Consider the following 232,975-nt stretch of genomic DNA (forward strand, 5'->3'; position numbering starts at 1 on the left):
AGACACGTGCCAACGGCATGGCACAAGTTAACGCCTTAACACAGCAGTAAACTTTCCGAGAGATGCTAATCGCGCCTTGCAGACTTCCCTCGCCTTCGGAGGGGAAGGAAAGAGGAAGCAGCCATGATCAGCGTCTGGGGACTTGAACTCAAGTCCTCTGGGGTCCGTGCCCTTCGGTGGTCCGTGGCCTGCTATCTGCGTTAATCTGGACGCCTACCCACGTGACAGGTGTCCGGAGCGAGCGCTGCGGGAGGCTGCCCCACCCCGCCGGTCCTCGGCTTCCGCGCACGTGACCGCGCAGTCGCGCTCTGATGCGTTTTCAGCGGCCGGCAGCTCGGCCTCGCGGGTAGCTCCGGCGGCGGCTGGGGGACGCCGGGCGAGCTCGGAACGCACCGGCGGGGGCCTGGGACCCGAGGCTCCGAGATGGAACCGTAAGTGGCGGGGCGTGGCTTGGGCACAGCGTCCGGGGGCCCGAAGTTGGGGGTCCCCGGCTCGTGCGCGCCGCGGAGCTCCGGGCGCGCGAGGGTTTCAGCGGGGACCAGCGGAGAGGGCTGGTCTGAGACTGCTCCGTGTCCGGAGTCAGTGGGGACGCCCGGGCTCTGGCTAGCTGGAGCTGGACCACCCCCTATCAGCCGCAGTCGGAGTCCCCAGCTGCCCCCGACGCGCTTCTCGGTGGCGTTTGGTGACGTGGGCACGCCGGACCTGGCAGAGTCTCGTTAGATCTCTCGGCTGCTGAGTTTTATACGAGTTTTACAATCTGCTGACTTGGGACACGGGTGGTTTCTGTAAAGTGCCGAGCTTTTAACGAGGCAAACTCAAACCCCAGAGACGCCATCCCTGCTGCTGTTGACGCAGCTGTCGCTGGGGTGTGCACCGAGGTAGCGGTGAGGGAGTGCCTGGAGTTGTAGTGGCCGCCGGTGTAGAGGTTGGTAGGTGGCCTCAGGCGACCAGATGCAATTCCAAAGCTCATTCGGGGTTCTGGAGTCAGCTGGGTAACTTGGGAAGCGTTTTCTCAATGCAAGAGTTCACGGTGGCAAGTCGCCTTTCCTCGTACTTGCTTAGAAGTTTGACTTTGGTTACTTCAGCCGAAGATGGAATACCTGGCTCAGGTGGATTGGACGCCAGCTGGAGGTGAGTTAGCCTTCGGCCTCTCTGCAGTTACAGGGACTGGGAATGGAGTTGGGGCTCTGTGGCATGCTCCAGGGTGTATTCACAGACCTGGATCTGCCTGCCAGTCTAAAGTCCCCAACCTTAGAGAGGATGTGAGGAAGTTGGGCTCTGACCAGATCTGCAGCCCAGAAGTCTGGGTTACAAGATTAGAACTAAACCCGGAAAAGCCGTTACTGGGGGAGATTGCAGCTTTGTAAGGATCTGTCACCCACAGTGTGGGCAGCCCTGGGCATTTGCTGTCAGGGAGGCAGGCTTTGGAATCTGTTAGGCAAGAGTTAGGTAAGGGATAATGTGTAACTCTTAGGGTAATTTTCTTCTGAATCAAAATGATGTCTAAAAATTAAAGAGAACTTCTTAAATGTTAACTGTGTGGTACAGATTTTTTTTTTAAATCTCCTTTTTATTTTGATTTTATGTGTGAGAATATGCCATCTGTGTGCTGGTGCCGGAAAAGGCCAGAAGAGGGTATGGGCTCCCCAGAGCTAGGGTTACAGGTGGTTGTGAGCTTCACGAGTGAGTGCTGGGAACCAAACTGGGGTCCTCTGGAAGAGCAGTGAGCACACTTAACTACCAAGGCGACTCTGTGGCCCCTAACCATGCTCCTTTACATCTATAGTCTTCTGTGTTTCCCACCGCTAACCCCCTAAAGAAGGGGTTTTCTACTACTACAAGCTACGAATGAGGAAAAGGAAACAGGTGCCTGGGGTCAGTGAGTGTCTAGGTAACTAAGTCTCATTGAGGCAGTAGCTTCCATGGCCAGACTCCAGAGTCCACATGCCTGATAGCAGTCTGCAGCTGTGTGTTCAGTCAAGGGTGTCGGGTAATAAGGCTTCATCCCTTCGGGATTCACCCCAGTTCACCCTGGGTTCTGGGACCACACAGCCTGGCACAGTGGTCACATGCAGGTGGGCTGGCCCATGTCTGACCTGCTTCCTCCTCCTGTTTGGCTTGGGAGAGTGTTGGATGACCTAACCCGCATGCATCTGGGTGTAAGCCACTGGGCTTACTGCCCAGGAGGAACACACTTGAGCTCATGCTTCTTTACCGAGCCTAGGTCTTCCTCTGTTAAAATGTGGTACAGTTGTTAGGCCTTGAATGGCCACATAATGCCTCCGTCGAAGTCTGCCCAATGGTTTCTAGTTCTATTCAACTTAGCTGGTTGAGATTTCAACCTTCAGTTGCCCCCCCAGCCCCCACCCCCTGCAGAACTTACCTGTCAAATGTCCATCATTCAAAGGTGACTATAGAGAACATGGGGGGGGAGGGGCTTCGCAAAGCTAGCCTTTCACATGATGGCTGTACATTGTAGGTTCAGATCTTACCTCTACCCCCTGCTGACGTGACCCCCCCCATTTCACCTTATACTAAATGGCCTGTTGACACCTGTGCCCAGTGTTAGATCCCCAGTAGCTAGCCTGGTGTCAAGCAGGTGCACAGGAAATGCCAGCTTTTCCTTCTCAGTGGCTGGGGCTAAAGGCGCAGCGGCTTTTTGCACAGTGGATCTTCAGAGATACGATGCTAGCAGTCTAAATTTTGGTCTGTTCTGTTTTGTATTTTTTTTTTTTTTTTTTCAGAAACAAGGAGAAAAGCTGGGCATGGTGGAGCATGCCTGGAGTTCTTGGTCATATCTGGGGGAGGCTCAGGCTAGAGGGTCTCTTGAACCCAGGTGTTTAAGTCTAGCCTGGACAACAAATTAAAATCCTGCCTGAAAAAGTAAACTAGTTGCTGGGTGTGGCGGGGAACTCGCCGAGGCAGGTGGGTCTCTATGAGTTTGAAGTCAGAGAATTGCACAGAGCAAGCTCCAGGCCAGCCAAGGCTACATAATGGGGGGGGAGGGGTTAGAGATAAATTATAATAAAAGAATGTCCCTCTTCCACGCAAAGGCCTCACCTGTGATAACATGAACTGGCTTCAGCTGCTTTCTCTAAACACATTTCTGTAGATTCACAACCTGTAACAACAGCCTTCTCAGGACTCAGCTTATTCCTGTCCTGTGGAGGAAAAAATGTCACTTGCATGGTAGAAAGTGGGGACCCAGACTTCTGGGCACAAAGCCAGTACCCTGAAACCAAAGAAGAGATTGTCCTCATGCCAGATGTGAAAAAAAAAAAAAAGACTCTTAGCCGGAATGTGAAATGGGGCGGCAGTGGGGAATCTGGGTATATTTTGGCTGAGTAGTAAACCTTTCTGTCACACTGGCATGCTACCAGTCAGCGCCTCCTCCGGCATCCACCATCTTGCTCTTTGAGATAGTCTTTCACTGAATCTGCAGCTCACAGATCTGGCTAGAATGCCTGCCTCTGAGCTCCAGTTCCCTGCCTTCGCCTCCTCGGTGCTGAGATTACAGGTATAGGTCGTGCTGTGCGTGGGTTTACACGTTGGTGCTAGGGACCCTAACTCGGTGGCTGCTCTTTACCACCTGAGCCACTCAGCTTTGTGACTTCAGTCTTCTCCACTAGCCTAGTGGCTTGCACAGACAAGATCCATCTTGGGAGTGAACACGCACAGGCAGACTTCACACACACACACACACACACACACACACACACACGGGAAACAGAGAGACTGGGGCCTCATGTCTTAGGCTGCAAATGGGAAACAAAGAGACAACTCACAATGGCACGTGACTTTGAAACCTCAAAATACCCCCCCACCCAACCCCCCACCCAGTGACATACTTTCTCCCGCAAGACCATACCTCCTAGCCTGCCCAAACAGGACTGCCAACTGGGAACCAAGTACTCAAATGCCCGAGTCTGTGGGGGACACCTCACTCAAACCACCGCAGTAGCTGAGTCGTGATTGCCTACCATGTGCCGAGCCTGGTGTCCAGGCAGGCCAGGTAATGTTTTGTGTTCCTTGCCCATGACAGTTTGGGCTGTCATGGGGGTACTGTGAAGGTGGTGATAGTTGGCAGGGGCACCTTCAAGTGCTCTCATTCTCCACTCATCTAAGTCCTTGTCATGTGCTTACAGGCCCAGACAGTCATTAGCCCTTGTTTCCCAGCCTCTGCAGCACTGTTTGATGGACCGTGAGGAGGAGCCTATGTGGGAGAGAGAAGTGCTTAGTGGGCATAATGGCGGTGGCAGGGACTCAGAGGCACTCAGCCAGGCTAATGGAGACCGGACTTTCCAGCCGGCCAAGCCAGGATGCTACCTGCACCTGCTGAGCACGCACAGCGGACAAGGACTGATGATGGTCAGATAGCCTTTGGACCAAAGTGGCGTGAAGCTGCTCTGCCTGACTCAGATGTGGAAGATAAAACCAGCCACAGATGCTACTAAAAAAGGACCTGGGTTGAGTGTTTAGCAGAGCAGAGAAAGTAGTAGAACCCAGAAGAAGAAAGATAGGTTGGGGCAGAGAAAGTCGAGCTTCGGTACCAGGTGATTGAACATTTCCATGTGTAAGACACATACTGCTTGCAGCAGGCAGCTCTGATCGAGGGAGAGTGGAAGGGAGTAAGACCCTTAGCCCTGAGAGGTAGCCTGCACTTCCTCTACATGGCTGGGGTGTCTCAAGGCAGGAGAGGGACTGGGACAGGGGGCTGGCTCTAGGTAATCAGCCAGTGGCAGTGGGCTAGCCAATGGCAAGGTGCCTGATAACCATCAAATGTTGAAACACGTGGAGGGTGCTGGCAGATAGGGAGGAACTCTCATACCTGTACGCCTTGGTATTTTGAGTTGTGGGAGGACAGACGTATTCACAGGACGATTTTTGGCTTTAATAGACTGTCTTGTGGAAAGCGGCTTAGCCTGCAGTGGGAACATGATCTCAGTTCCTGGGAAGTCAGCAGTGTATGGCCAGGCTCAACCCAACAAGGCCAGACTCCAGCGACTTGAGATGCTCCGTCTTTCCATCTCCACACCACACAGCTTGTGGCCATCTATGATTCGGGCCTAAGCAACTGGAAGGCAGACTGGCTGAGACCTCAAGTAAGAAGGTTGTTGGTAGAGCAGATCACGAAGAGGACCAGGAGATTTAGGTCAGACGAATGGCATCGAGGTCTCATTGGATCCCCAAGTGGATCAGGCAAGTGGACAGTTCCATGGGGGTCTGAACGTGAGGGCCAGCTGGAGATGGATGAGGAAATTCGTCCCTTACCTCATAGCTTAGGTCTGAGACCAGCTGAGGTGTGAACAGCAGCAAGAAACAGGCATGTCCCCAGTAGACACCTTTGTCACAGAGAGCCCTGTGGCATGATTTGCCCGTGTGCCTTGGTGTCTCTCCAGTCTTCACCTCCATGAAGCATTCCCCTGTGACGTGCTCATGTACATATGAAAGGCAGCAGGGATGGGGGTAGGCTTTCCGACGAAGTTACGTTATATTTCTGAGTCCCTGGCTGTAGACAGACCCCAGAACATCCATAGGAATGTCTGCATTGCATTTCAAGGCTCTTCCAAGGGCATCCTGGCCCCAGCTTGATGTTCATGAGATCCCAAGTCAGGAGAGGTTAACAGACCTGGAGAGGGAAGCTGTGTGCTGTGAAGGCCAGCAGAGAGCTGGCTCTGCCCTGGGATGGAGTCCTGCTCCCTAGTATGTGGCTTAAGTGAACTTCACACTGTAATAATAAGTAATGTCCAGTGAGTCTGTGTCTCAGTTGCTTTTCTGTTGCTACAATGAAACACGGGCAAGGCAGTTTATAGAAGGAAGGGTTTATTCCGGTGTACAGTTCCAGACAAAGGTCCTTACCATCACGGTAGGGAGGCGTGGCAGCAGACGAGGGACTGCAGGCCGAGAGTTCATGTCTTAAACCACAAGTAGGAAGCAAAGAGACAACTCACAATGACACGGCGCTACCCCTCCCCACCTAGTGACATCCTTCCTCCAGAAAGACCACACCTCCTACCCTGCCCAAACAGTGCCACCAGCTGGGAACGAAATACTCAAATGCCCGAGTCTGTGGGGGACATCTCACTCAAACCACCGCAGTAGCTGAGTCGTGACTGCCTACCATGTGCCGAGCTTGGTGTCCGGGCAGGCCAGGTAATGTTTTGTGTTCAGACCCTAAGTCCCCTATTGTAGTGGTTACCATGTGGACAGAGAGATGGGGCTCTGCTTCAGTGTGTCATGAGGTGAGAGGGATTTGCCTGGGGAGAAAAGAAGAGAAGTTCAGATCAGGGGAGTGTGTGCACAGGCTTGCCTGGAGTCAGGGGATGGAGAGGACTTGGGAGTTAGGCCTCACCTCTCCCTGAGTTCAATTCCCAGAACCTACATAATGGAAGGAGAGGGCTGACTATAGCAAGTTGTCTTGGAGCGTTACGGCATGTGCAGACACATGCACACCCTGACCCCGTACATTAATAAAGATGAAAAGTACAACGTCAATGGTAGAGGCGGGAAGTAGCATGAGATAATATAGGATTCCTGAGTAGAAACGCCTGGGGAGACACTTTTTCATAGCTGGGTATGGTGGTCTTGGGTTTTTCCTGAAGGTAGGGAGGATAGAAGAAAAGAGGTTGCCAGCCAGTGTGCAGAAGGCTCTGGTGTGGGGCACACCACACGGGGGCTGGAGGGGTTTCAAAGTCATGGTAGCCACAGAGTGGAGGTGAGTGTGGGCAGAGCTGTGTGGGCCTCTGATTTTTACCTCATGGCCTCGTGTATAGCAGCTGTAGAAGTGATCTTTGGTTGTTCTGACCCTGGAGGACAACAGGCTTCCCATGTAACCAAGACATGCCTGGTCCAGGCCAGCTTGACACTTCAGCAGGGAGGTGAGATGGGCAGTTCGGATACAGCTGCCAGGCCTGTCTCTGGTGGCCGGAATGGCTGTTCTGAAAAGGACTGCTCATTTCTCTCGGCTTTGGAACTGAGGCGCCTCTTGTTTGGCCATAAGTAAGTTTTAGACTCAGAGTTTATTAAGAATAAGATGAGGATTCTCAGCTGTCAAAGTCTCTAGTTTTAAGCTCAGCCCCTTCACATTGGGACCTGGGAGGGCCATCTTTTGTGTGCGACCATCCTGGTTCCGTGAGGCTGCATCTCCCAAGCTTAGGGGTTAGTTTGCCATCCCGTGTCTTCCTTCCACAGATTTGGGGGACTTGATTGCTAAATCAGGGGATTTTCTACTCGGGTTTAAGTGGAAGCTTTTTTTTTTTAATTAAAAATGTATGTGTGATGTATTTGTGTACCAATATGGAGGATCAAGCTTAACATCAGGTGTCCTCTGTCTTCTCCACTTCGTTGTGTGTGTGTTTTGTTTAATTAAGACAGTCTTTCGCCGAAGCTTGCTGAGCAGAACTCTGTCTGTTCCTGCCCTTCAGTGCCAGGCTAAGCAGCCGCCACCGCGCCCGGCCTTTACTTCGGTGCTCGGGATCTGAACACCAAGGAAGGGAAAATGCTGTGAGTGTGTGTGTGTTTCTCTGTGTATGTATAGTGTGTGCGCGCACGTTCGCGCACCTATGTGTACTCAAACCAGCAAGTCCAGAGTTCTGTCTCTGCCTCATTGCTAGGCTTACAGGTCTGAAGTGCTGCACCTGGCTGTTTTCTGTGAGTGATGGTCATTGAACATGGCTCCCACGGCCTGCACTCTGCCAACTGAGCCAGTCCCCTGCCCCAGAATGAGTTGTGGTTAGATTTTTCAAGGAGCCAAATGGCTCTTGTCATGGGAGTTTGGGGGGGAGCATTTTATTTACATTTGACCTGTGTCTTTAATGTCTGCTTGGCTCTCATTTCCTGAGGGACTGAGTTTAGGGTACCAATGATGCCTTTGTTTGTTGAGATGGAATCTCCAGCCCTGGCTATCCTCATATATATAGACCAGGATAGCCTCAAACCTACAGAGATCTCTGCTTCTGCCTCCAGAGTGCTGGGATTAAAGGCATGCCCTACGGTGCCTGGCCAAATGATGCACTTTTAATTCCAGGCTTAAAATCTAACCTTCCGCTGATTTCTCTGCCTCCAAGCCTCTGCTTTTAGCCTTTGCCTGAGGAGATCTCCATGTTGCTTGGTCTCTGAAAACAGGACCAGGTCACTCTGAACACAGTGCAGTCGTCGTTCATAATAGCTCTGAGATTTCTGAAGGCCAGTTTTAATCCCTTGGAGAGTGGCAAAGGTGTCACAGTTTTTAGACGCCCCTCTCCAGCCTCCCCTCATCCCAGTGCCTCCTGGGACCTGAAACACTGAAACATTTGTCTCGGTTGTCACCTTTAACACGGGTGAGATACAGTTAGCTAACTCTGTTTGCACTGTTTCCGCCACCCAGTCTGTTGGGCTTTGTGTACATTTTGATTCCTACATGGAAATGTTGCCTAGAAACCTTTCCTTCTTTACAGCATTAAAACAAAAATATATTCAGACACACGGTATAAAGAAATGGACACCTGGGTCACCGAGAAGGTACAAGAGGGACACCTGTTCTCCTGCCAGGACTCAGCTCCACAGGGCTTTTCCAGACGGGCATTAACCGGTCCTATTTCCTGGGACCTCCTCCCTCCAGGGAAGACGCAGGTGCCGCCAGAGAGCGTAGCTCTGACAAGCTGGGCAGGCCTCTCAGCTCCCCAGGATTACCCTCAGAGCTCTAGTTCTCCAGATGGCCATTTGTCACCTACCTCTGTGCCCATTCTGACTCCTGAACTATCAGGTGAAACCTTTGGGATACAGTAACAGGCTGTACTGGCTAGTTCTATATCAACTTGATCTATATCATCAGAGAAAGGAACCTCAATTGAGAAAATGCCTCCATAAGATTCGGCTGTAGGGCATTCTCTTAATCAGTGATTGGAGAAGGGCCCAGCCCATCATGAGTGGTACCATCCATGGGCTGGTGGTCCTGGATTCTATGAGAAAGCAGGCTGACCGGGCCATGGGGAGCAAGCCAGTAAGCAGCACCCCCCCCCCCCCCATGGTCTTGCATCAGCTCCTGCCTCTAGGTTTCTGCTGTTTGAGCTCCAGTCCTGGGTTCCTTCGAAGATGAACAGTGAGGTGGAAGTGTAAGCCACTTTCCACAATATAAACCCTTTCCTCCCCAAGTTGCTTTGCCCATAGTGTTCATCACAGCAGTAATAACCCTAACTAAGACACAGACCATCCAGTTCCTCCAGTCCCCAAGCCCAATTATCATCGTGGCACCCAGAGACGACAGCAGTGATTTTCCGTTCTGCTGTGACCTGCCTGCCTAGTGTCCCCACCGATGTGCTTGGTAAATGTCATTGACTGGTAAAAGTCGATGTGGCCACTCATGGTGTAGCATGTCATCACCATCAGTATGAATCAGAGTGCCCATGGTCACCGTCCTTTAGCTTAGAATAAACTCTCTCACACACTTTGGAGAAAGCTGTGTTTTACAGAGAAGTCTGGCCCCTTCCTGGAGGCCATTTCCAGCTGATGGCCTGAGCCCCCCCCTCCCCGGGGTCCACATTTAAGCTGCCAGCACATTCTTCCTTTATCAGGATCTCTGTCATGCCAATAGGATGGCTCATGGGTCCCCCTAGGGGATCGCAGTTCCAGGGAAGCCTTGGAAGCTCCACTAGGTCTCTCACCAATAGCAGTCTGAAAGCCTGCCTGAGAACTAGCTGGGTGGTTGCTCGGGCCTCGCATAGCTTAGCTAGCAGTGCCACGTCAGAGTAGCAGTGGCTCCCCAGCCTCACCTTTGTGCTGAGACTGCCCAGCCCCAAGGTTGACTTCCTGCCTGCCATCCCGGAGTTTCAGGCACATGTGGAAGGGAGGGGTGTGGACCACGAGCACAAGTCACCCTTTCTCTGGGTTTCCAGGCCACGCCTCCATCTGGGTTGATTCAGATTTCCTGTTGCTTTCAGCTTCCAAGTCAAGTACCAGGCCCACAGGCACAGCCAGAACGTGAGCCCTTAGCTCCTCCCAGCCACTAGGACGCTAGTGGGGTGGGGTTGGCCGCTCCTATCAGCTGCCTTACTGGAGTGCAATCACACCTCAGACCTTGGCCACTCTGCAAGGCGCAGCGTCCTGTCTGCAGATCCTAGTGGTTTGCAAAGCTGAGGTTTGTAGGAATCTTGGTTTGCCTCTCTAATATACTACATGGAGTGCTGAGGGGGAATTTTTTGTTTTAAAGATTTGTTTTCATTTTTAAGTTGTGTGTGTGCATTCGTATGTTTGGGGGCTGGGGGGGATGTGAAATTTTGCCCACTGAAGTCAAGAGGGCATCAGATCTGCTGGGGTTAGAGTCCGGCTGTGACTGCTGAGCCATGTCTCCAGTGTTGGAGTGCCTCATGATCTGTTCCGAGGGAATGTGTATGCTGGGATCAGCCCTGTGAATGGCCTCTGTATTCCTGTGGAGGACAGAAGCATGATTTGGGAAATGCTGGGCTACATTTCACCAGGCTGGATCACCAGCTTTGGGGACCCTGAGCTTGGGAGGCCAGACAGAAATGGCCGGTGCCTCTGGTCCTTGGTATCAGTCTAGGCGATGATAACTCTCTGACAAAGGTAGTCAAGGCTCCTTGTTGCTCTGAGCCGTGGCTCTCCTCTGGCAGCTACAAGTAGGTTTTTGTCACTTCTGTGCATGACACTTCTGGTGACGTTTCTTCTTGGCATGGGAACCACATGGGGTAAGTCTGTCCTGCAGGAGGCTCTGACACACAGGAATGATCCAGTCCAGAGGTGACCCAGGTCAGTAGGATTGACCATTTAGTAAGAGGTGGTCAGTTGCTTCTGGGGCTGGTGAGCTTCAGAGGTCAGCACTGTGCTGGGGAGATGCCAGCCTCCTGCAGCCAGTGTGGGGATGCTGGCCTGGGCGGGGACCTGCCCTCACTCCCTGCTCCTGCCCCACAGGCTGGCACCCATGCGGCTCTATACACTCTCCAAGCGCCACTTTGTCCTCGTGTTCATTGTCTTCTTCATCTGTTTTGGACTGACCGTCTTCGTTGGCATCGAGGGTAAGTCTGTCTCTAACCGTTTTTTGCACCTACAGCACTTAGGTTCGGTGTAGTCAGCCCAGCTGTGCCACCTTACTCCCAGCCAGACCTCAGCATGAGGGGAGGTGTGCCTTCTCTCTGAGCCTACAGGTCGTGCCCTGTACCTTGTCTTCTAGGGAGGCATAGCAGGCAAGCTGGGTAATGTAGGCATGCTGTTCACATGCTGTTCACAGCAGCCAGGGCCCTAGATCAGTTTGGTGGTACTGACAGTTTCTGCTACGTGCTTCTTATTTGCCTAATAATAATAATATATTAATTTATTATTATTATTTTTCTCCTTTGTTTCTTCTTCTCCTCCTCCTTTTTAAATAAGCCAACCTGGCTTAGAACTTGCTTTGTAGCCCACTGAAACATTTCTAGAGTCTTTTGTGTCCTGGGAAAATCCAAAACCCACTGTCTAAGGTGGATACAGACCATGTGAAAGTGCAGGGAGATTGGGCTGATGACATCCCAAGCTCCAGAATCATGTGAAGAGCACTGGACATTAGAAACTGCCCAACAGTTTGTAACTCTGACATCCTCTAGAAAGGCTAACCTGGTTTTTTTTTGTAGTTTTTGAGTGTGTGTGTACATCTCTCCAGATGTTAGTGTCAAATGTCTGTATCTGTGTGTGTATAGATGTTGATGTCAGATTGTGTGTGTGTGTGTGTGTGTGTGTGTGTATGTGTGTCCAGATGTTGGTGTCAGATGTCTGTGTATCCAGATGTTGATGTCTGTGTATGTAGCTGGGTGTGTCCAGATGTTGATGTCAGATTGTGTGTGTGTGTCTGTCCAGATGTTTGTTGGTGTCACCTGTCTTCCTCTGTTATTGCCATCTTATATATTAACTCAGGATCTCTCACTTGAACCCAGAGCTCCCTAATTCAGCTAGTCCAGCCAGCCAGCCAGCCAGCTTGCTCTGGGGATGCCATCTCTGCCTTCTGAGCCCTGGCATTATAGGCAGGGCTCTGGACCTGCCTAGCATTTATTTGGGTGCCAGGGCTGTCAGGTCTAGTCCTCATACTGTGACCTCAGCTCTTGTCCCACTGGGCTGTTTCCTTTGCCCCTCAACTTTCTTCTTTACAGACATAAAACAGAGGCACAGAAGCTGAGTGGTTTTTCCAAGGTTTCAGGGGCTAGGGCTCTGTGTCCTGTCCCCATGGGCAGCAGGAGCTAGCTTTGGCAAGAGAGGATTCTCCTTCATTTCTTTTCCTTTCTTTTTAAGTAAGATAGCTTGTTTATTGAGGGTGGTTTTCGTTAACCCTTCTGAGTGATGGGTGCACAGATTCATGGAGGCATGTAACACTGGACGTGAATTGCATTAAGGCTTCATTATATCCCGGGGGTGGGGGTTGTGTCTCAGAAATCAAGGGTGGGAGATTAAGATGCTTCTTACCTTGTGGTGATGAAAAGGACACAGTTGTCACCATAGTGACGACAGACAACTTCTCCTTGCTGTTCAGTCACTAAGGGTTTAAGTCACAGCAGTTATAACTGTTACCGAGGCTCGCCCATTGTCTCACTGGCATCTTAACCTGCCCTTCGCATTGGTAGGGGAGGCATTAGTATTGCATGCAGTCTCAGTGGGACATTAGTCAGCTTTTTCCCCCTCAAAGCCACTGTATCTCAAACACTCAGACTGTGTCCAGCTTTTACTCTGAGATGAAGGTGGAAGTTGATGCCCCAAGGCCAATAGGGGGACACAGAGCTTTCATCTCTCTCATGCACTGACTATAGTGCGTCTTCTAGAGAAAGAGAAACAGTAGGGAATACGTGCTGTGGCTTCTTGCTGCTTCTGGACTTGGGCTGATTGGCAGAGTGACGTCAGCTGGGACAGATGCACGTGCTGAGGCAAGACCTGTGGAGGACACGTGACATTTGAAGGACGTACGAAAAGGACTCAGTGGACTGTGACAGGCTGAGCTTGACTTGCTTACGGAGCTCGCTGTGCAGCCCTTGATGACCTGTCTTCCATGATCTTCACTTCGCTGAGAGAGGCACAGCTGAGAACGTCTCCTGGCCTTCCCGCTGGTTCGAATCTCTCCTAATTCGTGCTGATTTGGCTGAGGCCTGGCTAGGTCATGCCACTGCTGCTGCTATCCCAACACTACCGAACGGGACGGCTGGTATAGCTCTGAAGTGTTCGTGAGTGGATCGAGCTGCCGCTGCTGACCTGTGAACCAAACTGCTGATTTCCTGACCATGCAGATGGGATTTGCTCCAAAGAACAGTTTCTAAACAGGGTCCACTTTCCCCCGTATCCTTTCTTTTCCACTATCCCTGGTGGGTGGTGCGCTAAAGGGAGGTTAAAGCGTTTAAGATCCATCATTAAAAGTAGGCTTGGAAAAATTAAAGTTAATGAGATCCACCTGCCATCTTACCTGATAAGAATAATATGTTTTAGACAAATCCAGCTGTAAATTAATTTTAATATCACTTAAGGCCAAAAGCCCCGAAGGACCGCTTCAAGAACAATAGGAATCAGAGCTAAGGACTCTGGGAAGATGGTAGAGTAGGGGTGTGCTTCCACACTGGACAGTCACAGCAGCAGAATGGGGTATTTTGGGATTCTGGGCTCTGTCAGAGGTTTGTGGCTTCCTGAGGTAGGAGCTAGACGATAAACTGTGTCTGGCTTTAGCTAGTACAGCCCCTCACACCCATGCTGCTTCTGATGCAGACACCTCTGGCTCGTGTTCTAAATCAGCCTGCACATAGTAGTTTGTAGGAGCCAAGGTGAACAAAAGGGCCCTGTCTTCCCTAACTGGGGCCTGAGCTCTGCTCCAGTTACTGCTTCTGGCATAGAAGCACAGAGGCATAGCAAGGCAAGGTGGCCATTGTTGGTGCGGTCCGAGTGCCACGGTTGTAACCCTGCCTCACCTAGCAGAGGCCACCAGGCAGTTTAAAGAGCTAGACCATCTCCTTTTTCCTCTTGGGAACCAAACATTGAACAGTTGGAGATTCAAAAGGAATGGGACAGTCAGGGAAATTAAATACACCAGAGGAATGCACAGACAGGAGGAAAAAGACCTAGGAAACTTCAGGTTAAACCTTTCAGCTGCTCTTCAGCTTAGACATCTATAATAGCAGCAGCCAGCCAGGCAAAAATAAAATCTCCGCGGGGAGGGAGACCCTGACTTCCAGGGTGCCACAGCATTATCTATCAAGACAAAAAGCCAACTAAGAAATAATAAAGTATGGCTCACCAAAAGGCAAAGAATAAGTAAAATGACATCAAACTCTGTCCCTGAAACCATGTGACAGATCTGCTAGAATAAGAGGAAGCTGTGGAAAGAGCCAGAGAGCATCAAGGGATGCTGGGAAGGAGAGAGAAAGGACATTCTGGAGCTAAAAAGTACCATAGTTGAATTGGAAAGTCCCCTGGAAGGGTGAATCAGATTAGAACAGGGCCAAGGGAAGCATTTACAAACCTGAAGATAGGCTGGCCGACATGTCTGAGTCTGGGGAGCAGAATGAAAAATGATGGGAGATAGTAAACAGAGCCTCCAGGGCATCTGGGTCACCATCAAGTAAATAATACACCGTCTGTGATTCTCAGGAGAAGATAGAGGCAGGGAGAATAGTTCTCAATTTGGATGAAAGGTGGAAATATACATGTAGTAATTTAATGAGCTACAGTGGTCTAAATTCAGAGTCTCATACCAAGACACCGAAGCCAACACCAGACAGAATCCCGACAGAGCAAGAAAGAGGGGCTCACTACGGACAGGCGATCCTCAGTGAGGCTGCCAGCACGCGTCTCATCTCCGTCATACTGGGCAGAACACGGGCTGATGCACTGAAAATTCTGGAAGTTCACAACCAGGAATCCTGCCTGTGACACTGTTCTTCAGACAGGACGGGGAGGCTGAGTGTGCTGGCTCAGGCCTGAATTTCTAGAACTTGGACTTCTGAGGTCAGTCAAGGATACGTAGGGAGACCTAGTCTCTAGGAAAAAGTGGGGGTGAAAGGAAGATGTTCCCAGGAAGCTGAATCCAAGGGGCCGAGGGAGTAGCTGCCACTACACCTGTGTTGCAGGTGGCGCCCTGGGTTCAAACACAGCGAGTCCAGCAAAGGCCACGCCCATAATTATGAAAGCTCATGTCATTCTGACATTAGTGTGAACACCCACTGCCATTTCCCCATTACTTAGAGGCTTGCATGTTTGCAGTTCAGAATGTGGAAGCTGCTGTCACTGTAAGGTTGCAAGTCCACACGTTGGTTCCTACATGAGAGACTTCATTGTTAACATTATTTTATGGGTTTGCAGATAAAATAAGTGGAAGGTTACTTAGCACATTCAGGGCTATGGGTTTGGGTTTGATTCTTCCCCATAATGTGCAAGCTATTTGTATGTGTCTGTATCTGTCTGTCTGTCTGTGTGTCTATATGTGTATGTCTGTCTGTGTATGTCTGTCTATAAAGGTCATGTCACAGTTGTAACAGTAGTTGAAAGATGAGACAGTTTTTGCGTGCTGTCACATTAAGCTGTTAGAAACTCCCATCAGAATATGACTTTGGTGTCAAGTGAGGAACAAAAAAAAAGCTGTAAAGCTGATGAGATATAAATGCTCAGGAAACAGAGCCTAGAGGAAAGTGGAGTGAGCCCTCCTAATCACTAACTAAATATAAGGCGATTAAATTCTCTGATTAAAAGGCTGCATTAGCTAGACTAGATTGACATCACTACATGAGGGGCTGGAGAGATGGCTCAGAGGTTAAGGGCACTTGCTGAAAAACCATGAGGATCCGAGTTCAGATCCCAGCACCTGCCTGTAACCCCTGTACTGCTGGTGGGGAGAGATGGAGACGAAACAAACACTGGGGGCCTGCTGGCTTTTATCCTACCTGGAAAATGGGAGTTCTGGTTCAGGGAGAGACCCTGCCTCAGAGGACCAACATCAGAGGTGAGAGAGGGAGACACCTGGTGCTCTTCTCTGGCCTCTGTACACACGTGTCCATAGGTATTTTCACCTCCCCTGTATGTGTACATGCACACATACACAAATATCATGTCACAGACTGTATTTTGTCCATAGAAGCCTTATTTTCTAACCAAAGACAACAGACAGGTTGAAGAAAAGGGTAGAACAAATATTCCATATAGATAGTGTCATGTGGTTAACAGTCACGTTCTCCTATGGTTTCTAAATAAAGACAGGATTATGACGGGGTATTTGTATCCTTGTGTTCAGAGGAGCATTGCCCACGGTTATTATGTGGTGAACCCGTTTACTCATCCATTGGCAGATGAGGACAAGAACAATGTACCATGTGCCACAATTGAGATGTCTGTTGTGTGACAAAACTTTTTATGGGGAGAGGCAACACATACATCTCCTCATCCCAGATAGGGGTCCCATAACAGACCAACATACAGATACCACCAGATTCAACTGGGGTTCATTACAGGAGTATAGGTGAGGGGTTATGGGGGGCAGAAATGACTCAAAAATGGCTGCATCGCCAAGGCCAACCCCAGCATGGATGACAACTCATTGCTGAGAAACTCGGAGCACACTGCACAGCCTGCAAGTAGCTCAACATGTTGGAGAGTGCCCTTTCCAGGTGATTCTGGTCTAATTTCTTCCAGGCTGCTTAGCTGGTTTCTGCTTCTTCCAGGCCTGGTGTCGGAATCTTTGCAGCTTCTCCCCTCTTTGGTGTCTGTCTGTCTGTCTCTGTCTATCTGTCTCTCTATCTCTCTCTCTCTTGCAGCTCAGCCTTCCTTCAGTTGAGGAGAGCTCTCAGCTTTTAAGAAGAACTCCCAGCTTTTCTTGCTTATGTGTCAGGGAGGGGCCTAGTGAATTTGGTCGGTTTCAGGTACTTCCTGAAGCTATTTCGAGTTGTTTACCTTTCTGTTTAAAGCAGAGGTTTTCAACCTTCCTAATACAGCTACCCTTTAATACACAGTTCCTCTTGTTGTGATGATCCCCAACTATAAAATTATTTTCCTTGCTACTTCATAATTGTAATTTTACTACTATAAGTATCTGATAACAGCCCCTATGAAAGGGCCATTCACAACCCACAGACAAGGTGAGAACCACTGGTTTAAAAAGCTCCCCTGCAGGAAACAATTATACAACAATGGTTCAGTGGACTGCTTGCTGCTAAGCTCCCAACTCCAAAGAGGGCACCAACTATCTTGAGTTGTCCTCTGATCTCTCCATGAACACACGCCATGGCACACATACAAACAAAAAGGAAAAATTAGGCAATTTAGACACATTATTTCATGATTCGTGAGGACACTGTACTAAATTAAACCAGTCACAAACAGATGAATACTGTGTGACGTATGCAGAGATGGCTACCAGGCAGAGGGAGGCGGGGTGGGGAGCTTAATAGTGCAGACTGAGTTTTACAAGAAGAGCTACAGAAATGGATGGCTGTGTAGTAACAATACAAATTACTGAATCCTGAATTGTGCTCTAAAATGTGCTTAAAATAGCAGCTCCATATGTATTTTAATCGCAGTAAAATTGGGGGAAAAAGAACTTAAGATGAAACATTTTATAAAAGCCTGTTTTGTCCCTGCTTAGTGTCTCTACAAGACCGGGTTAATTGGATAAGTTCATTAACTAGTCTTCTTAGTAATGTTTCATTGGGGCCATGTTCAATAGAAAGAGCCCTGTGGAGAGCATTGGACAAGAGTTTATGGAGATCCCACCTTTGAATGCTGGTCCTTCTGCCTTAGTGCCCATGGAAGTGCGTCGAGCAGAGAGCATACTGCGTTTGGGTCTATTTTACGTGGTTATAGAAAATCTCTTTAAAAATAGGACGAGGTACAAGAGATCATTCTGTCTAATGTGTAAGTCTTTCTTACTTGCTTTTAATTTGATTACAGAATCAGTCTTTATCCCTCTCTCTCCTTTTCCTCTTTGTTGCTCTAGGACCCAGAGTGATCCAGCCTTCAGCTGCTAATTTTTCACTGACTAATGGCAAAAAGGTAAGAGGCACTGTGCCGTAAGAAGCGGGTGGTGTTTAATACTCACCTCCCCCTCGTGGGAGGCTCCTGGGGATAGACTGCTCAGCCAGCACACAGTTCTTGTTTCACAGTCAGGGTCTTGTCAGCTAAGATTCCCTTGTCTAGGGTCCGCAGTGTCTTGGGGAGATGGTGGTGGAAGGACACTAGCGTCCCCCTGACAGAACTACCAAACAGCTCACTTCCAAAGGTTCTTAACTCACCCTGACTGCTCATGTCGGATACCCTGCTGTGCTCACTGTTTAAACAATGATGACTTGGGCATCTGACCCTTTCCTTTAAAAAGCTTAATTTGCATATGTGTGCATCTGTGTGGAGTAGAGGTTAACCACTGCTTTAGATCCTCTGAAGCCATCAACTTGTTTTGGTGGGTTTTTTTGTTGTTGGTGGTAGTGGGTTGTTTGTTTGTTTTTTAGCTAGTTGTTTTTCCCTGGGACCTGGCCTTGGCAGCTAGGCTGGCCGACCAGAGAGCCCAGGAATCCTCCTGTCTCTACCTCCCCAGAGCTGGGATTACAACTGCGCACCACCTAGCCTGGCGGTGCCCGCTCAGGGGAGGGGTGTGGACCTCAGCTGCCCATGCTTGCATGGGAAGCCCTTTGTGACTCTTCCTCTGTCTGTCCAAGTTAGGACCTGTTCCCTGTTGCTTCCAGTAGTAGCAGTTCTCTTTGTTGGTTGGGATTCCCTTCATGTGATCTGCTGAAATGAAAGTCTGCTGGCCCCTGTTCAAATGTACCACGATTTATCATCACTTTTACCAAAAACAAGTCCTTCCAATTGGAGAAGTAAGCAGCAGGGTCTCTCTGTGTCGTTTATAACCAACCGGTCTGTAGCTGAATGTGCGCCTGTGTCTTCACAGCGCATGCTCAGTGTGGTTTCAGTTTCTGGTTTGTTTTGGGGCATAGGTCCCACTTTGTAGCCTTGGTTAGCCTGGAACTTGATACATAGATCAGGCTGGACTTGAACTCACAAAATTACACTTACCCCTGCCTTCTGAGTGCTAGCATTTGTCACAATGTCTGGCTCCCTTACAATTTTTTTTAAAACTATATACAATTTTTATAAAAACTGTATACAGTTGAAAATGGTCACCGCCACCCTGGAACTACCTCTGGGTAGCCAGCCTTTGAGGCCTCTTTGCACTTCTCCTTGTATTGAGCTCTGAGGTGGAGGACCTGGTTTGAAGAGGCACCACCTCTCTCTCTCTCTCTCTCTCTCTCTCTCTCTCTCTCTCTCTCTCTCTCTCTCTCTCTCTCTGACAGTGAGAGTAACAGTCATCCACGTAACTCAGAGCTTCTGTGAAAACATTTTGCTTCAGAAAGATGACACTCCCCACTGATAGTTTTTATTCCCTGATGGCTTCCAGACAAGTGTGGTTCCAGAAAGTTTGGTAGAGACCCTGATAGCCTGAAAACAAGACAAGACATTCACCTCTGCAGACAAAGCCCTCACATAATGCCGGTTGTGGAAGCATAGGTAGGCACCTTCACCAGCTTCCTCCACAGCCTTTGCCATTGGACACCACTGCTGTGTTTACAGGAGACACTAAAGATGACCGTTGTCACACGGCCATCTCAGTTTCCTCTGCAGGCAGGTTGAGACTTGTCCAATGCTGAAATAACAAGCATCGGGCAGTGCTGTTCACCCCAGTCACTCAGAGATGTGACATCCACAGCCCATCACAGCTTACAGAGATGCGATGTCCGCAGTCAGTCACAATGCTGCAGATGGTTACAGAGCTGTGCAGTGGACATGGACAGTCCCCTGCTGTCTGTACCACCGCACATAGGCGGTGCAGCCAGGCCTCTGTAGGAAGCCACCCAGCTCTGTCAGCGCTCTTGAGCTGAGCTGTGTGCAAAATGTTTTATACTTTAAGACGAGGTAGGTATTCAGGGATTCTATGAACAGGTCGTGTGACTACTTTGGTTTTTTTTGTTTTTTCTTCTGCTTCAGCTAAAGCCAGTTCAAATACGTTCAAACCCACTGTCCACATATAACCAGCAACTATGGCTGACGTGTGTTGTGGAGCTGGAGCCCTCGGAAGGTATTTGGGGTGGCTTGTTGTTATCTTTAGTATAAACTCTCCTGCTGAAGAGGTGGGACAGACTTTGCACTGGCTGGGCACATGCTGGCAGGTATGTGTAAAAAGATGGCCGCGACTTCCATTAGGGAAGACGGGAAGCTCCTCCCGCTGCCGTGTCCCAGGATGAGTCGGTGTGGACGGCTGAGAAAGAATCCTTACACCCCAAGGCATGCTTTTGATCCCTAGGGATTCTTGGTAATGTGTGGGCAGTTTGACACGGGGAGAGGGAGTATTATGGGGTGGAGGCCAGGGCTACCACTGCACATGCTGGGCCTAGCCAGTAAGTGGTGGGGGAGGGGTGTTGCTGAGAAGTGCTGCCCTGTAGCAAGCAGCCCTGCTGACAGAGACCAGCCTCTGCCTCTCCTGTGGCACAGGCTGTATTTCATTCTGGTGGTTTCTGATCAGCCGAGGTACTCTGAGAAAGAATACACTCCCCCGAACCCACAGTAAAAGAAGTGAGAAAAGGCAAAAACAAATTTTACGTCAGGATATATGTGTTTAGACAATGGTCTAGAAAAAGGATGGACACACAAAGTTAATTTTGGCTATTGGAGTGGGATTGCAATTGTTCTGTGCAGCCATCTTTGTGTGTTATCGTTGTTGCTATTTAAATATTTGTGTGTACATGTGTGAGGGGGTGTGTACCTGATGCTGCCACAGAGGCCAGCAGAGGGCATCTGGTCTTCTGTCACCTTCTGCCTGTTCTTTCGAGACATGATCTCTCCCTGAACCTGGGGCTCACGTTTTCTGCAAGCCAGAAAGGCCCAGGGATTCTCCTGGCTCCTCCTCTCCCCCGTGCTAGGACTGTAGGCATGTGTGGGGTACCTGTATGTGGTGTTAGCATCTGAACACCATTCCCAAGCAGCAAGCCTCTTAAATGCTGCACCATCTCTCCAAAATGTCCCCAACTTGTCCCCACCTCTCTCTCTCTCAAAATCTTCCACATGTATTTATATGAGAAAGTGTGTGCATATGAGTGTGCATATGTATGTAGAGGTCAAAGGTCAGCTGGAAGGAGTTGGTCCTCTCTACCATGTATATCTTTGGTACGGAACGGAGGTGGTTGGCCAGGTTTATTAGCATCAGGCTTCCTTGTCCACTGAGCCATTCCAGCAGCTCAGTTCTCTCTTTTATAGTAAGAATACAATTAGCCACATTTTAGTGAGAAGTAGAGGTTTGTTTGTTTGTACCTTGGAATAAACTGGAGAGTCCGTGTGGAGAACGAAAGGGCTGATTTCATAGCCATGAACCCCTGTGTGACATGAACTGGAAGGGTCATAAAGCAGCTTTACATAACACAGACCCTCGGCAATGGTGGGAGGTAGCAAAAGCTTTCTTTCCAACAGGGGGGGGTGTGGCCTTCTGCTGCTTCCTGGGCTCTCTGTATGTTCCTGTCAGCAGGTTACTCTGCTGCTGGGGGCTGCCCGATATGGCCTCAGATAACAAATCTCTCTCTCTCTAGAAACGTCTATTCAAACCAGCTTTTCCATGACTGTGAAAGTCGATGGTGTGTCTCAAGATGGAACCACAATGTACATTCATAACAAGGTTCACAATCGGACGAGGACCCTCACATGTGCCGGGGTGAGTGCGTTGTGTCTCCATAGTCAGTCAGTAGCCATGTCTACGGGCAGTGTGCACACACACTTGGCTCGCATTCATCCCTTTGCCCACCGCCCCCACCACTCACCTGGCTCCCGTCCCCTCCGCTTCCCACCGCTGTCATTTGTCTCCTGTTTCCCTCACTCACAGGTACTTCCATGTCATGACCCCCATTCCGGTTTTATGGCCCCCTCACTGCACATGCTGACACACGAGGAAACTCGGGTCCATAAATTTACATCTAGGTTCTGCCCATGGAGTAGGCGGTTTTTATCATCTGCGGTCTGGCCTGCCTGGCCGAGTATCAGGCTTTCGGGCCACATCCGTGCACCTCACGATTTAATTCCTTACCTTTTTACCGTTCATAAAACTCCATTTTGTCTGTGAGCTGCATTTGTTTCCCTCATCATCTGTTGGTCGGCATCTAGTCTGGTTGCATTTCCCGGCCTCTGACGGTGCTGCGACAACAAACATGGCCGTACCAGCGTCTCTCTGTGGTGTCGTGGATGTCAGTGGTGGCTGTGGTCTACACTCGGCCAGCAGGGAGCATGGCCCCTCTTCCTTGCCAGCACCTGTTGGAATTGGTGTTCTCAGTGATTAAGATGGACTCCCAGGGCATTTTAAATGTGCATCTTCCTGATGACGCGTTCACTCATCATGTCTGAGCCTTCCTTTGAGAGCTCCGTGTTCAGTTCCTTAGTCCCATTGGTTGGATGACTTGGATGCTGGTCTTTAGCTTTTGTGATTCTTTATATATCTGGAGAAGTAACTCCTGTCTGAGGTGTAGTTGGCAAAGCACCCCACCCTGCCCTCCCCATTCTGTAGTCTCTCTCTTCACTCTGCAGTTGTTTTCTTTGCTGCACAGAAGCCTCTTAATTTCATGTAATCACACATACAAACGCGCACATGTGCACTCAGTCAGCCACAAACCCCAAGACCATGGGGCACTTGCTGATTGCTGTGGGCAGGCGGTGTGGAGGGTCAAGTCAGGTGACCCTCTGCCTCTATTCTAGGGTAGTCCTGCTATCCATGGCCTCGGGTGGTTTATACTAGGTGTTGAAAACTCTGATCCATCTGTGGATGGGGGCAGAGTGCCTAGGCCTCTTGGGGTCAGGGACTACTTTTTTCAGGATCCGCTCTGAGATATAGTGTGTGGCCCATGGGGTCCAGCATAAGAAGGAACTCTCGTGCCTTTATCCATTGATACTGAATTCTCTTTAGAAGCCTGCAACTCAGACCCCCATCCTTGCAACTGCCAGGAGCCACACTCAACAGGTCCTGCAGCAGGAGAACGGAGAGGGTCAGAACAGGCAGGGCGTGAGGAGAGGACTCTCAACAAGAGATGCTGGCAGGGGCTGCAAGGTTTCGTGCTGAGCAGCTTCTCTTTCCACTCATTAAATCCTCACAGGAGGTCCACAGGGTAGAAGCTACTATCAGGTTCTGTTTTATAAAAGAAGAAACAGAGGCCTCAAGAGGTCACAGCCATTGTCCAGGCTGACACAGATGCTAAGCAGAAGGAACAGGATCTAAGCTGTTTTTTTATCCAGAAGCCCTCTGGTACTCTTTTATCCAGAAGCCTGTGTGTGGCTTCAACCACATGCAGTCTATACTGAGTTGTTAGCAGTAAAAAATACAGCCGATTTCTCCTGGCCAGGAGAAATTTGAGCAGGGAAGAACTCTTGTGCACCGGCCAGTCCTCTTCTCTTGGTCCCTTCTTGTCGATTCAAAAGGTTCAGAACGCTGGCCCGAGGGTACTGCGTGGGTGACCCCAGTAATGCCCATCTCAGACAAGACGGCACTGGAGAAGTAACTGACACCCTCCCCACCCCATACGCATCCGCTGTTCCTCCTCCACCTAGCAAGAAGCCTGAGCCATTTCTGGAACATATTCTCATCTGTGGGGGATTAAGTCCTTCCTGCCTGTTCTGGGAAAGTCACCAGGATCAAGGTCCCCCGTGTCCTCACCATTCTGTGTGCGGGAAGCACACGGTCAGTTCTGAACAATGAGGATGATGTGTGTGGAAGTCCCAAAGGCCTCTGCAGCCCCAGGCAGGAGTGAGTGAGATCCCCTTGGCCACCAGAATGGGACACACAGCTGCTCGGTGAGTACTGGTTCCACAGCAGCTGTGACTGGTCACCCTGGCTTGCAGATTGGAGGCATTTTTTTTTTTTAAGGAGGATGGGCTGTGCTCCTGGGATGCACTCACCACAGCTGCGCCCCTTCCTGTTCCCATGGGTAGCCTGCATCACTTTAAGCTGTCATCCCCTTCTTGCTGCAGGGAAATGGTCCTAACTCAGGAAAACAAGGAACCTTTATGTTGGACGGATATTCGTTGCCCTCTTATGGTTTTTACATCTGTGTGTGTGTGTGTGTGAACTGTATGTTTGTGTACCGGCACATAGAGATCAGAGTTTGGTGTTGAGTGTCTTTCTCAGTCTTTCTGCCCTTGGGGATTGTTAAGACGGCTCATTTGAACCCAGAGTTCACCATAGGCAGCCTTGTTTTAGGGATCTAGGGATCCAGTCTCCTCCTCCAGAGTAAGGGATCACAGGAAGCAGAGATCGAACTTTGTGCACTTTCTCCACCAAGCCACCTTCCTAGCCTTTGTTGCTAATTTGATATAAAACACACACGCTCTCGAGCGCGCACGCGCACACACACACACACACACACACACACACACACACCCCTGAGGTGGTGAGGAATTATCTGTCCTTTAGCCAGGTGCTTTGTAATCATTCAGAGCATGGCTTGACCCTGGGATCTACAGTCCTCAGGTGGCTTCACTGTAGTGCCATATATAATGATTTGAGCTGTAACTCATAATAAAAAGCCTCTGGCTGGAGAGACGGCTCATGGGAAGGTCATTTGCTGCTTGTCCAGAGACCTGAGTTCACTCCCCAGCACCCACATCAGGGGGCCCACAACGTCCTGTGACTCCAGCCCCTAGGGATGTCAGGCTAACACACACAAATAAAATTAATCTTAAAAAAAAGTAGAATGTCCCACGAAAATGGGAGAAAATTCTTCTAGGTGTAAGAACTGTTGCTGTCTCACAAGGGGGTGCGCTGGTGTGCTACTGAGATCAGATGTCCCCACTCCTGGTTCCACTGAGTCCTTAGCTACAACTGTCAATCCCAGCAGAAATGGGAGCCAAGCTTTGCTGGGGCTTCGAGCCATACGTGTTGAGGGGGCAGGCAGCCAGCACTGAGGAGGGGGAGGCCACTCAAGGCAGGAAAGCTAATCCCGGGGAGAGGTGATCCTGCTTTGTCTTGGGGGATGGGTTACTGTCCCTGTGCCGGCTGTGGGGGTTCTCACTGCAGGCCTGTGCTCACCTTCAGCCCCTGCACGCCCCCTCTCTGTGTTCCCCCGTCCCGTGGGATGAACGGTGTTAGTGGTAGCCAGCCCACACTCCATCGCTCTCTTGTATTTCGAAGGCTCCTTACATCAAGCCCTAGGCTGTCCTCTTGCCATGATGTCAGACATTTGATGCTTGGTGTGCTCTGACCATCTGTAGCTCTTCGTACATTTTGGGAGCCACACTGGAAGTCACAGGCAGTGGCTGCACTCGCTGTACAGAGGCAGTGTGACTGTCCAGATGATGGAGCCATGTTGAAGGTCCTTGTGGCAGTGTTAGAGCAGAGCTGTGATGGAGAATGGTGTCAGGCCTTTGTAGGCCGCACAGCCACGTGCCACGGTGAGGTCCTGATCCTGAAGGACTGAGCGTGGGACTCAGTAGACCATGAAGCATCTACCATCCACACAATCCAGTGCAATCAATGGTTTGCAGCCTTGGCTTCTGCCATGGGGAGAGGCATGAGGGAGGGAGATCTGTGTAGGAAGCAGCAGGCTGAAAGTGAGGAGAAGCAGCTATGGTCGTACTCCAGGATTGCAGAGTGGGCCCAAGATACATCGGGCTGTGACATTTGTCTGCTGGCTAAGCTTGCAGGTCCCCTGTGCAGTAGTCGATTACTGACCGGCCTGGCTGTGTTCTTGCTTTTCTATGCAGCTGACGTCATAGCAGGAGGTTGATTGCGATCACCGCAAATCACGAAAGGCCCATTGGGTGCTTGCTTTCTAGGAACCGTCCTTGCCTGGCATCTGCTGGCGTCCTCTGAGCTTTTGGCGCGATTCTCCCGAGATGATGCATTCTGTTCATCCGTTGTTGAAATGAGTCACTCCGGGCTTGTGGGCGAGAAGGGTCCTCTTGGCTTGCTTTTGTGACATGGACCTCTTCCTTTCAGAAATGTGCAGAAATCATCGTGGCCCACCTTGGCTACCTGAATTACACACAGTACAGAGTAACTGTGGGGTTTGAACACCTGAACCAGCCCATCAAGGAGCTGAACTTCACAGTGAGTACACAGCCAGCTGCGAGCTTCTGGGGCTCCCCTGTTAGATGGTTCGATGCAGCGGGGCCTTGTACAGTTTATTTTGGAAAACCAGTTGTTTAAGTCTGTAGAACCCAAGAATAGCTTAAACAAACAGCACAGAAGCTGGAGAAGCCAGAGCGCAGTCCGCCAGCCCAGCCCACGCTTAGCTGCCCGTGACTTGATGGTTGCAGATTCGTATTTACATATTTCACTTAAGTATTTCAGGAGATACTTCCCACACTCAGATCTTACACAAGTCTGTCTCTTTGCATAGAGATTGGCATTTTCTAGTGAAGGTTGACTTTTGATAGAAAATTTAAAATTCAAATGATAATTTATCTGCTACTTTAAAGCCATTTCAGAAAAGTGTTAACATTTAAGATTTTTTGATCTGTTCTTTAATATGGAAATAAAATTTGTTAAATTTTGCAACATATGAGACAACAGAAGGAAACAGCATTTTAAACCCCTCAGTAATTGTAACTAGTAGTCAGGCATGCCTCCATGTTCCCCTACTCTGGGCTGTCATTCTGTGTCTTCCCTGGGCCTTCATTATGGGAGAACTGTTTCTGGTAGTCAGACGTGCCCCACTCAGGGGCAGATCTGCCCTTTGGTGTCTTGCACACAGGCATGCTCACACACACTGTGTCCCCTCCCCGCCCCTGCATTCCCCGATTTCAGTGGAAGACATACAACCCCGCGTTTTCCCAGCTGGAGATCTGGTTCCGCTTCGTGTTTGTGGTGCTCACCTTCCTCGTCATTGTGAGTAGCGTTTGCCTGGAGAAGGGGTGCGGGCGGGAGGGTTCTTCCCCAGTCTCTGAGGATGATGCTGATCTGTGCAGTTCCAGGCAACAGAGAGCAAGCTCCAAACTTGGAGCAAGAGCCTCCCGTGGGTTGGCTGGGTGAACAGTATCCACTGAGGCTGTCCACAAAGAGAGCGATATCTCTGTGGTATCGTCTGTGCAGTGTAAGAGTCATTGCTGACCACTGGTGTCCATTGAATCTCCGTCCCTGTAATCTAAGCATGTAGCCCTCATAGAAGGGAGCTGGCCTTGTTGGGGTGACAGTCTCAGTGCCGACGCAGATGCAGCTCTTTTATCCTGAACATTTGGGCTGGCCGAGAAGTGGTTCTGCAGATGCAAGCTTTTGGTTCATTTGGAACCTGAAGTTTGTGCCCACACTCACTTTGGAGGAAATGCTAACATACAGAAGGGTGCTGAGAAAACCCAGCTGTGGAGACAGAGCGTGCTGAGCCGTATCTGACAGCACCGTCTGCCGTAAGCTGCTCTATGCCTGGTGCTGACGGGGAGTGTGGCATTAGGTCTTACGCTATGTGGAGACGGTCTCTCCAGCTGACATCGAAGTGTGCATGGCCTGCTAGAGACACACAGTGGAAATCTGCACACGGGCATAGGAAGCGTGGTAGAAACATGGCCTGGGTCCTTGAATCAGACTTAGGGTAGCTGTGCCAGGCCCGAGGCCATGGAGAATGAAGTAGACCACTGGCCTCCCTCATAGCAGATCTCTGGAGAGCTACCTGGTATCTGGATACTTCTCCTGGGGCCTAAATATTGATGTTCCCAGCCCTAAATGTGCTCTTAAATAGGGAAAGGAACTAAACTTCAGCAGATAACCTTGCTGGGAGAAAAACAGCACACAGGTCAGGAAGTTCAGACATCCCAGGAAATTAGTAGCTTCTATTAGATGACAGGGGAAAAGAATAAGAGTCCTGTATGTAACACATTGTACAGTGTTTGAAGGCTGTTTAAAGACATTTCTCCCAAGGGCTCGACACACTTACGGAGGTGTGTGAGGACACACTTGCCTCTGGGTAGCATGACTTTGCCTCTTGGCCCAAGCCGAAATGCAAGGGTATGACCCATCTCACCCTTGGCCACCTGCAACAATCGCACATTGTTAATTTTGCTGTCATTGATCACTGATGGGACCTTAGTCATTTGAACCAGTGACTCACCCAGTGGGTCCTGCCTAGTGCCTCCCCGATGGGGTGACACTCACCCTCCTGGGCCACTTGCTTTGCAGTGCCTGTTCGTGCATTCCCTGCGCAAGTTCTCCATGAGGGACTGGGGCATCGAGCAGAAGTGGATGTCTGTCCTCCTGGTATTGCTGCTGCTCTACAATGGTGGGTGCCATTTTTATCTCCAAACTTTCCCTGCTGGGATTCCGGGCTCACAGGCATCCTGAAGGGTGGCCTGGTCCCAGAGTCCCCAGGAGCGAGCGTCCAAGGGGAGTCCCTGGAGGAATATGCTGTGGCGCATTCCCTGGGCCCTGTGTTACACATGGCAGATGCTCGGATCCGGAAGAGAGACAAACCTGGGTGGCGAGAGCTACAGATTCAGCAGGCTTGGAACTTGGCCGAGGTGCTGGGGCACTGTCTCTTCCTTGTCCCCATTCCAGAAAGCATTTGCTGCAACGCTGGGGACTCTCGGGCTGCAGGGGGAGCTGACACGGGGGCATATGGCTCTCTGTTAGGATTCCTGTTGCAATCTGTTCCATGCCTTTCAGACATTCAGAAAACAAAATCACCTCTGGTTTGCTGTCTGCCCTTGAGCTCTGACCAGGGGAAGTCTTAAAAGATGAGCTCTTAGCTTGACAGAAGGCCTCTGCTGCCCGCCAGCCTTCTCTGTTCTGGTCAGTGTCCCATCTTCTCCCTTCCAGACCCTTTCTTCCCACTCTCCTTCCTGGTGAACAGCTGGTTCCCGGGGATGCTGGATGACTTCTTCCAGTCCCTGTTCCTGTGTGCCCTGCTGCTCTTCTGGCTGTGCGTGTATCATGGGATACGGGTCCAGGTAAGCAGACAGAGCTTCAGAGCAAGTGGTCCCGCGAGACCCTGGCCCTCACTGCCTAGCAGGGACATGCTGTGTGGAAGTGTTTGAGGCTTCATGTATTCGGTTAAGAGTAAGACACTATTTGCTGTGTATCTTAGTTTTTTTTTTTTTTTCTTCTACTATTTGTTTTTAGGGAGAAAGAAAATGTTTAACTTTCTATTTACCTAAATTCTTCATTGTTGCACTGCTGTGGCTGGCTTCTGTCACGCTGGGAATATGGCAGACGTAAGTAATGCTTCTGGGCTTCAGCCCCGGAAAGTGCCGACAGCGCAGGGCAGACTGGACCTGCCTGTCCTGCGATCTCACCCAGATGACAGCATCTGCCCCCAGCACAGTCAGATAACCCGATCCAAGGAGTTGGGCTTGGCTTGTGCGGCTTACATCCAAAAGGTCTTCTGGCCTAAGTGGGGAGTGAGAAAGCCTGTGTCGTCACAGGCTTCCTCAGCAAGAAATGACTTGGTTTGCTGGGACCTTCAGGCTTTCTGATCTTGCAGAGCTTCAAGCTTGTCCCTGCTCAGGCTCACGTGATCCTGGTTAGACCCACAGCCCTGCTGTAAATAGCCCTGCTGCCGGCCCGTGCATCACTGCCCAACTCCCCAGAGACACTGCTCAGCCAGACCCAGAGTGGTTTTTCTGTGGCTTTTCATGCTCCATTCGGGCCACAGTGGCCCTGACAAGTTTTGCAGCGTCCTTACCACGTGCTTCCCTGCAGCTTAGGTCCTGTGCCAATGCTGATTCTGAAAATTTAAGTTCACATATTTTCTGTTTACTTATCTATTGTGCGTGCTTTGCCTCCGTCTATCTCACATGCCTGGGTGTGCCGTGGAAATAGCTCCTGGGGCTGGAGAGATGGCCCAGTTGCGTGCACTCTTCCAGAGAACCCAAGTATGTTCCCGCTCCTCTACCAGGTGGCTTAGAGGCGCCTATGACCCCTCCAGGGCATCCTACACCTCTGCGCTCCAGGGTCACCTCCACTCATGTACACACAGCACTCAAGAAACACATGATATCAAAAGCAAATCCTCTAAAAAGATAGGCCTTTAGCTACATAAGGGATAGAGAGTCCTGCGCCTCCGCCATACTGATGGGGATGGACATAGTAGGCAGGTGCCCCTGTCTACTTAGTGCTGGATACTTTCTCAGTGTAAGATATAGGATTGTAAAGTCCTCCAAGTGCTATAGAAGCAAAAATTAAGGGGGAAAAAAAAAACAAGTGAAAGAAAATCCCAAGTCAGGAAAAGTATGAAGCACAGAGTAAGCTCTCTTATTAATCTGTATTTTCAACCCCATCTTTTTTTAGATTTAATGAATTAAATGATCCCATGTACCAGTATCGGGTTGACACCGGAAATTTTCAGGTGAGCAATATCCATGAAGACTTGGGACTTGCTGATCTTCTTTTATGAAGGGCCTGGTTTTGTAACTTTAATCATTCTGTTGGTATAAGCTTCCAAATGGCTGTTTAAAAAGGAATTATAGTAGTTCAGGAGTAAAAGAAGATCTGGGGACAAAGTAAGTTTATAGTCTGGGGAGATGGCTCATTTGGCCAAGTGCTTGCCACATAGGCATAAGGACCTCAGCCAGAGAGGGGATAAACTGGAGACAAACCGTGGTCTAGGTACTGGGGAAACCAGAGGAGAAAAACCCTGGGGTGAGGGGCCTGAAGTGGGTACCCTGGAGGAGTTTAGCTTAGAAATGGGCTCAGCACTGCAGGGATAGGCAGGGCAGTTTTCTGGGTGGAGGATGGACCAAGGAAGAGTCAGCTGAAGTCAGCGAGACTCCAACATTTAGAGGAATTGGTGACAGACTAGTCTGCTATTGCCTTTGTGCTTGTCTGGCCTGGGTCAGCATTTCTGTGGGAAACTGAGGCAGGAAGTGGGGCTGCAGAGTTAGGAGCTAGACTGCAAGGGTATGCAGCCCAGGCCAATACAGGTTCAGCTGGTGAGTGAGCCCCTTATGTTTCTCCATTTTGAAAAGAGGCAGTAATGGAATCTCTTCCATCATACTAGAGATGTGGAGCTCTTGGCCAGATGCCGCAGACGGGACTGTATCCTCAATTGTCAGTGAGCCCTTCCCAGCCAGGCTGTCTAGGGTGTAGCTGTGAGCGCTAAGAACACTGAGCAGCCCACGCCCTTTACTGAAGGACACAGCAGGGATCAAAGACTGCCAGGACCTGTGCTGGGAACAGATGTCCTGCCCCTCCCCCTTTCTGAGAAAAGGAACCAGACTGAAGGTTCTTCCCACTGTAGAAGCAGAACCCTGACCTTTGACCTGCAGTCCCAACCTCAGTGCTGTGACCATGAGAGGAAAGAAAAGGTGTGGAAACTCCTATCCACAGGAGCCTCGTGGGCAGGCAGGCTCAGTGAGGAGGGAACACATCTCCGGGAACCCAGACTTCACCAGAGCCACTGACCTCCAACCCTCGGACAAGGGCTTTCCCACCTCAAACTGTGGAAGGGATTGCTCCCAGACCTTAGGCCTTGTAGAACCTTCCATTCAGCCCCTTCTTTCTCAGGAACTCAGAACAGTCAAAGATTTGTATGAGGACCAACCGGGTCCAGCCCCAGGTCCTGCCAGCGTGACCTTTGTCCTCAGTAGCACAGTCATCAGGTCCCACCCAAGGCAAAGGCAGCAGCCGCTACCATTGCTCAGCACGTTGACCTTGGGTTCTAAGCAGAGCATTGGTGTTTGAGTTTATGTGATCTTGTTACGAGATTCCTGTGTTTGGGGAGCCCTTCCTAATGCTGTGGCAGCGCGGGTGACCCATGGCTATGGGTCCCCTCTAGTCACACTGGGCTTCAACGCCTATGAGGTTCTAAAGGACATTCTCCAAGGCCTAGTGTCAACCTCACCCAACATCTGTTTTCCAGGGCATGAAGGTCTTCTTCATGGTGGTATCTGCTGTATACATTTTATACCTTCTGTTCTTGATAGTGCGGGCCTGCTCTGAGCTCCGTCATATGCCTTACGTGGGTAAGTGCCACTCTGGGAAGCATGGGGTACGGGGGGGGGGGGTGAATCCCTAGAAGCCCCTGTCCCTAGAAAGCCATGAAATTCCTCAAGAAGGACTGGCAGTTTGGAGAGAACTCTTTAAAGTAGACCCTGGTGCCGTAGAGCCATGTAAGCTTCCGGGGACCTGTAAGGATTGTTAATAATTAATTAATAATTATAATTAACAACACTGTCCTTGACCAGGGCAAGCCACACAGTTGAGTGTCTTTTGCCATAAACCACTGTGTTGGGCCCTGCAGTATGTGGTCTTCCTCAGCCTCAGAAGTACGGGAATAGGACATGCAAGGGTGAGGGCCTGCCCAGGGGTGGCTTTGTTTTTGTTTTTGTGTTTCAGATTCTGAGGTGAGGGGAAATTTGCTAATGGAAGCATCTCCTTTTTTAGATCTTAGGTTAAAGTTTTTGACTGCGTTGACCTTTGTAGTGCTTGTTATTAGGTAAGACTTCATTGTGGGTAAGGGTGTGTGGGTATGCGTGGGGGGGGATGTGCTTGGGTGTTCATGTATCTGTAAGCCTGAGTATGCTTGGGTGTGCATGCATGTGTGCATCTGGGTGTGCTTGATTGCACATGCATGTATGTGTGTCTGGATATGCATGCATGTATGTATCTGGGTGTGCATTTATATGTGTGTGTCTGGAGCCAGAGGGTTAGCATGAGTATCTTTTTCATTTTCCATATTTTTTAAAATATTAACTAATTCGTTAATTCATTGTGCATGTTAGGGTGATACATGTGTGTGAGGAGGTCAGAGAAAAAGATGCAAGAGTTGGTTCTCTGCTCGCTCCTCCCATATGTGATCCAGAGAAGACTCTGGTCAGGCTTGGCCGCAGGCATCTTAACCTTTCAGCTCAGCTCTTCCTTCTGTAGAGACAGGCTCGTTCTCTGCACACCCCCAGATCCACTCCTCAGTGCTTACAGACGGCCTTTGCCACTCCCACACTCCGGGTTTTAACCCGTGTGCCAGGCACCTGAGCTCAGGTCCTCGAGCAGGTATGACAGGCATCAGCCTCTGCAGCCCCGGGACGGAATGGCTACTTAACACTGTGTTTCCATTCTTCCTGCTATTTCCATGTGAGGCGCTAATTCAGGGTGTTCATGGCAACACATTCACAGAGTCAGAAGGCTGGTGTCTTAGGATTCTATTGATGTGAGGAAACACCGTGACCAAGACAACTCTTATTCCTGCACAAAACATCATGACCAAGAAGCAAGTTAAGGGAGGAAAGGGTATATTCAGCTTACACTTCCATATCGCTGTTCATCACCAAAGGAAGTCAGGACTGGAACTCAAGCAGGTCAGGAAGCAGGAGCTGATGCAGAGGCCATGGAGGGATGTTCCTTACTGGCTTGCTTCCCCTGGCTTGCTCAGCTTGCTTTCTTATAGAACCCAGGTCTACCAGCCCAGAAATGGCACCACCCACAATGGGCTGGGCCCTCCCCCCTTGATCACTAATTGAGAAAATGCCTTACAGCTGGATCTCATGGAGGCATTTCCTCAAGAGAGGCTCCTTTCTCTGTGATAACTGCAGCTTGTGTCAAGTTGACACAAAACCAGCCAGTCCGAGAGGTTTAGTCCATTATTGTCATGGCAGCGTGCAGGCAGATGTGGTGCTGGAGAAGGAGCTGAGAGTTCTACATCTAGGGACTCAAGAGCTTGGGCTTCCTCTAACAAGGTCACACCTAATAGTGCCACTCCCTATGGGCCAAGCATCAAAATACATGAGTCCATGGGGCCAAATCTATTCAGACCAACACAGCTCCTGATCAAAGTTATATAACAGTCGGGTGGTGGTGGTGCATATCTATAATCCCTGCACTGGGAGGCAGAGGCAGGTGGATCCGAGTGTGAGGCCAGTCTGATGATACAGAGCAAGCTCCAGGGCAGCCAGGGATACATATACAAACCCTGTCTGGGGGGGGGGGGTTATAATGGCCTAGGTTACAAACATTCCATCATAAATGCCCAGGCTTGTGAAGTATGTTAATCCACGTTTCCCTGCTCACTCCAAACCTTGCTAGGCACATGTACAGACACCCACCCACATCGCAGAATTGTAGCCTGTGGAATTAATTACCTGAGGGATGCCTGTACCTAGAGATCCTTTTGGTGCTGAGAGCAGGACCCTGTGTGAGCAGGCATCAGGGAGAAGCCACTATGGGGCAGGTGGCAGCCCTGCACAAAGCCTTCCCCCGGGCAGTGTTTGTTCTAAGAGATTGACTACTTGGGTAGGCTTAAAAAAGCTAAAGCTGCTCAGTGGGCGTCTGCGCTGCTTTTTTTTTTTTTTTTTTTTTTTTTTTTTTTTTTTTGGTTGTATTGGTTTTTTTGTTGTTGCTGTTGTGTTTTTCCAAAGAGCAAAAGTGACTTCGGAGGGGGATATCAAATAGTGTGTGTCCAGAAGTATAGACGTTTCCTGTTAAGGCTTACTGTATCTCCACACAGCGGTTCCCCCTCTCTTTCAGCATCGTCATCCTCTATCTGAGGTTTGGAGCACAAGTGTTGCAGGACAACTTCGTAGCCGAACTCTCGGCTCACTACCAGAACTATATCCTTGTCCTGGGGAACTGGGCCTTCGAGCTCCCAGCGCTCATGGTTAACCCCTTAGCTTTGGACATTTATGAGGGCATCAGCCAGCCCTTACGATCTGAGCTCGACAGGCCTCAAGCATGCCTTGCCCTCTCTCTTGGCTTCCTGTTGGCCCTGGAAAGGGTGAGATTCGTCAGTCCCCCTTCTGAGGCAGGAAGCTGACACAGCAGGGCTGAGTCCGTGCCCATGATGAGTCACTGAACAGCCTGGATCCAAAAGGATGACCACACCAGACCACTCTTGGTGAGAACCTGAGTAAAACAGTTACAGGTTCAAATCCACATCAGTCCAGGGCTGTTTGCTCCCTCCAACAGAGACACAGACAGACGGGCAGACACCCCAAGCGTACACCGAGGACCAGCCAGGGATTGGAGCCCTGTGTGTTGACAGCATTTCTAAGCTTCATTCAGGTGCAGTGAGAGTCCAGCATCACATGGTATCAGCTTGAGTCTGGGGAAGGCTCGGGCGACAATGAAGCTCTGATTCCCCTGTGCCCACACCCAGTCCCTATTTTGTTCCTCCTGTCTTCCCTGTCCAAGGTCAGGTGGATGGAAAGCCTGTGTGTTGGGAGTAATGGGGCTTCTGTTTTATCACTTGTGACTGAGCTCCAGCCATCGGGTGCTTGGGGTCTGTAGTGTGGAAGAGGTAAGGACACCCTGAGCTTCCTATGCCAGCAGACCTCAGTGAACCTAGGTCTCTTATGGCAGCTAGCCACGAGCTTAACTGAAGCATCCTGGCATCTGGGCTGTGGATGTCCAGGCTGGTCCATCCTAGAAAGGGCTGCTGGGGGACGGGAGGCAGAGGCTGTGTGTCCACACTCACGCTTCTCCCTTGACCAACAACACCAGCTGAATTCCTGTCTTTCTATGGCCTATTGAACTTTTACCTCTACACGCTGGCCTTCGTATACTCTCCATCCAAGAATGCTCTGTACGGTAAGCCACCACCATGGGTCTGGGCTGCTCTCCAAATACTGAAACAGAAGTGTGCATTGGCTCAGGTGTTCCCGGGTGTAGGGCACTGTGACTCACAGCACCTTCTGTTTGGACAGAGGCGAACGGCAGCTAAATGGTGTCTGGAACACCGTAGCTCTACCTGTATCTCAGTCTAGGAATGCCACGGCTGAGTCAGTATGGGGCGTGGGATCCTTCAGACTCCCACCTAGGCTAATAACACAAAATGTTCTCATTAAGAAGTCTTTTGTTGGCTTTCAGAGTCCCAGCTGAAAGACAATCCTGCATTTTCCATGCTGAACGACTCTGATGATGATGTGATTTACGGGTAAGTCACCGCCACCAAGCACATCCCGCCTGGCTCTGCATGCTTACTGCAGTGACAGTGGCCGAAGGCTCCCTCCATGGCCTTAGACTGTTAGCTGGGGGTGCCAGGAGCCTTGTGGCTTTATTTTGTGTCCCTCGTATGGATTTAGTAGCATTCCGTTTTGCAGAATGCCTGCAGGATGGGGTAACTACACAACTATTCTGTGGTGCTGAAAGTCAAGTTGGGGAGAGTGGGCGGTTTTAGTTGACCCTAAGAGGTGGGCTGTGAGGTGAGTTCCTTCAGGATAGCTGTCAGTAAGAAGGCAGAGAAGCAGCCAAGAGCTACCAGGTGGTGGCGGTAGACTGGCTTAGTGAAGTGTCTGCTGTACACATGAGCACCCGGGGAAAATGCCAGGTTCTGTGCTGGGTGTGGTTGTCCATGACTTTAATCCCAGCACTCAGGAGACAGCAGCAGGTGGGTCTTCGGTGAGACCCTGTGGTGCATACCTATAGTCCCAGCCCTGGGGAGGTGGGAACCAGAGGATCCCAGGGCCTACTGGCCAGCCACTCTAGCAGAATCGGTTAGCTCCAGGTCCTGTGAGACGAGAGGTTGAGGAAGACACCTGATACTGACCTCTGGCCCCCACATGCTTGTGGCATGTACAGAGAGGGGCTGCCAGAGTGGCCGGGGGTCAAAGGTCTCTTTTAAAACAGGAGTGACTATGAAGAAATGCCTCTGCAGAATGGCCAGGCCATCCGTGCCAAGTGCAGGGACGAGTCGGACAGTGACTGAGCCCCGGGCAGCAGATGGGACAGCAAGGGGGCCGGAGGCCAGCCTGAGCGACGCGTTCCGGCCCCTTCTTCTATCCGTTTGTGTCTGGACTCCTCCATAAGCAAAGGTTTCCTGTTCCATATTTGTTTACATATTTTTAAAAGAAAAACCAAATGGATTGAAATGTTGGGCGGAGTTTGCTGTGAGGGTAGCCCCACCCTTTAAGAAGAGGGGCTGGCTGGTGGAGAATTCAAAGGCACATCCTTTACACTGGTATCAGGTGAGACGGAGCCTGTATGCAGTCATGAGGAGAAATTACCCGTTTTTAATAAAAAGAATTATGTACTTGTTTTCCTTTTAAAAAGCAATTGAGTCTGTGCAAGGCCTGATGACCAAGGTCCCAGAGTGGCAGTGACGACTCTTTCCTCTCTGTAGCACCGTTCTTGAGTGCTCTACCCTCAAGGGAAGCCTCACCAGTGCCTGCCTCAGGTGGGCGGTCTGCCTCCATCACACGGAGAGGTCAGTGTGCTGACTCCCAAGCATCTGGACCACATACGATGTCACTTTCAGGAATGGTGGGTGGATTTCAGGAATCCCAGCCATCACTGCCTCTGAGCAGAAGTGACAGAGAAGTTGAGGAGTCCAGAGTGGGCTGAGAGCCTGAGGAAGCTAAGGCGGCCCCAGGCCAGTGGCGTTGCAGACAAGGTCCTGTGTCATGGTGCTCCTGAAGGGTCTATGTACAGACAGGATTGGGTCTCCCTGTGCTCGAGGTGGGAAATGGGATGGCCCTTCCCCTTCCAAAAGTATCTGCATCTCTACAGTATAGAACCCCCCCCCCCCGAGAGCTCTATTATTTTTTTAGTGAAAGTTACATGAAATACAAATGTTTTTGAAATTCTTTATTGCCAGAAAGACTTTCTGTTTAACATTAGGAACTACAATAAAGAAAAAGTAAAACATTTTGAATGGTTATAGAGACACCTTCAGATGAAAGAGCTTACCCCAAGCTCATTCTGTGTTTGGAGTGTTGCTCTGTGGAGAACGGATGTCACCCCCTGGTGAAGTTCAGCACTGGAAGTCCTGAGTGCTCCTCCGAGTTTCCTTCCCCACACAGATCGTCTCGGGGAACACCAGGCGACGGTAGCCATCCTACCTGCCTCCGTCTTAGCGAATCCAGAGGCCCAGCTTGGATATGAAGCATGTTTCCTTCATCTATGCACCAACTCAGATTTCTCCTCTGAGCCGCAGGTTACTGTGTGGGCCGGGACTCCAGGGTTGGCAGAGACTCTTCGTCCTGTCTGCCTCCTTAAACTTCAACATACTTTAATATGGATCCTTTGTGCGTTGGTTCATTTAAGACAAACTTGTAAATATGAACGTTGGAATGGAACTGTCATGGCAAGGGTAACGGGTTTACATGATTTTTCACGTGTGTTGTGATCGGTGAGTCTGTTGGAGAAGATACCTACCGGATGGGTGTTTGTTAACCTGCCCTTCCCTTGCATTGGACCACTGCAGCTGCCATTTTATGGATACTGACTTGTGTGATCCCAAGATGTTCTAATACGTAAGAGTTTACATGTTTTAATAATTATCAATAAGTCTCCATGGTTTAGAAAGCTATTATTTATCAGTCAGTGTAAGATATTTTAAGCATCTAGATACAGACATCAGAACTTTTTAAAACTGCCCAGTAGTATATTATAAACTGATCCTAGTCTCCATAAAAGTAAGGGAATTTTTTTTCTTTTGAAACAAGAACTGCAGAGAAGTGTGTGCATCATGTGCTGTGTGCTGTGTAAAGCTCTGCTCACAGAACTAAGCCTTCCATGTGTAGGTGGAAGCTCAGGTGTTAGGTTAAAACACTAAACTCCGCCGGGACTTTTGGTAGTAACCAGAAGACTGTTTTGTTCTGAGGGGATTAAATTTTTGTAAACTGAAGCTATAGGGTAATGGTTTGAATCATACTGTCTTTGGGGTATTTTTTTATATTGGTTCAATCCAGGAGAACCTGGAAGATGGTGGCTCCCGGATCCCCCGGTGAGAGCTACATTATCCCTGTGGATAGTAAATCTGCTTGATTTATTGTCAAATCACTGCAGCAGTGATCTGGTGCCTTCAAGCCCCGTTTGAAAGGCTCAAGAAGAGATAAATCTGAGGCTCGTGAGGCGGTCTCTGTACAGTTAGGTTGAAGTAAGTTTAGGTATGTAAAGTCACCCTGCAGATGGACAGTTTATAGAGCAAATCTCACCAGCCTCAGGTGCTGAACCATTGAAGGCACAGTAAGGATAAACAGGTTCAAACATGGTTGCTAATCTTTATAAGGAAAACACAAGCACCCACAAGAGGGAGAACCAAGACCTTCCATGAGGAACAGACCTGAGACTTGATGTGTATTTGCATATTTGAGGGTTTGCAGTAGTAGTTAGATTGGAGGGGTTGCGGGGTTTGTTTTTTTTTTTTTTCAGGGCAAAGGGAAATTGATTTCATCAGACACCTTGCTGAGCATTTGTTTACCTTGGTGGTCTGGGTGCTGCTAGGTGCTACCATTCTGATATATCCTGTGACACAGAATAATTCCATTGTATGGCACAGAGGGATTTCCTGCTTCTGAAAACTACCTTTGTACAAATGTCTGTAAATACCTGCCAAATGAAAACACTAGCCTCTAAGTCCTGAAGGAACGCTGTTTGGACGTCAGTGGATCGGTGCTGCCTGAGCAGTCAGTTGAGGAATAAATGCTTACTCATGAACAACTCAATAAACCCCACAGCTGGGGCTTTTGTACCAGACTCTTTGTTGCTGTGACGGGAGTCCTTTCAGCTCACAGGTCCATGGCTGGCTCCCTTCACCATGGGCCTGGGATGAGGAAGAACCCAATGCCTAGAGTGTGTGGCCAGGTTACTCACCTCCTGGCGGCCAGGACAGGAAGCAGGGTGACAGGAAGGGACCAGAACAAGACCGAAGCTCTTACCCACCAGAGCTACTCACTGTAACCTGCTTCCCTCAAGTTTCCATAGCATCCCAAATGAGGACCAAGGATTTGACACGCACCTGTAGGGGACATTTCTCACCATAACAGCTTCATTCAGATACTGTCTCTTGGTCACTGATGTTAATATATCTCTTAACTTAATCTCTGATGTGTATTCCTTGCTTTTTATAGGAAGAGGCCCTCAGAGACCACAGCGAGGCTCTTCAGACAGGGATACCGGGGAGATGGCTCAGTGGGTTAAACACTTGCTGTGTGAGAATGAGCCTGAGTTTGGATCTGCAGCATTCGTGTAAAAGCAGGCACACTGGTACCTGTCTGTACCCCAGGGCTAGGAAAACAGCAGAGACAGAAAACATGCTGGAGCTGGACACAGAAAGATCATGCATGAGTGTGCACTCCCACACACACGCGTGGCCCACAAGGAGCACCACAGAGCAGTCAACAAACAGCCTAGTCTTTGGGGTTCCTCGTCACTAGGATTTGTGACTTGAAATTAACTGGATAAACTATAGGCCCTCTGTAATACCCACACTACAGCACTGTTAAGAACACATTCTGAAAGCTGCAGGGTAACAGCCCTGTGCCAAGCATGCATAGGTCAGAGCTTACTGGCTTGCCCAACCTTCACTTCCAGAAAGCAGGAACTAGGAATGTAGGGTTGCAACATGGCCAGGCTCCTGTCCTACAGGTCAAATGGGCCCATTTCTATACTGGAAGACCAAGGCAGAGCTACGTTGTTTTTCCCTCTATTAAGAGGGCAAACGTGTTTATATTATTTATATTTCCTAGGGGAAGAATCTCAGGAGTCTTTTTCTCCTGTGCTTTTTGCTTCCTGGTTTGTGCCACGTGAGGCGACCAGTGCAAAGAAAGTAAACTGATGGGCCAGTGACACAGTGCAGCAGGTAGAGAGGCTTGCCACCAACCCTACCTGACTTCTGTTCCTGGGGCCAAGTGGTGGAGAAAGAGCCAACTCCTACAAGTTGCCTTTGACCTTTGAACCCACAGGTGTGCCATGGGATACATGCTTACTCAGTCTCACAAATGTAATTAAAACATTAGAGCTAAACTAACAGGGTAGAAACATCGGCCATTCTTCTAGATCTGAGTGAGGCTAACCCGCCCCTGAGGTTTAGTGAGCTCTCTGCCAGCGTTAGCAATTTCACCACAGTAAGAAACAGGCCTGTGGCCTTCGAGCATCACCTGCAGACTGGCGTTGCACTGTCCTGACAGCATCAGCCGGAGTCTGACCATTAGCTCAGGTTTACTCTATGTCAGCATGCAAAAGGCTAGAAATAACCTTTTGTCTTTTCCTCAAACTAGTTCTATGACTGCTCCAGGTCTACGAAGAACACACAAACCTTAATTGTGAATAATTTATTATTCTAACAAAAGTATAAAGTATGGAAAATTAGTGTATCTGAATCGTTTCAGAAAGTAGAGAAGTTTGCACCAGCAGACTGGAGTATTTAGCACCTTTGAGAAGACAGTTAAGACAACGGTACTGGCTGCCTCGGATGACAGGAGACTGCTCATCTGCCTGGCGTCGTGTGGCCCCTGAGACTGGGGAGTCATTTGGTTTATTCTCTACGTTTTGAGAGTGCCTCAGAACAACTTAAAGAGGAAGGTGTTCGCCCAACGTAGCTGGTGGGTAAGGTGGACTAGAAGCGCCGGACGGGAAGCTGAGGCTGGCAAGGTGGTCAGATGGACAGTCCGAAGGCGCTGACGATGCAGTACATGGTCTTGTTCTCCCATCGGACTGTGCAGCTCCCTGTGGGGGAGACACACACAGGAAATGAGGCCCAGAAAAGCAGGTCCCACTGTGCCAGTGCTGTGGTGCATGCCTGACACACAGAGAGGGCGAGCACCCACAGAATGTTTTCGGGGTTTGTTTTAGATAGGATCTCACTGTGTAGTCCAGGCTAGCCTCAGACTCGGAGAGATCTGCCTGTCTATGCCTTGCCAGATCTGGCATGGGCACCACTCCACCAGGCGATGGTAACTTACAGAAATGCACTGACATTGAGACACTAAGTGTGCATCATAGAACACTGCTTAGTGCCGCAGATCTCTGAAGCACAGCGCTATGTGAGGGCTCAAGAGCAGTGGGCATTGTCTAGGAAGGTGAGAATCCTACCGTCCGTGGAGCTGTCCCAGAAGCAGGAACTTGCGGTGTGTAACCCAGCACCGTTCTTCTGCATGATGACACAGGTCACTTAAATTAAACAAACGTGTTAGAAAATTAAAACAAGCGTGTTAGAAAAACTGGCAATATACAGGGGCCGACTGGTGTCTCACCCTGACAAATGCATCTCCTTTCTCTTAACACGTTCTCCACATGTCTGATCAGACATCCTGTGAACTCGTGTTTGACATAATGCCTGAGACACTGGCATCAGCCTGACACACAAAGTGCGTGGCACACCCACTACACAAGGGACCCGGTTCCAGAAGGAACTTTCTTGGAAGTTCGACAACCCACTGCTAAGTGTCTTCTCTTCTGGCACCAGACACACCTCAGATCAGTATTTAAAGAAACTCAAAATATACAAGATGAAAATCTATTACCAATGTATTTAAATGGTTTCCCCAGTTTGGTGAGTTGGCTCAAAGTCTGCTCGACAACGTTAGTGGTCCACTGGTTGACTTTGCTGTGCTGGTAGGCGTTACCACCGATGGCACTTTCTATGGCCTAGGGGACAAAAGCACAAGAGGTCATGGAGAGAACACGCTCACCAGTCAGCCAACACGGCTCACGGCCCTCCTAGGAACTGAAGACAGAACTCTGGGAAGGTGTGAGCTTATGCTGAGTCATGGGCTTCTGCACGTGTGGCCTCTGCTCGGCAGCTTGCACTGCATCCTGTGACGCTTACGATGGCTGAAGATCAATGCCCTATAGAATCTGTCTGTTGGGCTCAATATTTACATGTCCATTGAACAAAAGCTCAGCTTGTGGATGCTGCTCTCCAGATCTAACAATAGGCAACACTTCTTATGGAGGCAGAAAAAATATTTTGCCAGTTTCTTAAAAGTATACTCGTCATTGTTAACCAAACCATAAAATATATAATGTGTGTATGTTAGATGACATTTTACTGGATGTCTGTACAACTGGCAACATACAACCTATCTAGTCTTGTAATTCTGTGGCCTCATTGCATGGACTGTGTTACCACACTCTCCAGATAGCTGAACCTTTCACACCGAAGCTGGAGCTTGCAGTAGCATTTGCAGGGCACAGCTCACTGCCCTGCCCTGTAATATCAGTGACTCGGGGTCGGTCTTCAGCATCCCCTCTCCCAGATGCCAGTGAGGCTCGGAGCAGCTCCCTCCCCTCCTACCCTGCTAGAAGCCTGAAAATGAAGGTTTCATGACAGCCTAAAGACAGACTCAGGTCCGGGGGCCTTCCCTGCACATGGTGGAGAAGGAATGGGTCAGACATTCCAGGCTAAGGGTAGAAACAGCATTTGAGGGATAAACTGTGGTTTCCACCTCCGGCTGAGCAGTCATACTGACCCAGCTCTGTCAGTGTCTGCCCACTCTAGGCTGAGAGCACACAGCTGAGGACTGGCGGCCTTGCTTTGGTCACGGTATGGCTAAACACGAATACTGTCAATGGAGGAAGGGCAAACCCCCTCCATGCACTATGAAATCCAGTTTTTAGGGAGAAAGGAAAACTAATGTTGGATCCGCTCATGTTCCAACTTGAGGACAGAACTGACCTGCTGCCAGGGCCAAACAGCTGAGTCACCTCACTCTTTGCTATGGACTGCTAACATGCACTTTCAACCACCTGCTGCCTAGAAACACAGTCTAAGTGGATGCAGAAAACCAGAGGCCCTGCCCATTCCTAACAAACCCACTCTATTCTTCACAGTTCCGGCTTAATCCACCACCTTCCTGCCTGTTCCACAGGAAGCACTGCAGGGAAGGAAGAATAAAAGGCACCAGAAAAATCACACTGGGTGTTGAGCATTGTACGTAACAGAGAGGAAATCATTTTGGTTTTGGATACTTCTCACAACAGTGTGGTTCTTTAACACTCTGGCACAAGTCAATAATGGACCTCAAAAAGCTTACAGTGTAGTCAGCCCAGAATTACTCCAGGGAACCTCAAATGGGAAGAAGGGTTTATTCGCGCTCCCAGCCCATGATGGAGAGAGGCGTGGCAGTCAGGCCTTGAGGCAGCTGAGCACAGTGGCAGTTGGGAAGCCAAGGTAAGGAATGCTGGGGCTCGGTATGCTTTCTCCTTTGTCTTTGGATTGGGACCCTCCGTGCGTGCAGAACAGCAACACCCACATCCTGGGCGGGTCTTTCACCTCAGCTAGCCTAATCTAGACAATTCTTCACAGACATAAAGATGTGTGGTGACCAACCACCTCACATTTCCACCACCATGATGGACTGTCTCCATTCTAACCATGAGCCAAAATAAACCCTTCCTCCCTAAACTCTGTTTCTGTCGGACACACTCACCGTGTTCCAAGTCCCTTTGCCTGTTGTCTGCGTTGTTTAAGAGAAGTACTATGATTGCTATCAAGAATGTATTTAAAATGTAAGAAAAACCTATGAATAACTCCTAACTATATCTCCAGGTCCTGAGTTACATACGCTGTTACATTTTCTCTGCAGTTGCTCTTTTTCATCCAGCACTGGAGACATTCACGCATGTGTCATGAGTCTGCATGCTACAAGGTCAAAGAATCCACCTTGACACTTTCTAACGCCACATAAGACTTCTTGAGTCAGTAGATATAATTTATATAATACAGGAGTTAATTTTTACTCTGATATAAAGATGTTTGAAATGTCAAAACACAGACGCTCAATAGCTCTTGAGATTTTTCCCGCTTTAAATTCACATGGCGTTTTCCTTCATACATGGTGCACTGGTGCCTTCATGTCAACCTGACACAAGCTCAAGTCATTGGTAGCAGGGACCCAATTATGAAAGTGCCTCCATAAGGTCCGGTTTAAGGCATTTTCTTAAAATATATTTTAAGTAATTTATTTATTTAATGTATGTGAGTACTCTGTCGCTATCTTCAGACACACCAGAAGAGGGCATCGGATCCCATTACAGATGGTTGTGAGCCACCATGTGGTTGCTGGGAATTGAACTCGGAACCTCTGGAAGAGCAGTCAGTGCTCTTAACCACTGAGTGAGCTATCCAGCCTGTAAGACATTTTCTTTTCTTTTCTTTCTTTATTTATTTAGTTGTGAGTACATGTAGCTGTCTTCAGACACACCAGAAGAGGGCATCAGATCTCATTACAGATGGTTGTGAGCCACCATGTGGTTGCTGGGAATTGAACTCAGGACCTCTGGAAGAGCAGTCAGTGCTCTTAACCACTGAGCCATCTCTCTAGCCCGTAAGACATTCTCTTAATTATTAATTGGCTAGGAAGGGCCTATTGTGGGTGGTGCCATCCCTCGGCTTGTCCTGGGTTCTGTAAGAAAGCAGCTGAGCAAGCCAGTAAGTGGGTCCCTCCATGGTCTCTGCAACAGCTCCTGCCTCCAGGTTCTGCATGAGCTCCTGTCCTGACTTCCTTTGGTGATGAAGTGTGATGTGGAAGTGTAAGCAGAATAAACCCCTTCTTCCTCATGCTGCTATAGTCATGGTGTTAAATCACAGTAACCGTAACACACATAGTATCAGTTCTTACCTCCTTTACAATGTTGCTCACTTCGTCAACAACAAAAGCAGTCTGTTAAGAAAGAGAATGTAGGTAAGTTTGGTTTGAAAGAGCTTTCTGCACAGTATCAATAAGAACACAATGAGAGAGTGAACAACTTAGAACCCAGGCTGCAGAGGAACCTCAGAGCCCAGAGGTGTGAAGCAACTGTCTGGGTGTCACACTGCAAGCCGAGCTTCACTTCCAACTAGACTCCTCTCCTTCCCCTGCAGCTGGCTGTCAGGACCATTAGCCAGTACAGGTGCCATATTCTGAGCCACACCGCTTCCGTACAAAGCAGATGAAGAAATGTAAGTAATCCAATGTAAAGATGGGACGTCCTCTTCCGGGAGGTGAACAGATGAGGATGTTTAAAACGTAAAAGGCTGACGAGTGCCTATCATTAAGCCCTGATGAACTACTTCAGGACCAAGCATCAGCTGACTGGTGGGCTGCCAGCAAAGTGGTTTTCTTATTCTCCTTTTAACATAATACTGGATTTGAAAGAGTGTAAGGGTTTTCTGAAAACATTAGCCAGGCGCTAGCTAGTGTGCTTTGTACATGAGAATCAATGAACTATCCCAAGTTCTGGGCTATCCTTAGCACTGGCTATGCCATATTTTATTACAGGCTTTCCTGACTGCTAACCACAGTGGACCCTGCCCTGTTCTAGTATTGACTAACATCCCTTTCTCTTCAGGAGAACAAGAATTGACCACTCAAAGCCATCTCCCTTGCCAGACGCCCCAAGAAGTCAGTTGAAAACAAAGCTGAAATCAGTGAAATACTGAAAATGTGGTGCTCTTTCAGGGAAACGTCTACTGAAACGCTCTTCCTGAGTGACTACGGGGACCCGAAGCCACAGAGCAAAGTCCCTGTATAACTTTCCATGCAGTTAAAGGAAGAAAATCACAAGAGAAGTTGTATTGAAGCCAGTGGGTACTGCCAACTGCTGCAAAAAGGGAAACGAGCTGAGGAGAACCTGGGGAGTTAGGGGCAGGTAGAAAGGGCTCAGCCGAGAGGGCTGCTGGGTAAACAATGGAGCCGACACTGTGTAAAACACTGATAACTGTCCAGACACTTCACATGCACAAGCTGGAATTACAGCTCGGTTTTTGGGGCTTCCTCTTCACATGGCCATTGCCTTCCTATAAAGTTTAACTGGCTGTGACTACCATAAAAGCCAGTTTTCAGCCATACAAGTAATCACTGTCTGCCAAGCACCCCCTCCGCTAGCTGCTTCTCCATTGTGGCCTGAGATTCTTTACTTACTTTTCACCAGTGTCCAAACAGAACGATCCTGTCTGCTATAAGTGTTGTGAAAATAGACCAAAACTGAAAGTTTCTGATAAATGCAGTCTTACTCTTCCCTCAGAATATCCCTAGTTGACACTTTAGATATGTCAAAAGAGGAAGTGTTCGGGTCTTGTTTTTGCTGTTGACAAATTGTGTGAGATTTTATTGAGTCTCAACAAAGATTATTCAGGAAGAAAAGAGCAACTATTCTATAATGGGCGTCCATTCAGCGGTTTCTCAAATACATGTCAGCACGAAGGAAAAGGCATTCTGACAACATATCAGCAAGGCGAGTGGCTTGAGGGCACTAAGGGGCATTGCATTCTTCCCCCCACAAGAATGAGCGATCCCGTTACTATCAACTGAAATGAAATGTACCCAGTCGCTGTGGCCTGGGTGGGAGGGAGCGCCGCACTGAAGGACAAGGTGCGGCACCGAGACAAAGGCAGGTTCTGTTCTCTCGTCCCGTACTTGGCAGACGGACAGTCAGGACAGCAGACCCCCACTGCGGTTACCGGGAGCTGGCCCTGTGCGACCGTGTCATCATACATGCCACAGCAGGATGCCTCTTTTCCCAATCTCGGCACCGGCTGGTGCCCAGCCGTGCTCAAGGGGTGGGAGTGATGTCATTCTCCCGGAGGACGCCGTGAACCCCACCGAGACCAGGAACCCCGCGCTGTCTCCGCGGACCGCGGGCACCGCCCACGCGGGAAAGACGCGGAGTGGACGCTGGGAACCGCCACCCAGGCTCATCAGCCTCCGGCCAGGTGGCCGTGAGCAGAGGCTGCATCTTTCCAGGCGGGGCCCCGCCACACCCGGATCTCAGCCGCCACCCTCTCTCCCACGGCCCATCCCGAGGTTACCTCCTCAGAGGCCTGGAAGTCTTCCATCTTCCCTCTAGCGCGTCTGCTACGCCCGCCGAGTAGAGTGGACTGCGCAGGCGCGCTCACGCCACGCCCACTCCATCCCACCTCTCCACCCCCGCGAGCTACGGACCCTGACCACTTCCAATTACCACCCACGCTCCGGGCCCCGCCCCTCTACCAAAGGCTCCTCCCTAGCGTCTGGTCACGCCCACTAGTGACTCCGCCTACCCTTCGGCCCTGCCTGCTGATCCTCTCTGGTTTCCAAGTAACAGGGCGTGACTCTTGAGCCCTCTGGGATGTGGTTTTCAAAGCAAACTGTCCAAGCCGCCTAACCTCTCTCTAAATAGTAGCAACCCAAACCAAACAAAGGAACAAAAGCTGGTTTCGGAGGCGAAGAAGGTCCTGCCTTCCCTACCACGCACACTGTAGAAACTGAAACTTTAAAACAAGTCCTGACTAGGAACAAATTGTAAAATGACTTCCTACAGTATGGCTGCTTCTCCTTGAGGCTCAAGATCAGGCTAGTCCAGCTATCTGAACGAAAGTTTGGAGTAAGAACTACACAGGCAAGCTAGTGCCTGGCAAATGTTGCTTTTAGTAATCCACCTGATCCCGTGGCCAAACTGACGCCACTACTCTTTTGGGTTTGATCACTTTGAAATCTGCTCTGTTTATACCTGCTCAGTTTCTACACCCAGTCACATCTGTCTCTGCCAACACCGTGACCTTGCTTCTCATTGTAGTGGGAAGTCTCATGTGAGAGCCTCCTAGCTCCCTTAACTGTTGTCCTACTGCAGTTAACCTAAGTTAATATATCTTAACCCAAGGATATATTTTTAAATGATACCCTTGGACATTTACTCTTTTGTTGAATAGCAATGAAGTTTATGGTTTAGCTTTTTAAAAATGGAGAGAGGGTCTAGAGAATGAATTCACAGTTAAGAGCACACACGCTTTTCCAGAGGAGCTTGGCTCCCAACACACGTATGAGTCAGCGCTCATCCTGTAACCCTCTCTCCAAGGGAGCCGTTCTGACCCAGGCAGACAGCATACGTTCACACAGACACATAAATGAAATTAGATCTTTAAAAATAAATAATAAACCCAATCTTCACACCTCTGCTTTACAAATGAATAAAATTTTTAAATGAATAGAAATAACCCCGGGTGTGGGTGACACACCTATGTAACCCCAGCACTTGGGAGGGTGAGACAGGAGGGACCCAAGAGCCCAAGGCCAGCTTGGACTATGAAGCAAGAATATAAAAAACAAACAAAAAACGAAGTTCTACGTTCTCTTAATGCTATTGCGGTCCGAATCATGTCACCTACCCCAAAACCCATTCACACTCCAAAATGAGACTTTATTTGGAGATGGAACCTTTAATGAGGTTTCATTAAGATGAAGTCCTGTGTGTGGGCCCTCAGCAGACTGGACCTGTGTCCTTATAAAGAGCTCAAGACACAGACAGGTACCTGTAGACGACCATATGAAGACACGGGGAGACGGCCATCAGTAAATCAATGGTGTGGGCCCCCAGCAAAGAATGAGCTTTACTCAGCCTTTCCCATATCTTAACCTTGGACTCCCAAACTCTGAGAAAAGAAATGGCTATGCAAGCTGCCCCTTCCAGGATATTTGTTGTGCAGCTGGAGCAGACTGACGAATCCACTTTTTAAGTAACGACTCACATTTTCAAAGCATATTCTCTCAAATATTCCTAAACGGTTTGACTCAGCACTTCATGCCTATGACTCAGCACTTCATGCCTATGACTCAGCACTTCATGCCTATAATTCTACTACCCAATAAATACAAGTTACTATTTATTGGGGATTTTATCTTAAGGCCAGAGATTCTCCATCACAACCCCTGTGGTGATACCCAGCACATAACAGACATATCACAGATGCTGTGTGATTAAATGGGAGCAAGCTGTAAAGTCAGGAGGGAAACCTAGTGAGTCTCACCAGGAAGTGGAGATTCACAGAGTGATTTGCTTGAGATCACTCAAGATTGGTATCACCCTTTACTCCAGCTTTTAATTTATTTATTTGAGTTCATGTGTGGTGTATGTGTGTATGCATTTGTAGAGGTCAGAAGTAAGCATAACCCTACTCTGCTTTTACTCTCTTATTGAATCCGGTCTCCCACTGAACCTGGAGCTCACCATTCTGCCTAGACTGGCTGGCCAGTGAGCTCTTGGCTTTTGCCTCTCTCTACTCAGTTCTCTCCAGCACTGGATGACTCCTCTCCACCTGGATGTTCTGTGGGTGCTGGGAGTCTAGATGCAGGTCTTCATGCTTGAATAGTGTGATGACTTGTATATGCTTGGCCCAGGGAGGAGCACTATTAGAAGGTATGGCCCTGTGGGAGCAGATGTGTCACTGTGGGCTTTAACCCTTATCCTAGCTGCCTGGAAAACAGTCTCCTCATAGCAGTCTTCCAGTGAAGATGTGGAACTCTCAGCTCCTCCTGCACCATGCCTGCCTGAATGCTGCCATGTTCCCACCTTGATGATAATAAACTGGACCTCTGAACCTGTAAGCCAGCTCCAATTAAATGTTGTTCTTATAAGAGTTGTCTTGGTCATGGTGTCTGTTCATAGCAGCAAAACCCTAACTAAAGGGCTGGAGAGATGGCTCAGTGGTTAAGAGCACTAACTGCGCTTCCAGAGGTCCTGAGTTCAAATCCCAGGAACCACATGGTGGCTCACAACCATCTGTAATGAGATTGGATGTCCTCTTCTGGTGTGTCTGAGGACAGCAACGGTGTACTCATATACATAAAATCAATAAATCTTAAAAAAAAAAAAAAAAAAAAAAAAAAAACTCTAACTAAAACAGACAGCTAGCTGGCTATCTGCCAAACCACAGCCCACAAAGTTCTTACCTTAGTCTCCCTACTACATCCCAACCCTCAGCATCTATGCTGGAGGTGGGCAAGTTCAGGGTCCTGGTACTGGCATCTAGGTCATATACAGGGGAAAGGCATCTCATAGCAGAAGCGGAGATAGAAAGAAGACAGAGAAAGAGAAAGAGAGAGAGTAAGAAAGTGAGAGAGAGAGCGAACCCAAACTCATTTCTTATAAGAAACCCACTCTTTTTTAAAAAAGATTTATTTATTTTATGTATGAGTAGCTGTTTTCAGACATATTAGAAGAGAGCATTAGATCTCATTACGGATGATTGTGAGCCACCATGTGACCATCTGATTGCTGGGAATTAAACTCAGGACCTCTAGAAGAGCAGTCAGTGCTCTTAACCACTGAGCCATCTCTCCAGCCCAAGAAACCCACTCTTAAATTAATGGGCCCACTCCCAGGATGCTTCTGTTAATCTAACCCTGAGAGCAGAGACCCTGTGCCCTTCTCTTTACACCACCAATATCCAATGCTGTGGCAGTTACATTTGAATAAGTTTAAGAAGGGATAGCCATTCAGAACATGCCTATGATGTGCCTACTATTCTGCATACATGTTAGCCTTCAAAAAAAAAAATTAACCATGACTGAGAAATTCCCATGACCATCTACGAGAAGCTGTTCTTTGTGGTGTCACTAGTCATACATCTGAGGTCACACACAGGAAACACACTGGGCTCTGCTGGGCGTCTGAGGGGAAGGATGAGACATTTCACCGAAGTCTCTTATCTTCTAGCTTGCAGTGTAAAATCCATATATGAGCTCCTCGGCATAGCATGAGGATATCTCCACTGCCTGGGTCCTGGCTGAAGTGGGATTGGCCACAGACACACTTGGGATAGCCGTGTAAATAGTCCTCCGCCTCAGCCAGTGCCTGGCAGGAAGGAAGGAGACGCACGGGTCAGTGATTGAAGAACTGACTTCCTCAGCAAAGCACCTTCCAGATGAAGGTAGGATGAAGCCCTGAGTCTACACGGGCATCTTCTGAGTGTGGTAGGTGAGACTGTAGCTGTTAGAGCTGTCCCTGAATTGACAGCAGGAATGGCAAGCCTTGGGATTGTTGAATAAGAGACATTGAAAACGTAATGATGAGCCTGGGTAGTGGTGGTACATCCGTTTAAACCCAGCACTCAGGAGGCACAGACAGGTGAATCTCTGTGAGTTCGCAGCCAGCCTGGTCTACAAAGCAAGTTCCAGGTCAGGTAGAGCTACACAGAGAAACCTTGTTGGGGGTGGGGGATGTTTTAAATGGTATCAGGAACTTGGGCAATAGAACAACACTATGGGCTTCTTTGGCTTTTGAGGTCTTATGTATGCCGCTTGTTTTGTTCTGATTTTGTCAACCTTGACCTCTAATTTGAAGATGAAAAATAAGTATAATTTTACAACAAAGAAATGAAGTTTCCCAAGACCTACTTTAAACCCTACCTTTCTTGCTTTGGGAAGCTTTCTGTCCTAAGCTCACTATATATAGACCAAGCTAGCCTCAGACTCACTATATGTAGACCATGCTGGTCACGAGTTCACAGTTCCACCTACCTCTGATTCTTGAGTACCAAATTTAACCACCAGACCCTTAGATTTTCCTTAATTGAGCTTCCTTCAACCCCAAATGGATACTTTGGTAAGATATAGGTTGCCAAAGGAAAGTGTATATTAGATCTTCCAGATGTATTCAAAGTAGAGTTGATAGAGAAAAAAATCATTCAGCCAACCTAATTAACTGGAGACTATTACTTCTTAACTCCGGAGTCCAGACAAAGAATCAGGTTTTAGAGGCAAGCAGATCTAAGTCCCAGTGTGACTTCAGGTAAATTACCAAATATCCTGCCTCCATTTTCAAATCTGAAGAGTGGGTGTACTGGCTTCAGCCTGCCACAGTGACCGTTAGTGTGTGACATACTTGCTAAACTGTGGGGCCTAGAGGGAGTACTGAACAAACAGTGGGTATCCCAACAACAACAACAACAACAACAACAACAACAAAAAAAAAAAACCAACCATAGTGACATGAGTCTATGGTTGCTATGGCAACATAATTTTTACTTTGACTTTCTGAGTGAGGAGGTCAAGTTCAAACCATGAACATCATGATTTTTTTTTTCTCTTTTACTCTGATTCTAGAAGAACATGGGAGGTGCAGGGAAAAGCTGGGTAGCAAGAATCCATCAAAATAAGGACCATATACATAGCATTTCCACAGGGAGCCATGGTTCTGCCCCACCGAGATAGCCTTCCGGGGCTTTGTGTATTTGACTCTATCTTAATGCATTATGTTCTAAGGGACCTAAGGCTGATCCATGTTGTAGAAGTCAAAATGAACATTAAAGAAAGGGGACCTTGGCCAGGACTTTGCTGGCTTCCCCAGAAAACCCACCAATGGTTAATGAAAATCGGTAAAGATAAACTTTTTGAGCACACAATTCCTTTCCTGTACAAGGCTTTCTGATAATGCTCATTTATGCAAAATCTTGGAAGCCTATGAATGGGAGCCCAGTTCTGGCTGGAACTGGAGATAGCTGTTCTTTATTCCCTGTCTGCCTTGGGTGGGCTCACGTTCTTTGTGGCCACCAAAAGCCCCCATAGAGAAGGAACATAGAGGCCATGGTTTCTCTGGGACAGCATTAAGGTCTGTTTAGTCACTCGGCTTGTCCTTTGCGTTGGAGGCAGAAGTGCTGTGGTCTCACACTGAAGCTGAAAAGATTCTCAAAAACATTAGCTGCGGTGGAACAGCTGGGCCTAGCTGCACCTCCGGAAGCACGAAGCTCCATCCCCTTGCTGAGCTGCGGTGGCTCGAAGGCTGTGAGAACGGAGCTGGGCGGGGCGGGGCAGTGTGTTCTCAGGCATGCATTCTGCTATCTGCTCACCGCTGTCGGGGTTGCCCCCAACACAGGACCGACATCCATTTCCTTTGGTTCGGTGGCTGCCGGCTCAAAACACACATCAGTAGGTAAAGAAACAAGAGCCTGCCTAGGAACAGGGACTACCTCCCCCTCCCATCTCCTTTGTCTCTCAGATCTCCATTTCCTGTTCTTGCCTGCTTGCCAACGTCAAGGTTGGCTGCTGGGTCGGGACAGCAGCAAGCACGGTTTAGGTCTCCATGCCAGGGATAAATGTGGGCGCGTTTCATCCTGTGTTGAGAACTGTGAGGTCTGCTAAAATGGCTACGGCATCCCCAAGAGGAGACTGTTTGGGGACTGCGTGTTGGTTTAATTGTCAACTTGCCCCAACCTAGAATTCCCTGGCAGGAGAGTCTTACGTTGCAATGGCCTGCGGGCATGTATGGGAGAGATTTCCTTAAGTTAGCTGATGTGAGTGACAGGGTTCTGACCTGTATAAAAGTGGGGAGATTGAGCTGATCACAAAAGTTAATTAATTAATCAGTTAATAAAGCAAGCAGGCAAACTTGCATGTGCTTTCTCTCTGTCTTGTCTGTGGATATAGTGTGACCAGCTGTCTGGGGATCCTGCCTTGACTTCCCCATGGTGAACTTGGAATTGTAAGCTGAAACCAACCCCTTTCTCTCTGCTGCTTTTGTTGGGGTATTTTTATCACTGCAACAGGGATGAAGCCGGGACAGGCTGCTGTTCTAGATGAGGTCTCTCTGGCTGTGTGACCTTTTCCCTCATAGATGCCACCTCTGTGCCCTGGTCAGCCCCGCCCCCGCTCTTCCGGCCTGTTCTTCCCTCCCCATGGACATTAACGCATGCTTTCTTTTCCCAAACATCCTCCTTGGCTGTGAGTGGTTTGTTTGCCTGCCATTTTTCCAGCCTCTGGAATGTAGATTGGGTCTGACTTGGCTTTGCGTTTGCAGTTCCTCACAGGCACTGGCAGCAGAGGGTCAGTAAATGATGCTAGGTGCTGTACCACGCCCCGTGAGCACACTGTCTGGATGCTGTAGCCCCATCTTCCCCTGGGATCCAATATGGCTGGCTACACAGACAAAATAGAAACACAGGCCTCTCCTGAACCGTGGCTTCATCTTTCACATTTTAAGTTACTCGGGGCAACCACCATTCAAAAATTCAAAAGAGCTAATTCTAGAAGTAAGCATTTCACATGTCTTAAATAGTTTACTGTAACCTATGTGGTGGTTAGTTTCTGTCAATTTGCCACAACTTAAAAAGAGAGATTTTAAGGCATTATCCTTAAATCTACCCTCTGGGTATCCCCCCCCCCCCCCGCACCTCCGAACCCTGGTACTTCAAGTCTCTGTGAAGCTATGTGCTTCCTCTCCCACTGAAGCCAGACAAGGCAGCCCAGCTAGAACAACATATCCCACATGCAGGCAACAGCTTTTGGGAGAGCCTCTCTCCAGTTGTTTGGGATCCACATGAAGACCAAGCTGCACATCTGCTACATATGTGTGGGGAGGCCTAGGTCCAGCCTGTGTATGTTCTTTGGTTGGTGGTTCAGACTCTGAGAGCCCCAAGGGTCCAGGTTAATTGACTCTAATGGCCTTCCTGTGGAGTTCCTGTCCCCTTGGGGGCCGCAAGTCTTCCTCCTGTTCTTCCATAAGAATCCTTAAGTTCCATCCACTGTTTGGCTGTGGGGGTCTGCATCTGTCTGAGTCAGCTGCTGGGTGGAGCCTATTTTACTGTAGCCTTGACTGGCTTGGCCTTGGTTAGTGGACCAGGTTAGCCTTGAACTCACAGAAATCTGCTTGCTTCTGCCTCCTTGGTGCTGGGATTAAAGGCGTGTGCCACAGCAGTCAGCCCTTGATTGTTTACCGATGTGGGACTACCCACCCTGATATGGGCAGACTATTTCATTGGCCCAGCCCTGAACTGTGTTAAAGAAAACCAAGTAGGAGCCGGTGGCTCAAATACCTTCATTTCTCTCTAAGGGTTTGAGTTTCTGCTTTGACCTCCCCCTCCATTATAATGTACCTGTGAACCGGAAGTGTAAGCCAAATGACACCCCCCTTCCATTCCATGCTGCTCTGTTAGGGTGCTTGTTGTGGGAACAGAAATGGGACGACTTGTTACGGCAAATTCTGTATTACTAATCCTTCAGACCTAATGCTTATTTATACCTGGAAGTTTATTAGAGGTATGTTAGAAAAGACATCATATGCAGGGTAGATGTGGTCTATGCTTCCAGGCACCAACAAAAGGGCGTTGGTCAGTCCTGGGTGGGGCTGCTGCGCCTGTATAGAAATCCCTCAGACATATGCCCTGTGCCACACAGCCCTAGAGAAATGGTCTCCTTTCCTACTCCTTCTTGAACAGATGAGACTATGGACTTCGTAGACAACTGTGTCTGGGAGGTCGCGGGGGTTCTCGTTGTGACATTGTGACTGTCTGTATGAGACCATTGGCTTGTGATCATTTCTAGTGTGCATTTCAAGTTTAGGGATGACTCGGGTTTGCCTGCGTGCTTCAGAGTTCAGAAACCGCAGCGTTCTCTATATACTGGTTCTCCGACCACCTCCCTCCTGCCTTGCTGGCTTTAGTAAACCTTTCCATCACCACATACACAAGGTTTCTCCGTTCAAGCCAGGCACTGGGTACCTCGAACTGCAACCCGAGACCCCGATTAGAGAGAAACACACCAGCACAAAATGAAACTGAACCCATTGTGGAGAAATGCAGAGTAGAACGGGGGCTAAAGGTAACGGGGTGGTTGATTTTGGTTGGAAATAAGGAAAAGCTGACTGAAACGTTTGGCACTCCATATGGCCCTTCCAAGACAAACATGTCTTAGTCAGTGTTCTCTTGCTGTGGTGAAACACCATGACCCAAAGGCAAGTTGGGAAGGAAAAGGTATATTTGGCTTTACATGTCCACATTGCTGTTCATCATGGAAGGAGGTCAGGACAGGAACTCGGAGGCAGGAGCTGATGCAGAGGTCATGGAGTTGCTGCTTATTTGTTTGGTCTTCATGGCTTGATCAGCCTGATTTCCTGTAGAATCCATGACCCTACTCACAATGATCTGGGTCCTCCCCTATCAATCATTAATTAAGAAAATGCCCTACAAGCTTGCCCAAAGCTGGATCTTATGGAGGCATTTTCTTAGTAGGTTCTCTCCTCTCAGATGACTATAATTTGGGTCAAGTTGATGTATATCTATCCCGCAGTACTGTGGGTCCTCCTCCAAGCACCAGTCTCACCCCGCACATCCTGCCTGCCATACGCCACGCCACATTCTCCGTCTGTATCAACACATCACTGCCACAAGCCTAGCAACGTTCTCGGTGTCACTCTGATTTGTGCATATGATATTAAGTTCTGGGAGGATGGAGTTATATAAGTTGCCCAAGACCTCAACAGCAAAGGGAGGGACCAAACAGGGCTACCTACAGTACGGTAGACTCTTATTGCCCTCCGTTGTTCAGAGTAAATGAAATTTAGTTGGCCAGAAGGAAGAGCTGAGAAAGTATGGAAGAGTATCGGATGTGATGTGTTCAATAGTCTGTGGTTGCTGGAGGCGGGGTGTGGGAGTAGGGGGCGGGGCGTGGGAGTAGGGGGCAGGGCATGGAGTAGGGGGCGGGGCGTGGAGTTGATGGGAGAGCAAGACAGTTTCTGCTACGGTGTGTGTGTACACAGGTCACAGTACAGCCTCAGATACCAGTCTTCACTTTCTACCTTGTTCGAGGAGGGTTTCAATGTCAGTACGTTTCTGGAGTCTTCTGACTCCTCCCATCTCGCTATAAAATGCAGGGCTCTGAGGATCTGAACTCATGTCCTCACACTTGTGAAGCAAGTGCTCTACCCACTGAACCATCTCCCTGGCCCCATATGAATGGTTTTAAATGACTCCAATCGGGGTAGGAGACAGGAGCAGGAAGTATTCTTGGGGTTATTGAGGATGGAGAGGCACAAACACACCCTCGTGTGATACATGGGACAGAGCAAAGATCATGCAAGCTAATTGCCAGAGGATTACTTTCTCCTCCTCTTGCTCATTCGAAAACATTACAAAAATGAAAAGCATCCAAGTGAGAAGTATGTTTGTTCCATCCACATATGTTTTTAGAATACCTGAAAAACACCAGTGTTGTTTCAAATTTCTTGGTAGTACACGTGACCAGAAATCAAATTTGTGACCATGCTCTTATTTTTGCTAAAACTGTAAGTGTTGGCATCTTCTATGGGCCTATTCATCTTTCTGACTTTGACAGGAAAAAAAAAAAAAAAAACTTCTATTGACTAGAAGAATTTTATTAGCAATTTTTCAAAGAAAGAATTTTTTCTGGGAAAAGTATACTATAAACCAAGAGTAATATATATATATATATATATATATATATATATATATTTTTTTTTTTTTTTTTTTTTTTTTTTTAATCAGCCAGGCTCCGTGCATCCTAGGCGAACATTCAACACAGGACTTTGCTCCCAACACACTTTTTTGTATTTCTTTAGACAAAGCCTCATCAAGTTCCTCAGGCAGACCTCAGCCTCTTAAGTAGCTGGAGATTGCAGGAGCTGCTGCTGGGCCTGGCAGGGGTTGGTTCTGAGTGACTTGGAAGAAGAATTTCACTGTAGAATCCCCACACTGGCAAATGACTCCCCAGGACCCAGTTACCAACCTAACCAAGAGAAAGCTCAAGAGGACTGTAGATACACACGGGAGGCCATTTAAATGACTCCTATTGAAAGAGCAACTACGAGCTTCGTCATAACCCAGAAATCAGGCAGAACTTAGTTCATAATCAAACTAACTCGGAAAACAGTTTATAAGCCCCAAACCAGCAAATCCTCTGTCTGTCTCTAGCCTGTCTCTGCCTCAGTCTCCGCCAAACCAGTGGTAAGTTGGAAAGTGAACAAGAGCGATATTAATTTAGAAGTGACCTGGGCAATGATGGGGTCCACTAGTCCATAGGTCCAGGAACCAGATTTTATGGGAACTGGTGTTGCCTCATTCTATCCCGGAGTTAGCGTGTGTACAGCATAACTTACATGATTATAGCAGTAATAATATGATATCATTGCCGTGACTTAAAAAAGGCATGTGTTGTAATGACGTGACATGAAGTTCTCCATAAAAATGCACATCAGCTGACAGAGGTAACCAGACGTCTGTGGCTAATGTTAGCTGCACGCACACGCTCTTGCTGGCTTGTGATCTATTGACTCAAATCCTGTCAAAAATAAATGGCGATGTCTTCCTCAGGTGGTTGACTTCTGGCAGCAGGTTGTGCACTTTGCCCGTAAGTTGGTAAGACAGTCAACAGGGGTCTAGGATTTCAGCACAGTTCGATAACAGAAGCATCCACATAGCTGTAAACCCAGAGTGGCACTGTCCCCTGGAAACTGTCCCCAAAGAAAGTCTATAGCAAGCTCCAGCGGTCAATATTAGTTAACAGAATGTCCAAAGCCTCTGAGCCAGTGTGGCACTGTGAAAAGACACTGGCAACCAAAGAGTAAGCACACACTGACTTTCTAGCCAATCTTTTTTATTTTCTGAGACTTGTCTTACTGTGTAGTTTGTCCTGAGCCTGAATTTGTGATCCTTCTAGCTCTGACTCCTGAGTGTATAATGTCACGTGCACCCCACAAACCCCACTTTTGGTTAACTCTTATCATAAATGACCTTGGGACAATGGTTTGTGTCACTATTTTGAAAGGATTTTTTTTTTTTTTTTTTGAAGTGGGCCCATGTCTTAGGATTTAATTGCTTTGATGAAAAGCCATGATGAAAAAGCAAGTTGTGAAGGAAAGGGTTTATTTACTTGGCTTCCACTTCCACATCATAGTCCCTCACTGAAGAAAGACAGGACAGGAACTTCTCAAGCAGGGCAGGAACCTGGAGGCAGGAATTGATGCAGAGGCCATGGGGGGATGCTGCTTACTGGCTTGCTCCTCGTGGTTTGCTCAGCCTGCTTTCTTGTAGAACCTAGAACCACCAGCCCATGGATGACACCACCTACAATGGACTGGGCTCTCCCCCCATTGGTCACTAATTGAAAAAATGCCCTACAGCTGGACCTCATGGAGGCATCTTCTCAACTGAGGTTTCCTTCTTTTAGATAACTCCAGCTTGTGTCAAGTTAACGTAAAACTAGCCAGGACAGCCCTTGAAGGTAAAAACAAACAAACAAACAGACAAACAAAGAAAGGCACGTTTCAGATTCTATACTCACCAAGTACCTGAGATAATGAAAATGCATAGAAATGAGAATAAAGTCTCCCATTTGGCTGAATGTATCCAAGTTCCCAAGTGTTGAGAATAACCACGAGAAACTGGATTTGGAACGCTCACACCTGGGGCTGTCTCTATGTCTTCTGGAATACCAGAAAGCGATGTGAGCTTTATATGAAGTTCAGTGAACTGAAATCTTAGTTTATGTCCTTGGCTTCGAGTTTGTGTAATAATGGTATGTGGATCGTAGGTCTTCATCTGCTTCTGAACTGCTGTTGATGTGATTGGCTGACTCCATGTCCCACAGCTTGAGGACGACACCCTATTCATTTCTTTCCCTTTGTTCGAACTGTATGCACTCTGTAGGTTTTCTGCTGTGTTGTGTTTCGCCTTGGCAAGTAGAAAGGTCAGAGGTCGCCTTGGCAAGTAGAAAGGTCAGAGGTCTATTATCTAACGCTGATGGGCAGTTGTTTCTGTTGCGGCAAATACTGAAAACATGTGGTGACCAGTTTCAGCGTGGGATTACACCACGCTGCCCCCAGGTACTCTCTCATGTTAGTTCCAGCACCACTGAGCCATATAGAACTACCACTGCACTCACCTTACCATCAGCCTCTCCCCTCTAGCATCTCTCTCCCGGCAGAGAGCCAGCCTCAAACTCTACCCACACTCCAACCAGCCCAACAAAATCAAAACTCCAAAAACTTGTAATTTCACACTGGTTTTATCTCAGATTTTTCTCAGTAAAATTTACACTCCACAAAACGTCCACACCATAAACTCAGAGACAAATGATACGATAAGGATTTGCCCACCTAGACAAATCATCCAATACAAATCCATCCCTTAGAAAATATTCATAACAACCTATAGCTATGTTGAGACACACGGTGAGGATCATCCTCCTCTTCCTCCATCTTGCTTCCTCTCTCTCTCTTCCTACCTACCCTTCCTTCTTGTCCAATGACAGGTCTTATACCTGTTCTCCTTTAGTTTCAACCCTATGTTTCACTATGGCTTCCTGGTAGAAATTTCAGCCTCTTTCTCTGGCTGGTGACATGTCCCTGACTTTATTCTCTTCTTTGATGCTTTTGCTATAATCCCCTCATAGGACATATACAAATGGAGGAGCCCAGAATCGTGTCTGGCGCTTGCAAGGTGCTCCACAGATGCCCAAAGTCGGTTAGATCATGCAAATAAACTCCACTCTTCTGCCACAAGAGGGAGACAGTGTTCCCTTTCTCGAACAGGGTAGTTTCCACTCCTTGATGCTGCCCCCCCCCCAGGATGGGGAAGGAATAGCATTTTGTAGATGTACTCCTGAACTAAAGACGCCTGCTGGGTGAGCACTGGGGAGCCCAGGTTCCTCCTGTGGAAACCCTGTCATTATCCCTCCTGGATGGCATTCCCTGGGGCCCTACCTTGCTGAGAAGCTGGAGACCCAGTCAGAGAAGAACACATCCAGCCACAGGAACTGTTCACATCCAGTGCTTTATTCATTTAAAATGCGAATCAAGCAAACCAGCGCGTGACTCTGCAGAAGGTTCATTAGAAAGAGAAAACAGCCAGGAGTGCTGGAAGCATAAACACTAACTTGCTCTTTCTAGCATTTGTCACACTCTGTTCTAGGCTCTGTGTGTGTGTGTGTGTGTCCGTCCATCTGCACACACATGTGCACAGGTGCATTTGTGTGCACATGTGCATGAAAGCCAGAGGTCATCCTCTGATTTTTTATTTTTAATAGATTTATTTATTTGTATATGAGCACACTGTTGCTGTCTTCAGACACACCAGAAGAGGGCATCAGATCCCATTACAGATGGTTGTGAGCCACCATGTGGTTGTTGGGAATTGAACTCAGGACCTCTGGAAGAGCAGTCAGGGCTCTTAACCACTGAGCCATCTCTCCAGTCCCCATCCTCTGCTCTTGTTCCTCCGGTGCCATCTCTTTGTCTTTTGAGTCAGGGTCTCTCAGTAGAGCCTGGGGCTTGCCGACTAGGCTAAGATGGCACTCCCTGCCTACCTCCCAGTGTTGGGATTGAAAGCTATAGCACAGTGTCAGACTTTTAACACGGATGCTGCGGACTGAAGTCCGGCCCTCACTTACCAAGCAAACAGTTCACAAACTGAACCATCTCTAGCTACCACCACCATCTTCCTGTTGTTTTCCCTTTCCGTGGAGACTCGGATCTCTGAAACTGAGACCTGCTAGTTTACTTCTTCATCTGGAAAACGGGAACAAGGGGACCTGAGGCTGTGGCACACAGACATGCTAGGTGTGCTGCTCACGAAGTCCTTACCATGTGTTCCTTGATGCCTGGGTAGGAGGCCTGTCCAGAACAGGTTCCTAAGGGTTCTTTACTGGTGGGGACCAGAGGCCAAGCAGCCCCTTTTCAGGTCTCTATCCTTTCCCACTCATGTAACCCCACAACTGTTACTTAAGCTTCATCTTACAATGAAGAAGTCAATAAACACATATGTCCTTAGGCCACAGTCCTTAGCCTGTCTTGGTCTGTGGGAAATGACATTCTTATTTTCATTAATATTTTTAAGAATATTTTTATTCCATGCGTGTATGTATATCTGCATACTACTTTATGTCTGGTGCCCCCAGAGGCAGGAAAAGGCATCGGACGCCCCTGGGACTAGAGTTACAGATAATTGTAAGCCATTATGTGGTTGCTGGGAATTGAACTCTGGTCATCTGGAAAAGCAGTCAGTGCTCCTGATCCCTGAGAGACCCTGTTGCCTTTATTCTTTAAATAAAACTTAGCATTTCCTTCCACTGTGACTGTCACAAAGGTCAAGGTGACATCAGCCAGACCTGTAACCTTGCTCCTGACAGAAATCACAAGTGTTTCCCTATGACATCATGTGCCATAGTTTAAGTCACTGCCACTTTGAAATTGTTAATTGTTACATCACTGCCGGACCTTAACTGTCTCACATATCAATGAATACACAAGCTAGTATGTAACAATTTTTAATACTTCAGTGTGATCAATTTCTTTTATAACCCAATGTACTTTATTGCATAGACCTCCCCAGACTACCACAGATTACAACAAGGGTTAAGAGTATTTGTTGAAAGAATGATGTCATGGGTCTATTGCTTATCCATGAATTTGAAAGAAGGGTAGGTATCAAAGTTCAGAAAGGACCCTCATTGCTATGGGACTAACTGGGCTGGAAAGTCAAATGGACATTTCGGAGAGCATACTGCTTGAATCGTCTGTATTTTCTTGATGGATCGAGGCATGCAGAATCTTTTGACTTGAACTAGACAGAAGCAGGGCCCAATGCCTAAGGATGCTTGTAGCACTATTACAGGACATAAATAATTGATAGGTTGAGGTTGCTGTGGTTATTATGGTTATATTCCCCTAATTGATGACAGTCTTTCTGAATTCTGACGATACTCATAAAAAATAATATCCAACAGCCGAGCACATCCCTTTGCTAATGCACTTTCAATTAAAGTGGTGTGAAGTCAGTCACGTGCTTTGTAATGATGCTTCAGTGAACATAACATACATGGACCATAATGGTCCCATAAGACTGTCACAGAGACTGGAAGTCCCTACCTTGTTCTGCATGTTTGTGGTGGTTTTGCTACAACCATACCTACTACACCACCAGGAAAGCACATGCAACTTCATGTGTGAAGAACACTTGATAATGCTACATGACTATGATACATGTTTATGCATTTCACACAGTGTATTTTTACTTTTATTTGAATTATGTGTGTGCATTTGTGCAAATGAGTATGGTGCCAACAGAAACCAGAAGGTGGCTTCGGACCTCCAGAGCTGGAATTACAGGCCTTTGTGAGCTGATTAACATGAGTCCTGGGAACAAAACTTGGGTCTTCTGGAAGAGTAATAACTGTTCCTCACCGCTGAGCCGCCTCTGCTGCCCCACCACACTATACTTTTTAGTGCTGTGTGTGTGTGTGTGTGTGTGAGAGAGAGAGAGAGAGAGAGAGAGAGAGAGGTATGTATGTTCACATGTGTGCAGGTACATGTGTGCAGGTACACATGTATGCTCAAGCATGTGGAAGCCAGGTGCCAGCCCCAGATGTTGCTCCTCGGACATCACCTACCTTGATTTTTTTAAAAGGCAGGGTTCATCACTGGCCCAGAACTAACCATTTGGCCTGCTGACCAACAAGTCCTAGAGATCTGCCGGTTTCCACCTCCTGGATTCAAGTGCACGCATGCTTTTTTCTATTTGGGTACTGCTCCAGTCTTCCTCCTTCAAAGGCAAACAGTTCACCAGCATAGCCAACTCTGTAGGTAGCCTCCGTACTTTAGATTTTGTTTTATCATATTTGTCTTCTTCTTTTAAAAGACGAATAAAAGAGATTAGCCACCTTCGTTGCGCTAGCGCACAGGGATTAGAGGTCAGATATTTTATTTATATTGTGATGCATAACAGTAGCAGAATTACAGTTGTGATGTAGCGAGTAGATAATTTTTTTATGGTTAGGGGGATCAACACACCATGAACTGTATTAAAGGGTCACAGCATTAGGAAGATTTCGAACCACTGGACTGACACCATCCCCTTTGCACCTCTGCGTGGTACCATTTTCTCTCATGCTTGATCTAATCCTGTATGATTCTATTCACTCCAGAGGCAGTGAGCTATAACATACATACATACATACATACATACATACATACATACATACATACATATATACATACATATATACATACATACATACATATATACATACATGCTGGTGTGCAGCAGGCTAGACCACATGGGTCTATGTGACCAAACTGGTGAACTCTGATGTTTTCCGTGACAGAATAGCTAACATTAGTAGGAAAATCCAAGTTTAGAAATTATACATGGTGCTGAAAAGTTATCTTCTACAATGGTGCTGGAATCATACTTGAAAACGAAAAGCTGTGTCTGCCACAGTGTTCTCGCCTCTGGTACAGCCAGGTAAACTGCAGATGACTTTTGTTGGTTCTTTGTCTTTAAAAAAAAAAAAAAAAAAAAAAACAGGTTTTAAGGCATTGACCAGGCTGGACTTTTATTGTCACTTCTACAGAGCTGGACTTTCTGGGGAAATTTTGCTGCCCTGAGTCGCCAGGCTCTCTCATGACTGGCTTGTCAACTTCCTCGGGCTAGAGATTACCAGCGCTTTACAGAATTTATCTGCTGAGCAGCCACACATCACTTAGAACAATCTGGCAAAACCTCAGAAAAAGATACGACGCTCTTGTCTCATCAGGCAGAGCCCAGTGAAAACACACTCCGGGTGGAAGCGATTCCAGCCGCGGGGCAGCCTCGTGGAGTTTGCTTCTCTGAAGGAGAATGAGCCAGTTAGGAAGGAAGGAAGAGCCACTCGTCAAACACAGTCACCGGTGAAACCAGAGAAGGGGCTCCTGTGGGACTGAGGGTAGCAGCTGGACTCCGGCTTCTCCGCAGGACAGTGGATCGCTTCTATCTTGCGTGCAGAGAGGAAATGGCCCACGAAGTGGACCTGGAGTCCTTCAAGGAGTTGGAACGGGACGTCATTCTCCGGGTCCTATATCGAGATCAAACCGTTCAAAGTATCGAGGAGGAAAGAGTCCGGTAAGCTGCTCTTCGGCCTGGGGCGGTCCAGTGGGGCTTGGATTTGTCTGCTAAGAGCCATGGCTCCACTCCGTGGCTTTCTTGTGACTGCTAGCTCAGGGCTGAACTTCTCACCCAGAAGGATCCCCAGAGAAGGTGTAGGGATGGGGATTGTTTTTGCAATAGAACTAAATCAGTCTCACGATTCTTTGGAAAAGGCGCCTTTGTGATGTTTGTTCTTTATGCGTTCGCCCACTTTGCGGGAGCTACTAGAGATCACTGCCAGGCTTCTGGCAGCTCCCCAAGGGAAAACTTCCAGTTAAAGTTCCCCACCTTGATTTCCATGGTACCTGAAGGCACACATCGGGGCTTGGGGGTTACAAACAGAAAACTGGTAAAATGCATTTTTGCTTTTTCTCGTTGTTTGCTTTTGCCTTACGACTGGCTCAGAGAAAGGAAGGTGAACCTGCTTAACCTGTTCCCTGACCCTTTACCAACAGGAGCTTCTTTTTTGGCCTGGCTAGGTTGCAGGAGCTCTTTGGTATAAGGTTGCCCTTCCTGGCAGCTCTGGACATCGTCAGAACCGCCCACCATTAGCAGGGAGGTTCCCTCTGTAAAGATTGTTTTTCCGCACTCACCAGCACACCAGAAATCTCAGTTTGCGGGAGGTAGAAGAAGGAGGATTAGGAGTTCAAGGTCAGTCAGGGCTGGAGAGATGACTCAGAAGTTAAGGCCACTTTTTGATCTTGTGTAAGAGGATCTTGGGTTCAATTCCCAGAACCCTGAGGACGGCCCACACCATCTGTAACTCCTATTCCAGGGGGAACCAATGCCCCCTCTGGCCTCTGTAGGCACCAGGTATTCATGTGGTACACATATATACATACAAGCAAAACACTCATTTCATTTCAAACTGAAAGAGATCTAAATATTTTCAATTAAAAAAAAAAAGAGTTGGAGGTTAGCTTTTGGCTATCAGGTATATTTGAAAGCAGGAAGATGAGTGAGTGTGTGCTTAGGACGCAAGAAACCATTCAATCCCAACCAGGGGCGTGGGGTGGGGTCTAAGCCAGTGTTTTTATAGGAGAACTTTTCCATAGTTACAGGAGAGACGGCTCTGCAGTTAAGAGCACTGGGTGCTCTTCCAGAAGGTCCGGGTTTGATTCCCAGCACCGCTATGGTAGTTAATCATTTGTAACTCCAGGCCCAGGGGAACCCAATACCCTCTTCTGGCCTCTGTCAGCACAGCATGCCCACGATGCACCAACATATATGCATGTTAAACATCCACATGGGAAAAAAAACCCACACAAGTAAAATAACATTCTTAAAGAAAGAAATGGTCTGGTTAGCCAAAAATACAAAATTCTTTTTTCTTGCTTCTTTACTTTATTCTTTCTTTCTTTCTTTCTTTCTTTCTTTCTTTCTTTCTTTCTTTCTTTCCTTATTTGAGACAAGATCTCTTTCTACAGCCCTGGCTGTCCTAGAATTCCCAGGCTAACTTTGAACTCGTAGAGATAGATCCACCTGCCTCTTGGTCCCAAGCATGGGATTAAAGGGAGGTGCTACCATGCCTAGTCCTGCCTTTACTTCAAACCCCTTTAAATGTACTTGTAAACTCTGATTCATTGAGATAATGATAGACTGAGGAAAATGGGACTTTATTGGCGGTTAAAAAGACAGCTGTTTGGACTAGTAACGGTCTCAAGGACTCTGAGGAAGGTTTTGTTCCGAAAGAGCCTGCGCTGCCTCTGAGACAAGCTCTGTTTCACCTGAGCCCAGGCTTCCACAGGTGACGTGAGAGACTCTGTGGAGGCTCTGTTGTCTAGCTTCATATCTGTTCGAGTTTTATCTATTGTTATGATAAATCACCCTGGGCAGGGGGAGGAACTCTTTGTGGGGGGGGGAAGAGGTTGATTTCATCTTATAATACCAGGTTACCACCCATTATTGTGGGGAAGTCCAGGTAGGAACTTCAAATAGCCAGTCATGTCACATTCACAGACAAGAACAGAGAGAAACCAATGCATATATTGGCTGCCCGGTTCCATTTCTTCTTCTCATACAATTCATCCCCAGTCTAGGGGATGGTGCCGCCCACAGTGGGCTGATTCTTTTTACATCAATTAGTTTATGACAACCTCCCACAGATATATCCACAGTCTAACACAACATAGATGGTCCTTACTGAGGCTCTTCCCAGATGATTTAAGGTTATGTCAAGTTGGCAATGAAAACAAACCATTACACCAACCAATCATTATTCAACTTGTTGGGTCACAGGAAACTGAAAACACACCTGCAGCATCTTCGGTGGAAAGGGGCGAAGAGCTCCAGCCAGGAATACAAGGAAAAGTGCTGTGCACGTTGCCAGCGACCTCTGGGCTTTCTGCTGAACCGTGGGGCCGTGTGTCAGGGCTGCAGCCACCGTGTGTGCTCCGAGTGTCGTGTATTCCTGCGGAGGACCCATGCATGGAAGTGCACGGTGTGCTTTGAGGACAGGTAAGCATCATGGGTAAGGTGTGTATGTGTTTGTATGTGCAATAGAGCTCTATTTCTCTTCTGACCCAGGGCTTAGGGATGGTTTGTCACACCTCAATCATCAATAGGTACTTCCGGAAAGCCATCATATCAAATCTGATCCAGAGATGTTCCCAGGCTGTGTAAGCTATGGCTGGGAGGGAGATATCTTAACTTTAAAATGGTTTTATTATATAAATGTATTCAGAATCAGGGTCTCACTGTATATCCCTGGCCAGTCTGCAGATCGATACGTAGATCAGGCTGGCCTCAAGTTTGCAGAGATCTGACTCCTGAGTGTTGGGATTAAAGCCATTCACTATCATGCCCAGCCATAAAACATAAAACATCTTTATTTATGGATGTTTGGCAACTGGTGTCGGACCAACCCAGGACTTGCAATTTATTTGGATTTCTTGATTATTGCTTTAGTTTCTTTTGTTTTTGTTTTTCGTTGTAAGACAGAGTCTTGTGAAACCCAGGCTGGCTTCAAACTCAATATATATATAGCTGAGGCCGAATCTGAACTCCTGGTCCTCCAGCCTCTATCAAGAGCTGAGATTACAGGGTCACTGTATGTCAAAACTAAGGTCAGGGAATGACTGCAGGAGCTGCTTTCTGGGATTGTGTTTTGAAGGAGGGAAGTGGATTCAGATACAAAAACAGATGGTACCTATTGGTTATTTGCTGAGCCTGCTGCTATATATCTTATATGCACCTGTATCTGTCACAGCATGCATTCCTGATGCTCGTGAAGGCCAGAAGAAGGCATTGTATTCCCTGGAACTAAAATTAAGATGGTCGTGAGCTGCTGTGGATACTGGGAATTGAACTCAGGACCTCTGGAAGAGCAGTCAGTGCTCTTAACCACTGAGCCATCTCTCCAGCCCAGTCAGTTGTTCTGTCATAGCACCTATCACCCTGTCCTGGATCAGTTGCCTCCCCCCACTTTCCTAGACTTGCTGGAATCGGCATCTTTCAGGTTTTTTTTTTTTTTTTTTTTTTTTTTTTTTTTTTCTTTTTAGTTCTAAAGAAAACCCCTAAGCAGGTCCATGAACTACCCTGGCTATATGGTGTGGGTGTGGCCTAGAGAGGGAGCTGGTTCCCAGCCATCTCCAGAAGGGTCTGAGGACTCTCTTCCCCGCTCAGTCAGCCACCCGGCTTTGGTGTCTACAGTCAACCCTAAAACAAGCCCTGAATGAATCCTCAGCAATTTTCTCCCTTCTAACAGTTGACTGAAAACTAAAGATCAAGAACGAAGGGCTGGGCACTCTCCTAGGAGGGAATGATGTTGAAATCTCTGCCCTACTCCAGGCATCCCGCCCAGCATTGTAACTTACCCTCTAAACACACAGCTTCCCTGTTTTGAAATAAGGATGTTTCTCAAAATACCTTCGATCATTGCGTCACTCCAGGTGGGTCCATGAAGGAAGCCGTGTTAGAAGCTAACTTACAGAAACTGGATCTTTCTCTCTGGTCTTTGCACCCCTCACTCCTGTCTCCAGCTCTGTCCACTCAGGGCCGCTGCCCTGTAGAGTTTAGCTGTCCCCATCTCCCGTATCATATACTGGGACCTAGGAAAGGATCTTGATTCTAGCCACATTTCTTCCCCTTGCTTTTCCTTGGTTAAAAAAAAAAAAAAAAAATGGATGAGGGAACACAGATTTTTCAAATCAAGAAAGAGGGAGACTTTGGGGGGGGGTACCAATTAAAAGTATACAAAGAAGAACAAGGCACTGTGGATGTCTGTGAGTTCCAGGCCAGCCAGAATGTCATAGTGAGACTCTTTTTTATTATTATTAATTTGTTCACTTTACATCCAATCGAAGCCCTTCTCTCCAAATCTCTCCTCTTCTTATGAAGGGGAAGTCCCCCCTTGGGTACCACCGTGCCCTGGGAAATCTAGCTGGGACTAAGCAGTACTCTCCTGTTGAGGCCCAACCAAGCAGTCCAGTTGGGGGAAGGGGATCCAACGGCAGGCAAGAGTCAAAGACAGCCCATTGTTAGGGGATTCACATGAAGCTCCAGCTGTACATCTGCTACAAGTGTGTAGGGGGCCTAGGTCCAGCCCCTGCATGCTCTTTGGTTGGTGGTTCAGTCTCTGTGAGCTTCTGAGGGCCCAGGGAAGCTGACTCTGTAGATCTTATGGTGTCCCTGGCCCCTCTAGCTCACTCAATTCTATTCCCTACTCTTCCACAAGACTCCCTGAGCTCCACCTGCTGATTGGCTGAGGGTCTCTGCATCTGTTTCCATCAGCTGCTGGATGAAGCCTCTCAGGAGACAGTTATGCTAGGTTCCTGTCTACAAGCACAACAGAGCATCATTAATAGTGTCAGGGGTTGTCTCTCTCACATGGGATGTGTCTCAAGTTGGGGCAGCCATTGGTTAGACGTTCCCTCAATCTCTGCTCCATCTTTATCCCTGTACATCTTGCAGGGTTTTTCGAATCAGCAAGTTTGGGGTTGAAGGTTTTATGGATGGGTTGATGCCCCCCTCCCTCTACTAGAAGTCCCCCCCGGGGGGGGGGGACTACAGGAGATGACCACTTTAGGCTCCATATCCCTAGCTGCTAGGATTCTCAGCTAGGGTTATCCCCATGGACTCCGGGAAGCCTCCTCTGTCCCAGGTCTCTAGCTACTCTCTTTTTAAAGAGTGGTAAAAAATTTGGATTACTGCAGAGCAAAAGTCCTGTGATGTGTGCTGGCTGTGGGCTGTTGGGGGCCCCCAGAAGACATTTGGCAGACAGGTTCCTCCTTCAGGGCACAATTTCTCTTGGAGATCTGCTGACTGATGCAAGACCCAGAGCTCAGAACTGGGAGAGACAAGGGATCCAGACCCCGAGATGCCAGCGGCTCCCATACCACAGTGGGGGGAGAGTACTTTCAAGCCTTGCTTAAAGCTCCAGCCCACCTTAAGGGTAGTTACTGCTGCACACACTTCGGAGGGGATGCGGAAGCAGAGGGCAAGGTGCTTGTACTGGCTGGTTTTGTGTGTCAACTTGATTGACACAAGCTGGAGTTAATCACAGAGAAAGGAGCCTCAGTTGAGGAAATGCCTCCATGAGATCCAGCTGGAAGGCATTTTCTCAACTAGTGATCAAGGGGGGAGGGCCCAGACCATTGTGGGTGGAGCCATCCCTGGCCCCGCCCATTGTGGGTGGTGCCATCCCTGGGCTGGTAGACCTGGGTTCTATAAGAAAGCTGAGCAAACCAAGGGAAGCAAGCCAGTAAGCAACATCCCTCCATGGCCTCTACATCAGCTCCTGCTTCCTGCCCTGTGTTAGTTCCAGTCCTGACTTCCTTTGGTGATGAATAAACCCTTTCTCCCCAGCTTGCTTCTTGGTTATGATGTTTTGTGCAGGCATAGAAACCCTGACGGAGACAGTGCCTGAGGCTGTGAAGCAGTGTGGAGCCCAGAGCCCAGGCTTCTCTTTATTGATCTTAGCCTGCCTGCTAGCACTAGGCAGCCCAGGAAAAGCCTCTGTCCTAAGGCATAGAAGCTGCTATAAAAGTTCATGCTCTGGTCTACAGAAGCCACAGCAAGGGTCTATGGCTGTCATCTGGTGGTCTGAGGTGGAAAACAGGGGTGAAAGAGCAAGAGGAATGGTCTGGAAGTTTGGGCTTGTAATTTTGCTTTCTCCAGAAGCTGAGGGATAGATATCATGACTTCAAGGTACCTTCCTGATGCTGTGACCCTTTAATACAGCTCCTCATGTTATAGTGACTCCCGACCATAAAATTATGTTGGGTCCTACCTCATAACTGTAATTTTCTGCTGCCATGAGTCAGAATGTAAATATCTGTATTTTCTGGTGGTCTTAGGCAACCCCCAAAGGCGACCCGACAGTTTGAGAACCAAGGACCTCCAACCCAGGCATAGCCCCGCCTACAATATGCTGTGCCCTACCACATCAGCCGGTAAATTAAGTAAATGTTTACAGGCTTGCCCCCAGCCCATTCTAATAGAGGCGTTTTCTCAGTGGAAGTTCCCTCCCCACCTCAGACACTTCAGTCTGTGTCAAGTTCACTTAGAACTAGCCAGCACACAGTTTGAGAAGGAAAGTTCCTGACTACGGCAGTCCATACTGATGTTTTGGGGGGTCTGTTTTGGATTGCGCCATCACTAACAGCAGAGGAGAGAGCTTTACGTGAGTCCAATAGAAAGCTGACCTGGTCTTGGCACCCTCCCCGTCTAGAATCCTTGCTATAAGCAGACTTGATTGACACACAATTCTGGGGTGTATTAGAAGGGACTCGGTTTGGTTCAGGATTTCTTTTGTAGTGTGTGCATGTACACGTATGTGTGTGTGGAGGGCAGAGGTTGGTGTCAGGTGTCTTCCTCCAGTGTGTTCCACCTTCTGTGTTGAGGTGGGGTCTCTCACCTGAAACCAGAGCACATCGATTTGGCTATTCTAGCCGGACAGCTTCCTTTGGGGGTCCCCGTCTCCACCTTCTGTAGGCTGTCATCACACCCAGCCAACATTCATATGGGTGGTGAGCTGAATTCCAGTACTTAAGGTTTTTGTTTTGTTACCAGTATACTATCCTCTGAATCCTAGCACATATTGGGCAAGTGCCCCATCACTGGGCTCTGATGCCCATGGTTTTACTTGTTTATATTTACGTGTTGAGCCAAGGTCTAGTTAGAAACCTCGCCTGGCCTTGTACTTACTTAGCAGCCCAGCTTTGAGCTTGTGATCCTCCTGCATCAGCATCTCCCATAGCTGGGATTCCAGACCTGTATCACCAGACCCTGCTAAACTGGGATTTGGGTAGGACATCATTGTGTTCTTACGGGATAGCATGTTGTGTTTTCTATGTGGCATGGGAGGAGTCTTATTGGAAATCTGACATTTTAACAAAGATCCTGCAACAATTATGTTTCCTATTAAAGTTGAACTTCCTAGAGTTTAGGGGGAAAATCCTGCCAATTTCAGACTAACCCTCAGTATTTCCATAATTCCACTGTTTAGACAAAATCCCAAGTTATCACTTTCAGCCCACGAAGGCACGTGAGCCACTGTGAAAGTGAGGGACCTCATATTCATTGTTCCTACAGCTCTGTGAGGAAGGACCAGCATCTGAAAGACAGGGAAGTGCCGGTTGGGCATGTCCAATCGGGGTCTCAATGGGCGCTGAGGTTAGAGTTCCGTGTCCTCGCTGCCCACGGTTTGTTTTAAACTCCATAGGCTTTTCCAAAGCCCACTGGTAACTGTGTGGGCAGAGACCTCCTTTCAAGAGCCTCGCTGCTTGGGGGCAGAGGCTGGGGCTGGAACCTAGGGCTTGCTGTGAGCTAGACAGTCACTGAGCTTCATGTCCAGACCCCTGTGTTTCCCGTGACGTATACACAAGGCAGATGGTGTATAAAGTGCTTCACAAAGCCAGCAACGGGCAGGAAGTGTTCCTAACTGGCAGTGTTATGTGTCCAGTCCTCACGGTGCAGCACAGGTCACTCAATTCATGTGGAGTATGTATAGTTGGATTAAGAGCAAGGACATTATTTACAGGATCATGATATTTTATTCATGTATCAAAAGAAATTAAAGACGCACTATTCTTTGAAGTCTTGAAGACAAAGCAGGCAGTAAAAATGTAGAAAATTATTGGGTGGTGGAGCCACGTACTTTTAATCCCAGCACTTAGACACCAGCCTGTTCTACAGAGTGAGTTCCAGGACAGCCTGGACTAGAGAAATCGTGTCTCAAACAACAACACACCCTCAAGCAAGCAAACAAAAACCCAAAATGATAGAATACTTTTGTGTGTATGACTTGGGCGTGTGCATGTTTGTGTATGTGTACATGTGTGTAAAGCACAGGTTCATGTGTGCCATGTTGAGAGTGGGAATCAGGGGAGATACCTCAGGTGTTGGTCCTTGCCTTCTACCTTTTTTTTTTTAAGATTTATTTTTAGTTGTGTGTGTCTGCGGTGGAGTGTGTGCATGTAAATGCTGGTGCCCTCAGAGGGCGGGGGCATCAGATCCCTTGGGAGCTGGAGTCATAGGTAGTGTGAGCTGTCTGATGTGAATGCCGGAAACTGAAGAGCAGTATGCAGCACTGAGCCATCTTCCCAGCCCTTTCATTCTTCCGCCTTGTCTGAAGCAGGACCTCTGTAACAGTCACTAGGCAGCCTCTGAGCTGAGCATTTGTCTCCTCCCTTAGGAGTGCTGGGTTTCTAGGCTCCCAGGATCCGGACTCAGCACTGACTCTTGAGCGGTAGGACTAGTAGGCTCGTGTCAGCAGACGCAGGGAGAGCGTGAGCCCACAGGTACCATTCTTGTTGAAGGCCAGGCTCAATGTGTGGTCAGCGCTTGATCGCAGTTCTGTCTTTAAAACCCTTCTGAGAATTAGTGAGCTTTTTATTCCATCACACCTCTGGTTCGTTCTCCGGGTTGTCATCTACTTAGTTCAGCAGAGGCTAGCGCTTGCATGGTAATCAGGTCAAGAGCTACCCTAGTGAACACTCGAGGTCACAGAGGGGTCGAGTTGAGAGTCTGGGCAGGTGGGGGTGGGTATTTCTGTAGACTATGCTTTCATATGAATTTCCATCATAACTTCTTCATATTCACAAGACAGACCAGGGTGTATTCCCAAACCAGCAGTCGTCATAAGCAAAGTATTGGCTCCAGATGACGCGGCTCCTGTTCTGGTCCATTGATGAAGTGGTTTCAATATAGTCATGAATGAGCCTCTTTTTTGCAGAGAAGGGCTGCCCTGGGGTTTCTGCCTGGTCATAAAGCTGACCTCAGGCTGCTACGCGCTGAAATCCCTCCTACGCTATAGTGTTTGGCTGATGGTGGAGTTAGATTCTGGAATTTCTTTTTGATTCAAATGCATACTTAATGGTCTTCAGAAACCAACAAAGCGCCCCTCTCATAAGAGAGCAGTCGGGTCTGCCCATCCCCCTTAACTGCCCACTGGCCACAGGGTTACCTCGGAAGACTGTGTTCTTCCAAGTCAGTGGACTCAAGTGTGCCTTCCAGGGTCTTTCCCACCAGTGGTGACCTCACTGGGTTTTTAATCCTGGGTCTTGCCCATTGAATCAAGAAGTTTAATAAATGTCTTCTTGTCTTTTGGGTGTAATATTACAGAGGCATCTGATGCTGTTTTGACACTATTCTTTATGCCCTGAAAAATGCCCTGTTTCCAGTCCTTACAAGTGTGTCTGGGGAAGAGGGTCTTTCCAGCTGATCTTTATGGACCAAGAAGGGTCCCTCTGAACTTTTGTTTTTTCAGCTTCTTGAGTTTGCCCATTTCTGAACCAGCACCATTATCTTCCTTTCAACTTGATTATTCCAATTTTTCTTTTGTGCTATTTTTTCTCCCTCCTTCTCTTTTCCCTTTCTTCCCCTCCACTCCCCTTCCTCTTCCCCTTTCTTTTCCCCCTCTCCCTTCTCCTCCCCCTCCCCTTTTCCTTATACTGATGGTTGAACTTACAGTCCTGCTCCTGCTAGGAAAATGCTTTACCACTAGGCTCCAAACTCAGGCGAGAGAGCGAGAGAGAGAGCAAAAGAGAGAGAGCGAGAGAGAGAGAGAGAGAGAGCGAGAGAGAGAGAGAGAGAGAGCGAGAGAGCAAGCGGGAGGGAGGGAGAGAAACTTTTAGAGAGCATCCTGGCCTCGCTCTCCATTTGTTATCTTCCACTTCAGAATGTCACGTCATGTCTTTGTCTTCTTTGGTGTTCTGGGCAAGCAGTTGAATCACCCTCAGTCTGGACTTAGCTGATTTACTTCTGCCTTTTGTCTTATTTATAGGGGTCCCTGTGCTTGGGTCTAGTCAGTGTCCTACAGCCCCTGCACTCTGAACCCTTCCCCCCACTCCTTCCTGGCCTGGATTACCTACTGTGTTGGGGTTTTCTTGCACAGTGGCAGCAGACTGTTCTTTGAAAGCTGCTTCCTGCTAGTGCATCCCAGTTGCCATGGTGAAGCTCACCTAGCATGGCAGTTTCCGGGTCCTCCAGGCCCCGTGGATATCCTTGGCAGCATTTTGCCAGCTGCTCTTAGCTGTCTCCTCAAACCTCACAGTTGTCTAACTTCTGCCCTAGGAGATCCGACACCCTCTCCTGGCCTCCAGGGGCAGCAAGCTTGTGCATAGGGCAGATACTTATGTGGGGATAAAACACACATGTGTGTAAATTAAGCACCGGTGTGCTTGCCTGGTGCCCTTAGCACTGTTCTTCTGGTAGCATGGAGCCCCTTCTGAGGGCATATGGAGCCCACCTCATCCCTTTTTTCTCAGGGCGCTTCCTGGATTGTAGGAATACTCCTTCTTACTGTGCTGGGACCTGTGAGTGGTCTCTAGGCGGGAGGGGCAGAGGCCCTGAGGTTAGGGAGGGGACAGTTGTGAATGTTTTGCAAGAGGGGGTTGATAGCAGTGAGATAAAATCATTCTTCGTCACAAGCCTCCCGTTTCCCATAGTTGCCTAGGATTTAATCACTAACATCCATCTGTTTTCCTGTGCCAACGTCCAGAGCAGCTCAGCTGGGCTTGTGGACAGACAAAACAAACCCACACTAATTTATTTGATTCATCGCCCAAGGTTGTTTGAGGGAAGTTTTCAGCTGGGTGAACGGACAGACTGCTCTAAGCAGGAGTTAGAGGCTGGGCCAGCCTACACAGGACACCTGTTACAGTTTCACATTTGGAGATTTTGCAGCCTGAGCACCTGTCAAGCCTCTGGTGTCTCTAGGCATGTTCTTGACACTTCTTTGCCACCAGGGCCTTGGCCAGAGAGCAGACCTGCAGAGATGTGCTGCTTCAGGCATTCAAAGAAGTCTGAAGACATAGACCCATCTCCACCTCTTGTCAGTTGGATGATGAAAATATCTTCAGCATCTCTGGAGCTGCATCATGTGTACTTTTCTCTTTCTCAGCACCTAAAGCATAAATATAACTCCCCACCCGCAGATGCACAGAAGTGACCCCTAAGTGCCCATTTAATTCGCTGTTTGTTCATAGCAGTGAGGTCAAAATAGCTTCAATGCTGGGCTCCTCCGGCCTCCCCATCAGAAAATATCTGTGTGCTGGAATTTGCAAAGCACCTTCCATAGTTATTTCTCTTGTGCTAAATCGGCATTAGCAAGACCGTAAAGGTGGATGCTGGTGCTTCTAGAAGCAGATGGAGACACGCGCTTGATGTTTGTAATTCCAGCTCCCATCAGGACATAACAAAAGTGTTCAACCTGTGACTCTTGGGTGGCAAGAGGATGTATGTACATTTATGTGACATCTAGACACAACACTGTCATCAAAGACCCTGTTGCTGCTGGTTAGTTTTTGTCATCTTGACACAAACTAAATCACCTTGAAAGAGGGAACATTAACTGAAGAATTGTATCCATTGACTTTACCTGGGGGCGTGTCTGCGGGGCTTTTTCTTGATTGATGATAGAAGTGGAAAGGCCAAGCCCATGGTGGGTGGTACCATCCCCTATGCAGGTAGTCTTGCATTATATAAGAAAGTAGGCTAAGCAAGCCATCTGGAGCAAACCAGTTAGCATCGTTTGTGGTCTCTGCTTCAGTTCCTGCCTTGACTTCTTGCCCTGGCTTCCTTGATGGTGGACTGTAACCTGTAAGCCAAACAAACCCTTTCTTTCTCCAGATTACTTTCAGTCAGTGTTTCTCACAGCAACAGAAAGCAAACTAGGACAGTGTGTTTGAGCATTCCGAAAATTATAAAAGAAAAATCACACACCCCCCCCAAATCTCAAAATGTCTTCAGTAAGTTTACAGTTTTGTGTTGGGTCACATTCAAAGCTGACCTTTCGTTGCATACTCCTGAATCTGTGATCCAAGACAGTTCTTTCTCATTGACTTAAAACCAAAAAGTTGGATGTCCACAGACTGCATAGAGTGAGGCCAGGGGCAGGCCAGGTAGCTAACCATTATCTTTAACTTCAGTTTTAAGGAGTCCAGCACTACATGTCGGTAGATACCAAGTATGCAGGTAATACACAACACATATGCAGGCAAAGCACACTCACAGAATTAATACTATTTAGTATTAAATATTAGTATTAATATTTAATACTAAAATATTAAAAAATATTTTTCACCTAGGATCTCAACATTTGAGAAGCTAAGGCAAGGGTGTTACTGAGTTTGAGGCGGGACTGTCTAGTGAGCGCTAAGTCAGCCTGAGGTGGAGAGTGAAGCCCCTCTCTCAAACAGATAATTCTGCTTGCTTTCCAGAAACGTGAAAATCAAAACCGGAGAGTGGTTCTTCGAGGAACGAGCCAGGAAATTTCCAAGTGCAGGTAAATGCTGTTAAAACTTTAGCTTGTGTAATATGATCATTTCTAGTTTTAAGATAGTTGGCATTACTTTTTTTCTTTTTTTTTCATTGAAAGGGGAAAAAAGGTTTATTTATGGTCTTGGAATTGTCAAGACAAGAATGACAGAATTTTAGCAACAATCCAGCTGGCTTTTACTTCTGCACCATGAACTGTGGTGGCCTCCGATATACAAAATCAAATGAGAGAACCTTAAGCAGTCACCCCTAAGCAGTGCTAGAGACTGGGGTTCGTAAGGTGGGGACAAGCTCAGTGGCTAATGCCTGCCATGCGTCTCCAGCTTATTTGGTGAGGGCTAACGCCCATGGTACAGGGTGTTAATGTAACTTACACTTGCCCGATGTAATTGTTATCTCAGAGGCTTGCTCAGTCTGTTAACCTAGGCTGTAAGGACTTCATATGCAACTCAGATCAGTAGACTCTCCTGTTTCCTGGTGTTGGTCTATTTGGACTCTTCTTTAAGGTTGATTTTTTAGCACGAGTGACGCCGTTTTGGTTTGATCTGGCCTCTTGGAACCAAGTACTGGAACCCAGACCACAGCAGGCATTCAGCCCAGACATCTGGTCCACCCCTTCAGCCAATGAGCTTTTCTGCTCCTGAACTGATTTGCATGGGGGCTCCTCCCTCTCTGTCCCATCAGCCCCTTGGGCTGCGGTTCCTTTAAGTTTCTGCTTTGCCAGACTTTCCCCTTCTGTAGCGCCATTTCCTGCTGAGCACAGAGCATCTGGTTTGTACACGGTTTTCTGTGACTGTTGCAAGACACCTTTGTGCGCTCCCACGGCCCACCACAGCAGAAACTGTGCGTTTATAGTCATTTAGAAAACTTTTTGAAATCCTTGTTCGCCCAGTATTTTGCTCATGGTCCGTAATTTAAAATGATTTAAATTAATCCGGGCTCAGTTGATAAAATGTTTCCGGACCTGAGCTCCATCCCCAGAACCAACCTCAAAGAAAAGGAGGGCTGGGTCTGATGGTCCAGGCTTTTAATCATTTGTGGAGGCAGAGACAGGTGGACTAGCTCCCATCCAATGAGAGACTAACCAAGGTAAGGATCCCCTGAGGACCAGCAGCCCCCCGGTCTGATGGATGCCGTGGTAAGAAACAGATCCCTCCCCCAGACAAGACAGAGATGAAGATTAACATCAGAGCTGGCCCTCTGGCCTCCACAGGACAGTCCATGACACGTGTGCACTCTCACACACAGCCCCATTCACACACAAAAGATAGAAAAGCCAAATAAGAGTTAAAATGTAAATTTAAAAAGTCAGTGGCTGGGGCTACGCCAGAGGTAACACGCTGGGTTCACGTGAATGAGACCTGAGTGCCAGGGGCAGGATATTTTATTCATTACTTTTCTCTCTCGCTCACTCACACCTAAGACAACTCAAGGAGGCAGAGGCCAATGAATCTGTCTTAGAGGCTCTACAGGCCGCCAGGGGGGGAAAGTTTATTTTGGCTTACGGTTCCAGGTGGCAGGCGTGGCAGGGCTCGTGGTAGAAGCAGTCAGCTGGCTTATGTTGTATCCACACACAGGAAGTGGAGCGGGCAAGCAGGAAGTGAGTCCGGGCTATAAACCCTCAAAGCCCGAGTATCCTTCCTCTAGCAAGACTCTGCCTCCTTAAGGTTCCGTAACCTCCCCTCCACCCCCAGTACATCACCAAGTGGGACCAAGTATTCAAATACATGAGCCTACAAGAGGCATTTCTCCTTCAAAGCACCACAGACATCTCTGATCTGTATCTACGACTTTATACATCAAGTACAGTGACTACAATTTACTTACCCGTCTCCACAGTGCCAGCGACTATTCTGGCTCATTTGATCTTCATGTTGAAGGTCACTTGGTTGAACGGCTTGTGCAGGGATCTTGGCCGTTCTGTGTAATTCCTTTAGGAGGATTTCTTAGGGGCAGGATGGCTGGTTGGAGGCAGGAACACTTGACAAGGTTATTTTTTGCCGGTGCACCTTCTAGGAAGGTGGGTTCATTTTGTATGCTTGGCAGGGTGGGCCAACCGCTTTCTCCCCATACTCTGACCCCCTCTGCAGCCTGACATCTAATTCTCTTTGCGCTTTTGTTCTGACAAGTACTATGTGTTCATTTTAAAATTGGAAACTGGGATTGCCTGGGGACAAGGCTTGGTAGAACACATGCCTGGCATTTGTGGGACACTGGGTTCCACATCCCCATCAAAAACAAGAGGGGGAGGGGGTGGGGGAGGGGAGAAGAAAGGAGAAGGCAGAGGGGGGTAATGTGGAAGGCATAGCAAATTCACCCAGAGAACAGTTGCCAATATTCTATTACACATTACTTCAGTTTTCTCTCCTCCTCTCTTTCCCCCTCTTCCTCTCTCTCCTTCCCTTCCCCCTCCCTCTCTCTCTCTTTCCCTCTCTCTCTCTCCATACACGTGCACCCATGGGCATGTGCTCTTCTGTGCACATTTATTCACACTTTAAAAACCAGAGACCAGCGCGATGGCTTTTGGGCAAAGGATGCTTACTACCAAGCCTCACAGCCCACACAACCTGAATTCAATCCCAGGAACCCACATGGTGGTGAGGGGGGATCTGACTCCCATGAGTTATCCTGTGACACTCCCCTCCACTGAATTAAACTGTACTAGAAATCCTAACGTATTAAATTACTTTAATACATTTAAATTAGTGTACTGAGAATCTTACTGAGTTGAATCATAAGAGACAGGTTGAAAACTGGAGACTATTTCATAGGATAAGCTTATCTTTAATTTTATCCTGATATTTTTCTGTATAGGAAATTGTGAAGTGTGTTTTCCAGTTTCTTAAATGTCGTGGACCACATGATTTCCGATGGCCATGTCTCATCCACCCTCAGAATGCTCCATCATTTTAGCCAAGTTGCAATCTTAGTGGCAGACAGGGCAGGGCTGATGATAAAGGCAGGTATATGGCCATGAGCCCCCATCTCGGGCTGAGGTTGGGTGCTCTTTCTTAACACTGGAAACCTAGAGCCAAGTTTAATGTTTAGCTGCAATTCCAGCGATCAGTGTGCGCTCAATACTGGTTCCCTTATGCGCTTTGCTTCTCTCTCCGTTAACGGTTATCAGATAGATACCGTTGGAGATAAATGTTGCCAAAATTTCCACGAAAGTAGACTAGATGCAGGTAATAATAAAAAGTAATAGAGATAGATTATGATAACGTTTTCTGTGCCAGTCTCCCAACCTTCAGAAAGAGGGCCGGCATGGTGGCTTGGTGGGGAAGAACATTCGTCGCTCAATTATGAGGTTCTGGGTTCAAATCTGCAGACCGGATAAGACGTTAGTGTGACTGTGTATGTGCTAGTAACCGCAGGACTGGGGTGGGGGTCGCTGGGGCTTCCTGGTCACCAGTCTCCTCCAGGTTCAGTGAGAGAGAACCTGTCTGAAGAGAACAAGGTCGGGAGTGGCAGAGCCAATACAATGAGTGTGCACAGGTGTGCAGCCCCACACTCGGGTATGCACTATGTCTATTCACCACTCACACGATAAAGATCTAAGGATTAGCAAAAATGAACTTCAGTTCCTCACTTGGCACAAAAAAAATTGGCTCACCTTTTTTTTTTTTCTGATGATACACTACAACTTTTAAATTCGTTTTTGTGGGTCTTATGAAAGAAATAATTGATTTATTTCGTGTGTGTGAAATTGTAGGTACGTGCACCCTGTATTTGTGGTGTTCATGGAGGACAGAAGAGTAGTGTTGGATCCCTGGAACTGGAGATATCTGATGTGGGTGCTGGGATTTGAACTCTGGCCCTCTGCAAGAGCAGCAAGTGCTCTTTGCCGAACCATGCCCCCAGTTCTGGTTCTGCAGCGGTGGTGTTGAGGTTTAACTGAGCTGTTGGCATCTTGTGTCCAGAGCCTCACAGCTCTAAAGGGTCTTTGGAAAACCTCCCTGGTGGTGTTCCCGGTGTGTGCAGATAGTTTTTAATGTGGCTTCACCTTCAGTTGAAAGTGTTTCAAGTTTGTAGCTTCCGCCTTCACACACTGAAGTTCCAATTCAGAGAAACATGGGGTATGTTAGGTGGCGTCAGTGGGTCTTGGACAGGGTTATGTTGGGCAGGTCCCCAGGGCTTGCTTTATGAGCACCACTAATAAAGGGGTTGATGTTATGATGGGCATTTTCTTAGGTCACTAGTAATTGCAAATTTGAAACTGGAGATCCACCTTTATTCTTGGCGCCACCTTTGGGCTGGTTGTTGTAATTGCACATTTTACTTCAGTGCCAGTGGTGCTTTTGATTTGTTCTACAAAGCGGTCATTTTTATACCTTAATAGTCATCAGTTTATATAGTGTTTGCGTAATGTGCACAAAGCCCTTTGTTCTACCCACTGCACCATATAAAATAAGGCACAGTTGTGCATGCTTGCAATGCCAGCACTTAGGTGCAGGACAGGAAGATCAGAAGTTCCAGGTCATCTTCAGATACAGAGTGAATTTGAAGCCAGCCTAGACTACCTGGCCCTTTAATACCTAGTCCACTGACTTAAAAAAGTGTATGTGTATACAAGTGAATACATGTGTGCATGCATTATGTATATGCACATGTGTGTATACATGTACATATACATTTATATACACATGTATATATGCATGTATATATGTGTGTTGATGTACATACACCTGTATGTATATATGCATTCATATGTGTGCCTCTGTGTATATATACATGCATGTATATGTACATATATGTTTATATACACATTTGTGTGTGTGTGTGTGTGTGTGTGTGTGTGTGTGTGTGTGTTAGATGAAAGTCAAGCATTAAGTATATCTGTAGTCCCAGCATCCAAGAAGCTGAGGCTGACTATATAGTGAGATCCTGTCTCAAAGACAAACTAATCAGAAAAGCACATTAGTGCGTTTAATACCACTCCTTTTCAAATTACAAGAGGGTAAATGTTACATGTAAACAGTCTACTCAGACGTGCTCTATTGTTTCTGACTAGAAATGACTTGGGAAGGTTGTCCCTCCATATGCCCTCAGCTGACTGTCTCTGTGGCTCACTGTGCCACTAACCAGGACGAGTTCTGCTTCTGGTCATTGGGGAAGGGCAGAAATGTTTATCCCCTTCCTGAAAACAGTTTAATCTTAACATTTTCAACTTTTGAGGGTCTTATTCTACACAGGCAACTTAGTTCCAATCTGGTCACAGGGACTTGGAGACAGAAGCAGATTTTGTGGACTTGAAGCACTCGGGCTTGATACAAGCTGGAGTTAATCACAGAGAAAGGAGCCTCAGTTGAGGAAATGCCTCCATGAGATCCAGCTGTAAGGCATTTTCTCAACTAGTGATCAAGGGGGAAGGGCCCAGACCATTGTGGGTGGAGCCATCCCTGGGCTGGTAGACCTGGGTTCTATAAGAAAGCAAGCTGAGCAAGCCAGGGGAAGCAAGCCAGTAAGGAACATCCCTCCATGGCCTCTGCATCAGCTCCTGCTTCCTGACCTGCTTGAGTTCCAGTCCTGACTTCCTTTTGGTGATGATGTGGAAGTGTAAGCTGAATAAACCCTTTCCTCCCCAGTTTGCTTCTTGGTCGTGATGTTTGTGCAGGAACATTAGTGAAGAGACGTGTGGGGACTGGGGCCCTAGCTCAGTGGCCGAATTGCTTGCCCAGTGTGCACAGGCGCTGGGTTCCATCCCCTATACAGAAAGGACAAAAGATAAGTTGGGCTGGTAAGACGGTCCAGCCATCAAGCCTGATGAACTGTTTGGTCTCAAGGCTCCACAGAGAGACCATTGACTCCCAAAATGTGTTGCACGCATGCACATACACATGCATGAAACACGAAACATTTAAATGTGATATGATCTTTAAAGAGATGGGTTCCACTAAGTATGTGTGAACCTGTATGCAAGGCTGTGCCTGTGTTCCTCTGCACCATTCACTCAGTGACCAACTACCTCAGCCATTGGAGTAGGCAAGGCTGGTTTCGAACAGCTATGGCTGATAGTTTGAGTTCACTCTCCTACTTGTATCTTTAATGAAATAACATCTGTTTCCAAGAAGCAAGATGCTCTGTTTCTTTTTTTAAAGAAAAGACGAGATCCTGGTTTTGATTGCTTTTCTTTCTCAAAGGCAGCCCCTCAGGGAACTAGACGGGGATGTTCCCAGCAGGCATCCCGGGTGTCTGTCAGGCTCCTAAACTGTAGAAACTTTAGACTGTCCCAATGAAGGAAGCTCAGCAGAGCAGAAATGATCAAGTTGGATTTCATGGTCAGTAGATAAAGATGGCAGCCTTTAAACTTTCTGCTTATATCCAGTGTTTGTAGGTAGTAATCTTCCCAAAGACTCTTGATCCCTGGCCCCTTCTGGCAACTTTACAGATGTGTATAGTGCATGCTGATTACTCACTCCCTGGCCCTCTCCTACTCCTTCCCAACTCTAGAGTCCTCTGTAGTTTTCAACCGACCATCCCCCCCACTTCCTCACCTACCCTTCCCCTCTCCCATCCTCCCTCACCCTTCTCCTCCCTCCCCTCCCCCACTCTTCTCCTCCCCCAACCACTCCTACCTACCCTTCCCCTCCTCTATCACCTACCTTTCCTCTCCCCCCACCCCTCCCCTTCTTCTCCCTCATCCTCCTCCACCCTTTCCAGATTTCTGGCTTCTGGATCTGTTTTGGGCTACCAGGAGTGTTGTCAGGCAAACTTAGCAAACCTTCGGGTTACTTACTATTCAGATAGAGTTGGCCACTATCAGTGCACTGTTCACAGCCACCATCCTGCATGAAAAGCTGCCCATGGGTAGCTGAGATGAATAAGATGAGGGTCATGTCCTCAGATTTCTCAATCTAATAGGGGATGTGAAGAGACATACGACTTCCTGTGTGGAAGGCACAGGGACTTAACCACAAGTCTGTATAGTAGCCATTGTGAGAGAGACCAGTCCCACAATGACGATCATTCTGTTTATTTCTGTTGCTGTGATAACAACAGCCAAGGGGAGGAAAGAGTTCATGTGTCTCATGATTTCAGGTCATAGTCTGTCACTAAAGGGACGTCAGGGCAGAAACTCAGGCAGCTGCTCACGTCACATCCATAGTCAAGAGCAAAGAGAATTGAACGTACCCTTGTTTGCTTGCTTTTTATACCTAGCTTTCTTCAGTCGGGTATAGTATAATCCAGGGCCCCAAACTAGGGAATGGTGTTGCCCATAATGGGCTGGCTCTTCCCACATCAATTTTATAATCAAGACAATCTCTCAGAGATGTGCCTGGAGGCCAACCTGGTGATCTAGACAATTCTGTCATGGAAGCTCTCTTCCTGTGCCAAGTGGACAGTTAAAACAGCACATATCCACCATCATGTCTCTGTAAATAAACCTTTAGCCAGACAGGAACAAGATATAGACAAGGTCCGGTTCCAGTAGAGAGACGCTTTGAGAGAATATGAAGTGTGAGTTAGGCACTGTGTATTTGGGATGCTCACCTGGCCAGGACCAAGCATATGGGACAGTAGTGGCAGCTTCTGAACCCAGAAAGGAAGGCAATGACTAAGTCATAAGGGGTCTCTAGACTGGCTTCCTAGGACATCACTCAAAAAGCACTGTGGCCTTTGTTACTTTCACATCTCCAAGCAAGGGAGAGGTATTGTTTGATATTTTAGCAGTAGAAACCCTAAGACCAGGGCTGGAGAGATGACTCCGAGGTTAAGAGCACTGGCTGCTCTTCCAGAGAGAGGTCCTGAGTTCAATTCCCAGTGACCACATGGTGGCTCACAATCATCTGTAATGGGATCTGATGCCCTCTTCTGGTATGCAAGTATACATGCAGGCAGAACTCTACACATAATAAGTAAAATCTAAAAAAGGAAGAGAGGAAGAGAGGAAGGGAGGAAGACCAAGGTGTCCATGAAACTGTGCTTTTCCTAGTCTCTGCAGCCCCTGCTTGTCCTTGGCTTTTAGAAGCTTCACCTGAGCCCTGCCTCCTTGACTACACAGCCACCTCCCCTTTGTCTTCCCTGGGTAGAGCTCCAGTTGGGGTTCAAGTTCCCTTTTAAGAGCCTAGCCCTACCAGATAAGGACTGTGGCAGCTTTATCACCGTGTCTGCCCCCAGACATCCTATTTCCCCCAGGGCCTAGTCTTTTAAGTGAGAACAGAGTGGGCTTTGTGGAAAGTGTCTCAGAATGCAGGGTATCCCCACCCTCAGAGGAAGCTGTGCCCGGGTATTTACGTGGGAACGGGCGAGAGTAATATCACCAAAGTGAGATTATTACTGTCATGTTTCAAAAGTGTGTGTGTGTGTTGTGGATAGGGGGCTGGGAGATGGCTCAGGAGTTAAGAGCACTGACTGCTCTTCCAGAGGTCCTGGATTTAATCCCCAGCAACCACATGGTGGGATCCTGATGCCTTCTTCTGGCATGCAGGTGTAGATGCAGATAGAGCGGTCATACATTAAATAAAAGTATGTGTGCGCACTCCCACATACTCCAGCTTCTCTAACAATCAGTCACACGGTCTTGCAAAGAGCCCCTGGTCATTTAGGAGCCCGTCCTGCCTGCATCTGGGCAGATACAGGTCTCTCTAGTTCTGCTACTCTCTGAACTCCAGGGAATGTTGTCTGTGCGCATTTCTTCATGGGGCTACGGGAATTTGAAATGTATTAACAACAAAATATTTAGTGGTTCTTTGGGAAACTAAAAGCTAAGATCCGGGGAAATGGTAGTGAGTGAAGGCTGAAGAAAAGCCGTATGGGGTAGCACTCCTCAGATTACTGTGGGTTCCTAGTCACCCTCACTTTAGGGTCTCGCGCCCTGTAAGTTCTGATCTACAAGGGAAGGGCATCTGGGGTTCTGCGTAGCCTCCCATTTCCCCCACAATACGACACTGGATGCGAGGCAAATTTATGTTGTAAGCTAAGAGGATTTTTTTGAAGTATTTTATTTTGTGTGTGTGAGTTTTGCCTGCGTGTATGAATCTGGCATGTATGTCTGGGGCCCACAGAGTTCAGAAGATGGAATCAGATCCTCTAGAACTGAAGTTACAGAAGGTTGTGAGCCACCTTGTAAGTGCTGAGAACTGAGCCTGGGTCCTCTGTAAGGGCAGAAAGTGCCCTTAACCCTTAACCGCTGAGACTTCTTCCCGCCCCTGACAGCGGAAGTGCTTCCTGTTCTGTCTTGCATCTCAGCTTGCCACAGCCAGCAGGGGGCAGCAGAGAGACAGCCACACAGCAGCAAGATCTGTGTCTGTGGCCGCAGGAGGAATATAAAATATGGAAGCCAGGCAGGAGTTTAGTTGGAGGGTTTGAGAAAAAAGAGCCTGAGGAGAGACTGTCTGGGGAAGTAGCCCAAAGAAACGAGGTGGGGGTGAAAGTAATTGCAGAGGCAGAGGTCAGGTATGGCCCAGGGAAACCAGGCAATAAAATGGAAAGAGCAAGTGAGGACTGTAGACGCAGAGGAGCCTAGAATAAATACCACAGGGACACTCGGGGCTTATCGAGGAGCTGGGTGACAGAATGACAGCCTCAGATTTGGGGGTGGGGGGCAACAGTGCCTTGGGGGTCGTGCCTCCGGGTATTACAGGTATCCAAGGACACGTGGGTGAGAGGCTAAGGGAAATAAACGGACCATGGAGTGGGTGCTCAGAGCCCACTGTCTTTGTGTCTTTGCCCTGGAGTCCTGCTGAATGTACAATGTTACCGTCTTTCTTGTCTTTTTCTTCCCCTCCCCCTCTCCTCTGTCTCCATGCCCACAGTCACCATGCAGTGAAGTTGGCTGTCTCTGTTCCTACCCTGACATTGCCATCCGGACAGATCTTGTAGAAGGGACTCCAGGTGCTACCTGCTTTTACTAGATTTTTTAAAGATGTGTTTATATAAGTACACTGTGCCTGTCTTCAGACACACTAGAAGAGAGAGCGCATCAGATCCCATTACAGATGGTTGTGAGCCGCCATGTGGTTGCTGGGAATTGAACTCAGGACCTCTGGAAGAGCATTCAGCACTCTTAACCACGGAGCCATCTCTCTAGGTTTTACTAGTTTAACTTCCAGCCTTTGGGAGAAGCCTATTGTTGGCACTGGAGAAGTATTCCTTGGTGGACCAGCATCATCTAGGGATGCTCCCAGATCGCTTTTAGGACTCTTGTGAAACCCCAAAATATACACAGGCATGGAAACTCAAAACATTTGGGCTAGGATAAGACTTGGTTGATAGAATGCTTGTCTCTAGTGTTAGAAGCCTGGAGTTTGAGCACTACATAAAATCCGGGTCAGTGGTGCATGTCAGTGAGTACAGCCCTGGGAAGTGGGAAGGCCAGGATTTGAAGTTGAAGACCTCCTCAGACTATGTAGTCCATTAAAGGCTAGGCTGGGCTCCATGAGCCAGTCTCAGAACAAGACAAAAAAAAAATCCTTTATGATTTTAAGGATTCCTCCCCTTCTGGGGCCAGACCAGCTAAAGACCTGGAGCTGGGGCTATATCCTGCTTTGAGGGTTGGAGCCTGACAGGAGGGCTTAACTCTAGGTGTTGTTTGCCCCTCCTGGGGTCTCCCTTTCTCACAGTCCACCCCAGTGTTCTCGACATCCCGCTCTATCTATGTGTCCTGAAGTAGCACAGATACACACTCAACATCAGTGAAATGAATTAAAATCTCCCAAACCACACAAGCACTACCGGACCTCCCCACCTCCATGCTGGTAGCCAAGAACCGCTGAGGTCACAAAACATGGACAGGCAGAATTTTATCTGGGAGGGTTTAATACGTCATGAAACAAAAAGAGCTACTCTGGCAGGTGCAGTCTGATTTAGGAAGGTATTAGTCACTAGACTTAAGGAGATTACATTTTTAACGAGATTAGGTTAAGTCTTCATCACAAGGGGCATTTCGAGGGATACATTCAATTATGCTGGGTTTCCTCTGGGGAAGGCACTGGGGAACTTGAAGGATTGCTTCAAATTACCCAGATGTAGAAAATCTGATTCAACATTAACTTCTTCTAATTGAAGCAGACATTCCCAGACATGATGGGTTGCGATGTGTGGGTGGGTGGGTAGCCACGGCATGCATATATATATTTTGTCTGTATAGAAGTCTGTGCTCCACATGCATGCCCACAGAGGCCAGAAGAGGGTGTTGAATAGCCTGAAATTGGAGTTGTAGATGGTTGTGAGCTGCCACATGGGTGATGGGAATCAAACCCAGGTCCTCTGGAAGAGGAATCCATGATCTTAACTACTGAGCCATCTTTCCAGTCCTAAGTTTCTTGATAGTGTGTGCGTAATGTGTGCATACATGTACTTGTGCGTGAATGGACCAGGCACATGTGTAGTGATCTGAAACATCTTGCAGGAATCTTCTGTCTCCCCGTGCCATGTGAATTTGGGGGGAAGAAGCTCGGGTTGGCAAGTTTGGCAAAAAGAGGCGAACGGCGCCTTTACCTGCCGAGCCGTCTCACGCCACCTCCATCCACCGTCTGATTTTTGAGCATTTTTGTTATCCCCCAAAGATCCCTTCTTAATAGCAATAAGTGACAATGAAATATTTGTATATATCGATTCCTGGATTTGTGTCGTCTAGTTTGTCCTCAGTACTGACTGCCCTTGGTTTGTCTCTCCCCCCAGGCAGACAGGAGACCGCTGGGGCGAAGCTCCTGCAATCTTATCAGAGGCTGAGGTGAGTGCAGGACTGGAAGCCCCGTCAGCAGGAGCTCAGAGGACACCCTGAGAGAACTCCCACGTCCCGACCTTCAGAGGTCACTGCTCTGGAACATGACTTTTTAAATTATAAAGTTCCTGGAAAAGGTTGAGAGGAGCTTCCCGGTTCTCCTGAGGAGCCTTCTGGCTGTCCCCTGCTTACGTGTAATATCGTTTCCCCTCAAATTCTCCCGAGATGCTGTGGGATACTGTCTTTGACGGTGCATCTGACGCCATTCTAAACCAGGAAGTTGCTTCCACTTCTATTTCCTTTCTCTGGCATCTTCCCTGGCTCGGACATGTACCTAGTAACATTTTTGAAGTTAAAAATACCCATTTGCTGTTGAGCCACTGTTCTGAGAGAAGTTAACATCTTTGCACAAGAAATCTGGGTCCCTGACAGCCTTGAAGCAGAAGGTCACATGCCCTGTTCTGCTGAGTTTAATGACTGGCACTGAGTTCCCATGAGTGCTACAGTTTTTGGCTCCTGATGAAACTTATCTGGTCCCAAAACTTAGAACTTTCTCCTCCTCCTCTTTCTCTTCCTCCTCTTCTTCTTCCTCCTCTTTCTCTTTTTCTTTCTCCTTTTCCTTCTCCTCTTTCTCCTCTTCTTCCTTCTTCTCCTCCTTCTCTTCTTCCTTTTCTTCTTTCTCCTCCTCTTCCTCCTCCTTCTCCTCTTCTTTCTCCTCTCTCTTCTTCTTCCTCTTCTTTCTTTTCCTTCTCCTCTTCCTCCTCTTCCTCTTTTTCTTCCTTCTTTTCTTTCTCTCCTTTCTCCTCTTCCTCCTTCTCTTTCTCCTCTTCCTTTTTTACTTTCTCCTCCTTCTTCCTCTTTCTTCTCTTCTTCCTTTTCCTTCTCCTCCTCTTTCTCCTTTTCCTTTTTCCTCCTTTTTTCCTCTTTTTCCCCCTATTCCTCCTCTTTCTCTCTCTCCTCCTTCCTTCTCCCCCTTCAACCTCCTTCCTCTCCTTTCTCCTCCTTTCTTGTCATGTAGCCCTGTGGTCTGTCATTGTTGTGTAACCTAGGCTGGCCACAGATTGCTGTCAGTCTTCTTAACACAGCCTACCCAGCTCGGGGATTATAGGCATGTGAGCACACCCACTTTTTACTTGATTTTCCCTTCTTCTTCCCTTGTTCTTACATCTCTCAGCTCATGCTTGCAGTTTTTCTCAAAATGATGAGATTTTTGTTTTTTCTTTCACATTTTGGCTCTTGGGCCGGTGTGGATCGCACTAAGAATGCGATAGTCCAAATAGGACTCCACATAGAAGCCTGGAGCCAAGATCCCCTAGTGACTTCAGAATGTGCTGGAGAAGTCAATGTCTGGGCTGAAGGTGGTGACATCCTCAGGTCCTTACCCAGACACAGTGCACAAGAGAAGCAGCTACAAACAGTACCATTTTGTTTAAAAGGAAGTTAGCCATAAGCAAAGCTAGGCGCTCAACTGATAAACTCATTTGTAAATCTGTAAGCCGATGACTTGAGGATTTCTAACCCATTATTCTGGTGTTTCTCCTTGGCAGCAACATCTCTGTGGTCCCTCCGACGCCACCACCTCTCAGTGAGAGCCAGTGCACCGGCAGCCCCAACAGGGTAACTTGTCTACCTGCATCCCTGGGTGGGAAGCAAAGAAGGAAGGCCAGGCTAGGATGCTGGAGAGTTGTTGACTCAACAGCCTTGGGGAGGGGGGTTCTGACTTAACTGGAGCTGGAGAAGTGATTTCTGCTTCTTTCTGTGGCCAGGGACCATCTGCAGCCCCAGCTGGCTCCTTCTGCTTACACACCAAGACATCTTGTTCTGATCCTTGTCTCCAGTGTTTATTCCCGCCTCTGTTCTGTGCCTTTCTCTGTTCTGTGCTTTTAAGTGTGTATACATCTGGCATGTGCATAGGGCAGGTTTTGTGGGGGCTGGGGGGCAGGCTGTGCTTACTAGAATAAGAATGTATATTAATATCTTTAGGCTCCAGGGGGACCAGAACTATTTCCACCCAAAGAACTTAGCTGTGTGATCTCAGGGAGTTATCTTGGCTTTCCACCTGAGAAGCAGAAATAATTCTTTCTCTGACTTGTCTCCCAGGCAGAACGGTGTCTGTGTGTACTTGGAAACTGAGTGCCATGGAATTGTATGGTTTTGGTTATCTTCATCAATCTGTGCATCAAAGGGAACAATTATGTCTTATGTGGGATGATACACATGTCCATTTGAGAGACAAAAACATTTTCAGTCTTTTCCAAGTTCACAGACAATCCTGGGTGTCTCACAATCCTATTATTTCTCCTGTAATTCTAAGGACATATTTTTGGGTGAATGGATGGACACTGGACAAATGGGTGGATAAATGGATTTTTCAGGTGGGTAGATAGTTGAGTGAATGGATGGTGAGGAGGTGGAGAAATGGATAGTCAACGAGTGGGTATAAATAGGTGATCTCTGGATGGATGGGTGGACAAATGGACGGACAGACAGACGGATGGGTGGTTGGATTGCTGGGTAAATAGATGAGTACATGGAGTGTTGAGTAAGTGGATAGACAAGTAGAAACTGGATGAGTGGATGGTTGGATGAGTGGACAGACATTGGATGAATGGATGGATAGGTAGACAGATGGACAGAAGAATGTAGATGAGTGAACAGTGAACACATGAGAAGACAGTGGGGGAGCAGAGATGGATGGATGAGACCTCGACAAGGTTACTGTTCTTTTTCTGTGTTCCCTTTCGGGGGAGAGAGCTCTTTGTGTTCAGGTTGGTCACCTTGTCCCTACAGTACCGTCAGCCCCCATATTGCCCACATTCTTTGCCTTCCACATGGGGTTCGGGTAGGACTAGAAGGCGAAGGAGGTCAAGCAAGCAGTAATTAACTGAGTGCCATCTTTAAGCCAATGAAACGCCAGTCATTCCACCTAAGAGGTGGTAGTTATCTTGTGAACTGCCTGTTGATAATACTCTATCCTTTAAGGAGGCTGCAAAACCCAGAGCAAGATGGCAGCATGCCAGGGATGCCTATTTCCTGGGGGCTGTGCCCTGTCACAGGCATATACCCACGCCCACACACCTTCCCACGCCTTCCCTCCGGCAATGTTTTGGATGCTGGCAGCCTGGAGATGGTGGGGCAAAGACCGCTGGTGATGTAACCACACAATGTCTCCTGTTTCTATTTTAGTTACAGGAGCTTGGCCACTTCAGAGGGTTTAACAAGTCTGTGGAAAACTTGTTTCTGTCTGTCACCACACAGATGAGAAGTAAGTAACTCTCAGGATGTGTCTTTCCATCAGCCCAGGTGGCCTCAGCCAGGGGTCAAAGGAGCAGCTTCTAGCTCCCTGTGGAGGGCAGGTGCCATTTCAGTCTGCCAGTCTCCTACTTATCTTGCCTAAACCTGCCCAGCTCCACAACACAAAGGAGCAGTTGGTAAACAGATGGTAGTTAGTAATCCCTTCTTCCCCCTTCTTCCCCCATCGTTGGGTGCAATTAACCCAGGCTCACCATGCCCTGGCACCCCATCTCTTTTGGAGTTTCTTCTGTCCAGATGTGCTTTTACCTATTTCTGCTTCTCACACTCTGGACAATGTTTAGGTCCAAATGGACCCTGGGCACATATTTGTCTTTCTCTGCCATTTCTTTGTCTTTCATTTACCGTGCCCTTCCCGTAGTTGCCTGTGGATGGTCTCGTGTGGCTGGCTCTGAGCCAACCGTACAATTTGATTTAAGCTGGTGGTCTGTATTCCAGAACGCCCTGCTCTTCAGATAAGCAGAAGGCTGTCCCGTGTCTCTTTTGGGAGAAGGAACTCGCTGAATTTTATGGATCTATTTACCCCTCTGTGACACCAGCTGTCACAGCTGGTGCTAGTCCCGTGGAAGTCTCTAAATAAGTCCCCTGCCCAAGTCCATACGGCTTATATGAATTCTCCATCAATGCCAAAACACAACTCTCACCTCAAAGGAAATAAGGGAGAGGTTTTTTGGTTTTTGTTTTTTATTTTTTGTTTTTCTAAGCCAATGATGAGTGGCCCTGGTTGCCCCAAATACCACAACCAAATGTGGTAAAAAGGTGTATGAGAATCAGTAGTAATAACATGAGGAAAGTCATAAATCAGGAAGACTTTTGAAATTCATCGGGAACATGAAGACAGGTGGGTGACAGCTAACTGGGGGATCACATGTGATCTGATGACATTCTTAGCCTCTGGGTCAATGGAAGCTAGGGGCTTGTTTATATATTCCAAAAGGATTTACCTCATAGTCACAAGGACAAATGTTAGATTACACGTGGAGTTTGGCAGTGAGTGTCTGTTAAGGAAACCAAAGATAGTCGAAGATAATTTGGCTCTGGACCTGCAACATTCAAACTCCCTATAATGACAGATTAATTCTGATCAGTCAGTCGGCCTTGCAGAATATTTAACACAGGCCAGACATCTTTCTGGAAATTCCAGTGTACATCTCTCAGTCCAAGGCTACAATGGAATCTGTACCTCAGAATTAATCCCAACACTGAGATCCCTCAGCCTCCAATATCCAAAGAGGCAGGGCATGTCACAACATGGCTGCTCATTTGGCACAGCCCTAAACGCAGAGGTCCACCTGATGCAATCCTCTCTACACGCCTGCTCTGGCGGGTGAGACTTGTCTGGGTAGGCATCGAGAACGGATCTTCAGATGGGACGAGCAAAGCACCTGTCTTCAGATACACAAAGTCAACTGTAACACACAACCTTGGTCCTTGGCCCACCATCAGCCATTGACAGGGACAGCAAGAGCCACTTGCCTGGGCTCCGGGGATGGCCAAGTAGCCTTTGTTGGCGCTGATCCCCATTGCTGTGTTTTGATTCATTGTATGCCCTCCTCATTCTGTTTCCTGCAGAAGTGGGTACAGAAGACAACCCAACCTTAGTGTGGAGAAAAGTGGGTCGGTCAGTGTCTGGGGCCCTCAGAAGAGCCCAGAGCAACCTGAGGACCGGTGGCCCAGGATGCTAAAGTTGGTTTGGAACCACAGGGTTTGAGAATGATGACCCAGAGCAGCGTCCTCTGGCTGCCAGTATTGTCCAAAGTAGCTGAAAGAAATGAGAGATCCCACCCCTTTATAAAACCCATAAGCATCTCACAATGGCCACCTGCTAGGCCCCCTTATCAGAGGAAGAGGGCCTTGATTTCTACTCGGGAGCAAACTGTGCTCTTTTCTGCTTCTTTACTCTCCTCTGCCTGTTAGACTGATGTAGAAACCTACTTGTCAGAACTCACAAGCTTCTCAGGTTTTTCCTCTACTTTAAGTCATGGCATTGCAATGGACCAAATTGGTCATTATGGGATAGGATAGTGTGAACAGACCAATGGTGGACAGTTCCTACCAACAGCCAGACAGAGCAGCCTTCTGCGCCCTTCACATCCAGGCTGCTGCAGACTAGCTTCACCGTATGCCAGACTTTTCCGGTTGCCGGCATCAACTGATGCCCAGCAAGATGCTTCTGGGTGGTAGACTTGAGAATGTTTGGATGGAGTGGTTCTCAGAAGAGACGCTAGGAGATGAGGTTGGCAAACTGGGTGCTCTGGGCTCAGGAAGAAGGTCTAGGAAGGGAGGCCTCCAAGGCTCTCCTGGATAGTGCAGATGGCAGCAGACAGCCAGCAGACAGCCAGCAGACAGCAGACAGCCAGCAGACAGCCAGTAGACAGCCAGCAGACAGCCAGCAGACAGCCAGCAGACAACCAGCAGACAGCCAGCAGACAGCCAGCAGACAGCCAGCAGACAGCCAGCAGACAGCCAGCAGACAGCCAGCAGACAGCCAGCAGACAGCCAGCAGACAGCCAGCAGCCAGCAGACAGCCAGCAGACAGCCAGCAGACAGCCAGCAGACAGCCAGCAGACAGCCAGCAGACAGCAGCCAGACAGCAGCCAGCCGACAGCAGACAGCCAGCAGACAGCCAGCAGGCAGCCAGCAGGCAGCCAGCAGGCAGCCAGCAGGCAGCCAGGAGGCAGCCAGCAGACAGCCAGCAGAAGCCTGGGCTCTTCCCAGCAATGGCTCCATGTGTGGACCAGCAAACGGGGGCCTGACCCGGAGCACATGCTGCACATGAGATCCCAAAGGACTGCTACAAGCAGTATAGCTGGAGAGAGCTGTACCCTAGGTATAGGTTCCAGAGATCTGGTGGAGTTGGTAAGTGATATCATAGGTGATTTTGATACTCATGACCTATCTTAATAAACTGAATGTTAAATGAAATTTAGGGTTAAAAAATAATGTCACCCGTTTCTTACATAGCATGGTTAGGAAAAAACTTTAGAATAACAGGTCATTCAGATCTTCTCTATAGATGGTGCAGCTGAGGGTGTCTCTGGAAAGGGAGGTGGGATTTAAGGGAGAGTCTAGCTGAAAGCTTGGGCTGTCACTTAATTGAGGTTTCCCCCATCACACTTTATTCCTTGTCATTTCAATGTGTGTCCCAAGACAATTCCCCATTCCACATAGCCCACAGAAGCCAAATGGCTGGATGCTGACATACTGAGAAATCCAAAGCTTAAGTGATCTTCCAAGGGCGTAGTTACTGAAGCAACTATTAGGCCATCTTAAATCTTACTGCCTTCCAACAGTCATAAGAGAAAGTACTTTGTCAACAGTCTCTGTCAGGAACCCCTTAAAAGCCAGCTACTTGCATCTGGACAGGCGGTTGGGATGCAGGGAAGCTGGGTTAGGAGGTTTCAACCTCACCCTGACAAGGGCTGCCCATGAGCACGTGACCAGTTGGACCTTCAAAGGGTCCAGCCTTTTCTTTGGCACACAGTCACCCCTGGAGCCCTTTGTTCTGCCATGTGGATTGGTCACCCTTGCCTAGTCATCTTTTTGTGGACTTTTGGGGCCCTAGGATCTGTGGGTGGTGGTGAATACCCCAAAAGGGCTCCCTCTGGTCTTGGCAAAGCTTGTTGCTCTCGACTCTCACCTCTTGTCTCATAGAGCTCTCCAAGTCCCAGAATGACATGACCTCTGAGAAGCATCTTCTGGCCACGGATCCCAGGCAATGTGTGGGCCACACGGAGAGGCGGAGCCAGTCAGACACTGCTGTCAACGTCACATCCAGGGTAGGAGCTGAGGTCACTGACCACATTCATGTCATCTTTCCTGAGTGTTCTGGCCTGTCTTTTTCTGCATTCACTTTTCTTTCAACAGAAAACCTTAATCAGCCAGAAAAACCTAATTATATATAGCCTGTCCGTATTCAGGCACGCCTGACCAAAAGAGTCACAGAATTTAAGATCCAAGTCAGATGCAATAGTTTGTGCCTGTATTCTCAGTTATTGGCGAGGTTAAGGAAGGATGCTTGTCTGAATCAAGGAGTTGGAAGCCAGCTTGAGAAACAATGTGAGACTCTTCCTCCCTGGAAAAAAAGAAAAAAGAATGATTCAAGATCACCATAAGGAATTGTTCATATCAGGGGTAGGCTTTAACCTGATCCAAGCTCCCAAGGCCGCCTCTCCCCGGTTTCAGTGCCTCACCCGCCTTGCCTGCAGGCTGACCTGCCATTTCTGGAGTCTTCAGCTCTCTTCTCATGATTAGGAGGCCTTCCTCCTTCGGTTCAAGGCAAAGAACCTCTGGTTAGGCTCTGCCTGGACCTCTGGTGGAAAAAAAAACAAACTCTGCATATGCATGGGCAAGTGAGGGGGTTGCCCCTGCCCTGTGACCTAAAGCAAGAGGCCTTGCCAGGAAGGAGAGATGCTAAGGAAGTCACCGCTCTGCTTTCTGCCATGTGGGTTTTGCCAAAAGAAGGTGCGTAGAACTCCAGATAATGCCTGGGTTCCAATCCAGCCTGGGTGAGGCCAATGTGTTTGATCTGCTGAGCTCTACAGGACCCATGTCCCTCCTCTGTGACTGTGGGCTCTAACCAAGATATCCACAGACTGTCCTGTTTTTGAGACAGCAGTGAGCTTAACTCTCCTTCCTTCTGGAACATACTCCATAATGGTGGCCCTCAACCTGCGAGTCTCAACCCCTTTGGCAAAACTCCCATCTCCAAAAAATATGCTATGATTCACAACCACAGCAAAATTACAGTCATGAAATAGCAACAAAAATAATTTTATAGTTGGGGGTGGTCACCACAGCATGAGTGAGGAACTGTAATTAAAGGGTCACAGCATGAGGAAGGATGAGAAAACCTGCTCTAGAGATCTTACATCCTGCCTTCCACCTGAATGAGCCCAGGATGCCTCTTGGTAGACAGGAAAAACGGTGGAGGCCTCTGTTTGCCTGTCATGGAGTCATGTGCACAGCTAGTGAGAAACTGCAGCCTCTAACTTACCGTCTAAGTCTCCCAGATAGATTCTCTAAACGTCAGCATTCGCCAAGATGTGCTAAACTCTGTATACAGAGCTTTACAGGACAGACAACCCTACAAAAAATGGGTGCTAAAGACAGCCCTGTTTTACACGGAGAGACACGGAGGCTTAGAGAGGTTAGGGCCCCTCCTGGAGATAAGTACTGCTGTGCTGGAACTGGTCTCATCTTGTTTGGAATGCAGATTCCCACATCACAGAGTCCTCCCTGGGAATGAGAGGCTCTGGGGCATGTCTGCTGAGCTTCTGGGTGACAGGGACTGCGGATGATGATGCTTTTCCAATGGTTTGTGTCTTTAATATTTGAGGTGTACTCAGCAGGGGTTTTGAAATTCCCGAGCACAAACATGTGGCTCACAGTAGCATCCCTGGAGTCAACCTCTCTTTTTCAGGGCTAGCACAAGGTCCATTTCCAAAGCACTTCATCCTGGGCAGATGGTGCCTTCGTTGCCTAGTTTATCACAGAAGGGTGACTTGCTCCCATGACCATGATCAAAAACTTGGGCTTTACTCAGAGGCCAACCAACTCATCCAACTAGAGAAAAATGGAGCCAGGAGTAAACCTAGGTTTAGATGTTGCTATTGTCTTAGGCTGCTTCTGTTTCCCCTGTGAGGACAAGTCAAGGCCTGAAGAAGCGGTGCTCAAGGGAGATGACCCCAGGAGTGTGACACTCAGCAGTCAGATCTAGCTGGTCATGGCACTGACTGGAGGCTAAGCACAAGCCAGGCATTGCCCCCTGTAGATCGGCCATGTCGATATTAAATGTTATCTTTAAAGAAGCTCTGTAGAATCTGTCTCCACTAAAGATGTCACTGGGTAGAGGGACAGCAGAGGTCAGTATGGTCAGAAGGGGTAGGCCAAGAGGTAGCCCCTCCCCCAGCTCCTGCCACCAGAGATGCTGTATAATTTTCACTTGTGGTGAGATGTCCACTATGTGGGGTATCCCAAGTTCCCTCAGGCCTCACTCTGGGCCTTCTGAGTGTGGGTGTCACATGACAGCTTCAGCATGCCCCTCCCCTGCTGCATGAACTGATGGAACAAAGGTCTTCCGGGCAGTCGCAGGCCAGAGGCTGGCTGCTGAGTTATGAGAGTTGAGAGACCCAAGAAGGAAAGTGCAGGAGGGGCTGGACAGACAGCCTGGCTACAGACTACTGCACGGATGTCCTCTGTGACCACACTCTCGGCATGGGACAACTGGGGACCAGCTTAGCCATTTTATTTTACTTCAACTGGCTTAAATTGGAACCGTCCCCTGAGGTTAGTGGTAAAGCACTAAGAAGTACAGCTGTATCATTACTGAAGGAATGTCAGTCACTAGCTAAAGAAACAAGGAAGAAATACAACTTAAAGATGCGTTTTCCCTTCTTATGTGCATGTTAGAAGTAAAATTATCAGTGTGAATACAATATTTCACGTGATTATCTATCACGATCATTATTAAAGGCAGACTTTAAACTTCTTAATTCTAAAAACAGCCCACCTGTCAAATGCCTATGACTATCCCCAGTGACTGCCTTGGGCCCTTCTGGCGTATGGGGTGTGTAAATTCATCCAAACACATGTCTCCTGACTCAGCTGCTAGAAGGTTGTGTGTAAGAGACAGCAGCTCACATACGCAGCCTGGGCTTGCCCGCTGGCTGGGTGTGCTGAACTCTCAGTTGGATGGGGATGAGGGCTAAGATGTTCGTATTTACTCTCTCCAGAAGGCCAGCACACCCGATATTCTGAAAGCATTCCATCAAGAAGATCCCAAACACCCTCCCAGCCCTGTTTTGAAGCAAGACACTCCTCCGTCCAGTCCACCACACAGCTCTGTCTTCTCTGGAGGCTTGAGACATGTGAGTCTTGTCCCAATACTGTTGATGTAAGATGTGTGGTTATCTAGATATCAGGACCCAGGGAAGTAACTCTGGAGGAGAGCACAAGTCTGTGCTGAATCCCCGGCACCAGCAAAGAAAACCAGACAGGATTTGGCTGGCCTAGCAGACAAGGTGTGGTGCATTGAATGAGATGGTCTCCATAAGCTCATATATTTGAATGCTTGGTCCTCCATCGGTAGAACTGTTTGAGAAGGATTAGGAGGTGTGGCCTGGCCAGAGGAGGAGTGTCAGCGGCTTGAACTTTGAAGTTTCAAAAACCCGTGCTATCTCCCCAGTTAGTTCTCTCTGCCTTGTGCTTGTGGGTCAGATGTAATCTCTTAGCAACTGCTCCAGCACCATGCCTGCCTGCTGCCTCCTGCCATGCTCCTCCCCAGTAATGATGGTGGTGAAGCTGTAAGGCCCCTATACTCTACACTTTCCACAAGTTGTCTTGGTTGTGCTGATATCAATAGGTAAGTATCTAAGACACAAGGGAAGGACTAGACTGTTGTCTTGTGGTCAGAGGGTAAGGGTAGAGCTTGGAGATGATTTTCAGTTAGGTTTGGAGATAGGGGAAGCCTGAAAATATGTTTAAGCTGGCTTTTCACCTTTTAAATACTCATCTTGTTAAGAACATTTTTATACCTTCAGAAAGTAATCGATAACTGTGCAGGCTTGTTTTTGTCAACTTGATACAAAATGGGGTCATCTGAAAAGAGGGAACCTCAACTGAGGAATTGCCTCCATAAGATTGGCCTGTGGACAAGTCTGTTGGGCATTTTCTCGATAAATGACCAAAGGAGGACCCTGTCCTTTGTGGGTGGTGGCAGCTGTGGGTGGGCGGTCCTGGGTTGTATCAGAAAGCAAGCTGAGCAAACCATCAGACAGTGTGCCTCTGTGACCTCTGCTTCAGGTCCTGTCTCCCAGTTCCTGCCTTCTTCCTGATGGGCTGAGGCCTATAAGCTAAAATAGACCCTCTCCTTCCAAAGCTGCTTTGGGTTATGAGTTTTATCGTAGCAACAGAACGCAAACCAGAATAGTAACAAAACAGTGGTTTGTCTTAAAAGTTTTGAAGTTTGTTTTGTTTTGATTTGAGATAGAGTCTCTGTATGTAGCCCTGGCTGGCCTGAAACTTACTATGTAGACCACACTGTCCTGGTACTCACAGAGATCTTCCTCCCTCTACCTCCCAAGGGATTAAAGGTGTACACTGCCACTCCCAGTGGAAGTATTTTAAAGAAAATCCTTAATCAAAATTTTCTTCTATGGGTATTCCTGTGGTTTGTATCTTCACGGGCTGTGAAGATAGTGTTCTATTTTGTCTAGAAGATGTCATAAGAAGACTTTTTTCACATCATTTGTATGATGTACAGGTTGAGGCTAATTTTATGTATCTGTTTAGTCAACACAGTATCCCCTTAAAAAAAAAAAAAAAAACCATCCTCCTCTTAAGTCTTGGTCATTTTGTCTCATCGAGTCTTATGAGCATGCTCTCTGTCTGCACCTTGTCTTGTTTGTAAGATTTCAGGTGTAAGTCTTCCTGTTTTATTCTTTTTTTTTTTTTTTTCAAGATAGTTTCATAATGCTTAAAATCTGTTCAGTCTCTAGATGGGGATCAACTATTTTAGATTCTGGATTTTGGATGGGGATCAACTATTCCAGATTCTAGTTTCTGGATGGGGGTCAACTATTCTAGATTCTAGTTTCTGGATGGGGGTCAACTATTCTAGATTCTAGTTTCTGGATGGGGGTCAACTATTCTAGATTCTAGTTTCTGGATGAGGGTCAACTATTCTAGATTCTGGATTCTGGATGGGGGTCAACTATTCCAGACTCTAGATTCTAGATGGGGATCAACTATTCACTCATTTGCTAAACAAAACCAAATGTCTAGAAATTCAATGAGGGAACATGAGACCTCAGTTAACAGTAACTTTGATCTGTTTTGTGTTGCCATCTCAAAACACGACAGACTTGGTAATTTGAAAATGATAGAAATTTATGATTCCAGAGGTGGGATGCCAAGAGCGTAGCAGTGGTGGACTCAGCCTGTTAAGGGACGGCTTCCAGCTTCCTCATGGGCCTTTCAAGCTGTATTCTCACCTGGCAGAAGCTCCAAGTTTTATCATATCCTTAGCATCTTCTGTGTAAGACATACTTCACTTTCCTGCCTTTCTGTTCACCAGAATGTAATTCCCAGGCCCCCTGAGCAGTGTCTGTCACTCAACTGACCCTTGGTAACTCCCAGATTATGTGTCAGTCACCCATCACAGTCTCTGAAAGCCTGTACCCATAGCATCTCATTCCATACATTGTCACGTGACCCTGTGGTGGGCACTGTTAATCAGTGTTACAGCTCAACAATCAGAGCCCGGGGGTCAGATGGTTTACTAGAGCCCTACAGGAGCTTCGGGACTTGAGGTCAACCCAGGGATCGTGGGATATCAGATAGAATCCACAGGCTTGTTGAGCTCTTGTATGAGCTGGTTTTTCTTACACCATCCTTCTTTCTTCTCTCCTTATAGCTGACCCTTGCCTGGTAAACCTTTGAGAATTAAGGTTGGGCAGAGGAAATGGTTCAGTGGGTAAAACTTATAAACCTGACGGCCAGAGTTCAAATCCCTGGAACCCTATAAAAGCCAGGGCGGTGGCATGTCTCTATGATCCCAATACCCCTACAGTGAGGTGGGAGGTGGAGACAGGAGACTACCCCAAAAGCTCAAGGCCAGCTAACCTGGTTTAAATAAGGCAGAAGGTGAGCAACACACCCAAGTTGTTCTCCTGACTTTCACGTGTGTGCTGTGGTTTGTGTACCTTCACACAAACATGTATCTATACATATACATAATACAAGGAAATGAATTATAGAAGTTGTTTTAGGAAGAGTTAGGGCCACTGTACCAAGGAGGGGGACAAAGGGGGACAATGTGGTGGGGCTTTTTTTTTTTTTTTTTTTAAGGGTAGTTTGTTGGCTTAAACTTAATAAAGAACTCTGTTCTCTACCCTTCTGCCTTTTTTTTTTTTTTCTGGTGTGTACCCTTCAAATTTATGATAGTGAGATTAGTTGTCTCAACATCTTCTTTTAAACCAAAGCAGTATTTGCCTAAGGGACTCAAACTTCCATAAGGTAAATAACCGCTTTGTTATTTCTTGTCCAAAAATGTTTCCTACCCTTCCTGAAGGAACTCACAACTCTGAGAAATAAGGAGTTGGGCTTGACAAGGCTTACAAACTCTCCAGCCGTTACGGATGTCACTTGTAACATCTCTTACACAGAGATGGGTAACAGAGACAGTTGCCCAACCTCCCAAGTAGTGGAATTAAGGCCAAATTAAAGCAAAATAGTATTTTGGGATGATGTGAATAACATCTTTAAAATGCAAAGCCAGAGCCCAGAGCAGCAGGTATCTGAAAATGTGGTGGGAAATGGTGACATCTTCCCTGGAGAGCAGTTGGAGGTATACACATCTATCCAGAAGCCTTGAGGTATCTTCTCCCATCTTCTGCCACAAGGACCTTGTGCTTGCCGAACACACCCCTTATCTCTGTGTTTTACTCCCAGCTCTGTGGGTTCTCTCGGATAATTTAACAGACAGGACGTATTTTTAAAGAGTGCCCTGAATGTTTCCCCAAATGTGCACCTATGGATGTCCAGGGCAGTGCTGCTTAGAATTGTTTGGTTTGGAAATTTGGCAAGAGCCAAACGGAAAACAGACTGTGGTTCCAATGCACATCACTTTGAACCGTGTGAACACTAAAATAAGGTAGGGTGCTCTGAAGGGGCCAATAGTACATATCTAATAAAACCATAAAGAAAAAACGAAGTTGACTGACTGGTTTTGAAGCAGCCTGGATTCGCCAGGAGAGGAGGGAAAGTGGAGATCTCGCAGCCGGCAGGGCTCAGGACACAGTGAAAGTCTGCCTGTCACCCGCTAACCTACTTTGTTGTACTTTTCCATGTGTTCTTGGTTATTGGGATTTATTACTTAAAAAACAAAACAAAAAACATAGCTGTAAGTTTCCTAGACTTTCTGCCTTTGTGAGGTGCACAGGTTCTGGTCTCTGCTTGTGGTGATTGTAGATGACCTTGTGGCCTTGGGGGGGGGGTGGCATCCCTGGCAAGTGACATCCATGACTGCTGATATGTGGGTGTTCTTTGCTTTGAGAGTTGGCTTTTTTTTTCCCTTTCTTTCTTCCTTTCTTTTTTTCTTTTTCTTCCTTCCTTCCTTTTTTTTTTTTTAAAGAAATTACTTCTTTATTTTAGGTATATGAGTACCCTGTAGCTGTCCTCAGACACACCAGAAGAGGGCATCAGATCCCATTACAGATGGTTGTGAGCCACCATGTGGTTGCTGGGAATTGAACTCAGGACCTCTGGAAGAGCAGTCAGTGTTCCTAACCACTGAGCCATCTCTCCAGCCCCTGGCTTTTGTTTCTAAGACAGACAATGTGCCATTAACAGGAACCAGGCAGCCAATCTTCATTGCTCTTTTGGGCCAGGACCTTTAGGCTGAGTAGATTTGAGTCTCAAAGCTTGCAGCTTCTGTTCTAGGGAAGACAGAACTGAGCCCCAGACAATCCTCGGTGTGAGGATTAGCAAACCACCTCCAAAGAACTTTATGCTAAGGACAAAGTACTTCTCCTGGGCTGATTTCCTAGGCAAAGGGCCTCTTGGGGCTTTTTTCAGTCCTGGGCACAAAACCCAGGGCCTTCTGAATTACAAGCAAGAGCTTTCTTGCTGAGCTTCCATCCCAGTAAAAATGTTGCAATGACTAGGATTCTGTCTCTCTTGTTGTCCAGCCGTTCTCCACCTCTCCCGGGTCTCCATTTTTAACCCTCGCTCGCTCTCGCTGCCCCACTGTCCCATGTGTCCTTGAGTGTACACCGGTTTTGAAGTTGCTTTCTATTCTGGCAGTCACATGGTTTATGATCAGACAACATTTTTCTGCATTCTGGCTATATTCTTGGCATTAATTAATTCAGATTCCGGGACCTTTGAGATGGTCTGATTTGGTTTTTATCCCTCTCTGCCAGTCCTGGCCATCTGTCTGTTGTAGGCTTTCTTGGTTTCTTCTTAGAGAGTTTTAGAGAACAGAGGTCCCACTTAGCTACTAGAAGGAGAAATTATTTAGGCTTCACTGTTTCTGTAAAGTCAACATGCTGAGGTAGACTGCTCACAAATGGGACAGTTGAGTAAATTTAAATTTAATAGCGATAAGATGACAATCTCTGAGGCACAGGCACCCTTTGGTACATACAGACCTTCACGTGCCATTTAAGCTTAGACTGCTCAAATATTTGACAGTAATTTCATTTTTATTTCAGGTACCCATAAAATTTAAATATATCATCATCTCTGCACCGTCCACCCTCATAAAACATTCCAGGTAGTTCTCTTCATAACTCTGAGATCAGTATTTTTCTCTGTTAGATTTTGACACAGCCAGTGAGTAGCAGGGTCAGCCCTGGGGCCCAGTTCTCTCTGATTCCCAACCTCGGCCCTTCAGCCTCACTGTTCACTGTTTTGCAGTTTTCTGTGTGGCCATGAATGCCACCTAGCAAAAGAGTTACACTTAGGGAATGGTACACTAGCTTACTTCATCTCTGTGACTCATGACAAAGGCTTTGATGGGGCAACCTTTATCACCAGGCTGAGACGTAATGAGACAAGGCCTGGCAAGGATGCCCCATTGCTTTAGGATTCACCAGGTGTGTAACTTATGTTAGCAAAGTTCAAGGGGTTACGTTTATCAGTTTCACATGAGTCTGGTGTATGTTCCTCGTGAATTGCGATTTAGCCTGCAAGTAGAATTGCAAAATCTTTATTAACTATGAAGCAATTTATTATGTCTGCCTTTGATTGCAGGGAAGCTTAATTAGCATTAACAGCACCTGCACAGAGATGGGTAATTTTGACAATGCTAATGTCACTGGAGAAATAGAATTCGCTATTCATTACTGCGTTAAAAGCCATTCTTTAGAGATATATATCAAGACTTGTAAGAACCTCGCCTATGGAGAAGAAAAGAAAAGAAAATGCAACCCGTAAGTTGTTGTATTTTTATTGTTGCTGTTGGATGTTTTTGTTTGCTTGCTTGTTTAATTGAAATTGTGGCATCAGACAGTGTGGAACTTGGATAGTACTTTTTCTCACACAAGGGTAAAGATTGATCAATCAGAGTCTGGTTTTCTGGACCTTCGCATACATGGGAATTTGGGTGCTGTCTTAGGATCTTACTGCTGTGAACAGACACCATGACCAAGGCAACTCTTATAAGGACAACATTTAGTTGGAGCTGGCTTACAAGTTCAGAGGTTCAGTCTATTATCAAGTCAGGAGCATGGCAGCATCCAGACAGGCATGGTTCTGGAGAAGGAGCTGAGAGTTCTACATCCTCATCTAAAGGCTGGTAAGAGAAGACTGACTTCCAGGCAGCTGAGGGTCTTAAAGCCCAGCATTGATACACTTCCTCCAACAAGACCACACCTCCAAATAGTGCTACTCCCTGGGGCAAGCATATTCAAATGATCACAGAAGTTCAAGGGATATCTTAGAGCATTTGAGTTACTATAACAAAATGCTAGAGACCGAAACATCAGACATTTATCTTTACTGTTTTGGATGCTGGGAAGTCCAGGTGCTTGCAAAGCTGGTGTCCTGTGAGGACCAGCTCTCTGATTCATAGATGGACATCTGTGCCAGCAACCCATGGGAGAAGAGGGGAAGGGCTGATCTCTGGGGTCTCCTTTATAAGAACACACATCCGATTCCATGAGAGCCTCTCTCATACCTAACCACCTTCCAAAGGCCCCATCTCCAAGTGTAATTCTGTGAGAGTTAAGTTCTAACAGAGGAGTTGAAACTTAGAAGCATAAACATTCAATGTGTATGAAGGTGTTACAGCCAATTGTCGGGGAATGGGGACCTTCAGAAAAGGGTAGTGGAAGTTTGATTTCATACAGGGAAATAACTACCATCTTCCTTCACACAATTCTTAAATAAGTGTCAAGGATCTGCTGGTTCTTTCTGTTCATATCATTGGGCCATGGTTTGATTTGGTTTTGTTTTGGTTTTGTTGTTTGCCTGCATGTGTGAACTTATTCCTGTGCACAGAGATGTATGCATGTGTGTGCAAGCACACACAATGTGTAGATTGGTGCAGGACCACATGCATACAAAGCACATCCTCTATTGCTGAACTTGCAGTCAGTTCATTCCAGCCCTGTGATTTTGTTTCTCCGCTGCAGAGCTAGACTAGACCTCAGCCCTATTTAAAAACCCTATTCAAAATCAACTGGATCCCTTGTTTAAACTGGGGTTTTAAAGGTTCTGCATCTGTTAAATATATATTTTACATGACTTATTCCTGCTATTACTTCTAGGTTATTTGGGATGACTGTTCTTGGAGATAAACTGGTGATAAATTTTCTAAGCCTTTTAAAAAATTTATGTATGAGTGATCTATCTATATGTACACCTGTGTGCCAGAAGAGGGCATCAGATCCTGTTGTGCATGGTTGTGAACCACCGTGTAGTTGCTGGGAATTGAACTTAGGACTCGGGATCCAAATGCAACCTGTGTGTGTGTGTGTGTGTGTGTGTGTGTGTGTTACACTTAGATCATCTCAGAAGTAGAAGAATTAGTTTTCTGGTATGGCTTAAGGCAAGGACTTTTCCCTTCCAAGTTGTTTCAATTACTAGCTTGCAAGTGGTGGTAGGAAAAGCAATTGATTGATGAGCTAGTCAAACGCTCCTTCATTCTGATGCCCTCAATAGCTCCTCGGTCCTGCCTATCCCTTAGAATACAAATTTATATAGTGATTACTATTTTTTATACAGATCCCCTTATCACCCTGCGTCAGATTCTGTTTCTCTGTGGACACCATAGCCCCAGGGATCTGGTGTAGTCTTGGTTCTAAGACATCCCCTGACTGTCACACCTCAAAATTTGAGGTATTTAGTCAAAGTAGTGTTTATATTTACAAAGGATAAAGACTGAAAATTGGTTATTTAAACCTTAACCTTAAAATACTTGAGAAAGAACAAATTGATTTTTAAGGATAGGAACTGTACAGATAACAAGGAAAAAATTGAAAGCCAAATGTAGGCTCTTTGTAAAGGTTAGTGATATTGAAAAACAGGTAGCTAATTTATTAAGATAAAGAAAAAAATAAATACTAATATCAGGAATGAAACCGAATAGTCCATTTTGTTTTGCTCTGTTTGATTTGCTGACTTGATTGGTTTTCAAGACAGAGTTCCTCTGTGTAGCAGCCCTGGCTCTCTGGGACTTGATTTGTAGACCAGATCTCTTGAACTCAGAGATCTGCCTGCCTCTGCCTCCCAAGTGGTGGGATTAAAGGAGTGTGCTACCAAGCCCGGCTTCCAAATAGTCCCTTTTATTTTAAAGAGGTTGATTTTGGCCTGATATATTAAAACCGACAGCACAGTGGTGGGCTGGGGATGTAGCCCAGTGGAAAGTGCTTATTAGCTTAGTTTTTGGCATCTCTAGTTTTATGCCCAATTGTATGCATGTCAGCAATATAGGGTTATTTATGATAGTAAGAACTAAGGCATACAGAATCTTTAGATGCTGAAGAGTTGTGGTAACTAATGCAATATGGGAATTACTAACACGGTAAGGGCATGCAGGGAACTGGACGGATTGCGCTCCCTCAGCAGTGGGGATGAGTCTCAGCGTGTTGACAAAGCAAGTCACAGGGGAGCGGAGACCAGCAGCTTGGCTTCCATAGGTTAAAAAGTGGGGACTTTAGTTGGGAAGTTCAGAGTTTCCACTCTGCTCCTCAGTTCTGAGGGCTCGGGGGTAGCAATGGGCAGAGGTAGAAAGTGGGTCCCAGTGCACACTTGGAACACCCGGTTCTGCACACATCATCCAACGGCAGGTAAGGAACTAAGGCGGATTCTAGAAGCAGGGCCTGACAGAGCAAGGTCTAGGAGCTTTACCTGCGGTCTTAAGGACATCCTGAAAGGTCACATGCTCAACACCTGGACCAAAGCCGTGTGAATCAGAAGTTACTCGCACAGCACTTGGCCTGTAGTGGGGTGTCTCAGTGGGTAAGCAGCTCTGCAGGCATGGGGACCTGAGTTTGGATCCCCAACATCTACAAAAACGCTATGCATGTTGAAGCATGTCTGCTATCCCAGTGATAAAGAAGTGGAGACAAGAGTTCTGGGACTTGCAAACAAATCTAGAGACGTGGTGGTGGTGACGGTAGTGACAGTGATGATGGTGGTGATGGTGGTTATGGTGATGGTGACAACAATAGTAATATTAAGGACAATTAAGAAAGACACTAGACATTGTTATGGTTTGTATATGCTTAGCCCAGGGAGTGGCACTATTAGAAGGTGTGGCCTTGTTGGAGTAGGCATGTCACTGTGGATGTGGGCTTTCTAGCTGCCTAGAAGTCAGTCTTCCACCAGCAGCCTTCAGATGAAGATGCAGAACTCTCAGCTCCTCCTGCACCATGTCTGCCTGGATGCTGCCATGTTCCTGCCTTGATGATAATGGACTGAACCTCTGAACCTGTGAGCCAGCCCCAATTACATGTTGTCCTTATAAGAGTTGCCTTGGTCATGGTGTCTGTTCACAGCAGTAAAATCCTAACTAAGACACACACACACACACACACACACACACACACACACACACACACACACACATACACTCAAACCAGAATGCCCTAAATTTTGCCCATTAACTCAAGATCCACAGGGAAGCAGGTCAGGGAATCCACTGCATTCTGCTCCCGCAAACTCTGCCCACCCCATGTTGAGGTTTCCCTTCTGCCTCTGCCCACTAGGTATGTCAAGACCTATCTGCTGCCTGACAGGTCTTCCCAGGGAAAACGCAAGACACGAGTTCAAAAGAACACTCTGGACCCAACTTTTGAGGAAACCTTGAAGGTATGTGCCGGGCGGGAAAACATTCCTGAGTCCTCCCCACCCCGGGACCTAAGGTCAGAGTCCAGCAAGCCTCTTTGAAACACTTGAGTCAGTTACAAAGAACTGCCGACGTCTATACATTTTTCATGGTTCTGTCAATCAGTGTCCAACTGACAGGACACAGACATCAGCCTTTGGACTCTGCCAGACTCCAAAACAGCTGTGGATTAATGACTTCTAAGAAAACGCCAAGTCTCAAGCTAACAACTGGGCCCGGGGCCGCTTGAGAGATGGGTTTGTCATGTAACGTCTGCCTGCCTATCAGCGCAGTGTTCATGAGCAGAGGATTCTGGGAACGAAACTACTGGATTGCAGTCTTCACAAAAGTGCCTCTCTCTTTATTCGAATAGATGAAAGAAAAAAATGTCATTTTTATGGAAGAACAAATTATAGGCCAGGGGGATGGCTCAGTAGGTTAAAGTCTTCAGAATCTACATAAAGCCAGATTTGTGCCGTTTGCTCTCATCTCAGTGAGAGGTGGAGACAGGGTCCCTAGAAGCAGGCAGGCCAGCCTGTCTGGTGACACAGGGGCAAGACAAGAGACCCTGTCTCAAACAAGGTAGAGGTGGAAGAGATGAGACTGTTCCTGGCCTTCATAGATGCCCCCACAAGTGCCTGGACCCACATGCTACACAGCCATCCTCAACCCCCACCCATCATACAGACGTCATACACATTACATACATTACCATACACACACAAAGACAAGACAAAAAGTATAAAGGGATCATCTGGCTTTTTATTTTCTGTGCTATTAAGAAACAGGATCATGCTTTAGAGCAGAGCTCAGAGCCATGGAATCTCGTTGGAGGTGGAGGAAGTCCCATCATGGGCTGTGGCTGCTCCAGCCATGGGCTGCCTGGTCCTAAGGAAACCCAGCCAGGACTAGCAGCTCCAAAGTCCTGCTGTCTGGCACCATCAAGGAAAGAGGACTTTGTCTGCCTTTCTTGGCAAGGAGTAGCAGTCAGGGGCCATACGGGGCTGGAACAGTGCCTTGAATTCATTAAATAATAATAATAGCCATTGTTTCCCAGTCTCTGCTCTGGCCAGATGCTTCATGCACACACTGAGGGTAGTATTAGAGCCTTCACTTGCCAATGGGAAATTAGGCTTGCCGAGTTCAAGAAGCTTAGCAGGGACTCACAATGGAGAGGCTGTCCTAGAAAGGTTCGTGGGGGTTAGAATCCCATGTTCTGCTTTTAAATTGGAGATTCTGACTCAGCAGGTGTAGGCAGGGCCTGAAATGCCCCGTTCCCACAGACTCCCTTCTGCTGGCCACCCACATGCAAGTCACTGCAGCCGGGTCTGCAATGCTTGCTGGGAGACATTTGAAAATATATGCTACCCAGCACATATTAGGTCGACTTGAAACCGTCATCATAAGTCTAATAAGGTATTTTGTGTAAGACTAAGGCCCGAGAAGTTAGGCGTGAACTATTTTAGATAAGTATTTGATTGTATAACTCAATGTAAAAAGTCTTACTTGCTTTATTAAAATTACACACAGGAGCTCAAAGAGACCACAGTTATAGTCTGTTAGAAATATTGTATGGTCTTTGGGAATCTTTTAGAGCAATATGAAAGGATAATGTCTTTAACTTAATCTTATAGTGTTCTAACAAAGACCAGCCTTATTCCTGAAGAAAGTCCTGCAGTCAGGCACGGGAGTGCCTGCTTTTAATCTCCCAGCACTAGGGAGCTAGAGGCAGGCAGGTCTTCGTGGGTTCAAGACCAGCCTGGTCTACATTGTGAGTTCCAAGTCAATCTTGTGCTAGGAACTAGTACTTTACTTCCATCTGGGTTTGGCATCCAGGAGGTTTGTAAAACGAAGGAAAGATGGCCGTGGGAGCCTTCTCTATGGGTGAGTCCACAGCCATTTCACCCCGATTATACCACATCTCACCATAAGTGTGTATCCCAAAGAGATGGCTGAGCTGATAGGGTGCCTGCCACATAAGCATGAGGATTCAGCACCCACATTTAAAAAAAACAAAACAAAACAGTTGTGATGTGTGTGTGACCTCAGTGCTTGGGAATAGAAGCAGGGAGCTCACTGGTCCGCCAGACCAGCCAAACAACGTTCGGCTCAGCTGAGAGATCCCGTCTCAGAAGAGAAAATGGAGGGCAACTAAGGAAGACACTTAATGTCAATCTCTTGGCTTCCATACGCACACGCACCTATGCACATACACCTACACACATACATCCTATAGCATATAGACATACTATATACATCATTTATACATCACTCACACATACACATACATACACATATATACACACTGCATACCTACACAAATACATACTGTAACACACAGGTATACCACGGACATAGTGCATACATTATATGATATACACTCACCACACACACATATACAAACACACACACCACACTGTATTCTGTACACACACACACACCACACCACACACTGCATACACACACACACACACACACACACACACACAAGCTCTAAAATTCAGTTGTCACAGTTTTCTGGACAGAACATTTCTTGGGGGCTCCTCTGGGTTCTCAGGAGGTTTCTACTCCTTTTGAGATTCTCTGAATGGGAATCTGAGGGGAAAGGAGACGAATAGATTTGGGAGTTTGGTCCTTGTCTGTTCCTGTTCTCTGATGAAGTCAGACCCCATAGTCCACAGCAGCTTCAGGCCACTGGTGCAGGCTCTGAAGAGTGTCACAGAATAGTTTTTGTCTGACCAGGAAGTAAAGCTACTTGGGGAGGGTTCATCAGATAGGGGTAAGCAGCCATTGAGGATCCAGGAAATGCCTCAGTGTCTCAGGGAGTCCAACAAGCACCTGCAGAGTGAGCACTTAGGGAACAGCCCCCAGGCGACACCGTGGTGACCCCATCCCACCAGGGCCCTGTAGCTAACTCTTTGTGAACAGTTTCTCACAGGGCAGCAAGCACAGCCTTGCGGTCAGGGCTTAACTGACTAATGAGGGAGGAGGCTGGATGAGATGGTTGTTTGGTTGACAGGGAGAAATGAGGCAGGGAGTGTAGTGACACAGACCTGTAACCCCAGCACGTGGGAGGCAGAGACAAGGGACTTCTGTGAGTCTGAAGCTAGCCTAGTCTACACAGTGAGTTCCAGGCCAGCCAGAGTTACACAGTGAGATTGTCAAGGGCTGTGGACTGGGAACACGGCTTTAGAGTGACTGGACCCATATAGCCACATAGATCCCAGAGGGAAGAGAAGGCCAGCCAGAGGGTGGGCATGGGGGAAGGGGACAGACCCTGTCACTACCACCCCTCTCTGTCTGCAAATGCAGACACTGTTCTAGTTCCTGCCTCCTTCCCTCTTGTCCTTCAAAGGGAAAGAAAGGTGCGGAGAATAGAAAAGAGGCCACAAAATCTAACCAGAGCGCATGCGTACCCACAGGACGCCACAACCCTAGAGTAGGCAGCACGTTGCAAAGGTCAACCGTGAGAAGTCAGGGCTGAAGGTGTGTGTGGGCGGCTTCTGGGCTGAGGGGTCACACCCTCCTAGAATGAATGACTCCTGAGCTTGACCTCACTTGTACCTGTGGGGCCAAAGACACACCGCACAAGAGGAGGGTCGGCAACTGAAACCAAGGTTCTCAGAGGCTGAGGTAGAATGCTCCATGTGGTAGCACAGCCTACAGAAGGGCCCTGTGTCACCTACAGTCCTGATCTCTGTTCCCACTTTCTACTCACATACATTTCTATCCAAGGTAAACCTACTGGCAGGAAAGCTCATCCATCCATCCATCCATCCATCCATCCATCCATCCATCCATCCATCCATCCCGTTTGTTCATTCATTCATTCATTTATTTTATTGTGGTACCAAGGATGAATTTATTTGCTTGCTTGCTTATTCCCCCCCCCCCCATGGTACTGGGGACATATCCTAGGACTTGGTGAATGTCAAACATGTCTTTTACATCCAGTTATGGTCCCACTGCATTTTTAGAAATCAAGTCTGATTTTTAATGTTTTGAGCGAATACTGGCTTGGTACAGGGTGGCCCCGTGGAAGGGCAAATCCTGTATCAACACAGTTCTTGGTTTGATTTCCAGCAGCCCTGAGTTTGCCAAAGACCTTCATCCTTGGTCACATTCTGAGAAATAGAAAAGGTCGTCTGGTGGGAATAGGGGTGGGAGGGGGTGAGAACTGGGCTGTGGGGTGGGGGAGACACAGGGTGCTCCGTAAGCAGGCAAAGAGGTCCATCTTGACCGCTGGATCCAAGCAGCTTGGCCAGCCCTGACCACACCCTACAGCTAAGTCTCAGGGCTGTCTGTGCAAGCCTAGGGCTAACAACCTCATTCTTGCATTGGCAGTATCAAGTGGACCCTGCCCAGTTGGTGACCCGGAGGCTGCAGGTCTCTGTGTGGCACCTAGGTACCTTTGCCCGGAGGGTGTTCCTTGGAGAAGTGATCCTTCCTCTGGCCACATGGGACTTTGAGGACAGCACGGCACAGAATGCCAGATGGTATCCTCTTCAGGCCAAGGTGTGTCTTTTTGTCACTTTTCTGTGGCAGTGATAAGACACCCAAGACCAGAAGCAACTTACGGAAGTGTTTATTGTGGCTGACTCCACAGGGATAGCTCATCATGGTGGACACCCGTGGCAATAAACGGGCAGGGCAGGAAGCTTGGAGATCACATCTCAAGGGCGGGCAAACTAGATGTAGGCCAAGGGTTCAAACTCTCATAGCGCACCCCAGGTGATACTCCTTGTCCTCAAACAAGGCTCCACACCCCCAAGGTTCTCTAGCCTCCTCAAACTGTATCACCAACTGAGGACCAAGTGTTTTAAGTCTAAAGTCACCCTACCTGATGCCCTTTGAGAGAGTAGCACCCCGTCACCGAACAGAGGATGAATGGCCACCAGCCTGCCCACAGGGCTACAGCCCTGGGACATTCAGGGCCTGGTACTTGGTCCCTAGACCTTGAGGGTCCCTGTCCCAGTTGGCCCCCAAAGGACCTGTGGGATGCTTCAGTACAGGTGGCTGGCCCATGCAGGCTTCCAGGGGTCCTGGAACCCTGAGAGCGAGCGGCTTCTCGTTCCCGGTAGTGGCAGACGTGACTTTCCCTCCCAGTAGACTTCACACCTGAGCTGGAAGGTCCATCAGACTCAGGATCATCCCTTCTCTGGGCTTTTCATCCACTTTCTGACAAAATCACTCCTGACCAGAGAAGCCATTTCTGTAGACCAAATGGTGTTCTCCACAGGCGCTAGACATCCATGGCCTGTAGAACTGTCTTGCCTATGGCTTCAGGCAACGCTTTCTGCCCTCAGTGCCTGAAGGAGACATTGGCACGGGAGGGTACCCAATCCTCTGACTGAGAGCAAGCTGGTAGATAGGATCTTGACTGTTCTCAAGCCCACGTTGTCCAGGCTTCCTGGAAGCATGCTATTCCTGGTGGCTTCTGATGTTCTGAGGGAGTGGATTGTTCCTCCCATACTGAGGGGCTGAGGGTAGCAGGGATGTCAGAATAGGAAGACTAGTCCACCAGGCATGCCCATTCCACTCTTGAGAGGGTTTGTGGGGGGCGGGCACTATGGGCAAAGTTGGGACAAAATGCACCGTACACTTGGGTGGTTCTGAGATACCGTGGGAAGGATCGCTGCTTCTAACCTCTGCCTCTCACCCCCCCCCCCAGGCTGAGAAATACGAAGAGAATATTCCTCAGAATAATGGAGAACTTGCTGTTCGAGCCAAACTGGTTCTTCCCGCAGGGCCTAAAAAGCTCCAGGAGGCCCAAGAAGGTTGGTAACCTCCACCCCCACGAGCATCTGTTTGTGTCTCTGTCCCCACAGCCTGGAGGGGGAGACCGTTTGAGGTAGGCAAAAGATCACCCACTGCCCACTGACCCTACAAATTGGAACTCATGACTTGAGGGAACATAGGTGAGCAGAGCAGGCAAGGCCTCCAGCGCACACCTCATCCTGTCTAAAGTATACACTGGCCAATCTCTGGGGACACTGCAAAAGCAAGCATCCAGAGGTCAGCGTGGCTCTTTGGGAACCAAGTTCTAGGGCACTAGGAGCTGGAGGCTCAGAGATCAGGATGGAGTGGGCCAAGGGCACAGCTTCTGGGCATTTAACTTAGATAACGCAAGGCCTGCAGAATGCTATGAGGGTAGAGGTCACAGAGAACTCAGAATGACTAAGGGCGGTGTAGTGACCTTGGCAGGAATAGGCCCTGGGAGCTCACACCAGACTACTGCCCCCTCCTCAAACCTTGCATGCCCCCCTCCCCCCTCCCCCAGTCCTCTGTGTAATTGCCACCTTCCTGGCATTTTTTAATATGTCCTTCCTGTCTATCTGCATGCTGGCCCTAAAGGCAGTGTGTGGGCAAAGCCAGTAAAGCTGGGGGAGAAATGTGCCTCTTGTGAGAGCTCTCCTAAGGCCAGGCAGCTGTGACTCCTGGGGAGCTACTGTTTTCTGGGTGTTGATGCTGCACACACACCTACAAATAGACTTGACTGAGTTCTGACTTCCCTTCCGGAACAGGTCAGCTAGCGCTTAATGGTCAACTGTGTTTGGTGGTGTTGGGAGCCAAGAATTTACCGGTGAGGTCAGATGGCACCTTAAACTCGTTTGTTAAGGGGTAAGTATTAGATGTGTTGGTGAGTACGTATTGAACATGGCCCCCAAATCCACAGGAAACACGGGAAAGTATAGGCCACTTTGAATTCATCTTATTTTAGCTTTCCTATGAAAAATCTGAAATAGGGTGGTAGATAAAAGCACTTGCCCAGTGGGATGGAGTCCAGTCCCTTGGAAACAAGCACCCAGAGGAGAACCGGCTACAGCTAGTTATTCTGTGACCAACACACGTGTGACATGCACACTTGTTCTTATGTGCACACATGCACGAAACAGATTATAAAATGGAAAAGAAATGGAACAAAGCATTCTTTTAAGGACCGTGACTTCCAAGAAATAGGATTTAATTGTGAGGCTTGACTGGGAACACCACTTTGACTGGACACTCAAATCTCACCACTTCTTGAAATACCAGCCATTTGAAATGTTTCCGTTACCATTCCCCTAGCTCGGCACCTCCTCTTGCATTAAGCATCATATGGTGTCATTCTTAGTCACCACAGACACACTAGTGTCCTTAAAAGAAAACACTAATAATCATAGAGGAGCACCCCCTACCCAAAGTCAGTAAAGCATTGAAAAATGTCTGTGCCTTACGGCAAGTGTTTATTTTCTGAATTTACCCGAGAACGGGGCACAATGAAGCCACGTGTATGCAGACCCTTGGTCCCTAGGCACTGGCTTTAATGGTGGCACGGCCATGAGAAAACCATATACCACAGAATTCCAACTCAGGCTAGATATCTGATGTGGGATCCAGCTCTAAAAGGAAATAGAAACTTTCTAGGGAGAAAGCACACGGTCAAGCATTGGGATTCTAACCTAGATCAGCACAGAACGGGGTACATGCAGGGAAGGTTACACACTGGACTGTGGCTTCAAGGTTCCGGTTCCCCTCTTCAGCTGTCTCACTCTGCCAGACCAACAAAAGCTGCGTGTGAAGTCCCCAGTACTGAAGAAGCAGGCTTGTCCTCAGTGGAAACACTCCTTTGTGTTCAACGGTGTGAGCAGTTCTCAGTTGAGACAGTCCACCTTGGAGCTGACTGTCTGGGACCAGGCCATCTTTGGTATGAACGACCGCCTACTGGGGGAAACCAGGCTTGGTTCAAGTAAGTCTGTTCACTTTTTGTGGGTCCAGTTCTGAGGTTCAGTGAAAAAAAAAAAAAAAACCCACAGGTTTATACCTTTAGTGATTGCCTGTCACAGATACCTATTTCTGAAGTGGGAGCAATTCAGTAGGCTTTGAAACTGCCCTGTCCTGTCCTAATGGGAATCCCCAAGTCACGGTCTAACTCTGCAAGAGAGATAATACAGCCAAGTTTTTCTGCAATTCCAATCAGATTTGGATCAGCTAAAGAAACAAAAGCTTCAGGCTTCACAACAGGCAAGGGGCAGTGTTTATTTTTGTTCTAGTGTCAATCATAACAGGATTATTTTCGTAAGGAAAATATCTTAACCCAGACAAGCATACACCTGGAAGGGCATTGTGGAGGGGACAGACAAGGGCACCATTCACGGTGGCTCACCAGGAAGTTGCTTGGCATTGTATAGACAGCCTCCTACTGGGAGTAGGCAGGTTCGGTTCTCACCAGGGCCCTGAACAATGTAAGACCTCCCCAGTCTGTCAGCTGAGAATTACTAAACTAGACTTGAGGTTGCACTCCTTGGAATGCCAATGTTTTCTAAGCAAATCCTTCCTCTGAGAAACCCCTTCCTTGAAAAGACAGGACCCTCAGACCTCCTCCAGTCTCAGAATTAACTTCCATGACGCCCACTGGGAAGAACGCAATGTTTGACTCCACCTCCCTCCCTTTAGAGCAGTGGCCCTCGGCATTCCTAACTGTGACCTACTAATATAGTTCATGCCGTGACTCCCAACCATATTTTGTTGCTACTTCATAACAGTAATTTTGCTATATCTACTTTCTGGCGGTCTTAGGTAGCCCCTGTGAAAAGGGCATTTGGGTCCCAGAGGCCTTTGGGGGTTGAGAACCATTGATTTAGATCATGGTCACTAATGCTTTGGGAGATCACCTGTGCAGGGGTGGGAGAAAACAGGCTTCTCCTGGGTACTTGTTTCTTAAAAGCTAGGGAGCACAAAGTAGCGATCTCACACCCACCTCCTCTTTTGTTGCAGAGGGAGGTGCTGCGGGTTGTACGGACTCATGTCCACAGTCCAAGCTTCAGTGGCAGAAAGTCCTGTCCAGCCCCAACTTATGGACAGACATGACCCTCATCTTGCACTGAGGTGAAGCCCAAGGCGACTGCATACCCACAAAGGTCAACAGGAAGCGAGACCATGGCAGAATCAGACCCACCGGATCACCGATAAGGATCACCGATAACCGTCTACAGTTATGTGTGTGGTTAGGAAACAACAATTCCTGCCACCAGGTCAGTTGGGGAGGCTACTGTCGACAGATGTGGAAATGTTCTGATTTCAATAAATGCTCAACAGCGTTGGTAACTCCCAGCATTTATTAACAAAAAAATGTAATAAGAGGTGAATGTTGTCTGCCTCCCAGTGAAGGGGTGCCCGGGAAGATTAGTCCGAGAGGTTCCCCCCATACAATCAGACACAGGTCTTGGAGAGTTTTTATTTTGTGTAAATCTGGTGCGCAGTCATCACAAACAAAAAGGAAAGTCCAGCGCAGGGAAGGAAGACAAACTCAAAACATGAGCAAGTTGCTCACAATAAACAGGCTGGAGTCTGCATGCTCTCACTGAAGAGAGTGACAGGAAGTGTGTCTTACATGCTCACTAACATTTTTGTACAGCGGCGATTAATCGTCCGTTTCCCACTTGCCCCGGTGTCAGATCAAGTGTCGCAATGACATGGTTCTTAATATTTTATTCTGTAAAAGGTTAACAAAATATACAGAACAAAACTTTCCCTTTTTAAAACTAAAGTTACAAACCCATATTATCGCTTATATATAAATACTATTCTCTCTAGCAGATCATTAGGTATAGAAGTCCAACAATGCTAACAGGTAAGCATGAGAATTTTGTATCGAGTCCTGTACCGTACACTCTGAAGCACCGCCAGAGACTCTGCCGGCGGTCTGGAGGAAGGAGACGTGTGGGGGCGTCCTTTAAGACTCAAATTTCAAAATCATTTTCACCCCTCAACACACAGAGATGGATCCTTCATAGAAATCAAGAACAAAATCGATTTGAGCTCATTGCAAGAACTATGGAGTAAAGTATGGCACCCGTGTGTGAGCCACAGTGCTGTCCCCAGTGACAATGAATCTTGTGTCATTCGGGCCAGCCACCCGAATTCCTGCTCCAAACAGGAAGTGATTCGGTAACTGTCATAAAATCTGGCCTGTTTGGCACTGTGTGATACAATTGGATGGAAGGAACCAGAGAGGGTTCCACTGGGTCCTGGGGCAGAACGTCGGCCCGGTAACTGCTCTTTAAAGGACTGGAACACAGCAAGGGGGTTTCTAGACTTAGGAGTACTAAAGAGCCAAGTGTGACACCTGCCTGCTGTGAGGTGCCCTCCACCCTTGGTCCCGGCCTGGCCTCTACATGGCCTCGAACTCGTCAATACGCTGCTTGGTGTTGCCCTGTCTGATCTGCCGCAGCGTCTTATACTTGTCCCGGCCTTGCCGCATGTTCTCGTTGTGGATGATGTCATTGTGGGTCCTCTTATTCTCGTCCCTGGCCTGGGACAACTCGTTGCTCAGAGTCTGAAACGGGAAGCATGTTATGTTACTGACCTGCCTACTGTGTGAGGTCGCGGTTAGGTTAGGACAGGAGAAGGTGCCGGGGGTGGGGTTCCTGCCCACTTACCAGCAGCTGCCGCTGCACGCGCTCATTCTTCTCGGCCTCTGTGATCCGCTTCTCCTCATTACGGTCGTCCAGGATGCCCTCACTGGAGAGCTCGGCACTGTAGCCCATGGGCTCTGCCCCCTCATCCTGCAGTCCCTCTTGCACGTGGTAATTCACGGGCTCGTACACTGGGGGTGGTGGGGGTGGGGGAGCTGTCATCACCAGGTGCAGCTCCTCCTTGGTCTTCACCAGGTCGTCCTGGGCTTCCTTAGCCTTTAGAGAGGGGAAGGCTGGTCAAGGGAGAGCTTTTCTGCACAGTCTGTCGACAAGGAGCCCAGGGATTCTGCCTCCCCTTGGCTCGAGTGACATCACATACTTCGTAACCAGAAGGAAAAAAAACAGATTCCCGACCCTGGACACTCGGGAGCACATTTCCCTCTGCCTATGTAGTCCTGGTACATGCATCTGCTCTCGGTGTGGGCCAGGGGCCCAGCCTCCGTTTCATCCACCTGCACCCCTTTCTAACTCAGACCTGCCTTATAAATGGCTTTAACTAACAAATCCTGAGTCCACAGCAGACCCAGAAGGGTTCTCTTGAGAAGTACATGTGGAGAGTGGCCTCTCAGCCTAGTGCTAAGAATCACACCTAGAACCTCTAATGTCCTGGAGGTACAGGAACACGGGGAAGCCCCGGTTCTCTGAGAGGACTCAGGATTTCAGCTCTTACAGGATGACACACTGGCTGCTGCCCCCTCAGGAAGCAGGCTCAGAGGTGAGCATTCAGTCATACATCTGGGAGCCCGGGCTGGCACGCTAGTCTGGAAACCTCCACAGTTCTCCAGTATACCCCCCAACTGTCACATCTCGCTTCAGGGTCTGTGACGCCGTCATTGCAGGAAGTACCCGAGCAATTACAATCAAAACTAGTTCCTGGTCAGGGGTGTTTGATCGCAGCTGAAGAGCCTGGGACATAGGGACAAGGTGAGGGGAAGGAATAAGTGGGCCTTTTGTTCCTCTGCTAATCCAGTGCCCGGGCGAGCTGCTCGACCTCGTGAGCAGGGTCAAGGCCATTCCTTCCGGGATTTCTGCCGCATTAAGAAGCTCCAGAAACTTGTGATGTGGCCTGCAGCTGAGCCCTCTTGGGATGCACCCTCCTGAGACACACTCCGTCAGAGGCCATGCCTGGTTTCCACTCACCCGGTGCTGCCACTCCTCCACCTCGTCCTCCTTGCGCCTCCGCGCCTCCTCCAGCAGCGCAATCTTGGCAGTGTACTCTGCCAGCTCTGCAGCCTACGAGGGAGGGGGAGGGGGTGTTCAGAAGCCTTTTGGGAGAGCCCATTGGTGAACCAACATTCACCCACAAGAATGAATGGCCTTCCTGGCGATGAACTGTGGCCCCTCCCTCTTCCTGGTCAGGGGACCCTATGGGCACCTCCCTGTGTCTCTGTGGGAGCTTGAGGATTCACACGGGTCCAGCCCTACCCCAACCCTGCCGTCGGTCACCCGGCATCCTGCACGGATCTGTTTACAGCGCTAGCTGGAAGCTTTGAAAGGCAGCTGTCACTTGTTTGATTCCCCAGGAGTAGCCTCTCTATAATTCAGCATCTTGAAACCAGGCAATCCCTACCAGCTGCTCCTGGCTCTTTATCTGATCCTGTGCCTGTCTTTCCAGTTCTTCCTTGGCCCGCAGGGCCGCCATGCGGTCGGCCTCCAGACGTTCAGCCTCCTCCTGGGCTCGCCTCCTCTCTTCCTCCAGCTGCAGGGCCTTCTCAATCTGCTCCGAGAGCTCTGCAGAGAACATGGAGTCAGTGTGGCTCAGACTCCCGGGCAGGAAGTGAACCTTAGTGTTCCAGTCCCACCCCAAGTGGGCTGAAGGAGACTGGGTGAAAACCAATCTCACAATCAGAGTCCTGGACTGAGTCACTGGGCTGTGAGCAGGGGGACAGCTCAGGGCTCATTCCTGCCGTTGCTAATTTCCTCAGTGTGGTTAGAGACCGCTGAGGAGCAGCTGGTCAGATATCCTGGTTCCTGGGGCCAGGTCTGACCTCTCTTACCCTGCTGCAACCCAGTAACGTCACCCTGAGGAAGAACAGCCTTACGACTCATCACCTGGACACTGACTTGGGACATAGAAATGGCTGCTGGTATCTTACATGCCCCAGTAAATGGCATCTCTCTGTTCTAGAATGCTCTCAGAAGGCAGGGCCCGTAGAGGCGTCACAAGATGGTTGTGGCAGCTGTGTATGTGCTGAGGGGAGGTGGCACTGCCACTGCTCTGTCTGACAGGGGTTGGGTTAAACAGAGAGCACTCTTCGACAAGTTCCCTCTTGGCTGTGGGCCAACCCTGCCTGACTCTCTGGGGGAACCAACGCTGGAGTGACTGGGGGGTGGGGGAGGGGTGCCATGGGGGAAGGGCAGGCAGCATGAGCTCCTGACCTTTCTCCGCCCTCTTGGTCTTTTGCTCATAATCCTGCAGCCGAAGCATCAGCTCCTCCTTCTCCCGGAGCATCTGTTCCTTCTCTCTCTCTACAGTTTCTCTCCTCTTCTTTTCGGTTTCCAGCTGTTGCCGTTCCAGCTGCTTCTGGTGCTTCTCCTCCCGAGCCTGTGCCTTCATCTGCTGCACCTCGATGGTGTCGGGCTTCCTGCGGCGCATGTAAAGCTCATGGTTCCCCATGCAGAGCTGCAGGATCCGCTTGTTAATTCTCAGGCGGGGAGCATAGAACACAAAGTCCTACAAAACAGAACAGGGCGGCCTTGGCCTCAGCTCCTTCAACATCCTTTCCTAAGACCACACTTCACAAGTTTCCCAACCTTCTCTAAAAGGCCAAAGGCCACTGGGGGGGACGAGGCACTCCCTGTATACGGACGCTCAGTGGGTGGGGTATCCTGGGAATGTGCGTGTGCACGAGTTCATTTGTCTATTGTGTGTGCCTAGCATGGGTGAGTACACACTAAATCTCAGCCAGGAGAGGCCTCTCTTGCACTGAGAAAGCTGGTTATCACTGGCCCCCCAATGCACCCTGTTTTGGTATCTGCTTCTCCAGCTCCTCAGCCTGTCACCACCTGTCCTCACCTGTTCCTTTGTGTGCTATACCTTAACTTCTGGGCTTCACATGGCCTGCCAAGCCCGTCACCTCTCACACGGGTACAGACTGCCCTGATATTCACTGCTCTGGATTCCTGAACCAGGGATGTGCCCTAGCACCCAGGTTGACTACCCCTGAGCTCGCTGTCACACTTCGAGCATCCTAAACTCCGTCACTCAGCCTTGGGCTCACAGAACAATGAGAATGTCATAAAATTAAATCAGAATATTCACAAGGGACCTGAGACCGTGTGTTAATAGGACCTGGGACGGTAAAGCCCTGGCTGATACGCACAGAGGCTACTTGGTCTAGCTGCCTTATGTGCTCACAATGGAGCCATTTCTTTCTGAAAGAGGAGGGCAGAACATGGTATTTGGGAACTCTGTTACCAGTATAAACACATGGGTTTAGGGCTGTGACAACAGATGACCTAGCCTCCTAACTTCTTGCTCCTTCCATGATTAGCTTAGTTTACAGAGGAAGGTATGATCTATTTGGAAATGCCTCCTGGTTCCCTCCAGCCATCTGGAGGGAAGGTGAGGGTAACATGACAGGTGCTCCTCCCAGCTGCAGAGACGGGCTCTAACACACCAAAATGACAGGTGCTCCTCCCAGCTGCAGAGAGGGGCTCTAACACACTGAAACAGTGGCCCTTTAGTTCCTCTGTCTGTGTGAGGCCGCCTGGAACCCTCAACTTCCTGGGTGGGGCTCCCTTCTGGTTTCACAGACTGATTATTAAGTCACTGGGTTTCCCAGGGAGGAGTCCACAGGGCTAAGAGAAGCAGGAATTTTTATTACCCACCTATCTCTTATTATGCAGGAGAAAACAACCTTGGCTCATGGCTTCAAAAGCACATGGCCCAAAAATGTCCCACTGTGACTCACAAGTACATGCAAAGAAATGTACCAACTCCCCTTCAGGAAAAAAAAAAAAAACAATCACAACGATTCAAGAGTCAGAACTACAGGTTAACATGAGGCTCCCCCAACCCCTGCCTACAAGAAGCAGACTCAGAAACTACTAGAAAACACTCCAGAGTTAGCAAACAGCAGCTGGATGGGTGAGAAGGAATTTCTCCTATGCCAGTTACAACTCAGAGTTATGAGTTCAAGTCCTCAGGAAGCATTTTAATGCAATAAAGATGGGAGGTGGGGGAGGGGCACACTTTTTTAGTGGAAGAACAATGCATGTCCTAAAAACAAGCATTAGGTAGAGTAAGGGAAAGGGAACCTAAGACACCCCAAATCCTGTCAGGCACACTCCCAGGTAGCTCCCGAGGCTAAAGTCCTATTCCAGAACTATCTGGAGTGTGTCAGAGGGGCTCCTGAGAGGCTCCACCGAGCAGTCATCAATTCAGTGGAATCCAGACATCTAACAGTTCAAAAGCCACTGAGCAGCTAGCTCTCGGCCTTTCCCTGGGGGCTACAGGAATGGCAGGGCCTGTTCTGAAGGGAGAGGTAGCTGCCTGATCAGGCTGAAAGGGACATGAGATCAGAGAGCCCACCTAAAATTCAGAACAAGGCCCCAGACTACTGTGAGCGGGCAGGGAAGGCGCTGCCTCCTGCCTCACCCTCTAGAGAATTTTTATATATTCCCAGGGTTCCCTTCGAAAGGCTGCAACAAGAAAGAAACCCTACACCTCCTTACCGTCAGGGTTTCTGCTGTCTTTTATATTTATATTATAGTCTAACCTTGAAGATGTAGTTTTCTTGTGCCTGAAGTAAAATACTGGGATTAGGCTAGACCACTCCACAGCCCTGGGGAGAAATTGGGGGAAGGAGGGATCTCTGCTTCCTGGTCACCCCTCAGCTCCTAGATTAATGTTTCCTCTGCATTTTGGCCTACACTAACTAAGAGGTCTGGCTATCCTTTCCTCTCCTCTGCCTGCTTCACCGTCTTTCCTACTGCAATGCAGAACTTCCATCGTGCATGGCCACAGGTCAATCCTGGAACACCGGGGTGCATCGATGTCTTCCTGTTGCTCGCTACCTTACTTTTGAAGGCATGGTGTCTTCTCAAACCTGGAGCTCAGAAGTTCAGCTGGATTGGCTGGCTAATGAGCTCCACAGATCCACCTGCAAAACAGTTCGCCTTCCCCCAGCACTGGGGGTCACACCTGTACCCGCTGTTTACATAGCTGCTGGGATCCAGACTCAGGGCCTCCAGCAAGCACTTGACTGACTGAGCCATCTCCCTAGTGTCTTTTTATAAGCTAAGCTTTCCACAAGGTTGCCTGACAGTAAACGTGTATGCACGAATTCAATCAGATCAACCACAACTGCTTCTGCATTCTTTGGCTTTCCAAATAAAGTTAAAACTATACCAGCATACATGTACACGTTCTTCACCAGTCTACCCCCTACCCCCAAAAGGCCACCTCTATTGTCGGCTGAATTAAAAAAAAAAAAAAAAAAAAAAAAAAAGTTCTGAAAATGTTTTGGCACCACACTGAGTAGAAAGCAATCTACCCAGACTTCAGAATTGTCTTTCTAGTTGTGCAACCTCAGTGCCCACAGAACATGGGTTCATTGTGACCCTCAGCTGGTGTGGCTGCATATTAATGGGAGCCGTTACCATGGAGCCCTGAGTCTGTATTAAACAGTTTAATCTGAAAGAACTTCGTGAGTGCCCGTGGGGTGAAGGAGGAGTCACAAGTTTACAAACAGCAGGAAACATTTCAATAAAGAAAATACTTTCCCAAGCCAAGCAGAGGCCTGCTGACTTTATAGTTTGACAGCCTAGTCCAAGGGCCGGGTCGCTAACACCCACTGTTCCGAGCGGTGCTCAGCCCTAAGAGGCTTAGCAGACATACGCAGTACGGACGCAGCCCATGCTCGCCTCTCTAAGCTTACCACTGTAACTAGGAACAACAACACAAAGACAAGAAAAAAAGAAACCCAAGTCTTTCCCAGTCTGTAACTGTGGTAAAAGCCAGAGGAAGGTCTTTAAAAAATCACATTAAAAAAAAAAAAAAAAAAAAAGTAAACCTAGAACACAGAATTCTTGCTGTTTCTACCCTACTGTCTCCGATAGCCCAACATCAACTGAAAGTCTAAATGCTGACAAAATAAAACCCAAATAAAGGTTGACAGTACATGGGTCCTTCCAGCTCTTTATACTCTGCTGCCCACGTGGGCAGAGTACACGGGGGTGAAGATCATGTGATAGGCCAGAGTGACCCCAGGAGAAAGGTGGGCTGCCCATCGTAGGCAGGAAGCAAGAGGCAGAGCGGAACCCTGGGCACCCACCATGCTCTCAAACACTTGGAACAGTTAACTGGTAAAGCCAAGGCAGTACAGAAAGCCAAATTTTGGTCCTTTGGGCTTGAAAGTCTCATTGTCTGTCCTCCAGTCGGCTACCGCTGAGACACTGGCATGGGCTCCACCCACTCGCTGGTATCAGGGGTAGGCCACCTACCCACACGAACATTGGGCAAGCCGGGTGTGCCACAGCAGAAGTGTGTCATTTTGGGAAGTGTTATTATCACTTGGTCAAGGTCAGTGGGAACTGCCCTTTTCTCTGTATGAAGGCTAAGATTACATCATTTAGCTTTGCATGGACACCATATGGTCTCCACAGCAACCTCCCACTGCAGTGGTCAGTCATGTGGCCCAAAGATCTCTGAGCTCCCATTAGAGGCAAGCCTGAGGAACACCATGATCTCGGGACACTAGGAAACGAGTTTTCTCCTGAACGCCCAGTCAGCGGAGACTGGGAGTAGTAACCTGGCAGACACGTGAACTTACAGGTGCCTTCTTGTCGATGGGCTTGATGACAAACTTCTTGTCGTTGAAAGAGATGTTCCTGATTTCACTCCAAGGGAAGCCGATCTTCGGGGTCAACCTGAGGTTATAAAAAGAAAGGCAGCAGTTGGTTGGATATACACTCACCTTAGCAAATCTCTTCATGTAAATACAAAGCACGTCCAGGAGGCATAGCTAATAAAACCTCCATGTTTAATCTGCCTTTACTATCCCAGGTTCAGCCAAATGGCACAGCCAGATTTTAGTTCTCAGTGTTGAGCAGCTGTGGGCATCACCCTGAGTCACCTTGTGGTAAACAGGCTCTTAATCAGGAACATTCTTTTGTCCTATTTGACCTTCTCCCCCACATGCTTACCCTAACCAACTTCTCACACAGCCAGAAACCCACTTCTGTTCTGCTGGTCTGATTAACTCCCTATCAGCCAGACAGCGCTCTCTGCAGATTTGTCAACACTTCCTGGTCCTCTGTGCCCCAGGCCCCTTTCCTTCCCCCTCCGACACAAACCAGCTCTGTGTTAAGTACTAAGTTACTCTCAGCTTTACAAAAACATGCTGTTTTCCACATGGGCCTTCCTTACAGAAGGTGACCCATGAGATGGCCGGGATGGGGGTGGATTCCACACCTCTGTTTCTCATTCACACCTGGCTGGATGCTGCTCACACCACTGGCTTTTTCATCAAGAGATGTCAAGACCACCCTGCTTTGCTTAGGCATGTCTCCAGCCTACTAGCCAACACGTTATCAGAAGTAATAGCAATCAGAAGTAAGGACAGAGTCTCAAACACTCTCCAACCACAAGCACTGGCATCAAAAGCTGTCCTGGGGCCAAAGACTCACAGGCTGCCTGCCTAGCTCCAGGTTCAGTGAGAGACCCTATGCCAAGGGAAGAAAGTGGAGCATGATCAAGCAGGACAACCGATGTCCTCTGGATTCTGCACACACACATCTGCTCCAGGTGTGCATATTCTACTCCACACTGTCTCTGTCTCTGTCTCTCTCTCTCTCACACACACACACACCTAAAGTAAAATAATAATAAAGAGAAAAAAAAACAACAAAACAAACCCTGTCATTTCCTATAGGTACTACTTCGAGCAGATCATAGCTACGCTGGAGTCTGGGGTGGGATTCCGTGCCTAACACCATAACGGGCAGGGTGGCTCTTGCTTTGGCAGCAAAAGCTGGGTCAAAAACACAAGGCAACCTCTGAAGGCCACAAGATGGCTTCGAGGGCACATCAGTCACGACACAACTGCAGAAGTGGTGGAGGACACTGGCCAGGCACGGATGCTTTCTTCACGGCTGACACCTATGCCAAACCCACCCCCTAACATGTGTCATGGCTCTCAGATGCAGTGTGTTCTGTCACCTCCCTGTCACCCATGGGATACACAACTTTCAGCAGTATAGTTTGGCCGACGGGTCTAAGAACACTTGAAATACAGCTGCGGCCTGGCCCTGCCACCATTTCTGCCTGCGTCTCCCTCACAGGGTAAAGCCGAAGCACGGTGATATCAGGCAGCTACTTTTAGAGCATTTGCCCCAGAGCCCAAGAGCAAGAGCTGGTCACAGAAGAGCTAGGTAGCTACTCGACCCACAGCCACATGGCCACACGGTCAGGTCAACCTCTCCAGCTCTTAAAACCCAAGAAGTCCAGGCTCTGACCTATGCAGATCTCGCTACTCTCTGACCTAGAAAAGCCAGGTGTGGCCCTTACGGCATTGGAAGCTCAACTGTAGCCACTCATAAGCCTAATTGTAGTGTCAGAACACAGGGGCTAAAAAGTTGTGACTCACTTCTGAGTTAGGAAACTTCCTTAATTCTTAGCATTTCATTGGAAAATGAAAGCCGGCAAAGATTCTCTCTTCCGCTCCCTATCTAAAGAGATCACACATGCACCATGGGTGGGGCTCGCCCAGAAGACTGCCACAGGGTTTATATTGTCACTGCTCTCCCGAGTGTCACCACTTCGACAGTGGGGAGAAAAGCTGGACATGGCGGAATATGCCTAGAATCCCAGAACTTAGGAAGCTGAGTTAGGAGAGTGGTGAGTTCTAGGGCAGGTTAGGCCACACATTGTAAACCCTCAAATGAGAGGAGAGGAAGAGGAGGAGGAGGAAGAGAAGGAAGAGGAGGAAGAAGACAAGGAGGAAGAGAGGGAGGAGGAAAAGGAGGAGGCTGATGATGGAGATGTGGGAATCTCCAAGAGGAATCAGAGGTGTGTAGAGATGGCTGGAAGCTGGGACGTGCATAGAACAGGACGGAGGCATCTGGAGATGCAAGAGAGTAAGGACAATGGAGTTACATGTAACCAACACAGACACCAATGCCAAGATCCCCTACAAGCTGAACCTCAAACAACCTCAGTGGCAAAGCAAGTGCCATCGTTCACAAATACCCAGGAGTTCATGCTAATCCCGGGACTGAGAAAAGAGAAAGAAACTGGCTCCTTCTAGTTACCCTATCTGTGACTGCCCCTGACTGCCATTTCTTAACGCAGTAATAATTCTATGAAAACCTCCGTCCATGGACATCAGTGCCAATGGCTAGAAGTGTAGGAGTCTGTGTCAGTAAATACAGTTTCGTAGACTCTCCCTAAAATGCACTTAGTGACTACAGTGAGAAGGGCAGACACAGCACTGGCTGGCAGTGACCCACTAACAGGGGTGGGAGTGGGGGTCTGGACCTTCCCACTGACGACACATGCCTTTGGGGGAGATCCTGAGGCACTCACCCAAAGTGCAAAACTCAAGTCTGACTGTGTGTGAAGTCCAAGCTGAAGTCTTTCTAAAAGTCAACGGGAAGCTCAAAATAGCAACGGTGAGACCACTGCGGTGTTCGTTTCTCGGGACAAGTACAGATGTCGCACCTTATCTGAGACACCCACAGCTCCAGGCTGGAAAGCACTACCTCTAAGAAAGCCACCCTCAGGGACCAAGTAGATGGAGTGTCGTCTCCAACCAGTCCACAAAGCTTCCCCAGGACCCACTCTCTTAAAGACATAGCCAGGACTACTGCCCACACTTCAAGATGGAGTGACACAAGGGACAAAAGAGTAAGGATCCAGGACCAGCCTCGTGCCCCGAGTTCATTTATTTTTGGGTTGGTTTATGGTATGAGAGTGTCAGGAGGAATCATAACCCAGCCTAACTGGACTCCTGTGCAGGATGCCAATGGAGGGGGCAGGGGGAGGGACTATGTATGCCTACCTTTCCCCCCTCCTTCCAATCCCAGGGTTAAAGAAAGGGGACAGACAAATGCTTTTGGTACCCATGCTCCCATTGAACTGTGACACATACCATGAAAAGGGGGTAGGTCCCAGGGAGACACTTCCCAGCCAGAGCCCATTTAATTTCAAAAAGGCTATGATAAAATCTGTTTATTTGTGTATCCGATTACTCCTATTAACAATGTATCAAGAATATCCAGTCCCGCCATTAGTTCATTGGTGAAGGATGCAATCCAACACCTGGGCCCCTAGGGCTCTGGTCCCTCCAAGCCCAGAACAATCTCCTACAGCAAACGGGAAAGAACTCTGCTGTTAACCGACTCCAAGTCCACTTAAATGCTTTTCCTCCGAAGAGAGGGTGTGCCCTCTTTAGAGGGTAAGGTGATGGGAGCGAGGACTCCTGCTACCGGGAGAGGAAGAGGGAGAACTGGGAGCACAGCTGCTGGCTGCTGAATGAAAGCCTGGGAGGCGAGAGGAGGGACCAGTAGGGCACAGTTCAAATTTTCCTTGGGGGGAAAAAAAAGCAACATTTCTGCGGGCTGAGGTGGTTACAGGCTGACATCAGCAAGTTCCTGCCTATGGGTGTTTCTTACAGCTGGAAAAACCTGTTTGGACAGCCCTCCCAAGGGCTTGTTACAAAACCTGGCTGTTCAAAAGTGGGAGTGAAAAGACAGAGGCAGCTTCCTGCGTGCATTTCCACAAAGGCCGGGGCCGGTGCTTTCTGACTATGACTCCACCACAGCTCTCTGGAGTGGTGATGGCCCACAGGCCCCCGGCTCCACTCCAGGCTTGGAGGGCCTGGCTCTGAGTGTCTTTTGGCTCAAACTTTGTTTCTCTACCAACACTGCATCACGCAAGCAAGCAAGTCTCCCACAGTCACTTCTGCTCCTCCAAGGGTCAGGGTTGCTGGGATGTTCTGAACGGATTGTTCACATTTTAGACACAGTCTCACTACGTAGCCCTTGCTGGTCTTGAACTCACAGAGCTCTATCTGCCTCTGCTTCCTGAGAGTGGGATTAAAGGTGTACACCACCACGCCTGGCCACTAACTGGATTCTTTATGTGCTTGTCCTTTACCATCAGCAAGGCCACTCTCCCCGTGGGACCATGGGGACAGGACAGGGTGAGATCTGGGGAGCTGACAGGAAAGTAAGCAGAGCTTCACATCCTGACACACTTCACAGGGCCCAGCTGCAACCCCGGGCTCTAAACCTCTACGTTTCACAGATAAAACCTACTAGTAACAGGGCATCAAGACCCTGGGGCATGATGTCTCATAGGTCCTCAGCCAGAGCTGATCTGTGCTCTGGCAAGCACCAGGGCCACCTCACCTTTGGTGAAGTAGGATGATTTTCCCTGGTGGGAAGAAGTCGTCTCAGGGACAAACACCTGTAGCTGACTGTTCTCAGTACCAGGCAGCTCTGTCTGTAACTCTGCTCACAGACCTTGCCTGACAGACAAAGTGATGGCTGTGAAGCAATTAGACACCATCTGCAGGCTCAGGGGATTTGGCTAATTGTTCATACACGCAGGCTGCTGCTTACAGAATCCTGGAGTGTCTGGTGGCATTACCAGCATTCCTGGTTAGATTAGCACAAGCCTTGAGCCAGGAGGCTAGACAACAGCTTAGGACCAGCCATAGTAGGGGTAGGTCCTCCGGGGCTACCAATCTCTGCTTCGCAGGACTCAGAATCCTACGGTCTGCACTCTGGGCCTTCCCTTGCCACAGAGCAGATGTTCAAGGTGCTAACTTCCGGGTTGCTACTTAATTGATGCTACCACATAGCCTAAAACACACGTGACTGGCACTTCAGCTCTTTTCTAGGCCCGCTGCTCCACAGCTAAAACTGACGGTCAACTTAACTCACTTGTCATCTTTCTCATAAATGTTAAGTCCAAGGGCATCGACTCCAAGCCAAAGGTCTGTTCCTTTCTTGTTTTTGATCTCGAAATAGTTGATCCCATACATTTCCAGGTCCTGGGCAATCTTCAGGTATTCTAGCATAGCACTGTCCCTGATGGAAAAGAAAACGAGGTGTTATAGTCAGCAGCATTCACACACAAGCCTCTGCTTACTCTTGAAATGAAGGCCCGTCACGCAGAGTAGAGCAGGAGTCATGACATTACAGGCCGGCAGGCCCTGGAGCTACCCAAGGCAGCAGGGATGAGCTAGGCCTGCAAGCAGCTCCCTGAAAGAGGCCTATTCTGTCCTGAGCCCTATAATTTTTCTGCCCCATGAGTTCAGGAAGAGCCCACTGGTTGCCCTGGTTCCTAAAGAGACGAGTTTTTTTCTTTTTATTCTCTTGCTAGGCATAACCCCGATTCCTTCATTCACAGAACAACTGGGGATTCCAAGAAAGTCTCAAAGACTCCTGACCCACTCAAGGCCTCTGAGGCACACAGTCCCTGAGTCCCCACTACAAGGGAGTAGTGGGGACTGTGTACAAGGCCTGAGGCAGGGACTGGGGTCTTCATTTGCATATCCTAAAGCCCCACGCCTCTATCCCTCAGGCTTCACTGGACTCCTCACCTGTGGCCTGTGGTCACATTATAGATAATGTATATTATATTAAGGCAATAACCTTAATAATCAAGTTAGAGATCCTCCACAAGAGACAGAACCCATTCACTGGCAACCAGTGCTACCCTCAGCCAAGTGAGCGTCGGCCACTGGACTTTCCACCGAAGGGTGCTGGCACAAGCTAGCATTTGAGGCTTCAATTGAGTTGTTTCTTTCCCCAGGTAAGAATACCCGGCCTTGTTTACAATACAAAACTCAAAATTTTCTTCTCCCCAAGAGAAGCCCATTTGTCTTGTCTTATACTTTACCAAGCACAAAGACCAAATGCCGACCTGTATGAAAGAGCTACCTGCAGTGCCAGGGAAGGAGCACTAAAGACAGGTACTTACTTGAGCATCCCTCGGTGTTCTGCGTGCCACACCTGGATCCGGTCCTCCCACTGGTCCCTGCTGAGCTTGTGCTGGTCCATGACTCTGGGTTTTGGAAAGGAGAGATGCAGGGCTGTCACCTTCTAGGGCTGTGAGATGTGAGCCTCGAGGCTACCTCCCACGAGTATTCAACCTCTTACTGTTCTTTAGATTGGGACGATCGTGGCCTTTGGTTTCTACTTTCTGATTTTCTTTCTTGAGCAGAAACCTGAAGGTTTGTCCCTTCAAAGATCATATTCCCCACTGTGGGTTTTTAAAAATTATTTCAAATAACCTTTTCTTCCTAAGGGGGTCCCTTTTGGCCACCATTTATAAGGACAGGTTTTCTAGAGGTCAGGTTACTGTATACTAGGCCGAACTAAGCAGGCAGGTCAGAAAGGGGCCTGCACAACAGATCCATGAGGAAGGGACATGGTGCCCTGGATGGGTCTCAATTAACCATCAGGGGGCCCGTGGGCTCAGAACATTCCAAAGTGAGCACTTAGGTAAGAACCGGAAACCCAGCCAAGGGAGCATTTCACCTTGACATTGTTGCCTACGGCTTCCTCTCACACCTCCTGCTCTCTCCCCTCCCAAGGCCTGTGCTCACCCAGGCCAGCCTGAACTCACCTCTGAGGGATCAGTCGCTCAGAGCTGAGGTACCCAGACTTGTGCATTTCCTTGTTATAATCTCCAAACTTGGCCTGAACCGCATAGGACCCCAGGAGCACGGCAGTCTCTGGGGGGCAGTAGATCTCGTCGCTGAGGATCCCCTCCTTGACTTGCAGGAAGAAGAGTTTTTGTGTGATGTCCTGGATGAGCTCCTCAGCCACGTCCTCAGGGTAGAACTTGGCCCGGAATTTGAACTGGACAGGGTTCTCCTTTCGAACCTCCTGTGCAGAGACCTGTGGAATGAAGGGCGGTCTTAGTGCCAACTTCGGGCCATTCCCGAGCACTGGTGACTCAAAATTATCTGTAATTATCACTGTCATCATGGGAGGCTATCCCAGGCTTGCTGCAAACTTGTTATTTTGGAGGATGGTCTTGAATTTCTGATACTCCTGACTCCACCTCCTGAGTCCCAGGATTAGTCCCACCATACCTGGTTTAAATGGGGCTCTGTGTATGTTGGGCAAGCATTCGACCAACTAGCCCTGAAATTCGTTGCTGTAGGGTGTGAGGCAGTCCGTCAGTCCAAAGCACTCACACTCTGCCGGAAACCAGCTCGCCCCATCCTTATTTTTTGACCATGATATCAACCCCAGAGAACTCATTTAGGAATGTCGCATGTCCTTCCTGCTACGACCTGCCCCGAAGCTGGTCTGGCCCTGGACCATGAACTGACCCGGACCCTCCTTACAGTGACACAGAAAGTGAGTCAGAGAAAAAAGCAGAACCTGCCGAGGGTCTGAAGAAAACACACTCAGCTGATGACTTCATTACCGGAGTGGGGTTACCCAGTCTTTGGAGCTAGAAGACAATTTACTGCAGACTCAAACAAAGCAAAAGCAGGTTCTGACAGCACAGCTGTCATGATTCATGATTTCTAGATTAACCTCATGGAAAAAAACCACTAAGGCCAACTAAAAGTGAGGCAGTTAACTATTACCTGCCCCAACAGGGAAGACAGGAAGAGGAGTTACAATTAGCCGAGATCTAAATCTAATCCACATCCTCCCTTCCTGGAAGTGTGCGGCCTCTCTGTCTACAAAAATCTTTACACAAATAACAAGGAACAAAGAGACAAGGACACCGTTGAAGCATTCTGGTTTCAGTGTCCACAGAGCAGACCAGCTCCCGATGAATAGCCTGTAAATAGTTAACCCTACTTACCTTTTTATCAAGTTTCAACCAGGTAGGAAATCCTTTATTGTCTACATACTGGAGGCCGAAGTACCACACTTCCCGGAGGCCAATAGTCTTTACCACCTGCACGAGAGAGGCCCACCGTGAGAAACACAGGCACCAGGCCCAGCGTGTGGCCCCTCATGTGTGCAGTGGTGCACAGAGACGGAGACTTCTTGGTACAAGGAATAGGTAGAATCTCGACTTTAACCTATGACTCACAGATGACAAGGTCAAAGCACAAATGACACATTTTAGCCTGAATCTGGCCAGACGCAGGGTTATCTGTACGCTATATAAATTCTTACTCAGGGGCCTCCAGAAATGTGAAATTCTCATAGCTAGGCTAAGTAAGATCACAATCCAAGGCTGAAGCAAGGATGATGGGCGTGGGGAAAGCTTCCTGTGTTCTGCTGTTAAGGATCTGCAGCGGTTATCGTCATGAGTAAGGTCTTTACGACAGAGAAGCAGTGACTGATCATCCGCGCTGAGTCCCAGGGACAGGGGACTGGCTGTGGGTTCCCAGCACCCACGTCACGAGGCTCACAACAGCCTACAACTCCACTTCCAGGGGATCTGATGTCCTCTGTGGCTTCTGCAGGCATCTGTACCAGTACAGACATGTAATTAAAAAAAAAAAATTAAAAGAACTAAGTCTAAGTCCCAGATTTCAGATGTTATAATTTTAAATGCCATGACAAGCAACATTAAACCTTTAGAGAAGACTAGCATTCTTTCTCACCGAGTTCCTATACTGTTTAAAGTAAGCACAGCAGACTGAAGAGACAAACCGCACAGGAAGCCACGTGTGATGGTACACACCAAATCCCAACCTTCAGGAGGGTGGGGCAGGGTGAGTTAGAGACCCTCAGAAAAAACACATACGTACAAGGCAACTGCTTAAATTCAATCTGAGACCTCTAATAAAATCCTGGCCACACCCATTACCTTTATCTTGGGGTGGGGAGAGCGGGGCGGCAGATGCTTATATTAACCCACCTCTCCAGAGTCTCTCTGCTTATTAACTGCTATGTGCCCCGTTCAACCTCCCCCTCTGCTCGCCCCACAAAACAGTGGGGACAGACCATATCCAAGATCTTGTCACAGGGTGGTGTGAAGGCCATGTCCTTTGTGCCGAGTGCAGAAGGGACTCCCTATCTGAAAGCCAGCGCCTTATCAAGGTGACATAAGGTTGCACAGGGACGTCCTGCACACAGAGCAAGCAGGTGCTGGCTCTAACACACCCTTCCCGTCCATCCGCCCAGCTGCAGCCTCAGCCCAGTCCTCACCAGCTAGTAAGAACATCTGTCCGTCTGACCTCCCTCTCCACTGCTCTAGGCTTCCAAGGACCACCCCGAGCCCTCTCCTGGATCTGCGTGGATGGGCGTGTCAGTCTGCAAGCATCCTGTGCAACCACGGCCACCGCTCTGGGTGAAAGGCTGCCCCCGTGGCCCTGACTCGCCACCCCTCCTCACTCTTCCTGATAAATGGTCTTCCTTGTTTGTAAAGCTTGGGCTTCTCCACGACCTTCCCTCAGCACATTCTGAGAGCACGCCATAGGTCATAGGGGAATCCCGCACCCCCATAAAGCCATCTGTTCCCATTGCCTTCAAGGCCCTATGATTCATCTCAGAGCCTCACCCAAAGGAGTGTCTCAGCAGCTTGGGGGCCGGCTGGCCCTTACCTCTGCCTCAGGAAGGGTTTGAGAGATTGGCTTTAGAAGTGCTATCCCATCCCTCCTGTCCCCTCAGAACATCCAATCCCAGTTCTTGTTCCCTATGGCTCTCCAGGAGGAGTTCAGTGACAGGCTGCAGCCTGGGCTGAGAGGGAAGAGGATGCTGCAGAGGCAGGAGCAAGCTTCCTGGACTTGAACCTGTGACTACGTTCTCACCTCTCCACGCTCTGCTTTGGAAGCAGTCCTGCCTGTGGTCCTACTCAGAGAAGGACACAAGTGCTCAAGAGCCAACGCTGGGAACCAGAGCACTACTCGGGCTCAGGACCTGGTGCCACACGGGACGCAGGAGCCGTGTACAGCCTCCCCTGGGAACTTTACAGAGGTGACCTTTAGATTTCATCCTTAATCCAGCCTCACCCCGGAGCAGAGAATATCTTAAATCTCGCTAGAAGAAAACAACCTTCAAACAATGGTGACTGGCAGCCCAGACCACACCAAGCCCTGCAGAACAGGTCTGGGCATGCCCTGGCACCCCATGCTCTGCTGCAGAGTTACCTGGCACTGCCCTGCACTGACTTTCCAGGAGACCGGACCAAGCACAGGCTGTACCACTGGGAACCTCCGAAGGTGCTGGAATTCCCTTCCCAGGATTCCCCAGCCCCAGCGCTCTTGTTTTCAGGTCTGGCCCTTGAATGCCACCCCAAGACAGTGGGGCCACTTGGGATGGCAAGCTCTTAGAGCAGGTGCCGTGTGACTCATCTCTGGCTTTGTTTGCGTCCCCATACCCTTCCCTACTCTCCAGAACTAGCTCTCGTTCACCTCTCCCGTTCTCCGGCTTCGGGAGGCATAGGGACAGGGGTGCACCTGCCCTGTCGACTCACAAAAAATCCTCTGCAGACCCCAGAGAGGGCCTGATGCCAAGGGTGAACGCTGACCAGTGTTACACGGGCATCTTCAGCACGTCCCTTGGCACTGTCTGGGCCCATTTAGTCTGTAAAGTTGGGCAGAGAAGAAAAAAGCCAGGGGAGGTTTTCCAAGTCTTACCATGAGATGGGAATGAGAAGTGACCATCTCCCCATTTTATGCAATAGCCATGGAGAACATTCTGGAAAAGCTGCTTTAGGAAGCCAGTGCTCTGCAGTAAAACTGCCTGCTAGAGCCAGCTACCTGACGTGTTTTGTTAAGAAACAGGACGTGGGATATTCTGTTTCCTCACAAAAGAGGTACTCATGGTGTCAGACATGCTGTGCCGTGTACTGCCACAGAACTGCCACAGAACTCTGCTCGTATTCGCCAAGCTGCTCCGTCTGAGCCACAGAAGAGGATTGTAAATATGACAGAGGCAGCCAGCTACGGCCCGGATGCCAAATCTGGTCTGTGGACTATCCGTGTGGCCCGTAAGATAAGAATTCGGTTCTCTTTGTTTTTTGTTTTGGAAGGTTTGGGAAATAAATCCCTTTAGGAGTCCAGTGCCCCGTACGGACTTCACCCGACAAGGTCATGCTCACTTGATTCACGGATCGGCGGCCGCTTTCGGTAACAGCAGAAACAATGAGCAGTAACCACCACACAGCAAGGTCTCGGAACCCCAAAGACCGACTGTGTGGCCCTCTGCAGAAAGTTTGCTGACCTGCGTGCAACACACACAGCTGCTGATGCTAGAGATGTTTTCTAGTCCACTCTGGGGCGTGCGGAGCCATTAGACAAAACTGTGTTTAGGGCAGCGGTGCTATGAAAACCCCAGCATCAAGCGAATGCTACCGACTAAGATTATTTAACAGAAAGACTCGGCTTTCACAGGCAGTTAGCCGTGGGTGCTGCATGAGCTGGAACGGCCCTCGCCGGAGACCGACCTGGTCAAACAGCTGCTTCCCCGTGGTGTTCGGCTGGATGGCGAACTCCAGCTCCGCATCCATGGTGGTCACCCGGACGTTGATCTGGAAAACAGAAAGAGAAACTTGAATTTCTCTTGCATTCCCACCTTAACCCCAGAGCTGCTCGGGAGTAGGGCAGGTGCACACCCCACTTTAACATCTGTGTTTATTGCGGATCACAAAACACCTGCCACGGGCCACAGCTCACGGAGCCTCGGCAAGTGCAGGGTCTGGGGTTCAAATGCAGCCTCACAATGGCAATAAAGCACATCTGTGTGTCAAGGTATGTAAGACCGTCAGTAATACGTTTTCCCACACGCCGTCTCATGACCGCCTCCCCGCCCCCCAACATCAGCCAGTGGAGGTAGACAGGGCAGCTGAGGTACCAGCAGGAAGTTCACACCGAGGCAAAATAGAAGAGGGGTGAGGAGCTATGTGCCTAGTAGTCATATGACAAGCATAAATGGTGCCAGTCCATCAACACCAGCTATGTGACAGGCTTAAGAGGTCTGCAGGGGACGCTGCATTAGAATGGTGCCCCCACACACACACATGTACACACTCATGGCCATGCTGAGGTGATGCAGTGCCTGGGAGAGCCTTGTAATGCTCCTACCCTCGCCCTACTGGGTTTTGCTTTTGTTTTGTTTTTTGTTTTTTTTTTGTTTTTTGGTTTTTTTTTTTTGTTTTTTTGTTGTTTTTTTTTTTTGTCTAAAACTGGTTGGAGCTGGAGAATTGGCTCACCAGTTAAGAGCATCCTTTGATCTTGCAGAGGACTTGCCAGGTTCAGTTCCCCAGCACCCACATAGTGGTTCACAACCATCTATAACCTGTCCTGGGGGATCTGATACCCTTTTCTGAACCCCTTAGGCACCAGGCACACATGAGGTGCACAAACATACACACAGGATATAAATATTTATACTATATATTATAGCACAATATATACTACATAGTATATAATATAGCATAATATATACTATATAAATATGAATTATGTATTATATAGTAATATTTATACAAAATTATACAATTTATTATACTATATGTTTTAAATTATTTTTTACTAAAAAAAGTGAAGATAGTTCTTACACCTCATGCTTGAGAAACCTAGGTTCACTATGTATAAGAACCCTCTCACTGACTCTTCCGTATCACCCTCCCACCGAGAAACACCGTAGCACACAGCAGCTGTGATGCTTACAGATGGGTGACACAGGTCTGGAGCAGGACAGGGGCCGAGAATACGCAGGACCAAGGCTTTCTAAATGCAGGGAATCTCCAGATGCCAAAGCCAGTAATCACAAGATGCCGTAAGGGCTCTGGAGATGGTTCGGTGGGTAAAGTCAGACAGTTTGACATCAAGGCCTGAGGACAAGAGTTTAAGTAACCAGACCCCAGACAGGCTGGAGTTGGAGCGCTCGAAGTTACATCAGAGAAGAGACCCTGGCTTGGTAAACAGAGGGCATCAATGAAGGAAGATTACCAACATCAACCTGATGCCTTAGTAGACACACGCGCATATATGCATCTGCCCAAACATGTGTGCCATATCTGTACACCCACACCCACACACACTTGATATCAACCATTCTGAAAACTACATGAAGCACATTATTTAAGAATTTAAGATGTAATACCCATCTCCTCTTTGAGGCGGTTTGGAGACGGTATGTAGCCTGGACTATCCCAGAACTCATTATGTAAGCCAGACTGGCCTCTAACTCATGGGCAATCCTCCTGCCTCTGCCAGCACTATAGACGTATGCCACCACACCCAGCTATGTGTCACATTAGGATTCTGATTAGGTTTTATTCAATTCAAAGTTCAAACAACTCTGGAAGGTAAGCAAGTAGCTTCATAAATACTTCTGCTGACGTAGGCTGTAATCACTCAGCTGAATGTGCAAGGTGAACTTGAGCTTGTTCGGGTCTGAGTGTATCTGTGAATCCATACCTCCTACTGCAGGGGCAACACAAGATGACTTCCCTCCATCAGCCCTGTCCAAACGGACAATCCCTAACTCTGATCTGAGCATACATCAGGCTTATAAGAATCTTCCGTAAGCCACATGTGGTGGTGCACACCTTTAATCTCAGCACGTGTGAGGCAGAGGCAGGTGGATCTCTGAGTTAAAGGCCAGTGTTGTCTACACAGCAAGTTCCAGGACAGCCATGGATACAGAAACGCTGTCTCAAAAAACCAAAACCAAACCAAGTCAGTGTTTCCGCCAAGGATGCTGCTAGCATCCAGACGCACAGTGATCATTCCACAAGACCACCCCAAAGTACCACAGAACCCTCAGAAAGGACAACATAAACCCCATTTGTCTCCATTCAAGGACCAGGCCTGATAACTGACCCTAAGTCTCAAAAACGAGGCCATAAGACACCAGCTCCAGGGATAAACCATAAAATCCAGAACAAGATTGTAAAACCCGTTCCCAAAGAACAGCACAGAGATAACCACAATGATGGGGAAATTTCTTATTTCAGAATGGGCCATCTGCACTGGGCAACCCTGTCTTGTCCTATGGTTAAACTTTCATGGTGTAGTTATCAGACCACTGACCGGACCACCCATGACCCCCTAGCACCCACCAATGAAATTTTAGATTACCCAATCCATCTAGAGAGTTTCCCTGGTTCCCTATAAGGAGGCCTATGTACCTTTATATGGAGTAGCCATTTCAAAATGTGGTTGACCCTGCATGCTGGGATTTTTCTGCAGAATAAATGCTCTTTGTCTTTGCATATTATGAGTCTGGGGTCTTCCTTCAGCGATTTCCAGACCCTTGCATTTCAATATCCCTCAGCACCAGTTTCTAAGCACATATGTTACAAGTCACCTAAATGATCTAAAAGCACCACTTCCCCAATTTCCAAATATGGCACATACCGCCTTACTCTACAGCACACTAAACTTTTGTGTGTTTTGTGTTTAAAAAGACCACGAGAGCTGTTTTCAGTTTCTAAATCTTTAATATGTTGTGATGCAGCATAAACTTTCTCCACATTTAGTGCAACCTTTACTAACTTTAAAGAGACTGTACACACACACACACACACACACCCACCATGGGAGCTTGAGAGAAATCAGACTTTGACAACTGAGAACACACATTTAAACCCAGTTTCCCTTTGTGCTGCTCTAGTGCTGGGTGGAAAATGATGGTTTTTAATGAACTTGGAGGATTTGGATGCATCTGGTGCCTGAAAGGCAACAATGTCTCAGGAACAAAGGAGAGCAAATGGCCCAATAGACAGAAGGAGAGTCTTACAAAAACTTAACTGACTGACAAACTCACAAATGCAGACCCAAGAGCCAGGGCTCTGGCAGATCTTTTGTCTTGATAATTTGCATGTCAGTAGCAATGTTGAAGGGTGGGTGTAGCTCAGAGCTTTTACTGCTGGGGTCCTGAATATTTATCCCAGCATTGCTGATACCAAAGTCTACACAAACACTTGTGTACATATGTATTGAATCTCACACACACACACACACACACACACACACACACACACACACACACACACCAGCTAGTCATTTAAAACCCAACCCCAACACCCACCAAAAGTAGGATTTATCTCAGGATTGCTAAAATAGCATAAAGTATGAGTCCATATCTATGTAAGATAATTCAGACCTAGGGTTCTAAGATGCCCCAAGCAGCCGTTCATAAACACACTCAACTTAAAATAGAAACATATGGATATGTGCAGATGCCTAGCATTCTTCAGGTTAGTAATAATCGAGTCTTCCTACAGATACTTAATGTCAGAACTTCAGAATGACTTATCTCGACCTGAGATGACTCCGCAGGTTAAGGCGGGAGGGGGACCACAAGCCTGATTGTATTTGATCTCTGAGACTCACGGGATGAAAAGAAAGGACAGGCTCCCTTGAAGTACATTTTGACCTTCACATGCACACCAGTGGCGCCCAATAAATGTGACTTAAAAAGCCTTTTAAAGGAAGTTCTCTTGGACACAAGCCAGGTTAGCATGGTACTCCCAATATCCAAGCCCCTTGAAGAAAGTGAGTTTCTGATAAACATTGTGTACATTTCACGTTGATCCTATTTGGTAGACCAGACAGTAGCACAACTTAGGTGAATGGTTTTTATTTTGGTGGCCAGGGCCAGTTTCTCATTTCCTGCCCGAACACGGTGCTGGAGGTCTGTGAGTTTGTTAAAAAAAAAAAAAACAAAAACTGCCTAAAACTGAAAATGCGGATGAACTAAATTTTCGTATTTCCAAGAAACAAGAATGAAATTGGCCAGTAAAAAAATAAATTAATTAATTTAATTAAATATTTGTTTTGTTCTTGCAAACAAAAGCAACTAGCATTTCACAAGCATTCACAGTGGCCACCCAAACACAATACAGACACATTGTTTAGTATCGGGATTGAACTGTGGCCTGTTCACCCTGACCTGCCCACCTTTTCTTCTCAAAGCACTCTGGCATTCAGCCTAAATCTACCGTTCCCAGAACCTAGGAGTTTCCTACTGGAGGGTATCTCCGATGTTCTGGGCTCATTCCGGCCCTGTGAACAGAGTTAGGCCCTCCACTATCCTGTGTCCTCTGCCCCTTCCTCTCCCTTGGGTGGTCTTCATCAGCTTCCCTGGAACCGATTCTTAGATGCCCACCGGTCAGCCTCAGAGTCAAAGAACATGTACCTTCCTTTTGTTATTTTGAGAAAAGTTCTAGGTATATAACCTAGGTCAGTCTAGAACCCACGATTCTCCTGCCTTGACCCTTGGGTGCTGGAGGTTACAGGCGTGCGCCTCTGGGCTTGGCTCAGGCATTCTTATTTCTTAAAATCAAGCCAAGAGTTTCTGAGCACAGGCAAGGATGACGATGTCGAAGACTGTCCTTTAACCCAGAGCAGAGGATGCTCTCTCTGTCCTTGGGCCTCAGTCACCTAAGCTGCAAAAGGACAGTCCTGAGTCTTGCCTCCTTTCAGGTTTGAAAGGCTACAAGCAAGTTAGGTCACCGTTCTCAGTTGGCTGCAGCTGGTCCAGGGGAATGGGGTCTGACCAGGAATGGGGAGTGAAAAGTGAATGTAGACAGCCCACCTTATTTCTAAGGGGCATGCAGACAGAACACAGGACAGCCAATAATACCACCTGAGCACAAGGAAGAAAACAATGGAGGCCAGAGGCAGGCAGTGAGAACTCATTCATGGCTACCTACTTCAATTTTCAGGATGACCTTTCTGGGCAGACACGCCACAGGGCAGGCCAAACTGCTTCTGTGCCAGAGATTAAAAACCTAAACATCCAACCTGGTTTTGTTTTGAGTAAACCAGTAGCAGCTACCCTGTTAAAACAAATAAACCCAGCTTCACCTTTGCTGATGCTCCAATCACTGGGCAGAAAAGTCGGAGATACTCTGTTCCCCCACGCACCCCACTTTCCACCCAGAGTGGGATCCCTGACCGTCACCATGTATAAGGCCTGAAACCTGTCTTCTGGCCATGTCAGTGGCTGTGTGGTTCTCCAGACAGTGTGTGACTTTTAAAGAGACCAGGAACCCATGGGATGGGACCTTGTCCCAAGGTCACCTGAGTCTGGAGGTTTCTCATTCCTTTGTTTAGCTGAGGCAAACCGAGATTCCACGACTGTGCAGGCTAGAATTTCCAGGCTCTGTTCATCAGAGGCATCTCAAAGATGCATGGCTTTTCAGAATGCACTCTGAAAACACACATTTCTGGGTCTTTATAGTTTGATTTTCAAAATGTCACCTAAGACGTCATCTAAGAATCAAAAAAAGGGGGGGAGGGGTACTTAACAATGAAACCTTGATCTACCCCCCCCAACCCGTGTGTAATAGCCAAGTTTGACTTATGTCAAATTATCTCCCAGCTCTTTCTCTGGTATATCAATCTTGCTACTCGCGTGCCCTGTGGGTAATGTCACTGAGAGACTTAAGACTGAGACTTGGCTTAAGATTTCTTCTACAGTCATTCACTTTTTTGCTTGTTCGCTTTGTTTGAGACAGGGTCTCTCTATTATGTAGACCAGGCTGGCCTCAAATTCAGAGCTCCACCACCTGCCTCCCCTCCGGAGTACTGGGACTCAAGCTGTGCACCATTCGGTGTACATCATTAGTGCCTACGCTCACCCTTCTATCGTGAGTGCAAATATCAGTGTAAGTTCTGATACAGGGGGTACATTCTAGACCCATCAGTCAGTGTGGGTCAAACATCTGTAGTGGTTTTTCTTCTATTCTCAGGAATGCCATGGAATGGCACGGAAGTGCAAACAGTGCCGCTTGAGTGTTTGGACTTCAGGCAGAGGATGCAGTGATGAGATTGCACCCAGTTATCGAACCTGCCTGGGCGCAAAGCTCAGGCTGGGCCCCGGGTTGTGCTGAGAGCCTAGCTCCCCTATCGATGCACAAGTCGGTGCTGTTCGCCAACAGCCCAGATGACTTCCACCAACCTTCCAATCTGGACCCGTTAAATGCCGGGAAACGCTTTAAACAGGAAGTGGATATAGTAACATTCTCCCTCAGAGGGAGGATGGGGACGTCACAAATGACGTCAGATGTACGTACACGCACCACGTACACTAGCCTCGTCTCAGGCTGCTGGATTGGAAAACTGAGACATTTATCCTCACTTTCATGTTGAGTCTGTGTTTCAGGAGTTTTAAGGAAATATAATTTGCATGCCGTAAGATTCACCCATTTGTATTGTGCAATTTGGGATTTCTACTATTCATAGAATTACACAACAAACATCACTATCAAGTTTTATCTTTTTCCTCCTTTTAAAGACAGGGTATTGCTACACAGCACAGCACAATCGGCTTCAACTTACAATCCTCCTGCCTTAGTCAAGGGTTCCAGGTGTGCACTAGCATACCCAGCTAGTTTTAGAATGTTCTCGACCACCTGAAGTAAAGCATAGTGTTTGTTAACACCGTCTCCATTCTTAAACTCCCATAATGACCTGATTATGATGACCTCATGACCCATAACCTACTTTTTTGGCTCTATGATTTCCTACTCTGGACATGGCAGAGAAATGAAATCTGTTTGTCACTGCACGTTTTTAAATCATTTGTCTTACCTGTATTACTGCTTCATCCTTTGCCTATGGCCAAACACCAATTCAGTACATGGATACATCTCTTCCTTAATCTACTTGAATTACTGGGTAAACATTTTGTTAGTTTGTTCTCTGTTGCTGTGATGATCTCAAACAGGACAGCTAAAAAGCAACATCCCACAGACCCACTATGTAGGGTCAGCTTTTTGAAACAAAGATTAAAGAAGACTAAACACGTAATTAAGCTTATTTGTTTATTTATTTATTTATTTATTTATTTTGTTTTGAGTTTTAACTGAAAATATTCCACATCCTTGGGAGGGCAGGGCTCTAGCCATCACACCACACATTGATCATAACGACGTGTGAGGCCACTCCACCCCCACCCGGCTTTACCGGATGCGGCAGAGCAGGGTTGTCAGCTGAGCTGTGAGATGTTAGGCTGTGGTCTGCAGCGCTAGGGCAGGGGTGAGGGCCAGGCTCCCCCTGGTCCTGGTTTCCCCCTAGACAGAAGCAGGGGTTCAATCCTCTGTTCTGAACCTCACTCCCATGATGCTGTTCACACCACCCTCTCATATTGACAGATCCTGGCCCCCAAGGGCCTGCATCTGCTGAAGGATATCAGAAACCCACGCTCTACGCTATCTGTGTGTAAATTTATTTACTCTGCCCAGCTCAGGGGTGAGTCAATGATGACATGTTCTCATGGTAAAGAGCCTGACACAGTGAAAGCCTTCAGCTGGTACTGAAGCACCTGCTAATCATACATGCTTGAAAATCACAGTCTAGTCCTAGGAACTCTGGTCCTTTCTAATCTTCGACCCTTGTCTCTGCAAATAGACTGTCATCCTGTAGCATCTGCTAAGACACAGTGGCCACTTGACACAAAGGCTGGCTAACAAATAACCGGACTCTGTAAAATATTCCCAGTGGCTTAGCAAACTTTAACCACCCTGCCTGAAAAGGCAAACTCAGAACTCAGCTAGCTACCTTAAGTACCTTAAGAAAAGGCGGACAGAAGGTGGACAGCTTCTGTGGCTTACTGCTGGATTTTTCTTCGGAAGCTCTTTCTGCACCTTTTTAAGCTGTCAAAGCAATGGCTAATTCAATTTTAATTTTTTTAAAATTGTTTTTAGTGTGTGTGTCTATGTGCCTGAACCCAGCACAGTGTCAAGGACTCTGAAGCCGGTTCTCCCCACCCACCTTTATGGAGGTTTGAGGGTGTGATCTCACACAGCCAAACTGAGCCACCCCAGCCCCTGAACCCTGAGCCCTCAGCTCCTGAACCAGGACTCCAATTCCCAGAACCTTGCTATTGTTACCATAACTGTTTCAGGCTCACATAGGAAGCAGGGCCAATTGTCAAGATACCTTTGTTTCCATCTGTAACAACATGATTGTCTACATCTGCACTGGGGCTGACTACTGTTAGATACTCATAAAGTCTATAAAATCACTGCAAGGCCAACTCCCAGGACCATGTTTTATATTGTTACTATTTCTAGAAAGCACTCATTCCTAATGCCTTTAAAAAAAAATTCCACCGAACTATCCCTTTCTTTGAAGAGGGCCAATGCAAGAACTACCATGCTCAGCCAGAAGTGAGAAAATCTCACAAGAGTATTTCAGAGTGATGTGCCATGCCAAGGGCTCCTTTATTTCAGGAGTTTTTCTGCCCCAATGCTCACATATCTGCCAATCCAGCATTGCTAACTGGTCTCTCCCAGACCTCCCAACCACAGCTACAGCTGTCACTGGGCATTCAAAGGCAGCCTGGCATATATCTAAGCACTAGCTCTAGCTGCCAAGCTTCCAGAACATTCTTACGGATGTGGAAATAATAGGGTAAACACATAGTAGGGATAATCAGCCCTGAGAAGAACCGGCAGTCCATGAATGAATGATGATAAATGATCACACCGCTGATCTGATTATTTACACCAAGCTCCCTGTCTGTATCTCTAAGTCAGATCTGGTCATCCCAGCATATTGCCTGCCTAGCAGTGTACAGAGCAGCTTGATCGGACCGTCAGACATAAAAGGAAGCTCAGCCTTAGGTCAGCTACCACAAAAACTGTCGGGCAAAGCGGTCAAATCTGTGCATCACCGTCTCTAACACAGCAAGCCAGCAAAGGCATCTGGCTAGGATGCATGATCTCAAAATAAAATTTCCACATGATGACACAATACTGAGACACACATCTTTATTACCTAAGCAATAATAATAATAATAATAACAATAATAATAATAATAATAAAATAATAAATCCAGTGTCAGAGCTGACAAGGGTCCACTTGTTACACAACCGGAGAGCAGCGCCACAGGTCAAAGTGCTGCTCTGCAGTTCTGCCAGCTCTTCAGCTTTCCCAGGAACCATGCATGCCAGTCACATCTGGTAGCAACATCTGGAGCAGAAGCCAGCGTCAGCTATTCACTGAAGACTGTTCTTGCAGACAGCTGTGGCTCACCAGCAAAAAGTACATCATTTTGACTTTTAATTGCAAGCAGGTCTGGCAAAATGGAAGTTGCCTAATTTAAGGTTTGGGATTTTTTTTCCCATGATTCATGTCTGCTCACAACTTTCTACAAACATCCTATACCTTCACCCCGGGATACAAGGATACTTAATGGTTTATTTCAGCAGGACTAGGAAGGGCACCCCCAACCCCCAGTTTTTTAAAGCATAATAAACCGTGCCTTGTACACGTGTGCCCTGGTGTGCACAGCCAGTGTGAGCTGGCTTCCCAGGAACATGCGGGTGCACACCTCACTTTACAGATGCCAGGTGCACTTTGAGGGAACTCTGTGGGAAACTTTAATTACGAAAGTTAGTACTACGTTTTCCTGGAGCCTCTTGCTAATAAACTGTTCTCACTACAGCACCACTGCCACCAGACTAAATATAAACACTAAATTCTTAATATACTCCAGGCACAGATGCTGGGACTGAAAACTGCCTGGTAACTAACTGTCCCAGGGCAGTTTTCTTCCCTATAACATAAATGTGTATGTTTTCACTACCACAGTGACAAGGCCAATTATTCAATAGGTGACTGTGACCACTACTGCTTCCTGCCTGGACATTCTTAGCCTCTGTGGGAGTGTGTGTGAGTGTACCTGTGTGTGTGTGCATGCGTCTGTGAGTGTATGTTTATGTGTGTGTATATGTATGTATGTGTGTACATGTGTGCACGTGAGTGTGTACATGTTTGTACATGTGTCTATGAGTGTATATTTATGTGTGCACATGTACCCGTGTAATGTGCATGTGTGTGCATATGTGTGAATGTGTGTGTATGTGAGTATGTGTGTGAGCACGCATCCATACACAAGTCTTTGATCCCTTCAGCCCACCCCACCCCCATGTGCATGCATGAGCACTTGCATGTATCTGCATTCGCATGCATTGCTCCATCTGTCTCTCCATTTGAGAAAATAGTCTCTTTAAGTACCCAGCCCCAATCCACCTGCATCAGCATCCTGGGCAGCAGGCAGGCATCATCTTCCTGGATTGAGAGTCAAATCTTTTTAATGACTGAGACCCAGATATCTTAGGCAACTCTCTCAACTTTCTGACGCTCATCTATCTGTGCCACCCTTGGGCTTGATTTCTAAGGGTGGATCTAAGTCAATGAGCTGGAAAGTCTATTAGTAAAGATGCTTTCCCATAACTTTGAGAACATGCAATGAAAGCTCAAGTTCTTCTCAATAGCTCCTTTCTGCCTCAGAGAGCTATTTCCTGCCCCCAGACCCACTTCCTGTCAGGCCAAGGCTGCTTAACAAACACAGAGTGGACAAACTAGTCCTGTTTGTATTCATTATGATCAGGAGAGAGAATAAAATATCTGACCTTAGAGTCAGAAGGGAACTTTCTGAGCATCAGTGAGGGTCAGTTCTGAAACTCTCTACATCCAAACCTGGCTGGGAACAGGGTGTGCTGAGCCCTCCCCACAGCTATCCCCTTTGGATAGCAGAGACTGCTTCCCCTGGCCACTCCAGAGCAGAAGGACCTGTGGGCAGAACAGCTCATGGACGGGAAGGGCGCTTTCTGGACTGCTAACAGCCTGTGCCTGGCACCTGTGACTTCTCACACTCTGTGTGCTTGTAAGGAGGCACCCATTTCTTTCAGCCTGGGATTTCCAAAGGAATCAAACAAGAATTCTCAAAGAAAGAGCCAAAAGATTTTAGCTGCTAAGGAGAAAGAAACACAGATAGTCCCACATACCCCAGTCCACCAAGGGAGACTAAACAACTTCTCGTTCAAGGCCACCTTCTCTTTAGTGGAGTCTGAAAACTGAGACATCAGCTTTTGGTTTCACTAGTTGTGCCTGCACACCTTCAGCTAGGATGTACCTCACTGAAATACCTGCCTAATTATACACACAGGAGATCCCCATAAAGACAGAGAGGTAGGGACAGCCAAGATGGCTGCTACACTGGTTTTTAATTCTCGGCTCACAGCAGGTAGGAAATGAAAGGCCGGTAGACTAAACCCACCGGGAACGCTCTATTTTCTTTGTAAGTGTAGAAGTCTGTGAAGTTATTCCCTTTTCCAGTGGAGGAGAGGAGGAGGGGCTGGGAACAGAGGAAAATGTCAGACCGCCTTGATAATCTGTTGTTTAGGGACATGCCTCTAATGCAGACCACACTGAGCTCCAGTGTGACTCCCGAGACAAATCTGTCCCTAGCTAAGGCCACACAAGCAGGAATATGCTGTAGCTTAAGGTACGTTTCTGCTATGAGAGGCTTAGATACAAGTTCTTTAACCTTAGCTGATGAAGTCTTTCCTTTTGCCTTCAGCAAATCCAGCCTTACTCTCCAACGGTTTTTTTTTAGTTTGGGCTTTTTGTTGTTGTTTTATTTATTTAATTAATTTATATGGGTGTTTTGTCTGCATGTAAGTATGCACACCAGAAGAGGGCATTAGATCTCATAGTATTACAGTTATGGATGGTTGTGAGCTATCACGTGGGTGCTGGGAATTGAACTGGGGACTTCTGAAAGAGCAACCCTATTACCACTAACCCCCAACCCCTGTCAGCTGTGTTCCCCACCTCTTTCCTGCTCACCCTGCCTCCAGCACCTCCACTCAGTAGATACCTCCCTACCTTACTATGCTGCTTCCCAATTTTCAAGAGTGACAGACCTGCTAGTGAGACGCCATCCTGGACCATACCTCCTCTCCACCCAAACCTTCTAACTACAGACTAGCAGTGGACTGGCTAGGAGCCAAGAGCTTGTAGGTTTCCATGAGTGCAATTCTTATTAGAAACTGCCTTAAAAACGTGTGTGCTGAGAGGAGGGCGGAGGCCCAGCTGCAGTGACATCAACTGTTCATTTGACCAGCCACATACAGGTGACCTACAGCACTGTGACGTCAGGGCCTCGAGGAGAATCCTTCAGCATACTAAGACTCTGAGCAGGCTCCCCAAACAGGGGCTACACCTAACTAGGTTATGCATACATTCTGTGAGGAGACAGAGTGAAGAAGTCTCCCCTTTCCCACACCTGAAATATGTTTTATTTAGTATGCCAGTGTGTGTGTGTGTGTGTGTGCATGCACGTGTGTGTGCTTCGTGTATGGACATCAGAGGGCATCCTCTCCTTCCACCGAGTGAGCTCTGGGGATGGAACTCAACTCAGATCCTCAGGCTTGATGGCAAGTTCCTTTACCCACCGAGCCATCCACTCCTTTCCCATAACTAACTAAACTCTCCAATAGACAGAATCACAAAACTAGAAAGAAGGGAAACTACACAAGAGACTCCAAGTGCAGTAAGTAACCTCCCTGGCTAAGGCCACTGAGGCGGCTCATCCAAACAGTGATGCAGTATGTATGCCAATACCTCAGCATCCCAGTGAGATCGCTAACAGCACCCTGTTCCATAAAGACAGACCCACGCTAAACTGCTGACCATATCGTCTCTAGATCAGTTTTCTCTTCATGAACACAAAGACGAAGGCTGGATCCCATGCCAAAATGCACTGAAAGATCTACAGATGCCGCCATGGAGACACAGGCAAACATTTCTCAACCAACATCCCTGACCCGCAAAATTTGAGAAATGATGGCCGTGTCTCAGTGGACCACAAAGATACTGATACATATCCACTCCCAAATCTGTAGAGACATGTCAATCAAGACAGGGTTCTGTAAAGGTTTGTTGACAGCACAAGTGACTTGCCAGAAACAAATACAATACCTATCCCACCTTGCGCACTCTGGTCATTCCGCCCCATGGTTTTAACTCTTCGCCCAAGAATAAATCTATGAATAAAAGTTAACTCTACACCTTGACAATGCTTGATTGTAGGCAATGACCATCTGTCTGCTTTCCACATCTCTGTCCCTCCAACCCCCATCCCCATCACGTATCAACCCTTGAGAGCAGGTGGGTCCTTCCCTAGGGAGGAGCAGAGGAAGGTACTGCTCCCCATGACGTCTTGGCAGAAGGCTATTTGGACCTGTACTAACTTTCCTTGGCCTTTGGCCTCTAAGGGACTGTGGAAGCACATACAGGAGAGGAAAGACTGCACATCAAATGGAGAACAGTCGGCCATGATGTGGTGACCATATTGAGGCATGAAGGCAACCACGATCGAGTCTCAGAAGGCCCTCTGTCATCAGCCAGTGTGTTTCCAGTACCCAAAACCCCAGTACAGTAGACACTGTCTGTTGGAGGGGTGTGAGCGGCATTCACCAGGAGAGCCAACAGCAAATGCAGACTAGTTGCTGCCTAGTTCACTGGGCTGTCTAAATCAGATGGGAAAGAATGATCATCACCGGGTGGGAAAAACTTCAACTAGATGAGAATTCTGTAGTTGCCAAGGAGAACCCACCAGGGTCAGGCACATGGCTGAGTATGTCACACACACACACACCCCACTCTTCCCTATCTCTTCAGCCCTTACAAGTAGGCAGGCAGGTTCGTGTTTAAAGTCACAGAGGGAGTGGAATCCCCCATCGAGAGGCAAGCTGTACCTTTTGTCACTCTCTGAATCATAAAGGTCTTTCTGGAAGCAGATAATGTTTTGGGTATATTGTTGTTGATGCTCAAACCATCTGACCTCGCCCCCAGTAAAGCCAGGAAAGGCACAAATAGAGCTATCAAACATCAAAAGGGGAGAGCTAAGGTCTATGAAATATAATGAGGCAGGTGAGGGGTGGGTGTCACTCCTAATAGGTTTAATTTTTAACTTTTCAATGATTAAAAAAAAAGCAACTAATTTATAGACAGTCTCTTTCCAACTCAAATACCAGCTACAAATTGCTCTCAGTGTGTGCCAAAGATCTGTCATTAGACAATGGCTTAGGAGGTGACAAGATACTGCCACTTTCCCTAGGAAACAAAGGGAAGCCACTTACACCAGCCTTGTTAAACCTCAACCCTGCCTGCACCCTGTGACACTTTTCCCAACAGGAGTCCCTGCTCAGGACACAGGATGGACTTAGGACGCCACAGCAACGGTTTCTTTGTTTCATCAGAACGGGTTTTCTAAAGACCAGAACCAAAGGAGTGGTTCTCCTTCCAAATATTGGCCCAGTCATAAAACCTACACAAGGTCTAACAAACCTTGACAATAGTTACCTTTATCCTGGAAGCAAAGGACTGACCCTTTTTTTTCTGTGAAAGCTCAGAGGGTAAATAGTTCAGGCTTTAACCTTATTTGGTGTTTTAAAACAAGGCTTCAAAATCCTAAAAACACATTCTTAGCGAGGAGACCTTAGGAAGAAATGAAGGCCTTATGTGGTGGCTCACCTGTCCCTTCCTTAATGAAAAGAAAGGAATCTACCTCTACCATCTACTGTGCAGGCATCTTTCCCCCTCCCCAGCAAAGTTGGATTACCTTCTCTCAGGCAAAAGGAAAAGAGAAATAGAAAGAAATCCTCAAGTTCACAAAAAGAGAAACAAACTACGCTTCGGGTAGAGAGCTGTGTGCCCCATCTCAGGCGACACCCAACCCTGCCCTTATTTGCATCAGAAAGAGCTGAGCTGAAGTTAGACTCTTTATTCCTAAACTTTGTTCTCTCAGATATATAAAATAAAAGGGTAATGGTTCCTTTCCTCTGCAGCAGCATTGCCATCTGTAGAAAACCAAAGGTCCTTACTGAATGAAAAAATAAAATAAAATAAAAAATAGAACCAGCCTGTGGCCAGAAATGTTCCTAGCTCCCAATCTGCCCCCCATCAACCGGCCAACAGAGGGGACCGCCCCGGCTCATCTTGCCACTCTCCTACCTCACTATGACCTTTGCCTGTACTCACCTTCTCCAACAAAACTCCTCCCAGGCACACCCCAGCACCAGGCCCACACTACGACAACTCACCACACAGACAGGAAGCAGAATTCCCAGGGGACTCTGACAACAGAAGATGTGGGAACATTTTCTGTGTCTCTTTCTCTGTGAAGGTCATGGACACTCTTGCCCGAGAACCCGGTTTTGCTAACTGTGCACACTGCAAAGTACACACAGGAGTAACAGGGCTTACGGTATGTTAAGATTAGCTGTCTGAACGGCACAAATATAAGCCTTGCCTCAGTTTACTCCAGGTAGCATGTTTTGCACTTAAAACCTTTTTTGCTCTGGATGACAAACTCAGGTCCACAGATGCTAAATGGCTTCTCTAACGGCAAGCTGTATACGTCATTGAGATTTTTGTGGTTCTCTGCCTTTTTATTAAAAAATGATGTACATTTAAATATGACAAATATCTTAGTCAAAGTTTCTAAGTCACATAATAACGATGGTTTTGTTTGGTCCTTTAACTTTATTTTATATAAATGAGTGTTTTGCCTGCATATCATACAGTACTGGAGAGGTCCAGAAGGGGGGGGTCACATTTCCTGGAAGTGGGGGCACAGAGATGTGAGCTGCCATGGTGGGTGCTGGGCAACAAGCCCAGGTGCTCTCTCTACAAGAGCAACAAGTGCTCTAACCACCGTGCCACCCTTCTCCAGCACGACTCCCTGGTTCTTAATCACGCCCTCGCGTGCACACACACACACAAGTGCACACACCACTTTTGGCCTCGGGATAAAGCTTAATTGGTAGATTGCTTGCCTGATCACAGTGTACTGAGTTTGATCAACACAAGCACAGGCTGGAGGCGCTGGCACCAATCTGAAACCCCAGTTCCTGGGAGCTGGAGGTAGGAGGAGCAAAAATTCAAGGTCAGCTTCTGCTACCCAGTGAGGCAGCCTGGGCTACAAAAGAACTCTCCATTATTATCTGACAGACATACCGATAGTCTTCACTCCAGACATCAAAAGCAAAGGAGGATAAACATGTTAGGAAGGATGCTACAAACTTCCGGTCTCTTCCATAAGCATTTCATATTTCAATAGTGATAGTGTAAATTAAAAACTAAGTAAGAGTCAAGAATCTGCGGGTAGCTAATGTTAAAAAGGAAGAAAAGGCTCTCTCTCTAAAAGGTCAAAGAATCACAGAAGTTTCCATCTCAAAAGTTAAAAAAAAATTACAATTCGCTAGATGGTGCTGTTTTCTTCCCTCTAGCTCTAAACATTATGAATAAAGGTAGTGAGTTAGTCACATCTTGTGAAGAAATCACAATGTTACTGTTTAGGGTGACAACAGACAGAAGCGGAAGAGAGAAAAGTTTCACAGGGATAAGAGCTTTCCCCGACTCTGAAAACCAAGAACCACTTCCAAGTTAAACTGGGCTCCTGAACCCCAGGCAGAGAGAAGCCATCACTGGTGCGGCTTTGCATCGGCGCTGGGGTAGCATTGTCTTCCTGGAGTTAAGGATCCCTTCCTAGTAGGTTCCTTTCCTACCTCAGTCACAAGCCCGAGTTCAAAATGGCAACGTAAGACTAAGGTCAGACTTTAAGAAAATGAGAATTGCTTTTCACCTTTATTAACAGGTACAAGAGCAGGTTCTCAGCCGCCCCTCCATCGCTGCTTTCCAGCACCCATTCATCTGTGCGACACAGAAACCGGAAGTCCACCTGAGCCAGCCCTTGGCGCCCAGTGTATCCAATCTACCACCAGTGGGTTTCGGTTTGTTTTGTTTTTTTTTTTAACTACCCTGGGTCCAGGCTGTCACTCGTCCTGTTGCTCCCTCCGGAAGGTCAGAACCCGAGCTTAAGATGAAAATGCCAGAGTGTGGCAGAGCAACCTGTTTGCCTCCACAGCCTAGCAGGCTCCAACCGGAACCCTAAGTGCTCCCCTTCCTACCGCCCGGGAGTTCCTCATTGCTCAGCACTCCTTCCCACAAGGGCCAGAGGCACAGCTCAGCGTTTACTGTCTGCCCCAGCAGACCGTGACTCCCAGCACTTCTGTGTACCATCCGGCATCTCCACACCTCTCACAGGAACTTAGCAAATGTCTGCTGGACTCCTGGAGGAGCTATAAATATTCATCATGCCTTATTGTGTGACGATGGCCCATCCATAACCCTAAGCCAGCATTTCTCACGGCCACATGCCAAAACCTTAGCTACCTAATTCACCATCTGCCCTGGGTGAAGAGGGAAAGGGGGAGGGGCATGCCCTCATGCTCTTCTCAATGAAGGTATATGTGTGTATGTGTGTGTGTGTGTGTGTGCACTTAATAATACCTATGGGCATATTCGTTAAAATCTGTCCCTGTTAAAATATCAGATGAAAGGCAATATTCCCAAAGAGGTGTGGTTGTCTCGGAAATTAAGTCGACTCACTTGCTTAGCATGCATGGGGCCCTGAGTCCAGCCCTTAGTGCAAAATGAAGTTTTAGTTCACAGTAGATACAGTCAGACATACTTTTGAGTTCTAACAAAGAGCAAGCCTTCTCACCACTTTGGACATGAGCCTGCTTAAGGCATCTCTGTACATGTGGCAGACAGGCAGTTCTCCATGGAGCTGGGAGACATCTGAGATGGTGGCTTGAAAGGCAACACCCTTCTTTCTCTCTAAGGCTTGCCGGCAGCTTCCCACCAGACCAGGATAGCAGGTTAGGGAGAGGAGAGAGAAAGGAGGGGGAGGGGAGCTCCCAGGCGACCTTGCCTGAAAAGATTGTGCAATTGCTTCCTGCACCAGCTCCTCATGCTAACCCCACCCGTGTCCCCAAGGAGGCCACACAGAGCCCAATCTGGGCACCATGAGCAGAGGCCAAGGTGCACTCGGGAGCACCCACTGCCTTCCTTGAAAATTCATCACTCCTATCAGATGGAGTGCCAAAGTGACCACAGAAATCCAAGAGACAACACAGGCCACAGCTGTCCCTCCTCAGGTGCCAGACCCTCTCCAATGCCTTCCAACAGGATTAAGGCACAATTTAAGTTTCTCCAGAAGGCCACCAACCAGTTTCCCCACCACCACACCACACCCCACCCAGGGGCTGTCTTAACTGCTGCTCTCCGGGAGACATTTCCTTCTTAAGGTACAGGGTGCTAACTGAGCCTGTTGAAGAACTGGACTCTGAGTGTCCACAGGGTAAGAACCATGCTGCCCCTCTGCACCAAGCACTCTGCTTGCCGAATGAATAAACTTCCAACATTTTCATACTTGGGGTCTAAATAGTATGTCATTTCTACCTGTTTTATGAACAAAGTCATCTGACTGGACTGGAGAAGAAATCAACCACCATGTGAAAGGCCAAAAAAAAAAAAAAAAAAAAAAAAAAGCCAAAACCCAGATATCTCTGTGGTTAACTGAGACTGCCTCTTAATCCAGAGAAGCATCCCACCCACTCAAACCACAAAGAAATTCTCACTTTAGGCTTAAAGAGAATCAATACCTTTTTGTTCGAAAGACATACCTAAGGAGTTGGCTGGTGAAGGCTTTATTTAACATTTACCCAGGCAGGAAATAAAACCCAACCAGCCCTCTCCCGGCCCAAAGAAAAAAAAAGGGCAACAACAAACTAAACTAACAAATCCAGTTTCCAGGTAACAGCTGTAGAGGCAGCCACTAGGGTTATTTCCAGTGCTCCATCTAACAGTCTAACAGTCCACCTCTAACCCCCACTCCCCCAGCGGCACAGGGGTAGGTGGGGATTTCCCTCCACAAGCATGCACCTTGCACCTCAAAGGAGTCCTCTCAGCAAAGTCTGGAAATTGTTAACTCTGGCTATTGTTAGAGCAGACTTCACAAAAGTTACTCTGTTACCGAAGCTGATAGGCTCGCAAACTGTGAATACCCTTCTTCCTCAACACCTGAACAGCTCTTTACTTTTCCAGACCAAAGTTCTAAACTAAAATCCAAACATACTGGCCAGAAAGGGGAGGGGAAGGAGAGAGAAGAGAGAGGAGAGAGGGACCTTAAAAATGAGGTAATTTTGACATAGCGGAGTGTCTGGGATTAGAACACTTTATACTTATGGAAACAGGAAGGAGCAAACGTCAAGATTCTGTCCACGTCAGGTCCCTACTCAATACCAGAAGTAGAATAGTATGGTGACCAACAGGGTCTGGGGAAACAGAGATTCGTGTTGTAGGGCACTGAGAAACCAGTATAGAATAGTGATGTAGGAAAAAAAAATGGACTACGGTGATGATTGATCAACAATATATTTTATGCCACCGACCTACACATTTAAAACTGGTTTATAAAGATAAATTATACCCTATGTGTAGCTTATAATTTAAAAAACTAAGAATAAAGAAATTACAGTTTGTAAAGAGTTGGAGGGAAAAGGAGCAACTGGAAACAGCGCCACACCCCACCACCACCACCATCTCTGCATGTTTTAATAAAAAAAAAAAAAAAACCACACCGGAACTAATGTACTGACCACCCGGGTAACACATCCTGGGCCAGTTTTATACTGCAGGCATCGTGGAACCTGGATGAGTCACTTTTGAGTTTGAAGTGCATTTGTGGAAGGTCAAAATACTCTCCTATGAATAAGTTAGGCCAAAAGCCGTATTGATATCTGGATCTATTATCATTTTTTAGAGCAAATTCTTTAACCTGACAGAAAACGGGCTTCAGACAGATAGAAACTGGAGATTTCTAGACAACGTCCTTTCCAGAGAACATTAAAAACGTAAAGATAGTAAAAACAGATATGCCCTAAGGACTAGAAATAAACTCTGTCGTTTATTAAGAAAACTCTTTGTAGTTTTGATTATTTCCTCCATCTCAAAAATGAAATAAGCAAGACATAAAACTCTCCCCCCACCCAGTCACCAGCCCCCCAGGGCAAAGGCAGGTGGAGTAGACACACTGAGGACTGCCTTGTAGTTGCGCCCCCCCATCACCCCCACCCCCAGTCCCGCCAGCAATCTCAACAGAATCAGATTCGAGAACAGAGAGGCAAGCACGCAGCACGTTAATTAGCCCAAGTTCAGGACCAGTGCCCAGTGAGCCTCCTTATCAAGCCTCTGGGACTGCCTCATCTGCAATTTAAGTCCACTGCTAGCCCTCCCGGAGATAGAGATCCTGCTGCAACCAGCAAAAACCCTTGTTTAGCCCGGCCGCGCCTCCCCAGCGGTCGACCAGGCTATCCCAGGCACAAAGCCTCTCTTCTCCCAAATGCCCTTCAAACCGCCCAGGAAGGTGTGGGCTGCGAGTGGTTTCGGTCGCTCGAAGGAACTGGGCGAGCAGGTGTCGGTCGTGTGAGAAGCCGCCAAGCGTCCGTGAGATTTGCACCAGTTAAGAAACTTGGAGGTTACCCTAAGCAGACACTTTTAAAGCGGCCCGAAGACCCGGTGGGGGCAGTCAGAGACCAAAAAAGCACCCACCCTCCAAGGGGACTAGAGAGTGCCACAAAAGAGTCGACGGGTAACAAGAGGGCGGTCGGCGCCCTTCACCAGAAAAAAACGAACTCGGTTCTACAGAAGCTGCCCAGCAAGTCCGTGCAAGGTGACTCCCTTGGGGACACCCGGCCTGGGGCGCGCCAGCCGTTCCGGAACAGCGCGACAACTTACTGGCTTGGGCATCTTGGCTGGCTGGTGGCTCTGCGTGGGTCCTCGGCAAGTCGGCTGTGAGGCGGCGGCGACGGCGACCGGGGAGACGCGTCGGGACCTGCAGGCGGAGGGAAGCCCTGCGCGCGCTCCGCAGCCCGGAGCTTAAGAACTGGCCGGGCGGTCCCAGGGTGAGTCACGCCCAGTCCCGGGGCGGGGTGCGGAGCGCTCGCCCGAGAGCCCCGCAGGTTTCACTTCGTGTAGCAACCGTTGCCCCAGAGCCGAAACCACAACCGCGGGATCTTTTTAACACTTCTTTTTTTTTTTTTTTTTTTCCTTTTTCTTCACAAACTGAGATCGGCCGGCAGGGGGGAGCGTGTCCCCGCCGCCCGCGCTCCGCCTTGGCTTCGCGAAGGGAGCCCCCGCCCCGGAGGCGGGGGGACGGAGGGTCGCGCAGCGGCTCGAGCTGCACTGGAGGCTCAGCTCTACTGTCCCCTAAGCATGGGGGCTCCCAAGTCCGCGCACAGGCGGTCGCCCCCTCCATCATCCCCCTCTTCGGAGCGCACGTGGTGACACACCGAACGCTCCTCCGGTGCGCCCTCGATCCCGAGTGGGGCGGGGTCCCGGGGCCGCACCCCGTCCGGGCCTGAGCGCACGACCGGCGAGGTGAGCCCGCCAAGATGGCCGCGGCCCAGCGGGATTCGGACCGGACGGGACCCGGGACCTCCCTCCGCGCGCCCTCGCTCACGACTCCGCAGAGTCCGGTGCCGCAGCAGGCGAGCGCGGAGGGAAGGTGCCAGTGCCCAGCGCTGCACCGAGCGGAGTCGAGGAAATGCTACTCCACGTGCTGCCGGGTCTCACCCCGGTCACAGCCCGGGGTCACCGTGCACGTGGCCTGCGCAGCCTTCGAGACAGGCGTGCGCGTGGACGACCCCTTTCCCGGATGCCCAGTTAAAAAGAACTAATTTGTAGCAAAAGGCTCCACAGGTAGTAGTAGTCTCTGAAGTCTGCCTAAAAACTAATTCTAAAAGGTGTTTTTTTTTTCCTCCTGTAATAAATAGTCCAGTGTTTTCCTGTAACACTGGTAAGCTGTGGGATCTGTTGGGCTGTATGATTAAAGTCTTGGTTCTCAAAGCCTGGTTCAGAGACAATTAACAAGCCCCACATGCGGGTTGAAAAATCTCAGGTGGTTGAAGTTGGGTGAAGATTGAGACCCGAGCTGCTCCTGGATTTCTTTCTGGTGGGTTACTGCACTGGAAGGAGTGATTCCTTAGTTTCCTTATCTGCAAAACTGCCCCCATCTTATGGCACCTGTCCTGTGAGTTGTAATGAGGATTAAGTGTATTGAGTGTGACGTGCCCAGGTCCACGCCGGGACTGAGTATATCCATCCCAGGACCGGAAAAGTTCCTTTGGGACTCGGTAATCCTAGTTTTTAGACTAGAGATTCTAGAAACAACACCTACACAGATGTAAACTTCAATGGAATACACACGTGAAATTAGCATCGTGCTAGGTAAATACTAATCCAATCTGCTGTGGGTCACATGGCTCCTATCTGCCTTTCTAGGCCCTTCAAGGGCCTGGCAAAGAGCGAGGCCCTGGCTGAGGTGACCTCTCATTAGCAGGGGAAGGAACAATTTCGTTTTTATTAAATTAAAAGTTATATAGTGGCTAGGAAGGAAGTTCTGGAAGATGTTCACATCGCCTACAGCAAGAACATCCCAGGCTGCACATATTCCCAACATACCCCATACCCTGCCCTGTTCCCCAGATGCCTGGAGAGTTCCATGCATCTAATCCAGTTTCGATCTCACTCCGTTTACAGTATACTGTCTTGAGTGGATGTCCCAAATAGCAGTGGCCTGGGGCCTTCAGGATCCTTTTCTGAACCTTACCCTCCAAAGGAATTTTTGAAAAATAGTCTGTGTGGTGTAATAAAAACTAAAAAAAGATGTCAGGTCTTAGAAACAAAAGCTGTGTTCTGTCTCCCAACACTTCCCAGCTGGTCGCTGGCTGAGCCATTTAATCCCAGCTGCCATCTCCCTAGAGTAAAGAGGATAGTACCTATCTTGTAGAGCACTTATGCATATTCAACAGATGTATATTATTTGATGCATAAATTAACATTACAAAGCCATATTTGTATGTACATTTCCTATTACTATAAACCCCGAAGCTTACGCTTAGATGTTACTGTGCAGGGGTAAAACCTCTTTCCAATAAAGCCACAGATATTACACCTAATGAGTGTTTTAGAAGAATTGTTGGGGGCGGGGTGTATCATCTTTTTTTTTTCATCTCATCTAACCCTCCTTAGCCCAGCACTTTCAGAAGTCTGAACTCCAAGGCAGTCTATGAGACCATCATAGGACAAGTGGCCTGGAAATCTGTGCCTTTAACAAGCCATCCCATCCCCCCCCATCCCATACCCCACTCTTGGTGATTGTGATACACATGTAATTGTGAGAACCTCTGACTTTGGATATATTACTACTAGCATTACCTACTTTGTATGTCTCTTTACCCTTGGTGAGGCTCTTACCTCTGTCCGAAAGCACTGTTTTGATAACAGGATAATCGGTGCCTCTGAGGGCAAAGGAAAGCAGTGTAGCCAGGGCTCACGGATACTGTCCCACTAGCTATTCATCTGGCTATTGACTCTGACTGGAGCCATATCTTAGGCTGTCTGCTTCTCCGGCAAGGGAGCATGATCACACGTCTTCCTCAGGAGCCATACTCTTCAACCCTTGCTGGGGAGTTCTTGGGACAAGGTTAAACCAAACCAGACGTGAACCGCCCTGGCCACGGGCAGTTTGAGAAAGTCATTTCCTCTAGTCTATCAACCCCCTTGAGAGCCTGACTCCACACAGGAGCCAGGTTATCTCAACCAATTAAAGCAAGTCAGCAAAGAGTATGGCAATCTCCAGCTTTGAAAGGACAAGAAGCGATGGAGAAACAAAGTCCTGTAGAGTGCCCTTGGCCAATGGAGGATCACTTAACCTTGGATAAAAATTCAGGACCGGGGACTCTGGGGATAAGGTGATGAGGCATTTATTGAAATTCAACATTGTTAATGCCTTGTTGAGGTGGCCTCCCCTAGGTCTTTTATCACCTCCTCTCCAGGACTGAAATATTTCTTTTAAACATAATCCCAGGGTAAGTAAGCTTTTCATTAGCTAATGTGTGCCATGGAGAAACACAATCTTATAAAGCCCCCTGAACTGCTCATAAATTCCTGATAGCATTGGAATTCCCTTCCCTGCTTCTGGGGTCCGTTTTGACAGCACAGCTTGCTAAGAAGAATGCTGCCCATAACTGTTTTCACAGTTTGCATAAATATCCTTGTATGTAAAAGAGTATTAATGATCATACTAGTGGTTTAGCTAATAACTCCCAGATAGCATATCTTCCAATATCATATTTTTTGTCTTTTAATAATTGTCCCCTTGTCTTAAAGAAACAGTTCTAGCTTCTCAGCCTGTGGTTCAACTAGGAGAAGGAAGGAATCCTAAGCCATGCCTGTTTGGATGCCCTCATTTTACAAGAAAGCAAGCTGGGGCCTTTGAATGAAAACTTCTCATTCCTCTAGCAGATTTCCCTTGTCAAGGTTGCCATTTACTTCTGACTTGCTGATTCCAGGGACTACACTTCCCAAACACACACAGACACACACACACACACACACACACACACACACACACATACATACACACACACAGCCTTTTCCCAGCTCTGTACCCAAGCCAGGCCCTTATCTGGGTACACTACCTTTCTAGGTCTTCTCCTCCTTTCCCAGACTTTCAACCACATCTCCATCTCTGACCTTGGTTTCCTCAGTGTTAATTCCCTTCTTGATTGTCTCAAAGGGGTCCTCGTTCCTTAAACCTTTCCCTACCCCTTCTCAGCAAACAGCCTGTGATGGTTTGTATATGCTTGGCCCAGGGAGCGGCACTATTAGGAGGTGTGACCCTGTTGGAGTAGGTGTGTCACTGTGGATGTGGGCTTAGGACCCTCACCCTAGCTGCCTGGAAGTCAGTATTCTGCCAGCAGCCTTCGGATGAAGATGTAGAACTCTCAGCTCCTCCTGCACCATGCCTGCCTGGATGTTGCCTGTTCCCTTCTTGATTATAATGGACTGAACCTCAGAACCTGTAAGCCAGCCCCAATTATATGTTGTCCTTTGTGACTTGCCTTGGTCATGGTGTCTGTTCACAGCAGTAAAACCCTAAATAGCTATATCTAGCAGTCTGTGTGTTCTGTCCCCTAGGTTTTTATCCAAAGGACTGGCTATGGGGAATACTTCCCAGCCAGCTTCCCTTCTGTGGTGTTCGGTTCCAGCCCTAGGTTGCTCTAAAGTTGCTGAGCTTACTCACTCCTGTTTGCTCTAGCCCCAACAAAGGCCAGTCCTCCTGTCTGTCTGGTTTGCTAACTGCTCAGCACTGGGGCAGTGCCTGGGGCCCTGTAGATGTTCGAGCAATGTATCATATGCAAAGGAGCAGACACTGCTCATTACTGCCAAAACTGGGTTCTCAGGCTAGGCTACCTTCCTTGCGCCACCCTGTGTGTCTGCTAGGATGACTAGTCGTGGCATGGTTTACCTAGAAGTTGTTTTTCCTTAACCGCCTCGTCTTCCCAAGGCACCACCCCAAACCAGAAAAATTAACAATAATTTACATGCCTGTTTGGAGGTTTTCAAGGTTCCCCCTAAAGTCCAAGCATTACAATTTTGTTGAGTTCTTTACTTCCTTTTTGTACCTTTGTGTGTGGATATGTATGTGGTTTTATGTTCACAAGTGTAGGTACAGGATTCAAACACAGGCCTTTGTACGTCCATGGTAGGTGCTTTGCCCACTAAGTCACCTCCCCATCCTTATTTTGTGTTTTGTCTGTATTGCTGTTGTTTAGAGGCCTATCTCTCTTAGCTCAGGCTGCCCTTAATCTTGCTGTACAGCTGAGACTGACTGAGTTTTTTGATTGTCCTGCCCCTACATCTTTAGTGCTAGGATTGCAGGCTTGTGCCACCAGACCTGGTTTTATGGAGTACTAGAGATTAAACCCAGGAATACTAGAGGTTAAACCCAGAGTACCAGGGCTTCCTGCATACTAGCTAAGCACTCTACCAACGTCACTCCAGTCCCAGCCCCATCACTGAGTTCTAATAGGCTTGATGCTCTCTGCTTTCCCTGGGACATGGCAGAGCAGAAGACCAGGTAGAAGGCAGGGGACAGCTGGTCACAAAGAGGCAGAAGCTGATGCAGAACAGAAACCAATTTAGGAAACAGTACCTGAACTCACGCGCTCAGCACGTTCCTCAGGAGCTCCTGCGGCTTGCAGTACAGTCACAGCCACAGCGGTGACATCCCAGGGCAAAGGTAAATCCTCTGTCTATCAGAAAATGCGGTACTTTACCTTGAAAGATAATTTTCTACCTTTGTTGCTGTGTGCATGGCTGTTGCTTTGCCTGCCTGTATGCCTGTGAGCCATGCTCAGGCAGTGGCCTCGGAGGTCAGAAGATGTTGGAGCTCCTGGGGCTGGAGTTATAGGCAGTGCTGAGGATCAAACCCAAAGCCTCCAGAAAAGCACCCAGTGCTTTTAACTGCCAAGCCGTGGCTCCAGCCCCTATTTGGCCATTTAAAGATTTTGATGTTTTGCATCTTCAAGAAGAAACTCAGTCAGCAGAGATATGTGCCCACTCTTTATAGGTTTAATGAAAAGTAATATTTTATCCCATTATCTTCAGATTTTAAGAAAAGGGGTAGTCTAGATAAAGCCTTCTTAGCCCCTAGGACGACATTTAATGTTCTAAAGATGTCTTTACTGTGCAGAGTCATGATTCATATGGGAAAAAAAAAATCCATCTATGTGAAACACACTTCTTGCCAGATTTTCAAAAAATTATTAAGTGTTTAGTTGCAAACAAAAACATTAATCATTTTTAAATCATGAGTCTACTCCGTCTGTCTGCCCCACACCCAAGGTGAGGCCATCATTTGCCAAGTCTTGGTTTCTCAATACCTGGGATGGAGCCACTCACAAGATAGAGCTCAATGGAGATCTGTTATATGAACCAAACACTGAACCCTGCGTATTCTGTATCCTTCCTCGCTCTGAAGATGGCTCATTAAGCATGTGTCTGTCTGTGTCCTGAGATTTGACATATAGGCTTGGAGATTTTCCAGTTTCCATTAATTTTTTTTTTTTAATTTCAAATAAAATCTTTTTGACAGGTCAGCAAATAGAATTCTGAGGCATGGATTGAGTGTGCCATGACTCGGCGGGATCTTAAAGATTCCTTCCATCTTCATGACATCCTAAGCAGTGCTTCGACCTGGGCTGTAACACGACTTTATATGACCGCATATTTCATTGACAAACACTTCTTGAGCTACGTGGTCTCTCCTTAAACAATGGGCTGCAAGGAGAAGACCCTGAAGTTTACACTTCAACTTGGCCTTTGGCTGTTTGGAGCTTACCAGATTTTCCCTGCATTTCTAAGAACTTGGCACTGTCACTTGGCTGATTTCTATTTTCTAACCAGTTCCTCAGGCTGAGCCCTCAGGTGACCCTGGGAATTTTATTCAGGACTGCATGAGCAATGGGTGGCAGAGCCCAGGGACTCCAGGATCTGGGTCTGGCCCTTCCCCAACATTCACTGTGAGTGTTGGCAGTCAGTCCAGAGCCTCTGTGACAGACAAGGATGTGGCAGACTGAAGGCCCTTGGGACTTGAGGTAACTGGAAGGGCTATGGTACAGCTGGAATGTGGGCCCTGTCTTGCCAATATCCCATGTCAAAAAGCCCCAGACTATGATTTTTTTAAAAAATATGAAATCTCTCAGTTGTTAAATATTGGCAATGAGTTAAACCCTTTTTCCATCAAAATGCTTGCTCTTCAAGCCAGATGAAGCCTGTGCACAGACCATGTGTGTATACACCCTTGCCTTATGCTCCATAGCCCAGATTTAGCATCTGTTGTATGGACTGGGTCCAACATTTGTCTCTCAGGGCATGCTTGATACGCCCAGGCAACACCACTAGCAGGGGCTGTTCCTCATGGGGATTGGACGGGCTGGCTGCTGGCCTGTCCAATCAGACTCTCCATTCTCAGCATGAACAAAGACTGTTGGTAATTCTAGGCCTTAGGCCCAGGGATATCCATGGACGGAATCTCCCCTCATTTGTGGTATACAGTAGCCTGAATTGTTGGCCGTGGGTCTTCCAGCCTACCAGGTTCCGCCTTGGTTGTAGGCCCAAACCCTTCATTTGCTCTGCCATTAATTACATAAGGAAGAATACCGTGCCAACAGCTAGACCTGTGTCCTCAGGCTGGCAGCGATGGCTACTGCTCCCAGATCTGATGCATGGTCCATCCATCTGCCTCACTGCAGAGTGAAGAGACCTGCGCAGAGCACCGGTGGGTTGCTGGGATGACCACAGAGTATTCTCAGGCATGATGGCGGAGCCTCCACCACACTGGGCAGCTTGCTTCCTCTCAAAGCATTTTAGAGCCTACATGTTTTTCTTCCAGACCTGCCCAAAGCAAACTGGGGCCCATGGATATACATTTCCTGAGACTTGCCTTCATTTTGAAAATTGTTTCTTTTTTTTTTTTTTTTTTTTTTCTTTCTTAAGATAAAAGTTGAGGCTGGAGAGATGGGTCGGTGGTTAAGAGGACTTGCTGCTCTTGCAGAGGAACCAGGTTCTGGTTCCAAGTACCCACATGGTTGCTTGCAACTACCTGTAACTGTGGTTCCAGGGGACCTGACACCTTCTTGCCGGTGCACATACATGCATATAGAAAAAACACTTATAAACATCACACATATATATATATATATATATATATCTTTAAGAAGAAATAAGTTGCTTATTCTCATATATATATATGACGTTTATGAGTTGTATATGTAAATATAGATATGATACATATATGCATATTTTAAAAAGAAAACGCCACTCATTCACAATCAAAAGACTGTTTTGTGTCTCAGAATGATTTTCTCAAATATGCCGCCTGCTCTGCCTTCTGGACAAAGATAGGACCTGTGCAAATGGACGGATGAAGAAGCCCGTAGGAATGTGGGCGGACTGGGTCACAGGACTCTCAAGCTCTTGAGTCTTTTCAGAGCTTCTACAGCCTGTCCATCATCTCCCAGAACTTGCAACAGAGCAGACCCTCTAACTGAGGGAGACCTCACTCCCGTCAGGGATATGATACGGTAAAGAAACACAGGAGGACAGCGTACTGGGCCCCTCCTGATGCTACATGGAGGACTCACCTGGCACCTGGAGGCTGCTCTTTCCCTCCGGAGCCAGCACCAAGGGCTCTTAGCCCCTTCCAGCACTGCTTGGCCTTGAAGCTTACGTGCCTTAGTGCCAGCCTTCTGTCCCATCCCGCCTGTCTATGCAGGAGATCAAGGCTGCTGCTGTTTGGAGGGACCCTCATCTGCTCTGCCATTCCATTCGAGGCTGTCCCTTCGCGTGCATTCTGCGGCAGCCTTATCAGCAGTACAGCCTTAGGGCCCTGTCTCAGAGCAGGGATGGAAAAAGAGATGTCGGGGGAGAAGTTATGAGGCCTCTTCAAACCGTACTACACACTGGCCTCTGTCTGGATCATCACGCAGGAGAAGGTAGAAAAGAACACATTAAGTGCTGTGTCCAGGCCATAGATCAACAAAAGTGTCCCAGAGAAAATGGAAACTCCTTAAAGATTCGAAGGCTTTCTCCAGCAATAAGGCTTCTCGCCCAGACGTTCTAGTATCTCAGAGTCTCGTATCTCTGATTTATCAAAACTGGTCTTCCCAGGGCCCTTCTATACCTCTGTGTTCTCTGGCATTGTAGTGTTTAATCAGGACGGCTACCTCCAGCACTTCTGCCTTTCCATTCTTAAAACACCACTCAGGAGCCAGGCTTCCGTCCACTGGACTCTGTTCTGTAAATACTGTACCAGCTCTCAAACCCTACAAGGCCAGATTTACTTGATCCAAATCTTTCTGTTTGTTGTGATTTTGGAGATGGTCTAAGTCAAGGCAGATGTGTGTCTGGCACAGGTCACTTTTCCTTTGGGACTCCTCATAGCATTAAGAATTCTAGGCAAACAGCAGATGTTGCAATCAAATGTGGCAGGCTGAGGCAGCTAGGTGTTGGAGACAAGCCTGGGCTACATAGCCAGACCTACTCAGTGAAACAGACCCAACAACCAAACAGTATTGACTTTCACAGAGCTCTTGCTAACCCATGAGTGTTTATCTCCACAGATATTTTCTCAACATCAGGGTGTGTGCCAGGTAGCTCCAGTCCCCAGGTGCCCTGGGGCTGCGAGAACCTGGGAGAAGCTGGCTTACTTCTTATTCCTTCTTCCAGGAATCAGGAGAGTGTAAGGACCCTGTGCCTGGTGACCCATACCCTGACTGCAGATCACCATGACCTTTCAGAAGGTCACCTGTTCCTCATTTGCTCTCCTCTGACGCTCAGAGAGGTAGATATTAACGTCTCTAGGAGCTCAGAGGTTAAGCAACTTATGCTAGACTCGTGACCAGGGGCAAATAAGCCAAGATGGGAGCTCACCTATCAATCAGCAACGCCCTCAGCTTTTCACCATCACAGAGCCAGACACTTAAGTTCCCACTTTGCTCCATCTGCATCACCAAGGCAACCGGATATGTTGAGATTCTTGGTTCCTCTGCCCAGGGCAATCACATCAATTTTCACATACCTCCCCTTGATCCATTCATTGAACTCACAGACATTCCTTAATGAGCCTCACTTAGGTCTGACTCAGCAGACAGAACTGTGGTTTGGATCTGTTGGTGTGTCTATCAGACTTCCAGTAACATCTGAGAGAACAGTGGCTGCTGGGGAGAGGTGGGACCTGTGAGGGAATCTGCCCTCTAGAGATAGAGAGGCCCCGGGGCGGCAGAGCTGCCGGAAGGAAAGAGTATCAGAAAGGAGGCCTTGCCAGTAGGCAAAAGGCACAGTCACAGGAGCTGGTGGCTAGAGGCTCAAGGATAGGGGACAAACTCCTTGGGCTGGAGGTATAGGCTCAGAGTCAAGGTCAAACCCTCCAGTGCAGAGGCAGGACTCTGTGTGGTCCCTCTGAGAAGACTGGTGAATGGAAGGCTCTCCCTTGGACCACACTGCTGCACCAGCATCACAGCAGACGCAGGGAGCCTAGACTTCCTGGGGTTAAACAGTCATTTTCTTTTTGTCTAGCAGAGTATGTCCTTCAAGAAGGACAGGTCCTACTATTGGGACATGTAGCTCAGTGACAGACTGTTTGACTAGCATATGTGAGGTGTTGAGTTCAATTCCTAATAAAAGGAAGCTGGGAAGGAGGAGGAGGAGAAGGAGGAGGGGAAGGAGGAAGAAGGGAAGGGGAAGAGGAAGGGAGGGGAGAAAGAGAAGGAAGATGAAGCAGAGGAGGAAGAGGAGGGGTAAAGGAGAAGGGGAGGGGGGAGGAGGAGGAGGAAGCAGAGGAGGGGGAAGAGGAGGAAGAGGGAAAAGGGGGAAGGGACAAGAAGGAAGAGGAGGAGGAAGACAGGTCCTGTAACCAGAGGAGGTAGTTTTGTATGCAGCTGGTACATTGAGCAGGTTCCAGGTCTGAGGAGCAGACACCCTTACAAGTACCCACTGGCTCCCTAGTCCTCTGTGGGAAGCCCGTGGCCTTCTATGACCACTGTTACCCTCTGTCAGAATCCCACAAGTGTCCCTCCTGCCAACATTGTGGACACTCCAGCTGCTCTATCAACTCTTTCTGGACCTTTCCCTACCTAGATGTGCTCTGTGTCTGCTGGGACCTGGCCTCTTCCTATCCAGGACCTGGCTTGCTCTTTGAGACAAGTACTAAGGGAAAGAACTTTCCTCCCTTCCAGATCTTGCCATTCACTTTAGCCTCTCCTCCGGATCACTCCACATTCCTGCTGCTCTCTCTACGTACTGCTTTCTAGTTACCATTCACATTTGCCTCCTAACTGTTTTTCAGGAGTGGCTATAGCAAAGTATCACAAGCAGAAAGTCTTCATCAACAAACATTTGTTTCCCAAGCTCTGAAGACCTAATGTCTGGAGTCAGTGTATCTGCTGTGCTCCCTCTGAAACTTAGAGAGAATTTCACCTCCTTTCCAACAATCCCAGAAGTCTCTTATCCTCTGTTAACATCACACAAATTACTCAATGCCAGTGTGGCTTACTGTGAGGTGTTTCTCTGTATGTCAGCACAGTTGGACTAAAGACTGAACTCACTCTAGTGTGACTTTACCATACATTAACATCTGCAGTGACCCCAATACATCCATATTCTGATGTCTTGGAAGTGACACCATCTACACACACCCACTCTGATAGTTACTAATTTGTATGTGTGTATATATATGTGTGTGCAGATGTCTGTACACATGTTATAGACATGTGTGTGTAGAAGCTAGAGGACAATGGACAATTTCAGGTATCATTTCTCAATCTCCATCCGACTTGATGTTAGACCAGGTGTTTCACTGGCCCAGAACTCACCAAGAAAAGTAGGCTGGTTGACCAGAAAGCCCCAGGGATCTGCCTGTCTCTGCCTCCCTGACACTGGGATTATGAGTGTGTGCCACCATGCCTAGCTCCTTTGTGTGTGGGTTCTAGGGGTTGACATCAGGCTTACTTGCTGTGCTGTTTCCCCACGCACCCCCTCACCACCACACAATCTAGTTTTAGTTAGCAGTGTTCTATAAGTTTAGGGCCTTCTTAGCATCAAGGTGGGTTTGGAATGAGACAGATGTGAAGTTGCCTTCCCCTGTATACACTTGAGCAGGACCCCTAAGCATTCTCTTTTATTACCCATAGGTCACCACAATGCCTAGCGTTATTGTAGCATTGATTAGAATCTATTATTTGAAGTGAATAATATTTGCTAATATTGTACTATTGGGCACATGAGTCAGTGAGTAAATCTGGCTGTCCCTTTCTCTAATAGATACTAGGTAGGCAGCTGTAGACTAAACACCTGAGCTGCTGGGCTTTCCTAGAGAAAACAGCAGTGGTCAACAAGCCCCAGAGATGGTTTGTCATCCCCAGAACCGTGGGAATCCCCAAGATTGTGACAGGCTTGTGGCCACTCTGATAACAGTGAGGTTCTGGTTCTCACTCCCACAGCATGGAATCCTGGCTGGCTCTGTGGAAATGTGAAGGCGGGACAAGCAGGGACTACACACCCAATTTCTGCTCTCAGAGGTGAGGTAGATGTGCTCATGTGTGCTCCTGTGTATGTGCATGTGTGCCTGCATACACGTACATGAATGCCTGTGTATATGTGTACATGTGTGTGCATGTGTGTATGTGTGCCTGCATGTGCATGTATGCACGTGTGCCTGTGTGTACGTGTGCTCCTGTATGTGGGGGGGAGGGGAACTGGGACAGGAGAACCAGGCACTCTTTAGATGGGATGTGTCTCAGGTTGTACTTCAGGGTGGCAGCAAAGTCTACTTTCCAGCTCTGCAGGCATCCTGCTCTCTGTAGAGACACAAAGTCTTCTGCAGAAAGGGACAAGAAATGGATACAGCCTATTTGGAATCAGAGACCTGAGTCCCTTTTGGAGTGGCTGGGTGACCTCCATGACAGTCCCATCTGTTGGGCAAGGGTGATAAAAATCTGCCCTATCAGTGACCCCGATGCCAATGCCAGCTGTTGATATTCATGGGCACTCGTTGCCAACCCTGACGGTGCATTCCCAAAGTGTGACGAAGCCTCCAGAGCCCTCCCCAGCTTCACTTTGGTTCTCATACAACAGCAGGGAATGGGCAATCCACAAGTTTACTCATCACTGCTTGAAGTAAGGGGATAAAGCTTGGTATCCATCCGCTACTGGTCACCCTTACCTTTTCATGCCTCCTTAATATCCGCAAGGCACTCACTTCCTTTGGAGGCTTTCCCTTCCTTAAGCACAGACTCTGACCCACACATATTCTCCTTACACCTTGGATAAGACACTTCCACAGTGGTAGCAATGGTCTTATGCAGGGGGCTCACTGGTAAGGGTGCCTGCTACCAAGTCTGAGGAACTGAGTTCCTCCCAGGGCTTTACAAGATGGGAGAACTAACACCCATAAATTGTCCTCTGACCTCCACCCATGTTTGGGGCAATTGTGTTCCTTCATAATGAAATGGACGTATTCAAATTAAAGAATATAGTACTGGGAACCCCACATTTCCCAAATACCACTATACAGCCACATAAACACCCCTGGAGACATGGGGAGCTTATTATTGAATTGAAACCTTCCATCCAGTGCAAGGGCTGAGAATCAGATGCACACGGACAACCCGGGAGAGGTCCAAAGTACAATGAGGTCAAAGAATAAGGAGCTGACATTCCTGAGGGTAATAAAGAGTGCACCCAAAGTCCCCTTCCATTGTGAGAGAAATGCAAGCTGGATAAGGAGAAAGGGACAACGTTCAGGCAAGCAGCTTGGGAGGAAAGCCAGCTCCAGCAGGTATGGCCTGGGTCCCTCACATGTTGATGTGAGAGCCTTCAGCTCTCTAGGCTCCTATAGCTCCAGCTCCTAGGTGTCTGAGGCAGGAGGAGTTCTTGAGCATAAGAGTAGAGAACAGGCTGATCTATACACGGAGACCTCAATAAAAACAAAAGATAAAATGTCTGGATTCTAACTCTGTACCCGTTTGTTGTATTTGCATTTTTTTTTCAAGATAAGGGAACGCCTCACGACAGGGCAAGCTGTTATCTGGCCCAGGGAACTGCTGAATCGATACAGTCATAGCAGAGAGCTGTAAAAATGCTGGAGTCTGAGCTCAGAGGCCTAAATCATCTGAGCAAAAGTCAGCCTGTATTCCATCAATGGGATGATGAGAGCAATGGGCCCTGGGGAGCGTTTAGTTTGTAGGTTAAGAAATACCTTAAGTTATCTTCAGCTGTGCTTTGTGCATCCAGGGATGAGGGTGACTTTTAGTAGGTTCCCGCACTTGGAAAGTTCATAATGGCACGGCGCTGTATTCGAACTTTGGTGCCGAGGACTGAACACAGGGCCTCGTCCGTCTTAGTGAGTTATTTCCCCAGCTCCGTGGTGATATCTCAAGTAGACCTGGAAACTTCTTATAACAACTGTTTCAACACATTTCTTTTCAACACACTTTTTAAATTATCAAGCCTTATTGTGTTCATAGTACCAAAGTCTGGAATAAAATAAAATGGAAATTGCTCGCAATTTTATTTTTTTGTCTGCATAACACAGTTGCTTTCGGCTTTGAGAAAGTTGGGCTCTCCATTTGTGCTGTACTTTGCCAACCAGGCATCCTCAGCTTCCTTTCTTTTATTTTTCTCCCCCTTTCCTTCTTCCATTTCCTTTCTTCTCTTTCTATTTAATTTATTTGTGTTTGAGATTGAATCTCACTGTTTTCTCTAGGCAAGCCTCCAACTCAAGAACTCAAGCAAGCTTCCTGTCTAGGTCTTCCAAGTGAATTCTGGAGTGAATGAGCCAGTGCGGAGGACCGGGCCCGGCTTGTTCCAGCTAAGGGCTCACTGTGACAGGATCTTGAAAATTTAGGATTTTGACAGGACTCAGGAGTGTGTGGCCGCAAAGAGCCAACAATTCATTTGAGGTTCTGAGCTCTTCCGCCTTTTGAATATGCAAAGGTTGGTGGTTTTTGTCTCTGCTGAGTTCTGGGACTAAGTTTGTGTGGCTTCAAGTTCTGGAAAAATCCAGCAAGAGCCTCCAAGATGCACCTTAAAGGAAAAGATTAGATATGTGTGAAGGGGATAACAGCATTAATTAAAACACTTCCCCCTCTCACCCTCCATCCCATTACCAAATATTGAGACTGGGCATACTACAAAAGTCAACAGAAAATTCAAATTCTTTCCTTGAAGAAAAAAAAAAAAAAAAACTTTCAGAACAATGGGAAATCACGTGGAGTATGAAGCTCTCTGTTAAGGATAAATATCATACCCTGATATTAAACCACACACTCTAAGACTGCAGTGGCAGCTGGTACAGAATTTAAAAGTTAAAAGAGCCTTTGCCACTGCCATGAGGAGTCACCGTGAGCAAAGTTCGCCCTCCTGAGCTGGACAAGGACTTATCATTGATGTTAAAGGGTGGCAGATATGAATGAGGGATGGTACAGGGGCTTTGATTTATGAATCTCGTGACTAGTGGGTGTGAGGGGATGGTCACTAGTGGGCAGCAAAATGACTACAGAACAGTGGTCACACGAGGAAACAGCACCGTCACGTCAGAAGCCTCGGGAAGAGTCTAAACAATGGCTGTTCAGCAGGGGAGGCCATATCTCTTCCCCCAGGGCCTGTTTGACTGCGGTGTAGAATTGGGTCACGTACATTTTCATAGGAAGCTAAATAAACTCTTGTGGTAGGCAAAAAATAAAGTTAAACCATTAAAATATAGCTCTATAAAAGTAAGTTAATATGTATAAAATATGAGAATATATAACTTGTGATATGAACAGTAGTGGGGAGGAGAGATATACAGGGATAGAGCCTTCATGTATGATTGAAGTTAAGTAGTTAGGAGTTAATTATAGACATGCACTGGGCAGGATGGCTCAGTTGGTAAAGCTGTTTGCCGCCAAGCCAAATAAATTGAGTTTGATCCCCGGAACTTATATGGTGGAAGAATAAAACCAGTTCCTACAAGTTGTTCTCTGACCTCCACAATATGTGTCTCCCCATAAACATTTTTTTTAATTACCACAATATGTTTGTATAATCCTCATGTGTTTTGTTCTGAATGAGATGTCCCCCATGGTCTTGGGCATCTGTATATTAGTATCCAGATAGAAGGTGTTGCTGTTTAGAAAAGCTGTGGTAGTTTGAATAAAAATGGTCCCATAGGTTCATATCTTTGAATGCTTGGACATCAGGGAGTGGCACTGTTGTGTTTATAAAAAGATAAGGAGAGGAAGAATATATCTGGTGGATGTGTAGCCAGGTATGGGGAGAGAGGGGTGCCTCTGCAGACCATGCAGTGCCCTCCCTTTCCCCTGAGGGACAAGCCAAAGTATAGTATAAAATAGAGTTCTTTTAGGGCATGGAGTGGGGAATTGAGAGGGTAGTAGAGACAGAGAGCAGAGAAGAGGAGTAGAGAAGCAGAGGTCAGCCATGAGCGCGTAGAGAGAGAGGGGTAGAGGGAAATAGGAAGAGAGGGGGAAGGGATGAGAAGAGCAGGAGCAGGAAAGCAAGAGTAAGAGAGAGAAAGGAGGAGGCAAGCAGCCCCTTTTATAGTGAGTCAGGAACCCCTGGCTGCTGCTAGGTAACTGTGGGGTGGAGCTTAGACAAAATGCTAACAGGCACTAACTTGAGAAGGATTAGGAGGTGTGGCCTAGTTGGAGTAGGTGTGGCCTTGATGGAGGAAGTGTGTCACTGGGGGTGGGCTTTGAGGTTTCAAATGCTCAACCTCGTCCCAGTGTCTCTCTTTCTCTCCCTGCCCTCTGTGGATCTGAATGTAGAACTATCAGCTAGTTCTCTAGCACCATGTCTGCCTGCATGCCATCATAGTCCCCACCATGATGATAATGGACTAAATCTCTGAAACTGTAAGCCAGTTCCAGTTAAATACTTTCTCATAGAAGACCTGCCATGGTCAAGGTGTCTCTTCATTACAATAGAACACCAACTAAGACAAAGGCTTAGGAAGAGTGGTCTTGTTGGATGAAGTATGTCAGTGGGCTGGGATCTGAGAGTAAAAAGCCTCACCTACTCCTAGTTTGCTCTCTGCTTCCTTCTTACAGTGCAAGATGTGAGCCTCAGGCTCAGTTCCAGCCACCAGGCCTGCTGGTTGCTACGGTGCTTCTCGGCCATGATGGACTCTTAACCCTTTGGAGCCATAAGCTCAAATAACCTCCTTCTATAAGCTGCCTTGGCCATGGTGTTTTATCACAGCAATAGAAAAGGAGCTAATACACCATAATAACAAGGGTTTGAGACGATCGAAATGTCCTTTAATACCTAATGTATTAAGTAAATGTGGAGAGAGGGAGAGAAAGAGAGAGAGAGAGAGAGAGAGAGAGAGAGAGAGAGAATATTATTCTTCCCCTAGCCCCATGCTCCCAGGAAAAAGACTCAGACTCGAAATATATTTACAAATACCTTGGCCATATAGCCAGTTCTTCTCTGGCTAGATTGTAATTCAAAATAACCCATTTGTTCTGAATTGTATCCTGCCACATGGCTGGTTACCTGTGCTCAGGGACCATGTGTCCAGCTCATCACATCTTCCCGGGGAGAATCTCCCACCCCTGGCACTATCCCAGAATCCTTTCTGCTTCCTGGATGTCTGTCTTAGTCAGGGTTTCTATTCCTGTGCAAGGAAGCAGGTTGGGGAGGAAGAGGTTTATTCAGCTTACACTTCCATATCGCTGTTCATCACCAGAGGAAGTCAGGACTGGAACTCAAGCAGGTCAGGAAGCAGGAGCTGATGCAGAGGCCATGGAGTGATGTTACTTACTGGATTGCTTCCCCTGGCTTGCTCAGCCTGCTTTCTTGTAGAACCCAGGTCTACCAGCCCAGGGATGGCACCACCCACAATGGGCTGGGCCCTCGCACCTTGATCACTAGTTGGGAAATGCCTTATAGCTGGATCTCATGGAGGCATTTCCCCAACTGAGGCTCCTTTCTCTGTGATTAACTCCAGCTTATGTCAAGTTGACACAAGACCAGCCAATACAATGTCCCACCTCCTATTTCCTGGCTAAGCCATATGCCATCTAATTTATCCATTCAGAAGCAAGATATTTTCTCTACACTTCAGTCATAAAATAGGAAAGAAATTCTGATCCTTCCCAATCCACTTCAGTATCTGACATAGTGAAATTCTCAGATGATTGGTTGTCTACAGGGGCTGGGGGTGGTCAGGAGAAAGGAATTGATGAAAAGTCCTACAAATCTTGGCAACACAGTATTTGAATGCTGAGCTTTGCTCACTTAAAAATAGTGAAGCTAAGACACTGGGATTCTGGTGTGATAGCTCATCTAGGGAAGTTTTCCCCTCGTTCTGGAGGAACTGAGTTTGATCCCAGGATCCACATAAAAAGTCAGTGTGTGGTACCTGGTGGGTAAAGAGTTTGCCTTGCACACAGGGACTTGAGTTGATTCCCCAGACCTGTGTTTAAAAGCTATATGGGGTTTTACACACTTGCAATCCCAACCCTGAGGAGGCAGAGACAGGTGGACCCTTGGGGATTACTGGCCATTAGCTTAGACCACTTGGTAAGAGATGAGATCCTGTATTTAAAAAAAAGATGAACGACACTCAAGGCTGACCTCTCTCTTCCACATGCATGTATACACATGTGCTGATGTGTGCACAGCACACACACACACACACACACACACACACACACACACAGAGAGAGAGAGAGAGAGAGAGATAGCTAAAATGATAAATAAATAAATCATTCCCTAATATTAATTGTTATTTTTCTTGTCTGTTTTCTGCTATGAAATGCCAAAACAGGCATATTTAATTTCCCCGCTCCTGGGTGCTAACTGCAGACAAGTTTAGATGGGCAAGCCTTATAACTTACAGATGTGAGATCACGCTAAGTCCACACTTAAGACACTCACTCACTCTTCCTTGAAGAGAACCAAGGGCCTGGAAAGTGGTTTCAATGGAAAGTTAGTGGCCTCTAAGTAGAACATAGCTCTCCACTACTGTGAGTACTTGTTCTTGCTGGAATGAACCAGCATTCATTCAAGAGCCCTTCGACGAGAGTTTGCTAAGTGCTTGGAAGGTATTGCTCCACGGAGAACTGAGAGAGAAGAGACCATTCCCTTCTTTCAAGGAATTTACAACTGAATGGGGGAGTGGAGGAGAAAATGACAATCCAGAGTCCAACCACAGAGGTCCTGAGTACTCTTTGCTATGTGTGGCTGCTCTAGTTTTCCGCTGACTGACATTCTTTCCTTCTTCTTAAATAGTGTTTGCTTTGGACAGACTGTCTACCCGCCAGTCTCTGTCCAAGGACTCTGTGAGCTGAAAGGAACCTCAGCTCTAATTTTGGACAAGCGACCCAGCTGTGGCCGATGAGAGGGCTGATGGGATCCCTCCTCCACAGACACTGGGCGGCTTTCCTTAGCTTTTCCAGAGAAACTCCATTCTGCTGTTGTTTTGTTTTTCCAAAGAAAAACAGTCTCCTAACTAGTAAGCTGTCAGCCTGGTGATGCCAAGAAATGCCGTATGGTAGAAAGCTCAGTTGAAAATTAAGTGGGCTCGATGTGATGCCTCAAACCTGTAATCACAGCACTGGAGAGGCTGCGGCAAGGGGATTACCATGAGTTCCAGGCTGGCCTGGACTACAAAGTGAGAGATCTTGTCTCAGACAAACAAAAGGAAAGGCAGGCAGGCAAAGAGAAAGTAGGACTTTTAAAACTAAGCTAAATGGTCAGCTCTGAAATCATTAACAAGTGGGGCTGAGGAATAGCTCGCTGGTAGAGAGCATTGGCTGCTCTTCCAGAGGACCTCGCTTTGATTTTCCAGCACCCACATGTTCAAAAGACCAACTTAAAAAAACAAAACAAAACAAAACAGTAACTTAATATTTGGGGGCTGGAGAGATGGCTCAGTGGATCACTGACTGCTCTTCCAGAGGTCCTGAGTTCAAATCTCAGCAACCACATGGTGGCTCACAGCCATCTGTAATGGTATCTGATGCCCTCTTCTGCTGTGTCTGAAGAAAGCTATGATATATATATATATATATATATATATATATATATATATATATATATATATATATATATATATATAATAATTCATAAAAAGAAATCATTAACATACAGGTAACACTATAGAACTGAACAGGTTGTTTCTATGTATTTAAGAATATATATATATATGTGTGTGTGTGTGTGTGTGTGTGTGTGTAAGAAAAAGAGGGCAGAGGCCACAAATTTGAAAGACAGCAAGTGGGGAGGTACACAGGAGGGATTGGAGGGAAGAAAAGGAAAGGGGGAAATAATATATGTTTTAATTTATATTAATTTAATTTATATATTTAATTATATTTTAATTTTTAAAATCTCAACTAATTATAGCTCACTATAGCCAACTGAAACCTGGTTGTCAATTTGGATGATCATCGAAATATTGAAGCAGAAGGTATGCACAGCATTTTACATAAGAGACATGCTGTGACCCTGGTATCATATCTGCAATTTAGGGCCAGCAGAGGGGGAGGTGCATTAGGTGAAGATCCCAGGCATAGTGACTTTGTGGTTAAGAAATCTTCCCAGGGCTCCACCCAGCAAGTCTTATTCCCTTGAGTTGATCTAAATTTGTTCCCTGGTCAGCACACACCCTCACCTACACACACACACACACACACACACACACACACGTGCACACACACTATGCTAGAAAGTATATGGTGAAAAAAAATATTCAAAACTTTTCTGCTTTGACAAATCCATATTGAACTTGTGCAGCCAAAGTGAGCCACTCCAAATCTGAGACACGGTCTATGCCAAAAGGCCATCCATCCAGTGCAAGAAGCATTATCCCCTGGGGAAGACACTGGTGAGCAGAAGAGGAGTGAGGACCAGGTCACAGCAAGACTAGGGATGCCATTTGCTCCAGGGTTGGCAGTACCTGAGGAGCTGCCGGTTCATGTCTTCCTCAAGGGTCAGCAAGGCCCAATGTCAAATTGTTCTGCTAGTGGGCAATCGGTAGATTAAGCCTCGTTCTAGTTCTTTCTCCTGTTGCAGGCCTTTCTGAGAGGTGGGAAGTTGGGGTAAGTGTGTAAGCGATCTATTTTCGTTGGTTGTGTGCAGGTGATAAGCGTGCACATTTCTCTGCTCCTACCTACTTATCTCCATACCTGTAGTCTTTGTTTACACTTATGTGTGCACTTCGGTAGACTGCGAACTCTTCTAGGGCTGGGCCTCTGGACTCATAATTCTCCTTATCTGAGCACAGCAAGCTAAACATTTGGGATGTCGATTACAGACCTTAGAAAGGTGCACTTTTGCCCCACAGTCCCTTCTAAGTCTGTGATGACTGAAGCTGCCTTAAATGCCAACTTGCTAAAATGTAGAATGGGCTGAGCAAGGAGGCTCAACTGAAGACTTTTCTGCATCAGGTTGGCCTTTGGCTAGATATGGAGGACTGCCCTTGACTGTTGGGTGCCATTGGCAGACCTAGCCAGCGTGCAGCATTCTTCCTTGTTTCTGCCTTCAAGTTCATTCTCAAATTCCTGCCCTGGCTTCCATCAGTGATGGAGTGTGTCCAGAAGAATAAGCCAAATAAACCTTTTCCTCTCTTGTTTTTAAAGGCAAGAGTGTCTTATCACGGCGACAGAAACAAAGCCAGAACAGATCCATTCAGTCGTCAATGAGTTTAAATGTAAAAACTAAGGTTTTGAAGATCCTTAGTTCAGCCTGTAAACAGGGAAGTTTGTCTCCAGTCAAGTAGGGTCTAGGGGCTTCTTTTAAAATAAAATTTTAAAAGAAGAAAATTTTGTTTCTGCAAAGACACATGTTGACCCTGCCCAAGTTCACTGATATTGTCCTGTTTTGGGCTACTCTAACTCTTGCCTAGAGTCCAGGATCCGTATTCCTCCATCCCACACCATCCTATGGGCAGGGCAACCATTTTATTTCTTTCTGTATGCTCAGACCCAGCATACCATAGATTTTGAATAAATGAATTCAAACAAACAAAGGATGCATGGGGTGTTTATTTGCTGGAATTTTCTGTGACAAAGTACCACAGGTTAGCTAGCTGAAATAACAGAGATTTGTTTCACCACTCTGGAGTCCAAGATGGACATCTCTTCCTGAGGGAGGGATCTTTTCCAAGCTCTTGTTCTTTCTTACCTTGGAGATGGTTCTCTTCTCTCTGCGACTTCAGGTCCAAAGTCATCCTTCTGTGACAGCAGCCTGGATTAGAATCACCCTTATGACCTCACTTTGAACTTTATGAGCTCTAGAAAGACCCTGTCTCTTAAAGGTCAAATTTAGAATTAAATTGGTAGTGGGATTTTTAGCATATGCCTGGTGGGGGTTGACGGGACATAGTTTGTCTCGTAAGAGGAGTAGGGAGCAGCTCTGCACACTGGTGAAGCAAAAGTTAGCTTCCCATGTGCTACTCTCTGGAAAATGGAGTGAGTGACCAGAGAATCCCCTCTGACTATATTCAAAGCTTTACTCAGGTTCTGGAAAAGACTCAACCAAAATAGAACGGTTTTCCAAACCTTGATGAGTTGGGTTGTATTCCTCAACCAAAAAAAAAAAAAACAAAACCTCCAGGTGTGGAAGCATACACCATCAATCCCAGCATTCAGAGGGCCGAAGTGGGAGGATCTTTGTGAATTTTTGGCCAGCCTGGTCTACAAAGCAAACTCCAGAATAGCCAGGACTACATAGGGAAACCCTGCGGCAAACAGACAAGAAGATGGACAGACAGCCGAACAAACAGAACTTTCACAGGGGACCTGAGATTGCAGGAAAATGCCAAATCACAAAGATGCTGGGGAATCTGTCTTGGGTGACTAGGGCTGGACCAGTTCATATTGAGGCCGACGTTTATTTATACAAGAGAACCTTCACTCACACTTTGATGGAATATATGCGGACTGAAATGTCCGACTTCAAACTGACATCAGGCCTTGAGACCTTAGGAGCTGACAAAGAAAAATCACACACCAGTAGTGTCTGTTTTAAAAAACAGGGCCAGGCATGGCGGCTCATGCGTTTAATTCCAGCCCTCGGGAGGCACAGGCAGGCCAAGCTCTGTGAGTTCCTTCCAGGTCAGCCTGACTCAACAGGTTCAACAAACAACTGGCAACATCAAAAACAAAGCAACAGCAGCTGGGGAGACGGCTCAGTGCAGGAGAGCATGTGCCTCCCAATCTTGAGGACCTGGGTTCAAATTCTATCGTGACATTAAAAAAAGCTGAGCCTGGCTGTGCATGCCTGTTAACCCAGACAGACCCCAGGAGCTTGCTGGCCAGGTGACCTAGCCAAAGTGGCTCAGTGAGAATCGTCTTGAGGCAATAAGGCGTAGAGCAATAAAGGAAGACATCGGATGCCTTCCTGTGTCTCTGCATGCTCGTACATAGGCACACTCACTTGCACACTCACATTCTGCACTCTCGTGTACACATGGGTGTGCACGCACACACACGTGGCGATAATGCCACAGTGATAAGAACATCGATTAAGGCTGAAGGTATATATTAGTGGTGGAGCTCTTGTCTATCACAAGGGAGAAAGCACAGCAAAGAGGTCATAAATGGGTGGGGAGGGTCATTTGATCTCAGGGAATATTGAACTCTTCTTGAATCTAAAACTGCCTACATGGCGAGATTTGAAGTCACACTTGCTTTAATGGTCAGCTGCCGAGCCCATTGGCTGAACTACTAAAATTTGCATTTCCCCTCCATCCCTGCCAGTAGCTGAAGCCATCTGAGGTAGGAAGCTGTATACTGCCACCTCTCCTGGATGGCAGTTCCTTCTTCCTACGGATATCCTCAGGGCCACTCAGCCATGTGTGAGACTTCATGGAAAGAGTGGAATTTCCCAGGCTTGGAAGGGTTAAGCCCTGAGTCAACCTAAGGCAAATAGCACACCCAGTGTGAGGTCCACAGGGTGAAGCAAGTTATCTGTGACTCACATGCTGGAAACACTCTGTTCTATAGAATGTTGGTTAGCAACTTGCTAGCAAACACCGTATCCAATGGCTGTTACACCTAACATTGGAAAGGGAGAGATGGCCTACTCATTTTGACTTAGCACCAGGTGATGACGTGTGTCTGTCTCTCTCTCTCTCTGTGTGTGTGTGTGTGTGTGGTATCCAAAGGGACTTGGGCTTAGACTCTGAATAGGATCATAGTACATGGTGGGATTCAACTTCCACACCAAGCGAGGAAGCCAGAGGAAGGACCCCCTCCCCCCAGGCTGAAGAGCAAAGTGTGACACCATCCAACAGGCTTTGGGAACAGGAAAAATGACAGAAAAAGGAATCCAGCCCAAAGGTCCTCCTTCCCGGTTATGCCCCGGCTTTTCCAGAGGCCCTGTGTGACTGAGTACTGAGAAACTAGCAGCACATTGTGCTGGTTGGTGCTTTAAACTAAAACCTTAAAATCTACTAACAAGCAGCCGCAGATCCTATTGAAAAAGCTTCCTTCCTACTTGTAAGTTAACAGAAATAAGCCTGTAAGAGGGTGGGGCTGTGGGTCTACTGCTGGAAACTAGGTGTGATGAGTCCCTGTTTGGTTGCTAGGCGATGGCTTTTTTTATGTGACAGCAATTCTTTTCCTCTAAAGAACTAGAGTGCTCTTTCTGTTTAACGAAAGTGGAGCATTTTCTTGGTACAAGAAAGCACACAATTTACACGAATTTTCAATAGTATAGTAAACAGGGTTTATGAAAGGAAATACTATTCTGTTCTTGAATTCTTTTTGATTTACATCAGCACCATAGAAATCATCTGTCTGCGGAGACAGGCTGCCTCTTCCCCTTGTTTGTCTTGTCTGGCTGTGGTCTGCATGAGATACATTGTCTCCAAGCTTTTAAATCTCCACATCTGCTTTGCCTTGAGCCTCTCCACCGGGAGGGAGAGCTTATATTCCAAGGTGTGTTGAGGCAGGGAAAAGAAGACAACCAAGCCCTTCACCCTGGGATTCAGAGTGCGTGTATTTCTTCCAAGAAAATGCTCCGCTTTTGTTAACAGAAAGAGCACTCTACTCTTTTAGAGGAAAGGAATTGCTGTCTTATAAAACCCAGGGGATAATCAACCTATCAGTACAGTTGATAAAACCAAACTTGCCTTGTGCTGACTACTTTTAGGTCAGCTTGACATGAGCCAGAGTCACTTAGGAAGAGGGAACCTCAGTTGGGAATTGCTTCCATCAGATTGTCCTAACAGCAATCTGTGGATCATTTTCGTGATGTATGATTGGTGTGGGAGGGTCCAGCCCACTGTGAGTGGTGCTACACTAGGCTGGTGGTCCTACATGCTGTATAAGCGAGCAGATCGAGCAAGCCGTAGGGAGCAAGCCATTAAACAGCACCCCTCCATGGCCTCTGCATCAACTCCTGCCTCCAGATTCCTGCCCCAACTTCCCTCAATTACAGATTTATAAACTATAAAAGGAAACAAATCCTCTCCTCCCTAATTTGCTTTTGGTCATGGTGTTTCATCATAGCAATAGAAACCTTAAGACATATCTACTGAAATAATTCGAGCTTGCCTAAGGAGTCTGTTAAAAAACATCTGGGCTATTCCTACTTCAGGGGAGAATGTTTGTGGCCTCAAGTTTTACTGTATTGCTGCTATGTGCTCCGGGTTACATCCCTAAACGTAAACCACTTCATGAAAACCACTTTACAATGTCATTTACAGAAAGAAACTAAGGTAAGAGACATACTTAAGCCAACTCTTATATTTTTACTTAGTCTTTAAACTTTAAGCTAGGCTTAATCTTTAAACCTTGTAATTTACATCCTTCAAGGAATGTAAATTTACATCCTTCAAGGAACTTTGAAAAGCCACAGGATCTGAGCGGTGAGAAGGGTCAGATAATACCTCTTGCTGTTAAGCTCAGAGACCTGAGTTTCATCCCCAAGACCTAAATATATCGTGGAAGGAGGCAACTGTGTTCTGTGAGTTGTCCCATGACTTCTACACGTGGCAGGGCTGCTCTCAAGCATACTTAGCACAACTAACTAACTAAATGTGTAAGTAAACAAATAAAGGTAACTAAGTATCTAATAGAAAATTTAAAAAGAAATGAAATGCCACAACCAAATACAGCCATTGTAAAAACAACTAAGCATGACTCTCTTGAAGCTCACACCCATTTCTTGTTCTGTATTATTCATTCCCTCTAAGTCACCCTATCTAAACAAGAAATTCTCTTACCTTTTTTGAGTAAAGGTCCCTAAGGGGAATAGGAACTCTTCAGGCTGCTGGTATCTGTGTTGGGCTGTCTCCCTGCTGCCACTAATTTCTTCTTTTGTTGCCTTTTATTTATATTTGTTTTATTTATTTAATGTGTGTCCATGTGTATAGTTGCATGTGTATTCATTTTGTGGGCATTGCTGTGTGTAATTATTTACTTTGCGTGTTTATGTGTATAATTTTTGCTTGTTTTGTATGTGTTCATGTATAGTTATTTATCCATTTCTTTTTTCTTCCTTTATTTATGTTGTGTGTGCTTATTTTAAATTGTGTGTATTTGTCTATCTATCTATCTATGTTGTATGTGTTCACATGTGCAGCAGGGGGTAACTGGCAGGCGCCCATTCTCTCTGTCTACCATGTAGATCCAGGGATTGGGTTCACATCATCAGCCTTGGCATCCTCTCTGACTGATCTCCTGGACCCTCTTTTATTGATTCTTAGCACAATATGAAACGGTGCCTACTATGGTTGACCCCTGTACTACATCTTTGAAGCCTCACAACCGTAACATCCTCTAACATAACACTGGACACAGAGAGTGGTTATGCACTCATCGGGGAGATGACCAAACAGAAACTCAAATGATTAACATCATGTTTCGAGTTCCAGTACCAAGGATTTGTGTTCATTGATTCAAGACTCTGAAAACAGTGGGTGACTTATATTACAAGAAGACAAATCTTTCCACAGACTTAATGTAGGGTCCTGTCTTACTCGGCCTTCATGAAGCTTTACATTTAGATGGAAATATCAGCAGAGACTTCTCAGGTAGCCAGAATATGGATATCCTCTTAGGCTTAGGTTTATGAAACTAATTCTTAAGAAGGATGTTTTAGGCTGTGAATGTATTGCAGTGGCAGACCACCTACTCAGCGAAGATGCAAGCCCTGGTTCCATCCCCAGCACCACACACACGTGAGGAAAACATGCAGGCTTGCAGGCCAGTCCAAAGGGTCACCATCTTTCCCTTGGGCTGTATGTCTGTTTCCTGGAGCAGAGGCAGACTGCTGTCACTCTGGTCATCATCTGAAAAGGTATCAGCATGGCAGGAAGTGAGATGTGGGATGCTCTTACCTCCTTTCTGCTGTGTAGAAAAATCTGTGGATGACCTTTGACCTCTGGGTCTCAGGGAATGAAAATACGGGCTCTGATAGGGCATTGGTGGTTACAGGACTCTAGCTTATAATCCCCAAGAGTGAAGGTTAATAGTCATTGAGGGGTCTAAACTCTTTCTTGAATTCCTCTGACTCTTAACAACAGCCCCAAAGTGTGTGTGTGTGTGTGTGTGTGTGTGTGTGTATGGGTATGTGTATGTATGTGTGTGTGAGTGCCTCTAATAAATATATATATATATATATATATATATATATATATATATATATATATATATATATTATAGATGAAGAACAAAGCACAGTGTTTAAATAAGTTGCCTACAGACCCTGTATGTAACAGAACCGAGTTTGGGTTCTAGACTAGCAAGGTTTTTGCTTCTCCCATCAAGAAGGGGACAGAAGTACTGACTCAGACGGTCATCAAGACACCACCTTTTGTAACTGCTCTCCTTGGCTCTGTCCTGGGATGGGCCAGATGGCTCACATGACCCAAGGCTCAAAGGTCTTGCATGCACAAGGCAGTGCAGATGCCTTAGCTCAGCCCCAGCACTCACCTTGTCTTGATCTGAGATGGTACCAAGGTAGATATTATCTTTTCTGGGCTTGACTTGAGATCCACCCCTGCATACTCATATCCTCAAAGCCTGAGACTGAACTTCACTGGGGGCCATAAAAGGTACTGTGAAGCTAACTGTGCCTACTAAGAGTTTAGCTCCTGCAAGGGCAAGCCCTGGGCTGCACCCGAGGAGAGGAGCTGGTAATCATTAAAGGGAGCACTCTATTCTCTGCCAGAAATACAGAAGCCCCTGCTTAGAAGAAAGGGGTAGGGAGCTGGAGGATGGGGGCTGGGGAGGGGTCAGGCACATAATATATCTCCCGACCTACACACACACACACACACACACACACACACACACACACACACACACACACACATACACACACAGTGTACACTCTCACTACAGGTACACTCTGTATACCACAGACTCCCCCACCACATGTGCTCCCCACCCACTTTCCTTTATCAGCAAACCCTTCTGGAAGCATGGACGCCAGCATTCCAAAGAGAGCACAACTCCCCAGCCTACAGAAGGCCTTACTCCCACTCTAAATCACTGCCAAGGGGCAGCCGGTGGGCCCCACCCTTCTCGCAGGAAGTGAGAAAGAGCAATAGCTGGTTTTTCTTTATGTTTAAGAGACAGTGACAGCTCTGGAGAAGTACAAGAGGGCAGGGATGAGGCAGCAGCCTGGCAGAGACCATAGGATTCCCATAAAGTCTTTTACACAAAGCTCTGAAATTCCAGAGCCTGCAGGAGGTGGCTCCCTCTTTGGTTCAGTGGGGCTATCCTGCCAAGAATGTACTGAGCCCTCTGTGCCCTTGGGACACCTGAGCTGTGGGCCAGGAAGGCTAGCCCTAGGAAAGAATTCCTAGGGCTCCTTTGGCATTAAGAAAATCAAAGTGTGACATCTTCCATGAACCTGGGGTTGTACTTCAGAAGGCCCACCATTTAAAAAAAAAAAAGGGCTGTCTATGTGCTGTGCCTTCAGGACACAGAGTAAATCTGACCTGAGAGGCCAGGTGGACAGCATGCCACTGTCTATGGAGCTGGGATCTGTCACTCTGAGGCTGAGGACTTCTCATTGTCAGCTCTGCTCTAGCCAGTGTACAATCTGGATAGACTTGGGATTCACAAAAAACAAACTCTCACCTGTGGTCCTCTAAAAACAAAGGCAAGCAAGCAAACAGAACCCTAAGAAGCTACAAGCAGATCACTTCAGAACCAGAGGACTGGTAGTTCGGGCTCTGGTGTGTAGGAAAAGGGGACTTCAGGGTATGAGGTGCACGCACGGGTCCCATCTGGAGTTATGTTAAAATGTGGGCTTCAGAGCTGGGGAGATGGCGTGTGCAGTAAACTGCTTGTTGGGCAAACATGAGAACCAGAGTGTGAGCCCCAGAACCTATGTGAAAAGGTTCTATATGTATATGATGGCATGTACCTACAATTCCATGGCTGGGGAGGTGGGGACAGCGGAATCTGTAGGATTCATTCTCCAACCAGCCTAGTCTACTGGGCCAGCTCATGAGAGGCCTTGTCTCAAGACACAAGGTAGAGGGGCTGGAGAGATGGCTTCGTGGTTAAGACATTGCTCTAACAGAGGAACTGAATTAGGTTTCTAGTACCTAGGAACCTCCAAGGCATCTAACACTTCTGGCCTCTGAGTGCACCTGTACACACGCGAGCGCGCGCACATACACACACACACACACACACACACAATCTTTTTTTTCAATTTTATTGGATATTCTTTGAATTTACATTTTAAATGTTATACCCTTCCCCCCTCCCCTCCCTCCTCCCCCTCAACTTGCTTCCATGAAGGTGCTCCCTCTCTCAATCACTCTCTCCACCTCAGTGCCTTAGCTGGTTGATGATGTTGTTCTTCCCATGAGGTTGCAAACCTTTCAGCTCTTTCAGTCCTTTCTCTAGCTCTTTCATGGGGTCCTTGTGTTCAGTCTGATGGTTAGCTGCAAGCATTCTCATCTGTATCTATAGGACTCACACACATCTTTTATCCCAACTCTCAGGAGGCAGATGTAAGCAGATCTAGAGTTTGAGGCCAGTCAGGGACATAATGAGATCTGGTATCAAAACATCAATAGTAACACAAATCTTTAAGAAACAAAGTAGAAAACAATTGAAGAAGTTATTGGAGACTGACCTGTGGCCTTCATACATATGTGCACACATGTACACAGACATGCATGTACATACCAAGATTTATGTATTTCACAAGGGGTCTAGTAACTCCACCAGGCAATGCCAAGGCTTCTGAGCCTTGGACTAGTCTTTAAGTATCAAGGGCCCAAGGAGGACATGGGAGGGTTTGGTCAGTGAGTGCTCTGGTGGTTGAGAAGGGTTCCCACAGGAGGAGTTGTATTGTAACCTGCTATTATAAGACTGTATGGAGAAGGTGATAAATCCCCATATCACCCTATATGTGACCTAACGAGTCCTCATTTTGCATGGCCACCATATAGTCAAAGTCAAGGAACTACTAAGTCAAGGCCGGGGCAAGGATTGAGCCACATGGTGTAGGCAAGTGCTTAGTAGATGTCTGGCAGTGAGCATGGGCTGTTGTCATCTTTTCATTATCAGATGCAGAGGAGTGACATGTCTCCTATTGGCTTCTGAGCCGTAGGTCAGTCTACTCCACACCTGCTGTCCTTCCCACATCACCCAAATGGGATGTAGGGCAGCCATGACGGGAATGGATGGATATGGCATTGAAGGAAAACCTTGTGGTGTTGCCTGATACCTTCTGGGCTGATTGTCAAATGGGAATGTTTGGAAGATGATGACTGTCCCTTAGTAATCCTGTTCGAGAAGCTCTCGCGCTCATTTCCGAGGAGGTCTGCTTCTTCTCTGGGTGAAGCTGACTGGGGAACAGGGCTTGAGCTGAGTGCATGGGGTGGAAAGTTATTTTCCCCCTAAGCTGGCTATGGCAGCACATTAATTCCAGCACCTGAGAAGTAGAGTCAGGAGGATCAGATGTTTGTGGCTATCCTCCGTAGTGGGTTTGAGGCCAGCCCGAGACCACGCCTTAACAAAATCAAAACAAATCAACTAACCAATACTCACAGAACAAAAGGCCACAAAACAATCAAAGTTGCTCTGCCCAGGCCAGGACTCATGTCTTTTCTCAGCTTGGCCCCTTGTAAGACAGCGAGAACTAGCTAGCTTCGTCAACAGGCGTGCTGAGAGGCCGGCAACAGAAGGGTGGACAGACGCAATCTTGCAAACATTCCCTTTGACAGATAACCAGCCCAGAAGGTATCAGGCAGCACCACGTACCAGCTGGGCCCTGCCAGGGAGGAGCAGCCGGACTCTCGAAGGCATTACAGGAATCTAAACAGAAGTGATTTATTTCCCCAACTTGCTGGCGTGTTTTCATTCCTACATTTTTCTTCCTGTCCAGGAGGGCAGGCAAGGCAAATGACCTTTCAGTCACTTGGCAATGTTCCATTTTTTTTTTTTTTTTAAATGGATTTGTACCTGAAACTCTGAGTCTGTTGGGTGGATGGTAGCATACAAAGTCTTTCTCCTCCTTTTATTCTTTAATTGTGTTTGTATTTCTGTGCACATGGAGGTTAGAGGTCAACCTTGGATGTCCTGCCTCAGGAGCCATACACCTTTTTACTTTTTATTTTTTTATTGTTGAAGTTTTAGATGTTTTGATAGGCTTAAAAACAAAAGTACAAATTATATTTTATTAATTTTTAAAAACTCACATTTTAATTATAATATATACACGCATATATGTTATATATATGTGTGTGTATGTATATACATGTGTGTATATATATATATGTATGTATGTATGTATATGTATATATAGTCTTAGAGAACAGGCTCCCTGACTACTCTGGAACTCATTATGGAAACCAGCCTGACTTAGAACTAACAGAGATCCACCTGCCTGCCTCTGCCTCCTGGGTGCTACGATTAGGGTGTATACAACCACTCCTGGATTTAGTTATTTTATTGTTTGAGACTGTAATATAGTGGAATAGTTTCCCTTTCTTCTCTCCAAACATTCCTTGCTCCATATCTCTTCTTGCTCTCTCTCAAATTCATGCCCTCTTTGTTCATTAATTGTTGTTGCATGCGTGCGAGTATATGTGTGTATATGTGTGTGTATATGTATATGCATATGCATATATGTATATTTACAATTTTCTCAGTCTGTATAACAGTGTTTGTATGCATGTTTTCAGGGCTGACCACCTAGTGTTGGATAAGCAATTGTTCTCTTTCCTGGGGAAGACTTTCTCCTGGTTTCAGCATCCCTTCATTTTCTGTAGGTCTTCATGTAGGGTTGAAACCTTAATCCACTTTGTCTTTTGAGATAGGCTCTCACTAGAACCTAGGACTCACTGAGTTGGTTAAGCAAGCTGGCCAGTGAGCTCCAGGGTTCCTCCTGTCTCTGCCTGCCCAGCACTTGGATTACAGGCATGCACCATCATGTCTGGCTTTTGACAGGGGATCTGGGCATGGTAGGCCCTCATGCTTGAGCAGCAGGGACTTTGATTACTGCGATGTCTCTTTACCTGATGCTCCTGTTCTTTATCTGCTCTTTTTCAGTAACTGGCCAGGCGGACTGATGTTTCCCAAGTGAAAAGACAGAGTAACAGGAGCAACCTTTACACTTCCCTGCTGAGCACAGGGTACTACTCTATCAGTGGTTGTTCCTGGTCTAGTGCCTTCCTAGAGAGTCCCCACGCCTGCCCCACCCTCCTGGGGAGCCCTGCCTAAGAAAGAACTCCCTGTACACAACCACTGTTGCTTCAGAAAACAAAGTTTACTGTTGCTAGAAGCTAGAAGCCCCTCCCACCTGTGGATTTTATCTCTAGTCCCTCAAGGCTTGTGCCATAAAAAAGAAAAAAAATAAGTCATCTTGCTGAAGGAAGGGGAATCCCTGGGCTCCTCCTCTCACCCTGAGTCTGGTACTGCATTTAGCAAAAACCACCTAACCTGGGACTGGCAATCTGTAAATAAAAGAGTTGTTGCTATTGCTATTGTCAGTGTTATCAGCGTGATCAATAGAAACAACAGAGCAACAGAGGGCCAGGCACAGCAGACTCAGCACTGTGAGCTGGGTTTGCAGGCCTGAGCAGGATGCCACTCCGGCCTCTGGCAGCCTTCCGGTCGGTCAGTGGAATGATGGGTAAGGAGCTTATCACAGAAGAGAAAGGTGTTGGAATTGAGAGTGGGGGTGTCAGGCTCTGGGTTCCCGGAGAGTGCCTAAGTGACTACAAAAAGGGAGAAAGCAAGAAGGTACTTGAGCTGCTCTCTCCAGAGAGAGACAAGAGGAAAGGACTTTGTGGAAGACGACTGTGTGAAGGCAGAGAGGTGAGAAGAGCAAGACCTCTTTGGGGCATGGCATAGTCTTGCTTAGCTGCAATGGAGATGAGAAGGAAGGCTGAGGAAAAGGCACAATGGGACCAGATGGGGAACGCTCAACCTTCGACACCATGCAGGAACAAGAGCACCAGGAACTAAAAGGCCAGTTACCTTTGTAGGCCATGGTGGCACCAGCAATAGGGACTGAGGTGGAATCTGAAAAGGAGTATGATCAAGAAATTTCAGGTCGAGAATCCAGGGACTCCCTTGGGGGAATTTATGGAATGCTCAGCACAGTGGCACACCCACCCACCCAAGTGTGTCATCCATTGGGAGTCACAGGTGACACTCCCCACAGATAAGGGAACCACTGCCCTCAAAGCTTGCTGGACCCAATCATCTTGCTACACTCTTCCAAGTGACGACACGGGCTCCAGCGTGAAGTCCACAGCTCTTCCCGTGGTTTTATTACCGTGTGTGCTCTGCATGTGTAACATGATCTCCCTAACCAGTGGGTCTAACTGCTTAATGCAACCACCAGAGCCCTGGCTTTGCATTCTGGCTTTGCACTGAATGCATCATTCAGTCTGCTATGGTCCTCAGTCTCCCCTTGTTTCTCAGAACACTAACATCTTTGAGGCTCATTAAATAGCGATTTTGTAGACGGTTCCTCACTCCGGGTTTGTCTGATCTCCTCCTAGGTTGAAGTGAGGTGTTTGAGTAGGAACATCACAGGAAGGGTTCATGTTGTTATTGTAGCTTATCAGAAGGAACAGGATTCCTAGCACTCTGTTATCAATACTACCTATTTTTTTTTTCTTGACAGGTCCTGGCTCAGGTTTATTTACACAAATAGCAAGCACTTAAGGGTAACTCTGTGTAGACGGCAGCTCAGGAAAACACCAGTCTTTCTGTCCTCACATGGATAGCTGAAACCTTCTGTCCCAGAGTCTTCATGGGACTCAGGATTCCTGGCCTTGGCATTGACCGGCAGCATCCGAGACACTAGTGACGTGAGCACCCAAGCACCAGAAATATGATGGGCTTCTGTGTCACCTAGTGTGGGCCATATGGACAAATTAGCTGAACCTGTGGCTGAAGCACTGAGGGTTGTGACTTCCATGGCATTGGCCAGGGCCAGAGGGGCCTGTTCCCCAGTACTGGCACCATTGGTCCACAGCTTCTGTGATGCTCCTTCTGGTTCTTGGCAAACCATGTGTTTGTCAGAAGCTACTTTATGGTCAATGTCTGTGCTATGGTGGGAACTGTGCTGTCTACCCAGTAGCTGGACAGTAATGTTAACCTTGATTACTGGGCTCGGGTGGTGTGTCACATCATTTTTTCACCATGAAATTACTTATTTTCTTTTTATTTTTGAAGAAGGCTTTGAGACCATGTAAATACTCCATTTCTCACCCAATCTTGTCACCAGACATCAGCATCCGCTGATGTCTCTTGCTTTAATTATTACCATGAAGGCTACTAATTGGTGATTTTCTTTCTTTCTTCTAAATATGGAATACTTCATAAATTTCTAGTTATCCTTGTACAGGGGCCATCCTAATTTTTTCAATATCATTCCAATTTTAGTATATGTACTGCCAAAGCCGGCACTAAATGGTGACTTTTTAATCCTATGGTTTTATCTACATTGATTAGCAGACTACTATAAGATAGAGATATCACCTATTTATCTATTATCCATCTATCATCAATTTATCTATCATCCTTCATCTATCATCTATTTACTTATCATCTATCACCTATCTATCTATCTATCTATCTATCTATCTATCTATCTGTTATCATCAACTTACAATGGACTCATAGATTCTAATTTTATTACATGGATTTATAATGTCTTGCTATATATATAAAATTTGCTTATATTTTAGATTTATTTACTCTTACTCTATGTCTACGAGTGCTGCCTGTATATAAGTTTTATGTATGTATGTGGTGTCCACAGAGACTAGAAGATGGCATTAGACCCACTTTTACAGATGGTTGTGAGCACAAAAGTGGGTGCTGGGAACAAAACCTGGGTCCTCTGCAAGAGCATCAACTGCTCTGAATCGCTGAACCATCTCTCCAGTCCCTGTGATATATTTTAACGTTTGAACCTTTCCAGATTTGGCTAATGAATGCGCATTGTTTAAGCTGGCTTCTGTGTCCCCCTGATTTTTCTCCATCACACCTTGGAACTTTCTGATGTTCTAGCTCTATAAGATATTCTGAATTTATCTTGTCCTTTTCCTGATTGTTATAGTTTCATCTCAGTTACCATGTTAAAACACCATGACCAAAAGCAGCTAAGAGGACAGAAAGTTTATTTCACCATATAGCTCCAGTCTTAGTCCATCATTGAGGAAAATCGGGAATTTGAGCCTGAAACCACGAGGAAACACCTCTTGCTCACACATTTTCTCCCTCCCGAGCTTACCTAGTTTTCTCATACAGCCCAGGGCTATCTGCCCAGGTTTGGTGCCACCCACCATGGGATGAACTCTCCTTATCAGTGAACAGCTACGACAATTTCCTACAGGCATAACCTGCCAGGCACAGTGATGAGACTTTCTGACTTTCACTGTAATGGATTATGGTTCATATTGTCTTCACAGACAGTTGTCCTTAGAGAACACATATGTAGCATATATGTTTCCTTTCCAACCCCACATGTGCCTGTGAATGCCTCATCAGGCATCCATTCCATATTTTGTAATTCTCAGGTTCCACTGATATGTTTTAAAAGGAACCCTGTCTTTGTGTAACCACTAGCGTTGTATTAGAATGTGCCCCATTAGTGACTGTGATATTATATAACGTTACCTCCACAGCTAGAACCTTCAGTCACATTCCTGGATAGGTACATAAAGAGAGCCTCATCTTGCCTTTTGTAATGTTGGGAGGGAAAAATCCTTCAACTTGAAGTTCTTAGACAGTAGTGTCAGAACTGTGTGTATTTAATGTGATAACTCTCCCCAGTGCTGCTGGCCCATTTGCTGGTTCTTCAGGAACAGTGATGTCTATTGAATGATTTCCCTCAAGCCCCACAAAGTTACCTCAAGTTCTAGTCCTAAGGTAGAAAGCAAAATCCATTATGGAAAAAAAAACAAAAAACAAAAACAAAAACAAAAACAAAAAAAAACAAAAAAAACAAAAACAAAGAAACAAAATACCATAGGGAAGGTATCAGAGAGGGAAGGCACTGCTCAGTAGACCTGTACAGCATATTTGGTCCTTCACTATGAAACCCAGTCAGCTGTCTTCAGGAAGTGGCTTTTCTGATAACATATTGCCTTTGGGATGAGGTCGAAAGTCTTTTAGTGAAGGCCTGAAGCCATATTTTGTTGGATTGCTTCATCAGAGACACTCTAGAATCCTAAGGCCTTGTGAGAGGTGTTGCTTATAATCTCCATTGATGCCTCTGTCCTTTCAAATTTGTACATATACTTCATTCCTCCATGTGTGTTACTTGCTTATTCATCTCTTATCCCCGTATCACACAATCCTTGTCCTTCTGTAGCATAAGCCTCAAGTCACACTGTTTGTGTGTACATGGGACATAGGAAAAAACCATGAATCCTTTGTAAGATGGATGGATACTTCTAAGGAATCCACTTAAAATGTAGATCAGAGGTTGACAAGATAACCCAGCAGGTGAGAGCATTGTCATCAAGCCTGACAGCAAGAGTTTGAACCCAAAGACCTTCATAGTGGAAAGAGAAAAGTGACTCCTGCAAGTTGCAAACACAGACACAGACACATGGAATTTGAAAATAATAATAATAATAATGTAGGTTGGTGCTGAGGTGAAATCTGTGTCTTTTTGCTTAGGAAAAATAAAGCGAGCTCTCATGACCATGTGACCTCTCAGTTTTGTCAACAAACAATGCTTTTGGTGGATAACAGTATTGAGTTTTCAACAGCAGAACTTGGTAGAAGTAATGACAACCAAACAGCCCAAGTCAACTGCACCCTAATGACCAAGACCAGTACATTCAGATAAACTGGCATTGGGCATCTGCTTAATTTCACACCTTGTTTGTGTCACTGTTTTTATGGCTGGTAATTGGTCAGTTATTGTATGGTGGATGCTAATTTCTAGTCACTAAAATAAAAATTTTGTGCAAGATGGCTAAAATGAAAAGTATGCATTTGTAGTCTAGAAAGTGAGCCTGTCATAGTTCTTTTCTCTTGAATTGGCCGCTCACTCGATGGAATCAACTGATCCAAATATGCATCTGGATATTAACTATATGTCGCATAAGTCACATGGTGGAATCGGGGAAAAATTATTTCACTTACATTCAAACTGCTTAGTTAATATTTTATATGTTTCTATTCGGGTCACTTAAAACATATTTGGATATATATGTACTAGTCAGGGTTCTCTAGAGAGAGAGAATTTGTAGACTGAGTATACATTACATAGGAGAATTTATTAGATTGGCTTATAGTATATTTATTATGAAAATTATATTCTTTCGATTGGCCTATATACCAGATAGGATGAGACTCTAGTAGCTACTCAGTCCATGGATACCTCTGTCCCAATTTAGCTCTGAAGCCCAGATCTTTAGCTCACATTATAAGGTCTAAGAAACCAAATCTCCATAGCAGCAAAGGATGCAGCAACAAAGTATCTGCATTTATCAGCAGGGAGCAAAGATGGGCAAGGAAAATATCCCTCACCCCGCCTTGCCTTCCCTCTGACCTCTTTATGCTAGGGTATCTAATACCCACCCTTAATCTGTCTTGTAAATATCCTCTCGAATCCTCCAGAACCCCCTAGACCTTCCTCCAGACCCAATCAAGTTGACAACCAGGATTAACTGTCATAGATGGATAATGGCCTATGTTCTGACTGGACAATGCCAGGAACATAAATGTGCATGTTTGTCTTTCCCAGTATCAGAACAATAAAAAATTCAAAAGACACATAAATTTTGTTGACTTTTAACTTACTAAGTACTCCTGATTTGAAAACAATGGTTTCTTTCACTCTAATCCTAATTAGTAATACTAATTCTGAGATCACAATACTCCACATAATGGTAAGTAGGTCATAAAATGGCCAAAAAAAAAAAAGTTAATTAAAATGGTTTTGGGGCAGACATGGCGGTATAAATGTCTAATCAGTATAAGGATCTTCATTAAGTTGGAGGCCAACTTGGTCTACATAGTGAGTTCCAGACTAGCCAGAGCAAGACTGTAAAAACAAAACACTGTTATGAGGTTCATGGGCTGATTGAGGACAAGAGAAAGCAGAGGGTCACTACAGTGGGTTACTTTGAATGGTAACATGAGACCCAATCACAGAGCTGGCTCCAGAGACACCTTGACTAAAGCTACTCACAAGGACAACATTTAATCGGGGCTGGCTTACAGGTTCAGAGGTTCAGTCCATTGTCATCAAGGTGGAAGCAAGAAAGCATCCAGGCAGGCATGGTGATGGAGAAGGAACTAAGATTTCTACATCTTGTTCCAAAGGCACTCACAGGCAGCTAGGAAGATCTCAAAGACACCCCTACAGCAACATGCTTCCTCCAACGAGGCCACACCTACTGCAACAGGGTTACACCTTCTAACAGTGTCACTCTCTGGGCCAAGCACATTCAAACCACAACATACACCAACCACAATTCAAGTAGTCTTACATCAAATGGGGACTGGGGGGTGGGTGTGCTCAACTGAAGCCCCAAGGGCAGAATCAGGAAGTGTGTCACCTATTGATCCAATTCCTTGTTACCAAATGGTCTGACAATAGGATAAGGATGCTAACAAAACCAGTATTAGCTGTGCTTCCTTCCATAAGGTGAGGGGGTTACATAGTGATTGGCTGATGTGTTCAATAAACTCACTGGCCAGGCTTTTCTGATATGGTGTGGATATGCCCATGCGTTCTTGATTTAATCTGGTAAGTTCAGAGTTGGTACTATTTTTATTATCATTATCAGTTTGTGCCTCATGGTTTGTGCTGGACAGTGACTGTTAATGTACATAAGCAAGATGCAGGGTTATTTGGCCTCTGCATTCACTCTCACAGTGGAGCCAACTGCTCTTATGAAATGGAGTCACTTAGAACAAGACACAGTCTGAAAGATCTATGAATATGCAGTAACTAAGAATATGGTATAAATTGATCTCCAGTTGTCATGTTTGCCAGTGACCTCTACCTTCACCCAGTGTTCGCCCTGCCCATTCATATATACTGCATGCTTTACAACTTGCTGCTTAAGTCTCCTTTCGATTAGTAGCATTGAAAATAATTTTTTATATGTGTTATGCAAATACCTATGTCAAGAAATTTCAAAAGCTTTGAAGAGGAAAAATATCCTCTGAAGTGTATGTTTGTGTTTATATTTATACTAAAAAGAACATCTTTTTGTTAAAATTTGCTTTCTGGATGGGCAGTGGTGGGCATGCCTTCAATCCCAGGACTTCAGAGGCAGAGGCAGGTGGATCTTTGAGTTCAAGGCCAGCCTGGTCTACAGAGTGAGTTCTAGGACAGCCAACACAACACACACACACACACACACACACACACACACACACAAAACAAACAACTGAACTGTCTTAAAAATAAGTAAACATCTGCTTTCTGTTCTCTGTTGCTTTGTATTTTGTGTTTTAGTAAATGTGTATTTCCTTCTGTATGTACTTAATCTTGCCAGATCGAGTCATGTTCATGAAGATTTATAGGGCTGGACCCACAGACCAGAAAGAAAACATATTACCATAAAGGTAGCCTTTATTTTCCTGATGACAGTTTGTTAACCAGGCTCTTTGGCTAAAATGTTTTCAAAAAGTTCTACTAAAAAATAACTAATATGGCATGTGAGATGGCTCATCAGGCAAAGGTACTTGCCCCAACCTCTGACTTCTATTCCTGGGATCCACAAACAGCAATTACCATGTTATTCTCAGGTCTCTATATACACATGATAGCCTACAGGCACATACAGACACAAACCAAGGAATAACTATTGTGGTAGTATGAATAAGAATGCCCCCCATAAGCCCATATATTTGAATGCTTAGTCATCAGGGAGTGGCATTACTTGAGAAGGATTAGGAGGTGTGGCTTTGCTGGAGTAGGTGTGGCCTTGTTGGAGAAAGTATATCACTGAGGGTGGGCTTTGAGGTTTCAAAACCCCAAGCCAGGCCCAGCTTTGCTCTCTCATCCTAGATATAGAACTCTCAGCTACTTCCTAGCACCATGTCTGCCTGTGTGCCACCACACTCCCCACCATGACGTTAACAGACTAAATAAATCTTGGAAACTGTAAGTCAGAGATTTCTTTTCTAACAGTTGCTGTGGTCATGGAGTCTCTTCCTAGCAATAGAACACTGACTAAGACAATGGTAAGATAATTTTTAATTTAAAATACCAAATTTTGAATGCTGGATAGATTTTTCTGAAGTCATTTGTCAAATGAATGACAATTAAGCCTGAAGCTATTTGGTTCTTGGGTTGGTCACTGTTAAAGTTTCAGAAAGGACATTTGAACTGATGGATAGTAACTATGCCTTAATGCAAATTGCTGCCTGACTCTGAAGCCAGCACAATCAATGACTGTATCTCTGTAAAAGGAGCAATAAAGATATGATTCATCATGACTCTATGTGTTCTCTTAATGAGTCAGGGGAAGCGGCAAGAGAAAGCTCACAGTTTTGAATGCCGACTCATGTCATTCACTAATCTGGGAACATCAAATGGCTCAGTCAAGTAAGTACTTTTCAGTAAAGTTATGGGTAAGGAAATGAAAATTCAGGGGTTGGGAAATCCACACATTATCAGACAAAGGGAGGCTAGGGTTAAACACAGGCAGCTCCTATCTCAGGTAGCTCTCAGCAGGAAAACAACAGAATATCTGAAAGTTATTCTTATAATCCCATTTGTTTCCTAGTTTCTAATCCTAAGCAGATCTGAGATCACTCTGCAAACAGCTCTCCAAAGCCATGAGCACACAAAAAACCAAGATCTTAAAAAAACAGAACAAAACAAAACCTTTGTCCTGTAGACTTGATATGGTCTGCCCTATTAAATTAATATTACAAAGAATGCTTTTATTTATTCATTGAATACATAGGAAGAATGCCTCAAGATGGGCTTCAGAGATGATGGCTCAGTGGTTAGGAACACTTACTCCTCTTTCAAAGAACCCCGGTTAAGTTCCCAGCACTTAAACAGTAGCTCACAGCCATCTGTAGGTCCAGTTCCGGGGGGATCTGATGCTCTCTTCTGGGCTCTGAGGGTTAGCAAGCATGTACGTGGTACACATACACACATGCAGGCAAAATACTAATACACCTAACATGAAATAAATCTTTAAACAGACTATTTCAAGAGGTGCGATGTCTTTGCAACACAGATCAGTTTTAAACTCATAGCAAACTACTTTAAAAACTGGGGTTTTTTTTTTTAAGGTTAAAAACATTTTTATTTTATGTGTATATACATGGACCACTGCATGCAGGTGCCAAGAGGCCAGGCGAGGGCAACTGTATCCCCTGGAACTAGAGGTACAGCAGTGCTGCTGTGAGCTGCCTAATCTGGGTGCTGGTGCCTAATAAGATAAATCTTATTCATCTCCAAGGGCAGCAGGGGCTCCTTCCAGCTGAGCCAATTCTCCAGCCTGCAACTAGATATTTTGTAATCCAAGAAAGGACACAGGAAAAGTAAGACAATAATGAAGCATGCTGGTGCAAGCCTTTATCCTACCATCTGGGAGGCAGAGGCAGGTGGGTCTCCGTTCTAGGCTAGCCTGCACTGCTTATTAGAAAGATCTTGTCTCAAAAATCAAAAACCACAGAAACAAAACAAATGAGGTAAGAAACCACATTTTAGTAGTTGAAGGCACATTCAGTCAAAAGGCCTTAGCTTGGCACTGTCATTATGCTATCATGAGATTTCTATCAAAACATGTAAGCTCTATGAGCCTTCAAGTAGCTGCTTCTCGTGTTTTTCAGGATTCTTCTGTCTTGTCTTTAGAGCTCTGGGATACAGATTCGGGTAACAGTGACATGTAGTTTGGAGGTTTACATGTCTTCATGGCTGGGCATCAAGAGCTTTAACCCCATCGAGCCATCTCGGCAGCTCTTTTAAAGTGTGCTGAGGATACCTGGTGACTCACAAGCGGACTTCACTTCTTTCATAACTCACCACGTGTCCTGGAAAGATAGGCACATGCCTTGTACTCTGAGCATACTGCCCATTGATGGACAGGCTGCATCGGAGCTCCACCAGACTGCTCTAAGCACAGCATGAGAACGGGATGGAAACGAGAACTTTGTGGTTTCTAAGGGAGGCGTTATGTCAAGCCTCAGGAAAATGGGGAAAAGACTCGCAACTGCAACTGCCTCACGCTGAGGCCAGGGAACTAGACGGCTGGTTTGTCAGAGCCAAGTCGGGATGGCAGAAAACCGCGGACAGGCGATTTTTAAAGGAAGCTCTGGGTTCATGTTTGGGTTAGGTTTTGTCTCCTCTCTCTGCCATCTGGCTGCCTGCTGCCAGCTGGGCAGGGTGGCTCTTGCCAGGCCCCGGGGACACACAGATTTTCTCAGGAAAACACATGCACGCAGAGACCGTTCCGCATCACAGTCCAGGAAGGTACTGCGGTGCCGCATGGCCGGCCCTGCCAGGCAGCCGGAAGCTCACATCCGCCCAATCTCGCCTCCACCTTTCGGCGCACGGGCGTGTCGTCACCGCGGCTGGCCAATCAGGGCGCGCGACCAAAATAGCGCAGTATAAATACTGGCGGGAGGATGCGGGCTGCAGCGCGCCAGCGCCGGGCGGGGTTGCGCGCGCAGGTGAGGGCCTTGCGGCCCGCCCACTGCACACCTGCTTCCGCCCGACGTGGGCCCGGAAGTTGTTAACCGCCGCTCCAGACTCCCGCGGCAATTTGGTTAAGTGAGCAACGAGCTGATGTGGGCTCGTGCTAAGCGGAACTCTCCCACCTCACGGGCTTCTCTTGAGAGAGAAGTCATGCAGGCCGCTTTGTAGCGCGGGTGGAGTCGCACTTCCGGTGGGTTCTGAGGAAGGACGAGCCCTTCTCTTTCTTAATAAGAGAGACTTTAAGAATATTTAGGAACAGGATGTCGGGCAACAAAACCCACTCACACACTGAAAAGTCCAATGAAAAGGAATAGAAAATTGACAGGAATGTTGAAATTCTAATATATTCAAAGTTATGAGCAAGTATAATTTTCTGGATAAGTCTAAATGACAATAAACCAGTAGAATGGTGCAGGGTATTGCTTGAGCCATTTCCTTCTCTATTTTTCTCCGTCTTTATTCATTTTTTAATACACAATTTAAACTGAACAGATCTTAAGGCAGCTGTGTAAACGTCTATATAGGAATACAAAGGCCGTTAGTCTCCAGGCCAAGATCTGGACCATTAAAACATTATAGGTTCCTCTTTGTTTCTTTCCAGCCAGTACCATCACCTAGAGATAACCATTATTCCGACTTGCCTTCCTATGTGTACATTCTTAAATGTTAAAATAATTATAATCAAACCATATGCTTTATTCTATTCACTTTCTTTTACTCAATAAACCTGTTAAAGTCAACCATGTTTGTATATGTCCCTAGTTTGTGGATTGTTTACTGTTGATTCTATTATGTGAACATTCTACAGTTAAGGCATTGTACCATTGGTGGACTGGGTCTATATTCAGTTTTGGGCTGTCAATAAAGTTGCTATTGGACTGGACTGATGGCTCAGTGTCTAAGAGCACTTGACTGCTCTTCCAGAGGTCCTGAGTTCAATTCCCAGCAACCACATGGTGGTTCACAACCATCTGTAATGGGATCTGATGCCTTCTTTTGGTGTGTCTGAAGACAGCTACAATGTACTCATATACATAAAATAAATCTTTAAAAAAACTTTATAAAAAGTTGCTATGAACATTCATGTAGTCTTTGGTGAAAGTATAGATTTTAAAAGTTACTACGGAGAGTGTGTCTTTAGATGTATTTGTGGTGTTTGTGTGGCTAGAGGCCAGCGGAGGTTGTTGTCTTGTCTCAGTGCTGTTACCCTCTGCCTTATTCCCTTAGATAAGAGTCTCTCACTGAGCCTGGAGCTAGGCTGGTATCCAGGAAGCCCTAATGGCCCTCTTGTCTCAAATCCCCCTAGTGCTAGAGTATCAGGTCTGCTTCTTATGTGGTGGTAGGGATTTGAACTTGTATCCATGCACCACTGTGCCCATGTTTTACATGGGTACTGGGGACCTGAATTCGGATTCTCATGCTTAGAGAGCAATCTCTTTACACACTCAACTGTCTCAGCCCATACATGTCTATCCTTGCTAGCCTTGTTCCTAAAGCTTTATAGACAATACCGCTAACTTTGAGAAACACACAGTCTGGTGGTGCACAGACTTTAGCCCTAGCACTTAGAGTGTGTTAGGAAGTAGTTTACTAGAATCAGTCAGCTAGGAACAAGTTCCACCTTGCTGGCAAGATCAAATCTGAGTCGGAGTTCCCAGGCCCCAGAACCCAACTCCCATCTTGCTTCTTCCAGCTGTTTGATGTTTGAGGGAAAAGCTGCTGTTACCCCTGTGGTATAAACTAAGGCACAGGAGTCATAAATGTGCTGCCTGTCTTAACTTAATTGACCACGTGCAGCTTGCCCGCTCCTTTGTTCCCTTATCATTCGAAATTCCGGGCAGAGTCCCGGAGGGAACCTGACTGAGAAAGCGGACTCAAGGACCCTGAAACCAGCTGACCTGGATAAGGCCCGGTCGACAATGTTATCTTCCTTGTTTAACCCCTTGTGTCAAAATATGATTGGTCAGTGCACCAACCCACCCTGTTCCCCCCTTGCTTTGTGTTCCCATTCTTTAAAAATGTTGTACAGGCCCCTTTTGGGGGACACAGTTCAGATCCCAAACTGGCCACCTGCCTGCAAGTCTGCAGAAAACAAAGCTTTCATTTTTAAGCTCCTGCCTTTGAAGTGAGTTTTTCATCTTCTACCCTGAACCTAACAAAGACAGACGTAGGTGGATCTCTGTGGGTTCAAGGCCAGCCTGATCTACAGAGTTACAGGATAAAAGGAATACTCAGAGAAACCCTGTCTCCAAACAAACAAAAAGAGAGATTATGCACGGTTCTATGAAGTTTCACATATACATAAAACAGTATGGCCATTACCAAATCAGAATCCAGAACAGTCTCTCACTCAAAACTCCTTAAAATCATGGTTTTGGTGACATTCCCACCTGTAACCCTTGAAAAGCACTAGTCTAGTCTTTGTTGGTTTAATAAGTATCATACAGTGGATACTTCGAGTCTGTCTTCTTTCATTTCTGTAAGTTCTACCTAAACTATTCCATGTTTCAGTAGTCTTTTTGTTTTCTTGGTAATATTCCACAGTGTGTTTATAACTATTTATTCTCTTTTGGAAGTATATTTGAGTTCTTTTTGTCTCTTTCTGTTTTTCTCTGTCTCTCTGTCTCTGTCTCCCCCCCCACACACACACATACACACTCACACACAAAACTCTGCTAGTCTCTTGCTATTTAGCTTTTGCTGACCTTGAACTTGAACTTTTCCTGCCTCAGCCTCCTGAGTGCTGGGAATTTCAGACATGCATCACAATTATGGTCTCACCTATAACAATCACAACGGTTGCCAGAAACCGTTTTCATATCTAGGCATGCTTTCGTTTGTTTGTTCTATTTTATCTTGTTTTTTGAGAGGGGACCTGATTATGTAGGCCAGACTGGCCTTGAATTTATTGGTTTCAAACTTGAAGTAATCCTTCTGCCCCAGCCTCCTCAGTACTGGGATTACAGGCATGCTCCACCACATTCAGCTTTCATATCTTTAAACCCCTAGGAGAGGATGGTTAACTCTACATGAGTCTTCCATGTGCTTCCATGAGGGTCCTGTGAGAGTTCTTAGAACTCTGTTCAGGCCCCACTCCTAAGTACCTCCAATCACCAAGCTCCACTCAGAGAGCACTACAGACCAAGCTCCTCTAGATGCAGGTAGCCAACCTCCACACCCTATGCACTAAAAAGCCCAAACTCTGGACTTGAAAACCCAGCAATCCCTGGGCTTAAAATCCCACAGATCTCCAGGCTTGCTCCAAGCTCAAAACCTGAAATTCCACCAATCACCACCCTGGAAATCTCCACCCTTGAAAGTTTCACCCTCCTTTCCCCAAGAAACCCTACATAAACCCTTTCTTTGGCCCAGTTCCCTGCTGCCTCTTCTCTCCAGAGCAGAGGCAGCACCTCCCCTCCCCCAGGTTTTCCCTCCTGTGTGAGACTTGTTGTGTGGTGTGACCCTGTGGTATTTCTTGGCTTCCAGCTGCAAGGATTCCTTTCCCTTCAGAGCTCTAACACTCGCATTAGGGAGCCTCTCCCCAAGCAGAGCTGAAACACTTGCTTTCAGGAAACCATTCCCCTCAGAGCTGCAACACTTACACTCTGAGTCCTCACTAGCACTTGTTACAACTGTTTCTAACTGTTAGAAGAGGAGGAAGTAGAAAGTGGGGCAAGGGAAGTGAACTTGAAAGGAAGGAGACAATGAGCACATAGCCAGGAGAAACAGCAAGTATCTGGGAAACAACCCTGGGGAAGTAGCCAAGTCAGCAGTTAGAAGGGTAGCTTAGAGATGACTACGCCTAGTCTGGGATAAGCTTAAACTGGTCACATTACTTTCTGGCACCCAATGTGGGACTTGAACCCACAGACCTGAGATTAAGAGTCGGAGCTAACCAGGCTATTCCTCAGCAGTGTACCCCAGATACTTGCTGTTTCTCCTAGCCATGTGCCCATCTCCTTTCATGGCTACTTTCCCTCACCCCACTTTCTTCTCCCTTCTCAACTCTCTTCCCACAACCAGGTCACTCCAAACCCACCTACCTCTAATCCCTCCAGTAATTGGCTGTAGCCAACTTTATTTAACCCATAGTTTTAAGTCAAGGAAAAAGGTTTGCACAACAAAAAAGAAGCTTGTAAACATGAGAAGTCACTGAAGTCACTCGTGGGCATAGAATTGCAATATTCAACACACTAAACCTCAAGAGTTTTAATGACAGATACTGGAATCTCTTGACTTTAGGGAACATCGATGGCCTTCGGTACTAGGTCACATGCTTATTCACCGTGTATTTATTCTGGCTTGTGGAAGATCTGCCTGGGCCTTTTACATTATTTAAAAATGTGTCAGGTTGAGAGCTTCGGGTATAGCCCAGTAGTAGGGTTCATGCCAATGTGTGCAAAGCCCTGAGTTCTGTCACTAACATAGCAACCCCACCAGACCCCACACTCTTAACCCTGCCAAAAACCTGCCTGTGCTGGTTAGGGTTTTTTTCTCCCTGCCCACCCCTTAACTGTTTTGTTGTTTCTGAGTTTTGTTTGTTTGTTTGTTTTGTTGTTGTTATTTGTTAACTTGACACAAACTGGGTCATCGGAGGAGAGGGAGTTTCTCAGTTGAGAAAACGCCTCCAGACCGACCTTGGTTGTTGATTGATGTAGAAGGACTCAACCCACTCTGGTACCACCCCTGGGCGGTTCTGGGAGGTTTGAGAAAGCAAACTGAGAGGGAGCCTGGAGAGTTGGCCAGGAAGCATTATCTCTCCATGGTCTCCACTTCCAGTCCTGCTACAAGGTCCTACCTTGGTGTCCCTTTGTGATGGACCGCAAACTAGGAGGCGAAATAAACCTTTCCTCCCCCTGATTGGTTTTGATTTTAACACAGCAACAGAAACCAAATTAAACCACTGGCTTTTGTTTTGCTTTGTGGATTCCGAGAGTTCGTTGGTTATCCTGGATACGTTCTTAGTTAATTAAAATCATCCTCCCATTGAAATGATTGTGTCTTTGCGAAAAACCCATTGCTTCTGTCTTGTACGTATTTATCTGGGGGATTCTTGTTCTCTTCCATTAACCTGTGTGTCTGCCCCCTTTCCAGCACCACATTGTCTTGATGACTGAGGCTTCCGAGTAGTTCAGAGTTTGTGAACTACTTTGTGTTTTTTTCCTCAGCTATTTGTATATTCTGCTTCCTTTGACTTTCTATAGAAAATATAGGCCTACCTTTTAGAATCTCTTGTCTTCTAGATCAATTAGATGGGAACCAACATCTTTTTTTTTTTTTTTTTTTGGTGAGTATGTTCTGGAGATTGAACCCCAAGGTATCTTTGGTCTAAGCCAATAGTTCTTAGCCTTACTAATGCTGTGGTCCTTTTAATACAGCTCCTCTTGTTGTGATGACCCCCGACCATACAATTATTTTTGGTGCTACTTTATAACTGTAATTTTGCTACTGTTATGAATCACAATGTAAATACCTGTATTTTGCCAGTGGTCTGAGGCACCCCTGAAATAGGATCCTTTAATGCCCCCCCCACTAAGGGTCATGATTGAGAGACAATGACTTAAGAACACATTACTGCAGATCTATACTCTTAGTCTAAGAATTGATGTCTTAACTACATTGGGTCTTTCTTCTTCTTTTTTTAATTTATGTATTTTTTAATGTATGAGTGCTCTGTCTGCATGCATGCCTGCCAGAAGAGGGCACCACATTCCATTACAGAGGGTTGTGAGTCACCGTGTAGTTGGTGGGAATTGAACTCAGGACCTATGGAAGAGCAGCCAGTGCTCTTAACCACTGAGCCATCTCTCCAGTGCGAATATTATGTGCCTATATATTTATTTGGGTTGCCTTTTATTTGTTCACTCAACATTTAGAAGTATTTCTCCTACAGTTTCATTACCTGGTTAATTAGATTAATGCTGTTTTAAAGCAATATTCTAATCTTTTCCCTGAATTTTAGAACCTAAGTGTTCCTTGTTATTTTAAAGAAATGTGGTTTGTTTCTCAGTGTTAACCTTATATAGATTCCATACGTGACTGACTGATTCATTCATTCTGGAAGGATTTTGGAAACCAGGGGACTTTCCACCTGCATAATTACATTGTTTGTGAATGGGGATGTTTTATTTCTTACTTTCCGGTCCCTATAAATTATATTAACTTTTAGTGCCTTGTTTCATGATAGAACATTGTTGTGATGTTGACTAGGAGAGGTGACTTGGACGTCTATCCTTCCTGGTTTTATGGAGAGTAAAACATCCAGTCTTCACATTTGGTATAATAGTTATAAGCACTTGTAACTGTGTGTGTTAGTTTCACTTTTTCTTTTAACTAGTCTGTTTTTTTATTACTATAATGAAATACCAGAAGTAGCTAATTTTATAAAGAAAAGGGGTAACTCACAGTTAACTCACAGTTTTGGAGACTGAAAATTCAAGATCAAGAGGCCCTGTTGGTTTGGCCTGAGGTGATGACCTGCTAACATCACAACAAAATATTTGACAGAGCAAGAGATCATCTGCCCAAAATCCCTTTGAGGCTTCAGCCTCAATTAATCTAAGAACCTCCCACTTAAAGATCCCACCTGTCAAAATAAAAACGAAGAGGATCAAACTTCCAACACACTGATGTGTTTATTGGGTTTAGTTCCTTTCTGGTTCCCACTAAGGATCACATGTTAAACCCTGTCAAAAGTCTCTTTTGCATAATTTGATAAGGGTCTTTGTGCAGATACTTATTGGCTTTCAAATATTACTCTGGGATAAATCCTGCTTAACATATCTTTCTTTACATTGTTGTATTTAATGTGCCTTTTCCATCTGTGTTCTCAAGGGTTAGTGATACATGAGATTATTTCTTGTCTTAAACTTTATCTCATTTTTTAACCTGTGTCATCCAGTAAGGACAACTTAAGAGAAAAAGGGCGCCAGGTGGTGGTAGCATATGCCTTTAATCCCAGCACCTGGGAAGCAGAGGCAAGAGGATCTCTGTGAATTTGAGGCCAGTCTGGATTACAGAATAAGTTCCAGAACAGCCAGGGCTACACAGAGAAACCCTGTCTTGAAAAACCAAACGAGCCAACCAACCAAAAACAAAACCAATAAAACTACCCAAAGAGGAAAGTGTTATCTTGTCCATTGTTTCAGATGGTTTTAGTAGCCAGGACAGCATGGCAGAGTCACTCAGTCTGTGATCGAGGTAGTCTGTGGTAGTGGCTGCTCCCACGGCAGGGATCAGAGAACAGAAAGTTGGGCTCACTGGATTGCTCAGTGAAGAAAGGCCTTTGCCACTAAGCATGATAGCTTGGGTTTGAGCCCAGATCCACATGGTGCAAAGAGAACTGACTGGCACTAGCTGCTCTGCGATACACACACACACACACACACACACACACACACACACACTCCCACCCTTCCTTCCTTCTTCCCTCCCTCCCTCCTTCTCTCCCTTTCTTCTTTGAATTTCTTAGCTTCTTTTCTTTCTTTTTTCTTTTTTGATGGAAAAGGGAAAGCTAGTGTGTGTGTATGTGTGTGTGTGTATGCGTATGGCTGTCACTCCTCCACGTGGGACAGGCCTCTGGTAAAGTAGTTTGACTTAGCATACAGACCCGTATACAGAGGGCCCTCTTTCTTAGCATCAGTGTGATTTCTTGCCCAGGCCTGCAGCCCTTGTGAAGCCTGTGGAGATTAAACCCACACATGGAAGAGGTATGTCTAAGATGTCCCAGGACAGCTTAAACTTCATGTTTGGAGATTTTCAAGTGGTCTTTCTCTTAGCACATCTTTCTAAGGCATCAGTTCTTTTGAAACACAGTGTGGCTCTTTTTTTCATGGTCTGTCCTGCCTAATATTCCTTGGGAGGATAGGACTGGCTGAAGAACTATACAAATGTCACATTAGGTGGCTGGCCATTTTCAGGTTTGTGTCCTTACTGACTGTCAGAGGCGGGTGTTCCTGTCCTTTATCAGACACATTTAAAGCTTTGCTGCCTTGGCACATGTGGGTTCCAGCAGCTATCAGCATGTTGGTGACTTAATCTCTTGTGTGAACAGTAAAGGTGTGGGGCTCGTCTCTGGAAAATACACTAGCCTTCTGGAAGATGTCAGGCCTTAATCAGCCACACGGGATCAACTATGGTGTCAGCATTTGTATCAGTTCCTTGAGTCTCACCCATAGAAGACAAACCAACACCTGTAACAGCTTGTTGGAGGAGAGGACTCCTGAGACTAGGGAAGCCCATATGAACTTTTATGACAGGCAGAAGGTCTCCATAACTGAATTGGAAACAAACCTGTTCTTTGCTGGAGAGAAGCTCCAAGCCTATTTTCTGTGGTGTGGACTGAATAAACATCCTTGAAAAGATAATCAGTTCCAAGGAACTCATGGTCACTGTGAGTCACAAGACACTCAGAAGTGAGAGGGACATCAGAGAACAGCTTTTAACAGCAATGCTCCTTTTTAGCTCTGGTAATCTTTCTTGCCCAGAAATCTTGAATGTGAACACAGTGTGTTAGTCAGCTTTCCACAGCTCTGACCAAATGCCTGAGAGAACAAACTAGAGAGAGTCGTTTGTTTAGAATCATACTTTTCACAGTCTTTGGGTCTGTTGGTCTTGGGCCAGTGGGGAGGCAGGAAAATGTGGTAAGGACTCATCACCTCATAGTGGACAAGAGGAACTAGGGGCCAGGTATAACTTGTAGAACATGCTCGTAAAGATCTGCTTTGTGCAGCTAGATCCCACACCCTGGTTTCTATAACCTGATCAGCCAGAGACCAAGCGTTCACAATGTGAGTCTCAATGTACTGAGTTTCAAGGCACTATTCTTGCAAAGGACCTGGATTCTGTTTCCAGCATCCATATAATGTGGCTCACAAGACCTGTAAGTCCTGCTTTGGGGGTGTCTGACATCTCTGGCCTCCAGGAGAACTACACTCATATGCACACACTTATATAGATATACATACACATGCTTAAAAATAAAATGAATCTTATAAAACAAAAGCAAACCTTGGATTTGTGGGGTACTTTTAAAAAAAGATTTATTAACTTGTTTGTTTATTATAAGTACACTGTAGCTGTCTTCAGACACACCAGAAGAGGGCATCAAATCCCATTACAGATGGTTGGGAGCCACCATGTGGTTGCTGGGATTTGAACTCAGGATCTCTGGAAGAGCAGTCAGTGCTCTTAACCATTGAGTCATCTCTCCAGCCCTCTGTGGGGGACATTTTATACATAAACCATTACCTGTAGCTTTTCTTGTGGAATATATCTTTTCTATCCCTTTTTAAAAGCTCCTTTGTTCTTTATTTCTCCATTTCTCCTTTCTTGTCTTTTTTTTTTTTGTATTACATGATAATTTTATAGTATTCCATCTTAATTTTCCCATTGACTTCTTCATGTGTATTTTTAACAGCCATTAAAAATACACAGAAATAACAAGTATTATTGAAAATCTCCAAGCCTCAGTTTCACTAGTATTTTATCAATGCTTGATAAAAGGAAAAAATTTGAGACCTTTCCAATTTAATTACCAAAGGCTAGCATCAGGAGGGCCAAGGATAAGGGAGCTGGCTAGTCAGCAGCTACGGCTACAATCCAGAGGAAAAAACTGTTGGAACCTGTCAAGTGATACTCAGATCAAGGTCACTGGACTAAGTTTATATATAAACTTTACATATTATTGATCCCAACCAGTGCAGAAGGCATCACATTTGCCTCAAGGCCCTACTTCCCACACAGCATGCTGTCCTCAGACTGTGGCCTGTGGTTCATGCTTTCCCTCTCCAATGTTTTGCTGTAATAATGCGTTTTAGCTTTAAGGTCAGCAGACATTCCCCTCAGTTGCCGCCCAGCCTGACTGCTGGTGGTTTGCAAAAGTTTGTCACAGGAACTAGCCCTCTGGAAATGGATTTGTGTTTGGGGTCTGGGGTTGGAGTGAGGTTCAAGATAGGGGTTCTCCGTGTAGCTCTAGCTGTTCTGGAACTCTGTAGATCTTGCTAGACTTGAACTCAGAGATCCACCTGCCTCTGCCTCCCAAATTCTGGGATTAAAGGCCTGGGCCTCCACTGCCCAATGTGAAATCTATTTTTCCAGGAAATTTATTACTTGCTTTACCCATCCCTAGCATTTAACACTTCTGCCAAAGGCATGTTGTGGGTTTCTAAACCAGATGAAAGATGGGAGTGCTGCCCATACCCCAACATCTGTCAGAGCACAGCAGGACAGGGGCTGCTCCTTACCCAAATCGGGCTTGGGCCTACTCAACTCCATAGGGACAGAGGCCATAATAAAGCTGGTTAAACTTCTGTTTCCCTGCCAGAGAACTGACTTCTCGGAAATCCTGTGACCCAAAGTCTGCTAATCTAGCAGATGCGTTTGGAAAGCCCACACATCTCCTCCCTTGCCCTTTTTCTCTCTTCTTCACCCAGACTCGAGCTATACAAAGATCGCCCCACAAATGAGCTGTCCTCGACTTGCTTGTACCCATACTCCCATCTCCAATAGAGCTCCTGCTACCCAGCTCTTCTGAATCCTGGGAGGCCCTTGGAAGCAGACGAACAGCATGTAGTTTCTGATTAAGCCAAACAGCCTGCCCCAGATCAGCCCTCCGCTAGCCCCCAGGCTGTTCTGACCTATACCCTACCTCCCAAGGCTGCTTTACCCTCCAGTTAGTTGCTGTCCTCTACTCTTTTGGGCAGCCTGGCAGTTTGGTCCCCTGGTAAACTTTTCTTTCTACCTACAGGGTGGTCCAGTTAGGTGGTTTCACTGCCCTTGCCTACAGGAATGCCTTACTCAGTTGGGTTTTCAGTCCCTCTGAGAAACGTTGCCCTTCTCAGCAGAGAGACTGGGCATGTTGCTTCCTTAGATTTTCTTCCAGATATTTATGGTTTTGATCCTATCATGTAATTACATTTACTTTCCATTTAAAGTTTTTGTTATTAGTATGTGGAGATCCAAGTTGTTCTTTTAAACATTGAGGAGCTTGTGGCTTTGATGCATTTCTCTACTTAAAATTTCTTTAGATGTATTCATTTTATGTGTATGAATGTTGTGTCTGCACACGCGTGTGTGTTTGTGTGTGTGCTCAAGCGCGTGCGTGCGTGCGTGCGTGCGTGCACGTGCGTACCACATGTAGGCTTGGTGCTTGAGAAGGTCAGAATAAAGCATCAGCTCTCTGGAACTGGAGTTCTGAGGGATGGTGAGCCCTCATATGTGGGTGCTGGGAACTGAACCCAAGTCCTCTGCAAGAGCAGCAAGAGCTCTTAACCACTAGCCTTCTCTCTAGCATTTATTTATCTCTCTGAATTTATTTATTAATCCTGATTGTGACTTATTTTTATTCCCATAATCATATCATCTCTAAATGATTTTTTTTATATCCTTCTCCCCGACAATTATTCCTTTCCCTTGTGGGACATGGAAAAAAAAAAAGCTCCCTCTCCCCTTATAGGTTCTGTGGCTGGTGAAAGAATTGAATCGACAGAAGACAGATTAACAGGAAAAACATCATTTCCATGACATAGTGATGCATTGTGGGAAGTCCCACAGGACCATGAGAGTCAAGGCAGTGACCAGACTTTGAAGCTTACCCATGATCCTGCATGGTAGAGAGGAAGGCTTGGCCTAGAAACTGTGGGGAAGGAAACAGGGCAAATCAAAGTTGCCTAGTCAGCAGGAAAGAGACTTTAGTGGATCAAAGCTGTTTGATACTTGTTATTGGGGCTTTAGGCCAACATGGTGAGCAGCCATCTAGGGGGAAGCTGGCTTCCAATCCCTTTATTTTGTTTCTTGCCTTTACTGCACTAGAAGCATAGTGTAAGGGCTCCAGTATAGCGGCAAATAGAGATCTGGAAAGTGAGCCACCTTCACCCTTGGAAGGATGAGAAGGCTATTCCCACCCAACTCCAGTGTGTGATGTGTGTGTGTGTGTGCGCGTGTGTGTGAGTACGTGCACCTGCCCCTGTGTGTTGGTTAACATGATCTCACACGGACCCTTAGAGGAACTCTGGGTTCCTTATTGTTCCAGAGACATTAAATCAGTCTTTGGCAGGCTCCAGGGAAGCGAGAGGCCTTATCAGATCATGAAAACCAGTGTTCTCTTCTCTGACCTGTTGCTGACTAGCCCGGTCTCGGGACACAGTGCGTTGAGCGTGAACTGAGTTCCTCCTCTCTGTTCCCTTGGCAGGACCTGTGGTGAACACACTGAGCAGTGTAGAGAAGGACCAGGAACCTGAAAAAGTAACTTTTATTCTCCTGTTGTAACTGTCATTGCCGAGGCTCATTGCCTCTGTCTGCTAACCTCGGCCTAGTCCTGGAAGCTTCTAACCTCTGGACAATGTTATCTAGGCCTAGAATGTTTTCGGTCTCTGAGACTTGCTGCTGAATAAACTCACCCTTTCTTGTTCTTTCTGATCCCTGGCTGGCTGATTCAATTCAGCTGTTCTGGCTCAAACTCCTGTCCAAGCTAACTGATTCAATCTGGCTTTTCTTTCTTGGTCTCTCCTGAGTTGCTCTGCTTGGCCTCAGACTAACTTTGGCAATCTGTTCTAGTCTTCTGGCTCCTTCTGTCTTCACCTGTGTCTAGCTTGTTCTCTTCCTGCACCCTGTCTCTCTACAACTGTCCTCATAAAATCGCCTCCTGTCTCTGGCTGCTCTCTCTTGCATAGCCTCTGTTTTCTCTCTGTTCTCCTGAGAGTGGGCAGATCCTATTCTGCCAAATCTTTCTCTGACTCATTACTTTGTCTGCCACTCAGCAAAGAGCCCCATCACTTTCAAACAGGGATGCTTCCTTCTACAAACTAACTTTACTTTCATTGTTTGGGATTAAAGGTGTGTGTCCTAAGGGCTTGTCTGCAATCCAGTTGGGGGGGGGGATTAAAGGTGTGTGCCACACCACAACTAGAAATAGCTTTTTCTAGTGGACGACAAAAGCTCAGGGTTCACAGTGTGATCAAATATCCTGCAACAGGAACCCAGGCCACCTTCCTTCCAGTTCTGTAGAACAGAGGACCAATCTTTCAACAGGTCACAGGATTTCTGTCCCAAATCAATGGATGTCAATCTCTAACATGCATCGCTAATACACACCCAGTACTGGGAAAATCGAGGGTTACCATCACTCTTTTGTCTCCTGGGTCTTTTTGCATTTCTGTCTGTGAACCCTCACATGCCCCTTTCAGCATGCACGTGCGTGGTCTCTGCAGAGGACTTCCTCACAGGGTCAGATGGATTTAGTGGTTGAGGGGGTGTGGCTTGGACTGGGAGGTGAAAGCTGAGAAAGCATTCACTCCCTATTACAAGGTGCCCTGCGATACCCAAACTCTCCTGCCTGGAAATGCTCAATCTTCACTGGTTTCTATTGTTTTGGTCCGTTATTTTTGCTATCAAGGGTTGTAAAACGTTTCTGTTATAATATGTAAATGACCCTAAAAGAAAAAAAAAAAAAAAACACATTAATTCATTACCAGCTTTCAGCACCAGCCTGTGCCTTCTTTAGCACACCATTCATGTATTTATCACTTAGCTCTCTAATGATGCTGTGTAGCTTCCCGGGCAGAACAGCCAGGAGTCTCAATCTGCAAAATAAAGGCGTGCGCAGTAAGTTATCATTCCCAGAAACTCCTGCAGCCCAGTGGGAGGAGGAAGGTGAGAAGCAAAGATCTAATCACACAAGCGGTGCCTGGGGCCGTCTGGATCCGCCCCTGTAGCTCACTCCTTCCACCTATAGTCCTCTCTTCATTGATCCTTGCTCCTTGGATGTTTTCCAGTCTTTCATCTCTCTAAAGCCTTGCCAGAGGGTGCTGATGCAGCCAGGGGTGTGGGTGGGGACAGATGGTAATACTGACAAGTGGGACTAGGGACTTTCCTTTAGGCTTTGCATCCTGGTGTGGTCAGTGCTGGTCTTCGCTTCGCGGCAGCTCAGTGCCACAGTTCTCCAGCACCAGGCTTTCAATCTCCAGGGCAGATACCTTTTCTTTCGGGTTTTTTTTTTTTTTAACCTCTGGTTATTTTGTTGCTGTTGGTGGTGGTATCCGCATTTAGTCTTGGCTCCGCCCCCCAGTTACCTGGCAACAGCCAGGTGTGCCTCACTCACTATAAAAGGGGCTCTCTTTTCTTCACTTGCTCTCTTACCCTCTTCCCCCTCTCTCCCCATTCCCGTCCCTCCTCTCTTCAAGTGCTCATAGCCAGCCTCTACTCTCTGTCTGTCTCTCTGAACTCCCCTCCCCATGCCCTGAATAAACTCTTTTCTATACTATACTATACTGTAGTGTGGCTGGTACCTCACCAGGAAGGGATGCTTCAGCATGAGTCTGCAGGGGCACCCCCTTCCCCTACACCATACCGTATCTCCACCAAACTTAGTCTTTCTTTCCTATCTTTTTATAAAACACAAGAGTTGAGTATATAGTCCCAGACAGCTTTGAACTCCTAATCTTCTTGCCTCCACCTTCTGAATACAGACGTGTCCAGATATTTTCTCTCTCCAGCTCTTCCGCATAGGGTTTGCCCCACATTAAGTGTTCAACACGCCATTTGGTTGATGAGTAGATGGGAAAGTGGGTTGACTTTCCCTGATCTACAGTTGCTCTCCCTTGGATTCAGTCCTTGCTGTAGACTGAAGTCTAGTTAAACACTAAAATCCAGTGGTTCTGATCCCACAATGACTGGGATCAGGGGGCCTGCCTGAGGGGCTTTCTCTTCTCTCCTGTGTAGTCTAGTTTCCTTATTACGAGATCTTCCAGTATCTCTGGAACAAAACCATCTTTGGTTGTGCTGTATCGCTTTCCTAATACTTCCTGAACTCAGCTTGCAAGTATTTTTGAAGATTTTTATTTTTTTGGCACCAATATTCATCAGGGATATTGACATACATTTTTTTTCCTCTTCGTTGTGTTCTAGTAATACCACCAGGTGAGAATAAACCCACTGCCACAAAATTTGAGCTAAATTTTGAAGCAAGCTTTATTAAATACTGGCCAGGACCATGGACACTGGCCAGGTTCATACCCAGGATTCTCAGTATGAATTACAGTAGATGAGATGAGCTCTTATAAAGGCAAAACCCATGTGTAGCTGGGGTAGTCAGACTTGTCTACAGAAGCAAAAAAAACGTGGATCTTATATGAACAACAGCCCCAGCATTTCAGGAAGTTATCTGTCCTTGAGCAAGTGGGGCTCACAAGTCATTGGCATTTTTGTTTTATAGATCTCTTGAGCTCACTGATTTCAACTTAAAGTATAACTTTAGCCCTCGAAGTTCTCGTCTGGTTTTATTGTCAGAGGGACGTTGGGTTTATTGAATACATTTGGCAGTGTTCCTTTTTTCTCTGTTTTATGGACCAGTTTGAGGAACATTGTTTTGTTTTTTTGTCACAGAGGCTCCATCCTATCCGAACCTTTGTCCAGAGACTCTTATGACAACGTCAGCCTTGTTGCTTATTATAGATCTGCTTAGATTGTTTGTATCTTGATTTAATTTTAGTAGGTCATTCGTCTCTAGATGTTTATATATCTCCTTAGATCTTCCAGTATTTTTAGAACTTAAGCTTTCAAAGTATTCTCTAATAATCCTTTGGATTTCAGTGGGAAATGTGCCCTTTTCATTACTAATTTTACTGATTCTGTCATTCTTTTTTGGTTTGGCTGGCAAAGGGTTTGTCAATTTTTTTTTTTTTTTTTAAATAAAAGAACCATCTTCTTGATGTTTTAGGTATTATTCTATTAGTCTCCATTTTATTAATTTCTATCTTTATCTTTTAAAATTTCTTGTTACCTAATGGCCTTCCATTTTGGCTTGTCCCTGCTTGCTTGCTTGTTTCTCCCAAGAGTCAGAGTTAGCAACATTAGGTTATTTATCTGCAATCTCTCTGACAGTCTAATGGAAGCACTCGTGGTTACAGCTTCCTCTAGGTCATATCTCAAAAGTTCTGGTTTCAGTGCTTCGGTTTTGATTTGATTTGAGAAAATTTAAAATACCGTATTTCCTTTCTTTGACACAATAATCTTTCAGGTCCTTCAATGGGTTTTGGTTTGGATAATCCACCTAAAGATGAAAGTGGGTACCAAAATCTTTATTATTATTGTACCAGGACTTAGATGATCTTCTACGACTATTAGTGTTTGTTTATAATATTAAAAGAAGGGGGATTGCCTAATAAATACTGAAAAAAAAATCATAAGCTCGAATCAGGTAAGTTTATGGCCTGGGATAAAAACATAGAAGTTTTAAAAAAAACTATAATAATATGCAGTTATGACTGAAAGTATAGTTAAAACACAAAAAGAAATTTAAGGGCAAAAGGAAAAAAGAAATATTGGAGAAAATTCTTTCTGGGCCTTTGAAAGTTGGGGACTTTGCACCTGTAAGTGGGCAGGAAGGGGGTTTGAACTTGTGGACTCTACGTTTTCAGTGGTGCAAGGCTTTTGCAGGCCTTGAATTTGAGATACAACTTCCTCTGCATCCCTCAAAAGTGTGTCTTAAGTATCTACTCAAGCTTCTGAGAGGAGAGTCCTGGTAAAGTTTTCTGCCTATGACTGTTTTTTTTTTTTTTTTAAAGCTATATACCTGTCTCTGAGTCTTGGGGCAAACTGTTGTCTTCCCTTGACTTGGTCAACTAGAACCTCAGAGAAACTCTTGGTGTTTCCTTTTGGATTTTTTTCTTGGACACAAGACACAATTCACATCTGTGTTGCTAGCATTTGTGAGGCTGAAGGAGGAGAATTGTCATGAGTTCAAGGCCAGTCTGGGCTATATTGTGGAATTCTAGGATAGCCAGGAGTACTGAGGGAGACCTGTCACAACAATAAACCTTTTGAAGCATGTGGTCACAACAATGTTGGGCCAAGTAGAGAACGGGAGTCAACGTCAACGTTGATATGATTTAAAATTGTAGCATGACCTCTGGGTCTTCTCAAGCTGGCACAGGGAAGCAGGGTGGGCCATGAGTTAAGTCAAGGTTTCTGTGGGATCTTAAGAGTATAAAGCCAGTGGAAGCTTGTGTAGAGTGATTCCAATAGCATCAGACGAGTCTTTGCCTACACTGTCTTTTGAAGGAGTTGGTTGACTCTTCAATCACAAGGGGAGACGTTCCTTAGACTCTGAGCCTCATGGGGGCCTCTCATCCCTCTCTGAGTGCAGTATGAGGAATCTGCAGAGACAGTTACAGAAGCCTCGGGTCTCACACACCTCTCCGTAGCTTTGCCCAGACTCTGAACTGTGTGCTGCAGGGCCCACACCCTCTGCTTACTTGGGTATCAGAGCTTAGCGCTACCCAGACAAACATGAAACCTGAAACTACTTAAATCACCTAAGTCCGGGGCAGGTTGGCCTAAGATCAGAACTAAACAGGATGTGCCGAGAGCTAGTGGGCACCATGTGCACTTCCTGCTATAGCGTGTGGTTGAAGTGCTATTAAAACACAAACAAAACATCCTCCTTTCTATTGAAAAAGCGATTCACATTTATAATTTTAGAAATTAGAAAGCAAAAAAACAAACAAACGAAAATCACCCATAATCCTCCTCCCCCCATCCCTACAAATGGTCCTTGTCTTGGCTACTTTCATGGCACAGGAGAATTTAAGATGGGATTTACCCCATCTTTGTGGGGCAGAGACTAAGACACAGCTCAGGGATGGACATTGCTGATGCCTGGGGGTGTCCGCACTGGGCTTGTGAGGATGGAGTAATGGCTACAACTCTGGGTTTAGCTAAAGGAGGAATGTGAAGTCAAAGAAGCTGGAGACTCCTTGGGGCTCACTGTGCAAACCGCTTTCTCATCACTCCAGACAGTCAGCCTGCACTAACCTGCTGTTTCAGTATAGCCAGTGTTACAGCTGGGGCAGGAAGTGAGACATCTTTGCCATTTTATTGAGGTTTAACAGGACTCACATGATGAAGTACAGAAATAAACACTGTCCCTTTTTTGTTTGTTGGGGTTTTTTTTTTTTTTTTCCTAGACGGGGTCTTGTTACATAGCTCTCTCTGGCTGTCACTGTATAGATTAGGCAGGCCTCAAACTCACAGTGATCCCTCTGCCTATGCTTCCCAGCTTAATAACACCATTTTTAGTTGCCTTTTATGTTTGTGCACACCACCACTTGTATCAGGGCCTTAGTGGAGTTGGGTTGGCATGACAGAACACCATAGCCGAGCCATCTACCTAGTGCCAAAATGGGTTTACTTATGATTGAGTCATGCCTGGGAAGACAGGACAGCAACTTAGGGTTATTTATGAAATGAAGCAAAGGGAGGGTCAAGTGTGGGGAAAGGTGATTGCTGATAAGGGAGGTGGTGGCTGGTCTTTACACGCATGGTCAAACTCCGTGACTGGTAGGTGGGATTCTTTTTTTATACAGTATGTTTTGGTGATGGTTTCCCCTCCCCAACTCTCCCCAGCTCTTCCCACCTCCCTAACCACCCAACTCAGAAATTTTGAAATTTTTGGCCCTTTGACATGAAAGTCACACGTGGTAGATATACAGAGAAAAATATAGGGACATCATGACCAGGAGCCATCATGTGTCAGAGGATTTACATCCAGCCACATTTGTGGTGGTCTAACAGTATCTGGCTTACCTAGGTGACCTCTAATGGTGGTGGATTTTAAAGCAAACCAAAATAAAATTAATGATGCGAAGCAAATAACTAAAAGCCACAGAAATGGGCTAAATAGAAGGTTTAGGCACCTGAACGCTGTGTGCCATCTCACAGGTGCCTGAATGTGATTATTTTTGTAATTACAGCATGGGAAATCAGAAGCAGATGAGTTGTTGGTTATTGGGGGAGTGGATAAACTGCTGGTGTGACAGAGTGACAGGTAGCCATGATGATATGTTTTGCATAACGTGGTATGCTGTGGCGGGAGAGGGGGCCTTATCCGGCCCTTGCTGAGGCATCCCCCCAAGATACCAGCCATAAGATCTAGTATAAAATGAAGTTTAATTGGGGGAATGGAAAGGTGGGGTTGAGAAGAGAGTAGAGGCAGAGAAAGAGGGGATAGAGGAGAAAGAAGAGGCCACCAAGAAGATGGGAAAGGAGGGAGAGAGGAAAGGGAGGAGGGGAAGGGGTGGGGGAGAGAAGAGGAGAGGAGAGGAGAGAGAGAGAGAGAGAGAGAGAGAGAGAGAGAGAGAGAGAGAGAGAGAGAGAGAGAGAGAAACAAGGGTCAGAGAGTGTAGGTGTAGGAGAGGCCAGTCTTTTTATAGTAAGCTAAACTCTTACCTGGCTGTTGCTAAGTAACTGTTGGGTGGAGCCTAGAAGAAATGCTAACACAGCTAGCAGGAAGCAAGGTTAGGGTTAGGGTGGTTAACACAGTTGGGGTACATAACTGCCACATCTGACCACTCAGCTTGAAGAAGCCAGGATGACCTTTGTCCTGACTCTCTAATGGCATTTAGGGTGACCTCTTCAGAAAGGAACAAGGACAGGAGATTGAACTGGAACCAGCTCAGAGATAAGGGCCTCAGCCATATGTTGAAAATGCCCTTGACCCCATTCTGGAGGCCAGAAATGTCAGTGTTTGGGGACTCTGGTCTGTGTCCCAATTTCTAAATGACTTTAGGTCTCTTCTTAAACTGGGCTAAAGATGAAAACAGGAGGTACTATCTGGCCAGGCAGAGCAGGGGCTCTCCACTTGAAAGGAGCCCTGCTTCTAGAGGCAGGGGTGACTGAGGGAAGCTCTGGCTCCTCCTGTCTTTTGTGTTCTAAGTGAGCAGAACCTGGATTCTCAACCTGTGGGTTGGGATCCCCTTGGGGTGGGCCACGTATTAAATATTTATACTGTCATTCATGACAGTGGCAACATTACAGTTAGGAAGTGCCAACCAAAATAATTTTATGGTTGGGGGTCACCACAGCGTGAGGAACTGTACTAAAGGGTCGCAGCACTAGGAAGGTTGAGAACCACTGTCCTAGAAGTTACATGAGGGTTTGACAGAAGCTGGAAGCCACATCTGGATCCCTGGCTGAGCTGATCTCCTCACACTTTACCACAAGTCTTTTAATGGACCCTAGAGTTTCAACTTGATGGTGCCCTATTTCCTCTTTTCTCCCTTTTTCTCTCTTATAGCTGTGAGTGTATAAACAACTTCTCTCTAGAAGTCACAGTCAATGGTCCATGAGTTTCACTGTTTGAATTTTAAGACAATAACATGAAAGCCACTGGTTCAGGGCAGCTTTGGTGTGACCACTGGACTTTTCTTTTTTTTGGGGGGGAGGGGGTGGGAGTGGGGGGTGGGAAGGGAAACCTTAGCCTCACAAGCCAAGGTTTTACCAAGAACTGAAAACATCCCCTTGGGGCTGACGCCGTGCAATATGCTTTCATCATGGACACAACTCCTATGGGCAACTAAGGTTGGGCAGCCCTAAGGTTTAAAGCTGTACTAAACCAAAATAAGAACTATGCAATATGACATCGTTATCTAGCTCTGTGATATTATACCTCAGCTGAGGTGGGGTTGGGTACTTAGTGTTGGGATTCTGTAAACCCCACCCCTCAGTTACCTAGCAACAGCCAGGTAGACTCCGCCCCAGTGACCTGACACTATAAAAGGAGCTGCTTGACCCTTCCTCTCTCTTGTTCTTGAGCTCTTGCAGCCTTGCTCTCCCACCCCTACCCCTCCTCTTCCCTTCCCTCCCCCCCCCCCCCCCCCCCGTCCACGTGCTCATGGCCGCCCTCTACTTCTCTACTCTCTCTCTCTCTCTCTCTCTTTCTCTCTCTCTCTCTCTCTGCCTCTACCACCCTCTTAACTCTCCTATGACCTGAATAAACTTTATTCTCTACTATATCGTTGTGTGGCTGGTCCCTCAGGGGGAAAGGATTCCCAACATGGGCCCCCCAGAGGCATCTCCCTTGACCCCCACTCTCTTCATCCTTCCCCTAACATTGGTGCCGAAACCCGGGACATCATCTTCTAACAACAATGGTGCCCCGTGACTTTTCCTTTCAGTGACTTTTCCTTTCACTTAGGTAATTAGTACAGAAGTATCAGTCAGGGGAGGGTTACACTCAGAAACACTACTGAATGTTTGATTTCTTAACATGGGGTGGTCGGATATAAAAGTGGTTGACTGTATGCCTTTGTATATGTTTGAAATATTTTCTTATAAAGCAAAAGAGGAGTGGGCCAGAGATGGCTCAGCACGTAAGAGCGCTTGCTGTTCTTCCAGAGGACCTGGGTTCAGTTCCCAACACCCATGTCAGGTAGCTCATGACGCCTGTAATTCCAATTCCAGGGGATCTGATATTTTCTCCTGGCATTTCCAAGTACCCACATACACATGGCACACACTCAAGAAGACACACACACACAGATTTAAGATAAAATGAATGAGCCTGGGAACCACACACTTAAAGATTAGGCCTTGGTGTGTCCACACCAGTAACTCCAGTAGTGGTGAAATGGAGTCCAGACAAGATCTCTGAGTCTCAGTTGGCGTCAGCCTGCTCAGATCGGTGGGCTACAGGTTCCAAAAGGGTCTTTGTCTTAAAGGTGGACAGCTCCTGAGAAGCTGAAGTTGGCTTTTGGCTTCCACACACGCATGCACACATGTGCACACATGCACAGGTACCCTCCCCCACACAAATATGCAACCTCCCCCAGAGAGTGGGAGGGGGTCAGGGTGGAGAAAAGTTACTTGGATTCTTCCAGCCTTTGAGGGGCTTGTCCGGGGGGGTCTGGAGCTACTGAGATATCCTCCCAGGGCTGGTGCGTATGAACCTGGGCTGTGCTCCAGAGAGGACCCCCTCTTGGTGTGTCCCCTCCCCCAATCTCAGCCATTCACTATGTAAACAGATCCTGCTGTGGCTCCACCTTCCTTTCCTTAATCCCTTGACCAGCAAACACTTATTTCAAAACTCTTCAGTCTCACAGACAGAAAGATAATTCCACATTAAGGGTCAAAAAGCTTGGTTAACATAGTTCTACCGCACAGCTTAAGGTATTTAATGCGATCACAGAAACCTTTCATTGCTTGAATATGAATCTTAAATATTTAAATATCGCCTTCTCCTTTGGCAGTTTATAAGGCGCTGCCCGAATGAAATCTCTTGAATTAAATAAACTATACTGGGAAATGGGCCCCTTGCTAAGTTCCCTCTGGAAGTGACACCTGCCTCTGTAGCAAACGTTTTCCTCTCAGAGTGGTTTCAATTCCAGGCCAAACCCGTTCTGCAGCGTGCCTTTGTCCCTTTTCTGGGACTGAGTGGTGTTGGCAAGCCAGGACTTTAAACCCCATTGGGTTCTTTCATTACCTAAGAACTTCTATTCAAAGCCTTTCAGTGGATCACAGAATTAACATCTAAAAAGGCGTAGCTGCAGGAACCCTGGAGCCCTGGGGAGCGTGCCACCTTACGGACCAGAGCTCCCTGAGGTCGGTTTGCAAGAGAAAGGGGCTTTGCGGGTGGAAAAATGATAGGGAGGAACCAGGGTAGAGGGGGACCAGGTAGAGACCCGAAACTGCCCCCTCCCTGTGGCTTTTCCTTCCCCGTCTTTCTCTTTGCTCTAGGTCATTCTCACAGATGCGATTAAAGGCCTCCCTCCCTTCTTTGTATTTTACACGATCTCTGGCTCAATTCAGTCCTGGGCATCTCCTTCCCAATGCCGAGAAGGGAAAATATCCGAACAGGAAGTAGATTTTATTGCTTTCAGTCAGTGTAAACTGTAAATACATTTTTGATTCATTTCCATTAAAAAAAACAAAACAAAACAAAATACTGGACAAGCGTTTTCTTTAATGGAGCAAGGATAATTTGGGGGTCATTTTCTAAGAGTATGACTAACCAGGCCTCAGTTTACCTGTTAGTGGAACCTTTCTTTACTGCTTTACTTCTCTATGTTTCCAGCCTTGTGGACTTCCTGGAGAAGATGGGGTGCTGAGGCTGGGGTAGGGGGTGGGGTGGAAGGATTGGGGGTGCTTTCCAATAATCTATCATTGTTTTGAAACTGGCTTCTGGCCATTATTGTTACTTTGGGGTTATCTCAGGGAAATCTGAGCATCTGTTGGTAAACAACAACCTGGGGTATCATCATTGGAGAGAGAAAGGGAACCCCATCCTTTCTCTTCTTGGCCGGTTCCAGTGCCGGGAGAGGAGAGTGGTCTCATCTTGCCATGCCTAATGTGGTTTAGAAGTTAGAAAGTGAGGAGAGGCGAGCCTACTCTCTTGCTGAGACCCTGGAAGGGAGAGAGTAGCTGATCTTTGTATGTAAGGTTTTGTCGGAACAGTCAGATAACTGGATGGAGGTCAAAGTTCCAAAGGACTGGGCATATGTCACAGAGCGTGTTAAATACCTCGAGTTCTGGGGCAGCATTTGGGAGCCGTGCAGATTGCAGTCCATGGGGCCCTGGAAACCCAACAGGGATGGTCAGAGCACTTGCTTTGTCCCTTCCGAGGGTTGCTGCACTCGGCTAGCTGGATTATACTTGCAAATGTGCTTCTGCACGTTGGCAGGAAGGGGACTTTGAGAGTACCAACAGTGTGGCCTTTGTTTCAATGACGCTGCAGGGAGGGGCCCTGGGCAAGAGGCAGATTTTCAAAGCCTGGTTCATGCCCAGAGACGTCTGCTACATCTTGTGGGAAGAGGATTCACGTTCTGGCTTTCCTTCTTCTGTTTGGTCTTACAGTACAATTCCACATCAAAGGGGTTTGTTTTGGTTGGCCCGTGTCACACAGTTGGCTTCTTGGAGGAGGTGTCTATCTCCACATTTCACCGTCCCACATTTCTCACCCCGATACAGTTAATTTACTTGGGCCATCGGGCTTCAGTAAGATGTCACCTCTGCGGTCATCCTCCTGGCCCCTCTGAGGCTCCCTCTCCTGTCCTGTGGACAGGGCTGAGCACTGGACCCTGCTTCTGCCTGGACTGGTCCTTACTGGGTACCACAGTCTCGGGTTTTATCTCCTGTTCTACTAGCTTCTGCCTCTCTCTCTGCATTCTTCCCTGTGTTCTGGCATTCACAGAGAAGGTTCAAACCCTCCAGTCGTGCCACTGAGGCATGGGGTGAGGGATGTGCTCTAACCTTGGCATCTACCCCACGGTGGGGAGATCCTACCAGTCAATATAAAAGTGATTCACCCAGAATGCATCTGGTGCACGCTGGCTTGTGTTACTTCCAATCACATCCCTTTCTACTGGCTGCCCATCTACTCCCTCCCAGGTTCTGAGCACCCACAGCCCAAGAGAGCGGTAAGTGCTTCAGGGAGGGTGGAATCTTGACTGTGTTAACTGAGTGTAGAGTCCACGACAGTTGCTCAGAAAAACAGTGCTGGTTTCTGCTCTGTCCATCTCTCTGGCAGAAGTTGTTGGCTGTACATGCTTCTGGCAACCTGGGAGCCTGCCTCTGTTTGACTCTTCTCTGAAAAACATATACCGGAAAAGTGACACCCACCCCCACGCAGTGTCTCTGGACGATGGGATTCTGACAAAGGGGACATGAGGGGTTTTAAGACACTACTCAGCAGCCTTTTAGTTTTAGACATTCTAGAAGTTTTTCTAGAAGTTCGTGGTAAAACCACAGCTAGCCCGGTACTCCTGGTAGGGAAGATTATACCTGCCATGCTGCTAGCCAGCTGAGCTGTGGGAGTTCTCCCACCTCAGAAGAGACTAGAGGACTCAGGAGAGCACAGTGGACTGGCCCTCTGGGAAGCCAGCCTCCTGCTTCTCTGTTGATGTAAACCATCAGAGGAAGCATTTCTCTGCCCATTCAGCACTGCCTTTTTGTACCCGGCCTGCTGCTTCAGGGTCTGCCCTGCCTTTCTTTTTTCTTTGTCTTTTCTTTCTTTCTTTCTTTTTTTTTTTTAAACTGCTTACCAACAAGCAACCCTCTTTTATTTTTTTAAAAAATTTATTTATTTATTTTATATGCATACACTGTATGCATCTGTCTTCAGACAAGAGGAGGGCATCCAATCCCATTATAGATGGTTGTGAGCCACCATATGACTGCTGGGATTTGAACTTAGGACCTCTGGAAAAGCAGTCAGTGCTCTTAACCACTGAGCCATCTCTCCAGCCCACTGTCCTGGCTTTCAGTCTGTTCACCTCCTCTCCTCTGACTCTTTCTTCCCTTTCCCTCCTTCCCACCATAGTCTCCAGAACAATGGGAGAAGAGTAATTGGGATGGCTGCTGTGTTCCTTCAGAGGGAGGTATGTGACAGAGTCCTTCCTTCACTAAACACTAGCCAGGCTTCTTCAACCAGGGACCCCATCTTTGGAGATATCTCCAAGAGTCTACCTTTAGTAAGAGTCTAGTTAGGACAGTTTAACCAGAATCAGCCCCACTTGATAATCAATCTCCTGAGTAAAACCCTCATTCTTAGCCCTTGCCCTGCTGACAATGTCCAGCCCTCCGGAGTCAACACAGCTGAAACCTCCATCATCCACTGAGACCCATCAGGGAGTTACATAATTCTCTACTGTCTATGGTTGGACTTGAGACCAGTGTCCCGCCCAGGGTTGCCAAAGTCCTCAACCAACCTCCAAAGTCCTGAGGACTTAGAAGAACATTCCTTGTTTCTTCCACATGGACAGACCAGCTGTCATCTGTCAGGGAAGGTCATTGTTAGGGGAAGGATGAAGAGAGTGGGGGGCATATGGCCCATGAGGTGTGGCAAGACCTGGGGGCAAGAGAGATGCCTCTGGGGGGTCCATGTTGGGAATCCCTTCCCCCTGAGGGACCAGCCACACGACGGTATAGTACAGAATAGAGTTTATTCAGGTCATGGAAGAGTTAAGAGGGTAGTAGAGGCAGAGAGAGAGAAAGAGAGAGAGAGAGAGAGAGAGAGAGAGAGAGAGAGAGGAATAGAGAAGTAGGGGCCGGCCATGAGCACGGGGAGGGAGAGGGGGGAAGGGAAGGGGAAGAGGAGGGATAGAAGTGGAAGAGCAAGAGAGCCAGGAGGCAAGAGAGGCCCAAAGAGGCAAGAGCAAGAGAAAGAGGAGGGGTCAAGCAGCTCCTTTTATAGTGTCAGGTCACTGAGGCTTAGCATACCTGGCTACTGCTGGGTAATTGAGGGGTGGGGTATACCTGGCTGTTGCTAGGTAACCGAGGGGTGGGGTTAACAGAATCCCAACAATCATGGCTACAGGGGTGCAGTTTCTGCTCACCCTCCTCATGTGTGTGGGAAGCAGGAGAAGCTATGAAAACTTCATTTTGCCACAAGGGAAAAGATACTTTTGCCTTGGGAAAAGATAAACCTTCCTTTCCCAGAAGGCAGTCAAACCCTTCAGGCTTGTGTCAAGGGCTTCCAAGTTCACCTCTGTAAGAACTGTTTGGTAATGTAGGTTTGTGAAGCATCCCTGGTGTCCAGACGGGATCAATAAAGACTTGGGGACAAACGTTCTGTGGAGCACCATGTGTCAGCTCTGCTTACTCATAGGCCTTTGGGAATGTGGGCCTGGAAAGATAGATAGCTCAGTGGTTAAGGATCCTAGCTCCTCTTCTAGATGGACCTGGGTTCAATTCCCAGATCACAACTGTCTTTGTAACTCCAGCTTCAGGGAATCTGATTACTCACAACATATATGCAGGCAAAACACCAATGAGATACATTCATTGGGGTTTGTGTAATATGTGCTCTGTGCCTGCACTGTCTCAGATAAAAGGCCAGAGTTGTTGGCCCCACAGAATCAGGATCCCTCCCTGATATCTAAAGCCTAGACTGCTTGGCTCTGACCTTAGCAGTCAGGAAAAAATCTCAGCTCAGGCAGGAAAAAATGCTACAAGTCACCTCTATGAGGGTCACTCAGTATAAATGGGTGCCACAGGCCCTTCCTCAGGGTCTCTGAATTAATCAGGCCCAGGAGTACTGGCTTTGAGTCCTAAAGTGTATAAACATAGAGGAAGGCCCTGAGCTGGTTAGTTCCTGTCAATTTGATAAGAATTAGAGCCTCCTGGGAAAAGGAAACCCCAACTGAGGAAATGCCTCCATCAGTTTGGTCTGTGGGCGTATCTGTGGAGTTTTCTTGGTTAATGATTGATGCCCACTGTGGCCACCCATGGAAGGCAGTCCTGGGTTCTATAAGAAAGCAGCCAAGGCAGTGAGCATCACTCCTGTGACTCTGTTTCCAATTCTGCCTCTAAGGTCCTGCTTTGAGCTCCTACCCTATTTCCCTCGGTGACAGATGGGGACCTGTGAGCTGAAATGGGTCCTTTCCTCCTCAGGTAGCTTTTAGTCGTGATCTATAACAGCATCAGAGGGCTAGCTATTTTATCCTGGAAACATAGCTCAGACTAAACTGTATTTAGTGAATGTAGAAAGGGAGGGAGGGAGGGAGAGGGAGGGAGAGGGAGGGAGGGAGGGAGGGAGAGAGAGAGAGAGAGAGAGAGAGGGAGGGAGGGAGGGAGGGAGGGAGGGAGAGAGAGAGGAAGGGAGGGAGAGAGGGAGAGAGAGAGAGAGAGAGGGAGGGAGGGAGGGAGGGAGAGAGGGAGGGAGGGAGGGAGAGAGAGAGGGAGGGAGGGAGAGAGAGAGGAAGGGAGGGAGAGAGGGAGAGAGAGAGAGAGAGGGAGGGAGGGAGGGAGGGAGAGAGGGAGGGAGGGAGGGAGAGAGAGGAAGGGAGGGAGAGAGGGAGAGAGAGAGAGAGAGAGAGAGAGAGGGAGGGAGGGAGGGAGAGAGAGAGAGAGGGAGGGAGAGAGGGAGAGAGAGAGAGAGAGGGAGGGAGGGAGGGAGGGAGAGAGGGAGGGAGGGAGGGAGAGAGAGGAAGGGAGGGAGAGAGGGAGAGAGAGAGAGAGAGAGAGAGAGAGGGAGGGAGGGAGGGAGAGAGAGAGAGAGGGAGGGAGGGAGGGAGGGAGAGAGGGAGGGAGGGAGGGAGGGAGGGAGGGAGGGAGAGAGAGAGAGGGAGAGAGGGAGGGAGGGAGGGAGAGAGAGAGAGAGAGAGAGAGAGAGGGAGGGAGGGAGGGAGGGAGGGAGAGAGAGAGAGGGAGAGAGGGAGGGAGGGAGGGAGAGAGAGAGAGGGAGAGAGGGAGAGAGGGAAAGAGGGGGAGAGGGGGGGTGGGAGGTGGAAAACGCCCTAGGCATTACTATTTGTCAGTACACATGTATGTGCTTAGTCTTAGGTGGGGCAAACATGGAGTCAGTTACCATGCCAGGATTGTTTCTCTCCCTTCTATGCCCTCGAGGTAGTGAATTGTAGGCTTCCGGACACTGGGTTGCTTTCTCCCACGGAGGCAGGATTTAGGAAACCATACAGCCTGGTTTCTTCTTACTCATGCATTGCCAGCTTCTGCCACTGGAGCCACAGGAGTTTTATGGCTCTCATTTGGTTTAACGAGTCCTCTTCCCTTGACTCCGGCTGCTTAAAATAGACTTTAATGATGTTTTCATAGCACCCTTTTTTATTGTTTGCATTTGCAAGGGACAATTATGAGTTTTTTTTTTTTTTTTTTAAACTTGTTTTTATTTATATGAGTACACTTCAGACACACCAGAAGAGGGCACCAGATCTCATTACAGATGGTTGTGAGCCACCATGTGGTTACTGGGAATTGAACTCAGGACCTCTGGAAGAGCAGCCAGTGCTTTTAACCATTGAGCTCTCTCTCCAGCTCCCATAAGTTTTTTTTTTTCCTTTAATTTTGTCTTATGTGTATGTGGGCTTGCATGTATGCATATGCTACATGTATATATTTCTTGCAGTCTAGAAAAGGGCTCCAAAATCCTCTAGAACTGGAGTTACAGGTGGTTATGAGCTGTCACGTGGGTTATGGGAAGCAAACCCAGGTCCTTTGCAAGAGCAGTCAGTTGCTGGTAATTGCTGAGCCATCCCTCCAGCCCCTGATAGCAGCTTTTGATTCTGAACCTCCTTTACATTGATAGACAGACCCTTCTCCAATGGGAACAAATCCAGTGACTTGTATCGGTGGCATATGCTAAGCACACACTTCTCAAAACAGGTTGTTTATATGGAAAGTAAGTGAGGTCCAGAACACAGCATCCTGTTCACGGATCGGAGGCCATTTCTCCTCAGGAGTTCCAGAAGGCAGAGTGCAGGATCCTGAATGAGAATCCAGCTGTTTACATTCAAGGTCTTAGAAAGATTTCTTGGAAGTGAGTTTGAGGTTGGTTTCTCTGTGTGGACTGGGATATTCTCACATGGAGTGGTTCAATTAAGGCTAAGAACAGTAACCATACCTTTTGGGTCCTTTTTTCTATCACCCTTATCCATCCCAAATCTTTCCAAGCTCCCAACACTAGGCAGGAGAGAAAGAAGCTTAGAGGGGAAAGGGGACAGAGATCTCTTTAGACTATTCCTGCTGACTAGGGGCTGATTAGAGTGAGTTCCTAGGGGCAAGCCCAATCTGTCATCAGAATATCTCCAAACAGTAAACTCGATGACAGGCACCAGCAGCAGATACTGCAGCCTCTGGAATTTTTATACCCTTCTCAAGAGTCCCGTCTCAAGGGAATTCCAGATGCAAACCCACCTTCTGCTGGCAGAATCACGGCCCTTCCAGAGCATGAGGCAAAGGCATATGTGGACAGTCTGAAAACAGGCCCATATCCCCAACCTGGGATTAAAACAACATATTCCCATAACGTAGCTAGGTTTTTAAATGAAAGCAAAGTTCTCCCTATGGAGAACACCCTGCTTTTTATGAACTTGGGGTTTTGAAGAGGTGGACTGATGCATTTTAGATGTCTGTGATGTCAGGATGTAAATATTGTGTTATACTGTGTGCCCTCTGCCTCTTCCGCTTTAGCCCTCCTTTCTTACACTCTCAGAGTCTTGCTTTTTCAACCCCATTTATATCTTGGTGGCATTAGACACTGTTAGTCTAATGGGACATTCCAATGGAGGAGAGCCGTTTCCCAAGATGAGATGGTTAACTATTAATAAAGGTTGGTGCATGCCCTCAGAGCTCTCTTTCCCCCAGATGGTTACTAACATTAGGATGCCTTTGTGGGGAGGGTGCTTCTCCACATCTGCATTGTAAATCACCCAAGTCAATTGTGTTTATAGGGTGTTGCAGTCCAAGCATTGATTGGGCAGGTCACTGACTACAAAGGAGGTTGGTCAAATTTTTATACCATTCTCTTGTGGCTCAGAAAGGTGGCTCCAGGGATACCAGGCCAGACATGGCTGCAATCAAGATGACCCTGGGCTTCTGAGAGCACTCAGGAGTGGAGCAATAAAGGATTTCCGTTTGGGAAACTCCTCTACTGAAAATCCCCAGTCCCTGGGGCTAGGGATGTAGCTTAGTTGGTGGAGTGCTTGTTTAGCATGGGTTAACCCCTGAGCAAGATCTCTAGCCTTGAATAAACTTGTGTGGGGGTGCATGCAGCAAACCCAATACTAGAGAGGCAGAGACAGAAGGATCAAAAGTTAAAGGTTGTTTTTGACTAAATAGTTCAAGGCCACCCTGAGCCATAGGAGACTAAGAAAATGAAATAAAATAAAACTATAACAGAATGAATTTTTCTGCTTAGCTTTTTGCTTTGGGGTGTGTGTGTGTGTGCACGTGCGTGTGTCTGTAGGAAAAGAGAGAAAAGGGAATTTATTCTTTTCCTTTCCCACTTAATATCAAATCTTTGTTATACAGGCCTTTCAAAAGTTGTTTAAATAAGGTTTCCAAGTTGGTGCTTTGTCTTATGTAGCTAGATTTTCTCCCCATAACCTTAATTATTCATTCTAGTATACACTGAGCTCTCTAGGCAAGGGGGGGACCCTAAGTCCATATGCTCAAGGGGCTGGGGACTCCACCTTTCCTATAGACTCCTGGAGCAGCCAGGCAGTCTGGACAGGTCTATCTCTGGCCTGCTGGCCAGGAGGACTACAATACTTTCCTCTTTGGTCTCTATGTGAGGCAGCCCTTGGTTTAAAGGACAGGTTTCTGCTGAAACAGCTGGTCTCCCCATCTCGTGACAGAGCAGGCTAAGGGGGTGTGCAGACTGGCTTCCGGACCTGGAGGACACAGTCCTTTCTCCATTGGGTTAGAGTCTGAGAAGAGAAGTTTCTGACCCACTG

The 232,975-nt window shown here is 47.2% G+C and overlaps 4 protein-coding genes across 4 annotated transcripts; 2 read left to right on the plus strand and 2 right to left on the minus strand.

Moving 5' to 3' along the window:
• Positions 1–339: 339 nt before the first annotated feature.
• Positions 340–39,289, plus strand: TMEM181 (transmembrane protein 181). Its single transcript, XM_080941857.1, has 17 exons — positions 340–431; positions 10,906–11,009; positions 17,918–17,973; positions 19,960–20,050; positions 21,552–21,673; positions 25,937–26,047; positions 26,747–26,827; positions 28,109–28,208; positions 28,745–28,875; positions 29,048–29,139; positions 30,215–30,272; positions 31,785–31,887; positions 32,309–32,360; positions 34,385–34,467; positions 35,354–35,443; positions 35,723–35,789; positions 36,482–39,289. Exons 1-17 carry the CDS (start codon positions 424–426, stop codon positions 36,558–36,560), a joined length of 1,428 nt encoding a protein of 475 aa, XP_080797983.1. The 5' UTR covers positions 340–423; the 3' UTR covers positions 36,561–39,289.
• A 1,653-nt stretch (positions 39,290–40,942) lies between these two features.
• Positions 40,943–47,444, minus strand: DYNLT1 (dynein light chain Tctex-type 1). Its single transcript, XM_080941515.1, has 5 exons — positions 47,367–47,444; positions 45,199–45,240; positions 42,100–42,223; positions 41,669–41,746; positions 40,943–41,302 (listed from the first exon to the last, which is right to left on the minus strand). Exons 1-5 carry the CDS (start codon positions 47,391–47,393, stop codon positions 41,232–41,234), a joined length of 342 nt encoding a protein of 113 aa, XP_080797641.1. The 5' UTR covers positions 47,394–47,444; the 3' UTR covers positions 40,943–41,231.
• A 17,422-nt stretch (positions 47,445–64,866) lies between these two features.
• SYTL3 (synaptotagmin like 3) lies at positions 64,867–118,398 on the plus strand (the record flags this gene model as incomplete). The annotated part of the gene is made up of 15 exons (XM_080941607.1): positions 64,867–64,976; positions 67,239–67,457; positions 77,663–77,727; positions 89,343–89,394; positions 90,933–91,002; positions 92,572–92,650; positions 96,352–96,476; positions 99,432–99,566; positions 105,454–105,632; positions 109,413–109,515; positions 113,876–114,046; positions 115,203–115,308; positions 116,056–116,152; positions 117,055–117,260; positions 118,289–118,398. The coding sequence occupies 15 exons, from the start codon at positions 64,867–64,869 to the stop codon at positions 118,396–118,398; spliced, it is 1,827 nt and encodes a 608-aa protein (XP_080797733.1).
• Positions 118,399–118,734: 336 nt separating this feature from the next.
• EZR (ezrin) lies at positions 118,735–159,361 on the minus strand. Its single transcript, XM_080941670.1, has 12 exons — positions 159,267–159,361; positions 138,314–138,397; positions 134,774–134,869; positions 133,571–133,845; positions 132,923–133,006; positions 131,881–132,027; positions 126,765–126,861; positions 122,368–122,662; positions 121,559–121,719; positions 121,129–121,221; positions 119,953–120,204; positions 118,735–119,849 (listed from the first exon to the last, which is right to left on the minus strand). Exons 1-12 carry the CDS (start codon positions 159,276–159,278, stop codon positions 119,685–119,687), a joined length of 1,761 nt encoding a protein of 586 aa, XP_080797796.1. The 5' UTR covers positions 159,279–159,361; the 3' UTR covers positions 118,735–119,684.
• Positions 159,362–232,975: the final 73,614 nt, after the last annotated feature.

This window comes from Micromys minutus, assembly GCF_963924665.1.
Source record: "Micromys minutus genome assembly, chromosome: 30".
Classification (NCBI taxonomy): Eukaryota; Metazoa; Chordata; class Mammalia; order Rodentia; family Muridae; genus Micromys; species Micromys minutus.

Excerpts from the sequence above, each read along its gene's own strand:
- TMEM181 (XM_080941857.1), top strand. Across the intron at positions 11,010-17,917 it reads CGTCTTCGTTGGCATCGAGG|GACCCAGAGTGATCCAGCCT; the intron begins GTAAGTCTGTCT and ends TTGTTGCTCTAG. Across the intron at positions 26,828-28,108 it reads TGCTCACCTTCCTCGTCATT|TGCCTGTTCGTGCATTCCCT; the intron begins GTGAGTAGCGTT and ends CTTGCTTTGCAG.
- DYNLT1 (XM_080941515.1), bottom strand. The coding sequence starts at position 47,393 with ATGGAAGACTTCCAGGCCTCTGAGGAG. Across the intron at positions 42,224-45,198 it reads TGAGCAACATTGTAAAGGAG|GCCATAGAAAGTGCCATCGG; the intron begins GTAAGAACTGAT and ends TTTGTCCCCTAG. Across the intron at positions 41,303-41,668 it reads CTGGGACAGCTCCACGGACG|GGAGCTGCACAGTCCGATGG; the intron begins GTAGGATTCTCA and ends TCTCCCCCACAG.
- EZR (XM_080941670.1), bottom strand. Across the intron at positions 134,870-138,313 it reads GGAAGCAGCTGTTTGACCAG|GTGGTAAAGACTATTGGCCT; the intron begins GTCGGTCTCCGG and ends TCTCTCGTGCAG. Across the intron at positions 121,720-122,367 it reads GACCAAGAGGGCGGAGAAAG|AGCTCTCGGAGCAGATTGAG; the intron begins GTCAGGAGCTCA and ends TGTTCTCTGCAG.